The 252,332-nt window shown below is 34.8% G+C and overlaps 2 long non-coding RNA genes across 2 annotated transcripts in view; both read right to left on the reverse strand.

The window, feature by feature from the left end:
• Nucleotides 1–5,521, reverse strand: part of LOC108583141 — an 11,464-nt gene extending 5,943 nt beyond the window's left edge. The window contains exons 1-2 of the long non-coding RNA XR_001897466.3: nucleotides 5,365–5,521; nucleotides 1,297–1,461 (exon numbers count right to left, since the gene is read on the reverse strand). This is a non-coding gene — a long non-coding RNA (uncharacterized LOC108583141). The remainder of the gene's footprint in view (nucleotides 1–1,296; nucleotides 1,462–5,364) is intronic.
• A 29,328-nt stretch (nucleotides 5,522–34,849) lies between these two features.
• LOC116271493 lies at nucleotides 34,850–211,981 on the reverse strand. Its single transcript, XR_004180105.1, has 4 exons — nucleotides 211,209–211,981; nucleotides 142,861–142,984; nucleotides 51,298–51,460; nucleotides 34,850–37,261 (listed from the first exon to the last, which is right to left on the reverse strand). It is a non-coding gene; the product is annotated as an uncharacterized LOC116271493 (long non-coding RNA).
• Between the last annotated feature and the right edge of the window lie 40,351 nt (nucleotides 211,982–252,332).

Raw genomic sequence — 252,332 nt, forward strand, 5'->3', positions numbered from 1 at the left:
AGCAGATACATGGTGGTCATATTCTCATTCTGCCAAACCCTTGACTCTTTTGTTGTTGTGTTTTTGAGGCAAAGTCTTGCTCTGTCACCCAGGCTAGGGTACACAGTGTCTCAATCACAGCTCACTGCAGCCTAAAGTTCCTAGGCTCAAGCAAACCTCCCACCTCAGCCTTCTGAGCAGCCAGGATCACAGGCTCATGCCACCATACCCAGATAATTTATTATCACTATTATTTGTAGGGATGGGGTCACTCCCTGTGTTGCCTAGGTTGACCTTGAACTCCTGGACTCAGGCAATCCTCCCACCTCCACCTGCCAAAGTGCTGGTATTACAGCCATGAGCCACTGCACCCAGCCAAAGCCTCCACTTAAAAACAATGGTTGAATTTATACAATTCTTAGATTCATTTTAAAAGTCATATTTGAAAACAGAGAGCTATTTTTACCTTAAACTAAAGCCTGTTGGACCAACATAACACAGGTTTTGCTGGATATTACATGTAGTATTTTCATTCTCTTACATTTGTCCCTCACCAGGCTAGTAGACAGGGGCATAGAATACAAAGGATTTCTAATATGGTAGAATCTCTTGGGAAGTATTGTACTGGTACTCAGCAAAATCATTAGCTCTTTCATGCATTATTTAATTTCCTTTCAAAGAAAAGGTGTTCCTTTTTTTATGCCCTCCTCCATCCACTACAGGTAAAAGTTTTACAACGTCCTCATAATGTTTATTTAGCCTGTAGAAGATCTGAAGCAGGTTGACAACACACATTATTTGAATTATGATGAGGAAGAAATTAGTGAGCCAAGTTCTTCTGGTATCCATATTGAGAACTGATCAAGTGTACTCCTTTTCACACCCCATTGAATAAAATCAGTGGATTTTTTTTGCACTTACCTGTTATTCTAAGTCTAAAAATACATCATTTAGGAAAGAGAACCTGTAGTAATTTGTGGTCTAAATGATGGCAACTAAATTAAAACACTTTATGTTGACTTCAACCATTTCTGTTTTAATAAGATACTATCATGAAAATGGAGAATTGTGTTGATGATTATGAGTAAGGAATGATCAAATATTTGAGACTACATTATATTTACCTGTGTTTATATCACTCACCCATTTTTGGGCTTTGAATTACTCTGTAACAAAAATTGTTACCTCAGAAAGCAAATACTTTGAAACATTGTTCATATAATAAAAATAATGTTATTGTTATATCATAATTAAACATCCTATATTTTCTCAATTATAGCCCAATGTTTCTCCCTGTGTGAGACTCTTTCTACTTACCAACTAGTGTATTTACTGCCAACTTTCTTCCTCCCAAGTAGAAGTCAGATGCTTTGAGAGCAGGAGTCTTGCATATTTATCATTTTGTCTTCAGAATTCAACATAAAGTTTAGCATAAATTGAACATACAACACATGTTTCTTGGGCTTGGATTTTAAATTGAATCTAAAGGAAATATATCATAGAAGTTAAATTATGTGAAATTGACATTGTTGGTGTTGAACACACTGTTAATGTATTAGCCATATTTATATTTAACATTTCATAGCATCACACAACCATATCATCATAGAAGGAAGTTTTATTATAAATAAAATACAATTCAAACCAAAGCCTTATTACAGAGATAAAACAAAAGAAATTCCAACTCCCAAGAATAAGTTGCTTTCTGGGAGCTGATAAAGAACTTCTCACACTTTTGGATTGTTTTCTTCTTTTTTTCTGTCTAATGTATTAAAAGCCACACTCATTCCAATCTCACTTGTTTATGTTATTGGCAGATTTCATAGAAAAGTTGCTCAAGTCTCCATAAACTTTCCATTCTACCTTGCAAATGAAGACAATAGGATTTTGCAAAATGTCAAACCAAGAAAATGCAACAGAGCTAACGGTTCTTAAAGAACAATGTTACAGAATATCCAATTACTATTCTCAGAATTCTCTTCCTGGAATACGTCAATCAAAGTCCACATTTTGACTGCAGTAGCAATAAAAACCCATTGCGATGGCGATTTTCAAAAATGTCAGCAATCGTTTTTAAATACATATCAATATTTTATAATGCCCATTTTATAATCATCTAATAAAAAAGTAAGCAATGTCAAAACATCTGTGATCTTTTTGTAGTACAAATTTAAAGTTAATAAAAATAAAAACTTTCAGCTGGACCATATCTAAGTTTTCATTTATAGGAAAAATAGTGTGGGAATAGAAGAGCCTGAGGGAAGCGACTGTCAGGTTTCCAGAAATCTATTTTTAATTAATCATCTGTATAAATTCACATAGAAAAATTACTTAAAAGAAAGAATGTTTAATTGAAATCTTTACTGTGACTCTATAATATCAAGTTGTCTGCAAATGAAATGTAGTGATCAAGTTATTAATTCGTTATTAAGATCTAACATGTAGATAGAAACAAATATTTTATTTGGTACAATTTTTAATACTTGGACTCACACTCTTATATTGTCTTTTTAATTGGATAGGGTGAAATTATATTATCAGAACTAACAACTTTCATCTGATAGGACAAGCATTTTTAAGGATTTTAATTACCAGGAGGGTTTGATCCATATCTTATATTTTTCTTACATATTTGTGCTAGGTATAATATCAAATATAACATATAGCGGTTGTTCAGGATGTGGTCAATGCACAGGATTAAAATTTTTAGAAAGGTAAATGTAATTATCTCCTGAGGCAAAGAACTACAGACAGTTCTGACATATACTGGCTTATGATCAGGATTGAAATTTATGTTCACTAAATGTGGTTTACAGTATAGTCCAGAATATTTTTACCTATGTATCTGAGATAGAAGTGTATATTTTCAATTAATGTTTCTGAATCGTATTTTAGTGAAAGCACAGTTTTTTACTGTCTTGTACTAAAAGCATTATATAGAAGACTGCACTTCATGTCCACTTACAAAAATGAACACCACTGTTATTTATATATTTTTGTTTATGTAAAGCCCCAAAGATAAATGTTAAGGCTAATATATTTTAAGTTTGCCTGTTAACAACTGCATTAATAAATACATGTTTCTTGCTGATAAACAGGTCAAGGGAACCCAGCTTGTCATTTGGGATTTGAAACTTGTAGCTCTAAGCACCCCTCATTCGGTATATTACCACACCTCAGGCAAAATACGAAAACCAAGTTTTCAGTTCAGTTCACTGTATAAAGAACTCATGGGTAGCAGATTTATAAATGGGTCAAAAATAATGTTTAAACTTAAAACTACCTGTGTTGATAACAAACTCAAATGAAAAAAAAAGTACAACATGTAAGTACAACATATAATGACAACATAAATGCTATTTCCAAAACTATTTTCCAATAATCACTACAGTCTTAAAATCAAAACTTGTTATTTAAAAAACATATATTTTCCATATTGTTAATGCAAACATATCAAGTATATATCCATGAGTATTAAAATTAGTTACTTTTCTTCTGACATAAAACAAGATTCCTTTAAGTGTTAATAAAACAAAAAATTATTTACCTTGTCCTTGATTCCAAATCCTAAGCATAGTATTTAATTATTAAGTTTATTCAGTAATCTCTGTGGCATTTTTAAGCCAAATATTACAATCAGTGTTTGATGGTAAATATATCTGAAATTTCAGAACATCCTTTACTAAAGAGAGCATATAAATTTAATATAAATCATAATAAAAGTACGTGATAATAAAATTATCTCCATACTATATAAAAGAATTAAATAAATTAAGCAATAATACCTAGGGCAATATTTAGGGAAATATTTTTCTGAGGGATTTTGTTCATCATATATAATTAAAATAAGATTATTCATAATCCATTTTTATACTTTAATCAAATAAGTTTATTTCCTTATTAAATCAGTATTATATTTTAGTCAGCCACAGACAGAAATAAAGATTTAACCCTTCAATGTCGTTGTGGTAATGAAAGCCATTCTTACTGTAATTTCTAGGCAGATTTTATAGCAATGTAGAAAGGAAAGAAGAATTGCATATTCTTAAAGTATTTTAACCCAGAATTTATGCATATGGAGCATTTACATTTCGTAGACAGAATTTACTCCAAGAAAAGGTGATATGATTTTATTTAGTTTCCACAATGCTGTTGTAACTTATTGTAAGCCAATTAACATTAACTGAGAACTTAACACGTGACAGAAATGTGTCCAGTCCTTTCTTATACAAGCGGAATGATATTGTCTTCTGACCCTCTAACAGTCAGATGGAGAGATGTGAAAAAATCATTAAATATTTTGTTTAAAAACTCATGATACAATTCTTATTCTAATGGAGTTTCATTTAACGTGAATAAAAGCATAGTGTAAGAAACTGCTTCTTGAAAACAGGAAAGGCTTTGCACATTCATCTGTCATCTCACCCCAGAAAAGTTAATTTTACTTTCCCTACTTAAAATATTATCTGGCATCCTGATGATGAAGGAGTTGCAGAAATGTAGTTTCCCAGCCTCCATTCCTTGTAATTTGGGGGAAGAACTGGAAGAATTACAGAGGATGACAAGTGGTAATTCAGACACATTCCAACATGGAACACGTACTACACAAATACCCAAACCGTTTCATGGAAGCCTACGTTGTACCACTTAGTGGCTTCACTCAGTATTTGTTTAATCTACCCAATCCTGCCGAGTAGATATTATCCTGTTTGATGATAAAGCAGTTTAAGAGACTTAGCTGAGTGTACTGGACTCAATCTAGCTTTCAAATATAGTCTATTAAACACATGATATTTCTCCCTGTATATGGCCATTGTATATGATAACTTATATGGACTTGATGTATTCATCTCAATATTGAATTGCTGGCAATTCTCTCTCACATTTCCATTCCAGCATTTACACAAATCATAATATTTACGATTCCTTCACATCTTCAGAGGAGCAATTTTGTTATCACCCACTATGGTACTAATATTTGAATATTTCAAAAATATGAAATCTAAACATGTTTGTTTTAAATCAAGTTACTATTAATAGGGAACATTTGACTCAATTTTGTTAATGCTTATTAGTTTCTCAATTAACTTCCAATAGTTCACACACAGAAATTAAATTAGGAATTACTCTCTTAAATACAAAATATTTTATATAAATATATTTAAGAATCTGGTTTTAATTATTTGCCATTTTATACATGAGTATAGTAGAGATATTGTGCTTATGATAAATATGGAAGATTTAGAATAAATGAAGCAAAAACATTAAATGTACAATCATATAACAGAACCATTGTGCCTATTGTTAACTGGTCTTAAGAAGACTAAGCCAATTATTGTAATAAACATCAGCATTCCAGTAATAAAATAAGCTTCTTGATGTTACCTTTGCTTCCAATTTTATTTTAAATATAGGAATTCATGAAGATGCTATACAGGTGAGCTTCAGTGAATTTTTCTCAATGCAAACAAAGGTAAAATATGACATTTGAAATTTATCCTCTGTCATGTTCCCAGCTGCTTACATAGTAGAGAATCTGTTCAGTCTCCATGGATCATTGTTGATGTCACAGGTGGCTGCAGAAGACTTACTTCACATTATAAATACTATTCCCTTCACAGAGAATTCAGTATTAGAGAAGGTCCTTTAGTAAAGTTTTCTGTTTAGTAATTTTTCTTTTCTTCCTTTTTTCATTTATTTATTTATTGATTTTTTTGACACAGAGTCTCACTTTGTTCCCGAGGCTGCAGTGCATTGATGCGATGTCAGCTCACTGCAACCTCTGCCCTGCTAGGTTCAAGCGATTCTCCTGCCTCAGCCTCCTGAAAACTGGGGCTACAGGCACGCACCACTATGCCTGGCCAATTTTTGTATTTTTAGTAGAAATGAGGTTTGGCCACATTGGCCAGGCTGGTCTCAAACTCCTGACCTCAGGCGATTCACCTGCTTCAGCCTCCCAAGGAAAACATTTTTTTAAATAAAAAAATTGAATGGCCCTTGTATATGGCATTTGTTAAAATAAGTTTATTTATAGTGTTTTTTTTTATCATTCCCATTGGTTTTAAATAATTAATCTTTGCCTTTTCATTTTCAAATAAAAGTGTGTACAATTGTGTTAGTCCGTTTTTGCATTGCTGTAAAGAAATACCTGAGACTGGGTAATTTATAAAGAAAAGAGGTTTCATTAGCTCATGGTTCTGTAGCCTGTACAGGATGCATGGTGACAGCATTAGCTCAGCTTTTCAAAGAACTCAATTATACTTAGACTTGAAATTATATACCTACATTTCTAAAATTATACTTTTCTCAGGTTGGAACCACTTGTATTTTGTGTTTGAAGTTTACAGATGGGCATTTACAATTTGCTAACTAAAGAGTAACTTGGACTAAATACTCAAAATGCTCAAAGTCTACATTATAAAGTGCCAACTCATTCAGATCTGGTTTCAAAAAAATTGCTTATTTTTTTCTTTCATGAAATACCCCATATGAATATGGATAACACACATACACAATGTACTTGTTTTTGTGCATATATGTAATTGTAACAATAATTTCATCTTTTTTTTTTTTTTTTTTTTTGAGAATGAGTCTGGCTCTGTCCCCCAGGCTGGAGTGCAGTGGCGTGATCTCGGCTCAGTGCAAGCTCCACCTCCCGGGTTCACGCCATTCTCCTGCCTCAGTCTCCCGAGTAGCTGGGACTACAGGCACCGCCACCATGCCTGGCTGATTTTTTGTTTTTGTATTTTTAGTCGAGGCAGGGTTTCACCGTGTTAGCCAGGATGGTCTCGATCTCCTGACCTCGTGATCCGCCCACCACGTCCTCCCAAAGTGCTGGCATGAGCCACCATGCCCGGCCAATTTCATCTTAAGCAGTTTATTTGCTGCTGTTTTAAGTGAGAACTTGGAACTGATGCAGGTAAGAAGGTCCTTGTCTTCGCCCAGGAAAGAATTCAAGGGCCAGCTGATGTGACAGAAAGCAACTTCTATTGAATCAGTACTGCTCCTTGAGGAACAGCGCTAACCCACAGGCAGTGTGGCCACAGTCAGTCCTCTATGGGTTGTTGGCAGCTGTATTTATATCTGCTTTTAATTATATGCTCATTGAGAGGTGGATTATTCAGAACCATCTGGAAAAGGGGTGGGAATTTCCATAACCATACAAGATAACTTCTGTGCAGTATAAGCCAAGTGGCCATGGCGCCGTATCTTTATGTTAATGAGCAGTGAGGGCAAATTGAGGTTGCTTTTGTTACCACCTACTGGTTTGGCTTCTTCACTGTATCCCATTTCCACCAGATCCTGCTTCATTCCTGGAGAAATAACCAGAAAACAAGTCCTGCTGACCTCCTCCCTTGGAATTATTTAAAACTAATCACTAAAATATTAATTAACCTCAAGTTTTAGTAACTACTTTTAATTTCTTGAGCATCTTATTTTAGAATAGAATGTTTCATGTGGAAGAATTTAGGAAATAACATGCTTTTCTATACTAAGTAAGCCTGTATTTATTTGTGGCTCTCCAAGCATTGAGTAATCTGATTTTCAAAATGTTGAGCTCTTAAATCATGAAAATAGACAAGCAGATGTTTTAAATTCTAGTGTGTATTCAAAGTTGGGGTCATGCTTTGTACCTGTAGGGTAGACTGAAGCAGCAACGGTTCAACAAAGTTTGTGCATTTCTAGCTGGCACTATCAGACACAGCTTTTTAAAAACAGGACTCAATAATTATTTTCTAACATAAGATAACTTGTTGCACCCAGTGAAAATCTGGCTTAGTCATTTTAAAAGGGCTATGAGTGTCTTTGACTGAATATCTATTTTTTCTCCACGTTAGACTTAGTTTTCCTATTAAGAATAGAAAAAATAATTCATTATTCAATAAATTACTCATTGAAGAAATTGTTAATGGCCATCTCCTAAGAACTATGCTAGAGGTCAGGTGTCTAAAAACAAATATGATCTATTATGTACCCTGGGGAATGTTAATATCTAGTTACAGTGAGTAGAGTCAATAGAATGATAAATGGGACAAATACAGCTATTCGCTGTTAGGTCAATTAATTTTCTTATTGTGTTAGATGATTTGAAAAAGAAAAGACATGATTTATCCCCTCCTGATAGCCAAGCTTCTTTGCTTGGTAACTTTTCAGCTCCTTCTATCAACAGCTGGAGTGTGTTTCTTCCCAACCTCAATTGTGGTCGTCCTGGAACTCATTTAACTGACAGTATGCAGAAGAAACGAATACTGAACCAGTTCTGAACGTAGGCCTTAATAATCACCCACCTGTTTACAGAATGCAAGGTTTGGGTGGCTTCCTAGCTGTCACAGCACATTTTAGTGGAAATAAAAAGTATAACAATTCTCTGGATTTTTGGTTGCTTCAAAGAGTAATGTAGAACTTGGTAAAAAGGAAATAATGAACTCAGGAATTTAAATTCAAAAGGGACATCCTGGTAAGACACTATGAAACTTTTTAAATATCCCCAAAATAAATATTACATCCTTTTGTCACAGAATCATTCTGAAAAACAAACCCCAGTCTAATTCTGTGGGTTGCTGAATTACATTCCAATCTAATGCACAGTATTGGAGAGTTTCTTATGTGAAGTTACAACACTGATCTGAAAACTGGGATCAGGTCATCTGAGCAGACTTCGGTGAAGCTAAGATCCTGAACACTCTACCACACTTCTTTGCCCTCAACAATAGCCTTTCTTCCCCTGTTAAATATACTGCCCTTCTTTCTTGACAAACCTGCAGTGATTTCTCTGGAGGTGTTTATTTTGCAGGTGGCCGCTGATTCTCCACAATATCACAATGAACTCTCGTTTATCAACCTATTACTCTCTGCAACTTCCTGGTGCAAAATGTAACTGGTGAGAAGGGAGAAAACACACCAAAACAATTAAAATTTGCCAATGTGAATTCATTGAGACCTGAAAATATGTAGAGAATTGGATCTTGCAGATGTTATATAAGGATGAAAGTGATATAATATTGGATCACATGTATGTATCAATTGAGTTAGGATTTAATGTCTTAGCTTGAGAGGATGGAAGCTGCTTTACCATTGTCCTCAACTGGTTTACATAAATATGTACTCTAAGGTGTTCTACTTAGCAGGAAGTTGAGATGATAAGTATTCTTCCCTGGTAGAGGAAGATATTGAAAGTTTTAAGGATATTGAATATAGAAGAAAATTTATTACATAAGATCTGCTCACTCACCCACCATCTACTCTGGAAATGTCCAGGAGAGATTCTTTTCATCAAGACTTTGGGAGATACATTGAGGAAGACAATGCTGATGTCCCTAAAGTGATCTATGCAGATAATTCACTGTAAGGCTAGAGGTAACACTAAAATGCTGCCATGAAAACAGAGCTTTCGGAGTTTAATGTGGATATTGGCATGTGTAGTAGAGGTCAAGTGGCAGGATATATCTGATCTGCCAAAGACATGGTGGTTGTAGTAACCATAATGGGAATGAATCCCAAGTCAATAATCAGAATGAGCTGACATGCATAAATCTTTAACATTGGCTAATTGAGCATGGTATTCAAGTTGTCATTTAAGCTGAGTTTTATATCATGAATTTGATGTAATCTGATCTACTAACTAATAAAATTGGATGTGCAGAATAGCTCTTCATGCTCAAGTAAAATGTTATATACAATATGGGACTAAAGCAGTTTCTAAAGGTAGAAGTAATTTGCACATGAAAGTAGGTCAAAATCACAAGATTTGCATGTCAATCATATTGTCATTTTTTTATAATACACACATACGTCTTGCCTCAAAGAAAGTTTTCAATCAATAGCTCATTAAACAAGAAAATATTTAGATGTGGATTGGAAATACTTCTCCATTATCATGTACCCCAAAGTGGACATCTTCAATATTATAGTTCAGAGTACAGTGGCCCTGAATGGTGGTGCTGAAGGGAAATCATCCCACTGGTCAGAATGTCTAGCAGTGGACCTGTTTTTATTTTGTTTGTTTTCCTGCAAAACAAGATGTATAGAAAATAGATCTATATTAATTTTGGCCAATGAAAAATTGTTTGGCTGGGTGGTCAGAGATTTGGAAATAATACAATTGAAAAATTAGTGATAAGAAGATTTGTTGAAGAAGTGTTATGTATTAACCTCTGAATGAATATAGAGGAAATATAGGTCTATGATTGTGAAAATGCTCACTCCGTAGTAATTTCAGTTATTGTTAATAATTACATGGTAGACTAGTTTGGGGGATGTTATTCAGCCTACTTCCCTAACCAGCCCATTCTTGCCTTATGAAAAATTTGGCCATGTGGCACGATTAGAAGTTGTGCATGGGTTCAACAATGTGGATGTTCACTCACCAGAGGTGACCTGGCATCAGCAATTACTGAGTGTCCCACGCACTACAAGCATGAAGGAACACTGAGATTCTAATATGGCACTACTCAGGAAAACCAGCCAGTCACCATGGGAGCGCCCACTTCATTCCATTGTGATTGGAAACAATACTTTGTCTAATTTAAACTTCTTAAGAATTAAGATTTCTATTGTGTCTCCATACATGGAGGGTTCTGTATATGTCTGAAGTCCAATTGATATATGTTTCTGTGCAAGTTTTCTATTTCTTTATTAACCTTCTGTCTGATCGCTTTATTCTTAATGGAAAGTAGGGTTTTTGAAGCCTTCAACTACTAGTTTAGAGCTATTACCTCTTAAATTCTGTCACTGTTTGCATCGTGAACTTACTGGTAGGTTCATTCATATTATAAATGAAATATAAATACACTTTAAAAATGTATTTAAAATGTATTTTTACACACTTTAAAATTTAAATTTAAATTGTAAAAATACAATTTAAATGTGCATTCTCTTTTTACTACTACTTGCATGAAATATCTTTTCCCATCCTTTCACTTTCAACTTATATGTGTCCTCATATCTAGAGTTATTCACTTATCAATAGCATATAGTTGGTTCCTGGTTTGCTTTGTTGTAATACTCATTTTGCAAATCAATTTAAATTATTGGGAAGTTTAGTCCATTTCATTTTAATCAATTACTGATATGAAAGAACTTACTTTCGTATTTTTTTATTGTTTTTCTGTATAAAGAAGCAACATTTTTAAGATGTTCATTCTTTCCAACTTGGTCTATAGACTCAACTCTAGCAATTAAAAATTTAGTAGGTTGGCCGGGCCTGGTAGCTTTCACCTGTAATTCCAGCACTTTCAGAGACTGAGGCAGGCAGATCACTTGAGGTCAGGAGTTCAAGACCAACCTGGCCAACATGGTGAAACCCTATCTCACTAAAAAATACAAAATTTAGCCGGGCGTGGTGGCAGGTGCCTGTAATCCCAGCTACTCAGCAGGCTGAGACGGGGGTATTTGTTTGAACCTGGGAGTCAGAGGCTGCAGTGAGCTGAGATGGTGCCACTGCACTATAGCCTGGGCAATAGAGCAAGACTCCATCTCAAAAAACAAACAAACAAAAAAAATAAAAACAAAAAACAGCAAGTTACGTTCTGAATATCAATAGACTGAGACTGTAACTTATAAGGAAATACGTAAGATCCAGAGTGGCCAGCAATGTACTGAAGAACAAATGCAGAAAGCTGATCACTGACCAATTTCAAGAATCACCATAAACCTACAACAATCAGGACAGGATGGTATTGGTGAAAAAAATAGGCAAATGGATTGACAAAGCAGATTGTAGAGCCGAAAAACAGGCTTATACAAAAATATGGCCAACAGGTTTTTTTTTTTTTCCCTAAGAAGCAAAGATACTTAATGAAGAAAGTAGAGTCTTTCTAACAAATGATGCCAGAACATGTAGGCGCACACACACACACACACACACACACACACACACACACACACACACAAGGTTCTAGACACTGACATTAGTATTTTCACAAAAATTAACTCAAAGTGGGTCACAGACATGAATATGAAATGCCTAACTATATAATTTATAGAAAATAATCTAGGGGAAAATGTTTATAAATTTGAGATTGATAATCTTAGTTGCCATTCTGGGAATGGGCCTGACACCATGTTGTGAACGGTATTGTTGTAAAAGCTGTTTCAAAACATTCCTTGAGCTCACACAATTATGTTTCAACAGGCACTGCACTTGGAATAGGACAGAATTATTTTTTCAATAGAATAAAACACATTCTTAAATTTTTATTATTATCTTGTTGCAAAAGTAATTGCAGTTTTTGCAATTACTTTTAATGGCAAAAATCAAAATACTTTTGCACCAATCAAATATAACCTTCCTTACCAAGATGCAACTTTTTTTGTACATATTGCATATAGAATTGTGTCCCTTATTTTTAGCAGTTTTAATTATATAGGTTAATTATATTTTTAACTCTTAATAGTTCTAATTTCCCATAAAAAAGCTAGGAAATAATCCATTATAATTATGTACCAAAACACTTTATGAATACATATTTTGTAATTTCTAAAAACATAGATTTTTACAGAACTTTTAAAATGTAGAATAGGACATATTTACTAACAAACTCAATTTTTTTTTTTTTGCTTTTCTGTAATAGTAATCCAAAATACATATGTTTAAACCTATGTTAGTAATTAAAATTTAGCATTGTATTTTATTTGGAAATGAGCTAGATAAGCAGTGACTATCCATTATTTAATTTAGTTTAGCAAAATTCTAAGGAAGTAATTACCAAAGATATTTGGAAATAATTTTAAGTAAACATATTATAAAACATTATTACTAAAAAACTTATTTATAAATTTTATCCCATTTTATGTGAGTTAATATGTTCATTTTTAACAATTATGTTGGGAAGATTTCATGAGAGATTAGATGAAGTTAATCCTCATAAACTGACAAAATGCTTGATTTTAGTTACTGTAATCAAAACGCTATCAATCTAGAACCCTCCCACCCCCACCCCGCACTATCTTGGCTGCTATGTCAAGAGAAACAAAACTCATAAGTTGGCCTGGAAATCACAAATTCTTTTCTCTGTCTGCAAGTTTGGCTAAGTGACCAGTCAGTAGGGGTGAGAAATAATTTAGGAATGGTTTTTAAAAGTTTACTTTCCTGTTTAACCATTTTTATAACACAGTATACTAGGCAAATAAGTTAAATACATGGGTGTTTTGTTTTATTGTTGTGTCTGATACACATGAAGCAATAAATACTGTATTGTTCTCTGATATACATAGTTGTTCCTTGATCAAACTCATGCTTTTATGATCTTAAAAACCTAACAAACATAAAAGTTGCATGTCTGCCTTTTCTATTTTAATTAAACCACTTATTATGTCTATTTATGAAAGATTACTAAAGTCACGTAAACCTGGAAAACATTTAAGTTAATTTTATTTTTTGAGAGCATAATTTATATAAGCATTTAAACTATTCTTTTATCAAATCAATTATAATATTGCTCATATAAATCTGTGGTAGAAAAATATTTTCTCTTGTAATAATTGTCATTTACAAAAACTTAGTAAATATGATACTGTTTTCTGTTGTTTTTATGGGTAATTACATATGTTGGCGTACTTTTTGTATATTTTATAAGTTTTTAACCATAGTCTCACATTTCTTGGAAGTGTGAGTGTTATTTAAAATGGAGTTTTCTGGAGAGACTATGCAATTCATTTTCTTAGGGTCCTTGGCTCACTATGAAGTCAGATTTATTTTAAATTAAATTAATGAGCTGTTTAAAATTCACTTAATTCATTCATCAATCATATACCAGAGTTGAATTGCTTTCAGATATGAAACAAGTGTCTCAACTGCACTGAATCTCCTCCTCCTTCTCCTCTTCCTCCTCCTCCTCCTTCTTCTTCTTCCTTCTCTTCTCTTCATGTTTCCTCCTTCTCCTTTCTCCTTTGTCGTCCTCCCTCCTCTTCCTCCTCTGCTCTCCTTCCTCCTCCTCCCTCTTCCTTCCTCCGCTTCCTCCTTCTCCTTCTCCTTTGTTCCCTTTTTCCTCCTCCTGCTCCTCTCTGGGTAGGTGTATTTACTTCTGGTTTACTATTACACTGAGCTTTCACACTTAGGAGACTCCATTAAGCTTCTCACTTAGAATGGGTCCAGGCTTTGTCTCCTCATTTCAGAGCTCTTCATGTCTTAAAATCCAAAGCTTCAATTTCCACTGTGTTGTAAATGCCCTCTAGGAAAGGCATGTTTCAACACTTATTTCCCTGCAATTTCTTGTCACTTTGTTTTTGGCAGAATATTCTTTTTCTCTTTGTCAGATTATGAACACATTCAAGAAGACTTAAGGCATTTTAGCCAGCATTGGTTTCAGGGGCAGGGTTAAACCAGGTCTGCAAACAGTCAAATGACAAAAAGTAGAAAACTTCTTTTCTCGTAGAGAATGTTTGCACAAACCATATTTAGACTCATTTGGCCCAGCGTGGCACTTTTTACGTAGTAATTTTTCAACAGTTCTTCAGAACACTTTCTGAATTTACATACTTTTAAAATAATATACTCATGTTAAAATCACTTTTATATTACACATAAGCTTTAAATGGAAAATGAGGAAGTTGTTTCTACATCTATCTGTCTGTCTGTGTGTCTGTCTATCTATCTATCTATCTATCTGTCTATCTAGTAAATACAATTTTTAGGAGACCATTATTTTGAACTAGGCTTCTGCACTGGGTCCAACAGGCCAAATAAATACGGAGTTTAATCACTGTAGCTGGGGTTTAGTTAAATGTAGGAGTCTCTGTAACCAGTTAACCAATTAAGCTGTAACCAATTAAGTTGTCTTAATACCTCGCTTCTGTTTTCTATAAATGAGATCAGATTATGTTGTTAGCTGAAGTTCTCTGAACTTGTTTTGGTTCTAAGAGCTGCCCGATTTGCAAATCATTTTTGCTTTGTTTCTTCTTTGGCTTTTACTTCATTTTTAATTTCTCAAATAAACTCTAATAAACTTAAAGAGTCAAAGGATTTTTTTCCTTTGAGTTTTATCTGTAAGTTATCTATCTTCCTATCTATCTATTATCTGTCTAGTTTTAATCAGGAAATTAATACCTGGTTTTACTATGTGATATCTCATGTCTACCCATTTAAACGGCTATATTGCCAATAGATGAATTAGAGATAGACATATTAATGGCTAAACTGTTAGGTAACTTAAAATTATATATTATAATCTGTCTTAAGATGACAGATACTTACTTCAATTCAATCCATACAGTTTCTTATAGTTCAAAATTCAAATTTCTACCAAGATTTTTCTTGGTTCAATGTCAATAATTTTTCCTCCACTACAATCTTGTAACATTTATAAACAGAATCTATCACATACATCCCTTCATTTTGTGTCCCCAGCATTTTTGTGTATGTCCAGCTTACCCTTAACATAAAGCATGGAATAATTGAGAGGACAATGAATAATTTGTTCTCTAACAGTAAATGGATAAATGTGGTTGCTTGCTTAATGAATGCTGACTTGATTGAACTGACTTGTTTTGAGTTGAATCTAATTGAATTGCCAGTGATAAAGATGTGTATTTTAAAACTTGCATTGGTTAATAAGAGTAAGGGACTCATTCACAGTTTGCTAAATTGATGAGAAAAGAACAATTTCTTTCCTCTTGTTCAAGAAATTTTTATTTTTAAAGCATGTTATGCATTATTTATTGTTCTAAGTACAGTGTTAAAGAGAAATGATCATCTATTTAGAGATCTTCTAAAATACATTGGATTCAACAGGCTAAGTGAAAGGTGGTAATCACAGGCAAGCAACCTATTTCCCATTTTAGCTTTTACATTCCATTAGTTTTGAAGGTATTTTAATAGAGATAAGATTGGTTTAAATGGTATGTTACAGTATTTCTGAAAGATGGGAAATAAGAGCGGAAATGATACAAAGTCAAGCTTGGAATAGAATAGTAAATAATGGAGCCTACTACAATAATCAGAAAAACAATGCAATGTATTCTATATTTATGTTATGTCTTTCGTCATATCAGTATTCATTTTTATCTATAAATATGACAACATACATGTGTACTGCCTTGACCTGGTATAATATTTATCCTTACTTTTGACTGACTCAACAGCTTGTTCAAAGAAGCCTATTTTTTGTTGCATTTGCATACAGCTGTGCATTTCCTTTTCTCTATTTACTATACACAGAGGATGTTGTTTCAAAGTATTTCTACTGTTAAAGAAGCTATTAGTTTTAAATGTATCCTGAGAAATACAAAACATTAAGTCAATTAGTTTATTAATTTTGCATATCAACTTTTATTAAACCCTGTAATTTTGAAAAGCAAAACATTTTAGAATATTGTAGTCAAGCTTTGGAGCAATGAAATTATCTCCACAATTTAGATGATGCATAATAAAATTAGTGAATAAGATTCATTTGTATAACAATTTCATTTGGAATCCTTTATTGTTTTAGTGTAACTATACAAAACTTTTGTTATAATACATGACATAGATTAAATATTAGGAACACTGGATATTACTTGAGTGTCTGTCACTGTAGTTACGCAGTTGTAAAAACTACGTAGTGATTATTTGGTGCCAAAGTTAAACTATCATTAGATATTAAAATAATTTTATACATGCATTCACATTACATGCTATTATGGACTGAGGGCATCCCCCGAAATTCAGGTGTGAAGTCTAAGGGCTAGTCTAATAGTATTAAGAGGTGGGATCTGTCTTTAAGAGTCCTGAGGGTGGAACCTGCATGAATGGGATTAGGACACTTATAAAGTCTTCTGCTGTTCTGTCATGTGAGGACGCAGCATTCCTCCCCCTTGCCCTTCCATTTTTTTCACCATGTGAGGACATAGCATGTGTCTTACATGGGGGCTGCAGCAACATAGCACCATCTTGGAAGCAGAGAGCAGCCCTCCCAGACACTGAACCTGCCAGCACCTTGATTTTGGACTTCCTGTGAAAAATAATTTTCTATTACTTATAAACTCCACAGTTCCAAGTATTTTTTTGTAACAGGACAAATGGAACATTGTCCTGTTCAACAGAACATTGGTACCAAGAAGTCAGGTGTTGCTATAACAGATACTTAAAAATGTGTAAGCAGCTTTGGAATGTGGTAATGGGTAGAGGCAGGAACGATTTTGAAGTGCATGCTAGAAACAGTCTAGATTGCCATAAATGGATCATTAAGGGAAACTCTGGTGAGGGCTCAGAATAGGAGAGCTGTAGAGAGAGCCTCAGAGTTCTTAGAGATTATCTAACATGCTCATGATCAGAATGCTGGTAGAACTATGGACAGTACAGGTAATTCTGATGTGACCTCAGACTAAAATGAGGAATATCATATTGGAAACTAGAGGAAAGACCATCCTCATTACAAAGTGCCAAAAATCTTGGCTGAATTTTGTCCATGTCTAAGTACAGATACTCCCTGACTTACAATGGGGTTATGTCTCAAATATCCAATCCTAAGTTAAATATATCAGTAAGTTAAAAATGCGTTTAATACACCTAGAGTAACAAACATCATAGCTTAGTCTAGCCTACTTTAAACGTGATCAGTACACTTACATTTGCCAGCAGTTGGGCAAAATCATCTAACACAAATCCTGTTTTATAATAAAATATTGATTAGCTTATGTAATTTATTGAATAATATACTAAAAGCGAAAAACAGAAAACTTTATGGGCACTTGAAGTACAGTTTCTATGGAATGAATATCACTTTTCCACCATTATAAAGTCAAAAAAATCATGTAAGTCAAACCATCTTAAGTTGGAGACTGCACTTTGTGGAAGGCAGAATTTAAGAGTGATAAACCAGGATATTTCGTGGAAGAAATCTCTAAGCAAAATATTTAGGGCGTTTCACAGTTTCTCTTGACTGCTTATAATAAAGTGTGAGAGGAGAAACAAATTAAAGATGGAATTTATAATAAAAAAGAAGCAGTACTTAAAGATATGAATAATTCTTTACCCATGTGAAGAATAAAAGTGTGTCTCAAAGTGAATACCAAGGGTGTGGCCAAGCTAATATCTGGATTTGAAAATAACTTTAGTATGCAGATAAAGAAGCCAAATATTGTTCATCAAGACAAAGGAAAAATGACCCCCAAAGCATTTCAGAGCTCTCTGAGGCTCCCACTCCATCAGAGTTCCAGGGTGCCAGGGCCATGAGCTTAGAGGAGTTTCAAAGGAGGGTCCCAAGGTGCTTGTTGGACGTTGGGTCTCACTGCCTACGACAACCTCAAGTCTTTGCTTCCTGCGTTTTAATGCACTAATCCTTGACCACACCAGTTGTAGCTCAAGTGGTCCCAGGTGTGACTTGAGCCACTGCTCTAGAGGGCACAAGTGGTAAACCTTGGCAGCTCCCAATGATGCTAACTCTGCAGGGGAACAGAGTGCAGGAGCAACGAAGCCATGGCTGCCTCCACCTCAGTGATAAAGGATACTTCAGAGTGCCTCAAGGTGCAGGCAGAGAACTGCCAGAGGGCTGGAGATACCGCAGAGAACCCCCGCTGGGGCAATACCTAGTATAGTAATGGGGTCAGGTTAACCAGAGAGAGTCTTCAGTGGTGCAATGTCTGGCACAGTCATGAGCACTGAGTCATTCCCAAGACCCCAGAACTATAGAGCCACGCATGTGCAACTCCAGCCTGAAAGCCACAGAAACTGGACCCCACCCTGTGAAGACTGCAGTATGGGCTACACCCGGCAAAGCAATAGGAGTAGGATTGCCTGAAGCCTGGGTGACAAATCTCCACCCCAGTGTTTCCAGAAGATAGGATACTGTTTCCAGAAGATAGGGGTCAAATTAAATTATTCTCAAGCCTCAAGATTTAATGCTGCTTGCTTTGCTGGGTTTGGGAATTGCTAGGGACCTGTTGCTTCTTTCTTCTTGCCTATTTCTCCCATTTTGGAATGAAGACGTCTATGCTACACCTGTTCCATCATTATATTTTGGAAGCACATAACGTGCTTGACGGGCTCACAGCTGGAGAGAAATTTTAGTGTCACTCAGATCTAATTTAGATGAGACTCTGGACTTAGGCGTTTAGATGCTGGAACAAGTTAAGATTTATGGGGCTATTGGGGTGGAATAAATAAATTTTCCATGTGAGAAGGACATGAATTTTTGAGGCCAGGAATGCCATGCTATGGGATGAGTGTGTTTTCCAAAATTTATAGTTAAAACTTAAGGGGCCAATGTAACACCTTAAGAGGTAGGGCCTTTAGGAGGTGATTAAGTCACAAGGGCCAAGCGCTCATGGATGGGATTAGAAACCGAATAAAAGGTTTTAAAGGAGTGCATTTGCTCTCTTTTGCTCTCCCACCATGTGAGGACACAATGTTCATCTCCTTTTCCCCTTCCATCCTTTCTCCTAGGCAAGGACACAGCACTTATCCACTATGCAGGACACAGCAACAGGGCACCATCTTGGAAGCAGGGAGCAGCCCACACCAGACGTCAGACCTAGGACTTTCCAGCCTCCACAACTGTGAGAAATAATTTTCTATTATATATAAACTACCCAGTTTCATCCATTTTGTTATAGCAGCACAAATGGATGTATGCATTATTATAATTATTTTTAAAGGCTGGTATTAGAGAATGAACCTGCTATTTTAGCCCTTATTTTAAAAATGGTTGTTATTATTCATTATTAGTTTTTAATTCAAATAAGCCACTTAAAAGCATTGTATCAATTTTCTAGGTCTGCTGTAACAAAGTCCTACAAACCAGTTAGCCTGAAACAAAAGACATTTATTCTCTCACAATTCTGGAGGCTAAACGTATAAAATCTGTTTGTCAGCTGGGGCATGCTCCCTCCAAATCCTCTAGGGGAGAATCCTTCCAAACTTTTCCCAGAGTTTCTTGTGTTGCCAGCAATCCTTGGAATACTTTGGCTTGTAGACACTTTCCTTTAAACACTGCCTTTCTCACCACATGGGTTCTCCCTGCACATCTTCGCGTGTTTCAGCTCTTCTTGTTTAAGGACATAGCCCTATTGGATTAAGGGCCTGCTCTCCTGCAGGATGACCTCACCTTAACTAGTAACATCTGCAGTGAACCTATTTCCACATAATTTCACATTCTCAGCTTCCATGGTTAAGATTTCAACGTACTTTTGGATGCAGGGAGGAACTCAACACCCAGCAAGCATATATTTTATCTATTTCAGCTTCACTGAAGTACAGTTGACCAAAAAAAGTATACATTCAAGGTGTACAATGTGATAATTTGATGTATGTATACAATGAGGAAATCTTACCACATGTATTACCACACATAGTTATCATTTTGTGCATGTGTGTGTGGTGATGACATGATTCTGTCTCAGCAAACTTCAAATAAACAATACAGTATTACTAACTATAGTCACCATCCTACATTAGATCCTTAGAACTTACTTGCCTTATCACTGAAAGTTCATGCCCTTTAACCAACATCTCCCCATTTTCCCCAACCTCCACCCCTTGGCAACCACCATTCTACTCTCTGCTTCTACAAGTTCAACAACTTCAAGAAGAAGTTCAACAACTTCTACAAGTTTCAGAATTTGCTACTTTCTACCCATGGGACTTCCAGAAATTATTTTATCCACCTATGTGTTCACTTCAGTAAGACTGGAATAATAATATAGTAACCCCTACAAATTTTGTTGAAGTTATTAAATAAATTAACAAATATAAAGTGCTGAGGAGGCTATTGGACCCTGATAAGTATCTCATAATTATTAATGATGATAATCATCATGATAGTGACCATGAAGCAATACTTCTCCGGGCTGTGCTTACAAAGTACTTTTTCATATAGATTGAACCTCAAAAGATTTTTGTGGAAGTGGAGGAAGATGTGAGATATCTAAATCCCTCTCTCAGCTTACGTAAGCCTGTGTCACTGGTTACAGAAGGTGGACTTTTTTAATCCTTCAAGTTTTAGACTCTGAAAGGTCACTTCTTTTGCGTGACAAATAATGTGTCTTGTCTACAAATTTTTCTAGTTTTTATTATATTACAGTGGTTTTTTTAGGGACAGGGTCTTGGTCTGTCACCTGGCTCAGTGCAGTGGTGCAATCATAGCTCACTGCAGCCGCAAACCTCTGGGCTCACCTGCCTCAGCCTCCCAAAGGGCTGGGACTAAAGGCGTGAGCTACCATGCCTGTACCTGGCCTGTCTATACATTTTTTTTAATGAAGTATTCTGTCTGGTTCCTTGAAGATAGATGATGCTGGGCCTCCCAGGGATAGTCTGAATTACTGATGTTTATAGATTATCTTCCTAAGAATATTGTATTTAAAGCATTGCCATATTTGTTGATAGAAAAAAAATACTTTTAGAATAACTTTACTGACACTGAATTAATGGTTATTCAATAAATAAATTAGCATTTCTCATTTTGCACTTCTTCCAAAGTAATGCATCTTAAAATCAAAATTCTTATGATTACAATGTGGATGAGAAAAAGGAGGTTAAACATACATAATAAAGTTTTCCAATGCTAGCAACTCATTTTTAGATGAATTTGAGAAATAGGTTACTTCTGATATGATTGAAGGCATTTAGTGTCTACAGCCTTTGTGCATATTATTTTTATTATAAATAAATTTAAGCGTATGTGTTCAAATATTTAGAAGGTTGCAACTATTTTCAAAGAAACTAAAGACATTCATGGAAATCATTTTGAAACAGTAACATCAAACAATTTCTCTGAGTCTTCAATAAGAACTTTGGGAGAACTTTGAAATTCAAAAGCAAGCAAAAATCTTTAGACATGTAAAAACAGAAAGGATTTGTAGAAAATGTGTGAAATGAATGTGTATTTTCCTATTGGTTAACATTTAACAGCAACTATGGCAGGAGAGAGATGAATTTTTTTTTTTTCTGGGGGTTGGGTATAAAGCCCTAAAGTTTTAAAAATTTTGCTTGGTATCTGAATTAATAATAAGCCAAAAGTAAAATAAGTCTAGTTATCATGGTACATAAATCAATAGTGCAAAAAAAGACATTTTTCTAGCAAACTTTGTGGTATGTATAATACAGTTTGCAAACAAGCAAATTAAAAGCAATTGACAAATCAGGAAAGAATTAAAAAAATTAAGAAAATCATTTCTATTTCCACCAAATCATTGTATATTATATTCCTGAATGTAAATAATACTACAAAGAAAATTGATTAGATCACACATGTTTCTAAATTTAAATATCAGGATTTAAGGCAATGTTCTCAAATCAATCTGTGGACTGAAATCTCCATATGTTGAATGTAGAAAATAAATTAGATCTTTTGTCTTCTGTACTTCTTTCTGGTTTTCATGTTTATTTGTTTTTCTTCTCTTCAGAAAGGGACATTGTATTAGTCAGTTTTCACAGTGCCATAAAGAACTACCTGAGGCTGAGTAAGTTATAAAGAAAAGAAGTTTAATTGACTCACAGTGCAACAGCTGTGCAGGAGGCATGGCTGGGAGACCTCAGGAAACTTACAATCATGGCAGAAGGTGAAGGGGGAGCAGGCATGAATTCACATGGTTTCAGGAGAGAGAGAGTGAAGAGAGAAGTGTCACACATTTTTAAACAACCAGCTCTCATGAGAACTCACTCACTATCTTGAGAACAGCAAGGGGGAATACAGCCATGATCCAATCACCTCCCACCACGTCCCTCCTCCAACATCAGGAATTACAACTCAACACGAGATTTCAGTGGGGACAAAGAGCCCACAACATATCAGAGATATTTTCTTGATTCTTCCTATGTTAAGTAAATTTGGATTATATCATGCACCATTTGAATGCCACATTCTGAAAGTAGAGATAAATTTGATATGAGTAGGAAGAGATTCATATTATTGGGAAGTTAAAAGTTCCTTTAAACTATTATTAATAATAATTGTTTTTTGTGGTTTCTGTTGATTTTTTAAAAAATTATTTTCTAATTAAAGAATAATAATTGTATATATTTGTGTGGTACAAGATAATGCTTCTGTACAAGTACTGTATACATTTAAAACCTACTCGTAGCAGTTTTGAAATATACAATACATGATTATTATGTATAGTCACCTTGTTGTGCACTATCACTTCTTCCCCATCTAACTGAAACTTTGTCCAACATTTCTGGACAACAAATGTTGGTCCTTTGACCAACATTTCTCCATTTTCCACATACACTCTCCCCACTCAACCTCTGGTAACCACCATGAGTGAATATAAGTTCACTTTTCTAGATTTCACATATTTGTAACAACAAGTGATATTTATCTGTCTGGGCCTGGATTATTTCACTTAGCATAATGTCCTCTAGATTTATTCTTGTTGGCAGAGAGTACGGAATTTTGTATTTTTTTAAAGGTTGAACAGTATTTAATTATGTATATATACCACTTTTAATCTATTCATCTATGGATTGGCAATTAGATTATTTACATATCTTGGCTATTGTGAACAATGTTGCAATGAACATAGAAATGCAGACAGCTCTTCAACAGGCTTATTTCAATGACTTTGGGTATATACCAAGAATTGGTATTGCTGGAACATATAGTAATTCTAGGTTTTTTTGTAACCTTTATATTAAAAACGGTTATACAAATTTACTTTACCACCAGTAGTGTACAAAGGAATTCTGTTTTTCAAATTCTTGTCAATTCTTTATATATATATATATACACACACACACACATATATACACACATACATACACACAGATATATATACATATACACACACATATATGCATATATACACACACACATATATACACACACGTATATGTACACACACACATATATACATATACACACACACATATATATACATATATATATATATAAAAGGAAGGCATACAAAAGGCCAAACAGATATATGAGGAGATGTTGAACATGGCTAGTCATTGGAATAATGCCACTGGAACCAGAGTAGGATGTCACCTCATGCCTCTTATAATGGTTATCAAAAAGACAAAATGTATGTAATGTATAAAAGGCATACGTATATATGTATATACACATATGCACATATATATTTTATATATCTATATATGTGCATATGTGTATATAGGTATGTGTACATATATGTATATATGTCTATATACGTGTGTGTATATACATGTGTACATATATGTATATATGTGTATTTATGTATATACGTATATATACACATGTATATGTGTGTGTGAGTGTGTATATATATATTTTTTCACACAGAGAGAGAGAGAGTATCGGTATGTTGACCAAGCTGGTGTCAAACTCCTGGCCTCAAGTGATCCTGCCATCTTGGCCTCCCAATTCTTGTCAATACTTTTTGTCTTTTATCTTTTTGATAACAACCATTATAACAGGCATGAGGTGACATCCCACTCTGGTTCCAGTGGCATTATTCCAATGACTAGCCATGTTCAACATCTCCTCATATATCTGTTTGGCCTTTTTTATGCCTTCTTTTTAAAATTTTATTCTTGACTGACAAATTATAATTGTACATATCTATGGGATACAGTATGATATTTTGATATGTGTTTACAGTATGAAATGATTAAATCAGACTAATTAACAAATCCATTCCCTCCCATATTTATTATTTCTTTTTTGGTTAAAAAATGCAAAATCTATTCTTTTAGCAATTTAAATACATTACACTGCATTACTATTTATTATAGTCACCATTCTGTGCAATGTGACAACATAAACTGGAGGACATTATGCTAAGTGAAACAAGTCAGATCAGAATGACAAATGTTTCATGATATCATTTCTATGTGGAATCTTAAAAAGTTGATGTGTTAGTTTGTTTACACTATAACACAGAAACAACCCAAACTGGGAAATTTATAAAGAAAGGAGGTTTAATTGGTTCATGGTCCTGCAGGCTCTATAGGAAGCATGGCGGCAGCATTTTTTCTGGCCAGGACTTCAGGAAGCTTACAATGTGGTGGAAGGTAAAGTGGAAGCTGATGTATCACCTGGTGAGAGCGGGAGTGAAAAAGAGGGGAAAGTGTTACCCGCATTTAAAAAAACCGATCTCCTGGGAACTCAAAGGAAGAACTCACTCATCACCAAGAGGATGGCGTTAAGCCATTCATGAGGGATCCACCACCATGATCCAGACACCTCATACCAGGCCCCACCTCCCGCAATGGGATTACATTTTAACACGTGGTTTGGAGAGGAGTGGCGAGTACAGGGGTAGTTACTAGAGGCTGGAGGAAGGGATTTGATGCGGAAAAGGGAGATGTTGATAAAAGGCTATAAAGTTTCAATTAGACAGGAAAAATAAGCTTCTTTTAAAAAATTGAGGCCAGGTGCGGTGGCTCACACCTGTAATCCCAGCACTGTAGGATGTGGAGGCGGGTGGATCACCTGAGGTCAGGAGTTCAAGACCAGCCTGGCCAACATGGTGAAAACCCGTGTCTACTAAAAATACAAAACTTAGCTGGGCATGGTGTCAGGCGTCTGTCATTCCAGCTAGTCAGTGGGCTGAGACAGGAGAATGTCTTGAACCCAGGAGGTGGAGGTTGCAGTAAGCTGAGATCGCACCACTGCATTCCAACCTGGGCAACAAGAGTGAAACTCCATCTCAAAAAAAAAAAAAAAAAGTTGTTTATTTTTTAATTGACAGATAAGAACAGTGTAATTTATGGAGGACAATGTTGTATTTTTATCTATGTGTATACATATATGGTAGAAAGATCAAATGTAGCTAATGCAAGTATAATCTTTGTGAGCCCAGAGACTAAGATGGAGAAGAAAGCTAGAATACCCCTAGACAATTATCCTCAGTTAATTCATTTTCAAGTATTTCATATATTTCATCTACGTGTGGAAGCATGTGTCTGTAGTCACAGCTACTTGAGAAGCAGAGGCAGAAGGATGAATTGAGCTCAGGAGTTTGAGGCTGTAGCGGGTTATGACTGTGCCACTGCACCATAGCCTGGCTGACAGAGTGAGATCTTGTTTCTTAAAAATAAAAATAAAAATAAAAAAATTTAAAAAATTAAATCTCATACACATGTTATTCTTAATATTTACTTCCATTATTAGACTTTAAGTTTTAACAAGGAGAACATTTCTCATTTGTTCAACATTGAATCTATAACTGACTAACTGCTAAGTAAATACATTTTGATTCACTATATTAATTGGGTATAGATATAAGTGTCGATTGTGACTCCTATAATATTGTTTTGGGTGTGACTGGGGGAGAATTATATTCAACTCAGATAAAAACTTATACAAGCAGAAGTTGGTAAGTACAGATAAAACTTTAAAGAAGTTTGAGCATGAAGGAGAAAAGAGAAATAGATTTGTTACAATGGGAGAATGGGTCTAAGGAGAGTTTGTTTGGAGTCCTGAAAACTTTAATGAATTGGTAGGCTGAACTGACCATTGTATAAGAGACCAGGTATTAAAATTCCAGATTGTGGGTTCATTTGGTAATGCATGGAATCACCTTATCTGAGGCCAATAAAGAAGGCCTCAGATAATAGAGTTATGTTAGAAATGGAGATACTCTTTAAAAGAAGACATACAAATGGCCAACAAACATATAAAACAATGCTCAACATTACTAATTATCAGAGAAATGTACATTTAAACCACAATGAGATACCATGTCACACCAGTCAGAATGGCTATTTTTAAAACCTCAAAAGCAACAGATGTTGGTTGGGCTGCAGAGAAAAGGGATGCTTATACACTGTTGGTAGGAATGTAAATTAGTTCAGCCACTGTGGAAAGCAATTTGGAAATTTCTCAAAGAACTAAAAATGGAAACACCATTCAACCTGACAATGTCATTACTGGGTAGATACCTAAAAGGAAATAAATTGTTCTACCAAAAAGACATGTACTTATATGTTCATTACAGCACTATTAACAATAGCAAAGACATGGAATCAACCCACGTGCCCATCAACAGTGGATCAGATAAAGAAAATCTGGTATGTATATACCATGGAATACTACGCAGCCATAAAAAATAATGAATTGTGTTCTTTGCAGCAACATGGATTCCACAGGAGGCAGAAACAGAAAACCAAATATTGTATGTTCTCCTGTATAACTGGGAGCTAAACTGAGTACACATGGACATAAAGATGAGAACAATAGACACTGGAGACTAGTTGGGGAGGGGCCCGGAAGAGGTGGGTAAGGTGTTGATAAAATACCTATCAGGTGCTATACTTATTACCTTAAGAACAGACTTGATTGTACTCCAGACCTCAACAGCACACATCTTTGTTAACAAACCTGCACATGAACTCCCTGAATCTAAAATGAAAGTTGAATAATAAAAAAGAAATCAAGGTCACTAACATAATCAAATGTCTTATGAGTGACTCTATTGCCTTGATAAGTAAAAGAATTCGTAACCCAGCAAAAGTGGGAATGCAAGGGAGGAGGGGAAGTTTGAGGGGAGGGATACAGTATTGTGTCTGTCAGTGTGAACCTGGAGATTTCTACTGACTCTTAGGAAATAATGTACAGGCACAGAAGTTCAAAAAAGTAGAAGAACAATGTCTGTTAGGAGAAATCAAGTAGTCTATGAAGCAGATAAGAATAACATGTTAGTAGAAGAATGGATTTGATTTTAGGACAGAGAAACAAGACTTAAGCAGTGACTGGCCCAGGGCAGAATGTTGCATCTTTATAAAACAGGCTGAATTACACGGAGCTCTTGAGGAAGATATAAGGACAGGCTGAAGGTGAAAATACTCAAGATTTTTAAAAGGCTCCATTAATTTGGTGATCAAATACTTAGTACTGAAATACAAAATGAGCAAAAATCAATCTTGTGTTGAAGTCTATTTTAGTTTTATACTTTTTAAATATCAGGAATATCTGAAAAGAAAGATGTTCCATTTATCTCATTAGTCAAATTAAAGATTTAAACGTTGATTTGAACTTCAAATAAGAACCCTTGTTTTTCTACAGAAGAACAACATGTCTTCCGTAAACCTCTAGGAGAGATTTCTAAAAACTTGTTTATCCAATTCTATTTTATTATGGTTTGGAATCAAGCCACGCCAGTAAGTAAACTATCTGCAAAATGACTCAATAAGGAATCTGAGAACTTTCTTTTCTGACACCATTTCCACAAGATTTTCCCATGCCATTTATCCCCTGTATCTATCAATATCTTCCATCTATAGACAGTAAGGATACTCACTCAGGTTTCCTTTGTTTATTGATTGTGAGCTCATATGGCACTCTGTGCAGAGCACATCTTTTCAAATAGAACTTATTAGTTCTTCACATACATTAATAATTTATTGGTATAACTTTTAAAGTATTTCCAAAGGGGAATGCTGACCAGAGGAAAATAATATATGTGAGCTACTTACTGTGTTTTTTAAAAACAATCATCTGAGGCTCTAAAAATGTATAGATATACTTTTTAAATAATAAAAACACATTATTATAAGATACATAACTTAAATATAAATTTTTAAATACAACCATAATTGTAAAAACTCAGAAACGAGCATAAATTTAAAGGGAAGAGTTGTTTTTCTCTTAACACGATAAATATATCATGCTTTGAAATTATGGAATCTCTTCACTTCTACTAGTACAAAACATTTTATAGTTAGAATTTGTCTAATAGATTGCAGGCGAGAAAATATATAATCTGTCTTTCCTCAACCCTCTTAAGTTTGTAGTGGAGACCCTCTTCTGAAATAAAAGACAGATTACCAAGAGAAAAATATGCAGGTTTAGTAATATGTGCTATGCTTATGGTGGGGGAAAAAAGTAACTCTCTCAACTCAGTGGCTTAAGAGCCGTGCTTAAATAATATTTTAATAAAGAACAATACATCTCACCACGGTGAGCAGACAAAAGAATTGGCAGTCTCAGGTTCCCAGACACAGGATACTGTGGGAAGGATGTAAAATCTGCTCCCAGGTTCCCCTGGCCCCGCTGGGCCACCTTTGAGATGATAAGGAAGCAGGATTGACATCTCTGTCTGGAGGCCAAAAGTGGGGAAGGCGGGCAGGAGGACTTCCTGGTTTTGTGAATCAGGCACACAGACGGGAAGCAGACAGTTTTCTTGCTTCCTTGCCACAGGAATTTTTATGGCCTGCCTTATGTGAGAAAGGGTAGTTCAGATAGATCCTTTGGTATCTACTGCTTTTTAACTACACTTTCCTCAGAAATATTTATATCACAGAGGCATATTCTCTGGTGAAATACTCCAGTTTTCTTCAAAATTCCAAATACCAAAATTCCAAATACCATTGTTTACCCTGTGGTTTAAATGCTGAGAAATACATCAATTATTGCACGTAAATGTAACAAGGAAAGTAGTAGAGTAGCTATGCCTTAATTTTTAACACAACACACCACATTAATTTGGCTCTTTTTCACAGAATACCAGATTTTCCTTTACATAAAAAACTTAACTATCCTCTACCAGAGTTTATTTGGTGGAAAATATGGTTAGGTCTATTGAAACATGACCCACATTTGCATGTCTTTCTAATGTAGCTATGAACTCTTTAATAAATGGACAATGACATTTAGATGTTCCATTTGTCCTCTCCAAAATCGTTTGCTAATAAGCGAAATTGGATGGTAGCTTGTTAACTGTACACCACTGTGTAGAATACCAATGGCAGAAAGACATAGGAATACATTCTGTCTTACTGAAAATTTACGCTGAAGATAAAATATTAGAGGATGTACTAAAAATATTACTTCAATACCTTTAAAAAAGCAGACTGGGTGATGTCAGTGAATGTGGCAGAGTAAGAATCTCTGAAAATTACCCCTTCAAAGAGAAACAGAAAATGACAAAGATTGTCAGAATCAACTTTTCAGAACTCTGGAAATTAATTAAAGCTATGCAGTTATGTATTGAATAACCTAGAAGCACTTATTCAAGAAAAGAGCTGGATCTTATTAGGGACAGTGAACTTTGTCACATTCTAACTTGTATTAGCCCAATCATTCCATCCCCAGTTCAGCTGTAGTTCTGAAAAATAACATCCCACATTTCTGGTACCTAGAGTGCAAAATGGAGCTGCTGCTCTTTCAAAGATTCATTTCTTTAAAAATTGTTAATATTTAATCTGTTTGGTGGTTTGCTAGATGACCCACTTGAATGCTTGCCTTTATTTGACCTGACTCAGAGATCTGCCAGTGCTAAAATTCTCTTCCTAGGGAGTATTTGCCAAAAACATGTACAGACACACGTTTAATGTGGCTGCAGCCTGAAGCAATGAATAAACGTTGGAGCAAACAATAGCCTAATCAAAGAGTTTCAGAGGAAGGGTTTCCAGTGAAGTACACATAAAGACCCTTAAAATATTAAATAGAGATACTTTTCTCTACAGGAGGCACCCTCAAGAAAAATCTGGGAAGGTGCTAAACATTCTCATCTAGCTGGTTTTGAAATGAAGGCTATAGCAGAGCTGTAACCTGCCTGTCTGTGTCAAAGGTGTGTCCCTAGACGCACAGAGAGCCCCTCAGCAAACACTTAAAGATTTATTGATTCCAAGGATTTAAGGAAAACTTTGTTCAATTATTATTTGACCAGGAACTGAGCAGAGACTTCAGTGGACGCACCTGACAATGAATATAGATTATATAGAATAAGTTATAAATATGCACTAAACAAACAGGCAGCCCCTACTGTGACAAGCAGAAACAACAGAAAAGAAGCAGAGGGTACAGGACAGTTATCTGGGTGACCTTAGACAGGCCAAGTTCCCCTTTCTTGCTTGTAGTTAAAGTATAACCACAGAATGTGCCGAGAATGTAACATCTTGAGATAGAGAAGAACTGCCTCAAACAGCCCAGGGCTTGTTCCTCTTTTTGCTAAGGAATGTGACATCTTGAGTTAGGAACTGCTTTGTTCTTCTCTCCTCTAGAATCCGAATGTCCTTCACAGCTTTGCCCAATGGGACACATGACCCCTGACATACGTAACCCAGGATGGGATGCCTTGTCAGAGTCTCTCAGATATGGAGCAAAATGGGCCATGTGCAGTCAAGACTCCATCTACCCTGGGCAGCTTGTCTAAGCCTCGAGGGACCTGCCAATGATGGATCTGAGACCTCTTCTGTCCTTGGCTGCCTATCTGTAAGGAACAAACTTGCTTTGCATAGCATGCTTCATTTTATGTGTGTGTTCTGTGTCACGGGACTCAGACAAATAGGTAAGCAGTGCAAGGTGGACCTAATCAGTAGTCCAGAATACAGTGGGCATAAGTGTGTGGATTCTTGTTCCTGCTGGTTGGCATAATAATGACCTTTGCTATTCTCCAAACAGTAAGAATTGTCTCTTGAGATTTGTAATTAGTAAACCTGCTTTGCATGAGCATGGGAATCTGATTTGCAGCATTGTCATATAATATTATTTTAATATGCAGTTTTCAACAAAAATTAAGAAATGCAAAGAAACAAAAATTATATGACCTATAGCCAAGGGGAAAATTCAGTAGAAATTGTCCAAGAGCAAACCTTAACATTAGACTTAAAAGACAAAAATTTCAAATTAGCAGTTTAAATATGTTCAAAGAGCTCGAGAAAACCATGTATAAAGAACTAATGGAAAGCACAGAACAATGCCTCAAATACCAGTATCAATACAGTAAGCTCAGAAAATGTTTAGGGCTATGTAAATACTCTGAATAATACTAGAATGGTAATACCTTTGTCCAAACCCATAAAATGCATAGTACTAAGTGTAAACCCCAATATAAACTATGGATTTTGGTGATAATAATGGTTGACCTAAGTTTCTTTTTTTTTTTTTTTTTTTTTTTTTTTGAGACAGAATCTTGCTCTGTCGCCCAGGCTGGAGTGTTATGGTGACATCTTGGCTCACTGCAACCTCAGCCTCCAAGGTTCAAGTAATTCTCCCTGCCTCAGCCTCCTGAGTAGCTGAGATTACAGGTGCCTACCACCACAACAGGCTAATTTTTGTATTTTTGGTAGAGACGGAATTTTGATATGTTGGCCAGGCTGGTCTCAAACTCCTGACCTCAGGTGATCAGCCCTTCTTGGCCTCCCAAAGTGCTGGGATTACATGCGTGAGCCACCATGCCTGGCCAAGTTCATCAAGTTGAACACACTGGCGGAGAAGGCTGATGATGGGGTGGGCTGTGCATATACAAAATGGTAGAGGGTATATAGGAAATTTCTGCACCTTCCTCTAAGTTTTGCTATGAATCTAAAGCTACCCTTAAAAAGTATTTTTAAAAAGTGATGGAAATTATTAAAGGATACCAAGTAAACATTCTGAAGATCTAGATTCTTTAGAATCTATAAAACATCTTTAGAGCTAATAAACCAGTTCAGTAAGCTTGAAAGATACAGTATCAGTAATCAGAAATTTAGTTGTATTTCTATGCAATAGCAATGAACAATCCAGTCATAGAAGCAAGAAAGCATTTCCTTCTACAATATCATAAAAATAATCAAATACCTAGTAGTGTATTTACTTAGAGAAGTTCAAGACTTATACATTAGACACCAAAAAAATGAAAAGGGAACAAAAATGCTGAAATAAATAACAGACCTAAATGAATGAAAAGACATCCTGTGGTCATGGATTGGAAGACTTAATATTGTTGATGGCAGTATTTTATAAAATGTAACTGCAAAGCTACAGTAATCATAACAGAGTGAAACTGGCATGGGGTTAGACAGATAGATTAATTAAATAAAGTTGACTGTCCAGAAACAGACACACAACATCCATAGTCAATTGATTTTTGTAACTGTGTCAAAACCAAACAATAAGACAGAAATAATTTTTAACACATTGTAGTGGGACAACTGGACAGCCACACCCAGTAGAATACATTTATAACCCCATAATAGACTAGATAGTAAATATTGACTCAAAATGGACTAAAGAATTAAACATAAGTGCTATAAGCTATATGGACTTTTAGAAGAAAATCTTTGTAAAAATCTTTGTGATCTTTGATTAGCCACATTATTAGACATGACAGCAAAAGCTCAAGCAACCAAGGCAGGGAAAATATAAAATGAAGATCATCACAACGGAAATTTTTGTGTATCAAAAATAAACAAAAACAGTATGTAAGTGCCTACTATCTATAAAATAGAAAGAACACTTGCAACTCAGCAAAAATTTAAATGTGTCTACGCCTCTAGCAAGATTAGGAAAATCTTCCTAAAGTATTCCTTTAAATGTTTTCCAGGTTCTTTACTTTTTCTCCTTTTCTCCCAAGAATGCCAATAATTCATAGGTTTGGTCACTTTCCATAATCCCATATTTTTCAGAGACTTTGTTCATTTAAAAAAAAATTCTCTTTCCTTTTTTTGTCTGACTGGGTTAGTTTGAAAGACCAATATTTAAGCTCTGAAATTCTTTCCTCTGTTAGATCTAGTCTATTGAGAAAGATTTGATTGCATTTTGAAAATTCTTAAGTGTGTTTTTTAGTCCCAGTAGCTCTGTTTGATTTCTTTATAAGATGTTTACTTCTTCCTTTATTTCTTCGATTGCTTTAGAGCTTTCTTTGTGTTGATTTTCAACCTTGTCTTGGATCTTGTTGAGTTTCCCTGCAATCCATGCTTTGCATTCTCCATCTGTATCTCTCTGCCTCCATTTTGGCTAAGAACCATGGCTGGACAGCTAGAGTGAAACTGTGGTAGTGTCACAACATTCAGATTCTTATGATGGCAGAATTCTTATGCTGGTTTCTTCTCATTTGGAGAGAACTCTGTTGGGTAGGGTCTTTTGACTTTCCTTCTATAGTCCTGTGGACTTCTGTTAGCAGGTTTTGTACTGAGCTGGGTGGTATAACCTGCAGTCCATTAAATTGTATTTGCGGTAAATGCCAGCTGCCGCACAATCAGGTGCATATGGACCTGATCTTTGTTTACTGTGAGGTGGTCTCTTTTGTTTGAGGTGAAGGATTGGACAACGGGGTGGCTGGTGCTCTGAGCTTCCTATTCCTTGAGGCCACTTTCACAGAGGACATAGATGGGCCAGGCTGGAGCCCCTGGCTTGCCCACAGATACTTCAATGCTGAGCACAGGTACTAGCCCTGATGAGGGTGGCTGGGAGAGGCTCCTTGTGAAGCGCACTGAGGTATCTGCAGCAGGATTGGGAAGTTGCATTTGCTTCCTATCCTACATAGGCAGAAACACAACCTGCTTCCCTATCCACCTCTGTTTCAAGCTCATACTCCTAGTTCACATGCACACTGTAGTCTATCTCCAGCCCGCAATGTGGTTGAGAGCCACAGAGAACACGTATTTTGTTACTGCCTATGGGACTGGTTTAAAGGCATAACCACTTCACTCAATCTGATGCACAAATGTAGACCTCCAATTATTAAAATCCTAAAAGAAAACCTAGGAAGTAATATTTTAGACATAAGCCTTTGTCAAAGAATTTATGACTACGTCCCTAAAAGCAATTACAACAAAACCAAATATTGACAAATGGAACCTCATTAAACTAAACAGCTTCTGCACAACATAAGAAGCTACAAACAGAGTGGACAGACTACAGAATGGGGAAAAATATTCACAAATGTATCAAACAAAGGTCTAATATCTAGAATCCATATGGAACTTAAAAAATTCCACAAGCAAAAAACATATAACCAAATTAAACAATGCGCAAAGGTCATGAACAGAAACTTCTCTAAAGAAGACCTACATGTGGCCAACAAATATAGGAAAAAATGTTCATCATCACTAATCATTAGAGCAATGCAAAACCATACAGAGAGAGCATGTTACACCAATCAGACTGGCTATGATTAAAAAGTCAAAAAAAAAAAAAAAATCAGGCAATGGCAAGCTTATGAAGAAAAGGGAACACTTATACACTGTTGGTGGGAATATAAATTAATTTAGCCACTGTGGAAAGCAAGAACTACCATTCAACTTAGCAACCCAGATACTGGGTATATACCCAAAGGAGTATAGATCGTTATACCAAAAAGACAAAGGCACTTATATGTTTGTTGCAGCACTATTCACAATAGTAAAAACATAGAATCAACCAAAGTCCTGGGAACTATCAGTGGTGGACTGGATGAAAAAAAATGTGGTACAAATACATCATAAAATACCATGCAGTTATAGCATAGAATGAAATCGTGTCCTTTGTAGCAACATGGATACAACAAGAAGCCATTATCGGAAGTGAACTAGTGCAGAAACAGAAAACCAAATACCTCATGTTCTCACTTTTTAGTGTGAGCGAAACATTGAGCATACAAGGACATAAAGGTGGAAACAACAGGCACAATACAAGAGGGTGGAGAGTGAGAAGGCTGAAGTGAAACACTGCCTATCAAGTACTAAGCTCACTACCTGTGTGACAAGATCATTTGTATACCAAACCTCAGTGACACACAATTTACCCATGTAACAAACCTGCACATGCACTTCCTGAACCTAAAATAAAATTTGGATAAAAAACTCAAAATAAATAAGTAATTAAAATATGGCAACTGATTTCAATAGACATTTCAACAAAGAAGCTATAAAATTGGCAAATATGCATATGAAAAGATATTCAACATCATTGCATTGGAAAATACAAATGAAAACCAGAACAGATACCACTTAATATTTACTGCTGTGGCTATAATCAAAAAGTCAGACAAAAACAAGTGTTGACAATTACTTGGAAAACTGGAACTCTTATAAATTGCTAGTGGTAATTTAAAAATGATGCAAATGCTTTGCAAAACAGTTTTACAGTTAATTATATGATTTAGCAATTTTACTCCTATCAGTACACTCAAGATAATTAAAAACAAGCATCCACACAAAATTTGAGCATGAATGTTCATAGGAGCATTATTTACAATAAACATAAAAAATAAAAACAAACCAAATGTCTACCAGCTAATAAATGGATAAATAATATCTGATATATAATGAAGTATTACACTTATACAGTGGACTGTTACTTAGCCACCAAAATAAAAAAGGTCTGAAATATGCTTCAACATGGATTACCTTGAAAACATGATGCTAGGGGGAAAAGCCAGACATAAAAGGCTGTATAATGTATGATTCCATTTATATTAAGTGTCCAGAATAAGCAAGTTGGTAGAGAGAATAAGTAGTTTAGATAGACAGGCAATCAAGTAAATAAATGATTTCCCCATAAATTGTGCTTTTAGGAAAAAGCTTTTTGTGAGAAGTCATTGTCTCTTTTGCCTATGAACCATGGTCTGTAATATCATTATGATTTTCATACGGGTCAGTAGGACTTTTATTGTGGCAAAGAGTCTGTTTTGTCAGTATTTGGATTTTTATTTTTATGTTAATGCTGATTAGTTGTGCCTAAATTTTAAAAGGAGGAAGTTATAGTGAGACATCTCTGACTCCTCACTTCCCATTATGGCCAGAACTAGTTTATCAGGTTTCTTTGGGATTCCCTTTGGCCAAGAGCAGCATCCATTAATCAATTCAGTCTTTTAGGGTCTTTAGGATTTTATTTTTTAGTTTATAGGTTTCCTTTTTTGTCAAAGTATGCTAGTAGTGGTACTGATGGCTAAGCTTTTATTTTTGTCTCATGTCGATGCCAGAGTGGTGTGCTGCCTGACCCGGTTCTATCATGTCCCTAGGTGGGTCGCCTATGGCCAAGGGACTTACAGCCAAAAGACTCATACTCAATTACATGTTCTAGGCCAGATGGGAATGGAGGAGGGCAAGTATGCATTAACCTTTAAAACCCATTTTAAACAACATTACAGCCAAAAATTAAAAGCCAAAAGGCAAGGATACAAAATTGACTTATTTATAAATTTTATGAATTGAGCTACTGTAATCTTGGCTTGTAGCAATTAGTTATACAAAATAGAAGCATTTTGTTCAGCTGTTCAGGCATCTGTGTGCCTGCCCTTGATTTGGAGGACATGAACTAATTATATCCTTCAAAACTGCCCCTTACAATCTTATGTGATGGTTCCTGAACCTGAAGAAATTGAATAGTTGCAAATTCTGTAGGTAAAACAAAATATAAAGAATTAGCAATGTTTTAAATAAAGATGTCATAAGCCTTGCCTCGTTTTGAGAATAACAGAAAAGGAAGCTTATAAGTGGCAAAATATTTACATTATTTAGTATTAAGGCATAGAATAAATTACATTAATTTAGATAGAGGCAAAAGTATTAAATGAATCTTAATGTTTTTGAATACAGACCTGTCCCTGCGTTTGTGTTGCATGAAAGCAGTTTACTTTGATCGTTGCCTTTGCCTGGGTCTAACGACAAGACTTTGGTTAGCTTGAGTTTGGGTCAGATACCAGCAGGAGTCAGCGCCTTCCTTAGATGAGATATGTGTACCCAGAAGTCAAAGCCCTATAATTTAATAACACAAGTATTAGTTAATAGCACATGACAAGGACCTTTTCAAAGGGATTGAGGGGCTGATACTGGAGTACATGCCCTGACTAGAAACTGTAAAAAGATTCTATAGGAGCATGGTGATGAATTTTTACAACTTTGATAAACCTCAGCAATAGGTCAGAGATTTAATTTAGGATTAAATTTTGAGGACGTTTGTCAAAGATGTTAAAAGGCTTACAACATTTGATTAAAACAGAACCATGGGTAATTGTAAAATAGTAGCTACTCATTTAACCAAAGTAATAATTAAAAATCCTTAAAGGCAACACAGAAAGTTATATCTATGTAAAAACCTTAAGCCTTTTAAGTCTCAGTTTTTTAAAGCAATTAAAACTCTAATGAAGACAGTATAGCAACTATCCTGATAAAGTATAAATTTTGTTTCATAACTAGTTACCAAGAAAACAAAAAAAGAAAAAAAATCATTTTGCAGTGTGACTGCCTCTCCTTATTTAAAATCCATTTAGATAACCAGGAAGTCAAACATGATTTAAAAAGTGGGTTGAATTTAATTGGACACAGGAAGACTATGTTTAAGTTTATGAGTGAACCTTACATTATAGAGGAAACAAGAGAAAGGAAAACTGATACCTTGAGCAGTGGAATACAGGACTCTTGATAATAGTATTAGAAGTTTTCTGATTACTTTGAAAATTTAGACATATTAAGAAAAGCCAAGAGCATAGAATTAAGTTATACATTTTTGATCTATAAGATAAAAATATTTCAGCATCAGGTCACAATAACCGTCAGAACCAGAGGCAAAAATTTAGAGAAGCTAGCTAAAAAGATGAAGGCGAGAGTTTTATCTCAGGTCCTTTTAAAGGCAGACAAAGTTGAAAACAGCAAGGCACAATAAAAGTTGAATTTCTAATATATGATTCTGATAACTTATTAAAAGAAAGTTTATAGAATTAAAATCAAAACCTCTTATGATTTTATTAAAAGTAAATCAATACCTTAAGAAAACATTATTTGAACATAGGGGACTAAACTTTAGAAGACTATTTTAAATAATTCCCTTTTCATTATAACTACCTTAATCACATTCAAAACTCCTTTTATAAACTCCTCTTCATGAAAGTTATTCCAACTTATACAGACTATTTATGACATAATTGAACTTTCTAACTTGTCCTATACTTCCCCTATTCCTAAATAAACAATTATTTTTCTTGAGGACAAAATTTACCATATAATATTCTTTCCTATATAAATTATACTTTTTTCTTTATAACCTTCCTTACCAAAAATATGTAATCATATTCATAACTTTATTCGCATCTCTCTCGCCTACTTACTGATTTCTTTTTAACTTTTTCATAAATAACTTATAAATAATCCTCAAGTTACATAATAATATTTTTTCTCAATAAGAACATAATTTATAGAATTATATATTAACTAGAATTTTAATTTTTAGTAACTTTAAATTTTAGCGAAAATTTAGGAAGCGAGAATTCCTAAACTGTTTATTAGATTTCAGTATTTTATAGATGAAACAATCTGAGAAGTTTTAGAAATACATTACCACATTATAACTTTTTTAAAGCTGTAAATAACCCAGACACCCAATGAGCATCCAAAAGAATTTTAGTTTTTTGTGTTTTTCTTTTTGAGATGGAGTCTCACTCTGTCGCCCAGGCTGGAGTGCAGTGGCGCGATTCCGGCTCACTGCAAGCTCCGCCTCCCGGGTTCCCGCCATTCTCCTGCCTCAGCCTCCTGAGTAGCTAGGACTGCAGGTTCCCACCACCAGGCCTGGCTAATTTTTTGTATTTTTAGTAGAGACGGAGTTTCACCGTGTTAGCCAGGATGGTCTGGATCTCCTGACCTCGTGATTCGCCCGCCTTGGCCTCCCAAAGTGCTGGGATTACAGGTGTGAGCCACCATGCCAGGCCTTAACAATTTTAGTTTTAAATTACAAAGAAGTCCATTTACAAGCATTAATTTCATTTACATGTATTCATTTTTTTTGATAAATTTTAAGCTTATTAAGATTACTTTTGAAAAATGAGATATTACACAAAGCTAGTCATTAAAGTTATTTTTAGTCATTAAATTATTTTTCTATTAACATTTTAAAGTCTGTGAGCATTAAACGTTCACCTGAGAACCTTAAAGTTAAACATATGAGCATTTTATCTGTTTTCATTGAACTAGCAATTTGAAATTATACTGATTTGTCAAAAAAAGCCAAAGATTATTGGTTTTGGTTGGGTTTATAGTGTCAACCTGAAAACATTTAGCACAGGCAAATATAAAACTTTTTTACCCAGACAAAATGTATGTCGACAATTCTGGAGACATTTTTATTTTTATCTCATCAATGATTTTAAAGCCAGTTTATTTATTGAAGATTATTAAGTTCATGTGACCTTGAATACCATTTGGACTTATTTAAGAGTTCTCATCTATTTATAAGCCAACCTGGTAGGATGCTAGACACAATAAAGAACATAAAGCATGTATAGACACATAAATGTATCTATACATGTATGCACACATACAAACAAAGATCCAGCAGTTTTTTTCTCAAAACTCTGCCCACGAGACAGCATCACAAACTCACTGAACAATAAAAGATAACTGGATCCAAGTTATTTCTGACAAAATGGTAACCCGTCTAAATGGCTAAACATTGCTAATAGGTAATCCAATGAGGGACATAAAGCAAAATTTTGGGTAAAGCAGTTTAACTGGCAGTTTTGATTTTAAAACTTCTTTTACTTCTGTTTCCTTTTTAAAATGTAAATAATATTTTAATGTTTTTATTTTAGCCTGAACTGACTGAGATGTATAAAAAAACAAAGTCTCCAAGTAACCTTGAAACAATGAATTTAATCTCAACACTAGTAGCTTAATAACAGCAGATTCAAATCAGGCAGAAAATGAAAATCAGAAATACAGAGCTTTAGAAGACTATACTTAACTCTATTGTTGCAGATGAAGCATTTGGGCTCTGGATTTGTCTTGCTGTTATTTGATCATCAGTTTAAAATGTGCACAAAAATGAGCTATATTATATAACTAGTTGGAATTTCAGATAGTTTAGAAAATAGTTCACATGCTTTCTCCCCTAGAACACTTGCCACAGATAAAAGGAATACTCTGGAGAAAGAGGATGACAATATGAGGGCCAGGAGTTTGGAAACTGTTTCTCCCCTAACTAAGATACAGACAGCCTCTCTTGCTGCCTTCTGACAATTGGATGGACCTGGTCTTGGCCGATGGGATGGAGACTGTGCCAAAGCACCCTTGGAGGGTGGGCATAACACTAAACAGAGACATAAATACACATGAATCTGATGCAGATGGAGCACTCCAAACCGATTCTGAAAGAGGGGAGACTGAAGCAAAGTCCTGATCTTAACCTCAAACTGAGATAGCACCACAGAGTGACCTGCATTAAGTCCACATGGCACCACAGATGACATATACTGGGTCTAAATGGCTGCAGAGCTCAGATGGCGGAAACAAGATTTCTGGGCGCACTTTGGTTGATTTACCTAGTTCTGGAAGCCTGCCAACTTCTCAGATTTTTTTTTTTTTTACACTGACAGAACGTTGGAGTAGTTGATGCCATGAAGGAGAGAGAAGGGAAGATCCCTGAGCCAAAAGCACTCTCAACAGCTGCTGGCCATTCCCTGAGCTCCCAGCAAGGGGGTCCCAGCCACCAGCAGCTGGCATTTGCAAGTGGCTGCCATCCCACCTGGTAGCATGAATGGGTAACTGCTGCAGCCAATGGTTCCATTCATTGGAAACCATGTGTATAGGCTGAGCTGCTTGAACCACACAGTTCCTCAAATGGGTCACCAAATTTCTACCTAGCTCAAGACCGGCCACTTACTGCTCAGAGAGCTGACAATATGAGAAGCAACGAGTGGTGAAAGGAAAGCAGTTTTATTAATCAAATGCTAGTAGTTGAGGATTGGCCAGGCTCACGTCTTTAAAAGACCATTCCAGCTTTTGAGGCTTAATGAAGGGGTTTAAGGAAGAAAACTTGGGGTGCGAAACGTGAGTGGTGCAGGAGGGTGCAGGTCTGTGTGTCTTGTTCTGATGGTTATCTTAGGTAATCGCCCAACCAGAGGTCTGGTTGGTGTCATCTCAATTTTATCTTTGTAGTAGTGGACTAGTTCTTCATAACTCCACCTAAGCAGGAGGATAATGCAGCTAGGTCTCTGTGCCTGGTCTGTTTCAAGATTAGCCCTCAGAACTTTCAAGCAGCACATAATTAGATACAAGCATATAGTTAGGTAAACATGTATGTTGTAAGGGAGTGTATGGTGAGAAAAGGAGCGTTTTAATGTTTCAAAGACATTATATTTCAAAACTATTTTCCAGCACTACAGAGAAAAAAAAGAAGGGGATTTCTGTAGTAAGATGCAACTTTATATCTTGAGACTACGGAGAAAAGAGGAAAAGAAAAAAATAAAGTATAGTTTTAGGTTGAACTGTTGTTTGTTGACATTGACAGTAGAATTTTTATAGGTATGCGTTAGTAGCAGAAATTCTTCCTCCTAGTTGCTAAGAGTTTTTATCCTAGATAATAATTGATTATGAATATTTCTTTTCTTTTACTGATCTGTTATTATAAACAATTATCAGTTTGGTCTTTCAATGTGAAACCTGTCTTCCATTCCAAGTATATATTATCCTTTTTATATATTCCTGAATTGTGTGTGTTGATATGTTGTTACAGGTCTTTGAATTTATATTCATGAATGAAGTCAATCTATAGGTTTGTATGTATTTTTTTAAATAATGCTTTTGTCTGGTTTTGGCGTCAGAGTAGTGGTGCCCTCATAATATGAATTGAGAATTATTTCCTTCTATTCTATTTTGTGGAATATTTTGTGTAGAATTAATACCTTTTCTTCTATAAATGTTTGCTAAAGTTCATATTTCAGTCAGGGGATTATATTTGTTGGATGATTCATTCATTTTGTTTGTTGTTGTTGTTGATTTTCCTACAAATGGACTCATGTGCATATAAACATTTATCCAAACAATGAAGGCATCCCTCTGCACATTCTTCTGTTTCTTTCTCTCTACAGCTCCCTTCTACCTGGCATTCTATCCTACAAATGCTAGCCAGTTTGACATCTTCCAACTTCAACTTTTGTCTCCTTGAATCAAGGTTATTGTGAGACTCTGTTTGGGTGTCTGCTCTCAGTCTGATATTTGGGCACTGCCTCCAAATGATAATCTAGGGAAATCATGTTATTTATATTATTTGGTTTGTCTTCTATTGGGAATCACAGTCTTGCATAGCCTGTGGTACAATGTCCAAAGCGAATCATTTTATATTTTTGTCAACTTTCTATTTGTTTAAGCCAATATGGTATGTCTGTTCCCTCAACAAAGCAAAATAATGTGCTTTTTAGAAATGAAATCTCTTCACTGATCTTCTGATATTTTCATATTATCACTCAAAATTTTTTGATTCATTCAGTCTTATGATGACTGTGCTTTTGAGAATTAAAGAAAACAGCTTCCAAGCACACTTGAAAAAAAGTGTATCTAGGAGTGGAGCTAAAATATCTTGGAGGATTTTTTGTGAGACAGACATCAATAGTATGCAGAAAGCACTGAAAACCTATTCTAAATTAAAGGTGACAGGTGACAATTAAGATAAATTTTCACAATACTCCCTGGCATTTTCAGAAATTCTCAGGACCAGAAATGATTCAATAAGGAACAAAGATTTCTTGTAGTCAGGCAGACATAGTTTGTACTATAGTATTTGGATATTAAAAGAAACAGCTGTTAGTGAGAGAAAAATTGCGAATTTCACAATTTTTTAAAACCTTAGTCTTAAATGTTAAGACTAAGTTTACCTTACCCTTCAATTTAGCATTCACAGTTAATCACTTTTATATAAATATAATTTTCAAATATATCGTGTTAAATTTTGTTATCAGATTACTTTTTATGCCTTTGACCAGAAAGTACAAGTCATGAGAATTCGACTTGTAGTTTGATCAAATTATAACTTATTTGCCTAACTAGACTCTGAATAAGTTTAACCTAGAATTGGACTTACACAAAATTATTACTTCTTTATATGTGAGTTCATTCAATGAGAGAATTGTAAATTTTCCTGAAAAGTTACCATTTCCAAAACATCCACAAATATTAGATCAATGTCAAGCTCTAATTGCAGGTGTCAACATGTCCAGCATACTTAATCACCAGGTAATTAAGTTTAATTTGTCAATTATATTTTTGTAAGTGCATATTATTTTGTTGGATTAAATATTGGTTTAAAAAAGGAACTCCAGAAGTTTAAAACTAACCTAACCTGAGATTACGTAAGTCATTACACAGTAATAAAAGAAAAATATTTTGTTTTATTCTGCATATGCCATTGATTGTCAATACAGATGTAGAGCCTCTTTTTCTCAAAGAACATGAGTCCATGAATATGAGATCATTTTAATCATGAGCACACTAACTCCAGTCTGCAGGTGTCAGTACATATCTATATCTAGATATCTATACCCATATCTATATCTAATCTGTAGGTATCTATTTGTATCTAAGATTTCCATGACAAGATATTAATTCCCGGGTAGTTTTTGGTAACTTTAACTTTCTTGAGTAAGTCTAGCATTATGCAGCTCTTGTGTGACGCTTCCCCTGAACAAAATAGAGCACACTATTTCGTGAAATGCCAGGGTTTGAATGATGTTGTACTCTCCAACATTTATTTTGAAATTAATTCCCAATACAACAGTATTAAGAGGCATGGCCTTGGGTGGAGCCCGCATGAATAGAATTAGCACCTTCATAAAAGGGCTTGAGGTTGAAGGGAGCTCTCTGGCCCTTCAGATCCTTGGACTGTGAGAAGACACCGCACTCCTCCTCTACAGAGGATGCTAAAACAAAAGGCTATATTGGAAGCAGAGAGGAGCCCTCGCCAGACACCACTTCAGACATAAACATTCAACACATTAGGAGATAAGGCTTTAGTTACATATCATTTCTTCCCAAAGAGGTCTTGTTAACTCCAAGAGTAGGTATCCTATTCCATTATTTTGTTTCATAGGCCTTTTTAAAAATTATCATTAACAGCAAATTATATCTCCATTTATTTTTGTGTTTCTGATTTTTGCTACTCTCCTCCATCAGGAAGTAAGCTCAATAAAAGCCTAAGAATTTTCTTTCTCTGAACAGATCTGAATAACGAAAACAAAATTGAGTTAGTATATACTGAATCTCAGATGGTGCTTCAGATTAAAGCATCAGTTTACAATCATCCCAGTACTGGAAAGCAGAAAGGAATTTGAAAATGATGTGACTACGGTGATGATGATGGAGGGCTGAATAACAGCCACCAGATGTTGATGCATCCCTGTGCTGTGGCAACTCCTTAGCCAAAGGAGAGATTTTAGTTTAACATCGTTATTGATAAAATAGATGATTTAAAAAGTCTTGAATGTCGTAAAGAGAGTAAAGGATACCACTCAATCCGAAATATTTAAACTTTAAGCAAACAAAGAAATGAGAAGAGCAAAGGTAAAGAAAACAAAGAAGGTAAAGGGGAAAAGGTAAGTGAGAAAAAGACATCGATGCAACTGAACTAAATGCAAAAAAAGAAACTCAGTGGCAAAAACAGAGATCTGTTCATTGTGTAGTAGATTAAATAAAACATCTTTGAAGAATGATTTACATTATGGTCTCTCAACATAGGTTGTCTCATAAAATACACTACATAGGGGTTTAAAGGTCCTACAGTTTTATGCATGAAGCAGGTCTAAAATCTCCAGCATTTTTTTATGAATGTCTTTACTTTGCTAACTCATCAAATCTCTTGTTAATATGGAATATCTCCTTATGTAAAAAATAAATTTTATTTTGGTTAAGAGAGGATTATTTGTTCTTCCAGCTGTCATACCCAAATAGCCAATTACTCACTGAAATATCCCTGTGAAAGCTCTTCAGCCCCTGTGCTAGTGTGGGTAATTGGCAATAATGTCTGAAAATCCACTGGAAAATATTTTGACTGTTCATCAAGTATTGCAATGAACCAAGATTATGTTATATCATTATGAATTCAATTATTAATTGATCAATCACTACACTCTAAAATAACTGATGGTTTAGGAATTTTCTGTGCCTCCAAGGAAATTAAAGGCAAATCCATGTCAGTCATCTGTTAACAAAGGCTCCTTTAAGGAAGCCACTGGAATACGAATGGAAAGCCCTGCAGCAGTTTTGGTCAACTCTAACCTACTGACTTTTATTTTATTTTTTTTCTTAATAACCTTTTATTTAAGGTGCCTATTTGATTTTCCTCTGACTTTTCTACCTTAAAAAGGAAATTTGGTTCAAAAGTAATATATCAAAGTACTTAACACTGATACAAATTAGAGTTCTGTCTATTTCTTTTTTATACACGTTTCTAGTAGATATAGTTTTGCAGAAGCCCGAGGATAGAAAAACACCAAAGTCTCAGCTATTTGAGACTTCAATGGGAGAACTGTTTATCCCCTCAAGATCTTTTTTTTTTTTTTTTTTTTTTAATCACAGACAGGCATAGTCTTTCCCTGAAAATCTCAAATAAAAAGATTTTTCTTCCCTCCCACTAACCCTGTTACTGAAATTTTATTTTATGTCAATATTCTGGCAACACAACCCAACATTTAACATGCATTAATTTTTGATATAATCTATACCATGTGGAATGACACTTCTCTACACTAACATTAGAGCCTATATTAGCACACTTGTTCTGGAACACACATTGTCCCTTCTTTTCATCATTGCTAAGATGAGAAGGAGGACAGCAGGAAGAACATTCCCATTCATGTGTTAAAACACTGAATGCCTCCTCACCTTGTCAAGCAAGGGGCCAGATTTTGAGATTAAAAAAACAAACAAACAAACAAACAATGAAAAGCATCAAACCTGGGCAATTGATGAGCTAGCAGTCTACTGGGGAAGACTCACTAAAGCTTATTTGCGTGAATTATTAAGTGCTGTGGTGCACACAATGGGAATTAAACTGATATTTATGTATCTTCTACTAACAAGCTTTCCCATTTCTTGAGAAAGGGCATTGTCCACTTCTTGCTTATTGTACACACTCCTCCCACTCCAAGTATGACTTAATGTAGTGGTTTGCATAAAGGAATATATTATTTCCCAAACTTTTGTTAAGACTGGAATCACCAGAGGCAAATATGAAATATGAACTCCCTCAGTTGAGAGTTGTATGGTATAGTGATTAAAATCTTTGATCTGGTGTCAGAGTGCTTGGGTTCAATTCTCAGACCTATTACTCATTAGTTGAGTGAACTTGAGTAAATTATTTAATTTTCTGCAACTCAGTTCTCTCATCTTAGAGTGGAAAAATATGCCTTCATAGTATTGCTAGATGGGTTAAATGAGTTTTATATGAAGAATTCTTAAAGTTACGTTAGACCCAAGGCAAACATTCTCCACTGTTGCTAGGTTTTACTAGGGATGTCCTGAATCATAATGAACAACTGTCATATCATCAGAGATCCATTCCAAGGTTCCGACACTCTTTATTTTTTAATTGTAAATTGTTTTTCTCCATAGATAGTTCACCTGACACATTACTTATTTCTTTATTTTTTTACATCTTTCTCACCCTCAGTATAAGGGATTTTTAGAAAATGATGAATTTTGTCTCACTGTAATATTTCTTGCACTGAGAACATTGCCTGAATGAACACACATGAAAGATGTGTGATTTCTTTTACTTGACTAAATTAAAAATAAATTGTTGAATAAAGAATACATTTCATATTAGCTTAAATACTAGGTTGGTGCAAAAGTAATTGCAGTTTTTGCCATTGAAAGAAATGCCAACAATCGAAATAACTTTGCACCACCCTACCAACAAATATTTTAAAAAGAAAGATTGTTCCTTAAAGGTAATCAGGAACGACTGGCACTGCCTTGCATTCCCCACAGCTGGACTATAACCTACAAGATCTTCTTCCTGCCTCTAGGCTCCTGGCCTCCCTAGCACCAACACTTCTAAAATCCAGATGGCCTAACCACAATTGCTCTTACCCTCAATTTTCTTAGAATATTTACTTTAGAAAACTTTTATTTTCTGTACCCCTTTGAAATGGTAATTTTTAAGAAGCCTCTTTCACGTTTTAAAACCCAAGACTTTATTTTTTAAGGACCTGGGAGCAGTCCCTTTGAAATGCAATCATCAAGGAAGATAGCGCCTCCCTGGTCTTGTCTCCGTGGGAGGGCAGAAGCCTAACTTCCTGGGGCCCTTGCTGCAAGGTCTAAAACTACCTCCCACTGTGAAGATGACTGCTCCTTTGTGGCAGTCCAACTAATAAGCACATATGGGCTAAGTTCCGCACACCCAACTCTTAAAAATCCACTAGCTCTTTGTTTTTGTACAATTGATAGACATGGCCCCTCTTTGCTATTGCAATAGCCTTGAATAAAGCCATCCAGCACAATGCTTTGACAAAAGAAACCTTTATGATTCAAGTTGTGTGGAGAATTCAGAAAGCACTCTTTGAGAGACAGTTCACATCAAAGTTTTGTGGTGTTTAAGAGATGGATTACTAGTATGTTAGTCAGTAGCTTTATTTTATTTTATTTTCAGTTTGAAGGTAATTATACATTGCAGAGCAGCTCTTCTTCTGAATGTGGTGCTCCAGACTGGTAATTCTTTTGGTTTGTTTTGTTTAATCCTGACTGATTTAATGAAAAGTCATGAGGTAGGCTGCCTCAGGGTTGGTTCAGTGTCTCAGTCATGTAAACAAGGACCCAGATCTTTAAAATCCTTGCATTCTACTAACCTCCACATCCCAGCTTTTGGCTTCTATGCCCACACGTGTTTCTGACATTCACAGGAGGGCTGCTGAGCTCTAGACACCAGATCCAATGTCCGCAGCTGCAGGGTGAGGTGTCGGTGGGAATGAGGAAGAATAACTTTTTCCTCACATGACTATTTCACTCATCCCCTGCCCCTCAGGAAGGACTTTCTCAGAAGCCTCCAGAAGATAACCTCTTATATTTTATTGATCAGAGCTTGGTCACATGTTCATCAGTAGACAAGTCACTGGTAGAGCATGAGATTTTGTGTATTGCTTTGAGTATGGCTGGACACACTGTTACCCAAGCAAAAGTGGGATTCTGTTATCAAGAAAATGGAAAAAACACTGGGCAGGCACATCCCACTCATCTAGAAATTCTTATTGAGCTCTGTAATGCCAAAGACAGCACCTCAGCCAGGTAATTCCTGATACAGAGAAGAAATGTGCAATCGCATTTTAGCAACGTATTTTCTATTACTATGCAGATAAATCTCTTCCCAATGCCTAATTGAAAAAAATGCAACAGAGTTCAATTATACTGACACAATCCTCATTCTTCTAATCTCTGGGGCATCTTCCACTCTTTCTTTCCTAACACCTCACATACAATTACCAAGTCTTGTAGGTTCTACTCTAAGTATCACTAATATTTTGTAAACCTTACTTATCTGTGAATCCAGGAAAAGTTATTGAACTCCAAAACTCAACTGTCTATACCTCGTTGACACTTTATTTAAATCTAGTATCTACTTCTCCAATTTAAGGTCACTTTTCAAACTTGAGGTCTCTCCCCATCACTCCCTGACAAACACTGTTAACATCAATGTCTACATTTTTCTTTCTACCCAGTTATTTTTTCATTCCAGTGTAGCAGGCTCGTTGTGATCGATTGAGCAAGCAGGGGTACGATTGAGGAAGCCGGGTACCTGACAGGGTCTGCAAGCACCAGTGGTCAGAGTGAAACAGAACAGAATGAGAGGTTTCACAACGTCCTTCCATACAATGTCTGGAATCTATAGATAACATCAGTTGCTAGGTCAGGGGTCGAATTTTAACTACCAGGCTTAGGTCAGGCAGGCCCAGGCCTGGTTTCGGGTCTGGTTCCTAGGCGCCGGGCTACCTGCCTTTAGTTTCACTTATTTTTCCTTTTCTGAGTATAAAACAATATAAAACAATATGAGAGACTCTCTCTCTTCCCTCACCATGAGATTTAACATTCACGCCCATGACTATTATAAAGGCTTTGCTTCTCAATTTCTTGGCATCCTCATCTCCTTTGACCTGTATTTGAACTGAAACAAATTCACACATTACTCGTCCAGAAATTTGCAACTTGCAGGCCTTGTAACATTTGGAAACATTCTCAAATATCTATTCTCTATCTATGCTTTTCTATTCACAGTGTTGTACTATATTTAGTCTAATGATAACTGTTCTATAAACTCACTAAAACCAGCCCTTCTTGTCCAATGAATGCTTTATTTCTTTCCATATTAGCCACTTCTTTTTATTCCATGTACCTAGCTATACAATTTCATTCCTTTAATACAATATTTAATCAGATTCTCTCAAATTCCCTCTGTGTTCTCCTGCCATCATGCTGCTTTGACCACGTCTACACGAAGTTCAACTGCCTGCTCTTTCCATGTCTATAAGATTTCAAAAGCGTGCTGCAGAAGACAAATTTTATAACTGTGCTAAATATATCAACTCTTAATCCAGTTTTCAGTTCATCCTCACTCTCAGCTGATTAATTCAAAAACCACATCTCAGATGAAATAGAGGCTGCAGCAGCTCAAATCCGGAACTTTTTTTTTTTTAGTCACCCAACGTAAAGCTTCCCAACATGATGTCTGTTCTTTCCTTTTGTCCTCCGGTTCATGTGGATGAGGTGTGTCTGTGGAGAACCTGTTTTTTGAATGTGGTATTTAAAGCATGTAGAGTGGAGTTAGCACTGGTTTTGAATCTTGACTTTGCTACTAGATGTCTGCCTGATGCTAAGAAATAATAATTGTTCAATGCCTCTACTTTCTCACCTCTAATTTTGCATAAGTGAGAAATACCATTGCTATTGCCATTGTCACCGTTCCTGAAGTGACAACCCTTTGATAACTCCTCTGGTAGAAACCAATACATTCCAGGTGTCTTTCTCTTTCCTAATTCTGTCTGTCTTTCCCAGGCATAGTTTGACTATGAGCGCCATAATTCCTTTTCAGATTAAGGGAAGTTGATCTCTTTCCCATATAATCTTAATGCCAATTTCTGAACTATTGATTTGTACTTTTGGCTACAATGGCTTATGTGGTTTTGTAACCAAAAACAATGAATCTCTTTCTTTGTTGCTTTATACTGCTGCTGTTTTACAACTGAAACAGTTTTTAAACATGCTGTCCCTTAATCACTGAAGCACATTTTTCCTAAAACTTAACATAGCTTGTAAACTGTTTCCCACATGGGACAGGTTCAAATAGATATTTATCCAAATAAAATATAAATAAATCAATCTTATTTCAAAAAATTTAAGCTATAAAAGGCAAGTGGCAAACCACTTTCATCATGTCAAATGATATTACATAGGAAATTTAGTTTCTCATAACATTAGAGCTTATCTCAGTGACTTCAGTATGATAGGAAAAATATTTTGAACAGAAAATTCACACTGGGTTGCTTTTGAAGAAGGATGGACTCTCCTACCCTTGTTGCTGTAGTCCCCTTTACGGGCTATCCCATGAATTTGCAAGGTACATGGTTTACCTGATTAACAATGCTATTTAAAGTAAAATGTAGTCTCATTCCTCTTCTCCTTCATTCCATTTTTATGGATTCTTTCCATTTAAATCTAATCACACTAGTATTCTATTCTTCTATATCCATTTGAAACTTTCTTGAACTATCAGCTAATTTACTGCTGAAAATTTACTTAATGATTAAAGTGAAAGTGACCCAGGAAGGGGAATAAGGACAACAGAAAGTAGTGAACCCTTTCTTGTTCCGTCACGTATCATGGCATGAGTCTCAGAGATCAGAGAATGAGACCTTCCTTCACAACTTTGAGAAGCTGCTTTTCTCTGAGGAGAATCAGAGTTCTTTTCCAATGAACTATTTTTTATGGGAAGACTTTACCCATTTTTTTCATCCAAAATATTTCACTCACTGTCGAGGATTTACCTATGGATTTTATGTATATGCAATTCGTCAGTTTGAATCCACACTCCATTGCATGCTTCTCACAGATTATTCCTTGGTGCCTTGATGAAGACTAGGTTATGGCAGCATTCCACCTCTCTTTGGGCAGTGTGTGAACCATATTCTCAAGTTGCGTCACATTTTCCTGCAGTGGGATATATAATTAAAACTCTCCTTTAAATCCTAGTTTAGAATAACTGGCTCTGGTTTGTGTTAACTAAGCTTTTGAAAGACTCAAAACACTCATGATTTGAAATCTGTGTAGATGCTGAAAGAACAATGTGGTTTAACTCCAAAATAAAAGTCGAGACTCTTGGACCATTATCAGTGGGACACAACCTGTGCCTGTAAGTTGTAGAATGCATATGCCCATATTTTTAAGAGTTTTATTACTCAATACTAAACTGTTCTGTTTGTCATAGTTTTCTGACACATATGCAAACAGACCTAGAACAATTGGCCATTTTCCCAGGTCAGGTACTACAACTTGGCCCAGTGAGATTAACTTCCCAGGCCATTTTCTGTTGTGATAAGCTAAATGCAAGTTGTTCAGAGGGTCTGGTAAACTCTGGTAAATATACCGTTTCTCTCTTCTGATGGGTTCAGCCCCATTTATAAATACCTCTGTAATAGTTTGCTTCTAAAAAAAGATACGTATTTTACATATTATGTACTATGTTATAAGGTACTTACTAACAAGTTAGAACTAAGATTGTAAGGACTTTATAGAAATTTACTAGTTTAAGCCTCATAATCAGCCTACATGTTAAAACCCTTCAATTTGTTTTCTTTTCATGTGTATGAAATTAAAACCCAGAAATGTTACTTACTTTCCTTTGGGCAGATTATTGACACTAATAGCTGGTGTTCTTTAATCCAGTACTATCAGTGAATTATTACAGTCATCTTAAAAGACCTGATATCCCACTTATAAAAGATGCTTTGTCCTATGGTATTTCAAGTATAGATTTTAATTTAAATATTGTCATCTCAACCTAAGCAGTTTGTCAATTATGGTTCAACTGTCAGCCATCTCTATTGACCTCAAAAATGTCATGTTTATAATTAATAATCACCAGAGATAAGTTCAGATTTAATTGTGGGTCTCCACAATCTGTAGATAGATTATTGTCACCCATCCTTCCTTTTAGAGAGCTAAATATTCATTTTAAGATGACATTTCCCTCCTATACTTTTAAAACCTGTAATACAGACATTAAAAACAGAAAAATTCTGTCACCTTATCAGATACTATCTTATTTCATCAATCCAGTTTTAAAACCAACTAGACTGACCAATATCCCTGATGAACATCGATGCAAACATCCTCAATAAAATACTGGCAAACCGAATCCAGCAGCACATCAAAAAGCTTATCCACCATGATTAGGTGGGCTTCACCCCTGGGATGCAAGGCTGGTTCAACATACACAAATCAATAAAAGTAATCCAGCACATAAACAGAACCAAAGATGAAAACCACATGATTATCTCAATAGATGCAGACGGCCTTTGACAAAATTCAACAGTCCTCATGCTAAAAACTCTCAATAAATTCAGTATTGATGGGATGTATCTCAAAATAATAAGAGCTATTTATGACAAACCCACAGCCAGTATCATACTGAATGGGCAAAAACCGGAAGCATTCCCTTTGAAAACTGGAACAAGACAGGGATGCCTTCTTTCACCACTCCTACTCAACATAGTGTTAGAAGTTCTGGCCAGGGCAGTCAGGCAGGAGAAAGAAATAAAAGGTATTCAATTAGGAAAAGAGGAAGTTAAATTGTCCCTGATTGCAGATGACATGATTGTATATTTAGAAAACCCCATCGTCTCAGCCCAAAATCTCCTTAAGCTGATAAGCAACTTCAGCAAAGTCTCAGGATACAAAATCAATGTGCAAAACTCACAAGCATTCTTATACGTCAATAACAGACAAACAGAGAGCCAAATCATGAGTGAACTCCTATTCACAACTGCTTCAAAAAGAATAAAATACCTAGGAATCCAACTTACAGGTGATGTGAAGGACCTCTTCAAGGACAATTACAAACCACTGCTCAACGAAATAAAAGAGGACACAAACAAATGGAAGAACATTCCATGCTCACGGATAGGAAGAATCAATATTGTGAAAATGGCCATACTGCCCAAGGTAATTTATAGATTCAATGGCATCCCCATCAAGCTACCAATGACTTTTTTCACAGAATTAGAAAAAACTGCTTTAAAGTTCATATGGAACCAAAAAAGAGCCTGCATTGCCAAGACAATCCTAAGCCAAAAGAACAAAACTGGAGGCATCACACTACCTGACTTCAAACTATACTACAAGGCTACAGTAACCAAAACAGCATGGCACTGGTACCAAAACAGAGATATAGACCAATGGAACAGAACAGAGCCCTCAAAAATAATACCACACATCTACAAACATCTGATATTTGACAAACCTGACAAAAACAAGAAATGGGGAAAGGATCCATATTTAATAAATGGTGCTGGGAAAACTGGCTAGCCATATGTAGAAAGCTGAAACTGGATCCCTTCCTTACACCTTATACAAAAATTAATTCAAGATGGATTAAACACTTAAACCTAAAACCATAAAAACCCTAGAAGAAAACCTAGGCAATACCATTCAGGACATAGGCATGGGCAAGAACTTCATGTCTAAAACACCAAAAGCAATGGCAACAACAGCTAAAATTGACAAATGGGATCTAATTAAACTAAAGAGCTTCTGCTTAGCAAAAGAAACTACCATCAGAATTAATGGGCAACCTACAGAATGGGAGAAAATATTTGCAATCTACTCATCTGACAAAGGGCTAATATCCAGAATCTACAAAGAGCTCAAACAAATTTGTTTGTTTGATATGTATCATTTTTATTGTATTAAATAAATTAAGATTAAGTACTTAGAGAGAATTTGTATTATTCTATTTTAATATATTGTATGTTAACTATTGGATTCAACAAATATTTACCAAGAAATTTAAGGCACTAAGTTCAGAACTGAATAGCCAGTGCACTCATGAAATTTATGCTAGTAGGGAAAACATATGTTACTAAAAAATGTAAAAACTCATATATAATAAAGAGAAATACAGGGAAATATCCACTTCTACTGGGGGAATGGGCAGGGTTTTTTAGAAATCTTCCCTGAGTTGAAACATCAATGAAGAATAGCAATTACTGGGCATGATGGGAGTTTGGTTGGAGAAAGAATTCTGAGCAGAAGAGGCATCATGTATGAAGGCTCTGAACCAAGGTGACAATTAAGAAACGGAAATAAACACACATACACACACACACATAGGTTTACTTCACATATAAAATAAATTCAATAAGCACAAAGCTAAATTTTTGACACCAAAATCTTCACAGCTAATAATTACAACAAGTAAACAGAAATGTTAAGTTCATGTATAGTCAACATAAGTCAACATAAGAGGTGTATGTATAGAGGTGCATAGGAGGTGCATAAGTCAACATAAGAAGTTCATGTGTAGTCAACATAAAAGGTGAGATAGATCCTAGTTATTAATCAGACAATGTAGGCACACAAAATTTCTCATCTTGTTAAACATAGTTTCACTGTCCTGATCAGTTTGGTGAAGATGAAACTCATTTTTCTAACAGCAAAAATCAAATTTTTGCTGTCTTCTCCATAAGCCTTAGTATGAAGTATTTGGCAGTCAATATGAGAGTGTTAACACAAATTCCTTGAACATCTATGCCAAAAGCGATTACCAGTGTTTCGTCTTCCAGTCTCAGGTCTGGTCCTCATCAAGAACCCAGTGTTCCCACCCGAGATGGAGACGTGAATAATCTTCGTAAGCCCAATCCTGCCAGAAGCGTGAAGCAAGGGGAAATTTGGAAGGCTGAACAGGAAAGAGTAGAAGTTTAGTTTACTGCTCTCCAAAATAGAAGCTCTTTTCCCTGAGATAGAAGCAAGATGTAAGAGAAAGGGTCAAAGAAACTGGATTCAATTTTAATGTAGCCTAGATGCTGAAATAACCCTATCTCTACTAAATGTCAAACCTCTTGCACCCACTTCACAGTCTCTTGACCAAAAAAGTGACTCCAGTGTTGCCACGGCAACCGTCCGTGGGTAGGCATGAACCGACCTCACCTCAGCTGCAGCAGCCCACGCACACAGCTCACTTTCTGCCTGGACTCCTCTGCCTGCAGCTGGTATTCTGCCTGCTGGAATTTGTTCATCCATTTCATCGTGGGCCAGTGTGAAATGGTGAGGGAGTTGAACAGCGTCACGAGAATCCGTGGATGAGTACCTATTCTTTCCCATCTGGAGTGTATTCTATTTATTTATTTATTTAGAGACTGAGTCTCACTCTGTCACCAGGCTGGAGAGCAGTGGCGCCATCTCGGCTCACTGCAACCTCTGCTTCCTGGGTTCAAGCAATATTCGTGCCTCAGCCTGCCGGGTAGCTGGAATTACAGGCTCGTGCCACCACACTTAGCTAATTTTTATTTTTATTTATTTATTTTTATTTTTTTTTGAGATGGAGTCTCACTCTGTGGCCCAGGCTGGAGTGCAGTGGTGAGATCTGGGCTCACTCCAAGCTCCACCTCCCAGGTTCCCGCCATTCTCCTGCCTCAGCCTCCGGAGCAACTGGGACTACAGGCGCCGCCACCCCGCCCGGCTAATTTTTTGCATTTTTAGTAGAGATGGGGTTTCACCCTGTTAGCCAAGATGGTCTCCATATCCTGACCTCGTGATTCGCTCACCTGGGCCTCCCAAAGTGCTGGGATTACAGGCGTGAGCCACCGCGCCCGGCCTGGAGTGTATTCTATACAGCGTCTCGGAGGGCTCCCAGAGGGACTGCAGTCCACTTGTCCACAGAGATGCTCATTTTGTCCGTTTATGATAAACCCCAGGATAAATGACTGCAAAAAAGATGTCTTTCTCCTTTCCGTAACATTCTTCCTAGATTCACATACATTTTCTCTGATAGCATTTCTTAAAATAAAGCCCCTGCACACATGTGAAGAAAGCACTCAGTATGTAACATGAAGATCATTCAGGATTAAATACATTATCATTAGTATTATTATTAATATATCCTATAAAAACGGTAAGTTCTTTGTAAGAAATCTGAACTTGATACAGTCTTAAAGAAATACATAGATATTAATACAAAAGATCTGTTTAGTGGTTGACTATTCATTATCCTGCACTCTAATAATTTTTCAATTAATTCAGAAACGTTACGATCACATCACTATTACATGATGTAAATGTGATTTATGTCTCCAAATCCCAATTTATTCTTTCTGAATATAGACAAACACAATAAATCCATTGATAATTTCATAGAAAACTGGGACTCAGAACTATTACTATTTAAAGATGCAAAAACAGAATGTGCTAGGTTTCTCTTCCCACAAACCTTTGCTTTTTCATCCATTGAATTTAATCCACCACGAGTCTTTATATCAGGTCAAGACTTTAATCCAAGATCACAAAGTAACTAGTTCTAATCCCCAAAGTATGAGTCCTGTTTCAAGGAAATCACACATGGAAATGAGGAAAAAGAAAAAACAAAACACCCATAAATAATAGAGCAAAAATCAGCAGAAAAGCAGACAAAAATTGTTGAATACAGATGACAATGACCAAATACCTGGCTATAATTTACTGTCATCTTCCTCATAAATACAATTTCAAAATTGATAGCATAATCTTCTCAAATTTTATTTACAATCTGGTGTATATCATCACATTTAAATTATCTCTAAAGTAAAAATATATGATTCTCAACCTAGAGTATTTTCTAGTAGCAGTACACTGCTGCTATAATAAATATGTACCTATTTTGTGATTATTAGCTTAATGTCTATGTCTTCAACTAGGGTGTGCTTTGTGAGGTCAAGGTTTATGTTGATTGTGCTCACGGTTAAATCTTCAGAATACGTATATCATTTAACAGACAATGTGATGGTTAATACTGTCAACTTGATTGGATTGAAGGATACAAAGTATTAATCCTGGGTTTGTCTGTATGGGTGTTGCCAAAAGAGATTAACATTTGAGTCAGTGGGCTGGGGATGGCAGATCCACCTTTAATCTGGTGGGCACAATCGAATCAGCTTCTAGCAAATATAAAGCAGGTAGAAAAACGTGAAGATTGGCCTAGGCTCCCAGTCTACATCTTTCTCCTGTGCTGGATGCTTCCTGCTCCCAAACACTGGACTCCCAAGTTCTTCAGTTTTGGGACTGGGACTTGCTCTTCTTGCTCCTCTGCATGCAGACAGCCTACTGTGGGACCTTGTGATTGTATACGTTAATACTTAATAAACTCTCTCACCAGTAAATCTTACATTGTTTCAACAGTTTATGATAGCAGAAGAGTAATTTTTGGCTGTCTTTCTAAATTGAAACCCAGAAATTAAAATGTTAGCACTAAAATTAGGCCAATCGACTTAAGGCCAAACTTTATTAAATTTTATTTCAAGAAATCATTTTTTTCTGCTCATGGCATGTCTTATATTAGCATTATTACCAGTATTTTAGAATACATTTTAAACTATATTTTTCTCTATTGAGTTTAAAAAATATACACACATATACAAACACACACTCCTGGATTTTCAACTTGGGGGTTGTAACATGTGATTCTATAAAAATGAGTTTTTATCACAAAAGTAAGTGAAATTTGAAATAAATTTATGAAGAAACTCTCATATATAAACCTCCACTAGTTAGACAAAACTAAGTATGTCAGTTCCAGATGCCTAGTTAATTACTTGATTTTTTGATCCCAAAAAGTACTGGACACTTACATAAGAAGCAGAAAAAAAACATATGCAGGAAACCTTAGAGATCTTGTACTGGCAACATTTTTTCCCAATGCAATTTTCATAATTATTCCTAAATAAATACCATTTGACTAACTGTTACTTGGTAAAATTATAACATATAAGGGAAAGATGGATTCTGGATGCAGATTGATCTGGCTTTGAAATTCTTTTCCTATCTAACATTACATTAGACAAATAACATTTGTCTCATTAGACATCAATTGCCCAAATGTTATATGAAAATAATATTCTCTAAGCTATTGAAAATCGAATAACAATATATGACTAGGCTCTAGCATATTCTGTCATACACAGTAGATGGTCAATAAATACCATTCATTTTATTAATACTGCAGCAGTGGTTCTCAAAGTGTTGTGTGGGGATGCCTGATGATCCATGCCATCCTTTTAGTATTGTGTGGGGATGCCTGATGATCCATGCCATCCTTTTAAAGGATTGTGCTACTTTCATACTAACCTGCTTGCCATGTGAATTTTTCTACTGTCTTTCTCTCACATAGGTACAGTGGAGTTTCTTTGAGGCTACATGGTGAGAGAAGATGTCACCGCTCTGACTGACATACATAATAATGTGTGTGTCTGTGTGTGTGTGTGTGTGTTCGTGCGTGTGTGTTTGTGTGGGGTTTTAATTTTAAATACGGGAAATATAAAGAGACATAATATTTAAAAAACCAATGGTTTGGAGGCTGTCAATATTCTTTAAGACTGCAAAAGTGTTCAGAGACAGGATTTTGAGACTAAAACACTGTATCAGAACTTTGAGACTGAAACACAGCATCCTGTACATTCAGAGTTGAAGACACTCCTGTGAGCACTCGATGTGAATGTGAGTGGATAGTACATGATAGCAAATGGCCCTGCCTTTATTACCTGACTCACTTGTACCAGAATAGCCCCAACATCACTCAACGCCTTATTTACTCTTTAGGAAACTATTCGAACTCTTTCAGAAGACTGACTCCTTGATAATCCAGTAGTACTCCTGTTTCCAACATTTCACATTATTGTAAGTTGCATTATAGTGAACAGAATTTTACTGAAGCACAAGAGCTATATTTCAGGTTCTACTGAGTATATCATTTTGTTTTGTCAGACAATTTTATGGATAATTATGGATGAAAATTTATATAAAATCTAAAAGTCATCATTGACTCTTTTCTCGCTTAACCTGCGTAATCAATTGGTCGAGTCCTATTGATTTTTCTCCTCAATAGCTCTCCAATTTCTCTTCTCTGTGTCTCCACCACATCAATCTAGTTCAAGCAACCATCACTTTCCCCTAATTCATTAGAGCAGCATTCTACCTGTCACCAATCCACTGGGATGAATTCAAAGAAACTGATTTGAGTATTTCATTTCAACAATTGTCTTCCTGAAATATTGTTAAAAATATTGTCATTTTTTGCTTTGCCCCCATTCCTGGGTGGGCCAAACTCTCAATGAATCATGTCATTGAACCCTGCTTGGAATGGGTTGTTCAGCAGTGCATAGAAGGTGCCTGATAGCTGAATGCATCAGTCCAGATCCTTTCCGTCTGTGCCTTGCACCAAGTCTGCATATATCTAGATACAATGAATCTGTCAGCCTACTTTGACAGTAAAATGATGGGAATATGAAAAGCTGAATTAAATCTAAGACCAGTTGAACTCTGAGAGAAGTCAGGGTAGAGAATAGCCGTAATAGACATAGGAAATCTTAGACTATTCCAATTCTGAATTCTAATAAATGTAGCTAAAAAAGATCAGATTAAAACTGTTTACTTGTCAGGTATGTGTCTTGGAACTAAAGGCATTTTCCATGTGAAATATAATTAAATGACCTACAGAATAAAAGAATGTCTTAAAAATATTTATCAATATTTCCTATCAGAGAAATGTTACTTATAAATATTATATTTTGGACAATAAATGAGTGTGAACAAAAGGTTACCTAAGGAGTATGTTTCTATCAATCAAATTAATAATGTGTAAATTATATAAGCGATTGTTTAAAAATATATTTTTTCAATGGATAAATAAAATATTTTAAAAAGTAAATTAGTAACTTACACAAATAATCATACTGATGAGTTTATGCATTCATTAGAAAAATTACTTTTAAGGCATTCATGTATTTCTGGATTACAAAAGTCAAAAAAAAGCAAATACTGTGTTATTCAACACACCTTTACATACCATTTATGATTATTGTCAATGATATAACAGTCAATCAGACCTAGCTACGTTCTTGAAGGACTTCATGGTCCCTGAGCAGAACACGAGGCAATAATGATCACTTTCTGGGAAAAACTACCTTAAGAAAATGTGAGATTCTGATGCACTAAGCTGTCCTGGCTTTTGGGATATGCACTGTCTGGCATTATCAGCATTGTTGGCGAGATCTCGCTACCATGCAAACGTGTGAAAAGTAAAATCACATTTTGTCCTAGTAGAGTTACAAATTGGATTTTTTTTTCTCCACTAAGTAATCTGAATGAAATATTTCTGAAATTAAAACCTCAAATGTAAAGGAGGATAATTGGGTCTTATTTTATTTTACTTATTTATTTTTTGGTAGCAAGCTTGGAGCACAGCAGTTAGTTTATGGCTTAAGACTGTACAACATCTTGAAGGACTGATTTTTAGTAAATGTACCTGTTACAGGACTGTATACAACACTTCGAAATACAAATAGTATTTCAACACTGTAAACTAAATAAAACCTGCAACAATTTATAAGTAAAAGTCTCTTTTTAAAAATTCTAGGTTGCTTATCAAAGCGGGATGCTATACTCTTTTTTTGGAGCCTCTTCAATTCTAAGGAGTCCTAGGGTCACTTAATGGAACTCGACACTTAGCAAGTTGTTAAAATTTCTTCTTCCTTAGTAAATGAGCAGCAAATGTCCTACTTGGTTTGATCTGAGCAGCATAAATGAATATAAAAAACGAGAGGGAACAAATCTTTAAAAGACCTAATAATATCAAAATGTGGTTATGCTGTACAAAAGTTATCTAGTTCTTTAGTGATATGTTTTACTCCTATTGTAATCAAGTTATGAATCATACATCTAACTAGATATATGTAAACTGGTAAATATAATACATGGTTTTACCTTGAACTTATGAGAAAATATCCTAGTGATTTTCTAACGATACATATTGTAACAAAATTCCTATAGAAAGACATACCCTTGGTGCTCATCAAAAATGCTTTGGTTCTGTAATGTCAAAGCAGATTACTTTCCCAACATAAATATTATTTTCACAATGCTCCCAAAAGGTACAGACCATATCTGTAAGGGATAAAGAATGAGGAGGTTATTTGCAGTACAAGCACTCATTTTAGTGGCAATTGAAGTAAACCACAAGGAGGAAAGATGAATTCACACTGCAGTTACCTTTTTTTTTATCTTGGACTTCATGTTTTTCATTTTATTTTCCATTTTTTAAGATATTTAGTTCTCATTCTACTCTAAATGCAGAGGGAGGGAGCTAATAAATAGATCTTGAAGAACAAGAGGACCAGTAATGGGAAGTGTTATGCTGCTTGCCTGTTTCTGAAGTACTGTTTTGTTTTATTTATTCTTTCATGCCCTGTTTTTCTGACACTTTTTAATTTTATTTATTCTTTCAATCTCTGTTTTTCGGACACTTTTTACATCAAGAAAATACCATAACTAATACTGAGAAATTGGAAGAAATTTTTTAAGGACAGTGAAGTATGATGCATAATAAATCTCAGAAAACTATGGAGCCTTAAACGATTCAATACAATATTCAGGATATGTCTACACTCTTAATTGCTGCTGAAAAATTCTTATTAATAAGGTCACAACTTACCAAATCACGTGCTGCAACTCAAATTTCAACAATTAAGGCCACTTTTTAGGTTATCCAAATAATAAAACTCAGATGGAGATACTATATTAACATAGATTTGGTCAGGCATGGTGGCTCCTGCCTGTAATCTCAGCACTTTGTGAGAGCAAGGAGGGCAGATGGTTTGAGGTCAGGAGTTCGAGACCAGACTGGCCAAGATGGTGAAATCCTGTCTCTACTAAATACGCAGAAAATTAGCCGGGCATAGTGGCAGGCACCTGTAATCCAAGCTACTAGAGAGGCTGAGGCATGAGAATTGCATGAGTCTGGGAGGTGGAGGTTGCAGTGAGCTGAGATTACATCACTGCATTCCAGCCTGGGCGACAGAGTGAGACTTTGTCTCAGAACAAACAAACAAACAAAAACAAAGAAAGCCCCAATAAACATAGCCTCTACTGTTAACCTAAGTTTTTTTTGTTTTTTGTTTTTTGTTTTTTTTTATTGTGATTGCTGCCACTGGGGAGTAACCCATGTCCCAAGAGAACTATATGTGGATAATGCTTAAAAGTATCATTGAATTACAAAAGGAATTTTGGGAAAACAAGGTACGATGAGGGAGAGGGCACTTCAGAGAATGCAGAAGATGAAAACATTGTCAAGACAAATCTCTACAAACGATGTACCCAGAGCTAATTCTACATCTCAGAAAGACACAACAGTTTGAATAAAAAGCAATAGTATACATCATTTAAAAGCTCTTAGTTCCTTGGAGTGGATCTACATTAAATCTCTTAGAATTTGTAAGTCATAATGCACTAGATATAATATTGGCTACCGTTGCAAAGATTAATCATAATTTTATAATATTTTCAGTATATAATTGAAATATAAACACACCTTCCAAAATTTCTAATTGATCCTTTTATTATCTATTTTCAAAAACATCTTCATATTATTATTAAATGCAGCAAAATAGTGTAAATTGTTATCATGACCTTTGATACCTTCCATGATCTGGCCTTTGCCCACGTTTCAAACTTTCACGTGCTGTTTCCCACATAGGTATTTCCCCTCTCTCTATTCAGGACAATCTAAATTCCATTTCTAACATATGGCACTTTGTTTCCTTGCTACAAAAATTTAGTCAAGGTGTTACCTCTTCTTAAAATCTCTCCTGTATTTTGGCTGCCACAAAATACCTCAATCTTTAAAGTGTTAGCAGGCCACTTTGCTGTAAATCCTATTCTGACCCTGATCCGTGAACCGACCATTATCTTTAATTAATCCTCTTCCTATCCCTGACATCTATCATGGTGAGTACCATATTCAATTTCACTTCATTGCTGAAATGTCGGTCTCTTCTTAATAAACTGCAACTAAGGCAGGGATAATATCAAATTAAACTGTGTAAATCCAGTGTATAGTGCCCTGTCTCATAGAAATGAAGTCCTCAAGAGATGTTGCATGAGTTGAAAATAATAGATAAGAAACTAAATAGGTTGACAATAGATAGGACAGTGAAGGGTTGAGAGCTAGAACTCTAGATTTAGAGCTATGAACCCAAGTGTGCATGCCCTTAGAGAGTTAAATACTATTTCAAACACTGCGCAATATAGGTAGTGAGATAGTGCATGCAAAATAGTTGTCAGGGAAAATAGCCTAAGGTAAGTCTTAAGTAATATTACATTCCTGTGATGAATTAACACTATAATTATCTGCACTATTTCTATAAACTAGAGGTCATAAATTACAACCAAGGGCTAAGAATGTATGATCTCTTTCAAATTATTGATTCATGTTGCAAATAGCAATTATCTGACAGCTGCATTGAACGTTGCCATCACAGCCACTGGTAAGACTCAGGGATGAGTCTTACTTTAAGTCTTACCTTAAGTCTTACTTTAAGACTTAGGGATGAGTCTTACCTTATCCTTAGCCGCTTAATCAAAATTCAGACCTGGGAGACAGCATGTGCTGGGCATTACTATGACCCCTCTCCCCCACCACTTCCCATCTATCATTTATTTTCCTGGAAATTGAGGAGGGGAAGGATCTGGCACTTTTGTGATTCCATAGAGGAAGGATAAAAAATGGGATAGTTACCAAACACAACACAGAACCAGAAAGAAACAACTTCCCTCGAATGAAACTTGATACCTTTGTGAAATATGAGTACTGTATACACTAGACAACACATAAAGGCAAATATCTACTATATTGACTAAATAAATCAACCTAGTAGAGAATTTTTTATCCTATGATTTTAAAATATAACTAACTTAAATTAGAAATTTTATGATAGTTTTTAAAATATCAATTTTTGATACACATATTTATTGACTATGTAAGACATTTTATTGGGTTTTTTTTTTGTTTTTTGTTTTTTGTTTTTTTAAATAGAGTCTCGCACTGTTGCCTGGGCTAGAGTGCAGTGGCACAATCTCAGCTCACTGCAACCTCTGCCTCCCAGGTTCAAGCAATTCTTCTGCCTGAGCTTCCCTAGTAGCTGGAATTACAGGCACCCGCCATCGCGCTCAGCTAATTTTTGTATTTTTAGTAGAGACGGGGTTTCACAATGTTGGCCAGGCAGGTCTCAAACTCCTGACCTTGTGATTCGCCCACCTAGGCCTCCTAAAGTGCTGGAATTACAGACATGAGCCACTGTGCCTGAGCAAGAAATATTTTATGTCTATTTACACAATGTGGCAGAATGGAAGCATGGCTTTCTATAAATATTAACGAGATGAACAAAGTTAAAATTTAGGAGGTAGAGAAGGTTTCTTAGAGATAAGATTCTGTAGAATAACTGGTACAAATCAACCCGAATTTGTTATTCTGGCCTGTCAAAACAAAGAGACAATTAAAAATCATAGTAAGAATTTTGTGTGACTAATGTAAGTATATATTCTCATCGAAATAAGAAACCATACGTTTGAGGAATAAACTCAATCTGACATTCAAAGAAACATGGATTTCAAGCCTCAGGCTTTTTTGTAAGTGATAGTCCGTTCCACCTGTAAGAGAGTGTTAATCAGGGAAATGAAAGCGGCCAAAGAGAGATAACATTTACAAGTACAATTTCATACATTAGGAAGTTTCCTCTTGGCCCTTTTAAACATATGGATGTAAAAAGGGATGATACAATTTTAGTCATTTGACTAATCTTAGATATAAGATACTATCTCAACAACACATTTGCTTTACCATTAAGCTTTTCCTAAAATTTATTTTGCTCAGTGTAGAAAAATGTCTTAGACTTTTCCCCAATAGCATCAAATGATGCTCTCTAAATATCCAAACAAGGAGAGACTGGCTAAATAATTTATGGGACATTGAAAAACTAGAAAATTACTATTGATATATTTAGAAACTAGTTACATCAACATATGCTAACTTTAGAATATTTAAAATAAGCATTACAAAATTATGTATATACATATTTATAATCTGTAATATATATTATGTATTTAAGATACATACTTGGGGCTTACATATTTTTAACTGCTCACAATTATCTGAAAGATCATGTATTGTCTTAATGCAAGAGAATAAAACTCAATTTTGTTAAAAAGGTAAATTTATAACCAAGTTAAGCCATATGAATTAATTTTATAGTATGATTTTCTAAGCTTGTTTAACATATGAAAAATATATACAAGTTTTAAATAGATTTGCTTCTCTTAACATTGGGACTCTTATAACTATTATTACATATGAAGTGTTTTGATTTTAAATTATTTTCACCATATCTAAGTAAACCAAACTTTAAGCACACTCTTTTGAACAATTTTTTTAAGCAAATCTCTTGAGGAATTATGAGCCAGAACTTCATATATGAGTTTATTTTCCTTATAAAACAAAGCAATCAGTAAAATCTTAGTGAACTAAAGTAAGCTAATTTATATAGAATTATTTTACAGAATTCCATTTTGGTTTTTAGAATTAAGCATACTAAACCTCAAATGAAAGGACTGCTAGTTTGTAAAATACTGTAAAATGACACCATTACTGCAAACATTTTTTTCTGTAGACATTATTTGCCTCTCAGAAATTTTTTTTATACAGTTAGCTTAAAGTTTACAGTGCCCAAAGCACAAATATATATGTTCACAGGCAAATATTTTTTCACAATGAGTAGCTTTTATTATGAAAAAATTTAAGTTCTATATTTTTCAGCCTCTAAATTTCATGAATTTCCTCAAATACCTGAACCATGATTTTAGAGTTTAGTTTGCCTACTGTGGGATCTAGAAAAATTATTTAACCTTGATAAAAATCAGTTTGCTCCCTCTAAAATGGGAGTAACAAACTGATATGTAAAAGACATATGGGGATTAAATTAGTTGAATACGTGCAAAAAGTGTTTATCAGATTGGCCAGAAGATTGTTAGGATCCAGAAAGTATATTGGCTGTTGACAATGTCATTATTATGATCATTATTATTTAGGGGACTCTACAATTACTCAATCTAATTCTCATCTATAAATATGAATTTTGAGTAAGGTATACTTGGTAACTTTTCCTGTAATAGACTGTCTACAATTTAATGTTAATTACATTTTCTGCAATAGAAAACATTTTCTAAATATTAAAGGAAAAGAGTGTGTATTCAATCACACTCAAAACAGTGGAATGTGGGCAGCTATTTTCAGAGGCTGAGCAGGCTTTATTCCTAAGCTCTGAAACTAAAAGATAACACAAATATCTTTTTCTGTGGAAATGAATATTTTTCTAATCTTTGATAAAGTATAATTAAGCCTTATTTAAGTTAATTTTCATGATGAAAAAAATGAAAGTTAAAGACTCTCACCCCATTACTATTGAAAAGAAGAAACTCATAAAGATAGCATTTAATTCAGTGTAATAAAATTGGAAGGGATCTTTTCTTCAAGACTGAGAAAAGTCACCAATATCTACCGAAAAGATGGAGTACTTCCATTAAATCTATTTGTTTCAATAAGAGGAGATTATACAGTGACCTTTTCTGTAGCTGCCTTGGTTTCTCCATTTTTAATCATTATGCAAGATTCGGTAGAAATTCTTGCTGACACTTTGCTCCTCAGGGGGCAATTAAGAGAGTAGTGAATTCACTGGAAACTGAAAATGATTTCACTTTACTACCGAAAATGACGGGAGAGAGGCCCACATATTCAGACTGTGAAAGCACTCTTCCAGCGTTAAATAACACAAGAATCCATAAGGTTGTTCTTACGGAAAGTTGCATATTGCAAAGAAAGTACTAAAAACTGCATCCCAAATAAAATGACTGTTAATAGTTATAATTAGTGTTATATTATACAAAATATAGAGCCATGGTTCTATATTGATTATTTTGTATATTTGTATAAATTTGTTCCTGGAAAATCTGCTATATTGGTTTTTGTCTACCTTGCTCTTTCTGTTTTACAATTCAAATATAGTTTTTCTAAGGATTTCATTATTCATAGCTGCAAAAACAATAACTGCACTAATATGTTTAACCAAAGCAAATTAATATAAACAAAACCATTACAGTGATTATTTATGCAGTATTTGTACATGTTTTCAAAACGTATTTCAGAATAAGATGTAATCTTAAAGGCTTTATTTTCTTTTTTTAGTCAGCCAGTTTTTTATTGGACATTATATTTTTTGTGCTATAAGAAGATTTATAACTATCTGAGGTGAATGACTTGGAGCTAAAACCTTACATACATATCTGATTTTATCCTTTACCAAAAATTTCTAAAAATATATAACTGATCAAAGGGCAAAGGCACTTTTGCAAGGTTTTCAGCAATATTGCCACATTGTTAGCACCAGTTTGCACCACCATGAACACTATGTAGGCATGCCTTTATTATTTTTGAGTCACATACATTTAATGTGTACAACATGAAGTTTTGATACGCATATACATAGTGAAATTTTAAATCATGCAATAGACAAATCCATTAGCTCACATAGTAACTGTGTGTGTATATGTAGGGGGGTGAAAGTGAATGTGTGTGGTAAGAGCACCTAAAATCTTCTCTTAGCAAATCTCAGGTATACAATATTTTAAACTGTAGTATTTATTTACAGATTTAATCTTCAGACTTATCCAACCCACATCACTGAAACTTTTACCTTGTGACTTATATCTCCACATTCCTAATTCCCTTCCCTCCCTGCCCCTGTTAACCATTGTTTCATTCTCTGTCTCTATGTTTTAAACCTTTTTTTTTTTGTTTTAGATTCCACATACAAGTGGCATCATGCAGTATTTTTCTTTCTATTTCTGGCTTATTTAACTTAGTATAATGTCCTTCAGTTTCACCCATGATTTTGTAAATGACAGAATTGTTTTGTTTTTTGAGTCTGAATATTATTCCATCACGTGTGTGTGTGTTTGTGTGTGTATATATGTGTGTATATATACACACCACATTTTCTTTATCCATTTATCTGCCTAGAGATACCCACGTTGTTTTTATATCTCAGAAATTTTGAATAATGCTGCAATGAATATGAAAGAGATGTTTTCTCTTCAACATATTGATTTATTATCTTTTGAATATATACCCAGTAGTAGGATTGCTGGATCATTGGAGTTTTTTTAATTTTTTGAGGAATTTTTATACTGTTTTCCACAATGGCTATTACAAGGTACATTTCCGTAACGGTGTAGGGGTTCCCTTTCCTCCTCATTCTGACCAAAACTTATCACTTGCTTCTTCATATATAATCTTATTTATTCCGAGTGTGTACCACCTGAGGATGTAAGAAACAACCACCTCCACCCCAAAATCTTGGCAGCTTAACACAGCAAAGATTGCTGTTTATCTTATATTGATGTCCAATGAAAGATGACAAACAGGATTCTTTCCATCCTGTGGTTTCTTTGTCCATCAATCCCCAGATTTTTCCACTAGCTCTCCTGCATCAGAGAGGGCAAATGGGGTGAGAAAAGAGGACTGTGCAATGTGCACTTTAGAGGCCAGACTTGGAGACTGCACATGCCTTTCTCTTTGCATCCAGAAATCAGATCTCCAGCTCCACTTAATAATCATCAGTGAAATACATGGGATTGACATTTTCCAGGCAAGAAGATAACAAACACAGTTGTTAGTGAATATTAGTGTGATATGGCTTGGCTGTGGCCTCACCCAAGTCATCTTGAATTGTAGTACCCATAATCCCCACTTGTCACTGGAGGGACCGGTGGAAGATAATTAATCATGGGGGTGGTTCCCCCATGCTATTCTCAAGAGAGTGAGTAAGTTCTCATGAGATCTGATGGCTTTATAAGGGGCATCCCCATTTTCTCAGTTCTCATTCTTCTCTCTACTGCTGCCATGTGAAGAAGGACATGTTCACATCTGCTTTCACCATGATTATAAATTTCCTGAGGCCTCCCCAGGTATGCTGAACTATTATTAGTCAATTAAATCTCTTTCCTTTATAAATTTCCCAGTGCCCAAGGCCATGGGAGCCCACCTCTTGCATTAGTGTGACCTGGATGTGCGACATGGAGTCAAATGAGATCATTTTGGAACTTTAAATTTTAATGACTGCCTTTTTGAATTTTAGACCTGAATGGGGCCTGTAGTCTCTTGTTTTGGCAAATTTCTCCCATAGTATGTGTATTTGCCCAATGCCTGTTCCTCCATTGTATCTAGGAAGTAACTAACTTGCTTTTGATTCTGTGGGCTCATAGGCGGAAGGGACTTGGCATGTCTGACCTTGGACTTGGACTTTTGAGTTAATGCCAAAATGAGTTGAGACTTTAAAGGACTGTTGAAAAGGCATGATTGTGTTTTAAAAAGTGAGGACATGAAATTTTGGTGGGCCTAGGGATGCAATGATATGGTTTGGCTGTGTCCCCACCCAAATTACATTTTATTTCATTATTTATTTATTTATTTTCGAGATGGAGTCTTACTCTGTCACTCAGGCTGGAATGCAGTGGTACGATCTTGGCTCATTACAACCTCTGCCTCTTGGGTTCAAGCAATTCTCCTGCATCAGCCTCCCGAGTAGCTGGGATTACAGGCATGTGCCACCATGCCAGCTAATTTTTGTATTCTTAGTAGAGACAGGGTTTCACCATGTTGACCAGGCTGGTCTCAAACATGTGACCTCATGATCCACCCGCCTTGGTCTCCCAAAGTGCTGGGATTATAGGCAAGAGCTACTGCACCTGACCTCCAAATTACATTTTAAATTATAGTTCTCATAATCCCCATGTGCTGTGAGAGAAGCCTGGTGGGGCGTAATTGACTCTTGGGGGTTGTTTCCCCCATGCTATTCCCATTATAGAGAGTGAGTTCTCATGATATCTGATGATTTTATGAGGGGCTTTCCCCTTCAATTTGTTCTCATTTTTCTCTCTCCTGCCACCATGTAAAGAAGGGTGTGCTTGCTTTCACTTCTGCCATGAGTGTAAGATTCCTGAGACCTCCCCATCCATACTGAACTATGAGTCAACCAAACCTCCTTCATTTATAAATTACCCAGTTTCAGGCACGTCTTTATTAGTAGTTTGAGAATGGACTAATATTCTATATTGGTATCACAGAGAGTGGGGTGCTGATATAAAGATACTCAAAAATGTGGAAGTGACATTACAACTGGATAACATGAGCGGCTGGAATAGTTCGGAGGGCTCAGAATAAGATAAGAAAATGTGGGAAAGTTTAGAACTTCCTAGACTTGGAGGGTTCAGAAAACAGGAAGATGTAGGGAGATTTGGAACTTCCCGGAGACTTGTCGAATGGCTTTGACCAAAATGCTGATAGTGGCATGGATAATAAAGCCCAGGCTAAGGTGGTCTCAGGTGGAGATGAGGAACTTCTTGGGAACTGGAGTATAGTTCACTCTCACTATGCAAAGAGACTGGCAGTATTTTGTCCCTGCCCTAGAGATCCCTGGAACTTTGAACTTGACAGAGATGGTCTAGGTATCTGGTGGAAGAAATTTCTAAGTGGCAAAGCATTCAAGAGGAAGTAGAGCATAAGATTTAGGAAAATTTGCAGCCTGATGATGCGATAGAAGAGAAAAACCCATTTTCTGAGGAAAAATTCAGGCCCACTGCAGAAATTTGCATAAGTAATGAGGAGCCAAATGTTAGCCACCAAGACAATAAGAAAATTGCCTCCAGGGCATGCCAGAGACCTTCACAGCAACCCCTCCCCCATCACAGGCCTGGAGGCCTAGAAGGAAAAATGTTTTCATGACCTGGGCCCAGGGCACCCCAACTCTGTGCAGTCTCAGGACATGGTGCCCTGTGTCCCAGCTACTTCAGCCCCAGCCATGGTAAAAGGGGTCAATATCCAGGCTTGGGCCATTGTGTCACAGGGTGTAAGCTCCAAACCTTGGCAGCTTCCATATGGTGTTGGCGCTGTGGGTGCAAAGAAGACAAGAACTGAGGTTTAGGAACCTCTGCCTAGGTTGCAGAGGATGTATGGAAATACCTGGATGTCCCAGCAGAAGTTTGCTGCAGGGGTGCAGCACTCATGGAGAACCTCTGCTGGGCTAGAGTGGAAGGGAAATGTGGGGTTGGAACCCCCACACAGAGTCTTCTCAAGGGCACTTTATAGTGGAGCTGTAAGGGGGGGGGTCACCATCCTTCAGACCCCAGAACGGTAGCTCCACTGACGGCTTGCACCATGTATCTGGAAAAGCCACAGGCACTCAATGCCAGTTCATGAAAGCAGCCAGAAAGGGGGCTATACCCTGCAAAGTCATGGGGGGAAGCTGCCCAAGGCTGTGGGACCCCACCTCTTGCATCAGTGTGACCTGGATGTGAGACATGGAGTTAAAGGAGATAATTTTGGAACTTTAACGTTTAATGAATATCCTATTGGATTTCAGACTTGCATGGGCCCTGTAGTCTCTTTGTTTTGGCCAATTTCTGCCATTTGCAGTGGGTGTATTTGCCCAGTGCCTGTTCCCCCATTGTATCTTGGAAGTAACTAACTTGCTTTTGATTTTGCAGGCTCATAGGCAGAAGGGACTTGCCTTGTCTCAGATGAGACCTTCGACTTGGACTTTTGAGTTAATGCTGAAGTGAGTTGAGACTTTAAAGGATTGTTGAAAAGGCATGACTGTGTTTTGAAATGTGAGGACATGATATTTGAGAGGGACCAGGGATAGAATGATATGGTTTGACTATGTCCTCACACAAATCACATTTTGAATTATAGTTCCCATAATTTCCCTTGTGGGTGGGACCCAGTGGGAGGTAACTGAATCATGGGGACAATTTCCCTCATGTGATTCCTGTGATGGTTTTATAATGGACTTCCCCCTTTGCTTGGTTTTCATACTTCTCGCTCCTGCCATGTTGTGAAGAAGGATGTGTTTGCCTTCCCTTCTGCCATGACTGTATATTTCCTGAGACCTCCCCAGCCATGAACTCTGAGTTAATTAAACCTCTTTCCTTTATAAATTGCCTAGTCTAAGGTATGTCTTTATTAGCAGTGTGAGAACAGACTAATACATAGTGTTCTCTCTATGAATAAGTTACTTTTTTTTTTGGTAGATTTCAACTTGAGTTACATATCTTCTTTGAAGAAGATATTTATTATTGGATCTTTTTTGAAAAATATGATCACTATGGCCACATCCTTAAATTATTAAGGAGGAACAAAAAATAAAGTAAAATATATATACAAATTATATATATTTGTATGTGCGTGTTTATATTAAAAATATAATATATATATTTCAGTTTCCTAAAAGTCTAGACCTTTCCTCTGAACTTCCAACTTTTATATACAGTTTCCCATTGATGTAGTCACTTTCATGTCCATTCTTTTGGAAGCCTGACACTTTGCCTTCCTTAATATCCTACTTCTATAAACACACTTGGTAAATACAGGCAGAAAATAATTCCTGCCTGTGACATATATCATCAATCAGCATGCATTGCCTTCAGATAAAACCAGCATTTGACTCTTCTCACTAATATCTTTCTGGAATATTTCACTGTCATCTCTACTAGCTGGTAAAAAAATAACCTCCCAACTGTCCTCTTATTTGATTCTTGAAAATTTTAGTTTACTCACAAAGCATCCAGAGTGGTCTTATAAAAAATTAAGTCACTCTGGCACTTCTATGATCAAAACCCCACAATGTCTTTTCATCTCACTACGAGTAGGAGTCAAATCCCTCAAATTGATCTTCAAAATCCCACTTGATCTGCCTCAGCCAGTTGTTCTCTGAACCTCTTTTTGTTTCCTGTTCTTCCCACCCTTTCTTAGTCAGCTTCACCCACACTGGGCTCCACATGGGCTCGCCCTGCAGAGTGTGCTTCTGCTCCACTCCTTCACCTCCCTCAAGACTTCACTCCAAAGCTGCTATCTTGGGTCTCCTTTGACTCATCTACTTAATTTTTAATACCACAATCCCTAACTCTTGGTATGCCTCAGTCCCGTCTCCATTTTTTTTTTTTTTTTTTTTTTTCTGTAAAGCTCTTACCCGGAAACTTGCTACCACTAGTTTGAAGTACTGTTTGCAAACTTTCAGTGTTCCTGGTGTGAAGATATATATATATATACACACACCTGTTTACTCCCAGGTGCTTGACAGTCTCCCATGATTGGAGAATGCATCTCTCCCTTCCATTTGTTTCAGTGGCCTCACTTGTCCAGTGGGGTTTAAGAGAAGGTGATATACATTACATTTAAGTAGAAACAATAAGAGCAATTATACGCCTTCATTATTAATTTTTTTTTTCTGCCATGAGAGCCCTTTCTTCCAATTAAAGAAATGCTCCCTTATATTAGTACATGCAGTTAGTTCATAACTACATGTGACCAAGGAAATATAATTTTGTTTTGTCAGTCACTCAGACGACTTCTTTCTCATTTTGGTTTTGTCATTCTCGTTGTTTCTGAAATATGTGCCAGAGCAAGATAATATACTTAAAACAACCTCCATCTTAATTACTTTGTAAATTGTCTACCTCTGCACTAGAATGTATGCTTCATAATAGCAGTAAATTTCTGGGTTTTGTATTTTGATTTATCCCCAGTGCCTCAAGAGTAACCACTGTTATAAAGTGAGGTCATCTCAATAAAGACTCGTTTAAAGAATGAATATCTGCGATGGAGTCTCTCTCCATTTATTTGTATTTTTTTAATTTTAATTTTATTTTTGAGACAGATTCTCACTCTTTGCCTAGGCTGGAGTGCAGTGGCATAGTCTTGGCTCACTGCAACCTCTGTCTTCCAGGTTTAAGAGATTCTCCTCCCTCAGCCTCCTAAGTGGCTAGGATTACAGGCATGTTCCAACATACCCAGATAATTTTTGTATTTTTAGTAAAGAACATGGTTTGCCATGTTGGCCAGGCTGATCTTGAAATCCTGGCCTCAAGTAATCCACCCATCTCAGCCTACCAAAGTGCTGGGATTGCAGGTGTGAATCACTGCTCCCAGCCCCTCCCCATTTATTTAGGGGAGGGACTTACATTAGAACTGTCCAAGCATTGAAATTAATCTGATCCCAAGTTCACTCAAGTTCACCCAAAAGTAGAGTTAAATTTTATATACTGTTTATTCAAAGTCTGCTTCTCAGGTGTCTTTCACCTCCTCATAGTTACATTAGTTCAGTTGATAATTTTAATTTCCTGATGATTACTTGTGTGCTAAGCAACAACAGCAAAAATCTGAATGGATTTTAATCCTTCATATAAGAAGTCTTTAGACAAGAAACTGTTGCCTAAATAATAAATTTAGAATAGAGGGTACCTTCTAGAGATTTCTAAAACTTAGTATCACATAAAGTACATGTACGTAACAAGGTTCCATTTTGTAATTTTGGTTTCTGATTTTAAAAAAAAAAAAAAAGCTTTTTTTTTTTTTTATTATGTACAAGTTCTATTTAATTCCCTAATATAAAATGAGTGGTCACTTTACATCAGTACATTTCGAACTTGTTTTAAATACATTAGAATGTTTTATTCCAAATAGACCATTAGCAAGTAACAAATATATAGAATGAAGAGTTTAAGGTATTGTCTTTTCCATTCATTCCCTTGGAGGAGATTATCATGTATGCTAACAGAAATGCTGCAATTGGTGATTTATAAGATTCCTTTGGTTTGTAATATTCTATGATTCCATAAGACTATGCTCTTTTTAGAAAATCATGAGGCCTTTATTGTCAAGAGGTGCTGTGGAAACCTGATTATTATTTCTAAATTGTGGAAATGAAAAAGAAATCTTTGAGGAATCTTGTTGTTCTATGAGAAGCATTTGCGCTATTATGTAAGAATACAGTTGTTGAAAGTGATAGATATTCCCAAATATTCTTTGGAGAAATCTAGACTTCTAGGAAATCAGTCTTCAAACACTTCATCTTATAAAGTTATTTTTGTTGTATATGAGGTTAGAAAAGCAACATTTTAAAATGTTGCTATAAACACATGAAGATATGACACATTTTAACACATGTTCTTAAAATGGAAGCAGGAGAGAATCAGCTCTATGTGGACTCTCGGATGTGGTCATCACATAGAACTGCTTGTGCTTTCCCTTAGTGGTTTCCTTTTATTGGATGCTGACAATTATTTTTGAGGTTGTTGTTGTTGTTTTGTGATACGATAGATTAGAACACAGATTTCTCATAGATACTGCATATGTTTTGACTAAATAATGATAGTCAATATGAAAACGTCACACATAATGCCCATGTCACACATAATATGTCACACATAATACGTCACACATAATACCATTTTGACAGCAAAAACCTAATACCCCTAAGAAACTGGTGAGATCAGAAAGGAAAATGGATTTGAATGCTGTGTGGATGAACCCACAGAGAAACACTTCCAGCACTCCTACATGGTTGTTTCCAAAGACAAGTGCTAGAAACAGAGCAAGGGAAAGAGAGAATTTGCAGATTGGACAGAGAAGTTATCATATGAATTCTCACTTCCTAAAATAAAATTGTTGATACATTTAGTGATTTATTTTATGCCCCTCACGTGAATTTAAGTTGTTTGTGATTCTCCCCCATCATCCTGAGTACTGTGTCCTCATATTATAAAACAATATTTATAAAACAGTATTTATTCAGTAAATCCTTATGGAAGAGGTACGTGAATTGATCAGTTAAAGAGGAGTACCATGGAAGATTAAATCAGGAGGGAATAAGCCAGTTAGGACTCACGTTAGAAGTATAGGCTGAACTTCCAAAATATATTGCAATAATGATGTAAAATTAAAAGGATATAATTAAATTTTTCTCAAAACAATTTCTAATTACTTTGTAAAAGCAGGATTTTAAAAATCTTTTGAATAATTAAAAGAATATTAAACAAATGTATACAACATGACTCACTTTGGAAGCGTAAATTGGGAAAATTTTCTAAAAATAATATAAATGACCAGGAATGACAGCAAATTACTTAATCATCAAAAGGAAGGTGCTATAACAAACCCAATAAAAATGAAAGAAATACCAAAAAGGTACTCAAGTAGAAAATTAAATACAATTAATTAATTGTTAAAAATAGATCAAGTCCTGGAGATAATTTTTACTACTATGGAATTTTTTAGGCAGCAGACTGAGCTCTTCAGGGAATGGCTGTAGATTTTTGAACTCTGAATCATTTAATGAGTAAACTGAACAATTAACAACACCCTAAAGGGAACATTCCTTTATTAGGAACAGCACTGAGTAGGTAACTAATATAACTTCCATTCCTAATGTTTCTTATGTTACCAATCTTTGGCTAGAAAAACTATGCAGATCTAATAGTCTCCCAATTGCTACATGGGTACCTGGAATACATTAACTTGAAAATTGGTGTTGTCAACCAAAATAAATAAAATATTTATCAAAAGCATAGATAAAACATTACATTAAATATTAAATCTCATATTATATTAAAATATAATCTCTAGGTTGTGGCTGAAATAAATTTATATGAGTGCTAATATTAACTTTTTAAAATTAGGCTTTATTTTTCTTGAGTGACACATAAATATTTAATTAAATTTCTGTGTTTTAATTTGATTAATAACAACTAGCAAAATTAAAATCAGAAGAAAAGATAATTTCCAAATTAAAAACAATAGAAAACTTTTGTACTTAAAAGTATATTTATATATATATGTGTGTGTATGTGTGTGTGTATATATATATATATATGGAGAGAGAGAGGCTTTCTATATTTTATCATAAGTTAGTTTGAATCATACTTAAAACAGAGATGATATATCATTGCTTTATAATGTCAGAGTTTTTCTGTGAGGTAAATGAATACATTTCAGAATTCCTCAAATGTGGAGTTTTCTAGAAATGGTTCAGAAGATTGACTTGAATATTTTTGGTTCAAATTATAGCTCACATAATTTTAACTTGCATAATGTAAGGCAAATCATTACCTCTTTAAGTTTTCGTTTCCTATTTGGGGGGAAAAGGAATAGGTAATGTTTTCCTGTATGATATGACAATTAAAGCCAAGGGAAATACCTTAAAAATAATAAACAGTTAACACGAGGAATACCTTAAAGAAAAACAATGCTGTGTTATTGATGAAATAATACTAAATTCTAGTTTGTGGTCTGATATATTCATATGCAGCAAGTGATTATCAACCATTAGCACCTGATAATACATAAAGTCTTATTATCAAGAATTCATTTACATTTCATACATAGTCAAAGTCTCAAAATAGTATACTAAAAAGCCACAGGGTGTCTAGAAATTTTAATTTTAATTGACTCTATGATAGAGAGACAAATTTGGTTTTCTCTGTATATTAGTCCATTCTCACACCATCATAAAGAAATACCTGAGACTGTGTAATTTATAAAGGAAAGAGGTTTAATTGATTCACAGTTCCACATGGCTGGGGAGGCCTCAGGAAACTTACAATCATGGCAGAAGGGGAAGCAGGCATGACTTACACGGCAGCAGGCAAGAGAGAGTGTGTGTGAGCACAGAAAAAACTATCATTTATAAAACCATCATATCTTGTGAGAATTTGCTCACTAGGATGAAAACACCATGGGCGAAATAACCCCCATAATCCAATCACTTTTCTCCAGGTCTCTCCCCCAACACCTGTGGATTACAATTTAAGATGAGATTTGAGTGGGGACACAAAGGCTAACCATATCACTCTGTAAGGAATAAAAGTGAAGAAAATTAAAGATCATATTTATAATAATTTTACTTCTAAAATATTTTTTTTGTTTTGGTTTACAAACTCTTTCTGGAATTTAGAGCCGAGAAATAATGGAATGTTATATATTTTTATTGTAAAAAAAAAAATCAGCTAGTTTGTTGCCAAGACCAGCTCAGTTGGGGAGACTCTAACTCAGTGGCGCTAGAGGAATTAATGACACATACACAGAAATATAGAGGTGTGAAATGCGAAGTCAGGGGTCTCACAGCCTTCAGAGCTGAGAGCCCTGAACAGAGATTTACCCATGTATTCATTAACAGTAAGCCAGTCATTAGCATTATTTCTATAGATATTAAATTAACTAAAAGTATCCCTTATGGGAAATGAAGGGATGGGCCAAATTAAAGGAGTAGGTTGGGCTAGTTAACTGCAGCAGGAGCATGTCCTTAAGGCACAGATCACTCATGCTGTTGTTTGTGACTTAGGAATGCCTTTAAGTGGTTTTCCACCCTGGGCGGGCCAGGTGCTCCTTGCCCTCATTCGGGTAAACCCACAACCTTCCAGCGTGGGCTTTATGGCCATCAGGAACATATCACAGTGCTGCAGAGATTTTGTTTAGGGCCAGTTTTGGGGCCAGTTTATGGCCAGATTTTCAGGTGCTTGTTCTCAACAGTTTGTATAGTTTAAAAATGTTAAAACTTTTTCTCACTAAAGCTAAATTTCTCTACTTAAATTTATATATGTAAATAAATATGTAGATACATATACAGGTAGAGTTGCATTAAAGCACAATTTTGATGGATGTGCTGATTATTTTTATTTAGCTCAAAGTAATTCAATTCTCTAATTGGCATTAGCTCTATTTCTTAAATTTAATAAAATATTGACACATTATATAATTAATTTGAACACATATCACCTTCCATAAAATGCAAGCAAATCAAATTTAGCAATGTATAAAACATTAATATACAATAATCAAATAGGGTTTATTCCTGTTTGAAAATACACAGTCAGAGGAGACAAAAGAGAAGGAATTTTTAAAATGAAGCACACCTGTAGGATCTAGAACATAGCCTCAAAGGGGCAAATCTAAGAGTTACTGGCCATAAAGAGGAGGTAGAGAAAGAGATAGGGGTAGAAAGTTTATTCAAAGGGACAACAACAGAACTTCCCAAACCTAGAGAAAGATATCAGTATCAAAGTACAAGAAGGTTATGGAATACTAAGCAGATTTAACCCAAAGAAGACTACCAGAAAGTATTTAATAATCAAACTCTTAAAGATCAAAGATAAAGGATCCCAAAAGCAAAAGAATGGATCCCAAAAGCAACAAGAAAAAAGAAACAACATACAACTGTGCTCCAACATGTCTCGCAGCATACTTGTTAGTCGAAATCTTACAGCCAGGAGAGAGTGGCATAACATAATAAAAGTGCTGAAGGAAAAAAAAATACCTTAGAATAGTATATCCAGCAAAAATATCCCTTAAATAAGTTTGTTTTGTTTTCCAAGACGAAAGCTGAGATATTTCATCAACACCAGACTTGGAGAACTGTTAAAGAGAATAATTCAATCAGAAAGAAAGGATGTTAATGAGCAACACCTAATCACTTAAAAGTACAAAATTCACTGGTAATAGTAAATACACAGAAAAATCACAGATTATTATAACTCTGTAACGGTGGTGTATAAACTACTTGTATGCTAAGTAGAAAGACTAAACCATTAAATAAACAAAAATAGTACCTACAACAAGTTTTCAAACATATATAGTATGATCAGATATAAATAGAAACAACAAAATGTTAAAAAGCAGGGAACATAGTTAAGACATAAATATTTTTATTAGTTTTCTTTCTGCTTATTTGTTTGTTTATGCAAGGTGTTCAGTTGTTATCAGCTTAAACAATTGGTTATAAGACAGTATTTGCAAATCTCATGTTCACCTCAAACCAAAAAGCACACAATGAATACAAAAAAGCAAAAGGAAACTAAACGATATCACCAGAGAAAACCACCTCTAGTAAAAAAAGGAAAGAGGGAAGAAAAGACCATGAAACAACCAGAAAATGAATAACAACATGACAGAAGTAAATCATTACTTAGCAACAGTAACATTGTATATAAATGGACTAAACTCTCCAATTGAAAGGCACAGAGTGACTGAATGGATAAAGAAAAAAACAACCCATTGATCTGTTGCCTACAAGAAACACACCTCAGCTATAAAGACACACAAATAGCAAAAATAAAGGGATGGAAAGAGATATTCCATGCCAATGGAAACCAAAAAAGAGCAGGAGTCACTATACTTGTATTAGAAAAAATAGATTTCAAGACAAAAAATCTAAGAAGTGACAAAGAAGGTGACTAACAATAAAGGGGTCAATACAGCAAGAGAATATAACAATTTGAAATATATATGCACCCAACACTGGAGCACCCAGATATATAAAGGAAACATTATTAGAGCTAAAGAGAGAGGTAGACTCCAATATAATAATAATTGGAGACATAAACACTCACTTTTAGCATTGGCCAGATCTTATACACAGAATATCAACAAAGAAACCCTGGACTTTATATTAGCTATAGACAAGTAGATCTAATATAAATATACAGATTTTATGCAGTGGCTACAGAATACACATTCTTGTTCTCAGCACATACATAATTCCGAAGAATAGACCATTTGTTAGGTCACTGTATTAGTCTGTTCTCACGTGGCTAATAAAGACATACTATAGACTGGGTAATTTATAAAGGAAAGTGGTTTAACTGACTCATTGTTCCACATGGCTGGGGAAGCCTCACAATCATGGCTAAAGGTAAATGAGGAATAAAGTCATGTCTTACATCATGGCAACAGGCAAGACCTTGTGCAGGGGACCTCCTATTTATAAAACCATCTGATCTCATGAGACTTATTCACTACTATGAGAACAGTATCTCCATCTGGCCCTGCCCTTGATACCTCAGGATTATTACAATTGAAGGTGAGATTTGGGTGGGGACACAGCCAAACTATATCATTCCCACCCTGGCCCCCCACAAATCTAATGTCCTCACATTTTAAAACCAATCATGCCTTCCAAACCATCTCCTAAAGTCTTAACTTATTTCAGCATTAATTTACAAGTCCACAGTCCAATGTCTCTTTTGAGACAAGTAAAGTGTCTTCCACCTATGAACCTGTGAAATTAAAAGCAAGTTAGTTACTTTCTAGATACATTGGGGGACATAGGCATTGGGTAAATATACCCATTTCAAATGGGAGAAATTGGCAAAAATGAATGGGCTACAGGCCCCATGCAAGTCCAAAATCCAATAGGACAGTCATTAAGCCATAAAGTTATAAAATGATTGTCTTTGACTCCATGTCTAACACCCTGGTCACACAGATGCAAAAGGTGGGCTCCTATGACCTTGGGCAGCTCCACCTCTGTGGCTTTGCAGTGTACAGTATATACCCCCTTTCCTGGCTGCTTTCACAGACTGACTTTGAGTGTCTGTGGCATTTCCAGGTGCACAGTGAAAGCTGCCAGTGGATCTACCATTCTGGAATGTGGAGGATGACGGCCCTCTTCTCACAGCTTTATTAGGCAGTGCTCTGGTGGGTACCCTTTGTGGGGGTTCCCACCCTACATTTTCCTTCCACACTGTCCTAGCATGAGTTCTCTAAGAGGGCTCTGACACTGCAACCAGTTTTTGCTTGGACATCCAGGTGTTTTGATACATCCTCTGAAATCTAGGTAGAGGTTCCAAACCCTCAATTTTTGGCTTCTGTGCACTCACAGGTCCAACACCACATGTAAGCCACAAGGCTTGGGGCTTGCACTCTCCAAAGCCATGGCTCAAGCTGTACCCTGGAACCTTTTAGATATGGCTGGAGTAACTGGAACAAAGGGCACCAAGTCCCTAGGCTGCTCACAGCAAGGGGACCCTGGGCCTGGCGCACAAAACCATTTTTTCCTCCCTGGCCTCTGGGCCTGTGATGGGAGGGGCTGACAGGAAGGTCTCTGACATGCCCTGGAGACATTTTCCCCATTGTCTTGCTGATTAATATTCAGCTCCGTGTTATTTATGCAAATTTTTGAACCATGCTTGAGTTTCTACTTAGAAAATGGGTTTTTCTTTTCTATCACATCATCGGGCTGCCAATTTTCCAAAATGTTATGCTCTTCCTCTTCTTGAATCCTTTGCCACTTAGAAATTTCTTCTTCCAGATATCCTAAATCATCTTTCTCAAGTTCAATGTTCCACAGATCTCTAGGTCAGGGACAAAATGCTGCCAGTCTCTTTGCTAAAGCATAACAAGAGTCTCCTTAGCTCCAGTTCCCAACAAGTTCCTCACGTCCATCTGCAACTACCTCAGCCTGGATTTTATTGTCTATATTACCATAGCATTTTGGTCAAAGTCATTCAACAAGTCTCTGGGAAGTTCCAAACTTTCCCATATCTTTGTGTCTTCTGAGCGCTCCAAGTGTCTAGGAAGTTTTACACTTTCCCACATTTTGCTGTCTTAGTCAGAGTCCTCCAAACTGTTCCAGCTTCTGCCTCTTACCCAGTTCCAAAGTTGCTACCATTTTCTCAGATATCTTACCAGCAGCACCCAATTCCTGGTACCTATTTACTGTATAGTCAGTTTTCATGTTGTTAATAAAAACATATTAAAGACTGGGTAATTTGAAAAGAAAAAAGTTTTAATTCACTCACCTTTTCACATGGCTGAGAAGACTTCACAATAATGGCTAAAGGTGAATGAGGAGCAAAGTTTTGTCTTATATGGTAGCAGACAGGAGAGTTTGTGCACGGAAACTTTCATTTATAAACAATCAGATCTTATAAGACTTATTCACTAACAGGAGAACAGTATGAAGGCAACTGTACCCATGGTTCAATTATTTCTACCTGGCGCCACCCTTAACATGTGGGGATTATTACAATTCAAGGTGAAATTTAAGTTGGGACACAGAGCCAAATTATATCAGTCACAAAACAAGTCTGAAAATGTTAAAAGAAAAAAAAAAAACTGACATAACATCAAGGATCTTCTCTAACCACAATGTAATAAAACTAGAAATCAATAGAAATTAATAAGAAGAATAATTTTGGAAACTGAAACAAGAAAAAAAATTGAAAAATCTTCTTTTCAAGAGTGAAAGCAATCAATAGTACCAGACTGAAACATGACTAACCTATTGGGATTATCCAAGACATAATGTAAAATAACTATGAATAATACATTGAAGGCTATAGCAGAAAAAGTGGGCATAGTGAATAACCAGATTGTTAACTTTATCAGAAAGATGGAAATTATTGGAAATAATCAAATGGGAATGCTAGAAATGAAAACCATAGTAAAGGATATGGAAAACATTAACCACAGGTTCATCAATATATTTTTAATAGTTTATAAAATAGTCATTTAACTTGAAAAGAGTTAAATGAAAAGAGGCCAATTCAAAGTGTTTTATTTGCACACACATAAAAGTTAAAGAGGAAAATGAATCACATGCACACAGAAAATACAGCATGCAAGATCAAATGTTACAATTTACATGTAATTGAAAGTCTAGAAGTTCAAGAACTAAAATTTGGCAGAAATATATGTGAAGAAGTAACGGCCAAGATGTATGTTAATATATGTGAAGAAATAATGGTCATCTGAAAAACATACACCAAGTCACACATTTCAGAATTTCAGAAAACAACAAATTTTATAACTGAAAAGAACGTCTTGAAAGCAATCAGAGAAATGAAAAGCTTATAGAAAAACAAACATATGAATTAGAGAAGATATCTAAAACTAAGTATTAGAAACTTTAGATACCATTAATAGTTAATGATAAATTAGTATCATAAATAATAAATTAATAATATTAGCCAACTAGGAAACAAATTTAGGACATCTGTAATGATTTCAGAAATTGCCTAGTCAATTATTTTAAAATGGCCATAAATTCGTGTTTTCCAGGAATAAATATTTTTAATAAAATGCAAAGAACATAAAATGGACTTATAAACCAGAATTTGATCTACCATATTACAGGAGTGTATTAATCTGTTTTCATGCTGCTCATAAAGACACACCTGGGACTGGACAGTTTACAAAAGACAGAGGTTTAAATGGACTTACAGTTCCACGTAGCTAAGGAAGCTTCATGATCATGGCAGAAGGCAAGGAGGAGCAAGTCACATCTTATGTGGGTGGCAGCTGGCAAAAAGCGTGTGCAGGGAAACTCTCACTTTTAACACCATCAGATCTTGTGAGACCCATTCACTGTCATGAGAACAGCATGGGAAAGACTCACCCCCACGAATCAATCGTCTCCCACTGGGTCCCTTCCACAACACCTGGGAATTATGGGAGCTATAAGATGAGATTTGGGTGGGGACACAGAGCCAAAATATATCAAGGAGCTTTCACAAATTTCACATTATAAATCACCATAAGCCATTTATTTGGATATCATGCTTTTGAAAGTATGTTTATCTAGTCTTTTTTTTTTGAGTCAGTACTTTGCATTCCACTTTTGTATGTGTATGCTCTCAAAGAAACTTATTAGATATCTTTCCTGTCTATATTTATATTCTTTTCAAATTAAAAAATATTGATTATAATTTATATGCAGAATTACATATATATACATCATTTGATGAGTTTTGATAAAAGTATATACCCAGATGCATGTCCATTAATATAGAGAACTTTTATACTGCTCAGGAAATTGCCTTGAACCCTCTCTATTCAATTCTTGAAATTCTCTGCCCCAGGAAACAACTGATCTGATTTTGTTCACTGTAGATTTGTACTGGTTGTTCTAGAATGTCATATAAATGCAATCATACACTATACTGCAGTTCTTTATGGGTTCTGCCACTCAGCATATGTTTTTGTGATTAATACATATTGCTGTGCTTATTCCTTTGTATTGCTGTGTACTTTTACTCAGTATAAGTATTTACTCAGGCTATTCTCTAAGTATACAACTCTTTATAAATATAGTGTTTCTGTGTAGTGTAAGATAGTAGTAGAAGTTTGTTTTGCTCTATATGACCATCCTGTTGTTCTAATATCATTTGCCAAAAAATGACTATATTTTCTTCCATTGAATTACTTTAGTACCATGGTCAAGAATCTACTGACAACATCTGTGTTTCATTTCTCTTTGTCTGCTTATTCCAATACCATATTGTGGTAATCAGTGAAGCTGTATATAAAGACTTAAATCAGGTAGCATATGTTCTTCAAATTTTATCATCCTTTTCAAAATTGTTTGGGCTAATCTAGGATCTTTGCAATTCCATACATATTTTAGAATCAGCTTACCATTTTCTACAAAAAAATCCTTTTTCATTTTGATTGATTGTGACCTATTAAAAAAAATTGGGGAACAATAGGCACTTAAAAATGTTCAGCCTTCAAATCTAATAACAAAATATGTCCTGTGATTCTTTAAGGTCTTACATTTATAAATTTATGTTGTGTGCTTTTCAGTGTATTTTACAAATCTGTATTTAATTTACATGAAAATATTATGTTTTTAATGCTATTATTAATTGTACTTTTATTTGAATTTTCTATTTTTGCAGCTATTATATAATAAGTATGTCTTTAAATTATGTTAAATATATTTAAAAATTCTATTCTATGCATTAGTTGGTGATCATTTGGGATTTTCTATGCACATGCCATGTGCATGTAGAGACAGTTTTCCCTTCCATTTAAGTTTTTTAATGCCAATTATCCCATTTTTCTGCTGTACAGCACTGGCTAGAGCTTTTAATACAATATTGAAGAAAAAAAACCTTTTCTGTTGTCAGTCCAATTGGGGAGAACAGGAAAGCATTCAGTCTTTAACAATTAACGATGTTAACTATAGTTTCTGATATTGAACAATCATTTATAGCTGTCAACATTTGCTAAATACTTTCTGTGCATTTATTGTAAAATTACATAATATTCTCAGTTATTCTGGCAATTTTTTATGGCTACATTGTATTCCATGGGGTATATGTACCACATTTTCTTTATCTAATCCACCATTGATAGCCACATTAAGTTGATTCTGTGTCTTTGCTATTATGAACAGTGTTGTGATGAACAAATGAGTGCACATGTTTTTTTGGTAGAATAATTTGTCTTCTTTTGGATATATATACAGTAATGGGGTTGTTGGGTCAAATGATAGTTCTCTGAGAAATCTCCAAATTGCTTTCCACAGATGCTGAACTAATTTATATCCCCACTAACAGTGTAGAAGGGTTTCCTTTTCTTCACAGCCTCACCAGCATTTGTTATATTTTTTTGACTTTTTAATAATAGTTATTCTGACTGGAATGCAATGATACATCTTTGTGGTCTTGATTTGCATTTTTCTGATTATTAATGATGTTGACCATTTTCTCTTATGTTTGTTGGTCACTTGTATGCCTTCATTTGCGAAGTGTTTATTGATGTCTTTTGCAGACCTTTTCATGGGATTGTTTTTTGCTTATTGAATTGTTTAAGTTACTTGTAGGTTCTGGATATGAGACACTTGTCAGATGCATAGCCTGTGAATATATTCTCCCATTTTAGGTTGCCTGTTTACTCTGTTGACAGGTTCTTGTGCTGTGCAGAAATTTAATTAGGTCCCACTTGCAAACTTTTATTTTTGTTACAATTGGTTTTGAGGACTTAGTCATAAATTCTTTCCAAAGCCAATGTCAAGGATAGTGTATCTTATGTTTTCTTTTAGGATTCTGTTTGATGTTTTAAGTTTAAACCTTTAATCCACCTTGTGTTAATTTTTGTATATGGTGAAAGGTAGGTGCTGAGTTTCACTGTTCTGCATATGGCTAGCCAGCTATCCCAGCATCATTTATTAAACAGGGAATCATTTCTCCATTGCTTTTGTTGTTGTTGTTGACTGTCAAAGATCAGATTGGTGTAGGTATGTGGCTTTATTTCTGAATTATCTGTTCTGTTCCATTGTTCTATGTATCTGTTCTTGTAACAGTACCATGTTCTTTTGGTTACTGTAGCCATGTAGTAGAAGGTGGGTAATGTGATGCCTCCAGCTTTGTGGTTTTTGCTTACGATTGCTTTGGCTATTTGGGCTCTTTTTTGGTATATGTGAATTTTAGAATAGTATCTTTTCTATTCTAAAATGTGAAAAATGATATTGGTAGTTTGAATAGCATTGAATCTGTAGATTCAATGGTAGCATGGCCATTTTAACAATATTATTTCTTGCAATCAATAAGCATGGAATATTTTTCTATTTGTTTGTGTCACCTATAATTTCTTTCATCAGTGTTTTGTAGTTCTTCTTGTAGAGATGTTTTACTTGCTTGGTTAGCTATATTCCTAGGTAACTTATTTTATTTTATTTTTGTCACCATTGTAAATGAGATTCTATTTTTGATTTGGCCCTCAGCATGAAGATTACTGGTGTACAGAAATGCTACTGATTTTTGTACTTTGATTTTGTTTTTTGAAACTTAACTAAAGTCATTTATTGGTTCCAGGAGCCTTCTGGCAGAATCCTTCGGGTGTTTTACATATAGAAGCACATCATATGTTGAGAAATAATTTGACATCTTTTCCTATTCAGATGACTTTTGTTTCTTTCTCTTTCCAGATTGCTCTAAGACCTCCAGTATTACGTTGAAGCAGAGTGGTGAGACTAGGCATCCTTGTCTTTTTCCAGTTGTCAATGGTAATGCTTCCAGCTTTTGCAAATACAGTTTGCTGTTGCTTGTGTATCTGCCATAGATGGCTTTCACTATTTTGGAGTATGTTCCATGGATGCCCAGTTTCATGAGGGGTTTTTTTGTGTGAAGGACTGCTGGATTTTATTGAAGACTTTTCCTGTGTCTACTGAGATAGTGATTCAATTTTTGTTTTTAAGTCTGTTCATGTGGTAGTCCCATTTATTAACTTTTGTATGTTGAGCCAACCCTGCATCACAGAAATAAAGCCAACTTAATTGTGGTGAATTACCTTTTTGACTTGCTGCTGGATTCAGTTTGTTAGTATTTTGTTGAGAATTTTGTATGTATATTCATTAGGGATATTGACCTTCAATTTTCTTTTTTATTGTGTGTTGGCCAGATTTTGGTATCAGGGCCTCATAGAATTAGTTAAGGAGGAGACCCTCTTGCTCAGTTTTTTGAAATAGTTTCAATATAGTTGGTACCAGCTCTTCTTTGCCCATTTGGTAGAATTTGGCTGTAAATCCATCTGGTCCAGTGCTTTACATAGTATGGTTGGTAGTTTTTTTTGTTTTTTTTTTTTAACTGATTTCATTTTAGAACACGATATTGATCTGTTCGGGGTTTCAATTTTTCCTGATTCAATCTTGGGAGACTGTATTTCCAGGAATCTATTCATATCTTCTTGATTTTTAGTTTATGTGCATAGTGGTATTCACAATAGTCTCTGAGGATATTTTGTATTTCTGCGTTATCAGTCATAATTTCACCTTTGTCGTTTCCGAATGTCCATATTTTGATCCTCTCTCTTGTTTTCTTTGATAATCTAGCTCAGAGGTCCCCAACCAGTTAGGAATCAGGCTGCACAGCCGGGGATGAGTGTGGGGGCAAGTGAACATCACCACCTGAGCTCCGCCTGCTGTCAGATCAGCAGCAGCATTAGAGTCTCATAGGATCGTGAACCCTGCTGTGAACTGCGCACATGAGGGATCTAGGTTGTGCACTCCTTATGAGAATCTAACTAATGCCTGATGATCTGATGTGGAACAGTTTCATCACAAACCCCACTCACTTTCTCTCCAATCTTTGGAAAAATTGTCTTTCACAAAACCGATCTTTTGTGCCAAAAAGGTAGGGGACCACTGATCTAGCTAGTACTCTATCAATCTTGTTTATCCTTTTAATTAACAAACTTGTGGTTTCATTTCTTAGTGGCTTTTGTCATTTCTTAGAGTTTCTTTTCTTTCTTTCTTTTTTTTTTTTTTTTTTTGCAGTTTTGGTATTAATAGTTTATAAAGTAAGTGAAAAGAATTTGCTCTTATTTTCCCCCAAATTTACGTAAGATTGTTATTATATCTTTATTACATATTAAATAGGATTCATCAATAAAACCATCTGGTGCTGAAAGTTTTATTGGGAAGGGAAGAGGAAGGTTTTATTTATGAATGTAATTACTCTAATAAAAGAAAGCTCTTTATATTTGCAATATGTTCTTGAGTCTAATTTGGTAAGTTATATCTTTCAAGGAATTTGTTTACCTCACTAAAATTGAGAAATTCAACGATACGAAGTTAGTCATATTTTGTCATCATTTTATGAGTGCTTACAAAACAATATTAAAAAGTTATTTCATTACTGTTAATGGCATTTTTTTCTTTTTCCACTCATCATTTTACATATACCTTTTTCAGTTTTAATACTCTCAAAAACCATTGTTGGGTGTTATTAATTTCTGTAATTTTTTCAACTTTTATTTTAGATTCTGGGGGTACAATTGCAGGTTTGTTACAAAGGTATAGTGCATGACGCTGAGGTTTGGAGTATGTTTAAACCCAACACCCATGAAGTGGTGTATTCTTCTGTTTAATGCTTTTTGTTATCTTTATTATTTCTTGGCTTCATCTAACTAGATTCAGTTGGTTGTCCTCTATAATCCTACGATGAAATATCAGATTATCGATTTTAAGGATCTCTTTCATCTGAAGATAAGTCTTGCAAGTCTTAAATTTCTCTAAGAGTACTGCGTTACCTTCATTCCGTGAATTTTGATAGACAGAATTTAAAAAATCATTCAATGAAAATATTTTCTAAAATGTTTTGGTTATTTATTTGGACACATGTGTTATTTAAAATTGGATCGTCTCATTTCCATACACATTCTATATGTACTTTGGACGTTTGTTTTTTCTCTGGACAGCTCCCCTCTAGTATTGGTGGTGTCTACATGTTTTCTGTCTGCTTACATAATCAGTTGAAACTAGCTCTCCTTCTTTGCCAGAATATTGAATTACATTATCTTACTCATGTGGCAACATGAATTACATTAGAAAGGAGAAACACTTTCCTCAAATGTCTTTGTTTTTAGTCCATTTAAAGCTGTTTTGACTAGAATGCATTTCAGCATCTTCAAGAAATATAAAAAATTAGAAACACCAACTAACAAAGCCACAACTGACCTGCAAACGAAAATTATAGTCTAAAGTCTATAAGTGTATGTAATCCTATAAATAAGTCCTAGTAATACCAATTCCATACATTTGTAGTCACTAAAACAGACTGAAGGTATTGGTAAGGCTTATGTTGAGCTTTACTGATGAAAGTTTTTGTGCTTGTGTTACTTTGTTTGATTTTCACAAAAATATTGCAAAGTCTTTATTAATATTATGCTCATATTGCATATTTTTATTTCTGAGTCACAGAAACAAAAAAGTCTTTAGTGCTCAGACAAGTTTAGAAATAAATTTTGAATTCAATTTTGTATCCTATATTTTTTACTTCAATTTGTAATCATTCAGTACAGAGTTTTTCTCCTAAAATATATTGCCCATTTTACGCGACAGACTTGGAATGAAAGTAAGCTTTTCTACACTAAATTTGGTAAAAATAAAAAATCACAGATTTATCTGTGTAAGTTTATAAAATTTGTACCTTTTCAGAATTACTGTTCTTGACTTACCATTGGAGAGGTTAAATAATGAATAGCGAATTATTTTCCCTAACTCTAAATATAATCTCAGCATAATGAAAATTTCAATTTGCTATTCATCAATAACCTGATATGATATAAAACTTCTTCCAAAGAGCCCTGTTAACTGAGTTTTGCAATAAATGTGATATTAATCACAGGTTTCAAACATGTCATGCTTTTAATTTCCCAATAATCTTCAACATGCTTGTACTCCATTTAATGTTTCAAAGGGAGAATTTAATGACAATTAGTTTTCAGTGACAGCCGGTAACTCTGCATGAAGGCATGAAGGTGAGTACTGCCTCTCTTTTTTTAAAGAAAGCATCCATTGATCTCATACGTTTTGATTCTGCCAGGAACATTTCCCTTATGGCCGTCCTAAAAATAGAGAAAACCTGACCCAACACTAATGTCCCATTCTATTTTCAACGAGTGACTTTGTTTTGTTTTCTTGATCGATTTGACTGGGGCATGAAATGTAAGCCTATTTACACTTGTTACGAAGAGAGAGGATGAAGGGTATCACAAACCCACAAGGGGACAACACTGGTGTTCGTGAAAATATATACAAAGAGGAATACAATGGCTTTCCTCTTTCCATCTGTGTATCAGTGTAGAGAGGCACACTCTTAAATGGCTGCTGCTGCTCAAATGGAAATGGAGCGCTGTGGAGCAGCACTCCTTGGTCATTATGAGACCACAGTTCTGAAAGAGTAAAAGAGTTTTGGGTTGTGGGAATTGTTGTTTGTTTTTTGTTTTGTTGTTTCTTGACTGTGAAATTTTTTCCAATATGATAAAGAGAAAATACAATAAGAACGTTTTTTTCTCTTACTTTTATTTGGGAGTCATAGGTTACTTATTCCTCAACCTGGCAAAAATCATTTAAGAGCTATTTGTTTGCTATTAGGTGTTCATATCATCAAATCCGTTTTACAGTAATTTATCATTAAAACACATAAACTATAAAACAGACATGATGCCATTAACATCTAATAATAACATATTTTTGATTAGATTCTTTTATCCTCAACACAGTCCACTCAGGAAGCAGATATAACAATGGTAATTATCACCCCTACTCCAAGATGCTTAGGAAAGCCTTCCTCCCAAACACATTATTCCATGTAAGACAAAGTCCACGAAAAAATTTCTCTTTAACTTGTACACTATATGGAAATCTCTGGAAAAATGATCTTAAAAATATGTTTACGTCAATAAAGTTTTATAGTGTGTGATTTAGTGAAGACTTTTCAATACATTAAAAATAAAATATTTATCATATTTTATTAAAAATTTTTCTACTTGAATGAAAATAACAAGAAGTTACCTTGAATTTCTGTAACTGATCTAAAATTAAAATCAATGTGTAGCAAACACATGTATACTCTTTAATCAGATTACATAGTCGAAATGATGAACAATTGTTCTAGGGCCTTTTAAGATAAATAACCCTACAAACTCTTCAATAAAGTTTTATTACTTTTTGTAAATTAAATATAGGGTTGAAAGAGATGATGTAAGACCATGTAAAATTAAATTCCCCATGCATGATTTTTGAAAATGATAAGTAAAATATAGTTTAATTTCTGGTTAATAATTAATTTTTAAGGGCATAGGCATAGCTCACTCATGTAAGAAGTGCCATGTATGTAATTTATTCCCCAGAAATGAAAATGCAAGGAATGAACAAGGGAAGGAGAGAAAGTGGGAAGAGAGAGGGATGCAGGGAAGAAGGGAAGATGAAAAGAAGAAAAATACCTTCTCACTCCCTCTTCTGCAAAATCCACTCCAAGCAATGGTAGTAGAGTAAAAACTCAGCTGAAAAGTAGTAGAAAGCAAGACTAAAATTGTAACATATACAACAATAACACTGACATCTGGCTGTCTTAGCCCAAGTATGAAATTATAGAACTTAGCAGACATGTTTAAATCTTACATTCTTAGATGCTTCTTCCAGAAATTAAAAGGATAATATTGTTTGTGTTAGCTTACATGGGATACATATAGAATTAGATATTAGGTTTGTTAGGAACAATTAATTGAGTTGATTAAAATAAAGAAGCTTCTGATCCATAAATATTCCTATCGGATTGCTGAATTTTGATGTCTACCTTTTATGAAATAAATGTATATATTACCCACTTCCTGCAGGTGCTCTATCATAATTACTTGCAAAATCAGTTTCTATTCACTGAATTTTTAATTTCAAGTCTTCAAAAATGTCGCAAAGATAACTGAATTATTGGGACATTTGTTCCATGGAATCAAACAACTAAGAACCTACATTTTAAGCGCTTAAAATCGGAATGGATACAGACAACTGTACATGTAAATTGATATCTAGCAGAGCGTGTTAGAAAGAGTAAATAAGAAATATATATCGGCCAGGCCTTGGTGGCTCAACCTGTAATTCCAGCACTTTGTTGAGACCCGGTGATCCTGAGGTCAGGAGATCAGGAGCCTTCCTGGTGAACACGGGGTAAACCCCATCTCTACCCCTAAAAATACAAAAACTAGCCCGGAGGCAGGAGTGGCGGGGCACCTGTAGTCCCAGCTACTGGGAGGCTGAGGCAGGAGAATGGCGTGAACCCGGGCCGGAGACTTGCAGTGACTGACATCGGCCACTGCCTCCAGCCTGGGCAACAGAGCCCAGACTCCATCTCAAAAATATATCTAACTAGAAGTAGTTGTTATATAAGAGGATACTGTTCAAATTCATAGAGCTTGGGTGAAAAGTAAATAGTGAGACAGACATTACTGATTGAATAGTTTGAGCTAAGTCACAGAGACTATAAAACATAAGGCATATTTTAAGAAATGCAAACAGTTAATTTGCATTTATATATATGATATGGAAAGAATGATATAAAATATGTGAGTAAAAGACAAAGAATGGAGCCAAATAAGAAAGTCGTGGAGGTTTAAATAGCAGGCTTTTGGCTGAATGTGGTGGTTCATGCCTGTAACCCCCGCTCTTTTGGAGTTCGAGGCTAGTGGATCACCAGAGGTCAAGAGTTCGAGATCAGCTTGGCTAGTACAGTGAAACCCTGTCTCTACTAAAAATACAAAAATCAACCGGGTGTGGTGGCACAAGTCTGTAATCTTAGCTACTCTGCAGTCTGTGGCAGGAGAATCGCTTGAACCCCGGCAGCAGAGGTTGCAGTGAGTCGACGTCACACCACTGCACTCCAGCCTGGGTGACAGAGCAAAACTCTGTCTCAAAATAAATATATAAATAAAAATAAAAAAATAAAATAGATAGCATGCTTTAAAATCAGGGCATTTTTCTACCCCAAATCAGACTCTGGAGATCTGAGAGCAGACCAGGGTTGTTTGTAAGACTTTTCAGAAGTACAAATAAAAACTTAGAATAATTTTCAAGCTTAGAGGGAAACTTTTATAAACATAAATGTGCATACACACATATATTTTAAAAATTTGCACACAGTAGGTAAGTAAATACAAATAAACATGTAGAATCCAATATCAAGATACCTTCCACTGGAAATGGGTTGAACTATGTCTTTTCTCGTGCTATTTTTTTTCTTTCTCTTCATTTTGTCCAGCCAGTCCTGACCTTGAATCTCATCCAATCCTTTGGACTGATCATTACGTACCCTGGCTTCTGCTTTCTTTCTTACTGATGAGCAAAATGACTGTATTTTCCACCTTTAGCTTTGAAGACTGACTCTTTTTCTTAAGTATTGGCTCTTGACCAACTCCTGGTTTTATTTTGGTATTTTTAAAATAATTACTGTATGATGTCTGAGCTATTAATAAAGAAATGTTCCCTGCAGTTTTATGATACAGTTGCAAGACCATGAGCTACAAAATTTCTAAGTACTAGTTCTAAATTATAGTTCTGCCATTAACTAGCTAGCAACTTTATTTACAAAATGATTGTAATAAGGCAACCTATTAGGGTTCTATGGTAATTATGTAATATATTGTACAATTTTCTCAACAGTTTTCGCCATTTAAAAAGCACACACAGATCATACAAATACAACCTAGTTGTTTAAGTGAATAGTCCACATGCTTTACTCCAACCATAACAACTTTTCCTCCTTTTACTGGCCTCATGGTCTTTCTTTTCCCATGTTGAAACATGCTCTTATCTATCGATCTGAAATTAACACCAATTTCATTAATTAAAACATGGCATTTCCTTATTTACATGTTTTTTTAACAATTATAATTAACAACTTTTAGACATAAATAAAAATATGAGAGATACATAAACCTAATACTTTTTCCCTGATACTACAGTAACAAGTATTTCTCTTCCATATATTGATAGAAAGCATTAAATGTATCAATACTTTATCTGGAGAAGGTTCATCCTACATTTAAAATACATTTCATTTTGAAACAATTCCCTATTACACATTCTTAATAAAAACTGTCCATGTTTGCTTGGTTTATAACTGTGTGTTCTATCTCTCACACAACTTTTGGAAGCACTGTTACAACCAATATTCAATATCTCTCACGGTTGTTGCCATACCTCCAACATACAGCCATTTCTCCTTTGGTTTTTTTTGTGGGTTTTTTTGGTCTGTTTTTTTTGGTCTGTTTTTTTCTCACCCTCACGGTCTCACAGTTTCTGGAAGCACTTATGTGAATACTTTGGCAAAATTGTGCTCACAGCACCAATTTCTGTTCCACCTAGTATGGTCATGTAAGTCATCATTGAACGACAACCATAGGAATACATCTTTTCCAAGGAAAGATTTTCTCAGTTCCACTTGAGCCTTTTTTTCTGTCAACTCCATCAATCAGCGGAGAGAGACTAGTCTCCTAGTCACAACAGCATAGCCAGTTAATAATAAGCCTGTTAATGACTCGAGACAAACACAGCTCCACCCTTTGTAGTTGAGCATGTTATTTACTCAAATCAAGCATTTTCTCATAAATAAAATAATGCCAGTATAACTGGGCATCATGAGGGAAAAAAAGTGTGGGAAGTATTCTAGTATCTGAAAATAGATTGTAGATATTTAATCTTGTTATCATTATCAGAGTCACAATAGGTAGAAGGGCAATTGCAGATGCAGTTTTGCACAGAAAGTGTTTTTCCTTCCCTCCTTCCCTCCCTCCCTCCCTTCCTTCCTTCTTTCCTTCCTTCCTTCTTTCCTTCCTTTCTTCCTTCCTTTCTTCCTTCCTCCCTCCCTCTCTCCCTTCTTCCCTCCTTTCCTCCCTCCTCCCTCCTTTCCTTCCTTCCTTCCTTCCTTCCTCTTTCCTTTTTTTTTTTCTTTTGCTAAGCATTTTTCTTCAGTAAACCCTGATTAAAACATAAGGTAGTGTAATTTGTATTATGCTTTCACTTGATCGGGAATACATTGTCTGTCTTTGGAGATTCTGTTCATAAACCAGTACTTCTAACCCGTAAGTGAAAGTGCAATCAAAGGTCTACAGATTTCCTTACATACCAGTTTTGAGCCTAAGCAAGTCATAAATTGGAACTGTCTATATCCCTGTGAGAAAAACAGGTACTACAGTTACTTTCTTCATTTATTGAGGAAGTGATTGTCATAAACAGGGTCTTCACTTTTTTTATTCACACACTTGATGCATTATTTTGATGTAAGCATTTGAATTTCCTGCCCTGGAGAAAATATTTTAGTGCTTTATACCAATATATGGAAGGGAAATATTTACTCTGCTATGCATTTTTGTTTTATGTATCCCTCAGCACACAAAAAATACTTTTTATGATGTTTTTCCATTAATGTGTTTGTTTTAGGAAAGATGAAGTTCAGCAACCATTTTTCTTTCTGCTTTGATTCATATATTCTCTAAGGCTCTTGCTTCTTAATGTAAGGTGTATTGATATACTGATTTAATATAGCAACAGCCTTTATTGAGATATATCTCTGCAATGCCACTGGGAGCAATGAACCAGTTAAGACACTTGCAATATTAAAATCAATTAAAATTTAAAAAATGTTAAATTGCATGGTTATGATGGAATCAATTTGAAAAAATGGGTATTGAGCAATTAAGGAAGAAAAAATACATGGGAATTTCATGTTTTTCTTGCCTTTTCAGCCCAGAATATAATTTTCGTGTAAGTACTACCAATGTCTTCTATTAAAGGCTGAAGTAAATTTTTCTCCAAAAGTGATGGCTTAACCTTCCACACCTATGTTTAATTATAGTTTTTAAGACTTTCAAATTTTAAATTGTCTAAGCCCCTGTTGCTAATTTTATATCTTAGAGAGGCACATTGACATTTGAGGGCACTAGGCTACAATGTAATGCATTAGTACAAGAGGAAAGGACAAATGCTATGCTCTAAATTATTGATAAAGATTTTAAAGGTGAAAGAGATGCAGCATAATGGGAAGAACTCCTATTTCCTTCTCTTTTCCTTCAGAAACTTCAAATATTTTAAAATGTTAACATTTCTCCGTAATAACTCCAAGTAATTATTAGTGTGAGTAGTAGATATGTACTTATTATATAATGGAATTTAAATAAATTATTTATGGGTGACTAATATTACACTGAAGGTGAAGGTGGGTGAATTTTTTTAATGCTACTTAAAAACAGAGTACTTAAAAACACATGGAAAAGCAAGAGTACCTGAGAATATTTACAGTTATAAAAGTGTGTGGAGTGAAAGCCTACACAAACTGTAAAAGGGTAATTGAGTGTCTGTGTGTTGGGGCTGTTAGCAAAGTCATTGAAAGGAGTTTAGACCTCACCTAGAATTTCAGTCTTGTGTATGATTTAAATAATGAGAGGACAACATAGATGTAGATGTAGAATGGTCCTCAATGCTCTGCCATTATTAAAACATAGAATATGGTTTGCCTGTAAATTCTTCAAATTACATGGAGGATGCACCATTTATGGGAAGAGTTCCTAGTCAGTAAATTCCAGGCACAGTCATAAGAATCCCCCACATGCTCATTATGGTCGATTTTTTTTTTCTTCTCATTGTTGCAACTATAATCTGAAGATTGGTCCCTTCTCTTGAGGTTATAGTTAAGCATCTAGATGGCTTTGGACTTTAAAATCTTCAGTCTACTGTTATAATAACACATATGGAGGACATAGAGTGCTACTTATTCTATGTTTGCTGCAACTAAATTGGGAACGATAATTTGAAACAGTGCACGATCTGCCGATAGGAATCTGCTGTGTAGTGATTTCACCAGCAGTTAACAAACTTTTTGCTAGGACAACAGAAGTGTGGGGGAAAAAAATGGAAAATAGGGATCTATTAGAAAAAAATTGGTTCTAGGTAATTATTGATAGATCCATGGAAGGGACAGGAAAAAGCATGTGATGAAGGACATAGGAATTTGAGATATGTAAAGGATAAAGGACAGGCCGGGCGCGGTGGCTCAAGCCTGTAATCCCAGCACTTTGGGAGGCCGAGACGGGCGGATCACGAGGTCAGGAGATCGAGACCATCCTGGCTAACACAGTGAAACCCCGTCTCTACTAAAAAATACAAAAAAATAGCCGGGCGAGGTGGCGGGCGCCTGTAGTCCCAGCTATAGGGAGGCTGAGGCAGGAGAATGCCACAAACCCGGGAGGCGGAGCTTGCAGTGAGCTGAGATCCGGCCACTGCACTCCAGCCTGGGCGACAGTGCGAGACTCCCTCTCAAAAAAAAAAAAAAAAAAAAAAAGGATAAAGGACAATGTCAATGATGGTTATAAGACAGTTCATAAGTATCGATTGCTGTGATGTGGACACTTAGGAGCTTAGTACCAAAATGTACAACTGATAACAAGATAAATATTAGCAGATGTCCTGAAAAGCATTTAAAAATATGGAAGTATATCTAAAAACACACCAAATGAGGAGGGGGAGCAGTGTATTCACTGATTTGAAGTTTATAGTCAAAAAGTAAAATGTGTCCAATTGATTCAGGATAAATGAATAGCCAAATAGTTAAGGACTATGTTTGGAGAATTAAAAACAATCAGATATTGGGAAAATTTAGAAGTATTACCAAAGAAGAATTAATATGGATTATCCCAGAACAATAGAATGCGTGAAAGAAACTATGAGAAACGAAATTTTTAAAAGGCACATGGGGGAGAATAAACAAGGCAGGTCAAAAGCTGCAATATCATTGACAGTTTAGGTCCTGAAAAAACATTCATTCTTTCTTTAAAAATAGAGAAGTTGGGGATGCTTTCTAAGATAATGAAAACTACTTACCTGTCAGCTGAATACTTGAATGCTTAATTTAGATTAGGGGACATAGTTGTTATTGTTTGTTTTCTATTTCTAATTTTCCCCTCTCCTTACAAACACAAGCATAGCTATAAGTCTACAATATGCAAAAGGCTTCAAAAAATAAACTTGTGTCTCAGCCTCCTGAGTAGCTGGGATTACGGGTGCACATCATCATGCTCGGCTAATTTTTGTATTTTTATTAGAGACAGGGTCTCAACATGTTGGCCAGGCTGGTCTTGAACTCCTGACCTCAGGTTATCTTGCCCGACTCAGCCTCCCAAAATGCTGGGATTACAGGCATGAGCCACTGTGCCTGGCCTGTATCTTTCTTTATCTGCTACGTCTGTTTACTTATAAGATCTGTTTGTACAGGTGCAATGTCCTATTTATCTTTCTCATCTAACCCTATTAGAGATATGACTTAGTGTATGCATTTACTTCAACGCCTGTTCAAGGGAGAAAGGACAGGTTAGAGAATGATAGAAAAGTGGCTGAAATATGCATACATCAGCTCCTTATATTTTGTGCCCTCATTCTTGAAGCCCATGGAAAAGAATAATCTATTATGTATAAATTTCATTAATGACAACCTTATCACTCAAAGTCATTGCACTTTTACTCAACATAAAGGTAACATAAATATTTTACTTTTACTTAATATTAAGTAACTTTAATATTAAGTAATTTCACCTCTCTTATTTTACTCCATATTCTACAAGTATCCTGAGTTGTTGCTGGTTTTTTTTGTTTTGTTTTGTTTTGGGTTTTTTTTGTTTTTTGTTTTTTTGGCTTTTTTACCTAGGCTGGAGTGCAATTACTTGATCACAGTTCACTATGACCTCGACCTCCAGGCTCAAGAGATTCTCCCACCTTAGCCTCACAAGTAGTTGAGACTACAGGTGCACACCACCATGGCCAGGTAATTCTTTTAGTTTTTTGCAGCCATCGAGGTCTCACTGTGTTGCCTAGGCTAGTCTTGAACTTCTGGCTCAAGTGATCCTCCCTCCTCATCCTCCCCCAGTGCTGAGATTGCAGGTATGAGCCAGTGTGCCTGGCCATAACCCTTCAGAGAAAACTTTTTGTATAAAACTTAAGAGAAAGAACATTAAATAAATACAACTGATGAAATTCCCTTGTTTCAAGCACACTGCTCATTAATGCCAAACAATGTCTATTGCTTAGCCACTGAAACTGTTAAGAAACAATTTTTTAGATTAATTTTATTCTCCACTCCTAAAGTAAATCTCATGAACCATTGTTGTTTGTCAAAATGGAAATAGCATGTAACGGCTCAAATCTAAAGCTTTACGAAACTATGCATTAACAAGTGATTGGCTGATTATAACTGTTTATAGTGCAGTAAACAATCTATTATAAAATCATCAATATATAACAAAGCTGTTTCAAAATGCTAAAGAAAGTGTTTAGCTTAAGTTAAGAAAATTTAGAATTTAATTCAAGACTTCATAGTTCCTTGGGGCTTTCATTATTTCATTATTCATTATTTATTTACTCATCGTACCCTAACGGCTTTATAAATTGGTGCAGTTTCCAAATCTCTAGTTACTCTAGGATTTTTAGCACTTGTTTTTGGTACAAGCCAACTTCGAAATTACTACGTATGGAAATAATTGGCAAAGACTTTATTTGTAAAACTGATGCAAGAGAACTTCTATTGTAAGATGGTCATGTTTAGCGGGGTCCCAGATTTTTTTCCCCTTCACTCTTAATGCAGCCTGACATTCCAAATGACTCCAATATTAAATCAATTGGTTAATAAATACTAGTAATTCACTTACAAAATTCAGCAACTATTTACATGATTACCTCTGAATTTCTCAGGGACACTTTCTCCCGCCTCTCCCATATCTTAGAACAGGTTATTTATATCCAGAAAACACTGTACTAATTTCAAATTCTCAGTCTTTGTCATGATGTATCCAGCAGCCTTTTCTGCAGGAGGGCAGGAACCATTCCTCTCTTGTTTACCTCCATATACATGGCATAGGATGGGGTCTGTATCTCCATAAGTATTTATTAAATGACTTAACCTATGAACAAAGATATTTAACTATCTTCAAAAGTATTATGGTGAAAATAAAAGAACCCTATTATCTATATTATACACATCGTTGTGAGTGCTCGTCCTGCCATAAAAGCATCCTCTTTCCAGGGTTATACCACAATCTCTAAAAGAAAAAGTCTGTCCTTGATCTTTTGTTATCAGTTTTTGCCTCTCAAGGCCGCATTTTTTTATGATTTAATTGTTTTACTTTGTTGGCTACTATGAAAAAATGTTATCTAAAATAAACAGTTCTATTATGATTATTATTTATTATTATTATTATTATTATTATTATTTTGAGACTGAGTCTCGCTCTGTTGCCCAGGCTAGAGTGCAGAGGCATGATGTTGGCTGGCTGCAGCCTCAACCTCCTAGACTCAAGTGATCCTCCCTCGTCAGCCTCCCAAGTAGCTGGGACTATAGGTGTGCACCACCACGCCCAGCTAATTTCTGTACTTTTAGCAGAGGGGGGGTCTCACCATGTTGGCCAGGCTGGTCTGGAACACCTGGCCTCCTCAAGTGATCTGTTCTCTTCGGCCTCCCAAAGTGATGACTACAAACATAAGCCACCATATCCTGCCGAAACAGTTCTGTTTTTTCTGTTTGTCTGTTTGTTTTGTTTTGTTTTTTACTAAAGAGCTATACAATTCACATTATCCTGGTACAAAGCAAAATGTACTCTGGCTAACCTGAGCATTTCTAAACTGATATTGTGCCTTCCTCTAAACTCATTTACCATGCTCCATTCACACTGAACTCTTCTTCCCAGCACCATGCCCCACTCGTTTTAGTCTTACGGCACTTGCCCTTACTTTTTTCCTCTAGGAGAAATTACCTTTCCCCTGTCTCCTGCCTCTTTTATTTTTGTCATTGAAACTTAATTATAAACCTTTAAGTGGAGGCTTTTTCTCATTTTGCAATACCTCTACTTCTCTTTCCGCCACATCCCTACATTCTGACTTTCTGCACACCATACTATAGTTTTTTTCTCTGACGTTTCATGTCAGTAAGTTTTCACTGTAAACCTTGCCTATATCATTTGGAGTCTCTTCTTCTCATCCTAAACGAGAGAATGCATGTTTTTCACCAGGTTCCACAAAATTTACTCAGAAAATGAAAAAATGAATGGAGACAAGGCTCGATGAATTAACAAATGTTAGTCTGAGTAAGCTTGTAACTTAACTTCCAAACAAGAACATTGCAGATGATGAAATGGAAGTATTATTTAATCATTTCACCATGTCAAAAGGCATAAAATTGGGACTGCCTTGGGCTAACCCGATGGCCCTTGGAAAACTGGTAAATAGGATAACTTAAATTGTCAGTTCTAGAAAGTTTGAACTCTTGATGTGAAGAGTCCAGTTTTACACCATTCATAAAACATTAAATTCAACTTTAAGCATTTGATAAAAGTAGATTATTTTTTAAAGGGCTGAGTCACATACATACAAAGATAGATTTTTTTTGAAATCTGTGAATTAATACAGAAACCTATTCAAGACATGCAAACCTATCAGGCTTATCAGTTAAGACATGGAACATAGAGATTAAACAAACTAGATGTCACACATATACACTGTTACTATGTTTAGTTAAAACATTGTACTTGTTCTTAAGCTGTTTTATCAGATTATTTCATAGTTCCAACAGCATCATGTGGTATTAAATTCATACTTCTAAAAGGAATCCAGAGTTAATTTCACTGACACCATAACCTGAGAAGGAAAATTGTTCTAAAATAATTGAAAATTATTGGACACTGTCAATAAACAAGAGTAGGCAATTTAATGCCAGGATACTCAGACATCAAAGAGAAGAACAAGAGGAAAAAAAAAGAAAAGAAACCCAGAGACATTTATAACTATAGATGCTGAATTGGCAGCATCTGTTTCTGCCAGTTGCTCATCACTGACCAACGTACAAGACAAAATTGGAAACACAATTGATATTGATAGGTGCTAGTCGCTGAAGGGGAATTTTGCTGCTTGAAGTAAATGATAAAGAAATTAAGGGCACAGCCCTGAAAGTGTTACCTCATTACCTTCTGTAGTGCTATATACAATTTTACAGAAGAGTTGTCCTTTGACTTAGTGTGGTTGGGTGCCTTTCACATATGACTGAATGGAAATAATAGATTTTTCATTTTCAATTTATGAGTATCAGGATGGCATAAACTTCAAAGAAAAAAATATTCAGAAATATCACTCAATAGATAGGCTACTTATAAGTTAAAGGAGATGGTAATTATGACAAGAAAAATGTAGTCTGATTGAAAGATATAGGAGTGGTATGAAGACGTCCATCCTAGAAGTATTTAAAGCCAGAGAGATAAACTTGCCCACAATGGTAATCAGTTGTCGCAGGAATCAAGAGCCAGGTGCTGTTTGGGCACTGAGAAGACACCAAATGGTGAAAAGACAAGACATACAAATGACTTCTGTGTTCAAATAGAAGAATAAAATAAGTAAATAATTAAAATAAAGAATGTGTCCTGCACACAAATAAGGGGTGAGGCAGTAAACATTTTAAAAAGAGCAGTCAGGAATAGGGTCAGTACAAAGCCGATATATGAACAAAATTCTCACTGAAAGAGATAAGGAAAACAACCAGGCAGAGAGTTGAGGCTTTCTAGGCAAAGGGAACAAGAAGTAACAAATCCATGTGGCAGATACAATCAAGTACTAGGTGAAATCAAGAAGTAAGCTGCCAGCCTGGGTGCAGAGAAGTGAAGGAGAATGTTTGCATTGTTTTTCACACTGCTATGAATATACTACTTGAAACTAGTAATTTATAAAGGATAGAGGTTTAATTGACTCACAGTTCTGCATGACTGAGGAGGCCTCAGGAAACTTACAATCATGGTGGAAGGGGAATCAGGCATGTCTTACATGGCAGCAGGTGAGAGAGTGTGAGCATGCAGGAAAAACTACCACTTATAAAACTCTCAGATCTCGTGAGAATTCACTAACTATCATAACAGCATGGGGGAAACTGCCCCATAATCCAGTCACTCCCCTCCCTCGACACATGAAGATTACAATTTGAGATGAGATTTGAGTGCGGACACAGAACCAAACCACATCAGAGAGAAAGGAAGTAGTTGATGAGGTCTTCAAGAAAGTTCAGAAACTGGATTTGGAACAGAATTGGAGTATTCCAACCAGAGTCCTGAGAAAAGATTATGTGCTTTAATTCAAAATATTCCTCACTGCTGTGTTGAAAATTAAACATAGAATCTATGTTTTAAATAAGAAAAAAACAGAAACCACTAGAAAGTTTTTTGATCGTCCAGGAAAAGTGGAAATTTGCCTTACTAGATGATCTTGTTATACCAACCTTATTCTATATGGTGATTTTTATACATTGCTCTTTCCTCCTTGTTAACATTTTCTTTTGGAATTGTTGGATCTCTGGTCATTAATGAGATAGTATAATATTTATAGTTTCTTGTACTGTTTTCTTCTGGTTTTTCTATTATTATACAAGACATATAAAATTAGTTTCAGATTTTTTCTTTTTTATTTTCTGAAAGAATTTATTAAAGATTGGAGTGACTTTCTCAAGTCTTTTTGATAAAAGTCACTTCCGAAATCATCTGAATTTTTTATCCTCTTTGTGGAAATATTTTAAAGGCTTGAAAACAATTTCCTGTTTCATCCTGAGCCAGTTTTAGTAGGTTATAGTTTATAACATTTTAAGCATTTTATCTTATTTTAAATTTATTCACCCATTTTTACAGCATTCTTTTCATATATTTGATCTGTTTTACTTACAATCCTCCCTCTTTCCTACCTAATATTTTCTATTTATGTAAACATTTCTGTCTTATCAAAATTTTCTCTTGCCTATTCATCCATTTTCAAACTTTTATTCTGTTGAACATTTTTTAACATATTTTCATATATATTAATAAATATTTTATCCTAGTTTATTGTTTTAATTTATGGGTTAATATTGTTTTTTTCTTTTTTCAAAATTATGTTAGATGTTTAGCTTACTAATATTTGGCCACTTTATTAAATAATCAAAAAATAATTTAGTTCTATTTCCATATTCACTGCATCCCACAGATTCAGATAATGCAATTCTAATTTCTACTGATTTCTAGTATGACTCGTTAAATATTTGAAATTAAAAATAACTTGTAGGCCATGTGTGATGGTTCACGTTTGTACTTCTAGCACTTTGAGAGGCTGAGGCGGGTGGATTGCTTGAATCCAGGCATTTGAGACCAGACTGGGCAACATGGCGAAACCCCATCTCTATAAATAAATAAGTAACTTAGTTTGTCTCATCCTAACGTATTCCAAATTAACATACACGTTAATACAAAAAAAATTTGCAAAATTTACAATGAGATACAACTATACATCTATACAAATGGCTTTTTAAAAAGAAAGAGACTATTGACATTATCAAGTTTTGGTGAGAATCCAGAGAAACTGGAAGTTCATACATCCTCGTGAAGAATAATAACTTTACAGTAACTTCAGAAAGAAGTTTGGCAGTTTATAACATAATCATACATGTGCCCTGTGATCCAGCCACTCTACTCCTAGATAGTAGTTGTACATTATTGGATGTAATTATAGAAATTATAAATAATTATTAATCGTATAAAGAAAAACATGTTTACATTAAAAAATTTAGTGGATTTTTTTGTTTGCTTCTTTTTGTTTTTTGAGATGGAGTCTTGCTCTGTCACCCAGGCTGGAGTGCAATGCCATGATCTCAGCTCACTGCAATCTCCACCTCCTGGGTTCAAGCAATTATCCTGCATCAGCCTACCTAGTGAATAGCTGGGGTTACAGGCACCCACCACCATGCCTGGCTAATTTTTGTATTTTGGTAGAGACTGGGTTTGCCATATTGGCCAGGCTGGTTTCCAACTTCTGACCTCAAGTGATCCGCCCACCTCAACCTCCTAAAGTGCTGAGATTACAGGCTTGAGCCACCATGCCCTGCCTTTTAGTTAATTTTATAGTGGCATCATCCATCACCAAAAATTGGAAACAACAAAGAGATTTTGAAGATGAATAGATAAGCAATCTGCAATTTATGACACAATAAAATATGACTCAGCAATAAAATGTGATAAACTGAATATTCAGACAACAAAATGATAAATAATTTTACTTATGCTGGTAAGGTAGCAAATTCAAAAGTCTAGATACTAAATTATTTTATTTATATGTCATTCTGGAAAGTCAAAACTATAGGAACAGAAAATGTCCTTGTGAACTGTGAAAGAGTATTGTTAGAGTGCATGCTTCAATTTGTTTTAGTTTTACAGTAATGGATTATTCAGGGTTCTTCAGAGGGACAGAACTAATAGGACAGACCTATATATGAAAGGAATTTTATTAAGGAGGATTGGCTCACACGATCACAAGGCAAAGTCCCTTGTTTGGTCATCTGCAAGCTATTACCTATCATGGGACATAGAAAGAAGCCAGTAGTGGCTCAGTCCAAGTTCCAAAGCCTGAAAAGGACAGTAGTCAACACTGAAACCCTCAGTCTGTGGCCGAAGGCATGAGAGCCCATGGCAATCCACTGACATAAGTCCAAGAGTCCAAAGGTCGAAGAATCTGGAATCTCATGTTTAAGGGCAGGAGGAGCAGAAGGAAGCATTCAGCACGGGAGAGAGATGAAATCCAGAAGATTCAGCAAGCCAGCTTCTTCCACTTTCTTCTACCTGCTTTGTCCTAGTCATGCTGGCAGCCAATGGTGCCCACTCACATTGAGGGTGAGACTTCCTCCCCCTGTCCACTGACTCAAATGTCAGTCTCCTCTGGCAACACCCTCACAGATGCACCTAGAAACAATTCTTCACCAGCTATCTAGGCATTCTTCAATCCAATCAAGTTGACACCTAATATCAACCATCACAAGTAACTAATTACCTCGTTTTACATGATACCCGTTCTATCCATGATACTTATTTTCCCTAAACATTGATTTGGTCTGGTACTGGAAATATTACATCAGCTATCTTTGGTTTGTTTAAGCACCACATGGATCTAATACATATCTAATATATCCACCAGTGTACTACTGAGGTCACATGATCCAAGGTGACGAAAAAAGAAACAAAATTTTCTTAAAGGATTCAAGAGATTGAAACTCAACACTCATACATAAATTGAAACCCAACACTCACACATAAATTGTGGTCACATGATCCAAGGTGAAGAAAAAAGAAACACAACTTTCTTAAAAGATTCAGGGGATTGAAACCCAACACTCACACATAAATTAGTATCTGATCACTTTCCCTAGACTGGAAACAGTAAACTATCCTGGTGCATTGGGTGGAAGACTACTCAAGAAGTTCCTCCCCAGTGGTGGAGTACTACACTAAGTACTGCTGAAGAGATTAAGTTAATCATTTGGATTTAGAATGAATCTACTCTATTTCTAAAGTCTAAATTCATAGAACTATGGACATTCTCAGATTCAAAGAATAATACAGCTAGAATCCCTTCTCTACATTACATTCACTTAGAGGGGTTGGGGGAAGGGACAATCTTGAGATGTACAGAAGAGTTTTTGTTTTTTTCTTTTCTTTTGGAGACAGATTCTTGCTCTGTAGCTCAGGCTGGAGTGCAGTGGCACCATCTCAGCTCACTGCAACATTGGACTCTCTGAGTCAAGCAATCCTTGTGCCTCAGCCTCCTGAGTAGCTGGGACCACAGGCGTGTGCCACCATACCCAGTTAATTTGTTGTATTTTTGTTATAGACAGGGTTTTGGCATGTTGCCCAGGCTTGTCTGGAACTCCTGAGCTTGGGCAATTCTCCCGAGTCACCTCCCAAAGTGCTGGGATTACAGGTATGAGCCACTGCACCTGGCTGAGATGTACAAGAGACATCTTGAGTGACTCTTGCAAGTGAGTTGCAGCCCACACAGCAGTCACTGAGTTCTTGTAATTTAAACATATCCCAGAAAGGTAACAGAATCTGATTGAATGCGGCATTTTGGTTATTACTTATTTGTCAAAGCTTTCTTAGTAAATTCAGAAATTTAAAATTCTCAACAACTGTCTTTTCATATCTCATGTCATCCCCAAATGCTTTGAAGTTGTATGTGGTAGAGTGTAAGAATTGAGGGGGAATCAGTATATAGCCTTTTTTTTCAGGAATTTTATATGTATCATACAATCTTCCATGCTGTACATATAAATACTACTTTTATTTCATCATTAAAATGACTATTTGTTGGTTATAATTCACTAGGTGAAAGTGATTCTCCTTGCACCTGTAAATGTTATTTAGTTTTACTCTGTTTTTTATTGTTAGAAAGATACATTATTGGTGGACCTATTAAAAACAATAGATCAAAAGAGAATGATGGTGACTAAACAATGAATATAGGTAGGAGAGTAAACAATGTCAGAAGGGATTTTTTAAATATTATAAGATCAAAAAGTAGATGACAAGATACTTAAATGTTTAATGTAAAAACTCTCTTAGTAGAATCTCATGGGCATTCACATGACAGCAGAGTAAATAGAAAAGTTAGACTAGGAGAAAAAAGCAACTTTCCTAAAAAAATTTGAAAAAATAGGAAAAAAAAAAAAGAAAAAAATACTGCTAATTTATTACCACTGTGAGAAGCTGTATTTTGGTTAACTTCTGAGTTTATCATATTCCTCTTGACTTGGTTTTGTAAAATAACAGTGAATACGTAACATTATATCAAAGCATAAAAAAAGTTTTCAAATCATTTACATCATAATGGGAGAACTCTGATGGTTTCTGGCAATCAGACTAAATCTCCCTAGCACATTTTTTACCTATATAAAGTAGACGTAGAAATCGATTCTGAGGAGGGTAAGCACTGTGTTGCATCAGATGAGGCCTCTGACAAATCATAAAGGAAGCTATACTTGAGCAAGAAGAAATGAATCATTGGTTCAAGCACAGAAGTTTTCAAGGGACTTAGGGAGAATAAGATTTTTAAAGTGTGTTTCATCACGACTCAGTGTTCTACCTTTTTTCTATTAGGTCCATCATCTTTAGATGGGGAATTACTGAGGATGTGAACCCCGATGAATTCCTCAACATTTGCAATGGTCTCAAATCTGATCCTCAGTATGGTCAGCCCTCAATTGAAGGAGATGAGAGTATCTGTCAGGTTTTCAGATTTTTCATGCTTGGTTACGAAATGGTAATTAGGAAGTCTTTTTTCTTGCAATGTATTGCAGGTGTGTAGGAATAACAAAATTGATGTCAATAGTCCTTACACTTACAAAGAATATTGCTATAACTTCTAAGTCCACTGTGCCTATCAAATGACAAGGTTAACACAGAGCCGCTGCATCCTCCTCCACCTGGTTTCTATTCTTACTCACCGCAGCTTTTGCTCTGTCCCACCAGGATCTTGAAGCATAAGCTACAAACATAATTTTTCTTCCATCTAGGGAAATGAGTTGGTGATTTAGAATCCCACAAAAGTTATTCACTGGCGATTGGCAACCCCCTGGAGGATATAAACTTTCAGGCAGTTCAGATTTTTTGCTCCCGTGGGTGAACCAGCTTGAAAAGACAGTATTGTAAAGAAAGCTGCAAGTGGAAGAAAGCTGCAGTGACTGAGGGATTGATATGGAGTCTTGCAAACGTAACCAAAGGGACCTACGTGCCATCCTAACACTGCCAGGCTGCAGAGTCATTGTTACCACAGGTGTCGCTATGAGATGATTTATTGTTGAATATTCTTAACATATTTTTCCACAATTGGAGAGAAAAGGGAAGAACAAACACTCAATTAAGTTTCCTATTGGAATTGGAATATACTTTTCTTTAACTTTCACAAATCAAAGCAAATTGCATGTCATTAGCTAATATTAAACAGCTAAGAGAAACAACATCTACATGTAAAGAGGGTAAATTGATAAAATCATTATGCCATAAAATTGGTGGAAAGGTCATAAGATCTAAGAGATGTTACAAACTTCATATGCTCTTTAAAATATATTTATTGAGGTATAATTGATATACAACAAACTGCACATATTTAAAGGGTTTGACAAGTTTGATAAGTTTTGACACATGTATACATCCATAAGGCATCACCAAGATAATAAATGTGTATATCAACCCTCCAATTTTTGGCTTTTTTATAATTCAAGGCTATAAAGTGCTTCCACTCATCCACCAAATTCCACTATGACCCCAGAAAACCCTGGTCTGATATAGATATATAGATACATCAGATATATATATATCTGATATCTATATCTGTATATATATCATCTCTATATAGATATATATACACACATACACAGGTAGATAGATACAAGATTCTAGATTTTTATATAAAAAGAATTATACAGTATAAACTCTTTTTGAGAGTGGGAGGAACTTGTCTTTTCACACAGTGTAATTACTTTAGAATTCATTAATATTTTATTATTTTTAACTGTGTGTTCTTATAATTTCTGAGTAGCGTTCCATTGTGTGGACGTGGCACAGGTTGATTATTAATCCTCCTACTGACCGACATGGATGTTTCCAGTTTTTTTGGCTGCTAAAAAAAATTAGTAGCAAACATTTATGTCTAAGGTTTTTTATAGACATATATTATCTTTTATAGACATATATGTATCCTTTGGTAAATAAGGAGAGTTGAAACGGTCAGATCACAGGTAATACACGTGCTTAATCTTTAAGCAATTGTCAAATTGCTTTCCAAAGAGGCATATACTTTAATTCTCCATGAGCAAATGACTTCAGTCCCTCTACTTTTTAATCAAAACTTGATAGAATTTTTATTTTTACTTTTAGCCATTTCAATATGTTTGAAGTATTACTATATTGTGGTTATAACTTTTATTTCTCTTGTGACTAATGATGTTAATTATCCACTCATGCTTACCTATCATCCATTTGTTTTTCTTTGTTGAAGCAGCTGTTCAAATTTTTGGTTCATATTTAATTTGATTTTCATTTTGTTATTGATTTTCACATATATGTATATTCAAGGTACATGTTCTTTATATCTTTTTATGCTCATAGTGTATTTCAAGAAGCAGAAGTTTTTCATTTTGAAAACATCCAATGTATCAATTTATTATTTACTGTTTTATCAAAAATATTTGATTCTAAATCTATAATCCATTTCAAGTGAATTTTTGTATATAATCTGAGATATAAAATGAAGATCCTTTTATATGAACATGGATACTCAGTTATCCCAGAAGAATGTGTTAAAAAGATAAATTTTCTCCACTGCATTTATTTTTACACTCAATCTCAGCCAAAAAGCCGAGAAGCTACCCACTCCATTTATTTTTTAAATGAATTATCCATTTAAGTGTTAGTCTATTTTTGAAATACAATTTCAACATTTATTTTAAAGGGTACAAGTGCAGATGTGTGACATCAGTATATTGCATGACTTGAGGTTTGGGCTACAAATGATCCCTTCATCCTGGCAGTAAGTATAGTACCCAATAGGCTGTTTTCAGCTCATGGCCCTCTCCCTCCATCCACTGTACAGTAGTCCCCAAAGTCTATTGTTCCCATCCCAACGTATATATATGTGTATTCAGTGTTTAGCTCCCGCTTATGAGTGAGAACATTCAGTATTTGATTTTCTGTTTCTGCATTCATTCACTTAAGGTAATGACTTCCAGCTGCATCCACGTTCCCGTAAAGGACATGATCTCCTTGTTTTAGATGGCTGCATAGTATTCCACAGTGTGTATCTACCACATTTTCTTTAACCAATCCACTGGTGATGGGCGCCTAGGTGGCCTCCGTGTCTTTGCTATTGCAAATAGTACTGTGATGAACATGCTAGCACATGTGTATTTTTGATAGAAAAATTTGTTTTCTTATGAATATATTTCCAGCAGTAGAATTCCTGGGTTGAATAGCAGTTCTGTTTAAGTTCTATGAGAAATCTACAAACTGCTTACACAGCGATCAAACTAGTTTGCATTCCCACCAACTGTGTATAAGTCTTTCCTTTTCTCCATGGTCTTGCCAACACCTGTTATTGTTTGACTTTTTATTAATAGCCATTCTGACTAGTGTAAGATGGAATTTCATTGTGCTTTTGATTTGCATTTCCATGATATTAGTGATGTTGAGCCTTTTTTCATGTTTGTTGACCGACTGTCTGTCTTCTTTTGAGACATGTCTGTTCATGTCCTTTGTGCTTTTTTAATTGGATTATTTACTTATTGCGTATCGATTTATTTAAGTTCCTTATAGATTCTGGATATTAGACCTTTATCAGACACTTAGTTTTCAAATATTTTCTTCAATTCTGAGGGTTTTCTGTTTACTCTGTTGATAGTTTCCTTTGATGTTCCACAGCTCTTTAGTTTAGTTAGGTCTCACTTGTCAGTTTTTGTTTTCATTGCAATTGTTTTGGGGACTTAGTCATAAGTTCCTTGCCAAGGCCAAGATCAAAAAGCTTTTCCTTCATTTTCTTCTAGGATTCTTATAGTTTGAGGTATTATATTTAAATATTTGATTCATAGTGAGTTATGTACATGTACATAGTGAGTTATGTTAATGTACATAATGTGAGAGGTAGGGGTCCAGTTTCATTCCTCTGCATATGGCTAGCCAGCTAGCCCAGTACCAGTCGTTGAATAGAGGGTCCTTTCTCCATTGCTTAATTGTGTTGACTTTGCCAAAGATCACATGGGTATGTGTGTATAGATTTATTTCTGCATTCTTTACTTTCCATTGTTCTATCTTTGTTTTTGTATGAGTACCATGCTGCTTTGGTTACTGTAGTTTAGTTCAAAGTCATATAATGTGAAGTCTCCACATTTTCAAAGAACACTAATGTGTTTTTTCTGCTTAAGTTTGTTTTGGCTATTTGGGCTCTTTTTTAGTTCCATATGAATTTTAGAATAGATTTTTCTAATTCTGTGAAAAATGACATTGGTGTTTTCATAGGGATAGTGTTGAATCTGTAAATTGCTTTGGGCATTTAAACAGTATTGATTCTACCAATCCCTGAGTATAGACTATGTTTCCATTGATGTGTGTCATCTGTAATTTCTTTCAGCAGTGTTTTGTCATTCCCCTTATAGATACCTTTTTCCGTCTTGTTTAGCCATACTCTTAGGTGTTTCATTTATTTATGGCTATTGCAACTAGGATTGTGTTCTTGATTTGATTGCCAGCTAGAATGTTGTTGGTATACAGAAATGCTACCGATTTTTGTACATTGATTTTGTATCCTGAAACTTGACTGAATTTGTTTATCAATTCCAGGAGCTTTTTGACAGAGTATTTAAGGTTTTCTATAAATGGAATTGTATCATCAGCAAAGAGAGATAGATGTGTTCTTCAGTTCCTATTTGGATGTTTTTTATTCTCCTTTCTGGTTTCTCTGGCTAGGACATTCAATATGTTCTTAAATAGGAGAGGTGAAAGTAGGGATCCTTGTCTTGTTCCAGTTCTCAAGCAAAATGCTTACAGCTATTGCCCATTCAGTGTGATGTTGGCTGTGACTTTGTCATAGATGGATTTTATAATGTTTAGCTATTTTCCTTTGATGCCTAGTCTGTAGAGAGTTTTTATCATGAATCAGCTATGCATTTTTTGAAGGCTTTTTCTTGTCTATTGAGATGCTCATGTCATTTTGGGTTTTGATTCTGTTTATATGGTGTATCACATATATTTATTTTTGTCTGGTGAACCAACCTTCCATACCAGGAACGAAGCCTTCTTGATCATAGTGAATTAATTTATTGATGTACTGCTGGATTTGTTTTGCTGTATTTTGTTGAGGATTTTTTCATCTATATTCATCAGGAATTTTCACCTGAAGTTTTTGTTTCTTTGTGTTGTCTCTGCCAAATTTTGGTATCGGGATGATGCTGGCTTTGTCAAACGAGGGGAGTAGCAGCCTCTTTTCATCGATTTTTTGGAATAGTTTCCGTAGGGGTGCTATCAGTTCTTCTTTGTACATTTGGTAAAATTCAGCTATGAATTCATCTAATTTAAAGCTATTTTTAGTTCGTAGATTTTCCATTACTGATTCAATTTCAGAACTTGTTACTGGTGTGTTCAAAATTTGGTAGAGACAACAAAAAACCAAAACTTAAGGTGAATATTCCTGATGAATATAGATGCAAAACTTCTCAACAAAATACAGTAAACCAAATCCAGCAGTACATGAATAAGTTAATTCACCACGATCAAGAAGGCTTTATTTCTGGGATGCAAGGTTGGTTCAACATACAAAAATAAATATATGTGATTCACCACATAAACAGAATCAAAAACCAAAACCACTTGATCATCTCAATAGACACAGAAAAATCCTTTGATAAAATGCAGTCTATTCATAATAAAAATTCTTTGCTTAGATTTTTACTTTCTTCCTGGTTCAATCTTGGAGGATTGTTTGTTTCCAGGAATTTATCCACATTCTCCAGATTTTCTAATTTTTGTATGCAGTAGTGTTTGTAATAGTCTCTGAGGAGCTCTGTATTTCTGTGGCATTGTTTTTAATGTCATCTTTTTTCTTTCTGATTCTACTTATTTGGATCTTTTTTTCTCTTTGTTAATCTAACTAACAGCCAATCGATCTTACATATTCTTTTGAATAACCAATTCTTGGTTTTATTGATCTTTTGTATGAACTTTTGGGTATAAATTTCATTCAGTTATCTGATTTTAGGTATTTAGTTTTTTCTACCAGTTTGGCGGTTGGATTGTTCTTTTTCATTTTCTAGTTACTATAGGTGTGATGTTAGCTTATTAATTTGAAATCCTTCTAAATTATTTAAGATGTTTAACACTGCAAACTTTCCTCTTAACACTGCTTTTGCTGCATCCCAGATATTTTGGTAAATTGTGTCTCTTTTTTTTGTTAATTCCAAAGAAATTTTTGATTTCTCTCTTTACTTTATTGTTCACCCAAGAGTTGTTTAGAAGCAAGTTGTTTAATGTTCATGTTTCTGTGTAGTTTCAAGAGATCTTCTTGGTATTTATTTCTATTTTTATTTTACTGTGATCTAAGAATGTGTCTGATATTATTTCAGTCTTAAAAATGTATTGAAATGTGCTTTGTTGCTGAGTTTGTAGTCAGTCTTAGAATTAGAATGTGTTCCATGTGCAGAGGAGAAGAAGGTATATTCTCTGGCTATTGGGTGGAGCATTCTGTTGATGTCTCTAAGGTCCAATTGGTCAAATGTTGAGTTTAAGTCCGTAATTTTTTTGTTCATTTTCTACCTCGCTGATTTGTCTAAGGCTGTCAGTAAGGTGTTGAAGTCCCCCACAATTATTGTGTGGCTCAGTCTTTTTGTAGGTTAAAAAGGTTTTATGAATCTAGGTGCTCTAGTGTTTAGTGAATATATATTTAGGATAGTTAAGTCTTCTGGTTGAATTAAACCCTCCATCATTATGTAATGCCCTTCTTTTGATCTGTCATTGTGTTGTTGGCTGTTTGTTCTGTAGACTCGGCTGTGTAATTGCTTTATCTTGTCCATGGGCTATATGCTTGAGTTCATTTTTGTGGTAGCAGACTTTGATTTTTATTTTCATGTTTAGCATCCCTTTAAGGACCTTATAAGTCTGATCTGGCAGTAACAAATTCCCTCTGTATGTCTAAATAGGATTTTATATCTCCTTTGCTTATGAATCTTAGTTTGGAGGTTTATTACTCTGTTCTCACACTGCTGATAATGACATACCTGAGACCGGGCAATTTAAAAAGAAAAAGAGGTTTATTGGGCTCACAGTTCCACATGGGTGTGGAGGCCTCACAGTTACGTCAGAAGGCAAAAGAGGAGCAAAGTCACATCTTACCTGGTGGCAGGCAAGAGACAGTATGCAAGGGAACTCCTCTTTATGAAACCATTAGATCTCATGAGACTTATTCACTCTCACAAGAATCGAATGGGAAAGACCTGTCCCCATGATTCCATTAGCTCCCATTGGGTCCCTCCCACAACATGTGGTAATTATGGGACCTACAGTGCCCATGTGTCAACAGAAGGAGGGAGGTGCTTGGATTGTGGGGACAGTTTTCCCCATGCTCTTCTTGTGAGAGTGAGTTCTCATGAGATCTGATGGTTTTATAAGCATCTGGCATTTCCCCTGCTTGCACTTCTGTCTCTTCCCACCTTGTGAAGAAGGTGCCTGCTTCCCCTTCTGCCATGATTGTAAGTCTCCTGAGGCCTCCACAGCCATGTGGAACAGTAAGTCAATTAATCTTTTCTTTATAAATTACCCAGTCTCAGGCAGTATATTTACAGCAGAGTGAAAACAGACTAATACAGTTTCCCCTGTAGGTGACCTCTTCTGCCTTCAAGATTTTGCCTTTTGCATTGATGTTGGTCAATCTGTTGACTATGTGCCTTAGGGACAGTCATCTTGTACAGCATTCTGCAGGGGGTGTATGCATTTCTTAAATTTGAATGCTTCTCTTTCTAGCAAGTTTAAGGAAATTTTCATGAACTATATTCTCAAATATGCTTTCCAAGTTGCTTACTCTCTCCTCTTTCAGGAATGCCAATGAGTCCTAGATTTGGTTTCTTCACATAATTTCATATTTCATGGAGATTTTGCTCACTTTCAAAAATTCTTTTTTTCTTTTTTGTCTGTGTTGATTCAAAGAGCCAGTCTTCAAACTCTTAGATACTTTCCTAAGTTTGGCCTATTCTGCTGTTAATGGTTTTGATTGTATTACGAAGTCCTTAAATTTTGGTGTCATAATTTGGGCTTTGTTCCAGAGGTGGTACTTGAGAGGGTGTGGCTGGAAGATAAGTTTCTACTTAGCCACATGGCTCTTCTGTGTTTTGTTGCTATGGTGGGCGAGGAGAGATATAACCCCCTCACCTGGTTTACTCCTTGGCTTGGAGAAGCCCCCTCCAATCACATTTCCACTGTTAGGTGTTCTGGGCCATGGGGCTTTCTCAGAGTCATGGTAATGAAACAAGAAAGGTTCCCTTGTCCCCTTCCAAGGGTGTGTGACAGGGGTGTGACTCACTCATTCAGTGCCCCACTGCTCACACCTGTAGGAGAGCATACAGACAGGAAGGCTGTGGGACTCCGACCCCATGGCAGCATCTAGAGGCTCACGTCTGCAGCTGAAATCCCACTGGGTATGTGTTACAGGGTGCTCTTTCAGTTTAGCCATCTGTAGGCGGCTTGTGTTAGCTCAATTAGAACCCTGCCTTATTGCAAGGACAAAGAGCACTTTTTGTATCCCGGGTTCTTGCCCTGGTGTATCAGAATAATTGGATCACACATAGGCTTGGAGAATGAGTGCAAGGTTGTATCGAGTAGAAGTAACTCTCAGCAGTGGCGGAGCCAGAAGGGAGATGGCTTTCCCCCGGAGCCAGGCCACTCGGTGACCCGGGCTCTCCTCCAGCTGCCCCAACCAAACTCAGTGTGGCTGTGCTAGTCGGTGGCCTGCCAGTATGCCGGTGCCTGTCCATGCATTCCTCTCGACGTCCAGTCACCTATGTGTTTCTCCGCTGATGTGCTCCTCTTGACGTCCAGCTCCCTGTGTGTGCGCCTGCTAGGGTCTCAGAGTTTTTATAGGCACAGGATGGGGGCATGACAGACTAGGGAGGTCTTGGGAAATGCAACATTTGGGCAGGAAAACAAAAATGTCCGTCCTCACATAAGTCCATGGGCACAGGCCCGGGGGTGGAGCTCTAGCCAGGGACCACACCCCTTTCCCTCTTTTGTATCATTTAAAGGGACCACGCCCTTTTCTTCCATATTAGTTGGCAGACAGGCCATACGCTGTTTCCTTCCCAGACCAGTCTTGCTGATGGAGACACACCCTACTTCCCTGCAGGTCCTTGAACCCATGTTTCTCACCCCTCTCAGTGTTCTGACAGTGAGAACTTCCCCCATTGCTTGGGTACTGCTCAAGCTGGTGAATCCTGCCCGTCTTGGTGCAGCAACATTGGGTATAACCGCCCAATCTGCAATATGGGTATCTCCCAGGGGTTCGGGGCTATACTTGCCAACAGAGTTCAGGCAGAAGTGGGGTGTTGTGCTGGATACCCATGCAGGCATTGCCTGCCTGGCTATGAGCAGTGGGAGGGGGATCGAGTCACCAGCTCCAGTGTCTAGGTTCTTCCTGAAGGAACAGAGAGCTGTGTCCACTGGATGAATTCAGGCTGAAGCAGGGCTGCTCTGCTGGAAGCTGGCTCCGAGTTTTGTCTGGTGTAGGAGTGCGGGACAATCTTACTAATCCCAGGCACTGCATCGGCAGCCTCTGTGGGGGTTATGGTAGATGGCACCAGACTGCTGTGGGGTCCATGGCCTGTAGGGGTCTCTGTGGATTTGAATGTTGCTTCTGTAATAACTCCAGGTGGCTTTCGGTATCAGTCTAGAGACCTGTGGGCTGCATGGGGATTCTCTTATTTCCAGGATTGCACACATCCCTCTAGGAGGTGTCGGTTCCCTGGGGTCTCTTACTCACTTACCCCTTCTCAGCTGAGAAGCTTCCCTGGCTCCATGCCCAGCCCACATGGGCTGTTGTCTGTGTTTTCCCGCTCCCTAAATGGAGCCCGACACAGTTTTTCGGTGACAGGCTTCCAGGGTCAGTGTTTACTCGCCACTCTATTTCCTCACAGTGACACGGCACACGTGACCTGGCTCTAGTTCGCTATCTTGGCCCCTTCCCTTGTGGCAGTCTATTTCTTTATTCTGCTCCTTTGATCTACTCATCTGTTTCAACACCCACATCTTACTGTCCTGATTACTGTAGAATTATAAGTATTGGAATCAAGTAGTGCCATCTCTAATAATTTTCTTGTTTTTCAAACGTCTTTTAATTAATTTAGGTTTCTGCATTTCCATTTAGATTTTGGAAGCAGATAATCAATATATCTTTTTGTTGTTGTTGTTAAAAAAAAAGAGCCTGCTGGATTTTTTTTATTGCACTGAAACTATAGATCATTGTGGGAAGAATTGAAATATCTTTGATAGTGAGTTTGCTGAACCACACAAAGGTGTATCGGTCCACTTACTAGTTGTTCTTTAACTTCTCTAAACAATCATATAGCGATCCCAAATAATTAGTGAGATGTATCTTTATATTCATATTTTCAATATGCTGCTGAATGATAATTTTGTATTTCAATTGTTGGTTGCTTGTTGCTAATATACATAAATAAAACTATTGCCATATATTGACAGCAATCTTGCTAGACTGTCTTCTTACTTATAGTAGCTTACTGTAGAAGCCATCATACTTTTAATATAAACAGATACTGAACAAAAACTTTCTTTTTCTAGATTTAGATACTTTTGACATTATTATTTTTGTTCTTTTGTTAAGACAGTATTACAAAGAAATAAGTGTGGGCATCCATATGTTTTTTTATCTTAGGTGAAAAGCACCCAGTCTTTGGTATAATTTGCCTGTAGAAATTTTGAAAATGTCCTTTATCGGTTGAGGAAAATGCTTCTAATCCTAGTTTGCTGAGTTTTTATTAAGAATTCTTATTAGATTTATTCAGTTTTTTTTCATCTATGTTGACATTTTAATGGCATGCACGTCTGTTTTAAAACACTGAGATTTTAAAGGTGTATTATGTCATCATAATCTAGATTATTTTGACTAGGTATACCTGATTTTTGCTTATTTGTTTCAAAAATATTGCTCATAAAGAAGATATTTTGCTGTAAGAGGGCAAAAATCTGTCTTGCCCTATAGATTAAAATTTAATTCGTATGTAACTGTGTATGCCGTTCATTTAAGAGCAGTAGTTTCCCTTAACCATTTTTTTCTAAGTATATTTCTTCTGCTGTGCTATTATGCTTAACAGGAAGTCATGCTGATAGATCTATTTGTTCTTCTTGGAATTACAAAATTTTAGCTTTCAAAAGTTTTGGAAAAGCTGGGAAAATATATCAAAATAATAATGATATTAGCAATAATTACACTAATAGCAGTTATGACTGTATTTGTTATTATAAATGACGAACCTGAAATGTGTTAAGTCAAAACAGATTGTCTGTGTACTTGGGATAGCTCTGCTAATAAGAACATATGGCTAAGCTTTGCTCTGCAAATAAGTGTTAATCTTTAAAGGATTATTCTATGGCCTTTAAAGAAAACCTTAAAAGTTAAATTTAAATGTTCAACGTACAATATATTTGTACTAAAAAAATCACCAAATATATTGATGATTTAAGGTTGTTGCAATTAATTGTATTGAATCAATCAGCTTTCAATATTACGAATTATGCATCTTTGGAAAGAAATGAATACTGACTTTTTAAAAAGACACTTTTGTTTCTATTAGAAAATAGAAACCTTTTCTTTTTTTAAATGTCCTACTGGTGCCAACCCAAGGATTCTGCTTCTCCATCAAAAAAAAAAAAAAAAAAAAAGATATGAAAAGATTGTTAGTTTTGTTAGTTGTAAACCTCCTGAAAATCACGGATAAGGGTTAGGGTGTTCATTGTATCATCAAATCAAATCCATCTTATATATGTGCAGAATAGGTGAACAGACTACATGCTTTTCCACTATATTTCTTCTATATCCTCCCTTTTGTGACAATGAAACAGACCTAGAGAAAAGCACCAATCACCTCTTAGGTATTTATGAACAACCAATCACTTCTTGTTAACATAATGTAAAGTATGTGGTCTTCTAGTCAGAAGTGACACTATTTTAATAGTATCACAATTTGCCCCAGATACCTTGGACTTTTGGTAATAAGACATTATAAAATATGCTAGTGAGTTACCTCTCTGTCTTTGGGAAATTAAGTGAAAAGCAGTTCACAGCTGCACTTCTCTGCATAAAGACTCAGAAGGCAAAAGAGTTCAAATATAACCTCATTAAATAAGACAGCAAGTCTAAGTGGCATACAAAGCTATTAAACAAACTAGATTGGTCCATAATAATAAGAAACATATTTCACATCTGTTGCACAGTACAGAGCTTTTAACAAGTAATAGGCATAACGTGCTGGAAAATAGTTGCTATTCCCCATCAGTATATCATTGTCAATGGTAGTGCTGTCTCAAAAGAAGCACTTATCTCATACGCTTTATTGCTTGATAGCTTGCTGATTGCTTTTACAAAGCAATAAATTGATGGCCTGATTCAGCACTGACATTAGGTTATGTTCATTTTCAGTGATTGATGCCTTGAATTAGAACTCTTGTATTTTTCTCCGCTTTTGAATATGAAATTCTAAACAGGCCTGTCTGATGTCACAAATAAGGCAATATAACTGATGCCAAATGAGCTATATTTATTCATTTAAATAACTAACTGGCTCTTCACTTTAATAAAATTTTCATAATTTATGTCTTAATGTCTCCATTTCAAATTAAATTGTCTAGCCAAATTTAAAAAATGCCTTGTAAAAATAAGGTATATATTTTAAATTGCAATTTCAAAGCAGATGCAGGGTAGCATGCAAAATCAGAGTATATAAATTATTAATAAATAAATTAGATAAATTAAATAATTTAACTACTTCAAATTTAAAAGATGAAATCTATTTATTATTTTCCATTAACAGAAATAATTGTTTGATTTTGTAATTTTAAAATAGTAATGAAATTACAAAGGTAAAAATAGGTATGAAAGAAAGAAAATCAGATATCAAATATATTTTAAACTCCATATTTCAAATCCCAAGTAATGTGACATATAATTTAAAAATCTCTAAAGACTAGTGGCTCTTGACTGGGCACAATTTTACACCCAGGGATCATTTAGCAATGTCTGGAGACTTTCTTTTTTCTTTCTTTTTTCTTTTTTTTTTTTTTTTTGAGATAGAGTCTTGCTCGCCCAGGCTGGAGTATAGTGGCCTGATCTTGGCTCACTGCAACCTCTTCCTCACAGTTTCAAGCAATTCTCCTGCCTCAGCCTCCCAAGTAGCTGGGATTACAGGCATGCACTACCACACCTGGCTAATTTTTTGTTGTTGAGTAGAGAAAGGGTTTCCCCATGTTGGCCAGGCTAGTCTGGAACTCCTGACCTCAAGTGATAGATACTACCACCTCGGCCTCCCAAAGTGCTGGGATTACAGGCATGAGCCCCTGTGCCCGACCTCTGGAGACATTTTTGGTTGGCACAATTGGAGCACTGCAGTCAATGGGTGGCAGCCAGGGGTGATGCTAAACATCTAATATGAACAATTGTGAGACCCCAAAAGTTAATAGCGCTGAGGTTGAGACAACTTTCTCTAAATACTTCAGTAAGCTATATAATGAGGCTCCCAGTTTGTCAGTCCCCTTATTGTGTTAAAATAAAGTATCTTCTCAAGATATATCTATCCTGTCCATTTAGATTTGCTCTGTGTCTGTCTGTATGAGCTCCTTCCCTCATCAACAAAATAAAACTGTGTCCTACAATCATGGACATATAACAGGTAGGTAGAATAGGGAATGGATTGAAAGGGATGATATAAGTCATGTAAAGTCTAGCAAATTGGGTACTACTGAAGAGCAAAATGGTATCAGATAAATTAAAAAATGGGTAGCTCACAGGAGTAAATGATTTGTGCTGTGCTTATGACACTGCTAATTTGATGATTAAAGTTGGACTATGTGTATGAAAGAAAACAACATTTCAGACAAAGCTTTTACACCTATATTAAAATATTTGTTAATCTGTAATTAGATGTGAGAGCACTTGTAGTAACACTCTTCTTGTTTTTTTAAAATTGTCTCATGTATTATTTTACACTAGTGTGAGAACAGAATAAGTTTGTGTGGTGTGTGTTTGTGTATGTAAAAGACAGAAAGAGAAAGGAACATGTAGCATTAGGTATGTTATAGTTGACTTATTTATGGAAGTAGAAAGTAGAAGAGAACTTAAATAGAACAAGCAATATTTCTAATATAGCACAATCAAATAATATTTTATTTTAAATAAAGACCAAAAACAGCAACTCAGTTGACTTGCAATTGATAAGAGGTCTTCATTTTTTTCACATGTCTGAGAATTTAGATTACATAATGAGATGCAGTAAAATGCTGAAACAATGCTCAAACAAGACAGATTTAATAGTCAAAGTTATATTTGAAACCCCATATTTTCTGTTTCTTGCTCTTACTTGCATAATTTCTAATTCCCACCTACATATTTCTTATGTGCATACGCAAACATTTAAAAAATAGATTGTAAGAAATGGAGCTTCTGAGAAAAAAATAGTGTTTTTAAATTGTTATGACCACTAAAATGCCTTACTAAAATATATAGCAATTTTCATTCTCACTCATAAGATTGCAATTACATTGATAACGAACATTTCAGGATATATAATGAGCTGATTAGTTAATCAAAAGTCATTGATTTTTTTTAGATTATTTTTTAACTTGCTCATTTATGTAGTCTTGAACATTAGAGCATTCTAGACATTTACCATTACTGTGCTCAACACTAGAGATAAAAAGATAAAAATACACCAATTGTCTTCAAACATCTCAACTGTAAACAAATTAGTGATTATGTTTAATAATGTAATTGTAATTTCATGGTAAGTCCTGATTTTCCTCTCTTATTGTTTGCTGACCCATGATGCAATATTCACAAAACTATCAAATCGCTTTCTGAAGACACATGTGGAAATGAACATATATATATATATATATCTCATATATATGATCACTGAACCTTACATGATATTAATCTTTATGAAAAATATAATTATAAAATACTTGTTTATTCATCAGAAATATTTACAATTTATGACATCTAGAAGAATTTAATTATGGATCCTTGATTAGATTGATGGATAATATTTTCTAGTAACTAGAAGTGGATTTGTATTTCAGTACTGCAACTTACCATTACTGAGCTAGTCAACAACATTTTATCATTAAACTTCCGTTGTCTACTTTATAAAATAAACCAAACACTTTTGCATAAATTAAATGATGGGTTTACTTGAGATAACACATGTTGAAGAAGTTAACACATTTCCTGTCATTAAATTCTTAACAAATAGGTAAGTTGCATGTTCATAGATAGAATACTTAAATGATTAAAAGATATCCTTAGCTGTGGTGCGGCTTCATGGGAAAAAAAAGTCTAAGAACATGTCTGAAGCATTATTATAATGTTCCCAAGGCCTGTAAATATTGTAATGGCATTATAAATGCTGCACATTCATAACATTGTATTAATGCACATGGTATTAAGGAAAGGATGTCATAGTACACTACTCATAGGAAATTATTATGTGCCAAGAATTGGTGGATACTTTTTATAACGTTATAACAAACAACAACAAAAAAAGGCATCCGCCTCTGGGAGGCTTTATAGTCTGTTTTTACCCGTGGTAGTCAGTAGGACTGATGGCAGACTCCTGTGGACCTGATGGACATGGAGATTATAGTAGCCTTCAGTAAATAGTTCTTTAAATACGTTACAAAACCCTAAACCCTCCAAGTGTGCCCCTGTCAGTGACCCAGCTGCAGAAGACTATAAAGAGGTAGTGAAGGCTTTAATATTTCCTCCTGCCCCCAGGAGTTTGTCATCACTCCGAATGCCACAGATAATGTATCCCTGAAGAGGAAGGGTAAGCTGTCTTGCGTATCATATCTAACTCCTCCAACACATGGAAAATTTGGGGGTTCCATTAAAAATCTATTTGCAGATGAGAGCCAAAGATGATTTGTCCCACTGTGAATGCCCTGTGAGAGTGACTTATCGGAATAGATGTTTCCTAGAGCAAATAAAACCAGAGGGAGATCATGAGTGGCTTGACTTTCTATTTTTTGTGAATATGTTCTTTCCATTTCTAAGGTGAAATATATAAATGTTCTTAACATTACTATCTTATACATACAGAAATATAATATGTATAAGATATATCTTGAATTGTATATTTTGGTGGCCAAGTTTATCTTAAACTATAGTATGATGGATTAAATATCACACTCACAGTTAGGCTTCCTTTGAACCTAGTAGTAAAACATAGATATGTGGCAGAGTGTATTTTTAAATTAGCGCTTAGGCAACTTTGTTATCAATAATATCAAATTCACATCATTAGATATTTTCTCTTACATGCACAAAAAACAGATACAGTATTAATGTAAAGTATGCAAGTAAATGAGGAAGAATAAGCAAATGGGATGCAAATAGAGAATGGACTTATAGGCATATTCACTCTGGCAGAAAAGAAAATAAAAGAGAAGCAAGGCACAGATGGAAGTGAAAGATGCCTTGCTGTGTCTGCTGAGACCTTCTCATAGTCTAGGACGACACGCCTGCACAAAACAGTTGATCAATACTCTAAACAAACTCTAACATCGTCTCAAATACAGCTTTCTCCAAGAATGCCCAAGTTCAAGGTGACCGTTCATGTCTCTGAATTCTCTTATCACTTTCTACCTCCTTTGTGTCACATACCATAATCTACTTTATAATTACTTTTGTACATTTTTCTGTCATCTCACCTACACTGCGATCACTATGGGAGCAGTCTTTGAATTTTTCATCATTTCATTCCCTCAATCCTCAAACAGAACACTTTGACCACAGTGGACTGCTAACACTGTTGAATAAGTGGATAATAAGGATTGAATAGGTGGAAGGATTTATTCTTGAAACATTTTGAGTATTGGTACGAGTTGGGAAACTTGCTTCAAAGCCTTTAAAATTATATGCGGTTTGACACACCTCGCCTATACTCTATCCTTCAACAGAGATCAAACACTTAATTCCCTATGTGAAGGAACGTACAAATTGATTAGGCTCTGAACCTTAAAACTATAAATATTAACAACAAGGACATAATATATGTTGACCAGTGTGGAGGGCGCATATTTAAATCCAGGATTTTATATACAGAGAAACACAATACATAGCAAGTTGGAGAAAGTGTAAAGGTAGACTTGCAGCTTTTGGATCTATCTGGTTAGTAGATTAATTAGACTATTAGCATTATCTTAATGCATTTTAAAAATATTTAATTGTTTTTCTCTTTTAGTAAATAAGCATAATGCACATCTAGTTAGGCTTTAAATAAAGACTCTAACAGTCAAGAAAGTGTACTATAAAAATGGTTCCATATGAGATATGGCACACACCAGTTTGTAGAAGTTCAGTGAGTGTGTCACAAATGTATTGAGAATATGGTACAAAAATCTCACTGTTAAAAATAACAGTATCCAATATGCATGAGAGTGGATGTTAATCCCACTGGAAATGATTGTACAAGTAGCATCAGAGTTGACCAATATAAGTGTTTGCCATGAAAATGTATTCTCTTTATGAAAACTATCTATCAGGAATTTTTCAATTTTAACTGGAACTTGCTTTACTTGGCAGATATTTGGCAAATATCACGAGCTGTTTTTTCTAACATATTTGTTAAACTACTAAAAAAGAACTTGCAATATAAGTAAATGGACTTCCACTATTTCCCTAAGGAATGACAATTATGTATTCAAATCAGACATTTTATTTTATAATTCTTGAAATGATTTTTACATTAATAGCTCAAAGTTAATATAAAATATAAAAAAGTTTTCTTTTTTACAATATAGAATATTGTAAAGGGTATCGTCTTTGTCTTTACTCCTCCTACATATGAAAATATTATGCAAATAATATTAGCATTAGCCTTTATGATGGTTAATTTTACCTACTGACTTGATTGGGCTAAGGAATGCCCAGATAGCTAATAAACCATTGCTTCTGGGTATGTCTGTGAAGGTGTTTTCAGAAGAGTTTAGCTTTAGAATTAATACCTGAGTAAACAAGATACACCCTCACCAATATGGGCATGCATCATTTAATTCCTTGAGGTCCTGAATAAAGCCAAAGGTAGACTAAATGTGAATTTGCTCTCACTTTCTGAGCTGGGGCATCGATCTCCTGCCCTCAGATTCTGTCCCAGAGTCTGAAGGCCCAAGAACCAGAAACTTCCATTTCTGAGGGCAGGAACCCCTAAATGCTCCCTGCCACCAACCCTTTTCAGATCTTCAGCTTTAGACTGAAGTCACACAATCAACTTCCCTGGTTCTTAGGCCTTCAAACTTGGAGTGAATTAAAACACCAGCTTTCCCAGTTCTCCAGCTTGCGGACAGCATGTAGTGGGATTTCTCTCTCTCCATAACCACGTAAGCCAATTCCCATAAGAAATCTCCCCTTATCTATCTATGTACACATCTATATCCTATTAGTTGTGTTTCTTAGTAGAACCATGATTAATACAATCCTAAAGATAGTTAATAGAACTTAAATATACAAATTAAATCAAAAAATAAATGCAAAAATGTAAATTTTTACATATACAAATTATCAGTACATGCTTACAGAAAATGAAAATAGATACTATTTAGACATAACTTTAAAGGGATTCATACTTTCATGTCCTCAAAGAGAATATTTTACAAAGAACGGGAAATCAAAGATAATGTGACAAAAAGAAATAGCCATGCATATTAGACTGGTAGTGTTTCTTATTATATAACCCAAAATGAGAATATGTTTCTAATGTTCAATAAATGCACTCAATATTCCATTAAGTATTTGAATTCCTGTTGATTTTTTTTTACTTTTTTCTTTTCCCCCCAAGTTTCTATTAATTTTCTGTGTACAATCTTCTTTCCACAAATCTCATGTTCAATCCCTGTGAGTTTTAACCTATTAGAACACATCTGACCATTTAATTGTTCTCTTAGGAATAAAAGACAAGTTATTCTTGAGTTTCATCTTTACATCTGGTGTTTTTTGTTTGTACATGTAGAAAAAAATAGAATATTCCTTTACTTTTCTTGCACTGTAACTTTAACTAACTACATGTAAATTAACGCTCCCATTTAACTGATTTGGGAGGAGAGTTGCTACAAGTCTACATGGCAATTTTGGCCTGATGATTTCCTAACCACTAAAATTTACTAGAAATGTATCTACTCTATATATTTGACTGTTTAACACAATTATTAAAAAATGAGTAAGGAATTTTGAGTACTTTTCTTTCATAATTAGGAAGAATGCTAATCCTATTTTGTTATGCCTTTTATGTTTCTTTGTCATAACCTCTCCCTCTCTCTTTCTATCTCACTCTCTGTCTCTCTGTCTCCACACACACAGACACACACGCACATGCACGTATTTCATACAGAAATGAGTATTTAAGGGTTTAAATTAATAGTTGCCTATCCCAAAGGGAAGGCTTAAAGACAGAATCATGCCTTTATATCTGAAGACACCATAATAAATCATTTTAGAAGTGGAAAAAGCAAAGACTTAGTGAAGACATTTTGGCTGGATTAGAAAATAAAAGCTGTACCTGTATTTTCCAAATTTGAAAAGTAATACTGCTTTTCTACAGGGCTTTGGATGGCAATAAACAGTTGTATCTAACACTTTTGTTATTAATTAATTTTCTGAAATTTAATAAGACAAGAAAAGTAAGTTGTGGTTTTATTTCCCCCTTTTTAGAATAAAATGTTGCCTACCAGTTTACTGGAAAGTCATCTACAGAAGTCTAAAATTATTTCCAACATCACAATACAAAACCTATTATTTTAATATATATCATCAATAACATTACAGGGTACAGCCTGTAGCATAAAAGTTTTCATTCAAAATATCACCAAAAATTGTTTTTCTTTTAATACTATAAGAATTTTCCTTTAGTTTCATCACAATATTAGTATATTGTATGTACACAATAGCTCTGAAACATATATTTGTAAAAATAAAAAAGCATATGCTTAAATACAAGCAATTAAATTATTTTCCTACTAGAACTTAAGATAATCACATGTGCTCAGGTTCTTTATAAAAAAGAAATATCATATATCAAATAAATTTCAAAATCAAGTCTTTATTTTTCTCTTTAATAAATCATGTCCAATCATTCCCTAAGATGCAGTGTATCTATCTTTACGTAGGTTCCAGAAAGCTCTTGACTCTTAAGCCTTTAGTGTTTGAGTTGATTTTGGAAGCGCCGCAGTGGGTGTCTACTGCAACCCAAGATGGGAACACAGAGTCATGGAAAGACAGAACCCCTTGCTCAACTTGCCCTTTCAGGTTTACAGGCACTGCGTGGCTGCCAGCATAAGGTAACCAAAAGCATGAGGAATGAATAATTTGTGTAGCTTTGTCGAATCTTCTAAATCACAGGCTTTTATTTTTCTATGTTCTTATTAATGTTTGTGTTCACGGTAGTTATTTTCACGTGGTAAAAGTACCAAAAAGGATGAGGAGTGAATACATTTTATAAATACCTATTTGTAAAAGTTTAATTTTCCATTTTCTCTTTTGCTTTCGGATACTTGACAAAATAGCTCACATACATGAACAAAATGATGAAGCAAGGTTATTTATAATAATTCCACTGCAATTAGAAAAAATGAAGCTCAAAGTTCACATGCTCCTTCTGAAATTTAAAAAAAAAAAAAGATAGTAATCAATGTCCTAAGACTTGAAAATGTCTCCAAGGCATCATACAATTTGTCCCACTTCTCCCAAATCTCCACTTTTCCCTTTGATCAGCACATAAAACAACTACTCATCTCATATCTAACAAAAATGTCCCGTTGCTGTTTCCCATGCTGAAATACCAGATAAAATGAGACTGTAGATGGAAACAACATGAACAACCAAGCAAATTCAGTTCAATTATGCCTCTGCTCTCCATCTTTCAAAAAACCACAAGTTAGTAAATAAATAAAACACCACCTCTGCCCTCTAAGACTGTGTCAGGAAATAATAAGACTGTTAGTCTCCCTGAAGGCATTACCACTGTAAAGCCTACATATCGATCCATTCTCAGCCTTCCTTTTGGGATAGGGAGTTGTTCATAAAAATCCATTCAGATACTCCCTTCTACACATAATTCTTATCATTCTGTCTCCCTGAACCCCTCTGTATACATGCCCGCCAACATATTTAATGAATTTGACTCTCAATAGGTATACAAGAACTGAAGACTTCGACATAATCTGAGATGCCTTCATGCAAAGGTTAAAAGAAAGCAGTTTCAGGCCGGGCGCGGTGGCTCAAGCCTGTAATCCCAGCACTTTGGGAGGCCGAGATGGGCGGATCACGAGGTCAGGAGATCGAGACCATCCTGGCTAACACGGTGAAACCCCGTCTCTACTAAGAAATACAAAAAATAGCCGGGCGAGGTGGCAGCGCCTGTAGTCCCAGCTACTCGGGAGGCTGAGGCCGGAGAATGGCGTGAACCCGGGAGGCGGAGCTTGCAGTGAGCTGAGATCCGGCCACTGCACTCCAGCCTGGGCGACAGAGCAAGACTCCGTCTCAAAAAAAAAAAAAAAGAAAGCAGTTTCCTTCTGTTGTAAATGTTTTGCATTTTCTCAACATGCATTTATCAAAATGCATGCATTTCAAAATACCATAGGAAATCTATTAAAAGATGATTGATGAATTGTTTTGCAGTTGCATAGCCCAAAGCATTTCCTTTTATCCAACTAAGGCATTACCCATAGGGCACTAGGTTTAGAGAAATAAAAAACAGTGCTTTGAGTCTCTTGCCAAATAGGGGCAAATAATGCCTTCCAAGCTTATGAGCTTTAGTGAAACAGCTATAGTAACTGTCATTCACCCATAGATTCATTCTTCATTCTGAGCTTCCACACACTCACCTGAAGGCTTATGATGAAAGGCCGCACTAAGTAAACCTGAAAATCCCCCTGTAAGCTGGCAAGAAACTCAAAGCAACTAAAAAATGATTCATTGTTCAGAACATCATTTTTTATTTGCAAGAGAGTGGAGAGCCATGACTGAAACTAATGGCTGTATGAGGAAGAGAACAAGAAAGAAAGGTAAGAAAGAAGACTATATAAAATAATAACTTCTTTTCTTCCGGGTTTTCTTAATGGTAACTTTTTTGTTATATCTTGGTGTAATAAAAAGTCTGATTTCATTTTGTCTCAAATTTTCAGCTGACTATGTTGAAAAATTTTAAGGCCCCACTCCTGTCACTGCCATCTCCTTCCTCTTATTCCTTACCCCTGGGCAAGCTGGTAAGATGGTCCTGTACTCTCTCCTTTGTCTTCATTGGGAGATTTAAACCATACAAGCCCATTTCCACAAAAGGAGGGTCTCAGCCCAGTCCTACACCCCAATCGCAATAAAAATGTCAAAGCAGTCCTCTTTCTATTCACCTTCTCTCTGTAGCTCAGTTTCAAGCTTACTGGGGCCTAGTGCTGCTGTCCTCAGAACTCTCATTATATGAGGGAAAACAGTTTTTATATGAGTTTGGTCCTTGTGTATCTGCATCCTTCCTGGCATTTGATCCAGTATTTGAGTAGGGGCGCGACCCCGTTTCTTCAGTATGTCTACAACATTTAGTCTGATAATTTAAAATTCACTAAATTATTTTTATCTAAATTGTATGGAATACAAATTTAAAAATGCCATTTAAATTATACACCAATAAAATCATTTTTGATGCATTCTTCAGAACCTAAAACCAAATTCTAAAAAAAATTGCAGAGAATGCTATATTAATTTTGTGCATAAACTGAAGCAACATTCTTCCAAAAGAACAGATGTGGCATTATCATATGGAATCTACTCACAGGTACTACTCACAAGTAGTGATTTTGAGCTAGATTGGGGATGGAGAAAATATATTTATTATAAACTTTTAAAAACTTATGCATATGTTACCTTTTACAAATATTTTAAAGACAGAGTTTCAATTAAAAAATCTACCTTTACTACATTATAAAGTAGGAGGAAAAGATAGTAGTTTTAATTAAAATACAATTATGCAACTATTAACAAAATAAATAAAGGATGTCTTTACTCATGATCTCGAGGATACTGATGAAAACAATAATAAAACATATAGGTGAATATTAAATATAATATTTGGCAGTAAAAGTAAAAATAAACTAATAAGAACATGGGGGCAAATAGTATTATGGAATCTTAAATACAAATATATTAGTATTAATACAAAATAGGTGATTACTATTTTTAGACTGGATGAACAATACACAAATGTGATGTGTAAGAGCATAAAGAAAAAAGAATGACTTCGGCCCAGCACAGTGGCTCACGCTTGTAATCCTAGCACTCTGTGAGGCCAAGATGAGTGGACAGGAGTTTGAGACCAGCCTGGCCAACATGGCGAGAATCCGTCTCTACTAAAAATACAAAAATTAGCTGAGCATGGTGGCTCACACCTGTAGTCCCAGCTACTCAGGAGGCTGAGGCAGAAGAATAACTTGAACCCGGGAGGTGGAGGTTGCAGTGAGCTGAGATTGTGCCAATGCACTCCAGCCTGGGAGACAGGGCGAGACGCTGTCCCAAAAACAAAACAAAATGAAACAAAACAACACAAAAGAATGCCTTAGAATGAGGATATAGGAAGACTTCAAGTTCTCTGTCTTTCTCTCTCTCTCTCTCTCAATCTGTGTGTGCATGTATGCAGGCGTGCGTGAAATTTAGCTCCAGGATTGGCAGGTGCAACTGTGGCAAGTCCATAATTTGTAGGGCAGGCCAGCAGCCTGGAAACTGCAGTCTTAACAGAATATTTTCATCCTTAGGGAAACCAGTTTTGTTCTTAAAGCCTTTCAGTTGATTAGAGGAGGCCTGTCCAGATTGTCAAGATAATCTCATTTATTTAAAGTCAATTGATTACAGATGTTAACCGAATCTGTAAAATACCTTCACAGTAACTAGATTAGTGTTTAATGGAATAACTGGATACCAGAGCTGTGATAGCTTATTTTAGGTGTCAACTTACCTGGATTAAAAAATGCCTAGAAATACGGTAAAGTATTGTTGGGTGTGTCCGTGAGGTCATTTCCAGAGATTAGCATGTGAGTGATGGGTGTAGTTGGGAAAGACATCTCCTTATTGTGGGCAGGTACCATTCTATAGGGCAGGGGCCCAGAGAGCAAAAACAGAGAATAGGCAAGTGTGGGGATCCATCTTTCAGAGCTGGGATACACTCTTCCTCTTCTCTCTTTGGACAACAATTCCAGGCTCCCTGTTCTTTAGACTCCAGGATTTTCATCACTGGTTTCCCTGGTTCTAAGGCCTCCTAACTAACTGAGGCCGCACTACCAGTACCCCAACATCTCCAGCTTGCATGTAGCCTCCATAACAACGTAAACAACCCTCCTAATAAATTGTCTATCTATCTATCCATCCATCCATTCCCATCTCTATTCCTATCCTATTGATTCTGTCTGTGGAGATCCCTAATGAATACAATAGCCTAGCTAAGTTGATATATAAAACTCATCATCACAATCTACCTGTTGTCAATTTGACATCCATACACATCTACTTAAACCATAACTAATCATCAAATACAGATAATAACAAAGTCAAATTTCCACTTAATATGATACAGTTATTTTACAAACAACGAAAAACATGCCAATCCTTTCTGCAGAAGATAATGCAATGCTTTGGATGATGCTTACTTCTTGACACTTCCTTAAATTAAATATTATGATGTATGGTTAACAATTATTAATATATTTTTGCAAGATTAGTTGATAAGAGAGAGAAGTACACCTAAGTATTATATTCTTGTTTTTGTATACACACACACACACATACACAGAGAGAGAGAGAGTATTTATGTGACCTGATAAGGAAGAAATAGTTGCACAACCAACACTTCAAAAGTTGAACGAAATGTGGTGTGAAATTTTGCCTTATTCGCCATATTCACCTGACCTCTCACCAACTGACTATCCCTTCTTCAAGTATCTCAACAATGTTTTGCAGGGAAAACACTTCCACAACGAGTAGGATGCAGAAAATGCTTTCCAAGAGATCATCGAATCCTGAAGCATGGATTTTTATGCTACATGAATAAACAAACTTATTTCTCATTGGTCATAATGTATTGATTGTAATGGTTTTTATTCTGATTAACAAAATGTGTTTGAGCCTAGTTAAATGATTCAAAATTCACGGTCCAAAAACACAGTTAATTTTGCACCAACCTAATATTTCTTATATAATATGTAAGATATATAAGATCATATATACAATAATATTTTATTTTACTTCTGTAATTCATTTAAGCATGTTATACTTTTTGATGTTTTTCCACAATTTATGGATGTTTCCTTCTGTTTTTTTCGCTTTGTATATTTTTTTTCTATTTTTTCCCCATTCAGTTTCAGTTCGGTTTCTAAAGGTCTACATTTCAGTTCACTGATTCTTATCCTTGGCTATGTGAAGTACACTGAATATTCATCAAAGAAATTATTTTCTGTTATTGTATTGTGTTTTTAATGTTTTTATTGTAATACAATATACATAAAACAAAACTTACCTTTGTAACCATCTTTAAGTGTGAAATTCAAAGATATTATATACATTAATGATATTGTAAATCTGACTTAAAAGATTAAGACTGGAAATCACTACCTTATTTTACTTAACACAGTAACTACTTACAATAAAAAGTCTGAAAAGTTTACATTAGCTTGATAATATGCCTATTGGTAAACAAAACACTGCTTCTGTAAATCTTATAAGTGTTGGTAAAACAAATTTCTTTATCCTATTTTGAAAAGTCTTTTGAAATTACAGGATGTAAACCATTTCTTAAAACCCATTTGTTGGAACAAATATTCAAACAATTACTATGTTTATCATCAGAATTTAGTCTTGTAATATTCATGTAGTAGGTATTCCCTAGATTATAGGAAGGCCATTCCTTTAATAATTGAACCTATTTTCATAAACTGTTCATTGAATAGTGAAGTGCTCAATACAGGAAAAAAAAATGTTTTCACATGTTTTGTCTTCCGCCCTCAGACAAGTGGAATTAAAATACCTAGAAATTATTTCGCTTAAAAAGATCACTTTTGCCATCTAAGACATGAACTTCTTATTCAAAACTTATCATAATTTATAAGAGAATTTTTAATCTTCAATTTGATGTTTGCAAATGTGTATATATGTGAGTACATGGGTGTCTGTATGACAAGTTTTCTGTAGATTTTTTTCAAGATTACAATCCTTTAGAATTTCAATGACTCCGTATTTTTTGAATTCAAGCAAACTTGTCAATAAAAATTGGATTTTTTTACACTAACCTAGATGTATCTATCTATCTATCATTGTTATGTTTATCAGCAGTTATAAAATGCAGGCCTATAAACAACTTTCTTAACATAAAATAAAATGAATGATACAGTCTAAATCTCTATTTAAATTTAAATTGACTTAAAACTTAACTTTGTAGTTGAGGGACTCCACAAACGTCGAACTATGCTTTAGAAAGAATAAAGTATGAAGAAAGATATATTTAGAAAAATGACCGTTTTATAATAAAGAAAGATGAACTATGCAGTTAAGCTTTGAATTCTATTTTTGGAAATGAGTCATATTCAAAACATTGAACATACTTTGCTTATATGTTGTAGGCATGTTTTTAAAAAGTTAGACATTGGCAGAGTGCCATGGCTCACACCTCTAATTCTAGCATTTGGGGAACTAAGGCAAATTTATAAGTCTCACAGAAACTGTAAATACCTATATCCAATTGTACTCCATAAATCATTTTAATTTAAAGAGGTATCAGAAACTGAAAATATTAAAAATAAGACAGTATGAAGCTTCTGGTTCCCTGCAAAAGGTTTCTTCCCACTCTTTTTTTTTCTTTCTTTCTTTTTTCCACTCTTAATAAAAAATAGCATACACACACATTTCCTCAATCCAAAAATCTGTTTTCCTGGTATGCTCTTCTTCCACAAATTGATATATCAATGTCTTCAGAGTCAGAGTATTTCACCCCTTCATAAGTAGTCTTAAACAATTTACCTCTTGCTAACTTTGCTCCCTTTTACTCTATGAACTTGTATAAAATCTTAAAAATAAAGAACAACAAAATAAACATTAGCTAAAGAAAAAAAATCTTACTTATTTTCTGGATGCAAAATATCAAATCCAGTTGTCAAAGATTTTTTTCTTACTATTTTCTCATTTTTTTTCACTCAGTGTCTGCCCCAACATTTTCTGTCCATAGCATTTCACTTTAAATCATTTTACAATTTGTTTTACTTTTTATTCAAAGATAGGTGCCTTGGAGGATTGCACCTCCTATACTTTGTAAGGGGTTTGTTTAAAGAGTACTAAGCTTAAAGAGTAGGTTCTGGGGATCCAATGTACAGAATGGTGACTCTAGTTAAAAGCGTATTGTATACTTGAAATTGCTAGGAGAGTAGCTCTTAAATGTTCTCACCACAGAGAAATACACACAAAGATAACTATGTGAGGTGACGGATTTGTTAATTAGATTTATTGTGGTAATCATTTCACAATGTATATAAATTAAAATATTATATACGCTATAAGTATATGCACTTTTAAGTTGTAAATTTTACCTCAATAAAACTAGAAAAATAAAATAAATATTTAGCAATAAAAAATAATAATAATATGAGAAACAGACTTCAACATCTCTGGGTTAATTTATGCAATTATTTTAATAATGATGTTTATTGTATTTTTTCATGTACCTTTATAATCTCTCTAGGAAAATTGTCAGCATCGTTTGTTTTTACCTTTCATTAAAAGAGGAAACTATGTGTATTGAACATCACCACTGACACAATTACTTGCATGTTATTTCAATGTAAACTAAAAATAAATTATTTTTTGATAACATTATTTGTTTCATCAAGAACAGGAATTCAAATTTCCTTATCATTAAGCAACATTGGTCTACATGGTTGCCTGCATAGCCTTCTTTGACTATTAAAAACAAATTAAAGATCACTGCCAAAAATAATTATCTTACTAATGACGGCAGATAAATCATTACAGAGTTTAAAATAATCAATGTATTTGCTAAAATTTCTGTTTTTATAATGCAATGACTTTTGAAAAATTAATGTTTCTGATTGCTTCATAAGATTAATCTTTGAGACATTTATGATATCTTAAATTTATGGACACTTGGCCATAAAGTGCTAGTCATGATTATTTTTTCAGAAACACAGCAAATATATTGTCAAAGAACTTGCTTTTTTAGTTAGAATTCATTGATTCAAATCTCAGTTCTTACACTTAAATAATTTTAAGCCAATTATTTAATCATTTCTACCAGTTTTCTTGTTAGTAAAATGTGAGTGACTGAAATATTTTCCAGGTCATAATGTTGTTATAAGACTAAGTAGTGTAATTTATATAAAAATTATGCTTATAGAGTGCTTGAAATTAGCACTTATTGAAATAACTATTATTACAATAATAATTCTAAGTAATTATTACTTTTGCCAACCTGCAATTACTTTACACCGACCTAAGAGTATTAAAAATTACTAGTTTTACTGGTTGGTAATATTGAAATCTACTTAAAACTATCATATTTTAACAATTTCTAAAATAGAATTTCAAGATTTTAATAAAATGTATAGTAAAAATAATTCCATTTAAATACAATGCATAAAATATATTTCATATTAGAAAACAAAAAAACTATAAATAAAATTGCATAGCTTTGCTAAAACTTAGATCTAATTCATCCTAGTATTTTTCTAGCCTCCAATTGGAATATTTTACTCAAAATTAGACAAAATTCTAGAAAAATGTATGCAGGACAGGGGCTTAACAATTTAGTCAAGTCTAAAAAAAAATGTGGTATTTTCAGTTCTTACTGAATATTTTCTCAGAAGAATTTCTGCTGTGAACTTTAAAAGAGGCTCATTGTTTGATGTGGTGAAAGAAATGATCAAGACTGGGAAATAAATTTTATTCCTTATCATGGTATAAACAACTTTAAGCTTATGGCTTATTTGGAAGAAGGCGTAGTAGAGCGTAAGGATGCCATTTACTTTAATTCAATCTGAAAGTTAGGTAATGAAATATTCCTGAAGATATTTACTGAAATGAGTCTTAAATTCAAGTATCCTCCCATTCTGGAGTTAAAGACCTTAAAAGCCTATATTTATCTCTTACCTTCATCCTTTTTCCTAGACCCACCTTCCAATCTCAGACTACAGTATCTCTTAGCCCTTGGTAGATTACAAGGTTAATCTTTATTATTAAGGTGAAAGACACATTTTAAACTTTAACTGCAAAGAAAAAGATCAACTTGTAAATATTAAGACAAAAATATGACTCATTGAATATACAGATTGTGGCATTAGAAAATGGTGGCTCAAGGTATTTTCTATTGGTGAACTTCTCTAAGAGCAGCTGAGGTAGATATAGAACAATTGGCCAATTATTTTGTTGTTTTTAATATGAATCTGTTTAGGAACTTTATGTGTTGCATTGAGAGGGCAAACCTCAAGTTTGACTACATCATCGAGTTTCTGCTCTACCAAGATATGCCATATTCAGAATGAAACATTGAGCAGAGGCTTCATTTTCAAAGCCATGCTGCTTACTTGTTTAATTTTATTTTTTAAAAAATATTTTGAAACTGGCTAACTCAATCCCAAATTAAGGAATAACTTGAAATACTTTAAAATGTACTCAGAAATGTTAGCTAATATTCTGAACAATTTACGAATGTAAATCCAGTTGACAATACAAATGGAATTAATTTTTAAAATTAACTTCATTTGAGTATTAACTATATATAATAAAATTGATTGAAGTGTAATTTAGACATACTACAATTCACACAGCAATTAACTAAATTTATCTGGACAGTTTCATGAGATTTTTTTCAAATATATTCAGTCGTATAAAACATCAAAATTATATTTAATATTTTTGTCATCTCCAAAGCTCCCACATGGCTCTGAATGTTCTGATCCCTTCCCTGACCTTGACCCTTGGAAGCAATTAATCTGTTTTCTGTAATATTATGTTTGTATTTTCGAAAGTGTATGTGAATGGAATGATACTTTAGGTATTCTTTGGTCCCACTCTCTCACCTAACATAACGCTGTCAAAATGCATATATGTTGTGTGCTAATCATCATATCCTTTTTCTTGCTAAGTATTCCATTTTACATCTTACATTTACCAAAGTTTGAAATATTGTAAATAAAATTTTTATGGGAATTTGTACAAGTTTTTGTGTAAACATGTTTTCATCTGTATTACGGAGTTATCAAATAATGAAACCTACACAGTAAGTGCATGCTTCGCTTTATAAGAAACCATCAGCTTTTTAAAAATATTGATTGTACCATTTTACATTCTATCAAAGCAGATTTCCTTTCACTCTTCATCTACACCAACCTTGTAAGGTCAATCTTTTTACTCTAGCCATTCTAGTAGTTGTGTAAAGGTATTGAATTGTTTCTATCTACATATACGAATCACTAAGTTTGAGCATCTTTTCTAGGGCTTGTTGGCATTTATGAAATACTCTGCAAATATTTTCCCATTTATTTATTAATGGATCATATTTTTTTCTCTTCATGTCCATAACTTTAAAAAAAATGTATTCTGAGGCCACAAAGTGCATCTTATTTTTTGCAGAAATTTCATAATTCTAGTTCTTATGTGATATATTTTAAGTAACATATATGGTATACAAAAAGGTTTGAGATACATTTTTTGCCTATATATATATCATTTTCCCAGTATCATTTATTGAAAAGATTATCCTTCTTTCTAAGTGCAGAGCTCATTCCTTAACGATTAGCCCTTATTAGAATTCATTTGATTCTTTGTTAAATCATTCCTGTCTTTTTTATCTTTTGACATTTTTCTTCTTCTCTGATTTTTCTTTTTAATTTAAATCATTTAAAACTTACATTCAATAGCCTGTAACACAATTATTTTACTACAAGTCCTCTATCTTCACTCTCCCTCTTTTGATAAGTTGTTTCTTCATGCATCTGGTAATCTGAGTCATGGGTTTGTCCCAGCCAGGCTTTATCCCCAGCAACCTCGTGCAGCCTGGCTAAGCATGTGCCCTCCAGAGCTGTAATATGGTAGCTATGATAAGTGCTCAAGTAGTATTGATGATTCATTTTCCATTCTGGAACATATAGGTAATTGACTTGTAAATTCTGGTGCATTCTGGAACATATAGGTAATGCAAATTTAAGCCTTAAAATATTTTGAGTATAATATTGTATTACAAATTCTCAGTGAACACGTTGTATTTGTATAAGCCTTAAATGCAGTCTTTTTTGTTACCTCCATGTATCAGTAAACAGAATGTTTTAATACTCCCTTTCACTGAAGATGTAGCCATCAGGTGATTTTTGACTTTTGCATGAATCTAAGTTCCAACTTTCCATTTTTGAATGACCAAAACCTTCTTTTCTGCACCAAAAGGCTGTGAAAACACAAACCACTTGAAAACCAAGGCCACTAATCTAACCTCCTTCTATCAATTTACACCAGCGTTCTGATTTTCAGTTAGTGTTTTGTGTTCACTTTTAAATTTTACTTTCTTGTGAATTCTGTTAATATAAAATGATGCCTCTTTTATATTCAATAGAGATGCTAAGTCTTTAGTAGCATGAAAAATAGATTGCAGGTTATCTACAAAATCCAGAAAATAAAAGTCTAAAATCATCTTTTTATTTTATAGAATTTTCACAAAATCCTGGACTCTGTTTTATGTTTTCCGCATCTGCTTCATGTTTGTATTTATTTATTTCTGGATAGATTCCCTTAACACTAAACAACATACTTTTTTGAGGATGTCATTTATTATAATAATATCTGGATATGTTGGAGAAGTCCTTACCAGCTCTCTGTTGGCCAGTGTGAAACTTGATCCCTTTACCCTCACATAGAGAAGAAGACATATTCACCTAACTTTCAAAAGGGGACTTACTTAGATATTTGTGTCAGAGGGATGTTGTATTTGCTACTAATAGAAATCGCTTTGTTTCCCAAATACCGTAATATGTTTGATTGCCTCCGTGGTGGTCACTTGCCTTAGGGCTAAAATCTGCCCTTCTGCACCCTGTGCATTTTTAAAATAATGAGTCTTTGCAAGTATGTCTTCTAGTCATCTTTGTCAGCTGTTACCTGGCTAGTTCCTTCCAACAGGAAGCACTAGCAGGTGATTACAGGTCAGAGGAACTTCTGCCTTCTGGAGGCATCTCTCCATCAAGGCCTGTCAGGGCTCACAGCACAGAGCCTTATTCTCAGTCGTCAGACCAATATAACACCTAGGGCTTCCCAGCATCCCCCACAGTCCAGGGAACCAGGTGCTGTTCACACTGTGTTGATTCTTCCAGCTCCAGTGGGGAGATGCCCCAACCCTCACCAGGAAACATAGGCTCAGCTTATGACTCATGGGAGTTTCTCCATTTCTGACAAATACCTTGCTCCTCCTCCTTTCCTCCTGAGAAACACTACCTCTCTTCATCCCCAGCACATCTAACACCTTAACAAGAATTCCCTATATTAAATCTCCTTCTGTTCATTATACTAAAATGGGCTCTGTTTTATTGTGTAGACCCTTAGTGATACAATCCTCTAGATAATACAGTGACAGTTACTTTTGAACGTAATTCAGGCAATGTTGAAATCATTCATGCATACTGCCTTTATAAAAGGAAAAATCACAATTCCTAATAATATGTCATAAAAACATTTATAAATACCATTTTAGTAAAATAAGTTAATAATCCAGTCTCAGAAAATTCATGACAAAGTCACATCTAAAAGGAAGTTGAAGTTTAAAAAAAAAACATCATATATCTTATAATTTTATATATAGGAAGTACAATATTGTCAGTAAAGTTTCAACATAAGAAAGTAATATTCACACATTCCTTTTAATCTTTTCTTATGCTTAGACAACAAATCAGTCAACAAATAACTACTAGCATTAATACCATGTCAATCACTGTTCTAGAAGACAAGTTCCTGGCCTCTGTAGCTTACATTCTAGCTGGGAAGCCAGGGAATAACATTTAAGGCAATTGTACAGTGATAATTTTAAATAGTGATGAATGCTATGAAGAAAATAAAATGTAAATAAAATAGTAAATAAACTAGGATAATATGATTTAGAAAATGGCTCCTTTTGAAAAGGTTGACATTTTAGCTCAATCCAGAAGGTCAGGGTGAAGAGGGACTGGTGGTTTCCATTGAAAGTGTGGCAAAGGAACTAGAACTGGGAATGTCTGGAATATGTTTTGTAAGTAGTGAATACAGTTGACTATATCAATGTGACGGTAACAGTCAATATGAGAATTTTGGCCTAAGCAACTCTATGAATGAAGGTGTCATTTAAGACTTTTTTGTTTTCTAGATAATTTGGCAAATAATAAGGACTTGAATTATATGTTACAGAACAGAAATCTTACATGTGGATTCTAGGCTTCCATGATATTTTGGAGAAAACTTTATGTAGAGAAAAGAAAGTAAGAGGCTGAACACAAGGACAAAAAATAAAACATTCTATCAAATTTCACATTTTGGGTTTATACTTACTTCTGAATAGCCTAAGAAACAGGGATCCCTTTTCTTATAATTATACTCTCTCCTCTTTTCCAAGTCTGTAGTTACCCTGTCTATGTGTATCTTTCACTGACACCATCCATATACCACAAAACATCTTCTGAGGGACAATTCACATGACATTTTTTGGGTCTTTATAGAGGAAAACTCAAAATTTTCTTCAAGTCTTTGGGGTGGAAAATAATTGTGATATATGTACTACTGTTCAAAACAAAGAATCTGTAAATGAGTAATAGTTGAAGGTATATATTTTATAGTGTTAGCTAATATAAGGAAAATAAAGTCCCTTTATAAGTATCTAAATTTTTTCATCTCTGCATTTCTATGATATATTATATGTGTGTATATTATAAATAATCACTAATAACTGTTCTATTGTATACTAATCAATAGTCTTGATGCCACTTAGATATCAATATTTTATTCACGGAAATAACAGATTTATTTTTTTGTTGATAGTTGAACCTAACCTGAGAAATTAAATATGAAGCTAAGATATCAGCTTGACTCATGAATAGTCATTCCTGTTTTACTAATTGTGAAATGAAAATATTTAGGTCAAAGATTTACCTGACATTCCTGTGGAATTTTGCATCCTCTGGTCTTTTTTATTCATTATTGCAGCTTTATGTTTTTCTGGAGATTTTGCCTACATCAGCTCTTGGTGGAATTTGCTTGCAGTTCATTATGACATCTGGGTAACATAATAAAAGAAAGCAAAGTTTTGAAATAATAGCTGTGTTTGCATCTTGCATGCATTCTTGATATCATGGGACCCTTTTGGACACATTAGAATCCCAAGATACTGAAAACTTATGCAAGAAATCAGGTGCTAATTTATAATTTATTAACTCCCTTTTTGTTCTTGAAAGTATGAGATTGTAAATAGTTCTACATGGGATCTTTTTAAGAGATTTCATTTATCATGTGGGTTAGATAAGCATTGCTATAAAACTTCTAATTTTCACAAATTAAATCAGAGATCTTTGATTATTAATTTACATATTTTTATCCTGTACATATTAGATATCAGCACTTGGGAATATCAGTGCCAAATTTTAAAAAATGTCACTATTATTATAGAGCCATATGGCTTAGGGAGAAAAGATACAGATAATAAACTAATTATGTCAAGTGATTTTGGAGCCATAAGTGCTATGGCAAAAGTGACATAGGGTAATGGGACTGAGGCTACCATGGTTTATATGTTTGTGTCCCTTCAAAATTTATCTTTTAAAATCCTAATCTTCAAGGTAATGCTATTAGGAGGTGGAGGTTTGGGAAGTAATAAGCTCCTGAGTGGGGAGCCCTCAAGAATGAGGTTCGTGCCCTGAACAACTCCTGTGCACCACATGAGGACACAAAGAGAAAACACCATCTGAAAACCAGCATGCAAACCTTCCCAGACTCTGAGTCCACTGGCTCCTTGATTTTGGACTTCCCAGCCTCCAGATCTATGAGATGTAAATTTCTGTTGTTTGTAAACCACTCATTTTTATGACATTTTGTCACATAAGCCCAAAAATAACTAAAACTTGGGACTTGGTTTGGCATGATAGTGAATTTAGAGAGACTGAAAAGAAAAATCTTTTCTGAGGAGATAGTATTTTAGGTGAGAAAAAGAATATTAAAACGTAGAAATGTGGCAATCTGGAGAAAGAATATTCTGGATGGTGAGAAAAGCAAAGAGAAAGGTCACCAGAAGAAATTGAGCATTGTCTGCTTCAGAGAGAGATAGAAGCCTGGCATGGTGGGCACACAGGATGTGAGGAGAAAAGGAGAAGCTGCCAAGGTTTTGTATGTCATGGTTAAACTTTGCATTTTATTCAGGTTTAATAGAAAATGCATTGGTGTGTTTGAAGCAGTGTGACTGATTCATTTTACATTTTATACATATTACATTATGCATAGCACATATAGAGAGGAAGACTTGAGAAAAGCAAGAGTAAAACCAGGGAAAATGGTTGACAGATGATGGCAGTAGTTCAGATGATACTTAAGAGAAGTAAAATACAGTATTTAAGAAATGATATCTCCAGAAACTTAATGGTAGATATATAATAGAGTGTCTAAGCCACATAAAATTATGAGTATAGCCTCTGTGTCTTTCTCTCTCTCATCTCATGGTATGTTCTAATGAATACATACCTCCTTCATCACTTTTTTTTTTTGCTTCAAATCTCCCTCCTCTAAAAAGTTCTTGCCCTCACTAGGACCGGCTACCTCATGTCTTTGTGATTACAGATTGTTTTAAAATTTATCTGGCCTAATAATTGATTAGGACATTCTACTTCAGTCTATGGGTGTTGTAGGTCATCACTTAAGGCAGAGCACATAATCGGGTAGCAATAATTCAGACACTTACCCCAATCTAAAGGGTTCTAAAGAAGAAAAATCCCCATAGTCTAAATATTAAAAACTAAAGCATACACTACACCAGGAGTAATCGAATTCTTCTATATTAGAAGTTCCAGACCTTAGCAAATATCCCTAATGCAAATATCGCAAAGTAAAACGACTGCCAAAGTTACTGATGAGGCATTTCTGATCATAGCTTTAGCTTTGAATATGTTAGTGTATTAGATGTCTATTGGTACCATAATAAATTGTCACTAATTTCGTGGGTTGAAACAACACCCCTTTATTATGTTACCGTTTTCTGTCAAAAGCCCAGCACAATATCATTGGTTCACCTAATCCAGGTGTGGGCAGGGCTAAGATTCTTTCTGGGGATTCTGGGGATAAGTCTACTTCTAAGCTCCTTCAGGTTGTTGTCAGAATTCATTTCCATGCTATAAACACGAAAGTGCCTACGTTTCATTTATGCGAGATGGATAAGTAATAGAGACAAGCTGTACAACATTGTGTCTATAGCTAATACTCTTACATTTGTACAAACGTACTTACATTTATTTTAAAGTACATTATAACTAATGCATTTATACATTTTTTAGAAGAGTATTTATCATATTAAGTGTTTTTACTACAACTTTTGAAAGTTATTTTCCTTCCTTATTTCTTTCCTTCCCTCCATGTCTCCCTTCTTTCCTTTTTCTTCCTTCTTTCCCTCCCTCCTTCTTCACTTTTTTCCTTCATTCCCTACTTCTTTACTCCCATTCTTCTCTCCCTCCTTCATTCCTTCCCTCCCTCCATCTTCTATTCCTTCGTTTCAGTTTGCCATCCCAAGCACAAGGAACAATTTAAGCTTACAAAATTGATTAATATACACTCTGAATAAATTTATGTCAAGTTCCTACTTGCAATAGAATTTTGTTTTTCTACAATTGAAAAATGAGTCTTGAAAGAAAGTAAACTAAAAGCTGGAAAAGCACAATCTCTATTTTTACTTTGACGTATAAATTGCCTTTGTCATTTTAAAATATGGCAAATTAAATATTATGATAAATGCATACGTTTTTCAGACACATATTTTAAAACATATTTAAGTATGTAAGTTTTCCCAACATGTTAAGTAGAACCAAATAGCAGCCAAATTCCAAGTACACGATTACAGCTGAATGTAAAAAGCTGTGAAGAATTTAGTAACGTATATAAAACCCAGTCCTCAATTTAGCCAAATACTGTAATTTGGAAGTGCTAAATCTGATGTAATTCCAAACCTTTGCTGAAAGAGACCAAGACATGACGTGAGACAAAGCCATCTTTGGTCTTCTACAGTTTATGCAAAGTCAAAATTTTTTTCTATCTGCAAATTTAATTTCCATAGCTTGGTAAACTCATGTCGACCTAATATGTATTTTCATCATTATAGTTACTTTAAGGTAATGTATTTACCTTAGGCTTATTTATTATTAAGCATTTAAAATTGTGTTTTAAAAATTTGTGGCACTAGTTTAACTAGAATTTTATTGATTCTGTTACTCTGTGAGTCAAGATGCATGTATTTGAGTGACGGCCTCAATCTTATCTTTACTATTCACCCTTTATTTTATCATGAAATTTGCAGCAAAATGGATTGTCTAGCAACACCAATATTATGATAGAAATATAAAGTTCATAAACCCTCTCAAATTAGGAAAAGAAAAGGAAAAGAGGAAGAAAGAGGGGAAGGAAGAGGGGAAGAAAAAAACAAGAAGAAGAGGAAGGAGAAGTAGAAAAAATAAATAATACATAGGCATCACGGATGGCACTTTGTATATGATGTATTTGAAAGGACTTGTTTCTTTCTGTCTGTGAAAGGACTTGTTTCCTACCTCATACCACAATTGCAATGGTTTTTTGAGGAAAAGCATGACTAATAGAGTTACAGAAGTGTAGGTTAAACATAGAGTGTAAAATAGTGAGATGGAAAGATAACATTATAGACATACATATAATTATAGGGGAAAATGCCAGATAGATAATATAGTATCTTCCACCTCTGAAATATATTTATATCTCTGAGATGGACACACATGTTCAGTTTTATGTGTGATATAACACACAGGATATTTAACAACAGTTTTGACATAACAAGAAAATGAGAATGAATGTCATTCCCCAGGTGTCATTCTAGCTGCCTCAGACTGTTCTCAGTCACACATCAGTCCTGGTTTTAGTGCAGATAATGTCGACATAGGCTTATGGACAAACCATTGTATCAGCTATGAGGGATCTAACAGAGTGTAATTGATAAAGTGTAGTCTCAAGACAATTACTGTAAATTTAAGCTATGTACAGGACAAAACAGGTAAATACTATATACAAGTGAGTGCAATTTAAAAATAAAATGTGTTTCAATGAGAAAAGTACAAATTTAAAATTTTAGGAAGAAGAAAAAAATTTGTCAATATTAAAATTTTTTCATTAACAGGAAAAGTATCTTCACAAATAGACATTATTAATGGATGCAATATAGAATATACTTAAATATTTATGCCCTATTTGGGATGAAACAATCTTTAAAAATATTTTTAACTGGATGTCTGGTATTCTTTTACACCAATTTTACCCCACATATTTAGAAATTGCCATATTCTACAGAGAACCAATTTTTGTTAATAATTCTGTCATTGATATCTTTGCTCAAATGTTCATTTAAATGTATTACTTCATCACATTATTTAAAATATCTATTATCTGATACTGCATTAATGGGTATAATAATTGTAATGAATAATAATAATAAGAGATATATATAGATGCTACTAAATCAGATATTATAAATTAGTTATTAATATTGATGATATTGCTAATATATAAAATAATATTAATAGAGATTAATAGTATTAATCTAGATAATATTTATCTGGACCCTATTAATAGAGAATACATAAGTAATATCTTTTATTATATGTAAAATAATTTTAAAAGAGTACAATTTCAGGGTAAAGGATCACCTACTGTTTGAGCCCTTGGAACATAATTGCAAAATCGTTTCATCAGCACAGAAAAGAATGCCAACCCTCTTCTCATTATTGGCTGAAAATTACATTTCCCTTTTATTTGAATAATGTTCTGTATTTTTCCCATTATAACTTCTCGGAAGAGCAGTGAAATCCATGTTACTGTGTTTGTTTCTTAAACCATTTAAGGAATTAGTTTGTTTTTGATTTAGAAAGTCATTTTTTACCAATTCTGATTATAATGATCGTGTTTTAAAATACATGTTTTAAGAACTTAAAACATTAAACTATATTGAGCTAATATAACTTCAAAAATAACATGCTCTTTGAAGAACAAGAGACCTGCAGAGAACAACTAATGCTGTTTACTTGATTTTGGTTATTGTCTATAATAAGTGAAGTGATGCCTAATCCCTTCCTATTTCTAAAGGAGGATATCAATATAAAAGATACTTTGATTAGGAGGAATCAGACAAGAGATTTTTTAGGAAACATACAAATTTCAGTTGATGTACAATCCTAGCATTTATTTTACTGTTTCTTAATGTGTCTCTTTGTCCAATCCTCCTATGGCATCAGATCCTACAGCAGAAAGCGCTTATCAAACTGTCCGGGGCCACGGCATTCCTGAGCTTATTACAATGCCAGTATTGGCATCATCTGATTTCCATCTCTGTATTTGCCATATTAAACAAGTTGACAGCCAGAGACGTGCTTAAATGAGTTTATTAAATGCATTTTATTTTTGAAGCAGTATTCTGTAGTTTTAGAGGTGACCCACTTTGTGTTTAAATTTCAACAAATTTTTTTGCAAAGATTTGGTTTTATAACTCAGGGAAGAATCACAAGCACTCTGGTAACATAAAACAGGATAATTTCTTTTTCCAAGAGTCCAACATGAGAGAGTGTTTAAATGTACTGTAAACAGATTTGCTGAATAAACGGAATTGAAAAGCATTCCCATGGGATGACAGACAGAACAGGGTGAAGAAAATCAGCCCAATAATGGAAACTGAGAAGGAAATGTATAAAACCAGAAAAACATTATGAGATAAATGTCAAGAGCAAGGGAGCTCTGCGGGGACATGGTGGAAAGGGTCACTCCTCTAGCCACAGTTTTTTCTTAAGACCTGTTTAGTGCACTACTGGTAGGGCCACTGCCCGGGGGCCACTGCCTCACCAGGCTTATTACAATGCCAGTATCAGCATCATCTTATTTCCATCTCTGTATTTGCCATACTTAACAAGTTGACTGCCAGAGTAGTGCTTAAATGAGTTTATTAAATGCATTTTATTTTTGAAGCAGTATTGTATAGTTTGGAAGTGACCCTCTGTTTGTTTAAATTTCAACAAAATTTTTACAAAGATTGGTTTTATAAGTCAGAGAAGAATCACAAGCACTGTGGTAACATAAAACAGGACATTTTTTGTTATCTCTCATGGCTGCTATTTACATGGCGTATCATTTTTATTTTTATCTTTAAATTTAAAGTTGCTGCTGCTTGTTTGTTTTAGGGATTTGATAGCACGAGTCCAGTGCATCCCCAGATGCCATTGCTCCAATTACATCCCTGGATTCGAACTGCTTAGTGATCAGCCACTGATTGGGCTTACGTCCCGAGTTAGTGAAGTTTCCACCGTTATCATTGGTTCTGGGCATGGCCTGGAAACCACCCCACACTTCAGGGGGTTTGTGAGTTTACCCGTTATTCAGGCAAGAACTGGGGAATCACAGATTCTGGATATCTGACTCTGTTCTCTCCCCAGATGGCACACATGGGGCAGGTGCACAGCCTGCATCACAACCAGGACGGACGACTGGGGTTTTTAGCTGCGCTCACTTTGAATGTATTTTCTCTGATTTCCCCAGAAGCTTCTGAGTTGCCTGGCTCCATTGGCATCACACACAGCTATTATCCTCCAGTGACTGCTAGCCGAGTGGCCTATTGTTTTCCACAACACTCCGGCATGTGCATTGCTCCACAGTCTGATGCAAACAAAGTTCAGTCACTTGGCAAGGGCCCCATGTTGGGTGCTGATGATATGTGAGCCTTGCTCCAACTCTTGACTTTCCCTTGTTAAATCTCTTGATTCACTTTTCCTCATTTCTGGGACTGTTTTTATTTGTTTGGTCATTTGACTGTTTAGTAACTTGGCTGTGGAATGTTCTCCTTGAAATTTGTATTCTCTGCTATTTGTGCTCAGATGTTTGCCTTTATTTTATCTTGTATTCTGGCTTCTTAAACATTGCTAATGAATCAACGTAAGCCATTCAAGTTTTATGCTTAGTCCCCCTTAGCTAGGTAGATGTTCACCCTTTTACATTGAATGTATGTGCAACTTAGAGACAGCTTCCACAGTTCAGAAAGGTTATGGTTTTAACCTTCATTGAGCCAAGATCTGTGACCTCAGAGGTCCTTCTCTGGTCTTTTCTCCCATGTAGTAGTTTGGACACATACGCTGTAGGAATTAGTGTGATTTTATGTTAAATCTAACTTTCCAGGTGGTACACCTGGCTCAGGGTAGCTTATGGCTCAGCTGGTGTTTTAGAAGAAGTTGTGTGTAAGCACCTCAATCCGGTAAGTATTCTAGATTTTTCTGATGAATCTGTGTGTCAATTGCAGAATGAATTCAAGTCTGCCCTGTTTTTCACGGTGCATGGTCCAGAGAGGTAGAGTGTAGTGAATGTACCCAGCCTCCTGGACCTCAGGAAAAAGTGGGGTCATGGAGGATTCTTTTTGTGTTTTTTCTATTAGTGTCTATATTAAACTTACAAGTCTACCATTTCACATGCTGCAATTCATATGGAAAATTATCAATTTTCTCTTTATTGCCAACTATGAAGATCCTCCATATAAACTTCTCCAGGCTTAGTACTACATAATGTCAGTCCCCTTAGGCTGTATTGTGGGATGGATGGATGTGATTATGTGGATGGATCATTGTGATAAGGATGGATGTATCTCCATCCTTATAGCCCACATTTTTACCCTTAGGAAGAACTTCTGCAGTAGACCTGGGGTGGAGCAGTGTGGCCCCATCCTGCCACAGTGAGTTGCCTGGGCTCTGTATGTGTGGGTGCTCAGAGAGAGGGATGGTCACCCTGGTCTTCAGCTCTACCCTTCCTGTGGGTATGGGAGAGATAAGGGTCTGAGTGTCTGGGGTATCCTATCTGAAGCAGAACCTTTGCCTTATGAGTGGGAGGTGGGTTGGAGAAAACAAAGCTAGTCCACTCAGCCATGCTTGCCCAGAATATTACTTCCATAAGACAGGCCTGGAGATGGATAAGAGACTCTGGAGGCCTGTTCTTCCCCAGTGACATCATAGCTTTAGGCTAGGAACAGAGAGGAGAAGGGACCCCTGTCTCCTTGGTGGAATCTGCCTGGTGTAGGTGCCTGGAGTTGATTTCCATCTCTTGGAGTTAAGGAGTGGGGAGCAGGTCCTGACTCAAATGAGCCAGACTTCTACCCAGATTTTTGTAGATTTTCATAAATTAAAGTTTCCCATTTGCTGCATACTATTAGGACAAGTTTCAGAGACTTTAAATTGTTTTTTAAAATAATGTTCAATTTTCAATGGTGAATTTTATTTTAATTTTCCTGCAGAGAGGACACACAGAGCTGATCACACTGCCATTCCAGAAAACAAATCTCTTTATTTTGCCCAAATACATTTTAAATATGTCTTTTAAATTGTATTAAAATACATTGGAATTTTCTTTAGGTTACATCAATTAAGCAATTTTGGGAGAATTTAAATCTACATGTATCTAGTCTTTCTAGACACATATGTTGCACTTTTTTAATCTACCTAGGTCTTCTTTATTATTAAAGTTATATATATACATATACACAAACACACAGAAATATATATATATATATTTTGTAGCTAACTTATATAAAGTTATATATATACACACCTAAATATATACATCCACACATAAATATATATTTTTTCTGTAGCTATCTTATATCATTTCAGTTAGAATGATCTTGAGGTATTTGATATTATTGTACATGGTGTAATTTATTTAGTAACATTTTCTGTTTCTTGCTGATATAAAACATGTATAAGATTTTTAATATTAATTTTATATCAAACATCATCTTAAATTGTTTTATTATTTGAGATAAAAAATTGAATTGTCTATATAAACAATCAGGTGATCCAGATTTATCTTCTTTAATTTTACTATCTATGAACCATAGAAAAATGAAATTTTTTTTTTTCAAGACAAAGTCTTGCGCTCTCAGGCTGCAGTGCAGTGCAGCAGTGCCATCTCGGCTCACTGCAACCTCTGTCTTCTGGGTTCAAGCAATTCTCCTGCTTCAGCCTCCCTAGTGGCTGGATTACAGGTGCCCACCACCACACCCCAGTAATTTTTGTGTTTTTAGTAGAGATGGGGCTTCACCATGTTGTCCAGGCTGGTCTCAAACTCCTGACCTCAAGTAATCTGCCCACCTTGGCCTCCCAAAGTGCTGGGATTACAGGTATGAGCCACCATGCCTAGGAGAAAAATCTTTCTTGAGTCAAAATGATACTGGATATCTTTACCGTATTTGTCCACTTAAGGGAATTTTCTAGTATTTTTCCTATATAAGATGATAATTTAATATTTATGCTTAATTAACTTCATTGAGTTAACAAGTGTTGTGTTACTAATGTATGTTGAACTTTATCAAGAGATTGAAAATTTCAATTCATCATTTAAAAAATTCAATCTTGTACTGAATTACATTTATAAATTTTCTTTTATTAAATTCTACTTACTCTTTGGGGATAAACACGAAAAGGTATAGGCTTTAGAGATAAAGTTTGTTAATATTTCATGTATAAATCTTATACACATGTTTATCATTTAATGGTTTTGTTGTGCCTATGCTGGCCTCATATTAAGACTTAAATTATATTCCTCATTTTGTATTAGTCATATAACATTGGGAGGACTTTCTATGTTTAACTAAAGAACTATTCAGTAAAACCAACTGTGCCTCGTGTTCATTTTTAGAAAAAAATCACCTTTGTTTTAGTTTTCAGTAGTTACATAAATAAGCTTTTCTATTTTCAAAGTTTACAAAATTTGTGTCATATGATTATCTAAATTAAAAGATAAATATTGATGAACAGATAAACAGTAAAATTCATATAGCTGTTTTGATAAGTTTCATACCTAAAGCACAAATCCAAACAAATAAAAGATTAGAAAAAATCATATTAGGCAAATCTAATATAAAATCTTTCCATAGCTTTATTAATATCAGCTAAAATAAAATTTAAAATAAAAGACTTAAAATATAAAAAACAACAAAAATCTAGAAAGTATACCATGGAAGAATAGTTTCATGAAGATAGGGTACTAAATGATTTTAACACTAACGGCACTATCAATGAGGACAAAGATTGATAAATCTGATTTTATAAAAATAATTAAAGTTTGTAAAATTTTTACCACCAAAACATCAAGTGAGTGAAAAGATAACCCAAACTGTAAGTGTAGAAGAAGATATTTGCAGCACACTTAACTTCATAATATGGAAAAATCATAATGATATGTCAATCTATACCTACTAAATGGTGAAATTTAAACAAAAGAATGGAAATAAAGGTCTAAAAGTTGCAGTAATTGATGAGGATGAGAGGAAATGGAACCTTCTTATATGGCTGTGAAGTTTAAATTAAGGACTATGTGGCCAGTGAATAAATATATACTCCCATAAGTCTATCAACAGATATGAGTGCACCAAAATACATATAATAAGAATGTCATAACAGCATTCTTTGTAATAGCTCAAAACTAGACTGAAAATAAGTATTCTCAATGGTAAAATAAATCAATACACCACAGTTTTTTATTCCACATTTGAACATCTTATAGCAATGAAAATGAAAAATCTTCTAAAACACAACGGGGATGTATCTCACAAATCTTGTAGTGAATGAAAAAAAGTAATAAAAACCCTATGTTTGTTCAACTATTTAAATAGAATATTAGGTAGACAGAACAAAAGTTGCATAAAGATGGAATGGATGGAATCTGTGAATATGATTTCTTACATTGCGGAAGAAAATATGCATCTATGATTAAGTTGAAGGTCTTGATACGAGATTAACATGGATTATCTGGGTGAGACCAATCTAACTGGATGAGTCCTTAAAAAGCAAAGAACCTGTTAACTCTGATGATAGGTTTTTTTTTTGCTGTGCAGAAGCTGTTTAGTTTAATTAGATCCCATTTGTCAATTTCGGCTTTTGTTGCCATTGCTTTTGGTGTTTTAGTCATGAAGTCTTGGCCCGTGCCTATATCCTAAATGGTGTTGCCTAGGTTTTCTTCTAGTGTTTTTTATGGTTTTGGTCTTATATTCAAGTCTTTGAGAAAATTTTTGCAATCTCTTCATCTGACAAAAAGCTAATATCCAGAATCTATAAAGAACTTAAACAAATTTACAAGAAAAAAGCAAACATCCCCATTAAAATGTCGGCTAAGGATATAAACAGACACTTCTCAAAAGAAGACATTTATATGGCCAGCAAACATATGAAAAAAGCCACATCATAACTGGTCATTAGAAAAATGCAAATCAAAACCACAAGGAGGTACCATCTAATGCCAGTTAGAATGGCAATCATCACGAAACAACAGATGCTGGAGAAGATGTGGAGAAATAGGAATGCTTTTATACTGTTGGTGACAGTGTAAATTAGTTCAACCATTGTGGAAGACAGTGTGGCAATTCCTCAAGGATCTAGAACCAGAAATACCATGTGACTCAGCAATCCCATTACTGGGTATATACCCAAAGGATTACAAATCATTCTACCATAAAGACACATGCACACGTATGTTTATGGCAGCATTATTCACAACAGCAAAGACTTGGAACCAAGCCAAATGACTATCAATGATAGAATGGATAAAGAAAATGTTGCACATATTTGTTTGACCTCATGAATTAGTATGAGAATCATGAATACTATGTAGCGATAAAAAAATGAGTTCATGTCCTTTGCAGGGACATGGATGAAACTGGAAACCAACATTCTCAGCATACAAACATAGGAAACGCAAACCACATACCACATGTTCTCACTCATAAGTGGGAGTGGAACAATGAGAACACATGGACGGAGAAAGGGGAACATCACACACTGGTGCCTGCCAGGTGGTGGGGGGATAGGGGACAGATAGCATTAGAAGAAATACTTAATGTAGATGATAGGTTGAAGGGTCCAATAAACCACCATGGCATCTGTATACCTATGTAACAAACCTGCACATTCTGCACATGTATCCCAGAACTTAAATTATAATAAATAAATTCTTTTTGTTTAAAAAAGCAAAGAATCTATCCTGACTGGAATTAAGAAAAGATGTGACATTGGAAGAACAGTTAGAGTGAGATCCCGTTAAAAAGTCTTGACTTGCCATTTCTGGTCTTCAAGATGGAGAAAAGGGGGTCATGACCAAGGGATGAAAGAAGTTTCCAGAAGCTACAGAATAAACAGATTATCTTCTAGAGCTTCCAGGAAGAGAGACAGCCTGACAACACCTTGTTTTGAGCTCATTGTAAATAGTTTCAGACTTCTGATCCGTAGAACCGTGAGATTATGTGTGTGTGCTATTTTAAGCCACTAAATTTGTATTCATTTTTTATGGCCTCAACAGAAAACTAATACATGAGGCCAAAAAATCTGTGCTATTAGTGATCTGGTTTATTTTTGTGAATGTAAAGAGTGGTAATTGGGTATGCAGAATGTGACCTTTTATTGTCATAGGAAAGTTCTACTTATTCACTAGGTTAAGACTACACAGTTTTGATCATTTTACAATGATCATTGTAAAAACAAACAAATCTCCAAATAATTAAATTGCAGTGTGGAAGACAGCCTTGAAATAATCACAAGTATTCAAATCACAGGTCTTAAAAAATGAAGGAATATGACATAAAAGACCTAAGCATAAAATCTACTGTAAGAAAAATGGTGTCCCTAAAGAAAATAATTAAACTGAACAGGCAAGAATCTGAGGGATGATATAAAACACCAACAACAGAAACACAACCATGGACCTAGACAACACTGAAAAATAATGCAGTGATATGTTTACATCCAAGATTAAAGAATATTTCCAATAACTATTCATAGAGTTATGAATAAATACATTTTCTAATTCATAATAACATAAAATAAGTTATAATTTTAGTGGAAGAAAACTAAAAATGCCCTCAGATATTTCTATTTTGACAATATTAAAATATATTGAGAGAATATATACAGAGATTAAAATAAAGAAGTTGGGGTACAAGATATCAATAGTAATTTATGTTGTAACAGTGATATGCACATTGTTAGATATGTGAAACTTGGGAATGTATCCCAACTATTTGCCCATGCTGACGGAAAAAAATGCAAACAAACAGAAAAAAAAAAGCCCTTGAATATTTACTCTTGCTCTATAAAGGTTCAATATAAATTAATATAGTATTTAAATTTTTCCAGTATATTATCACTAATTTTGAGCAATGGAAACTAAATGTCTAATGAAATTAATTTGGGTACACAAATTACAGCACATCTGCAAGATAATATAGCTTGTATCAATATAAAATGTTTATGAAATAATAATATGCATGGTATATCAGGTATAAAGTACACTTCAAAACAGTACTGTGGTTTAATTCCAATTTAAAAGAGGCAAAAGTAAATGTCTGGAGTTTTTTCAAATTTAAATGTTTATTTTCACTTGGTCTTTAACGGATAGATACTATTTTTGTTAAATGTAAAAATAAATATCTATTTAAAAGAAAATATTCAAAATTGTAAATCAACTATACTGTGTTTAATATATTAGTTTGAAGAAACTTCCAGAAAAGAAGCTAAACAAAAAGTCTCAAAACAAGTTTTTATATTTCATTTAAAAATATTTAAAGTACTTTGTAAGACGAAGATGTTTTCAGATTTACATATTTTAATTTCTTGTGTGCTGCAATCCATCAACTGACTTGCCAAAATATACAGATGTCCTTACATTTCAGTAGATTAGTTTACATTTATTTTCTCCAATTTGTATGGAGTCACAAATCAAAAAGTTTGCAACATAGTTTTGATTAATTAAGACTCAATAGAGGCTGTTTCCTGTTTTAGGTTTGACAGTAATTTAGCATAAGTGGTATGGCATTAAACAACATTCCTGAACAGAATTCACTTCCATTAACAAGCTCCACTAGAGAAACATAGCTGTCCACAAATCAACCGTTTTGTGTCAGTTTCAGTAATTACAGTTTGGGGATAATTGGTGTAATACCATACCTTTTCTTATAGTGCTTGAATTGTTTGGCTACGCAAGGCAAGGCATACTGTTGAATAAAGTATAAGCTAGATGGAATTTTAAATTATTTGTATCAGGGACTGCTACTCTAAGAATAAAAAAAGCCAATTGCTTTATGAAATTTATGACTGCTATTTTAACTCTGAATGAATAATCTATTTATTAACAGACAATTTAAGGTAAATTTGTCATTTAAAAATATATATATGAAATATTCACAAAAATTTACCTTTCTTAAGACATGTTGATTTGCAGTGTCATGCTCCATTAAGAAAAAGATGTTGTACCTGTGTTATCTATTATAAGGGTATATTTTTACTCCACTAAATTAAAAAATGTATTTATATGCACACACATATATATAAAATACATATATTATATATATATCACACACACATACACAGGCACACACCACACAGGCACAAATGGACTGTGTACTTGCTTCTAAAAGTGTATCTAAGTTTAATACTGGGATTAACACGTACTAACATTGTGGAAAATCTGCATCACAGAGAGCAGTTACATGTTGTTTGCTCTATTATTGAATAAATTGGATTCTTCAGTGCATATAAATGCTCTTCCTAAGCAATTTCCTCTCATAATTCAGCTGTGTGTTTGCCTTATTGCTAAACTAATTATACCAAACAGAATTATGATTACTAATAAAACTACTGGAAGCATGTGATTTATGATTAAATGTAAAAATATTATTTTATTACCTCATTTCTAAAACGTGTAATTTTTGTCTATCAATGAGCTGTCAAATTTCTAATTAATAATCTTTCCATTGTAAATAAAACTGGCCATTGTATTAGACATACTAGATGACTCTATTTAAGCTTGAAATGGAGATACAGTGTAGTATATAGCTTTGGCCAGATTATTATCCTGAGTTAGTTGTCATTTACATATTAAAAATAAAATTATGTCACAATTTAAAATTCTAATGTATCCCTTTTTTGCTTTCATGTCTAGCTATTTGAGTAGCTATAATCGCACTCTTGCCAAAATAATTATGAATAGGAACATTCCCATCTTACTCTTAGTTATTTTAAAATATTTAATAAATTATTGGTGGCTATAGTCACACCGTTGTGCTATCAAACATTCAATCTTATTCATTATAACTATATTTTTGCTCCCATTCATTTAAAAAAATACTTAGTCCTTGTATCAGCAATTCACTGTGTAAAACTGAATTAATACTATTATGCTAAATGTTCAATATCATCAAATTAAGCTGCCATCAATAAAAGAGACATAAGTTTGTGTACAAAGCAAGAACAAAAAAATGCCACTCATTAAAACATGATATATTAGTCAGAGTCCTCTGAAGAAACAAAAATAGCAGCAATTATTTGGACAACTAACTATAAAATAATTTCTTCAAATTATTTGATAATCTAGATCATGAAGTTATTACACAAATAAACAAATATAACTAAATTATTGAAGATATTTATAATTTCAAAAATGGCTGAAAAACAATGAGAATAAATTAGAATTATTAAAATTTAGAAATTTCAAAAAAGGGGCTCACAAGGCTGACTTACACCTCTGAGGAGAAGGCATATTTTGTTTCCTGCAAAATATGGTTTTTCATCAGAGGAAATGTTATTAGTAATACCATGACTATAAATAAGACATTCCATACACAAGTGGATGGCAGGTGCTGGCAGAAAGTGTTATGGGAAGGGGAAGTAACCCCAAATCCATAACATTTATTTCAGTGAAGACAAATCTCTGCCTCCCCCATGGTGAATGTGGTCCAGCGTGCTCATTAGCTACCTGTGTGTGCTGGCTCTCCCCTGCTCCCCTACCTCGCCATATGATGTTTTGTTGAGAGCTCACTGTTGATCTCAGCTGGTGGCAAATTAGTCACTCAGCAGTACCAGCAAGACCCAAATAGTACTTGGGGAGGGAAAGTGTTTGCTGTTGAGCCCATGAATAGTCTTCATTCCCACTATCATGACCTGTTTGTATATAGTCTCTTTGAGCAAATAATGAGGTGGCTGATAAGAGAAGTTCATGTATCAAAACAATATGCATCTTTTCCATTGACTGAGTCTCCTCTGTGATGGACGCCCTTTGGTGACATTCATATTGGATGCAAACAGCATCATACCCTTTGCTGGGAGGGCTATCCACTTAACTCTGCCTCTGATCTATCAATCACCAATCAAGCAATCCTAATTATTTTCAGTTTCCAGAACATTGAGCCTCACCATTAACAGTCTGACAAGAATCAACGTCTATCATTACTTCTGGCCATTTCTGTGTGTAGAAAAAACTGGACAACCAAATACACTACCTAAATTACCTTTATCTTGGAGAATTTACCTTCACTGAATTGCAGTATAGAGATCCAGTCATTCTTTTTTTTTTTTTTTTTTTAATCAGTGAAATATATTTTGCTTAATCATCTCTGAACCAGGCCCAAGCACTTTTTTGTTTTGTTTTATTCCTAGATGAACTGCCTATAAGGAATACCCCCATGAGGCTAACGATGTGAATTTAACGAGAGAAGACAGTGCATGAAGAGTCTAAAGGTAGGAGTTTGATCACCTGGCCATGTAACTGACTTATGCCTCCAGGCATTCTTAAGCCAATTGTATACTATTTCGGTTTATAATAATACCCTTTACAAAATATAATACATGGGCCAAATAAACACAATTCATGATGGTAAATGGAGCCACTGGTGCCTATCAATGTATACCTAAAGAAGGCATTGATTTTTGAAAAAGAGGCAATAGATTTACTCCAAAACCCTAGTGAAATTTAAAGGGTTCCTCTGTGACACTCTGTTCGTAAATCCTAATATGACCTCAGCAGCAAAGCAACAATGTGGTTTAAAAAATCTGAAGTTGAGCATCATAAAGCTGAGTACAGAAGGGTAGATTTGGAGCCAGGAGACAACTTAATAACTGGCACACAAATCGTGTCATCCATTGTAAAACTGCTCTGATTTCAGATATGTTGAAATGTGACACAAAATAAAGGTTTTTATCTTTGTTTCTTTATTCATTTACTTATTTTAACACTTTCAATGAGTATAACTGACATACAACTAATTGCATGTAATTATAGGATACAATTTGAAAATGTTTTGACATATTTATACACCTGCAATACCATTACAAAATCAAAACAATGAACATATCTATCACCCTCAAAAATGTTATATTTCTCCTTGGAACTCCAATCCCCAACCTGCTTCCTGTCTGAGAGAGTACATTATTTTACATTTCCAAGAATTTCATTAAAAGTACATGATGAAATATGGAATCTATTTGCCTGGTTTCTTTCTGAAACCCTAATTATGTTCACTCATATACAGGTAATGTTGTAACCTGTATAAATACATCATTCTTTTTATTGTTTAATGTTATTCAGTGTGTGGATATATAGTGTATACTCACATATTGGTGGACTTTTGGTTTGCATCCACGTTTGACTAGTGCATGAACTGCTTTTATCTTTTTGGGATAATAACCAGAAATGTAATTCTTCAATGTTATAATTTATTTTCATTCAGGCAAAATATTCTGATAACGTTGCTTTAAGCTTTCTCTTTTATCTATGGGTTATTTAAAAGTAGATCATTTAATTTCCACATGTTTGGGGCTTTTTAAGTTATCTTATTGCTATGGATTTTTAGGTAAATTCCATTATGCCTTGAAAACTTAATTTGCATGATTTCTGTTATTTTAAATTTACATTTCTTATGATAAAAACTTGTCTTCGTTCAAAACAAAGCTTGGGCAGGTTTTGTGGCAGTCCTTTTCAACAGACTGGGGGTTCTCATACTCAAGGTCCCACTCCTTAACACAACCTGCTATGTGAGCACTTATTAAATAACATTTGACACAATGTTCTGTGGGAATCAGGGCTTGAAGGATGTGCCTGTTCCCATGGCTACTGCTCTTACTGTGTGTCATCAACTACATGAGTTATAAAGTGTCTTGTCTCTCACCAATGAGCCTCATGTCTTCTATCAGCATCCTTAAAACTGGCTGGCTAACTTACTAGTTTACAAATATAGTAAAATATCAAATGCTCCAAAATTCTTGACTTTTAAAAATTCTATTATGTCTACATTTCTGAATCATTCATACTTAAGGCTTTTTACTGGCTAGCCTAGGATTCACAATATCATTTGAATTAAACTTGTGTTATCCTCAAGTATTATCATTTCATTTGACATATATGACGCTTTGAAGAGTTTGTTCCCGAGATCTAAATTGGATGGTTTGTTCTTTTGTTTTCATACACAATCATCCCCCCTTATCCTTGTCAGATGCTTTCCAAGATTGTCAGTAGATGCCTGAAATCTTGGATGGTGCCAAGCCCTATATACACTGATTTTTAAATATTATTAGTAGGTAGATAGTGTATATAGCTACATCAAGGGATAATTCAAGTACTGGACTGGATGGAGTGGGATGGCATGAAACTTTATAACAGTACTCAGAGCAATGTGTTTGTATTTGTTCTCATGGTGCTAGGAAGAAATACTGGAGATTGGGTAATTCATAAAATAATTGACTCATAGTTCCTCATGGGAAACTTATCATCGTGGTGGAAGGGGAAGGGAACACATCCTTCTTTACATGATGGAAGGAAGGAGAAGTGCAGAGCAAAGCAGGGAAAAATCCCTTATAAAACCATCAGATCTCATGAGAACTCACTCACTATCATGAGACCAGCATGTGGGAACTGCCTCCATGATCTAATTGCCTCCCACAAAGTTCTCCCCCAACAAGTGGGGATTATAATTTGGATTACAATTCAAAATGAGTTTTTGGGTCAGGACATATCCAAAACATATAAGTGTTATTTAATACTTATTGTTTATTTCTGAAACTTTCCATTTAATCATTTTGAATCATAGTTGACTGCAGGTAACTGAAACTGTGGAAAGTAAAACCATGGATCAGGAAGTACTATTGTATTTTATTTTCACATATGTTATAAACTCAAAATACATGGTCACTACCATTCTTCAGTCACTTAACTTACAGCTAGTAACAAAAAAAGGAAACATGTTTTATTTCATTTTCATTTTCTCACGTTTCACCCATCTTTATTTCTTCGTATAGATTCAAATTTGATTGTTACGATATTTCTTCCAGCTGGAAAAAACATCATTTAACATAGATATTAGGATAGGTCAGCTAGCAATGAGTTGCCTTGTATCTGTTTGAGAAAATCAATTTCTCATTAAGTTTTTAGGAATACAGTCACTTGAAATAGATTTTGGTTTGACAAATTTTTCTTTTTACATTTTAAATTGATCTTATTCTTCTTGTATGTGTATCTTCTTGCTTACATGTTTTTGATGAGAAGCCTTTAATACTTACCCTCATCTAGATGTAGATAACGTCTCTTTTCTGTGATTGTTTTCTTTGTCCTTGGTGTTGATTTTCCCTTTGTTTTCAGTTTTGAACAGATTGAATTGCACATGGTTAGATGTGTATGTGTACATGTGTGTGTTTAAGAAATATGTACTTTCAGAATTTTTGTAGTATGTAAGATTTTTAGATTTGTGAGTTTGCTATCTATTATTAGTTTGGATATTTTGGCTCTGTCATTTTTCTTTGTACTTCTGGCCCATTTTATTTTTTCCTTCTGAGATTCCATTATTGTGTACCAATTTGTTATTGTCCCAAAGGTCTTAGAACTGAGTTTTTTTTAAATCTCTCTCTCTCTCTCTTTTCTCTTTATAATTCAGTTTGAGTAATTTCTCTTGACTGATCTTCCAGTTCACAGATTCTTTCCTCAACTGTATCTAGTCTCCTGATGACTTAATTGAAGATTTTCATCATCTTTGTTTTTGTGTGTACTTTCATTTACATTTGATTCTTTATCTACCTCTTATCTGTATGGTTCTGAGAACTGCTTTGTCTCTTTATAGTTTTTATTTTTTATTTTATTTTCATATACTTGTAATCTTTTTTGAAAGGCAGATATCTTATGAGAGAGTAGACATAAAACTTATTTTAATACTACTAGATGTGCATGTCCTTGTTTCATGCCTGTAGAGCAGGAGTTTCCTTTGATGTAGATGATACTTGGACTGTGTGGGAGGTTTGTTGTGGTTTTGGGTAACATCAGTGTATCACAGGCTTCACACTCTTCTGATGAAAATTTACATATAGGGCTATGTCTCCCTGACTTTAGAAACTATTATCAGTCCACATAGGTTTGGATATCACTTGTCATCCATTCTACATCTGACCCCAAAACCCCTCCTTAATCTGCTTGAGCCCTGACATCCCATAATAAAGCATGCTCCTTTGACTGATCCCAATGATCCCATTCTTGTTATGATATCTTATGCCACACTCTTCTGTACCCTGTAGCGTTCAGGTTCTGATGCTTAACACTAGGCAGCTAGGCAGCTCACCTGTACATATTGCCTTCTCATTCTCATTGGTTCCCCACACCACAAGCCAAATTATGTCTTCCAAACAAATGCCCTCCTCACCTTGCTTTATGTGAGTAATAGCTCTATCTCTCTTTTTCTGAGGTTAAAGAGAGATCCTAAAGCTACCATCCAGACCTCTGAGTAATGAAAACCATCCAAGTTTGCTGGTATCTCTGAGGAGATGTGGTGAGACCCCGGTTCTCAGAATGTTTGAAAATCAGCAAAATGGAAACCTGTTTCAACATCTGCTTTTCTAATGAACTCCCATTGCCAGGGAGTGGTAACATTCTTAAAAGATAATAATAATAACAAAAATGAATAAATTTTCTGGTTGATTATTTAGTTGAATAGACACAGCTGATGAAAAAGAAAGGATGGGGTCACATTAACAGTAAGGGAAGCAAAAGAATATGAAATTGAAGCAAACAATTGCTAAAAATTACAAATCATTCCTTGATATGTATAATGGGGGTTAAACTGAACTCTCCTATGTTGTTTTGCATTGGTGCAATTAAACTTTGCTACAGAAAAAAAATAACTTATGTGTTGATTAGCCTCACTTTCAATTTATTGTCATAAAACTAAAATACACCTGAAGATAGCATGGATTTCTTGAGGACCAATTTAAATCTAAGGAAATCTAGCAAAAATTAAATATATCAAATTAGTGTTTGTAACCAGAAAAAGCTGTGACTGAGAAAATTGATAAGTAAGTTCAAGGGCAACAATTTTTACTCTCATGTGTAGCTTTAGGAGATGATATAAGTAAACCTGGAAACAGGCAACTTCCTAAGGACTGGGGAAAATGGTTAGGATCCTGAACTGTCTAAGCGTATATTCCGTGACAGGTTTGATTTAGTAAGAAAATAAAAATAAGGGTAGGGCCACTAATGAGGCGGGAACTAAATCCATATATGACCCAATTAGCCGTCAGAGCTTGTCATACGGTATTAACCCTTGACTCCTTTTTAACTAAAAAATAAATCCCTCATATAATGACATTGATATTCAATGTTCTAATTACAGAATTAGTGTTTGGAAGTTGGAAGCAAGATCACGTTTGGATCACAGCCTTTAGGTAAAAGGCTAATTATCTTTATTTAATTAATTAATTCCATCAGTCTTTCAATCAATAAATTAGTTATCTATTTACTATGTATTTATTGAATCTCCTTACTTGTCTGGTGCTGGGCTACCCTTTTGATTATTAGGGTAGGGAAAGATTTCTACCCCTAATCCTAAAGGGAAATGAAGCCTACAAACATAAATTTTCTATTTTAAACTTTGTTACAATACAGCCATCTACTTTGCTAAAAGATAATTTTGCATAAGAGTGACACAAAGTGGGTTTTAGTAAACATACCATTTATCAACCTATAAACAATGCCTTTAACATAAAACAAAAACCCTTTATTTGGATGCACACATTGCCAAAACTCTTATAGACTATTATAAGATTTATGACAGCTTTCACAGCATTCTTTTTTCTGGCATCCACTTGAGTGCATTAACTTTGAAAAGAAACTATTTGGCTTGAATTGTGAATATGACTTCAAACAATAAAAGCAAAGGAATCTATAGTGCAGCTGCTTTCTTGTATATCAATACACAAGTGTATATATTTATATATATAGAACCATATCCCTGTGCTTTTAGGAAGCTGCAAGTTCACTTTACATTCATCTGAAACACAAGAAGGGCTGTCTGGCAAATTTAGGTGTCAGAAAATTGTTAAGAATTCATTGACACAGTGACAAAAAAACAGAATGAACTCACTATTATGTGTTTATTACACTGACAAAAGAAATGTGAATTCTAAATCTGATAAAATGATTTTTCAGAACTCAAATTTAATTACAAAGCAAAAGTTGGGAAGGTTGGTATATGATTTTCAAGGAGACAATACGGATATTCTAAAAATAATTAAAACATTAATGTGGTTTCATCAGAAAGAAATATTTGTGAAACAGAGCTAGACTCTCTGAAACAAGTTAATCCCTTCATGAGTCTTGTGAAGGGGTTAAGGGAACATATCCTGTTTCGTTGTCATTTAAACTCTCTAGTCCAAATGTGAGTATCAAACACTAGGAAATTATCTGACTTCATTTGACTATTCCATAGTGTTTTTCTGTCATTCATTCAATTAATATATGAGAAGGAAAAAAGAAAAATAGACTTTTTTATTCACTACTTGCAATAAATCGTTCTATTAGAACCTGGTGTTGAATCCCAAAATAATTATGAGATTTAGAAAAAAAATTATCTGGCCTGATTATCTTTCAATAGCACAGTTATTGATTATGACACTAAACTGTCAGCATTAACCTTCATAGCATCATGTGAGTAGGCACTGTCTTCTCATTTTACAGATGTGAAAACCAAATTTAGGATTAAATATGTTAATTGGAGTCACAACAGCTGGTAAAGTCTGGCACTGAGAATAAAATGCTGATCTGCCTGATACCCATAACAATGGGGTTAAACACCATGAAATATAGTAACTCCTAAATTAAAATACTAAGATAATGGCATTTGAATGAATTAGAAGAAAAGCAAGTTTTTCATCTTGTACAAACAGAGCCTTCAATTTTATTGAGGGTGTGCTAAATGGATAGCATTAACTAGAAAACTTGGATGATTATTTTAAAAATAGCATAGTCCCTGTTCTGACAGTAAAAATATGTCATTAATATTTTTTGCAAAATTAAGTTGCTTAATTAAGATTAACTTAACAAAATATGTTCCTATATTAATTTTTGTTAAGATTCACCCTTGCACCTGATATAAAACAGCATTATCTTGACCTCCAACAAGTTACAAACTCCATGAGGTAGTTACCATATTTGTCTCATGTCCAGAGTCTTGTACAATTTCTGCAACATAGTAGTTGCTTCCTAAATGTTAAATTAACTAAAATAAACTATGCTTAAACAATGTTCCAACCTATAAGATGAAGTTAATCATATTTTGTTTTACTCGTTTGTAAGCTTAAGAACATATTATTTTAGAAGATATAATTCACTGAGATATAAACACGCATATATATATATATTCTAGATAACTTCCTCAATGACATCAAATTAATGTTTGTTGAGAAATTTCCATCTTACTTTTGAGTTTTTCTAGCAAACAGATTTTACAGTATTACAGCTAGTAACTTAGTAAATAAGCTGTGATTAAACTAGAATTTTGATAATGCTATGAAATCATATAGAAATTTTGGACAAAAATTAAATTCTGTGATTTTAAGACTAAATTCCATTAAGAAAGGAACTCTATAAACTGACTTTTTATAACCCAAACCTTAATTATCTGATCAATTAAATTAAATCATATTGAAATTATGTGTTTTAAATAACAATGGATTATTAGCATGAGAAAAACTATTTTGGGGAAAAGATATCTTAATTATCACTAAACAGGAATTAATCTGTACTAATATAAAAGTAAAAATATGGTGCTATGGCCTTTTGAACTTGATGTTGTTATACTACAGGGAGAAAGTTATTTTTATATGTAGTGGTGGAATTTAAAAACCTGAAGTCAATAATAAAGTCCATCTGTATGTCACCTCCACTGCAGGACTGGCATCATGGTTCTCTCCACTGTGTAAATTGCAAAAATCTAATTTATTGAGGCAATATAGAAAGCTTAACATTTTTTATGAACAATATAAAGTGTGACTCACTCCTGTAAGTCTAAAATCAATAGCTTAAAGTCTAAGAATAAAAAAAGGCCCTTAATTTCAATAAGTATAACACATTTTTCTACTACGCTTTTTCTACTAAACTATTCCTTCTTGGGGGATTAAATCTCACCCCTGCTGAGACTCTTTGAGTAATAATTATTGTGATTCATTTTGGAATAAAAACATTTGTGCTGTTTTTAAAATTAAAAACACTGATCAATTTATGATACCATTATTCAATCAAAGGGAAAATGCTCCGGACCTTTAGAGAAATGGCTGATGATAGGAATAGGGTAGCAAATACATCTAATAAGTCTGGAGAATCTTGCAAAGGCAGGATGTAAGGAAGTGCTCTAACAGAAAAAAAAAGTAAATAAAGCAAGCACAAACCATGATGGAAATATACAAACAGGACTCAGGGCCCAGCTGAAAAGGATCCCAATGGCCAAAGTGAGACCAATTTAATAAACAAAACAGATAAAGTGGTTGTAGATTATAGCTCAAAGTATGATACAAATATCCATGAGTTTAACTGTCACGAACAAATAATTGAATACATAAATAAATGCGGGGGAGAAAAATCTCCTGTGCAGAAGAATTCCAAATAGTATATGCAGATACTCCAGCCTCGAGGTGAAGCACAAGGGCCAGTTCAAGCGGCATATAGTGACTTCCTTGAAAGAGCACAGCATGGAAAAGGATGAAGAGAGAGCTACTGAGCATGGAGAAAGCAGACGGCTCTACCTCAGCCAGGTGAGCAGGCACCAGCAGCAATAAATCACATCCCTGGTCTGCACTGTGGATGTGAAGTGATGAAAATGGCATTTTCGCTCTGTGGTCTGTCTTTCAAAAGTCCATAAAGCCAATCTCATCCTGAAAAAATGACCATGCAAATTCCAGTAGAGGGACAGTCTAACTAGTTTCCCTAAAAACTGTTCATCAAAAAACAAGCAAAACCTGTGAAACTATAACAGCAAGAAGGGTTTAGGGAGACATGACAATGACATATAATGTGGTATCCCCAGTGAGAATCAGGAATAGAAAAGAAAAAAAAAAAACCTCTAGTTAAAAAACAGGAAAAAAATCTGAATAAAGCCTGGACCTTAGGTAACAATATCAACGGTGACAAATGTAGCATATTACTGCAAGATGTTAATAATAAAGGAAACCGGATGTGGTGTGTCTGGGGACTCTTTGTCCTGTCTTCCCATTTTTTTAAAAAAAAAAACAAACCTAAGACTATTCTTAAATAAAAAGTGTATTTAGAAAACCAAAATTTCACAGTAAGATTTTAATAGCAATACATAAGATTATTCTCAAATTTATAAAATTTGGTAAAGAAACTAGAACAGCTAAAACAATTTTGGAGAGAAGAAAAAGAATTAAGTGGGAAGGATCAATCTACCCTATTGCAAGATATTATATAGCTAGAGTAATCAAGGGTATTTCCAGAGAGGATCAACACATAGATCAATGCAGTAGAATAGAGAACTCAGAAATAGAACCACAAAAATATGCCCAATTGATTTTTGACAAAGTTGTAAAAGCATTTCAATGGAGAAAAGATAGCCTTTTCAACAATTGGGAGTGGAGCAATTAGACAGCCGTAGGCAGAATAACACACTTCAACAAAGTCTCACACCTTATACAAAAATGAACACAAGTGGATCATGGATGTAAACATAAAACTTCAAAACCTTTAGAAAAAAATGAGAGGGTCTTGGAATCTAAGGATAAGCAAAGTACCGAGGGCAGAAAACACTGTGCTCAGTAAAGACCCTCTAAAGAAGATGAAAGTATTATATAAACTAAAAACTGGGAGAAAATACCTGAAACCACATATCTGACAAAATGCTTATAGTCTGCTTTTGCACTGTTATAAAATGATTCCTGAGGCTGAGTAATTTATAGGGAAAGGAGATTTAATTGACTTAGGTTCTACATGCTGTACAGAAAGCATGGTGCTGCCATCTGCTTCTGATGGAGCCTCGGGAAGCTTCCAATCATGGCGAAAGGCAAAGGGGAAGCAGGCCCATCACATGGGGGAGCAGGCACCTCACATGGCAAGAGAAGGAGTGAGCGAGAGAAGGGGGACATTGCAGATTCTTTTAAACAACCAGATCTCACATGAACTGACTGAGCAGGAAATCACTCTTCACCAAGGGGATGCTGCTCTGCCACGCATGGGGGTTCTGCCCCCAATATGCACAATCACCTACCACAAGACCCCACCCTCTAACATTAGGAATCACATTTCATTATGAGGTTGAAGGGGACAAACATCCAAACAATATTAGTACTAGTATCTAGAAAACATAAAGAACATTCAAACTCAACAGTAAGAAAAAATCAATTAGAAAACGAGTAAAAGACATGAGGAGATCTTTCACCAAAGGGGATATATAGATGGCAAATAAATACATGAAAAGATGTTCAACATCAGTAGTCACTATGCCTGTTTTCCTCTCCATATTAATTGTGTGTGAAAGAAGATACATTTAATTAAACTGATAGAGATACATTATATATTCCAAAAAGGATGATAAGTAACGATCTCAACAAGCTGAAATCTTTAAGAATTTTAGTAACATTAGCAACATTTTAATTTATTAATTTACATATATGGAACAAGGTATAACAATATTAGGTAAGAATTAGTATTGAAATGAGGAAAAAAACAAAAAAGATATGTTTTTAAATTAAATATAAGATTAGATTATCCAACACAACACAAATCAGACATCTCAGTATCAGGCTTTCCTCAGTTCAAGATCTCGAGCTATCACACTGGCCTTCCCAAGTCCAATGTCTAATAGAGAAAACTTATACAACTATAGATGAAATCCTTTTCCTGTCTCAGTTTTACGTTAATACATCTTGTATCCTTTACGCCTTCTTTCTATTAACCTCTCCTCTATCTAATACAGATTTTTGCTTTTTCTCTCTGTGACACTTTGATTTAGGATGAGAAACCTGGCAGTAGTCTGAACAATTTTCTTAGCCCTAGGAAATTGATTCTCAAAATACAGCTTTATTAAATAGTAATTAAAGGCTTTAAAATAAAATTTTAAACACATTGTTTTGATAATAGATTGCATAATGTTCATTTGTTATATCCACCAGAGACCATCTTGAAATTTATAATTTGTAGGTCATTTTAATGATAATTGATAATCTATGTCAGTAATCCATGATGGAAATTGCTTTCTTACCTATTTCAATTGTAGAGCTATAGTAAAGACGAAAATAACTCTGTTACAGAATTAAATGGGATATAAACATAATGATGAAAATATCTGTTTTAACTATTAGCAGCTTTTTCTCAGTTCATGATTGCTAAGAAATCATATTAAATATCATGACCACAACTGCGTTACTTGGAAAACCAATAAATTGACTCATGTTGGAGGGGGTCAGTGACTTTTACACAACATTTTAAAGGCTGCCATGTGGCTTCAGAATGAAGCACTGAGAGATGGTAATAGTTTTATTTTAATGTTTCTTAATTTGCATAACCATAATCTTGAGTTATATTTGTGCAATATAGATGAGATGGAGTTTGCAATTATAGAAGGAAAAAAGAAAAGAGAACAGAGGGAAAAGGGAAAAGAAATGAAGTTTTAAACTTGATCGTATTTAAAACAAACAGAATTGCTATTAGAGCAATGAGAATCTTGGGAAAAGGACTCATAAAATTACTAAACATCTTGAGTCACTCTTGCCTGTGCTGATTGAAGTTTAGGTATAAGAGGAACGTTTTATCAGGAAAAAGACATTTGTACACAAAAGGGCTGGTGATTTAGTGTGAAAGAGGCACAGGGAAAGTAAACTAGAATGGGCATTTATTTGGGTAAGCAGGTGTGAAACATCCTCCAGGGAGCTGAGTGCCAGTGTTTAGAAATAGCTCAGGCTCTGAGCACTTGTAATTATGCAGGCTTTCCCTTTGGGCTTACTTGTTTATCTGTCTGTTGGTGGTTGGTTGAACTTTTTAAATTAAGATTTTGATGAAAAGAAAGTTCCTGCCTTAAAACCATACTTTGCCAGCCTAAAAAGGACTCTGGAGAGCAACTTTAAAGTTTTATGAAGATATTTTTAAAAATCAGTTTTATTTTTACTGTACATTTTACTTTTCTATTTGCACTGCTCTGGTTAGGAGAAAATTAATTTAGAAAGTAAAAGAAAGTGGCCCCCAAAGTCTTCCAAATTGTTTTTATTGTACTTTATAAAAGTTAAATCTGGTAAGCTTAACTGTGGTGAAGATTTAAGTTAAGGGCTGGAAGGATGCATTATTTTTTTCTTTTTAAAAACCTTAAGTATATAAATTTTTTTTAAAGTTTCTATTTATTAAGATAAATTGTTTTAGTATAAAGGCTTTTTGTGCTAAAATCTGACTAAAACAAAAAATTTATATTTTTTGTTTGACTTTATACAATTCAAATATGTAAAAACAATAAAAAATATGTGGAGAATAAAAATATACTTATGTAAAATCATGAAAAGATAAAAATGGGCATATGATTGCATAAAAGCCTTGCTAATCTGACACTTTCATTGTCGATCTTGTCTGACATCACCTTGGTTGCAAATATGTTTTTGATACACATTTTTTTTTTTTTTTTTTTTTTTGAGACGGAGTCTCGCTCTGTCGCCCAGGCTGGAGTGCAGTGGCCGGATCTCGGCTCACTGCAAGCTCCGCCTCCCGGGTTCACGCCATTCTCCTGCCTCAGCCTCCCGAGTAGCTGGGACTACAGGCGCCCGCCACCTCGCCCGGCTAATTTTTTTGTATTTTTTAGTAGAGATGAGGTTTCACTGTGTTAGCCAGGATGGTCTCGATCTCCTGACCTCATGATCCGCCCGTCTCGGCCTCCCAAAGTGCTGGGATTACAGGCTTGAGCCACGGCGCCCGGCGTTTTTTTTTTTTTTTTTTAGACAGAGTTTCCCTCTGTCACCAGGCTGGAGAACACTGGCACAATCTCGGCTCACTGTAACCTCCATCTCCTGGGTTCCAGCGATTCTCCTGCCTCAGCCTCCTGAGTAGCTGGGACTACAGGTGCACACTAGCACTGCCAGCTAATTTTTGTATTTTTAGTAGAGAAGGGGTTTCACCATGTTGGCCAGGATGGTCCCGATCTCTTGAACTCATGATCCGCCTGCCTTGGCCTCCCAAATTGTTGGGATTACAGGCCTGAGCCACCACACCCAGCTGATATACATTTTAAAATGGATCACTGAATAGATAGTTACAACTTGGCCATTAGAAAGATAGAGACAACTATATGCTTTATTTTACCGTCCAGAAACAAATGAAAGAAGAAATATTCCATAAATACTTTTATGCTTTTGAACAACATGGACTCAATAAATTGATAGAAACATGTTATTAAGATTACAGGATAATATAAAAATGGAGGTTACTGACATAAAAAATAAAATGAGTTCAACAAAAGCATATTTCACTAATAATTAAATAAATAGGATAATGTGAGAAGACAGGAAAGACTCCTGTATAGGAGCCATGACATGAGAACATGAGTCACTGTATTGCGAAGGGTTATTGACCTGATCCATAAGAGGAGGTGGGGCCACCTTCCACAATACCCACGGGCAGGAACATATGTGGAGCTGAGAGGATCACCTTGGGGGCTCCTAGAACTCTCTTATCCTACCATAGCTGTGAAAGAATACATGTAGCAACCCCAAGCAGAGATACATTGTCAAGAGCTAAGGTCTTTCAGTTGATAGCTGAGGGTTAGAGAAATTAACAATAAATAGTAGAGGAAGTAAGGGATCAATACAAGTTAGAGCCCCCAAATCAACTTTGATGATGGGGCTATAATATCTCCCACGAACCTCTCTCTTCCAAGTCCAACTCCTTCCCACCCAATGTAGAAATTGCTCCCTGAACCTGTGTAGAGAAATAGATCTGTGTGGTGCAAGGAAGTATCGGGGAATAGTGATGACCATGACAACACTCAGATTTGCTGACTCAGATTTGCTGCCACACAAAGCACAATTTAGAAACAGCACCAGATTCTCTGCTCATCACCATGTTAACAACAGATTCATGCTCATCACCATGTTAACAACAAGGCTTTGCTTTCTACAGGTTGTGCTCAGCCAATGACTCAATGTAGCAGAGATCCAAGGCAGGCTTTCTCTTGCAATAAATGGCTCCCTCTTGCCTTCTGATAGGCAACTGAGGCGTGAACACACTGCATTGGTTTAGTCAAAACCCTGTTAGAACTGTGCTACTGCAGTTCTAGACCGTCAAACCCAACTTGTCCTCTTACCCTTTCTCCTTCACAGGGTCCAGAATAGCATAGTAGTCTGAAAACATTTCTCAATGTCTCCAGTTCCTTCATCTTTTTTTTCCCTCCCAGATGTTCACCACAAATATATATGTGTGTGTCTGTGTGTGTGTATATACATGTGTGTGCTCTCTCTCTCCCTTCCTTTCTCTTTTTTTGAGCTATGAGTCATGTAAACAAACCAGAAAAATACCAAACCCCAAATTATTGAGAAATAATATTAATAAAACAGTTTTTTTTCTTCTTACTACATGCAAGCGTTTTTGGTGTGTATTGAGTCTATACATGATTTCTCGTTTCAGAAGTTCCATTAAGCACACATTTAGAATCTTCCTTATTGTTTGTACATTTAAGGTTTTGAAGGTACAAACTGATGTGATTGTGATGACATTAGTTGCCATAGTTTTTTAAGTTACATTCACCTACTTACTCCCATCAGAGAAGAAACTTCATCATGCACACAAAGTGATTATTGTTCTACCAACCAGATAGGAGACTCATTGCAAAATGTGTGAAGTGAGTAACATGCATGGAAATTCTACACATTTGTAGACAAAATTTGTGATAGGAAATGCGAATAGTATTTAGGTCATCATCTATCCTATAACATTACTAATTTTAGAAGCATCAATCAATCATTTTAAAGTAAATCCAGTGTAACTGACAGAAATACATAAGCACATTTTTAGTAGCTGCACTTTCCACAGTATTTTAGATTATATTGCATTTTTCAGCCTTGTTCAGTGTCCTGAAATATATGCTGTGGTTCATTAAAAACACACATATAAGAGGATAGAAAATATACTAAGCCAATTTAATACGAATAAAGTTGGAGAATTACATTTCAGCCTAATGATATCACATATTCCAAATCTCCTTTAAGGACTGTTTGATGCCTATAATTAACTGGTCATTAGTGACATCAATTCCCTGCCGGCTTTAATCATGACACAAACTTACAGCACAGTGCACACTAACTACTCTCTAAGGCACATAAATTACTTCAAAATCTCTCTTTTCAGGTAGAGACTGTGAAAATCACTTAACAGTTCATTTTCTTGGTACAACCAAGAGAAAAAAATGGAGATGGCTTCTGAAATCCAGAATGGGAGTTCAGTACCTAACAACTACAGAGGGATTTTTGTATCATCTAAATTTAGTCAAGTAAATTTAATGCAGACAATTCATTTTTTATATATTGAGAAATTACACTATGGCCAGAGGGGGAAAATACAGATAAAACAATCACTGCTCAGGCCATAGAGAAAAAAGTAAATACTAATTCAACTTATATTTTAAAAGATCTCCATACATGAGAAGGAGAATAATAGATGCATCATCAACGATTAGAGTAGTTGAGGAAGGTTACCTAGGACATAAAAGGGCTGTCACCTTGTACTTCTCATAGCAGAATTTTATAGTTTTCACAAGTGTGAGCCCTTTACTGCTTATTTGTAATAACCCGCAGTTTTCATTACAAGAAATGATTGAAAATAATTGATGAGCCTGTGAATTCTGAGGCAAATATTCAGGTATTCCTCTAAGCTTGATTATCCTGGTATAAGTGCTTCCATGGTTCTCATTTGTCCATTCTTAAACACTGCAGGCTCCCTCTTCCTCTCAGTCCACATGTAATTAATTGAGTATTTCTGAAAAATGTATTGTACTGATAGATATTGCTTTAAATCTCTTTCTAATTGTTGAGAATTATGAAGGGTTCAAGATATTATCTTACTGCAAGCTAACACATTAGCCTGCAACGGTTTTACAGATGCTGAGAAAAGACACAACACTCCTAGTTTACAGACTTTCTTACTTATGGCAAAAGCAGTTGCCGAAATACCAGGGAGATGGCATCAGTTTCCTGAGCCCCATATTACCTGGTCAATACAGGCGGACTAAGACGGCATCCAGCATATGCAGTGGGTTGTGTTTCAGGAGAGGAAACGTTGTCCTCATTTGCAGCCCATAAGATAAGCAAACCCAATGTTTGAGGGGAGAAGTAAACCAATTCCTCAAGCTTGCTCACTGAAATCACAGCTTGAAGAGAGGACTTGTGTTACTGGTATATGCAGCAAGACATGAAGGAGTGCAAGGACCCGTGGAAGATCATCTCCCAATACTGGTTTCCATGACATTATCCTGCGGCTAGCTTTGTAATTGCCAAGTTCATAATTGGTTTCCTTTTCTCTTGGACCTCTAGTTATGAGGTAACCTTCAAAGCATAACTGTATAAATTGTCTAAAAGCTTTTGTATGGGCCGGGCGCGGTGGCTCAAGCCTGTAATCCCAGCACTTTGGGAGGCCGAGACGGGCGGATCACGAGGTCAGGAGATCGAGACCATCCTGGCTAACATGGTGAAACTCCGTCTCTACTAAAAAAATACAAAAAACTAGCCGGGCGAGGTGGCGGGCGCCTGTAGTCCCAGCTACTCGGGAGGCTGAGGCAGGAGAATGGCGTAGACCCGGGAGGCGGAGCTTGCAGTGAGCCTAGATCGCGCCCCTGCACTCCAGCCTGGGCGACAGAGCGAGACTCCGTCTCAAAAAAAAAATAAAATAAAATAAAAGCTTTTGTATGCTTTCCTCATTGTTCATTCGATATCCTTTAATGACATATTTAAAATGTTTACTATATGTATATATGTGTGTATACTTCTGGAATACAAAACTATTATTATATTCCTAATTAAACTATAGTATCCATGAAACCAAGTAAATTCAACAGTTCCTCATAAATTTTATTAATTCAGATGACATTTGTTTAGGTAACATCAAATTTCTTAAGGAGAGGTACATCTTTTTGGAAGTATTAAGTGTAAGTAATAAGTATTTGCTGTTTTCCAGAATTACATATACATTTTAGTATTTGCGATGTTTAAAATATAAGAGAAATGCCCAAATTCTAATTTATCTTAATACGTCTGATGATATTCTAGGTATACAATTAAGATGCACATTTTGGATATTAATCTGAAAAGTGTTTAGAAGTCTACTCATTCTTACTGAGGAGGTCTTAAATTCTATATTTAATATGTGGATTTATATTACTAAAAGAAATTTTAAAAATGAAAGGCAAAAATAATTCTCTTTTCTGTTACCTAACATTTCCCCTCTCCATTTGTCTTATGATTATTTATTTCAGGGTTGAACTCCTTATTTGGGGGATTATATGAAGGACCAAAAACAAAATAAAATGTATCATATTCTGACCTAGGAACATGAATCTGCCTACATTTTTTACATGTTTACTTACACTTCTCAATTTTACCAACCTTTTCATTACAAAGAAATGAATAATACGTAAGGTGATTTCAATTTATTGTTCTGTCTTTAAGTAATGTTCATATTTCTGAAAACTCTATATTGTGAGCATCTATGTAGTACTGTACTAGTGAATGAGGAAATGATGTTTATCCAAAATATTCTCCTCTCTAATTATAAGCTGTCCAGCCTTATACTCCATTCCTTTCACTGCTTTGCCTTTGATACTCCTGCATGCACATGATATGCTCATTTATTCCTTGTAAAAGAGTGCTGACTTTTTCAGCGAAGAGCTGAGCTACATTAAAATCCTCCTAGACTCAGTATACTTCAGACTGTTTGGAATGTGGATGAGTTTTGCATCATTGATAATGCACCGCTTTTCTAGCTTCAGTGATTCTACTCATTCATTTCTACATTAGTTCTGAAGAGCATTTTATGTAACTTTTCAATTATGTTAAATGTTACTTTGAATTTTGGAAGCATGAATGTACCCCATTGAGTGGGCGAATCTCCTGATCCTTCCTGCACTCTTTTTCTCCTCCCATCCTATCAAGCCAAGTGCTGAGCTTCCTCTCCACAATTCCTTTGAGAATCAATCTTTGTGTGATATACAGCCTAGGGGTGCCTTCTACAGAGGTATGAATACAAATGTATGTCTGCCTTGAGATCATGAGAGGTGTTAAAAGATGAACTGAGGCATGTTAAAATTTTTAAACAGTTTATTTGAGCAAACAGTGATGTATTAACTGGGCGGCTGCAGAACATAGGTGATTCACGGCTCCACTAAAGAGCTGCAAGTGGAGAGCGTGTATAGAGTGAACATCAAACAGAGCAATTACTTAGTTAATTAAAGTGGTGCAGTTGCCTTACTTGGGTCATTCTAGTGGAAAGTCCAGAGCTAGAATGTACTTGGCAGTTTCTGATTGGTTAAGTTTTATTTTACTAGTTACACTGAGTTGGGTTTCAGTTTGTTTTGGGCACTGGAGCCACCTCAGTCTAATGACCTCCCAATTAATTATTAATATTATTATTATTATTATTTATTTTTTGAGACCGAGTCTTGCTCTGTTGCCCAGGCTGGAGTGCAGTGGTAAGATCTCGGCTCACTGCTACCTCTGCCTCCTGGGTTCAAGCAATTCTCATGCCTTAGTCTCCCTAGTAGCTGGGCGTACAGGCACTTCACCAGGCCTGACTAATTTTTGTGTTTTTAGTAGAGACGGGTTTTCACCATGTTGGTCAGGCTGGTCTCGAACTCCTGACCTCAAGTGATCCACCGCCTCGGCCTCCCAAAGTGTTGGGATTACAAGGGTGAGCCACCATGCCTGGCCCCAAATAATAATTTTAACAGAGGCATAAGACACCATGTTGCTGATATTATGTTGAATAGTTTAGATTTTTCTCATTTTATTTAGCATTTCATAAATATTAGATCATTATATTCTGTACTTGTAAACTAAAGAACAGTTTTTGTTTTATAAAAAGAAAACATTACAGATCACTTATAAAACTACTTATTTAAAGTGTATTTTCTGTACTTGTCAAGCACTCCAGGAAAATAAAGATTTAGGACCTGATTTAAAGCAGACTTATAAGGCTTCTGGGATCCACTATAATACACAGTCCCAGCCAACACTCAGCCTGCACACAGGAGAACATCTGGGTTGCATGGGGAGGTGGTGTTGGAGGATAACGCTTCAGTTGTCACGAATGAGAACACTTCACAAATCTATCATGGGCTTGTGCTAGTGAACCCAGAGTACCTGAAAATAGTTTATCCTACCAATCAAAAGTCTTACTTTCTTAACAAAATATTTTATTACTTTGATAACTAGTGCTATTATAGCTAGTATTAAAATATACAATATTATTAAAATAACTTAATATTTTATTTTATGTATCAATAAATTTTATTTAATTAATAAAATACATTAATACGATATTAATAAATAACAGTAAATATTATTGAATCATAATAGTCCAATTTGCTGAGCTTTAAGCATATTTATTCTTGTTTAACATTTTTAGGAATTCTATAAACTTGACATTTTAATTAGTACCATTTCTGTAGTAATTACATTTGCACACCAGTATATGTGAATATAATTCACATTGGATTGGATTACAGTGGATCCATAGTACCATTACAATGAATCCCAGTGTCGTCACCGTGGTGGAAACTGTGATCCTTACTGCTAAATGATATCCCAGAATACTTTTTGGACTATACTGTAACTAGATTTTATGAAAACCCTTTACTGCCTAGTGAGAAACTATAATATCTATAATTTGAAGTTAGCATTGGACTTGCTCACTACAGGAGCAGAAATATTGTCTTGGACTTAAAATTTTTTTGACTTCCTGTTGATTGAGGAATGCATACATCTAAAGCAGAAACCTTGAACCAGAGATGAGAGTCAAGTGTGGGCGGTGACTGAGCTCCCCACCAACTCAGTGAGACTGAATGTCCTATGAAGCAACACACAGACAATGATGGGAAAATTTTGTTTTTCTGTTCATCTGTATTATGAGAACACAAAGTGCAATATTATAATTAGTTTTGGTTGCTATGTCATAATTTATAACCTTGATCACGATCACTCTCATCTTTCTCATCACTGAGTGCTGCGATACTACATAATTTATTGTCAATAACTGGTAAGCTCTGTGTGTGAAAAGAAGTTGAAAAGGTACAGTTTAGATCATTTTCAATGATATAGGAACTGGTTACGTCCATACCCAGCCTGCTCTCATCAAGATTTCCTTTTCATTTTGACATGCTCCCTAATTCCTTCTCCCTGACTTCTTGCATCGTACTCACAATTTCATTCCAAGCTTAAGTGTCCCAGACACTCTAGTTGTACTAATTTTTTTAAATGCTTTTTTCTTACTGTTGATGACGTTATTCCATACATTCTTCTCAGATTTATAATTTTATGTAATTTTTGGTAAACATTCTTATAGTTTCACCTTTTCCCCTAAGCATTTCTACTAATTTTTTGTGCTTATTTAAACTTGGCATCTCCCTACATATTTCTCCATAGAAATCTCTTGAACTAAAGACATCATTTTGTCTATAATGATTTAGAACTCTGTCTTCCTGGGTAGAAGAGAAATCTGGAGGTTGAGAGTAGCCAAATGAAGAGTTAATAACATCTACTTTGATTCTATCCACAATTATGCCAATGGGGAAACCACATACTGGGCTATCATATGCATTAATAAGAAAAGTTGGTGCAAATTTTCGATTAATTCAAAATGCTCATTAAACAAACCTGGCTCTTTTCATTTAAACTAATTCATAATAAAATGATATTACTTTTAGTGAAAACATGTAAGCTGACTAATGCAGGAAGGTAAGTTATTCTCAAAGCCAATGCAAACTTTAAGAAGCCAAATCCATATCGTTGTCATCATTTCTTCTCTAGAATATGTAGACACCCAGGACACAGAGTTCCACAATGTTTTTAATTTGAGTTTTACTGATCTCCTGCTATGACCTGGTGCCACTCTTCCTAATCTTGAAATATATCAATGTATCATCACCAGTCCATTTGTTATCCACCAAATTCCCTTGCACTAAGTGCTGTGACAAGTAAGCAAAGATTATCTTAGATTTACTACTGAATGGAAGCATGCCAGAAGCAGAAATCAACCAAATGGAAGTAAGAGTAAATAAAAGAATAAAGGCTGTGTTTTAGTTAAAAAGACAGCCAGTTACTGGGATTTATGCGATGTCCAATGTAGGGTAAAATGACAGTATTTTCATCATCAATTATTGACAAAAATGTAAACGTAGTGGGAGGTTGCAAATAAGGAGAATGTGTTGGATTTCAAGAAACTACTATATGAAAAAGAGCTTAGCTGATCAGTGTTTCTCTTTTGTGTTATTCTCCCTATTTATTGATGGGACTAGGTCTTTTCATTGAGTGTATAAATCTGGCATATAAAATACACATAAATGAATGTTCAAACAGTTGCATAACTTATTTCACTTCTCAACATAGCAGAAAGTGCAATCTTGTTTGAGAGTCACCAAGAAACTTTACTCTGAAACAACGCCTGAAGAAAGAAGAATAATTTAGCCGCTTAGTTCCCATCTGCAATTTAAGGAAAAAAATACATAGTATACAAATACATATTGAATAGCAGAACTACCCAAGGTATGCAGCAAAAATTTCCATCTCCCTTCATAGGTTCAAAGGCTATTGTTGTTCTTTGTTGTTGTTGATGTTGTTTTGAGACAGTCTCCCTTAGTTGCCCAGGCTGGAGTGCAGTGGCATAATCTTGGCTCACTGCAACCTCCACCTCCCCAGTTCAAGTGATTCTCATGTGTCAGCCTCCCAAGAAGCTGGGATTACAGGTGTGCACCACTATGCCCAGCTAATTTTTGTATTTTTCAGCAGAGATGGAATTTCATTATCTTGGCCAGGCTGGCCTCGAACTCCTGGCCTCAAGTAATCTGCCTGCCTTAGCCTCCCAAAATTATGGGATTACAGGCATGAGCCACCACATCTGGCTTCGAAAAGCTCAAATATACAATACTATATTCTTAACTATGGTCATGAGGCTATTCCTTAGATCTCCAGAAATTATTTATCTTGCATAACTTAAAATTGGTAGTTTTTAACCATCATCTATCCGTTTATATAATAATCCTCCTCCTGCCTATAGAAACTAAAATTATCTACTCTGTTTCTTTGAGTTAGAATTTTTTAGATACCATGTATAAGTGAGATTATGTAGTATTTGTCTTTCTGTGTCTGGCTTAATTAGCATAATGTGTTCTCTGGGTTCATCCCTGGTTTTGCAAAACAGTATTTCCTTGTTTTTCATAAGGCTTAATAATATTCCATTGCCTGTGTGTTTGTGTGTATATACACACATATACACACACACACACGCTATCTATATATGTCACATTTTTAAATCCATTCAATATGGGTCTCTTTTAATGTCTACATCTTTCCTTTTGTTCACATTGTTTGCCTACCCTGCTCAATGCCTGTCCAATAGTCAATAACATTAATACATTAATATTTACTACTGTATTAGAGTACAACATCCTCACTCTTTCTTTTCTATTTCTTGTGGGAGGATCCCCGCTAGCAATTAGACTTTCTCTTCATTTCTTGGAATCCCCTCTTCCTGCTCACTTACTCCACTGTCACATCTCACATAACCTCCTCCTATAGGGGGCAGAATATGCCAGAGGACTTCAAAAAGTCCATGGAAAAAGCTCGCTATGAAAAAAACTGCATGGATTTTTAAAATGTTTTTGCATCAAAATAAACTTTTACTAACTTGTTACAACAAATCTGAATACAATCTAGTTTTAGACACTAAGTAGGATAGGACATCAGTCTGAAAAGGACCCCTATCAGAGCAATGTGAATTCTGCTGAAATTGAAACAAGAACAGACATCAAACTTATGGTAAAGCTTGGGCGGCAAAATGATGAAATAATAGATGCTTAGGAAAAGTTTATGGAATCAGTGTATCCAAAGAAATCAGCTGTTTAATCATTGACAACTCACTTTAAGAAAGGAGGAGACAATGTTGAATATGTAGCCTGAAGCCACAGACCATCCACATCAGTTTGAGAGGAAAAATTAATCTTGCTAGTTCTCTAATAGAAGAAGGCCAGTTACCATTGACATTTCAATTGGTTTAGCATACACAATTCTGACTGAAAAATTAAAGCTGAGCAAAGTTTCCACTTGATGAGAGTCAAAAGTGTTGCAACCAGATCAGCAGCAGTAAAGAGCAGAATTTTCAGTGGAAAACTAAACAAATGGGATGAAGATCCTGAAGCATTTCTTTGAAGAACTGTAACAGGAGATGAAATGCGACTTTACCAGTACTATCCTCAACACAAAACACAACCAAAGCAATGACTACCAAGAGGCAAAAGTGGTCCAGTCGCAGAAAAAGAGGCCTGGTCAAGAGCAAAGAGATTCTCGAGGCATTTTGCTTGTTAACTTTCTGGACGGCCAAAGAATGGTAACATCTGCTTATTCTGAGACTGTTTCGAGAAAGTCAGCCAAAGCTTCAGCAGAAAAATACCTGGAAAGCGTTACCAGAGAGTCCTTCTTCACCATGACAATGCTCCTGCTCCTTCCTTGGACCGAACAAGGGACATTTGGTGAGAGTTTTGATGGGAAATCAGTAGGCATCTACTTTACAGTTCTGATTTTCATCCCTCTGACTTCTTTTTGTTTCCTAATCTTAGAAAATATCTGTAAAGGGCACCCACTTTTCATCAGTTAATTATGTAAAAAATACTGCATTGATAGGAATCCCCAGAATCCCCTGTTCTTTAGGAATGAGCTAAAGGGCTGATATCACTGCCTACAAAAGAGTCTTGACCTTGTTGGAGCTTATGTTGAGAAGTAATGTTTACATTTTCATTTTTGTCTTATAATTCCAGTTTTTCATAAACTTTTAAAAAGTCCCCTCATATTATCCTAACGGGGTAACTGGCGACCAAAAATAAGGATGCTTGGCCTTTCTTCTCCAAGTTTTAGGAATGAAATTGTGCAGATACTTTGTACTTTTTAAGACCAGTCTTTGTAGTGCGCAGCAGAAATGTTCCTATTACTAGAGATGACAGGGTGAATAGTCTGCCGAAATTTTGAGTTTAATATTAGAAAACCGTTTGTCCATACTTGTAAGCTACAACCTCCAATGTCAACTTTCTCACTTAATCAAAGTGATATTATAATGCCCATGTTGACACATTTCCCAATGATTCAGAATTTACCTGAGAAAGAGACATGATCTATGTTGTATTAACATTTTGGGTCATCTCAAAAAATCTATGGTGTCAAAATTACTTAATATTTTATAATGTATGACTCATTATCCTCACTTTTCTTAAATCAGTCACAGACGTGCTCACAGGGTTACTAGTATTTATTTTGCACGTACACTTGACCAGAATCTGTTTCCAGTGCTTTGCAGATATTAACTCACCTAAATCCTGTATGAGCGTGATTCCATCATTTTAATTTCCATTTTACTAATGAGGAAACTAAGGAACAGAGATCATCTGTAATTTTTTCAAGACTGTACTATTCATAAGTGATAATCTGGAAATAGAAGTCAGGCAGCCTGTTGCAAAGGATTGAGCAGTTCATTAGCCACATTTGAGACTGTGCTTTAGAGTCTGGTGTTTCAATTCTAACATTTTGCTTTTGAAGCCTGAGCTATTGTATTTATCACTTCCTCTTGCTACTGATAACATTGCTTTTTTTATATTTTTCTGAGAGCAAGACATTTAAACCTTTTGCTCATCTCTATTCGCGCTATATATATCTATATATATATATCAGTTCCAATTAAAGAGGATTTTTATCTTGAAAACAAGACTGGAAAATTGACCTCTTTGTTATTTCTTTACACCTACATTTACAATATCTGCTAAAAGAGCCAGTAAACATAAAACACCAAGAAAAGAGAAGAGGTGACTAACCCCTCTCATGAGAATTCAACTCTGCTTTGTCCATGAGTGAAGCATGTGCTTTATGTGGAGAAAGAAAGGGCAATATGCAGGCAGACACACACCTAGGAAGGAAGAAGGGATGAGACAATTTCATGAGCTAACTCAGAGTTGTAGCCATACAGAAAAGCAAAAATGAGTTCAAGCGTGGTTCGGCTAAAATCAAACGTTATTCACATAGGTAAATTCACACATACAGTATATTTTTTCCTAAAAATGCTTGCAGATAAGAGCACCATTGCATGGGCACCCTTAACACCCTATAGAAGTAAAAGTCAATTTGGAAATACCTGAAAGTGGTTTAACTTTGACCTGTCATCAGTAAAGGTGACTACACAAATTTTTGTGTACACCAGGACATTGCTGAGAATGAAAGGATCAGTGCTAATGGTTACACCAGGAAACAGCATGCCTGGTGCTAACTCAAGCACATCAGAACATATAATCCCTATTTATGTAATACTTTAAATTTTTGTCTATTTCTAAAGTTTATTTTTACTTTATATTTAATAATGAGTAAACTGACCTACGGTCTGCATCAGCACTTATCCTTTAGTAGCTGATTTTTTGTGAAACATGATAGGACTTTAATTCATAATTTTAAATCCTAGTTTATTCCTAGATGACTTTCTTTGATTTTTTGGTTTTACATGTATGGTTCTTCACTTCAATACTATGTATTGTATGTATGTAGACTCATTATTATATTAAAAAATTTCTTCACTTTCATTTACTTAGCTCACTTTCACATTCTGACTTCTATACTTTATTGTTTAATGTTCCTTTCATTTTTGCTCTTTTGTCTTTAATTTTTTTAAATAAATCTCTTATATTGAAGTATAACCGATACAAAAAGTCATGTAAATTATAAATATTTGTATTAGTGCATCTTGTCATAATAAACACACCCATAAAATCACCAGGCCAATGAAGAAATGAGGCCTGGTGGGAAATAGCAAAAGAGACTTAGGGTGCTAATAATTCTCTGTGTTGATATGAGTGCTGATGACAGAAAAGTGTATAGTTTGTGAGAAGTCATTATGATTTGTGCATTTCTCTGAGTATGTGTCATATTTAATACAACATCTAACAAGTTTCTGTATCGAGTGGATCAGGTTATAATCCATAGGAACAGATTAAAGAGCAGCTTTGATTCCACCTTTTTATTCTACGGAATCTTTTTCTTAATGGATACACTGGAAAATAATCTGGAACAGCAGTTGATAAGAGGTGTACAATATTAATTTGAGATTCTAAGCACTTACATAAGCTTGATAGCTGTGACATATTCTGGTTGTTTTCCAGCCCATTCCCATATAATTTGATTTGATGATTTAAGTAACACTCTTTGCTGTATTAACAACAACTTGAATAGTAATTTTAACCAAATGAAACAATTCTATTCGGAGAAACAGCAAAGATGAAAATTACCGGAATCAGGCAGCTTCCAGTCATGATGCATGAGAACACGTGCAACATCTAACTTCTAAACAAATTCTGAACTGCTGAAAGCAACACACAGAGAATTATAGCCCTGGATATACTTACACATGTATCAAGTTGCTAATAAAATCACTGGTGAAGAACATTATTTGTAATGTCATTTACAGATACCAATTCGTATGCATTAATTGCTCTTCAACATAAATAATTTATAAATAAAATATTATTAGTTGGTTATGTATTTTAGTCCTTGGTTCTCTTGAGGAGTACGATTCTATGTCAGTTTGCTCATTAGAGTTTGCACAGCCTGTGTCTTGAGGCTTCTCACTACAGCGGATTTACTCATTCAGTCAGTGCACTGAGTCCTTTAGATCCTCCACTTAAATGTGTAAAATGTATTTCAGAATGCTTCTATTATGAATTGAACGTTTGTGGCCCCACCAAAATTGTGAGTTGAAGCCTTCATAGCCAGTGTAATGGTATAGGAGATAAGGGTTTGGTAATTAGGTTTATGTGAGGTCATGATGAGGGATCCTCCACCCCTCATAATGGAATTAGTATCCTTAAATAAGTAGAAAAAGAGACGCTTCTCTTTCTGAGAACACACAGAAGAGGTAACGTGAGCCCATGGTGCCAAGAAGACCATCTGTAAGCCAGGAAGAGGGCCTTCCCTGAATGCAGAAACTGCTGGCACCTTGATCTTGGACTTCCCAGACTCCAGAAAAGTGGGAAATAAATATCTGTTGTTTATGCCCCTTGATCTATGGCATTTTTCTATAGCAGCCAGAGCTGACTAAGGCAGAATCTATCTTTTAGAAGCCAACAAAGAGTGCCTTGAGCAATGAGATATGTTTTTGAATGTCAAAACAAAAGGACTGATAAAGATTATTTTATTTCCACTGAAAATGACTTCATTCTATGAGTTAGTGTTTAGATCCTATAATAAAATACATCTTTTTTTATGAAAATAATTGTCAAGTGTGTTCTTAACAGATATTTGAGGAATAAAAGAATCAAAATTACTTCAGTCAAAGTAATATTCAAAGTATCTTGGGGATTAAAAATTTTTGGACTTTCAGCTCAGAAATGTAGAAAGCTAGAAAGAGTGCTGCTCCCACTTATACAAAAATTACATGAAAAGAAGTTGGGCAATATGCATATTAGTGATTTTTCTTAAGCCAATAGAAAATTGAGAATGCATGCCAACCAAGTAAGATGAAATCTGGAGAGACACAGGCACTTATGTGGACCCCCCCCCCCATATCCCAACTATTTGATTCCAGACAGATTGAGCTAATTAAATTGTGCAGAATGAAAATGCAGGGGCCTTGTTTACAAATTATTAAGCATTTCAAGACAAAAACTGCAGATGATTTGATTAAGTGTGGGCCATATTAAACATGAGGCTCTGGTGACTGCACATATCACACACCCATGAAGGCAGCTCAGCTGACACATGCCATATAAGTCAGTGGAAAGATGGAGCTAAGAATTCTGAATGGACTGCTAAAGGCTGGATATGAGGTTTTTAAATATATGATGGTTCTAGGGGTCGAAAATACAGGGAGTCCACGTATTTTGGGGGGTTTTCTTTCACACAAATCAAGCCAGGAGCTCACAGGAAAGACAGGGAAGAATCTTGATTTGTTTTTTTCCATGGTGCTGTACAGGGAGAGGAAAATAGCAGGCAGTGCTAACACCTGATTTAGCATAGCTACTCCATGCCCCTATGGAACAAAATATTTAATCTACAGAGGAAAGACCAACAAAAACTCTCATGTAAGGACACTGGCAGAAATCCACAACAATGCGGATAAAAAACAAAACCAAATTTGCTAACATAGAATTATTTATGCAGTATAATTACCATTGACATTGAGGGAGAAATAGTGTCTTTTTCAGACAAACACAAAAAGGAGGAAATTCGTTCCTAAAATACCTACTTTATAAGAATTTCTCCAAACAGAAGAGACATTGTATCAGTCAGAAACGTGGATCAGCACAAACCAAGAGTATTGAAAAATAGAAAAAAAAAAATAGTAATTTTTTTTCTATTTTAATTGCCTAAAAATATTTCTTACTGTCTAAAGAAAATAACAACAACAATGTAATACTAAAAAGTAAGACAGTAACATCACAAAGAATGGCAAGGGGGATTGGAAATATATTCTTATAAAGTCCTTATTCTATATGTAAAGTAGTATTATAATATTTGAATGTAGAGTCAAAATAATGAACAATGTACAGTAAAGCACAGATATCTAAAATGTCTTAAAATAAAAAAAAGACAACAGTGGAATTAAATAAGTGAGACTCTATTTGTAAGATTAAAATAATATAAAATAAAATAAACACTTTAAAAATGTCAGTTCTTCCTAGATTGATTTAACGATTCAACATTATCCAATTAAAAATCCTAAGCAAATATTTTATTTCTTAGAAATAAGTAAGCTGATTACAAACTTTGTATGCAAAAGCAAAGGAACTAGAATATCCAAAACATTTCTGAAAAAGAACAAAGTTGGATGCTTCACATTCCCTTATATTAGAAATTATTACAAAGGCTACAGTGACAAAGAGAAAGTGTCATTAAATATAACAGATCAATATTACAGGAGAGAAAAACAAGTAGGAGACCTCTATTAGTATAGACAATTGAATATATACACAGTTACAGGCAGAGAAGACAGCCTTTTCAGCAAATAGTTCTGCAACATTTGGAAGTATATATGCAAGAAATATAATAATGATGATAAATTAAATTAAAATAACCTAGAGGCATATTTCTGACCGCATAGGAAATTTAACTGAAAACTTGACTGATTGATTCATTGATTCATTGATTGACAGAGTATAAATGTAAAACTTCCAGAACACAAACATAGAAAAACATTTTTGTGCCCTTGATTTGGGTGATATTTTAGGTACAATATCAAATGTACATATATATGCATACACACACACACACATATATATACACACATATGTGTGTATTTTATTTAACTTTATCAAAATTAATTGTAGCTCACAAAATGAAAAGACAAGCACACAGTAAGAGAAACTATTGCAAATAGATTATCTGATAAACAACTGATATTCAGAATATATGAAGTACACTAATCTCAATGGGTTAAAAAAGCAAAGCAAAAAAAAAAAAAGCAAAGCAAAAACAAAAATCAGAAAGGCACAAATTTTAAACAGAAACTTCACTAAAAAAGATACACAGATATCACATAAGCACATCAAATAATGCACAACATTATTAAACATTAGGTAGATGAAAATTAAAGTCACAATGAGATATCAGCAGACACCTATTAAAAAGACTAAAATCTAAGCTGACAATACAAAAGGCTGACATTATTAAAGAGTAACTGGAGCACATATACGTCTGGTAGAAATGTCAGTCAAATGCTAAGAAATGTTAGAATGCAATTTTGCACTTCTCAGAAAGTCAAAATGCACTTATCCATGACCCAGAAACCTCATTTGCAGATATTTACCCAAATTCACTGAAAACATTTTCCCACAAAACATTCATTGCAAACCAATTTTTTTTTTTTTTTTTTTTTTTTTTAGATGGAGCCTCGCTCTATCACCCAGGCTGGAGTGCAGTGGCACGTGGCTCACTGCAACCTTTGTCTCCTAGGTCAACTGATTTTCCCGCTTCAGCCTCCCAAGTAGCTGAGATTACAGGTGCCTGCCACCACACCCAGCTAACTTCTGTATTTTTAGTAGAGAAAGGGTTTCGTCATGTTGCCCAGGCTAGTTAGGCACTGCTGACCTCAAGTGATCTGCCAGCCTTGGCCTACAAATCTATTTATAATCAGTAGACATTGACATAACCCATACGTCCCTTAAGAAGTAAACAGATTAGAAAACTGCAGTGCATCCGTACAATGAAATACTAACTAATAATGAAAAGGTGAGCTACTGACTCAGATACAGTGGAAGAATCTTACCTGCATATTGCTAAGTGAAAGAAGTCACACCCAAAATGTGACATACTGACACAGCCTTCTAGAAAAGGCAAAACCATAGGACATACAACAAATCACAATAGTGCCAGTTACTGGGAATAAAGTAAGGAGCTGACTATCAAGGGAACATTTTTAGAGTGTTGGAAGTGCTCAGTGTAGTGCTGGGGTTGTAGACACATCACTCCATTTTTTCGTTAATAGCCAGAGAACTCAGAAATGTTAACAGTGAATTTTACTGGGTGCAAATTTTGTAAATAACAAGCAGAAAAAAATACTTAATTTTTAAAGAAGCTTTTTTCATATTCAGTGTGATGATTCTATATTTAGGTATTCTTTTTGAAAAATTAAAAAGGTCATATACAATTTTTCTATTTCAGAAAACGAAGTATCTCAAAACTTAATTTATTTTTGAGCTAAGGAAAGAAGTTTGAAATGCTAATTTCAAGACAAAAGTAAACAATTCTTTGAATTTAAAAAAATCATGATACGCTATGTCATAGGTATATCATTTGGGGAATAATTATCTGGCTTGTTTCTAAGATGAATGACGTTAAACATTTCCAAACATATGTATTTATTTATTTATATTTTTAACTGCCTTTTGCTAATCAGTGATTCTGATTTTCCTTAAATCGTTCAAACATACTATAGAATTGTTCAACAAAATAGGTTAAGAATTAGAACTGAAACACTTTCAAATTTCTTCTTCAATATGCTCTCTCAGGCATTCAGCACTGTTGATTTCCACTAGTTCTAGACTACCTTGGCTTCCACAGCCTAATTTTACATACTCTCGGTCTCCTAATGACCACCTGTATGTATTTCATCTTACGTGTCTCATGGATAGTGTAAACACAATGTCTCCAAGACCACACTTACTTTACCTTCTCTCTGAAGCATGTTCTTATATACTAGTGTACCACCATCCATGATTGATTCCATAAATTCTGTTTTCCCCTTGTGTTGTACCCATATCTCATCTATGAAAAAGTCAATGTTCTTTTTTATATGAATGTAATTCTTTCCATTTTTGCTAATTCAATGGAATCAGGTTTATGTCTTGCCTTATCTGAATTGCTACAATGTTCTCTAAAGTGTTCTTATCTTTCCAGAGTCACTAGAATGTAATAGAAATAGCTGACTTCCTTACTTTAAAAATATGCCATATCTCCATATCTTCTAAAACCAAAAACTTGAATCCCTAAGGTTGTTTACATAAGCTTCCCCACTCCCAAAATGTGATCTCTGTCTCAGTAATTCCATCTCTTGCCATCCCACATTTACCTCCCTTAAATCTTCATATTTAAAATTTATTTAATATTAAACTACTTGCTCAATATCTATCATGATTCATTTGTTCACTTTATCATTAGATAACAGTAATAAATATTCATTATTTGTCCCTTTTGCATTTGCATCTTGCTTTATCTGAAATACCAACTCCCTGCTCTCTGCTTAAATGACCCATTCTAAGAAACGCCTTTCCTGACGATGCCATCTCAAATAAATTCCTATTATCTACCTCTTTTATTTTTTTACATCATCCTACTTGTATCTTCACTGCAAGTATTACAAATGTAAATGTATCTGTTGTTCATTTGTTTAATTATTATCTTTCTGCTTTCATTAGAATACATATTACCTGAAGTTAGGAGTCTTATATGTCTTCATAAACAATTTACCAAGACATGACATAAGTCATGACATATGTCATAGTACATGACATATGGTAGGCATAAACAAATATTTGGGCGAAAAAAAAGAAGAAGAAAAGAAAGACGGAAGAGAAGGTATGGGGGAAGGAGGAAGTGCTGGTTTCTTAGTATGCCTTTAACATCTTAGTTTGCTTTTCTGCTATCATGCTGGATATATCAGTCTGTCCTTGCACTGTTATAATGAAATACCTGAGACAGGGTAATTTATAAAGAAACGAGGTTTAATTAACTCAAGTTTCTGCAGGTGTTCGGGAAGCATTATCTTGACCATCTGTTCAGCTTCTGGAGAGACCTCAGGAAACTTACAATCATAGCAGAAGGCAAATGGCAAGCAGATTGGTCTTACATAGCCAGAGCAGAAGGAAAAGAAAGATGGGGGATGTGCCACATACTTATACACAACTAGATCTCTTGAGAATTCTATCACAGGAACAGCACCAAAGGGACGGTGCTAACCCAGTCATGAAGGAGCCACCCTTATGATCCAATCGCCTCCTATCAGGCCACACCTCCAACACTGGAGATTACAATTCAACATGAGATTTGAGTAAGGACACAGATCCAAATCATATCATTGAATTGCTAATAATAAGCTCTAAAGAATTGTTTTCTATGTATACTTGAAAATGTATAAACATTCCATAGGCATAGTGTTCTGCTTCTGCAAAGATAATCTTACCCAAATAGGTCCTTTATTAGCTTATTATCCCCTTCTTTAACTATAGAGTCATAGTTAGAATAAGGGAATAACTAGAAAATGTCTCATTTTGGCCCCCTGAAATTTTGCCCACCTGGTTACAACTAAGCTTGTATGTATTTGCAATGCTCCAGGGGTCACATGGAAGTACATTAAACATTGGAAATTGTAGAGATGTATGTCTGTTTTCACTCCCCCCCGATGCTTATGTTTGCATCCGATTTCTGCCCCTAATGAATTAAGAGTGTGTTTCCTTTATTAAGAAAATAATGGAAAAGCTTAGGCTCATATAGAATTACTAATGGATGATATTGAATCTCTAGCTTAACTAGATAAATCTATGTTTTAAACCCTACTCTTATCTTGGACTTTATAATCATTTAACTGCACTCACTTTTCTCAGCCTTCTTCTAATCTACCTTGTGTTATCATTTACTTGTTACCATTATGTTAGTTAACATAATTTAAGAAATGTCATGAAAGCTGTAATATTTTCCAATAAATAAAGTGTGAGTAGACCTTTTGGGATGAGTTATTTTGGTACTCATAAATTAGGCCTCTTGAAAGATAATATTTCAACCAAAAATGGATATTTTTCTGTCAGTGAAATAAAAAAAGAAAAGATGAGTACACCTAATGGCAGGTTTATTATGAGTGCTCTAATATCTGTCAGCTGTGAGGAATGAGGTAGCAGGATTCTGTTTTAAACCCACAACTCTCTTGTGTCTGAAAGTATTCAATAGCTTACTCAGCCTGAACAATTTATTATTTTGAAGCCTACTCCATAAAATGACAAGATTAAATTATTCAGTCAATATTGCAGTGTTGGCTTCTGTCATGGATGTATTTAATTTAATAAAAAACATTGAATGACCCATTTATCATATGGTTACCATTTTATACATTGCATTTGTTGACACCATCTCTTTTTTTTCTTGGCATTGAGAACACTAATTAATTCATGACTATGATATATCATCCACAGTAAGTGTCCCTAGAGCTCTGGCAGGTTAAAAAACTGGTCAAATATATATCTACTAATAACATTAATCATTGTACTTAACAGCATTACTTGTGATAATACAGGAATTCTTTAGTAGGCAGAGTCTATAAAACAATTGTTATTATTTATTCTTTAGTATAGTCTCTGAATTGCTATGTGTTTATAATACACTTCAAGGTCTCTTATCTATACAACACTGTCCCCCTGGAGAAAATTTCTTTCAGATATCAGGTTATAATATATAACACTGAGCTATATAAGTTTGGGAGTAAAAACGTTTTGTATTTTTTTTTTTTGTCTGGAGCTCTGTGCATCTTGAAAAAAAATAAAATTGACTTTTATTATTTAAATCAGTGAATAACACTTTCTAGTTTTTTGCTCCCTGCACTAAGGTACTGTTTAATTCCAGTGTTCTTAAAAGAGATCCTTCTGTCATTTTCCAAATTCTTGTAACTTACATGTAGAAATAACCATTTCATTTTCAGGTAGAAGATGAAAAGCCCAGTATTTAGTGAGGAAACAAAAATAGTTGTACAAATCTATTTTCCCTGATATTTTGAGCATACACAAATATTTTAACTATTCTAATAACAACAACTTTTCACTGCACAAAAATCTTTACAGAAATAGGATTTTCATTTGAGTGCTGATAGCCAGTATCCAAATTAAATTTCGGTAAAAATGTAAAATAATTGAAGTTACAGGCCGTTCTAATTGTATAGGGGATAAATTCATTTACTATATTGTAAATGTGGTCAAATGTTTGAATATCTAAGTAAATATTTTTAATATTCTGTCTTTCAGGGTAGTTTACTGGTTTTTTTCTTTTTCTTTTTTTTTTTTCTTTTTTCGAGATGGAGTTTCACTCTTGTTTGCCCAGGCTGGAGTGCAATGGTGTGATCTCGGTTCACAGCAACCTCCGCCTCCAGGGTTCAAGTGATTCTCCTGCCTCAGTCTCCTGAGTAGCTGGGATTACAGATGCCCCACCACCACACTCGGCTAATTTTTGTATTCTGTTATTGTTTTATAAAAATCTTTCTGAAGCCTGATTGTTTAGCATAAAGCTTCAGAACCTAAATCCCAACATATATTAATATAGCTGTTCAATGGGCATCCAAGATGATTCTCTTGCAAGTGGTTTGCAGATACTATGAGAAGCAAGTCTCTAAACAACCGTATCATCTCTGGAATATTTATATTTTTATTGCACTTTAAATCAGTCATCCAAAAATCTAGAAATACTATTTTCCAAAAGTAAACTTTTTAAAAATTATAAGTCTAAGTCTGTTATATTCTACACAAGCGAACTTCACCTCCTTATATCAGCACCCTAATCTCTTAGAAATATATTCCCAAGAGAATCTGCTTTCATGGTAAGAAAGGTAACATATTTTCCTACCTACTTTCCTCATATTCGTTTTTTCACTGTTCATGCAGCCTCCTGAATTTTGATATAAAAATGTCATAAAAGCCATATTAAAGAAACTATGAACAGGTGAAAACAATGAGACACAAAACTATAAATAAAAATAAGGGGAAATATTTGCTTTCATTCGACAATGAAATGGATAGAAAAGCAAAGCTGAGAAGATGGTCTTAGTGCAGACATGAGGAAGGTCAAACACTAAGGCGATGGCAAATTCTTAGAGAATGATGCTTTACTCTTCCTGGGTTTTCATTTATATAAGACACCAGATGATAACAAATAATGCCAACTGAAATTCTGAAAAAAGCTGAATGACAAGCCCTGAGGAACAACTATATTGAAGAATAGAAAAAGTCATTTTTGAGTAAAGTTGCTCATATTTTGTTTTGCATTCACATTTGTTCATGTTAACTATATTCTTCTGAGTTCAGCAATTGACTGCTTAGTGTAATAAAATGGAGTGATTTGGGGACTATAAATATTTGAGATTATTATTATAAAGTGGAATTCTAGGTTAGAGGGACATTTTCATCATTTCTTATTGAATATACAGAAGCAAGAATAGTTTTATGTTATCAAATGCTTCTGAACCTTACAGCCTCATTCTTTTTGGATATCATAGAAGAAAATCAATAAAAAGATAGATACAAAGTCAAACTATCCTGCCATCAAGATGAAGCATTGCCCTCTTTAAGTGCATATTTAAGTTGTGGCATAAAATGGATCATAAAAGTTTTGGTGTATTATTTATATGGAGACAGCTTTCCTGTCTCATAAACTCTTACTTTGCTTTGAGTGCACTGGGAAACAAGGAAGCCTAGAAGAGGCACTAAGAGGTATTGTGTAAGAGTATATATTGATTCAGACAAACTTTCTAAAGTCCATTCTCAGTCATGCTGCAGGGTTGCACGTTTTTGATTGGATTGGTTGGAGGGTGGCTCTCAAGGCTATGACCTGGCCTACCGATCGTCAGCTTGTCAGTGAGGTTCAGCATTACCTGAAAAAGCTACAGTGCATTGATCGTGCCACATAGAAACATTGCTCCAGCAATGTGTTGTTAGATAGCACTGAGGTTTAGCTATCCTGTGCCTGCTCAATGCATTAACCATTCAGCTCAATGCTGTTACACCAAATACTAAATCATTTCAAAAGTCATCCTTGTCATTACAAATTAGTACGTCAAAAACTAGTAACACTATCAATTAGTGAAGTGGGAAGTAATGGTAATGTCTGTGAATGTCCAATTTTTACTTGTCATCCTATATTCTTCAGTATCTCATGTCAGAACTGGTAAAACTATACTCATCCTTTTTTTCCCACAATTCCTTCGCACCAAGAGTTTGAAGATTTCAAATGATTGATGCTTCATTGGAAAGGCTGAGCAGAAACAGCATAACATGTTTCCACAAGAAGTCCATTCCAATTTCTGCCTTGAATCATGTGCTCTTCACTAAACAACACTATTTTAGAAATGAAAGGTTGGCTTTGACCAAAACCAAGTTTTGCTTTTCAATACTACACATGAAAGCTACTGAAAAGTCAGATATATTTAAAAATAGTTTATTTTAATTAATGATGCTTCTTAATGGGACATTAACAAGAATTCTACTGGATGTCCTGTAAAACCAATATTAAACATCTCTTAGCTCAGGGAGCTATTGAGAGAGATGGATAGATTGATAGAGTGAGATGTCAGAAGATCCCCTAGAATTATGAAAATTACTACTTACAAGTATGTATTTTTTTAAAAAATGCATTTCACAATTTAACTATATCTTTTTTCAAAAAGTGAAGAAAACGAAGCATGAAAAATAAAATAAATGGTTTTTATTCCCATTGATTTGAATCAAAGGCAGATATGTTTGTACCTTTAAATATATTTATATATTCAGTCATATAAGTTCAAGGCTTTTCCACAATGTTGAAACTAAACAATTGAGTTGCTGCTGTTAAATCCATAGTAGTTTCTTACCTTCATCAAATTACATTCATAGACTACTTAATGAAAGTCAATCAGTGTACCTTGCAGGTGATGGAGTCAGAGGTCATGTGATATTCATAGCACTAATGACTTCCTGTCTGCCATGCTGAGGAACAGAGCCAAGGTCAGGTGAAACAGGAATAGAAACCTGTTATACTTTAATCGTTCTTCATTATCCATTTCATACTTTATGAATGAATATATTGGAAAATTCAGAAATTTCAAGTAAGAATGTCTAAATACTGATACAAAGTTATACAAAAGACTTGGAAAAAAAAACCCATTTTGCCATCTCATGGCTTTGTCAAACTAAATTCATGGGTATGAAACATATAAAAGGCAATTTAGTTCACAATTTAAAAACTTATCGTGAGGGAAATGAAAAGTTGGTCAGTGTTTATAGCAGTTTCAAAAGCATATAGTAAATCTCCTGTTAAGCAAAAATTGACCTGGTTAATGACGCATCCATGCTTTTATCTTGTTCTTCCCTTTTTTAACCACCCCCAACCTTTAAAAAACAAAAACAAAAACAAAAAAAACCCTCAAATTTGGTTATTGTCTTGTTTGAGGGAATAGTAGACATATTTAAAAGATCAAACTAAAGGATTCAATTTTATTACTGGAAAGAATCAATGACCAGGAAGTTTTAAGAATTTTACACACACACACACACACACACACACACACATATATATATATATCTTTTATACACACATAATATATATATCTTTTATACACACATATATATACACACACACAGTTTTTGGGAAGTGTGTCAAAAGTAAAAAATAAATACTGGGGTTCTCAAAATATTATTTTCTTTTTTTCTCAGTTATATATTGATTCAATCGTATAGGTAACACCCATACACCCAATGACCACTAACCTATGGCCAACTTCGAGCTGCTCCTGAGCAGGTAGAGATGAAAAAGCCACTACATTACCCACTGAAGGTAAAAAAAAAAAAAAAAAAGTTCATGGTTACCTAAGATTAGTGATTAGACATTTACCCAGCAGCTAATGGAAGCACAGAGGAAAAATCAGTTTTAGGTAGTGATTGTTGTGAACATCTTAATATAGAAAATATTTCACCAAAATATTTTTCTGGAAATTTCCTTTTCTTCCAAATACACTGTACCTAAACTACAATATAAGTTTTTAAAAATATCCTTTCTGATCCTTCTTAATTTAGTTTTTAGAACTATGTTTGAATATATTAAGGAAGTAAGAAATTGGGCTAGTTTTTATTTTCAAAAGTTTATTTGTATTCACTGTCTTTAATTGATGATTCTGAAATGGAGCTATAATCTTGAAACATAGTCATTAGTGGTTAGCATTTGTGTATTTTGAAAATGACAGTGTTGTATGTGTTTAAGGCATAGTTCCTTAAAATGATAATGTCATGTATTAAAAAAGTGTAGGGAAATGGGTATTAATGTATGCACAGTTTATGAGAGAGTATATGGGTAAACTTTACATGGCAAAAGTTATAGATAGTCCAAGTAGGAAATCAGTTCTATACATTACAGTATGTTCATCAACAGGAATCACATGCAGATTTTAGGGAAGAGAGCTTATAATAGCATAAGGGATTATTAAAGAAAATCTTTTGTATAAGGTGTGAGGAAGGGGTCTAGTTTCAGTTTTTTGCATATGGCTAGCCAGTTTTCCCAGCACTATTTATTAAACAGGGAATCCTTTTCCCATTGCTTGTTTTTGTCAGGTTTGTCAAAGATCAGATGGTTGTAGATGTTTGGTCTTATTTCTGAGATCTCCATTCTGTTCTATTGGTCAATGTGTCTGTTTTGGTACCAGTGCCATGCTGTTTTGTTTACTATAGCCTTGTAGTATAGTTTTAAGTCAGGTAGCATGATGCCTCCAGCTGTGCCCTTTATGCTTAGGATCGTCTTGGTTAAATGAATACATGAACACAGGGAGAGGAACAACACGCACCCAGGCCTGTGGGGTGAAGTAGGGGAGAGAGAGCCTCAAAATAAATAGCTAATGCATGCAGAATTTAATACCTAGGTGATGGGATGATAGGTATAGCAAACCACCATGGCACACATTTACCTATGTAACAAACCTGCATGTCCTGCACATGTATCCCAGAACTTAAAATAAAATAGAAAATTGTATGCTGTTGGGGAAAATGTTTGTAACATTGTACACAAATTTTTCTGTATTTTTGGTAAAGCACATTATGAATATAGAATATAGTAATATGTAAACTGAGAAACTTAATATTCAAATGGACAATACCAGATCATATATGAAATAGATTTCTGACATGCAACTTCTACAGCAGTCAGCTTACAAAGGTCAGGATTTGGTAAATGGATGGCAGCTTTTCTAATTTTTGTCCATTTCCACATTAGTACCAACTAGAGAAACTCAACTATGCTACAGAAACCAACCACATAGAGTTTTTCTCATTAGCCACCTCCTGCTTTCCTAAGCCAGCAAACCTGTCAGAAAACACTTGACGGCTTCTCTTTTGTTTTCCACTATGAAGCTTTTCACACCACACTTGCCTTTGAGCTTTTATCAAAGGCAGGTGATTTGGTGGGTCCCTTTATACGTAATTTCATGGAATATTTAGTCATTTACTTTTTAGTTGTTTGGAAGATTTATTCAGGAATCCATAAGGATGTTTGCTGTCTATTTTCTGTATGAAACACTTAAAATAGAATATCCCATAGTTTATACACGCTTAACATTATAATATTTACTGATCCTTAGACACTTTACCATTGTAATATGAACACAAGCCCTAATAGAGGGATGGTCTGTCATTCCAAATGTTAAATTTTCTGAATTTCTAGGAAATAACAGAAATTATTTTTGTGGAAGAAATTACATAATTTATACAGATAATCATAAAATGCTGTGATTTTTACCATTGTTAAAATAAAAGCCTATCCTCCTTTGTTAAATTATTTTACATGGTCTTTAATAGAAAAGATTAGGAAAGGTTATTGAATCAATAATATTGTTTAAGTTGGTTTTAATATAATCCTTATCATTTTGATTACGGTCCTTACTACAGACTCCATATGTTAAAAAAGATTTACATTTTTATAATTCCCTAAAAATCATCTATTAGCTTTTAATAATATTTTACTTGGCCAGGCACAGTGGCTTATGCCTGCAATCCCAGCACTTTGGGAGGCTGAGGTGAGTGGATGGCCTGCGCTCAGGAGTTCGAGAGCAGTCTGAGCAACATCATGAAACCCCATCTCTATTAAAAATAGAAAAATTAGCGAGGTGTGGTGCCTGGCACCTGTAGTCCCAGCTATTCTAGAGGCTGAGGTGGGAGGATCACTTGAGCCTGGGAGGTGGAGGCCACAGTGTGCTATGATTGTGTCACTGCACTCCAGCCTGGGTGAATAAGTAAAACCCTGTCTCAAACAAAATAAAATAAAAATAAAATTAAGGGTACTCTTAAAACTTTTCTGTCCACACGTCTAACCCATCTATCCAAGCTTCTGTCTTGGCAGTCATCTTGCTTTGACATGTGAACTAAAACGAGAGGAATTTGTGGCCATATATGTGTCCATATTTTTACTTCACTCTAGCCTCTTTATTGGCATCTTATGAGCTAGAGAGTAACATCTGTAGTTTTTGTGATCAAAGATGTATCTACACTATGCAAATTGTTAAACTGCCTTGCTTTTTACTCTCCTAACAGGAACATTGATCCAGTGTTAAAGTCAGTATTATAACCCAAAGAAATAATTTTACGTTTTTAAATGATGAATCCTGTCTTTAATTTCATAATGTTGGTCAGATGTTCCTTTTTATAAAGTAGACTTGTTCTGGAATGTGTCTGTCTAGCCAGTGGCTATACTTTCTCTTCCCACTTGCATCTAGGTAAACTGAAGAATTTAATTCTGGCCAAAAAAAATTCAAGTGTAAAAGAAAGTTTATTTCTAGGCTTCACTTAAAGAAAAATCTTCCAGGAGTCTCCCATGCTGTTTCTCCCCTGTTTGTGGGCAAAGCGAGGACATTCACAGTGATCTTGGAGGCCACTTTGCATAAATGAAAGAGCCTCCATTATCCTGTATGCATAAATAACTGGACAGAGCAGAAGCTCTTCCCAATCCACCATCTCCACCACTAACTGAACTTTATGTAAGCACAGAAAAAGAAACTTATGTGTAAGTGATTGAGATTTCAGAAGTAACTTTTTATTTCATCTTGTGTTTAATTTAATAAAGTGGTTATTGTTTTCTTTAAAAGGCATATAGTATAATACTGCTTAAATGGAAATGTAGATGAATCTGAACAGCTAATATAAGCCTATGTATTTTATTCATCATCGTAAATATAGTATAGGTAAATATAAACAGGGAGCTTGTTATTCTCATTTCAATAAATTAAAAGATTAATTTTTTGCTTTTTTTTTTTTTTTTTCTTTCAGACAGGGTATCACTGTCTTGCCCAGGCTGAAGTGCCGTGGTGCAATCACAGATCACTGCAGCCTACACTTCCCAGGCCCAGTGCATTCTTCCACCTCAGCCTCCCAAGTAGTTGGGACTACAGGTGTGTGCCACCAGGCCTGGCTGATGTATTAATTTTAGATAGATATGGAGTTTTGCTATTTGCCCAGGTTGCTCTCAAACTCCTGGACTCAAATAATGCTTCTGCCTTGCTCTCCCAAAGTGCTGATGTTACAGGCATGAGCCACCATATCCAGCCTATTTTTTGGTTTTGTTTTGTTTTAATGCATGCACAAAAGCTTGAAAAGGAAGATAATTATTTCTATTGATTTCTTAATGTATAATGGAGGTAGTTATCATCACCTGTGGGAGACACAAAGTGGAAGCAGGCAAGGGAGTGGGAAAGTTTGGTAGTGAAAGAAATGAGGTAGGGTTTCAGGTGTGCTATGACTGGAGTTTGACAAGGGAAGTTGGATACAGGCTAACTACAAGCAAGAGATCCCATGTAATTGTCTTGGGGAACATATTTGGGCTTCTCTGGTTGATCCTGAGTTGGATGGAATCAGAGACAAAAAATAGGGAAGCTGGCAGTTCTTGACCCACTCCTGACCATTCTAGGCAGATAGAATTTTAGATGTATTTGAGAACTTTTGAAGTATTTAACATTTTGTAATAATCTATTATATAATAATGATCCAATAAAATGTATTTTCTTACTATAATGTCAAAGAATCTATAAATGGAATTACAATATTAAATGCACACCAGACGAATGACTTCTTGAGGACTCTAGAAGTCCTCAATTCATGGATTGTTTCTGCTCTGGATATACTTTGGCTTCTCCATTATATGTGATGTACACCCCTGATAAGGAACTTAACACCATACTTGACACTCCATGCACTAAACCTTTCATTACACAGAAAATATGTGTGAAGCAAACCCATTAAAATTTAGACAGATTTTACCAACTTATTGCCCAAACTTACCCATTATCCTTTAAAGCCAAAGGAAGGAAAAGCTCAGTTGAAAAACTTATATGTAGATTTCTCATACTTTTCCAGTAGAGAATTCAAAGGGATGAAAATATTGTATTTTTTTTCAAGACTTTAGAATCATCAGAAAATTGTTATCCCTGACTTCTAGAAGTACATAACTGGAATATCATCTTGGTAGCAACTCCAGCTGAAAGCATCTTGTTTCTCTGTAGTCAACCTTCCCTGTGTTTTTTCCACGTACATCTATATCAGAACAGTCATTATCCCTTTGACTTCCCCCTGGGGACAATAATGTACCTGGAACATCATGGCCTGGGCTTCACCAAAATTCCTTCCTAAGTTTTTCAGCTCCCCAATGAAAACTTAACACAGCTAAATTTCTCTTTTAGTTCAATTCTGATGTAATGTATAGATGATCTCTTACTTTCCTCGTGCAACAGTGAAGGCTCTAAAAATGATTCCACCTTCTCAGGCTCAACCTTGGAAGAAACAAACCTTCGAATTTCCAAGAGAGATTATAATTTTGCCAAGACACAATTCATTATTTGAGAACGTCCTATCTAATGAGGGAGAAATATTCTCTATTAATAAGCCAAAGACTATCCAAACTTATTGAAGACACATTACAAAATCATAAACGGTAGGATTTCTAAGTTTAATTGGCAATGAGTGCCAAGGTGTTATAAGATTACAACACTTCTTTATGAACTAAGTCCTTAGTAAGAGACCCTTGGCTATGGGAACCTAAACATGAAAGCTTTTGGTAACCTGAAGAGACTTCTTCAACAGCTTTTTTCTCTAAGCATCTCTGTCTACCAAAAGTTTTTTTTTTTAAATCTATTCGTGCATGAGCTACATGGACAATCTTTAGGGTTTACCTTTTATCTCAGGAAAATAGTGAAAAACAAAAACAGTGGTGCAAAACCTGTTTGTACTTCTGCTAAAAATAATGCTGGGCTGCCTGCTTGATCTCATGGTTCTTTACCCAGTACAGACATTACTGCTGAGAACACACAGCACTTTTCAGTCAGTCCATGAACCTCTTCTGAGATGCTGTTAATCTTTCCCTCTCTCATTACTCTTCACCACTTCAAAACCTGAAGTTCAGAATAGTTTGTTTTCCTCAGTTGCAGAATATTCTTTGCCTCTCTTGTATTTATTGGTGACTGTCATTGAAAATAATAATATATTATGTTTTTAATGGGCCTTATCTCAGAACTAAAATTTGAGATTTTTAAGCAGGATATATTATTACCAATTCAAGCTCTCTTTTAAACTATAGCCCTCTATGGATGTAAAATTAGCTGAGATGGCAGCATTTATTGCATATACTAGAGCTTGTCAACTAGTCAAAAATTATCTATATAGATGACAAGTATGTCTTTCAAGAAGTATATAAATTAGAGTCCACACAATGGATGTAACCCTTATCCAAAACGGACAACAATTTAAGGGACTTTTAAGTGCATGCCTACTGTTTAGAGAGGTGGCCATTATAAAGTTTGAGGCCTAGGCAAATCCAGATGTGGACACACGGAAGCTGAAGGAAATACAGAAAAGCATTACGCCAACGAGTAGCTGTATCAAAGGTTAGGATTCTGTCTTAATCATCAAAGGATACATTTTGGAATAATTCAAATAAGTCATTATAAGATATCAATAGTTGGTTTGGGAATGAAAGAATGAATATATATATATTATATAGAGAGATATAATATATATGTTATACATATAATATATATATTATATATATGGTTGTATTCTTCACTCAGATAATCTCTAACCCTCCCAAGATGGCTGCCTGGTAGCACCCAATGATTTCAAATGGATATTCTCTAAATTTCTTCATAAAACTACTCACCATGGTAAAGACAAATTCATTGTTATCTTAAGTCAGGATTGGTACAGGAACTTTGAAATGACAGCTGACATTATTTTCAAATCATGAGTCATTTGTCAGCAGCCTAAGAAAAACTGTAAAGACATACATGAACAGAATCCAAAGCCCCAAGAGTATCTTGAACACTTTCTTGCCGATTTTATCTGACTTTCATCCCCTCAAAGAGATTTTTAATATGACTTAGTCATCATATACCTATTTTAAGAATCAGGTGGAGGGTTTCTTTAGTGAAAATCTATACTTTTCATAGTAGTTAAAAGGCTGGCTGATTTTGTGTTTTCATCTTGAGGCGCATATCTGTGGGAATTGTGATGAATAATTTTATGTATTGATGTGACTGGTCCACGGGATGCCCAAATACTTGATCAAACATTATTATGGATGTGTGGGTGAGGGTGCTTTGGTTGAAATTAATGCTTAAATTTGTAGGCTTGGCCAGGAGCAGTGGCTCATGCCTGTAATCCCAGCACTTTGGAAGGCTGAATCACGAGGCCAGGAGTTTGAGAACAGCCTGGTCAACATGGCAAAATTCCATCTCTACTAAAAATCCAAAAAATTAGTCAGGAGTGGTGGTGTGCACCTGTAGTCCCAGCTACTCAGGAGGCTAAGGCACAAGAATCACTTGAACCCGGAAGGCGGAGGCTGCTGCTATGAGCCAAGATCGCACCACTGCACTCCAGCTTGGGTGACACAGCAGAACTCTGTCTCAGTAAATACATACGTACATACATACATAGTAAATGTGTAAACTGGAATAAAGCAGATTATTCTCTCTTATGTGGGTGAACCTCATTCAACCAGTTGAAAGAAATAATAGAAAAAAAAAAGTCTGACCTTCTGCTGAAAATGAGAATTCTTCCTGGCTGACTGCCTTCAAATTGGGATATCAGCTTTCTTCTGACTTTGAACTTAACCTGAAACATCAGCTCTTCTGAGTCTGAAGCCTACTGGCCTTTGGACAGGAATACCACCGTCAACTCTCTTGGATCTCAGACATTTGGACTTAGACTGAAACTAAACCATTTGTTCTCCTTGGCCTCCAGCTTGCTGTCTCACTCTCCAAATCTTGGAATTTGCCAACCTTTATAATTATTTCACGAGACTATTCCTTATTTTATGTGTGTGTGTGCGTGCGCCCACATGTGTGTGTGTATAATGTAATATAATATATTGTGAAATATATTATATTAAATTGTATAGAATTATATATTTTATAATAGCATAATATGTCATATATTATATAATCACATAATATATCTTAATATACATATACACATGCATATACACAAAAGCAGACATATGGATATATAATATATAATACATATGTGGAAAAGTATTACCAGGTATTTATTTACTAGGACCAACAGGGTAAGGCTACCTTTGCACAGCATTTTCCTAAACACCTTCTTTATGATTATTAAGCAGGAAATTTTATCTATTGGCGGATGCACCAGAGAAAAACGTCCCTTGAACACTGTTGAAGTGGATCTTATCAGGTACTGTTAATAACAAATACATTAGTGGAACTCTAAGGAATCAATTCCTAGTTCATGTTTCATAACTAAAGAAGAAACTTAGAGCACCACACAACTGGAAGTTGATTCCAATTGAGGACTTCAAACTGTGGCTTCACAGAGATCCTCTAGAAGCAGTAGGTCTTTGGAAGCAGACAGTGATGCAAAACCTTTGGAAGAAGCAGATGGCCTCCGACAGATTTCCAAGACATTGGAACAAGGCCCCTGTCTAATTATTGTTTTATTTTATATCCACTTGCTTATAAACATTTTTCTTAAATAGATCTCTGATTGTTTTCCATACACAATGACTCTTTGTTTTTTTCATCTTCATGTTTGTAATTGTTAGGTCAGAAGATACTCACTCTAATGTCATTTTCAGATTATCCCAATCATTAGTCCTGCCCTCAGTCTTAGCCCATTACCAAACTCCCATGAGAAACACCCAGTCTCATACAATGAAATCACAGCAAACTATAGCAGATGGCATTTCCACTTTCATGATATGGACAAATTACCTTTAACAAATCAACTTGTGACTTTCTAGTATCCCTTTGCCCTCTAAAAAAAAAAAAAAAAAGAACCAATAATCACAATCTAAAGTCCACACCCTGAATAATGCTAAATTTGAATTCAACATCCATTTTAGGGTACTACACTAAACATTTGCCACCTGGGGTAGACTAATGGAGATGCAAATATACAACTTAGCTAACGTAAGGCCTCAGTTTGATCTCCCACATACCCCTACTGGATACTCTTTTGTTTGTGGTAAAACATCTGATTCCATTTGCCTCATGCTAACATGTGTGCTTTAGGAACAATATTGTGAGATGTGTCTATACAAAGAGACCACACTTCTCTGAACACCAAAACTATAAATTTTGACACAAATGTGATTTCTAAAATGAGGTCACCTTGATTATTCAGGCACTCTACCCAGGGAAATCACTGATTCATTTTTTTATGTGAACTGATTCATTTTTTATGTGAACAAGTAGCGTTTCCAATGGTAGAATTCAGACAAGTAGAAAAGACTGCAGAGAAATTATTACATTATTAATGGAAACACCGCTGTCCTAGATGGAATATAGATCAATCTCAAGAGCATGAAGAGTGATGCATAACGCATTGCTCTAGGTTTCCTGTTGGCTAGTCTTGATGACATGTGTGCCATGGCTATTATTTCTTACTGTACTTGGATCAATGAAGCAGGTAAGCAGACGAGGCTATGCATTCCCTTAAGGAAAAAGCTACTTGGCTTTCTCAGGTTCATCCTAATGGTCTTTGGAATTTTTCTGTTGGACAATTGGGGTTCCTGGTTCTAGAGGATCTTACTTGGATTTTTAATGATTCTTGTTTTTGTCATAGTGGTACCAATAATGGCCTACTGAATTGTATTTGAGTATTAAACGCTTCTTTATCATCCTTCGGTACATGATGATGCAACAACAAAAGGTAAGTAGAAATCATCATAAAACTAATTATAGAAATGAATGAACAATCTCTGAGAAGATCTGGATCTCTAGCCTTCTTTGAACTGACAAATCTCTTCCTAGTGAGAAATTGACCAATAAGAGAATTGATAAACAATATACAAACAGATTTGATCAATGTTTGTCAGCTTCCTTATATTTCCCCCCAAATTTCCAACTCAAGAACAAACAGAAAATGTCGGATTCATCCCAAACAAATCACAGAAGCCCCTCTTCTAGTTAATTTGTCATGTCAAAGCCTTCCAGTCAAAACATACCTAGATCATTTTGTTTTGTCACTATGAACCTTTCTAATTTTTCTGCATGCCTTTGAGTCTCTGCCAAATGCAAGTCAGGGTGGCTATAGCAATCTGTCTCTGTTCTTATTTGGGTGCTCTGTTTTCACAAGACAAAATATGCAATGTTACATACTAAAATAGCAAGGAGAATTATCACATTTTGTCTTTCTGTGTTTTCAAATTTTGTATATAAATATATGTATATATTAGCGAGATTACACAATTATTTTAAATTATAAATATTCATATGCAATATACAATTTCTTAAGTTTTCATTTCAATGAGAACAAAATGAGATCAAGTTTGCCATGTCCTTGCAGCTAGGGTAAGTGAGAAAAGCTTTTCTATGAGCCAGTTTCAATATTAATTTCTGAAATACAATTCAAGTAGAACTAAGATACTGAACTACATGGGAATCAAGAGATTAAAGTTAAGAAAGAAGATCCAGTCAAAAACAAAATGAGAGAACATGGGAGCAGAACTTTAAGTTCAGAAAGCAAATGAACCTTTTATAGAAAAGCACCTCAAATGCATATCCCTGTCTCCTTTCGGGTATCCAACATTATTCTTGATAAGTTATCTAATCTGCTTTTCTGAGTAGATTGTTGAAACATAGTTTTAATGACTACAGTATAAATAAATAAATCAGCCAAATTCCAGTAAAAACCCCTGACCCAATACAATTTCTAGACATCTAATCCTGGGGAATCTTTCTTTGAAAGCAAGTAATATATACACATCATTTAGACATGAGACATATATTTTGGAATCTCTTAATACGCATTTTGTTTATCCATATTTACATATGTTCATATACATACAATCATATATATTACATTTACTTCTACTGGTACTTTCTAAATGTCCAAGTTTACAAGTACTGAATATTGTTTATTTCCTGTTAGAGGGCTTTAAAAAAAATTCTGGGTGGGTGCAGTGGCTCATGCCTGTAATCCCAACACTTTGAGAGGCTGAGGCGGGCAGATCACCTGAGGTCAGGAGCTCAAGACCAGCCTGACCAACAGGGCAAAACTCTGTCTCTGCTAAAAAATACAAAAATTAGCCAGGCATGGTGGTAGGCGCCTGTAGTCTCAGCTACTTGAGAGGCTGAGGCAGGAAGAATCACTTGAACCCTGGAGGCAGAGGTTGCAGTGAGCCGAAATTGTGCCACTGCTCTCCAGCCTGGGTAACAGAGCAAGACTCCCCCTCAAAAAAAAAAAAAAATCTGTCCCCAAAATTACATAACTTTGAGATAGAATGAATGATTCATGAAACAATTTTATTTATTTGACTTTGATTAATAAAGTTATGAAAATTATGTAAAAGTATAGTGGCATCTAGAAATCAAGTGGCAATAGAGATAGAGATTAATTATTTTTAGGTAAAACCTACATATAGCATAAGGCAGAGTAATTTTTAAAAATCATGCTTATTAAAAGCTACTACTCTCTAAACTACAAAATAAATGAAAAGAATTAGGAAAATAGACTAGTAATAGTGTAAAAACCTTTGTCAGATGATAATCTGCCATGTCTAATTTCATTTCATATTACATGACATTAAATGTTCAGTCTCCAGTCAGCAGGTGAGAATTGTTCTTTGAGAATAAAATTTCCCTTTTCCACCAACATAGCAATTCTCACTTCCCTGATTGCTGAGTGATAATTAATACTTTTGGATCCAGATGGACATCTAAAAATATGATTTTCATTACCTTTTCTCAGGTCACAGAAGTATAAATGCTTTAAAAACAAAACCACTGGTATTTATTATTAACTATTGTGTAGTATTTTTAAAAAGCAGAAATGTTCTTCAAGATCCTTCACATATAACTGTCTTACCAAATTTTCTAGTTAAAAAAGTGCATAAATAAATAAGAAACTGTCATTAATTGGAATTAAAGTAAGTGTCCACATAGGAAAATGAAGGAGAATAATCAAATAATTCCATTATTCTGATTTTCATGTAGATAACCACCACGAATTTCAGAACTACTTTTTCATTATTATTTCAATTGCTTAGTGAGGTGCAGATTGGAGCCTATTCATTTTATTTAAAAATGTAGATATAAAGTGACCATTCTGTGATTTGATAATAGGTTTTAGCTCCTGATATGTAAATCTAATCATAAAAATAAGATATTCTAAACAGCCTCTTTCACATGTAAGCTCATTATACAAATGGGAACAAGGTAAACAAAGTAATGTGTTTCTCCTCTCACAAGATCAATGGAATATAGTATTTTTTAAGTTTCAGACTGATGTTCCAACATCAGTATAATTTCACTCTCCTGGAAAATACTCTCTTGGTAAATGAAGGGATTCCTATTAAAAATGTAATAAAACCATTTGCTCATAAAACCCAGAATCAGATTACGTGTGTGGTGTGTGTATATACACACACATTATGTGTATATATATGTGTATATATAGTGTGTGTGTATACATGTACGTGTCTGTATATTTGAGTATATATATTTTGTGTGTGTGTGTGTGTGTGTATATATATATATAAGCAATGGAAATCAGTACTGTTGATGGTAGATTCTCACTACCACTTCCAAAACAAGCATTAATTTTCCCAGGCAATGTAACCCCATGAGTATATACGGTAAGACTGGCCCTCATTTTTTAGGGCATTCTCAAAAATTACCACCTTCCCAAGAATGTCATTTGACTTAGCTATTAGGTTGCTTTTACAGCCCCCCAGTGGCTGGTTCTTCATTTACTTGAATGTAAAGCAATGTTAATGTTGCCCCAGGGATGCATAGAGTATGGTGCAATATTTCTTAAACTTCAATGTGCATACAAATCACCTGGGGATGTTATTAAAACACAGATGTGGATTCAGTGGGTCCAGAGTGGGGCATTCAACTACCTATTTTTAAATAAAATAGGAGATCTCCATGCTGCTGGACAGTTCTTGAATCACCCTTTCAGTAGCAAAATAGGCAAACGCAGACCGAAGCAATGCTTCATTTTCACCACCAGTTTATTGCCTATTAATGTGACTCTATATCAGTGTTTTCTTACCATTACCGAAAGCCTTTTGACAGTCACAGGGATGCTGGTGCTGAGATGTTGCAGTTGCCTTTTCATGCCACAGTGAGACGGTTCTTCCTGCTTTCCTTCCTCCTCCAGGTAGAGACCATGGACATCGAGAAATTTGTCAAGAACGCAACCTTTTGCTCTCCTCCCTTGCTCTCCTTTACATCCTCTACATTGTTTCTTTTTGCCAAGTGCCTTCTCTTGTTCCTTCTCCTGTTCCTTCTATTTCCTCTGTTTTCTTTCTCTCATTCATCCCCTGCCTTTTCATTTCTGCATCCCTGTGGTAATTTGTTTTATCGTTTTCTTTCCTGCTTTTCTCATTTCTCTTTTTTCTTCCTTCCCACTTATAAACAACTATCTCTCCCAGGAAGTGACTGGACTCAAAATATGGTGCAGTGGTAGTTTGTATACGGATACGTGGAGGTTTTTTTATTTTTTTTGAGACGGAGTCTCCCTCTGCCGCCCAGGCTGGAGTGAGTGGCGCGATCTCCGCTCACTGCAAGCTCCGCCTCCCGGGTTCCCGCCATTCTCCCGCCTCAGCCTCCCTAGAAGCTGGGACTACGGGCGCCGCCACCGCGCTCGGTTAATTTTTTTGTATTTTTAGTAGAGACGGGGTTTCACCGTGTTCGCCAGGATGGTCTCGATCTCCTGACCTCGTGATCCGCCCGCCTCGGCCTCCCAAAGTGCTGGGATTACAGGTGTGAGCCCATCCGTTGCACTCACACACTCTCACATAGTCACGCGCGCGCGCGCGCACACACACACACACACACACACACACACACACACACAGAGTTCGTGTCCAGATTCTGATGGTAGCCCCACTTGATAAGATTGTATAACATACAAAAAATATAACTATAATCCAGTCAACCTAGAGAATACTGAGGGAGTAATTTTATTCCGGATTGACTTTCAATTCTTTTTTGTATTAAGACGTACGTGTTGTCCTTCACTTCTAGGTACTGCAGGATTATTTTAAACTAGCCTATTCCCTTTTTATTCTTCTTTTTCAGAATAAAAACAGTCAATTGCCAGGGGTCGTAAAAATCATTCCCTGTGTATTAGTCCCTTCTCACACTGCTATAAGAACTGCCCGTGACTGGGCAATTTTTAAAAGAAAGAGGTTTAATTGACTCACAGTTATGCATGGGTGGGGAAGCCTCAAAAAACAATTACGGCAGAAGGCGAAGGGAAGCAAAGCACCTTCTTCACAAGATGGCAGGAAGAAGTGCTGAGCGAAGCGGAAAGAGCTCCTTATAAAACCATCAAATCTCGTGAGAACTCACTCACTACGCCGAGAACAACTTGGGGGAAACCAGCTCCATGATTCAATTACCTCCACCCGATTTCTCCCTTGAAACATGGGCATCATGAGGATTACAATTCAAGATGAGATTTGGGTGGGGATACAAAGCCTAACCATAACACCGCGTTTAAACAATGTGAAGTTATACAAAACATCTGTCAGCTTTGCTTAAGTCCTGGGTCGAAGAGCACTGCCTGATGTTTTCACTATGCTCCTTGTCATAACTTTTCTAGGGTCCTGTTTCCACTTACTTTTTTTGTGAGTTTACATTTTTCCTTCTTTGTGCTCTCTTCTATCTACAGCTTTCATTTGAAGGAAAGACTAGAAGCTATTCATACAAAAGCAAATTTAAACCGTGATCTGAAAGATATTTTTGCAATGATAGCATGAGCTGCATACTTCTGATGCCAACAGATTGCAATGAAGGGAACAGCATGACTGATCATATGTAATCTGCACCCTGTTCGTGTTCATAGACAGTACTGTTCTTGTTCTGTATCCAATTGTCTCTTTACCAATGGCAGCATTCCTGTAAGCTCTGTCTTAATTATTGAACATGGTTCAAGTGACCAGTTCTTACACTAATTCTTATATGTAAATACTGAATTCAGTTTTAAGTATAAAATTTATGCTTTCATATTCTTTTTTATTTTTAGGCTTAAATTTATTTTTATGTTTTTAAACTTTTGTTTTAGGTTCAGGGGTACATGGGCAGGTTTGTTATACAGGTAAATTTGTGTCACAAGGGCTTGATGTACACATTATTTCATCGTGCAGGTACTAAGTCTAGTATCTAATAGTTATTTTTTCTGCTCTTCTCCCTCCTCCCACCCTCTATGCTCTGGCAGGCCTCAGAATCAGTTGTTCTCCTCTTTGTGTCCATGTGTTTTCATCATTTAGCTCCCACTTATAAGTCAGAACATGTTTTTTGGTTTTCTGTTCCTGCACTAGTGTCCTAAAGATAATGGTCTCTTAGTGTCCTGAGGATAATGGCCAGCTGCATCCATGTTCTTGGAAAGGACATGATCTCATTCATTTTTGTGGCTGTGTAGTATTCTGTGGTGTATAAATATCACTTTTTTTTTTTTTTTTTTTTTTGAGAAGGAGTCTCACTCTGTTGTCCAGGCTGGAGGGCAGTGACGCAATCTCAGCTTACTGCAACCTCCCCCTCCCAGGTTCAAGCAGTTCTTTTGCCTCAGCCTCCTGAGTAGCTGACTTTACACGTATGTGCCACCATGCCCAGCTAATTTTTGTATTTTTATTAGAGATAGGGTTTCACCATATTGGCCAGGCTGGTATTGAACTCCTGATCTCATGATCCTCTCACGTCAGCCTCCTAAAGTGCTAAGATTACAGGTGTGAGCCACTGCACATGGCCATTTTCTTTATCCTGTCCACCACTGGGCATTAAGGTTGATTCCATGTTTTTGCTATTGCAAATTGTGCTGCAATGAATATAAATGTGCAGGTATCTTTATAATAGAATGATTTATATTCCTTTGGGTAGAAACCCAATAATGGGATTGCTGGATCGAATGGTATTTCTGTCTTTAGGTCTTTGAGGAAACACCACACTGGCCAAACTAATTTACACTCCCACCAACAGTGTATAGGCATTTCTTAGTTTCTTTTTCTCTGAAACCTTGCCAGAATCTGTTTTTGTTTGTTTATTTGTTTGTTTGTTTTTAATCTTTTAAATAGTAGTTATTCTGACTGGTATGAGATGGTATCTCATAGTAGTTTTTATTTACATTTCTCTAATGATCAGTTATATTTTAAATTTGGTTTACATTCATTTGTTTTAAAATCAAAAAGTTAATCAGAATAAATCATTCTGAGTGTGATATCATAACAAGAATACAATAACTGAGCATTCTCAACTGGTAAATAGGTACTTACATAAAAATAATTTTATTGAATAAAGTCATCTAATAAACATTCATCTAAATCACTTACAGTTAATGGAAAGTGGAGTATTGGATAACACAATAACATACATTTTTGAACTGATCATTCGTGTGACATTAAGTAAATAATTAAACTTTTCAAGGCTACCCAAGCAAAGTAGCAGCTGTTCTATTTTGCTTCTTAGCCATTGAACCTGATGAAGCACCTTTGCTTTTTAAAGTATGTTGGACCTTGGTACAAATTAAGCCTCGTAAGAATATAATTTCAAGGAACAAGTCTGTTCTTTTAAGTTTTCATTAATGGAAGTGCATTCTCTCACATCCCAGGTTAGTGAAGGTCATGAAATAAAATCTAGACTTTACATTTTATTTTGTTAAATGATGTTAAATGATGTTGAAGGGGGATTTTTTTTTTTTTTAAATAGCTGGAGAGTCAGTACTAAGACTACAGATAAAAATAACAGGTTTGTTTAGATTTCTTTTTTCATTTTTAAACTTGTTGGATTTCTGGAAAGTTCATTTATATAACCGAGAAATAATTGTGGTTAGCCATAAAATGAAGTTATCAGCCCATCTACTTATTAATATGATTTTAACTAAACGGAATGCCTGCAGGTCTATTGAATGATATGTGTAACACACTACACTGCATTATTTGCTCGTGGAACAGACCTGGTATCTTTGTCTATTAATTTGCTAACATCAGGAGTATTTCCCAAATATTACCAAATAAAAAATATACCCACACAATCTAAAATTCCTCGGGATTCAGTTCACATCATATAAAAAATGGCTGAAATAAATGATTACTTCCTTCTCAAAACATTTTCATTTCTTGGCCTCGTAAACACCAACGTTTTGCAATTCTCACCCTGCCTCACTGGATACCATTTCTAGGCTTCTTTGCTAGTTCTCGTTCCCAATCTTTCAATGTTGAAATGCACCAGACTCAGTCGTAGCACGTTCCTCTTTATTTAAAATCACTTTTATTTAAAGCGATTCATATACCGCGGTTTTCCTAATGTGTTTTCCCAACTTCTCTTCCTTCTCTGGGCTCTGGATTCACTGCATGATCCATTGCATATTTAACATCTCAGTTTAATGTGTATAGGCACCTTCAGCTAACATATGCTATCAGATTTCTAAACAAATTTTATTCCCAAGCCTGCACATCCCACGGTCTTCCTCATACTGGCAAATATTATTATTCATCTAGTTCCTTAGTCCAAAAATTCTCGAAGACATTTCTCTTTAGCTGTCACACTCAGCATTCAATATACAAGCAATTCCTGCCAAATTTATCTTCAAAGTGTATTGAAATTTCACTCTATTTTCCTTTGAATGGAAACATCTCTGTTTTAAAGTACAATGGGTGATTTTCTTGTTTACTGAAATAGCTTCCTATTGAGTTATATGTTACCAGTTTGCTTCTGAAGATTAAAGTGGTCATGCAAAAACACAAATAACATTTTAATCACAGAAAGCATGCCTATTTACTCCTTTACTGAAAAATTTCCAAAGGCTTCTATTCACTTTCAAAATATTTAAATTACCTAACCATAGCCAATAAATCCCACATTATTTAGCTGGTACCTATCACTCGGGCATCATTGCTACTTCACTTATTTAACTCTGTCCATGAAAACCAGGTTGGTACTTCTTGAAGTATCGTAAAATATCTTCTGCCTCAGGATATTTGCAATTGATTTGTTCTAACTCAAGGATACCATTTCAATAAGTTGTAGTTCAGGTAGATAACTCTTGTCTCCATTTCCATATTATCTGTTTGAGGAGCTTTTTCCTTACCACCTTCTGTAAAATACTATGTCCTTCCAATCTGTAGTGCTTTATCTTGCTTCATATTGATAATCAAACTTCTCACTACCTAATAGTAGAGCATACTTTTATTTGAATACGTCTAGTATCCATATTCTCCACCAATATGTAAACTATATGATGAGGCTTTATATATCCTACTCACCATTTTCCTTCACGTTTCCAGATTATTATTTTCTTATACTTAATGGTTCACACACAATAATAAAATTTCTGTATAAATAAATGCACATATGCAAAATGGCAGTTTGTAAAAAAAAAAACAAAACTACAGTTTATAAATAATAAATAAGTGTAGAAAGGAGACAAAATATCAGGAGAAATGATGCTAAAGTGATTATTGCAAAGCTAAAATTGAGAATAAAATTTAATTGTTCAGCAAAATATTTTGACACTCCTACCCCATTTATTATTCACTATTCTTCTCTGTTTCAGTAAAACAATGAAGAAGCAAAACTGGGCATTTTTTAAATTTCAGCACATGCATATCAATCCAATTATAGTGTACACACATTACGGTGGCCCCCCGTAAGTCACTCCTTTGTATCTCCAACCACTAGAGTATGGTAAAGATAATGTGATAGTAATTGTCATAATTAGATTGACATTTATCACAAAAGTGATAAGTTATCGCTTGCTTGATTAGATTGTTATACCACAAAGCTAATGGTATGAGGCTGAGGCAGAGAATTGCTTAACCCGAAAGGCAGAGGTTGCAGTGAGCCAAGATCACACCACTGCACTTTAGCCTGGTCAACGGAGTGAAACATCATCTGAAAAAAAAAAAAAAAAAATGTAGAAAACACAGAACAACACAGAACAAGATTTCATGTTTAAATAATGAAATCTTGATTATAAAATTATTGGTCAGAAATGTCAAGGCCTCTTACAGACTCACTTGAGAAGCAGCACAAGTAGAAGAAATAGGATCGTTCTCTTTTCTGTTAGATTAAAAAATTAGATCATAGTGTAGCTAGAGGCATTTGTCCAAAGTCATAGTAACTTTATATTTGAATTAGTTTGCATTCATCTATGATTGTATGTACGTTTCTTTGTGATCAGATTGGATTAAAGTATGTGTAAGGTGTTCTTTTGTTGAAAATAATGTACTTGTTATTTCTTTGGAAAAAATGAAAATAAAATCTGACTGAATATTTCAAACAGCCATACTGCGCTTTTAGAAATCTAAATTGTTCTTCTGCTTCAGGCAATGACAACCAAGTTAAACTCTGGAGTTTAGAAAATGTTTTAGAAAGGACTTTTGCATTCTATCCTTTTTATTAAATTGATCTTGAAAACTGTCAATGATAATAATGCAGCTGTGATAATATTCGTTTGTATCCATTCTTAGTAACAGGAATGACTCTGCTGCGAAAGGTTTCTGCCATTGTGTGAACTTTAGGTTTCTTAAAACCTTTCCTTAGAAACACTTTGTTAGTCAAACTTACATTTTCTGATCTTTCAGTATTAAACAGATAAAAATATATATGCTATTCTGTCTATATGGCAGAAATATTGTTAGGTGCCTACCAGATTTACAAAGAAACTATGAGAAGCTTTTTAAATTAAAAATACATATGGAAATGAGATAAGAACTCTGCAATAATTTTCAAAACCCAGGCTAAAGATAATTAATGCAAATGAAAGTATGTAACTTGAACTCCATGGCTGTCAAGGCAATAAAATGAAAATAATGAGTTGCGTAGCTCTAAATTTTAATAATAGGAAGCATATCATTTATTTTATCAGTTATAAAGCTCATAGTTTTAAAAGAAAACAAAATCCATTTAAATCAGAACTTTTAAAAGTAAAACTGGTCTTTCCATTTTTATAATTACTTATATCTCTTTTTATTTCTGAAACTATATAACAAATGGGGACACTTTGGAAAATGTCCACTTTAATATATTTTTTCAGTCAATTATTTTAATACCACTTTTGAGGTTCCTTTTATGTATAAGTGTGAGTCTGCTGATATTGTTGAAAATTAACATTGCTCTGGGTGAAGTCATGTATCTTACAATGAAAGAGATTGAACTCATGAGCAATAGAAAACATTGTAATTTTAGAGAAATAAAAGTGCAATAGAGAAAAAAATGTTAAGATATGTGATGCAGAGTGGCTACGGGTGAGTGAGTCAAGAGTTTTGTAAAAATTGGTGGGCAGAATATTCAAATTGGAGGAAATATTAGCTGTGAATGCCCACTAAAGAAAAATAATGTAGATTGTTTAAGAAAGCTGCAAGGTATAGTTTGAAGAGATAAGGCAAATGGGAGAGTAGTAGGATATGAAGATTTAGAGATAATCAGAGTCTAGAACACATGAACCTCAGGAAGCACTGGAAGGGATATAAAAAGCATGTAAAACTATCTGCTATGTGTATTATGAAGATCACTCTCTCTGCTCTTTCCTGAGTAGTATAGGATAAGGAAGCAAGAATAGCAACCAGGAGATTATTGTTCTCATCTACATGAGAGCTACCAGGTTAGTGGTGGCAGAAGACTTGAGTGAGATGGTTCCAGATTTGAGATGTTGTTTTAAAAGGTTAAGCAGTACTTGGTGATTGGTTGTAAAGCGTATGAATACAGAAACAATAAACTCCTAAGGTTTTCATCTGATCAGTAGGTGAACTACATTGCTATTAAATAAATTGGAAAGATGATGGGAACAGGAAGAGTTATATTTTGTCCTCAATGATTTTGAAGTATCTACAGATCGAGTTGGTTAACAGTATTACTGATTTTCTGTCTGCCTTTTCTAACATTAATTGAAGGAAGAAGACTGAAGTCAACAGTTATAATTGTAGAAGTGTCTATTTCTTCTTTTCCTTTTATCTATTTTTGTTTCGTATGTATTGAAGATCTGTGGTTAGTCGTTAATACATTTGGGGTTGTTTTTTTTTTTCTCTGATAAATTGACTTCTTTATTGTTATAGAGTGCTTGTCAATGTTTCTGGAAATATATAACAAATAAGGACACTTTGATATAACTTGTCTGACATTAATACAGACAGTGCAGTGTTCCTTAGATTAGCATATGTATGACATGTATTTGTCACTTTGCTGCTTTCAGCATATCTATGTCTTAATATATAAATTGGCTTATGGTGAAGAGCATAAAATTCAGTATTTTTTATCTAAACTAACACTTTATATAATTTTTATTGATACATAATATTTGTACATTTGCATGGAATATATGCGATATTTTATTATGTTGTTGATGGGTGGACCGGTTCAAGTTTTGACTCTGCCAAACAAAAGTATTGAAAGTGAGTCCAAAGTAAGAGTAAGCACAGAAATTTACGGCAAAACAAATGCACACTCTGAGAGAGAGAGAGCACCCCTAGTGCCCTAAGGGAAATTCCCTTTATGGGAACTGCACGTGCATATTCATAGAATACTGATGAGTTCAAGTATATAAAGGCAGACCTGCAACTGGCACGTGGGCTCAGAATCTATGTGCTCTAACACACATTGCATATATCATAATCTCCACCTAAGGATGATTTTTTTTTACTATTAAAATGAGGGAAAGTTTACTATAAGCTAAACCTTGATCCCAGCTGCACAGGCAGGACCCCGGAAAAACTCCTAGCCAGCCCCAAGGCAGGAATTGTAGCTAATAGCTTTGTGGGCTTTTGGTGCTGATTGGCTGGAGATTGAGGAAGTTACATCAGGAGTAAGGGACTTTTATTCTTTTTTCCAGGCCAATATTGGGTATCAGGAACTTGTAAACATCTGGTGGTCTGCTGGTGTCCTGTAGGATGGTTTACCGTGCAAAAACGTTACTTGCTGGTGCACAAGGGTGTATAGCCCACTGGGCTTCATACAGGAGACAAGTCAGTGGCCTAATTTTGCTTGTCCCACCCCAGTTACATGCATAGTATGTGTAATGATCAAGTCAGGGTATTTAGGATATCCATCACCTCGAGTATTTATAACAGAGAGATTATAAATAATGTAAATTTATAATATAGACATTCTAAATACTCAGCATGATGGATATTCTCTCTTTTAGTCCCCCTTTCCCCCAAGTCACACATTTCCTAATCTCTGATGACTATTGTTGTACTTTCTACCTCAATGAGACCAACATTTTACCTCCCACATGTGAGTGAGAAAATGTGGTATTTGTCTTTCTGTGCCTGGCTTATTACACTTAACACAATGACCTCCAGTTCAATCTGTGTTGCTATACATGTCAGGATTTCATTTTTATGGCTGAGTAGTATCCTAGTTTGTATATAAACACACTTTTTAAATCCATTCATCCATTGATGGACCCTGAAGTTGATTCCATATCTTTGCTATTGTAAAGAGTGCTGCAATAAACATGGGGGTGCAGGTATTCTTTTGATATATTAATTTCCTTTCCTATACCCAATAGTGAGATACTCAATCATATAGCGGTTCTATTTTCAGTTTAAGTGGTATTTTCTCTTCGAAATCTTCATTCTGTTTTTCATCGTGGCCGTACTAATTTACATTCCCACCAACAGTATGTGAGTTCCCTTTTCTCACCTTCACCAATATCTGTTATTTTTTGTCTTTATAAGAATAGCTATTCTAATGGGGTCAAGATGATATCTGATGATTTGCATTTGTCTTACAATTAGTGATGTTGAGCACTTTTCCATATATCTGTTGCCTTTTTGTATGTCTTCTTTTGAGTACTGTCTATTCATGCCTTTTGCCCACTTTTTAATGAGAGTATTTGTTTTTTGTTTTCTGTTGGGTATTTGTTTGTTTTGGTTCTGTTTTGTTTTATTTCCTTGTATATTCTGGATATTAGCTTTTTCTCGGTTGAATAGTTTGCAAATATTAACAGATTTTTCTTTGCTCTGTTTAATGTTTTCTCTTCTGGGGAGATTATTTTTGGTTTAATATAGTCCCATTTGTCTATGTCATCTCCCACTGGCATATGTGCACTCCTCTTGGAGGCCTGAAGACAGGCCCAATCAACTTGCTGCCACCATCACAGCTGGCACCTGCCCACGTGTGCCACATGAGGGCCTAAAGAAACAGCTTATGCAGCCTGCCACAGCCATCGTTAACACAAGTGTGTGCTGCCTTGGAGCCAGGGGGTTGTCCCACAACCACTACGGCCACTGCCTTCCCAGACTGGCAGCACAACCCCAGTGCCCATGCATGTGGCTTTTAAAGCTTGAAAAGTAATGGTATGTACTTGCCACTAACTCTTTCAGTTAATCAGTACTATAATGCCTTGAGGAAAGGTTTTTTGTGGGTTTTTTTTTCATTTTTAACCACCATTTGCCAATAAGTAAACTAGAGCAATTAAAAAAATCTGTCTTCAGTCACACTAGGAGTTGAAGCTAAGATTCAAGGTTGGAATTTGCACCCATAATCTTCATAGTATACATCATCTATGTCCTTTTTTTTTTTTTTTTTTTTTTTTCTGAGATGGAGTCTCGCTCTGTTGCCCAGGCTGGAGTGCAGTGGCCCGATCTGAGCTCACTGCAAGCTCCGCCTCCCGGATTTACGCCATTCTCCTGCCTCAGCCTCCCGAGTAGCTGGGACTACAGGCGCCCGCCACTTGCCTGGCTGGTTTTTTTGTATTTTTTAGTAGAGACGGGGTTTCACCGTGTTCGCCAGGATGGTCTCGATCTCCTGACCTCGTGATCCGCCCGTCTCGGCCTCCCAAAGTGCTGGGATTACAGGCTTGAGCCACCGCGCCTGGCCATCATCCATGTCTTAATAGTGATTTCAGATCAATCTATGAAAACGAAAAAGCACAACACTCCTTTTCTTTTTTGGAATTTACTTTTATATAGCAAACAGAAGAAAGATGAAAATAGTCTTCTCGCCTGAAGCTGCCAACTTACTGCTACTGAAAACAGGAAACCTTAAGATTCTAGGACTAGACTTTAAAACTCAGAGACTCACGCTGTCTTCTGGAGTGTTGATAATATTTTATGATTTTGAAGTCTAAATTTAGATACTTAGAACTGAGAATCTTAGCTTTTTCCTCCTCATTAAATGAGAATAGGATATATGCCCTCCATTTATTAATCATGATATGAGACTAAGTAGATACAGAAGATATTGCTCCCAATACAAGATCACACATCAGCTGTCTAAAAGGAAAAAAATGCATTTTAAGCAATAATTTTTCACTGTAATAGTCTGAGAATAAAATATTGGAAGAAAGAGGGTTTTCTTGTTTTTGTTTTTGATTTTACTAATGTGAAGAAAAGAACTGAATTACAACTGTGACTGAAAGCTAAGAAGCATCTTAACTAACTGCCAGAGAAAAAACATATAAATTTATATTAAACCAACAGTAAAATGTTTGAAACAAATATTTAATTTATAAGTTTCATATAAATTGTATAACAAAAATGTGATGAAAAGTATTTAATATAAACATATGCATAACATATATGTTAAAAAAGCTAAATTGTATGATAAAGTAAGACATACTGCCATTTCTAAATATTTGTGTGTCCTAGAAAATCTTCAGCAATCTTTCTATATTCTTGATGTAGGCATTTAATGCTATATAGTTCCCTCTTAGCACTGCTTTTACTCTATCCCAGAGGTTTTGGTATGTTTTATCTTGATTTTCACTCATTTCCAAAAAGATTTAAATTTTTTGTCTTCATGTTATAATTCACCCAAAGACCATTCTGGAACAAATTGTTTAAGTCCCTTGTATTAGTATAGTTTTATACTCAATCTTGGAATTAATTTCTAGTTTTATTTCACTGTGATCTGAGAAGACACTTTATATGATTTTGAGGTTTTTTTAAATGTATTAAGACTTGTTTTGTAGCCTAATATATGGTCTATCTCAGAGAACGATCCATGCACTGATGATAAAAACGCAGGTTTTGCAGTTGTTGAGTAGACTGTTCTGTAAATGTCTGTTAGGTACATTTGGTCAAAAGTCCAATTTAAGTCTAGAGTTTCTTGATATTTTGCAGTTTCAATTATCTGTCTAGTGTTGTTAGTGGTGTATTGAAGTCTCCCCTATTATAGTATTGGTTTTTATCTCTTTTTTTAGGGGAATTAGTATTTGTTTTATGAATCTGGGTGCTCTGGTTTGGGGTTCCTATCTCTTATATATAAGATTATATATACTCTCTCTATATATACACATAGATAAAGTCCCATATCATAAAGATATAATATATGATTATAGTATCTTCTTGTGGAATTTATTCTTTATTATTACATAATGACTTTCTTTGTATTTTATTTAGTGATGTTGATATAAAGTCTGTTTTGTCTGATATAAGTATAAATATGTCTGCTTGTTTTGGTTTCCATTTGCATGGAATATTTTTTCCCAGTCTTTTACCTTCAGTATGTAAGTGTCTTTATTAGTTTTGTAGGTTACTTCTAAGCAGCATATGGTTGGATCAAGGTTTTGTTTAATTTTAATTTTTAATTTTTGGGTACACAGTAGGTGTATATATTTCTGGGGTACCTGATATGTTTTGACACAGACAGGGAATACATAATAATCACCTCATGAAAAATGAGGTATTTTTCCCCTCAAGCAGTTATTGTTTCTGTTACAGACAATCTAATTTTACTCTTTTAGATATTTAAATGTACAAATAGATTATTATTGACTATAATCACCCTAATGTGTTATCACATTGTAGGTCTTATTAAATTTTTTTGTTTTGTACCTATTAAATAAACCCACCTTCCTCCAGTCCTACACTAACTTCTCAGCCTGTAACACCATCCTGCTACTCTCCATGTTCAATGTTCAGTTGGTTTGATTTTTAGACCCACAAAAAAGTGAGAACATGTGATGTTTGTCTTTCTGTGCCTGGCTTATTTCACTTAACAAAATAATCTCCAGTTCCATCCGTGTTGTTGTATATGACAGAATCTCATTCTTATATATGGCTGAATAGTTTCCATTTCATATATGTATCACTTTAACATTACTCATTCATATATTGATAACACTAAGGTTGCTTCCAAATCTTGGGTGTTGTGAACAGTGCTGCAGCAAACTGGGAGTGCACATATCTCTTTAATATGCTAATCTCTTTTCTTTGGGGCATATTCCCACAAGAGAAATTGGTGGATTATATAATGGCTCAATTTTTAGTGTTTTGAGGAACCTCCAAACTATTCTCCATAGTGGCTGTGGTAATTTACAGTCCCACCAATAGTGTATGAGGATTCCATCTTCTTCACATTCTCACCAGCATTGGCTATTGCCAGCCTTTTAGATATTTTAACTGAGGCAAGATGATATTTCATTGTAGTTTTGATTTGCATTTCTCTGATGATCAATGATGTTGAGCACCTTTTCATATGCCCATTTGTCATTTGTACATCTTCTTTTCAGAAATATCAGTTCAAATATTTTGCACAGATTTAATTGGATTATTAGACTTTTCCTATAGAGTTGAGGACCATATATATTCTAGTTATTAACCCCTTGTCAGACTAGTACTTTGCAAATATTTTCTTCCATTATGTGGGTTGTCTCTTCAGCTTTGTGGATTGTTTTCTTTGTTGTGCAGTTTTTCAAGTTGATGTGATCCCATTTTTCCATTTTTACTTTGGTTTCCTATGTTTATAGGGCACACTCTAAAAATTTTTGCCCAGACCAATGTCCTGGAGGTTTTCCTCAAAGTTTTCTTGTAGTAGTTTCATAGCTTAATGTCTTATATTTAACTCTTTTATCCATTTTGATTTGATTTATGTGTATGGTGAGAGATAGGGGTCTAGATTCATTCTTCTACATATCGATATCCAGTTTTCCAAGCACCATTTATTGAAGGAACTGTCTATTGCCTTGTGTAGGTTCTTGGCACCTTTGTTGAAAATGAGTTCACTCTTGATTGTGAACTTTTTTCTGGGTTCTTTTTTTCTGTTTTATTGATCTGTGTGTCTGATTTTATGCCAGTACCACACTGTTTTGGTTACTATAGCTCTGTAGTATAATTTGAAGTCAGATAATGTTATTCCTCCAGTTTTGTTATTTTTGCTCAGGATAGCTTTGCCTATCTCGGTCTTATGTAGTTTTATATAAATTTTAGAATAATTTTTTTTCTATTTCTGTGAAGAAATAGAATTAGTATTTTGTTAGAGATTTCATTGAATCTATAGATTGCTTTGGGTAGTATGGACATTTTAGCAATATTGATTCTTCCAATCCATAAATACAAAACATCTTTTCATTTTTTGGTGTCCTTTTCAATTTTTTTCATCAATATATTATAGTTTTCGTTATGGAGATCTTTTGTTTCTTTGGCTAATTCCCAGGTGTTTAATTTTGTATGTGGCTTTTATAAATGTATTATTTTTAAAAATTTCATTTTCAGATTGTTCACTGTTGGCATATAGAAATACTACTAATTTCTGTAGGTTGATTTTGTATTCTGGAACTTTACTGAATTTGTTTATCAGTTCAAAGAGTTTTTTGGTGAAGTCTTCAGTTTTTTTTTCCAGATATAAGATTATTTTATCAGCATACAAGGATAATTTGACTTTTTTTTCCAGTTGGATGTGGTGTATTTCTTTCTCTGGTCTGATTGCTCTAGCTAGGAACTTCCAGTACTATGGTGAATAGCAGTGCTGAAAGTGGCATGCTTGTTGTGATCCAGATCTAAAAGGAAAGACTTTCGGCTTTTTAAATTCAATATGATAATAGCTGTGGGTCTGTCTACAAGGCTTTTATTTTGTTGAGATGTCTTCCTTCTATCCCCAGTTCTCTAATGTGCTTTTTTTTTTTTTAAATCATGAAGGGATATTGAATTTGATCAAATGCTTCTTCACCATCAATTGAAATGATTGTAGTTGTGTTCCTCACTCTGTTGCTCTATGCTTCACATCAATTGATTTGCTTATGTAGAACCATCCTTGCATCCCAGTAATAAATCCTATGTATTCATAATGAATGATTTGAAAAAAACTATTGCTAAATTCAATTTGCTAGTATTTTGTTGAGGATTTTTGCATCAATACTCATCAGATATATTGGCCTGTAGTCTAATTTCTTTGATGTGTCTTTGCCTGGTTTTGATATCAGTGTAATACTGGCCTTGTAGAATCAGTTTAGAAGCACTTCTTTCTCTTGTTTTTTTGGAATAGTTTGAGTAGGCTTGGTATTAATTATTTAAATGTTGGGTAGAATTTTGCAGTGTAGCCATCAAGTCCCAGGCCTCTTGTTGTTGTTGTTGTTGTTGTGTGTGTGTGTGTGTGGAGATTGTTTTATTATGGCTTCAGTCTTGTTACCGGTTATTAGTCTGTTCAGGTGTTGGATTTCTTTATGGTTCAATCTTGGTAGCTTCTATGTAACCGGGGATTTGTCCGTTTCTTCCAGATTTACCATATAGTTGCTCATAGTAGCCACTAATGATCCTTTAAATTTATGCAGTGTCAGTTATGATGTCTCCTTTTGCATTTCTGATTTTATTTATTTAGATCTTTCTTTTTTTCTCAGTCTGGCTAAAAGTTTGCCAATTTTTTTAAACTTTTCAAAAAACTGACTTTGTTGCATTGATCATTTATATTTTTTCATTTCAATTTCATTTATTTCTGCTCTGATCTTCATTATTTCTTTACTTCTACTTATTTTGTATTCAACTTTCTTTTGCTTTTCTAGTTGTTTAAGATGTATCATTAGGTCATTTATTTGAAGTTTCTCTTCCTTTTTGATGTAGGTATTTATAGACATAAACTTTCCTCTTACTACTGATTTTACTGTGTGTTTTTGTATGTTGTGTTTCCATTAAAATTTGTTTCAATAAACTTTTCAATTTATTTATTAATTTTTCATTTACTTACTGATTATTTTGGAGCATGTTTTTAATTTCCATCTGTTTGTATAGTTTTCAGAATTTCTCCTGTTAAGATGCATGATATTATTTCAGTTTTTTAATGTATTAAGACTGGTTTTGTGACCTAACATATCCTTGAAAATGATCCATGTGTTGAGGAAAGGAAAGTGTATTCTGCAATCATCAGGTGAAATCTTCTGTAAATATACATTAGAATCATTTAGTCTGTAGTGCAGATTAAGTCTGATGTTTCTTTGTTGATTTTCTGTCTGGAAAATCTGTTCAATGCTGAAAGTAGGGTGTTGATGTCCAGCTATTATATTGGGGATTCTCTCTCTTTAGCTCTAATAATATTTGCTTTATATATCTAGGTATTCCAGGGTTTAGTAAGTATATATTTAGAAACATACTCTCTTGCTGAATTGACCCCTTTATCATTATATAATGACCTTCTCTGTCTCTTTTTATAGCTTTTGTCTTGAAATCTATTTTGTCTGATATAAGTATAGTGACTCCTGCTCTTTTTTTGTTTCTCATTGGCATGGAATAACTTTTTCCATCACTTTAACTTCAGTTTATGTTTGTCTTTATAGGTGACATATGTTTCTTGTAGGCAACAGATCAATGGGTCTTTTTTAATCCATTCAGCCACTCTTTATCTGTTGATTGGAGTATTCAGTCCATTTACATTCAATATTAGTATTGATAATTAAGTACTTACTCCTGCCATTTTGTTATTTGTTTTCTACTGATTTTTTGGTCCTTCCTTCCTTCCTTCCTTCTTTTCTATTTTTATTTTAGTGAAGCTGATTTTCTCTAGTGATATAATTTATTTTCTAACTTTTTATTTTGTCTGTATTCATTGTATGTCTTTTGATTTGAGGTTATCATGAAGTTTGCAAATACTCTCTTATAAACCATTATTTTAAGCTGATATAATACCTTAACACTTTGTGTAAACAAGCAAGCAAGCAAAATGAACACTAATAAACAATCTACACCTTAACTTCATCCCCTTGTCTTTAACATTTTGTTGTTTCTATTTATATCTTATTGTACTGTGTATATCTTGAACACTTGTAGATATTATTTTTGATTGTTTAACCTTTCAGTCTTTCTACTTAGCATAAGGGTACATACCATAGTTAAAGTGTTATAACATTCTGTATTTTCCTGTATATTTACTATTAACAGTGAGCTTTATGGTCTCAGATGATCACTTATTGCTCATTAACATTCTTTTCTTTCTAGTTGAAGTATTCCCTTTAGCATTTATTGCAGGAGAGGTCTGGTATTGATGAAATCCCTCAGGTTTTGTTTACTGGAAAAGTCTTTATTTTTCCTTCATGTTTCAGAGATATTTTTGGCAGATAAATATTCTATGGTAAAAGTTTTACTCCTTCAGCATTTTAAATATGTCATGCCACTCTTTCTGGCCTGTAAGATTTCTACTGAAAAGTCTGTAGCCAGATGTATTGGAGCTCCTTTGTATGTTATTTGTTTATTTTATCATGCTACTTTTAGGATCGTTTCTTTATCTTAGATCTTTGGGAACTTGATTATTAAACACATTGAGGTAATCTTTATGATAAATCTGCTCTGTATTCTATAACCTTCTTGTACTTGGATATAGATATCTTTATCTTCTCAAACCTAACTTCTCTAGGTTTGAGAATCTCTGGTATTTCTTCGAATAAACTTCCTGCCCTTAATTTTTTTCTCTGCCTGTTCTTTAAATATCTCTGAGATTTGCCCTTTTGAGGGTATTTTCTAGATCCTGTAGGTGTGCTTTATTGTTTTTTATTCTTTTTTCTTTTGTCTCCTCTGTCTGTGTATTTTCAAATAGACTAAGTTTAGAATCATCAGTTCTCTCTTCTGCTTAATCAGTTCTGCTATTTAAAGACTCTGATGCATTCTTTTTTTTTTTTTTTTTTTGAGACAGAGTCTCGCTCTGTCGCCCAGGCTAGAGTGCAGTGGCCGAATCTCAGTTCACTACAAGCTCCGCTTCCCGGGTTTACGCCATTCTCCTGCTTCAGCCTCCCCAGTAGCTCGGACCACAGGCCTCTGCCACCTCGCCTGGCTAGTTTTTTTGTATTTTTTAGTAGAGAAGTGGTTTCACCATGTTAGCCAGGATGGTCTCGATCTCCTGACCTCATGATCTGCCCGTCTCGGCCTCCCAAAGTGCTGGGATTACAGGCTTGAGCCACCGCGCCCAGCCTCTGATGCATTCTTGAGCATGCCAATTGCATTTTCAGCTCTAGAACTTCTTTAAAAATTGTATTTATTTATTTTTTAATTTATATTTTATATTTTTTAGTTTATTTTTTGAGACAGAGTCTTGCTCTCTTGCCCAGGCTGGAGTATAGTGGTGAAATCTTGGCTCATTGTGACCTCTGCCTCCCAGGTTCAAGAGATTCTCCTGCCTCAGCCTCCCAAGTAGCTAGGATTACTGGCATGCCCCATCATATCCAGCTAATTTTTATATGTTTAGTGGAGACAGGGTTTCACCATGTTGGTCAGGCTGGTCTTGAACTCCTGACCTCAAGTAATCTTCTTGCCTTGGACTCCCAAAGTCATGGGGTCACATGTGTGAGCCCCTATGCCCAGCCCAGCTCCAGAACTTCAGCCCAGCAGAAGTTCAATTATTGTAATCTCCAGGTTAAATTTATTTGATAGAATTCTGAATTATTTCTCTGTGTTGTCACGTATTTATTTGAATTTCCTCAAAACATCTATTTTGTTTTCTAAAATAACTATCTGTTAATTATATAGAACTACAACTTAAATTTTATCTCATTGTGATTATGATGAATAGTTACAATATGTTCCACAAGTGAGGCACTAAATGAGCCAAAGTAAATAAAGTTCCAAGGATGACAGATTAGAATATGATTGACACATTTAAAGAAGTAAAAGTAGAAACTGAAAGTATGACAAAGCAGTAAGAGGCCACCAAAACACACGACATATATAAAAAAATTAAAACAAACTAAAATTTAAGAGTAGAGTAATTTACACTGTAAAAGTTGAACGAAATTTATTTACTATTGGGTACCAACAGATGAAATAGTCAAGCAATTGGTCATCTTTATTAATAGAAAATTCAGTAAAAGGCTGAATTGTAATTTACAGATGAATACCTTTTGCCATATTTATATTTACTCTGTCAACAAATAGGTGCTGTAAAATGCAGCGTGTAACCAAACAAGCAGTCTCTGCCCTCATAGACTGTACCATCCAGTCACTACCAAACAAATTATGTTTTAATTGTCACAATTCCCACAAAGAAATTGTTCACAATTCTACAGTATTTCATAAAATCGTGCTTTGCTCTGGTACAGAGAACAAGTAAAGCTTCCCTTAGTAAGTTGTACTGGAGTTGAGATCTGAATGATGCACAAGTAAGCCAAGAAGAATGAATAAGATTATTTTGTAGAATATGAGTATATATAATGTAGACTACCAAGAATTGCCTTAGACAGAACTATATGGAACATGAAAATAAATGCACAGAGGGATGAAAATAAAAGTATGACAACAACACAGTACAAAAAAATAAAGCCTAGTGACGTTTCCCTTCTGAGTATTTGTTAACATTTTTTGGTCACATTATGAACATAATTAAGTTCCACAAACACTGTCTTTATTCCATATAAGGGGAAGGCTGGAGAGAGCCACTAACTGACCCCTTCCAACCCTAGATGAAAAATGGAAGAAAATGGGTTTTCTAAAATAATAGAAAGTGGTCAGATCTACATTTTTTTTTTCTAGCTTGGGCAAACAGTCCATCAACTATTTATTAAGAAATGTTGAGGCCGGGCGTGGTGGTTCACGCCTGTAATCCCAGCACTTTGGGATGCCGAGGCATGCAGATCACAAGGTCAGGAGATGGAGATCATCCTGGCTAACACGGTGAAACCCCGCCTCTACTAAAAAATCCAAAAAAATTAGCCAGGCGTGGTGGCGGGTGCCTGTAGTCCCAGATAGTCCAGAGGCTGAGGCAGGAGAATGGCTGAACCCAGGGGGCGGAGCTTGCACTGAGCCAAGATGGCGCCACTGCACTCCAGCTTGGGCTGCAGAGCGAGACTCTGTCTCGAAAAAAACAAAAAAGAAATGTTGACAGGCAGAAGGTTTGATGTGAAAAACAAATACTAAATTCATTTGTAAACTCACTGAGTTGGAATTTCCTGAAAATATCTGAGTGCAGATGTCCAATGATCAACTAGAAACATCATAGCATATAGGAACATAAGTAGACATGGGCTTCTCAATGCAAATGTGGTTTGGTAACTGGCTATTTTAATGACTCATGATATTTATTAGAATGATATCAAATGGAAGGAATGTGTGGAGTGAAGAAAGAAAAATAACAAGAAGATAATTAATGAAACATTGCAAATTTACCCTGAATTGATAAAAATAAGTTATATATCATAGTTTAAATTGCTTTTCCTTTCTTGATGAAGAGAAAGAACTGTAGTACTATTTTTCTTCACTGTGCTTTTGTATTTCTATATTATTGAGTTTTTATTTTATATAAACAATAAGACACAGCAGGCATAGAATTGCTAAATATAATTATACTTTTGTTTGTAAAAGAATGAGTGGCTTTTATAATGACAGAAATGCAATATTTGTTACAAATATTGAGATACCTTATCTCTTTAAAAAACAGAAATGTTATATTACAAGAAGAATAAAACTAGTTTAATGTCTGAAATATTTCCCATCAACTATACCACAGCACACATAACATTTGAAGTACCTTTTTCTCTTTTGTACTGTGGAATCACTGGTAAATTGCATGCTCTGAGGCCATTTATATCCTGCCGGAAAGCTTTCAATGATAGTCTGCAACTTCTGAAGCCCGTAACTAAAGTAACTTTTCCTTTGACCAGCAAATGACCCTTAGCATCAAACCCTGCTCCCAAAAAGAAGATAGAGCCAGAAAATTCTTTTGATTGCTCTGCAGCAGCCATATTAAAAGCAAAAGACAACAACAACAACACCAACAAAGTTTTAATTTTTTTTTTAATGCCTTCCAACTAAACAGGATTTTTGCAGCTACGTTTTGGTAACAAAGGGAATATATCTTACCTTTTATCTTATTTTCTTTTAATTAATTATAAAGTTAATCAGAAATAGAGATAGAAATATCTCTGAAATAAATCACTAATAGTTTTAAATGTTTTAGTTTGAATTGGCACTTTATAGTTGTATATATTTATGGGTTATAATGTGATGTTATGATAAGTGGGCTAATTAAATCAAACTACCATATTCATTGTCTCAAGCATTTTTTGTGGTGAGAATCATTTTGCTCAATTTTACCATTAGCATGAGAAAGATCAAGTATTTTTCACTGGAGTTTTTTCATAAAAGCCGTGGCACAGAATAAATGCAATGTTTCTTGATGAAAAACAAACAAATTACATCAATTAGAAAGCTATCCGCTCCATGCAACAGAACACCTTTCTCAAACTGTTGTATTGCATAAGGAAAGTAGATGATCTCATATGAAACCATGTCCAGGGGGACATAAGAGACCAAGTGTATTGCTACACAGTGCCCTTTTCTCGTGAAAAGTGCCCTTTTCTCCTGCTCTCTGCCTTGCATATTGTATGTCCTGGTCCTCATTCAGATATGATATGGCTGCATATTTCCAGTTAATTCCTAAGTCTAAACTACAGAAAATTTAGTAGGCATGGTGAGGTTTTTAGGAAAAATTAAAAGTTTGGTGTCCTGATGTTGGAGAAGGCAAAAGCAGTTGTTTTTTTCTTTCTTTCTTTCTTTTTTTTTTTTTTAACAGAATCCCACCAGGTGGACACACTCTTGTCTTCTTGGACAGAATTGAGGCCCAAGGGCATGCATATGCCACCTCCTGGCAAAAGGATAGAATTTCTTTTACTGCCTGCAATCATAATCTATCTCTGGGCTCCCAAAACCCGTTTTATATCTAGAGTCAAACTGGTGTGTGACGTGCATACCTGAATCCCTTTATTTTTCTTTTAAGAAAAGAGAGGGAAAACATAAGTTGGGCAGGCCTCTGACTTTTCACAAATGTTTTACTTAAGAAATTAAATACATTAAAAAATATTTGTAATAAAAACATTTAAAAATATAATATCTGCTCTCTGGCTGGGCGCAGTGGCTGACGCTTTTAATCCCAGCACTTTGGACGACCGAAGTGGGCAGACGACTTTTCGTCAGAAGTTTGACACCAGCCTGGTCAACATGGTGAAGCACCATCTCTACTGAAAATACAAAAATTAGTCTGGTGTGGTGGTGCATGCCTGTAACTCCAGCTACTCGGTAGGCTGAGGCATGAGAATTGCTTGAACCTGGGAGGTAGAGGTTGCAGTGAGCTGTGATTGCACCACTGCATTCCAGCCTGGGTGACAGAGCCAGACTAATATATTATATACATTATATATAATGATTGAATATGTTATATGTTATATATATGTGTATATATATATAAAATGTTGCTCTAAACTCAATAACTAAGGTAACAATCAATACTATTAAACTGCTGCTAAAATAAATTTAAAGCAATGCTAGAGTGATAAAACTATAGTTTAGGAAAATTCTAAGCACCAAAAAAATAAAGCGTGATGAGATAAATTCTCTATACTGAGATAGTATTTCAAAAACTTATTTTGAAAGCTCAAAATATTTAATTAATATTCAATTTAATAGCACACTCCATACCGCCTGTTTCCATTACAATACTTTATTTTTCAGCACAGTATTTATAAACACCATACATTTTTGTCAGTTTATATTTAATGTTAGTTTTCACTCCCAAACTTAAAATCTAAGCTTTATTTTTTCTGCTTTATTTATTGTTATATACTAACAGAGAGTAGGCACTCAATAAACACTATTAATTGAGAATTGAATTTGTTCTGCACAATTGAGATTACAGTATGACAATTTATCTGGAAAGCACTTTTAGCTTTCCAGTTAAAAATCTTACACACATTCACATATGTGTGTGATCATGTTTGAGTTTGAATACACACACATTATGAATATTTTATATTGGCAAAAATAGTTCATATGGTATATATATAAAATATTGCATAACATTCATTTTTTCAACTATTACTATTTCATCATATGATTTCATGGTAAAAAATTGTCACCAAATTTTAAATTGAATATAAGGATTAAACAGCAGATTAAAAACTGATTGAGAGATTAATGAAGTAGAAGACAGAGCCAAACAATTTTCTTAAAGTAATTTGCACAGAAAAAAATGTATTTACAAGAATAACAACAACCAAAAACTCTTACAACACATAGAGGACGAAATGAGAACTAATAGCATACAAATAATCAGAAGTCAAGGGGGACCTAATAAAGCATTTAAGGTTGACAGTAACTCAATTGATAAAGGCTAACATTTTCTTGAGCCAAAGAAAGTTAGGGATTTACTAAACAAGAATGAATTATATCAAGTAGGTTCAGATAAGGAAGCTCATTACATTGTGTCTCTGCCACCGCCCCCCCAAATAATTCCATTTTAGAAAGGATTTTTTAAAATCGTTCCATGACCATATAGATAGCAAGCGTCAGCTTGCCCCAAGCCAGTGGTCATAGTGAAGTCTGTTGAGTCTGGTTTATTGCCACATCTGGTTATTACGCTTCCCTAAATTTAGCTCACTAAGTACACAGCCAGTCACACAGTTGATTTTTCCTTTTTTTTTCTTATACCTTCTTTCTAGAGGCCCCAGCATGGAGACTGTTTTCTCGTTTGTTTGCATTAATTTAGTGAGAAATCTAGAAAACACAAATTAATGATAATAATGATGTGTGTTCTCTCTGTGTTTTTCAACAGTTTCTTCCTGGGTGCTGTATGTTGTGTAAATGAAATCTTAGAGATATTTGCTACTTTTCCTTTGGCCTTCCTGTCTATTTAGTTTTCTTCTTAGATGAAGTAAAGATTCATAACCAACTGGGTTCTTCAGAAACCTTTCTGTCACTCTCTTCAGACAGTGCATGTTGCCTGAGATATGGAGAGACATTTATCCACACTCAGAATTCTCTCTCAAATGAATCCAAACTTCACTACAATATATTTGACAGATGATATGTGCTTTGGGATCTATATTCTATTTTAATTAAGTGTGAATTTTATAAATGACTTAATTATTGTCTTTCTGTGGTATGATATTTTTAAACTATAACTTGTGCAGGTTTTACAAGAAGTGAATGATACTAATTTAGATCGATGCAATTGATGGTCTACTAAAAGAGCAAATCTTTTAAAAAATCTGATTTATGTGCCAGTATTAATGAGAAAGGTAAGCATTTTAGCACAATGCTTGCTCATTTTCTCTTTCATGCTTCCCCTATAGCACATCCATGTATGTTTTCATGTAACCATCTGTTTTAGAACCCATTTGAGTCCACATGACATCTATTACTTAGATTTATAAGACAGGTAATATTTAGCCAAATTAGCAATCAGAATGCCTGAATGTTTTAACATCATTTATAATTAACTGCTGGGTGTAATAACAAATAGGAACAGCAGCTGCAACAAAACTCCGATTAGGCAGTCAGAATGGGGAATAACTCAAATTAATGAAAGGCCCCAAACTCATCTTCAAGCCATGGAATAGCAGCTCAGTAATTACTCAACTAGACCACTGCACACTAACATGCTGAAGTTCAGCAGAGGGAGAGAATACTTCGGAAAATGACGCTTCTTCCTGAGTTAATCTCAATAACTCTTGAAATGTAGGATGAGATTTAAACTGGAATTGCATTTATGTCTAGACTAAGTCCCAAATTCATACTACTATGGAAACAAAGAAGTAAGCAAAAGATGCCAGGACCTACTTGAGGGTGGAGGGTGAGAGGAAGATGAGGATTGAAAAACTACCTATTGTTTTACTGTGCTGATTACCTGGGCGATAAAATAATCTGCACATCAAACTGCCGTGACGTGCAGTTTACCAATATAAGCAACATGCAGAGGTATCCTGGACCTAAAATAAAATAATTTACCCATTATTACAAACCTACATAGGTACCCCTGAACCTAAAATAAAAGTGAAAAAACAAAATCCACAGTACAAACTCTATTCAATTAGGGTAGTTCTGAAATATTTCCAGTTCCCTCCTCTTTTTTTTTTCAATTAAATTACCATTCAATGATATTTTTAGATCACTGAATGATGATAAAAATCCTGTTCCTAAAAAATCAAAACAAAACAAAAAGTTACGTTGTACTTGGCATACAGCACATGTACAACTATCTAACTGGAATACTTTCTCAGATGAGGAAACTGAAGCCCAGAAATAAATACATTGCCTTTTGAGGTTATTCAGAAGTTAGTAGCAGAGCTGGAAATACGTTCATGCTTTTCAATGTACTTCATCTGGCTTTACAATAATGATTTCTTTTCATTTTTTGGAAAAACTAAATTTATGGCACTCAAATTCAAATCTATAGTATAAAAACCTTTTTTCAATATTACAAATAGTAAAAATCACTAGTAATAGTAGCAGTAATATTAATAGTAGGCATTACGTTTTGTTTTGTTTTTACTTTTTTACAAGACATTTTAATAAGCATTTAATGCATCATTTAATCCTGATGACAACCTTTCGGGTGTATAATCTATCTCATTTTCACACACAAAGTGACACAGTATTGAAGTTATTAAAAATGAATTTATATTCACTGTCTAAGACTGGAAGGATTCAGATCAACATCATTTGGAGGAATAGTCCATTTTTTTCTTCATATTCCCTTGGAATTAGTAGTTTAGAGGTGCTATGAGGAAAAATTCAGTAGTTCAAAAGTTGTGACAACCATGATAGTGTCATTGTGTGTTTTTAATGCTCAACCTGTTTTCCCTTTCCCTTCTCATTGACTGAGAGGAATCCTTCTCTGATACTACATGGGCTTGACAAAATTGTCAATGACAGTAATGGTTGTTACAGTTACAACTCTTTTGAATACAAATGACAAAGACCTATCTAAAACTACTAAGTAGAAGGATCATTTATTGATTTAGGTTAACATATTTTTAGGGGAAGGAAGGTTTGACTCATAGATACATTGTGTCTCAAAATATCTAAAAGGAAACGTCATTTCTTCTTCTTTTTCATTTGTCTCTTTACCTCTCCATGTGTGTTCATTTTATTTTGAGTTTGTATTGGTGGTGAGATGATTGAAAAGGAAGTAATTTATAACATAATCCCAAGACTTTTCTAGTGGGGGAGTACACTTGCCTTCTTTTCAGAAGTTGCGTTATATCTGAGTCATGGTTTCACCTTCTCTGTCCTAAACTGTTAGAGGGGTCAAAAATATAGAAATAATTTACAAAAATTAGGGTTGATGCCTGGAGCATCAGTTTGGTGCATCACATTCGGTACATGCTGCCTGAAAGTGTGAGTGAAGTGATATTGCAAACTAAGTGAAGGAAGGGGCCTTACTTTTGCTAAAAAAAAATCTTGCATGTATGTTGGAGTTATGAAAACAACAACAACAGAGTAGCTTATGCCTGTCATGTGCTTATTATGTTCTAGACACTGATATGAACACATTACATAAGTAAATTTATGTAGTACAACTCTGTAAGAGGTTTTTTCTTTTTAATTTTTTTTCTCCTCTTTCACAGTTTGAGACATTGAGACATGGGAGATGTAAGTAACTTTCTCAAGATGGCATATCTAAGATAAGATATCATGCAGCTCCAAAATCAGATGTCTATTTGAAGACTTTATGCTTAACCATAATCGTATAGTGCCTTTCTACACTGGAAAAATACACAATCCTAGTAAATGAAAGATGCAACTAACTAATTTACTAAACAACTAAATAACTAAATATGTAAATACAAAAAGGAAACAAGAAATAAGTAACACATAAAATATTCTAAAAGTGTAAGTAACCATCAAATGGAAATGTATGTCAAATTTGAAATGAAAATGTTACCCAAAACATAAATATCAGAAATAAAGACAGTAACATCAATACAGATCTTACTAACACTAAACATAAGACAGAAATTTTGCCATTTTATATCAGTAGTGAAGAAGGAGAGTTTCTGATGATTCCTTCTTCTAGACATATTATAGAAGATGTTCTAACAAGTATGGTAAGAAACAAATAACCATATGAAATGTCAAAAAACACAAATTATCATTTGTATCAGATAACATAATTTTGTAAAATATATATGTATTATTAGAATTGATAGCTTTATTTACAATACCTCTAAATGCAACTCAATATATAAACTTAGCAATAAATAAAATAAGAGAAAAATAAATTAACATATAAAACACTATGTACATATATTACAATAATTTCTGACGTTAGAGAAATAAAATAATATTTATATTATGTGTGGGCATCCTCCTCAATCACACGCCATATCTGTTTTTAGGGAAGGAATGTAACAAGTTGGTCATAAAACGCACATAGACATATAAGAGTTGAAGAGTATGAAAGAGTATAAACTAAAACAATCTTAAAAAAGGGAAATGACATAGAATTTTTTTCTCTTAAACAGTAAGAGAAAACTATAGAATATTGTATAGTGTGATATTGACACAGTAAATAATATCTCAATGAAACAGAATAGAGTATGAAAATGTATCTTATAATGAAGTGGCACAATAGGACAGTGGGGCATATGTAGTCTTTTTCTCAAATAATGTTCACTAGAAATCAATTAAAGATAGGAAACCAAAAGCACTCACAAATATGTGAAAACTAAACAATACACCCTAGAACAACCACTGAGTCAAGAAAGGTATCAGAAGGGTAATTAGAAAATTTATTAAGACAAATGAAAACATAAGCACAATATACCAAAATATTCTGGATGCAGAAAAAGCACTACTAAGAGGGAAGTTTATAGCCATAAATTTCTGTATCAAAAAAAGATTTCACATAACCTAACAGCTCAAAGGACTGGAAGAAGAACAATCAAAGTCCATTGTTGACAGAATGGAGGAAATACTAAAGATTATTGCAGAAACAAATTAAATACAGGACAGAAAACCAGCCAAAAATTAATAAAAGTGAGTTGGTTTCTAAGAAAAATAAAATGACAAAACAAACCCTTATCTAGATTTAAAAAGAGAGAGGATTCAAATAGAATCAGAAATGAAAAGGAAGATCTTACAGCTCAAACTACAGAAATGAAAAAAAGATAACAAGAGACTATTATGAAAATCGTATGCCAACAAGTTGGATAACCTAGAAACATACAACCAAACAGTACAGAATAACAAACATAAAGCTTGGATAGACTTTTAATTAGTAGGGAGATATGAATGAGTAATCAAAAACCTCCTGGCAAAGAAAAGCCTAAATCCAGTGAACTTCACTAAAACTGGTCAGCATTTAAAATAGAATTAATACCTATCCTTCTTAAAACCTTAAAAATAACTCAAGAGGGAGCACTTGTATACTTATTTTATGAATCTCATATTGCAGTGATACTAAAGCCAGAAAAAAGACACTAAAAGAAAATAAAACATGCCTGACAAATACAAAAACCTTAAACAAAATCTAGCTAAATAAATTCAACAGCTCATTAAAGAAATACACGCTATGACAAAATATGGTTTATCCCTGTGATGCAAGGATGGTTCACCATATGCAAATCTATGGATGTGATATACCACCTTAACAGAATAAATACAAATCTATGGATGTGATATACCACCTTAACAGAATAAATACAAATCACATCATCATCTCAACTGATGCAGAAAAAAAGCATTTGAAAAAATTTAACTATCTTTCAGGATAAATCCTCTCAATAAACTAGGAATAGAGGGCATTTTCTTAAAATAATATAAAGCGTACATGAAAAGCCCAAAGCCAACATCCTCAATGGTGAAAAACTGAAGGCTTAACATATAAGATCAAGATAAAGAAAATATGCCCACTCTTGGAACTTTGTATTAGTCTGTTCTCACACTGCTATACAGAAATGTTTAAGACTAGGTAATTTATAGAGAAAAGAGATTAATTGATTCATGATTCTGCAGGCTGTATAGGGAGTATGGCACTGGCATCCGCTCAGCTTCTGGCAAGACCTCAGGAAACTTACAATCGTGGTGTAAGACAAAGGGGGAGCAGCACTTTACATGACTGGAGCAGGATGAGTGGAGGTTGGTGCTACACACTTCTAAAAGACTGGATCTAATGATAACTCACTCACTACTTTCAAAAGAATACCACCAAGGGAGAAATCTGCCCCCATGATCCAGTAACCTCCAACCAGGCCCCACCCCCAACATTAGGGATTACAATTAAGCATGAGACTTGGGTGGGGACACAGATCCAAATCATATCAAACCTTTATTCAACATAGTACTGGAAATCCTAACCAGAACAGTTAGACAATTAAAAAAATAAAAGCCATCCAAATAGGAAATAAGAAAGTAAAATAATCTGTTTGCATCCAACGTGACTTTATGCATAGAAAACCCTAAGGACTGTACAAAATAAGTGTGAGAACTAAGAAACACATTCAATAAAGCTTTGGGATACAAAATCAACATAAAAAATTAGTTGCACTTTTATGCATTTACAATGAATAATCAAAAAATAAATTTTAAATATCTAATTTACAATAGCATAAAAAATAATAAAACTTATGAATAAACTTAGTCAAAAGGTAAAAGGCTTGTATAGTAAAACAAAAGAAGACTGATGAAAGAATTTAAAGAAGACACAAATTGTGGAAAGACATCATGTGTTGGTAGATTGGATGACTTAATGTTGTTAAAATGTTCATAAAATCCAAAGTGATCTACAGATTCAATGCAATCCTTATCGAAAGCCCAGACATTTTTACAGAAATAGAAAAAAAGTTCTAAAATTCTCATGGAATTATAAATGATCTCAAATATCCAAATCAATCCTCAGAAGAACAAACCTGAAGTCATCACACTTTCTGACTTATAAATATATTATAAAACTGCAGTAATTACAGCTTTACAGAGCTGGCATAAAACAAACATATGGAGCAATGGAATAGAATAGAAATTCCTGAAATAACCCAATGCATGTGTGGTCAGCTGATCTTTAATAAGGATGTAAACAACATGAAATAGGAAAAGTATAATTTCTTCAACAAATAGTCTGAGGAAAACTGGACATCCACTTTCAAAAGAATGAAAGTGGACACTCGTCTTACACCATACACAAAAATCAACTGAAAATGGAATAGAGATTTATACATAAGACCTGAGACTGTAAAACTCTCCTTTTCTCATGGGAGCAAAATCAACATAAAAATTGTTTGGGCAAAGATTTATGGATATAATACCAAAAGTGCAAGGAACAAAAGCAAAAATAGAAAAGTAGAAATAAATCATAGTAAAAAGTGTCTTCACCACAAAGGAAACAATCAACGAAATGAAAAGTGAATCTACAGAATGTGAAAAAATATCTGTAAACCACATGTCCAAAAATGGAGTAATATCCCACTAAAGCTAATATCTAAAATACATGATACTCCTGGAACTAAATAGTAAAAAACCCAAAAACCTAAATAACTCAAATGGTCAACAGGCATATGAAAGATGTCAGCATTACTCATTATTAGGGAAATGCATATTGAGACCTCAGTGTCAGGATGGTGATTATCAGACACAACAAAACAAAATAAGACAAATATTGACAAGGGTGTGGAAAAGTAATCTGTGTGCCGTGTTAATGGGAGTATAAAGGAAAACCAGTTCAATTGGTTATACATTTGGGTAAATAAATAAATCTGTCTCACACTTCACACCTTAGAAACTCATTGTAGTGGAGCATAAATCTAAATGTGAAAGGTAAAACAATAAATATTTCTCAAAGTAATTAGGAAAATATCTTCTTGCCCTTCTCAGGAAACTCAAAATAGAACTTCTATATTATCTGGTAATTCCACTTCTGGATTTTTACTCAAAATAACTGAAATCAGGATCTCAAAGAGATATCTACACTCTCATATCCATTACAGAACTATTTGCAATATCCAAGCTATGGAAACATATTAAGTGTCTCTTGAAAGATGAAATGGATAAGGAAATTGTGATATACACAGTACATGCGCTGGAATATTATTCAATCTTAAGAAGAAATAAACTTGCAATATGCAACAACATGAATAGAACTTGAGAACATCATGCTACCTGAAATAAGCCAGTTACAGAAGGACAAATTCTTCTCATATGAGGTGTCTAATATAAACTCATAGAAACAAAGAGTAGCATGGTAGTTGCCAGGGTCTGGAGAGTAAGAGAGATTCAATGGGTATAAAGTTTCTAGAAATCTGCTGTATAACATTGTACTTATCGTTCACAAAGTATTATGCACTTAAACATAGTTAAAGGAGTAGATATCCAGTAAAATATTCTTACCACAATATAATAAAATAAGAAGGAAACTAATTAATTAACTGAAGAAATAAATATCTGATTCTCTGCTAGCATATCCAAGACTCACTTGAAAATAATGTAGTTGATTCCATGAGGGTAAGGGCATTAAAAAAAATAATGTGGTTGAGAATTGAAATTTCAATGAGGCTTCATTCTAAATGTGAGTGGCCCTAAACTGACAGTTGCTGAAGTTTGGAAATAATATGTGGAGTTCAGTGTATATTTTCTTCACCTTTGCGAGTATTTAAAGGTTTTCATGGTGAAGGGTTAAGAACAAAACAAAAAATTATCTTTAAAAAACAAACACATACACACAAAATGGTTCCAGTTCAATTGGTTATACATTTCAATAAATAAATCTGACTCATACCTCATACCTTACTAATTCATTATTTTTGGAGTGTAAATATAAATGTGAAAGATAAAACAATGAATTTTTCATAAAGTAATTAGCAAAACATTTTCTTGGCTTGTATCTTAATTTATTTTAAGTTCACTTAAAAAGTCCAAAATTTATTTAGGTTCACTTAAAATAAATTAATTTCGCCTTTTCCTCTCTCTGCAACTTACTGGATAATTTTTATAGCACTCTTCAATTTCATTTATTTCCCTTCTGACATCTGTAACCTTTCATTAAGGCTCTCTAGTAGATTTTTTATTTCACTTGTGTCTTTCTATATTATCCGTCATGCAATAAGAAGAATTTCAAGGAAAAAGTTACAATCAAACACAGTGAATAAGTTTGTAAAAAAATAATGAAGTGAGAGCATGAGTGAACAAACTCATCACTGCAAAATTGCTCTAAAGAATTAGAACCACAGTACACTTCTCAACTATTCATTCTCTACGCAGCACTTTAATTGTTGGAAAGCAGGAGTGGAGGATGTTGAGTTTTAATTTTATTTTTTCCAACCCAAAGTGATTTTATCATACAAAAATTAAATTACAATGTTTATTCCCAAGAGAGAACTGCAGCAGACAGAGAAAATGCACAAAAAACAAACAGAATCACAGAAACAGAGAAAAATGTTCTTGCAGTACAATGTTGCAATTTCCATTATCACATAAGGCTTATCAGCCTCACAAGAAATGCTAAAGGGAATCCTTCAGCCTGAAATGAAAGGCCGCTAGAGGTTAACTTAAATCCACATGAAGAATAAGGAGCACCAGCAAAAGTAACTACACTGTTATTATGAAATAAATTATGAAAGCGTTCTGTTGGTGATATTTTGTTCCGTTATTTGTTTATCAAAATTTATAAAACTGTGTCCATAAGCTTTTTTACATACATAGATGTGTACATGGTATAACAATAAATAACTCATAGGCAGAAAATATGACATATATTGGAGCAAATTTCTGTAGAGAATTGTAACTGAACATTAATTTTAAACAGATTATTTTAAATCGATAATCATTTTAAATTTTTAATGTTTAACATAAGGAATGAGCTGGTGTTTCTAAATAAACAAACATTCACACTCAGAAACAGACAGACAGACATACACACACACACACACTGTCCTTGTGGATGTATAAAGGTTTTAAATTACAGTATAATACGGCAGATGCAAAGACAGACGTATAAGCAGGGTGCTCTGTAAGTTCTGAGGTGAACTTACATCAATGTTGAGGTAACGGCTGACCAGAATTATAGCAAGATGATAGCAGGATATTCCAGGTTTAAGGGGCAGAGTAAGTCATATCATAGAAGAAAAAATTAACAAAGACAGTACAAATGCACTTGCCCTGAGAATATTGGACATGCAATCTGGAGAAATAATTTACAAATATTACTAAATTAAATATTTCATATCTAACTTTTAGTTATTTTTATGTTGAAATAAAACCTTAATCATTATTTATGAATATTTTAAAATTTAAGTTTTTCTTGTTATGTTTGTAACATGTATATTCTTTCACTTTTGAAAATATGAAATAAATAGTCTATTCAGCAGGCCACATTTAATGTTTAAAATAGCATAGCTTAAAAATAGAAAGAAAATGTCACTATTACCTCACAGATATTTGTTCTCATCTTTTTTTTAAAAGGACAACGTAGTTCTCAATTTTCATATCACATTTAGTAACTTACAAACTTTTTTTAATGAAACATAGAATGAGCAGGGAATTCTCTGAGGAATGTATTGGTGTTTAAATGAGCTTAATTGATTGAACGAAGCAGTATTTACTCTGGGCTGGGATCTGAGGGTGAGAATACCAGAATGAGGAAGGACCAGAAGAAAGCCATTTGAGAAAGAGAAGCAACTGTCCAAGCCTGAGGCCTAAGATGTGACAACCATCTCGATTCAGGGAGCAGGGGAGGGTGAGGGTGGTGGGAGTATCCAGGGAGGGAGGGGAACAGTTGCACAAACGGAGATGGGCTGCATACCCCTGGCCTTGGCTTCCATTGAGTTCTCCAGTGCTGCTATTGTAATTCTTTCCTCAAATATTGCAGAGTGTTACGTGTTTTCTTAATTAGAATGTAAGTCTGTACATGGAAGAAAATGTGGCTTGTTATTTCCATCTCCAGTTCTGAATGAAGGATGTCTGGAAAACAGACAAGCTCAATGTTGAATTGCTGAGTGTGTATTTTAAGAAATGTGTTCTTTTAAAAAATTATATAGTGAGTACTCTTATTCTGAAAATAAGATTTGTTCACCTTGAGTTTTTTAATGTAAAATAAAAACATTAATAAACTGTAACTATCCAAAAATAAACAATTCAAAATCAATAACTAATAATACTTGATAAATTCACATGAAAATGATACCATAAATGTCAAGCAATTAAAATTTTTATGAATACAATATTATATTCTTACTTTTTACTTAATAAATGTAATTATTATTATTTAATATGAATTTATTTGACTATCAATGATATATTTTGCCATTCGTCATCTCTTTTTTACTTAGAAAATCCTCACTATTGTAGAATTCATAAAAATATCATTTTTTTCCTATTTGAATATGTCGGTGGTATAAACATTTACATGTTTGAAGAATTTGGGTAACTTCTCATGGAGACGACAGATCTGGGTAAACACTGGTAAAATACCAAGATTATCTTAGAACACTACCAATTTATTTTATGCCATCAGTAGACGGGAAATTGATATGCAGACATGAGTATAATGTAAAAGATTTAGGATATGTAAGAACTTTACAGGAAACTATAACCCATGCTTTTCTTTTTGATGGACCAGTTTTCTCAGTAGCAGCAATGGGTAGAATAGCACTGAAAGTATCTAGTAATCCCAAATGCTCATAACCCATTATCTCTAATAACAGCTGGAGGCCAGGTGCAGTGGCTCACGCCTATAATCCTAGTACTTTGGGAGGCCAAGGCGGGCAGGTCACCTGAGGTCAGGAGTTCAAGACCAGCCTGGCCAACATGGTGAAACCCCGTTTCTACTAAAAATACCAAAAATTAGCTGGGCGTGGTGACAGGCACCCGTAATCCCGGCTACTCAGGAGGTTGGGGCAGGAGAATCCCTTGAGCCCCGGAGGCGGAGGTTGCAGTGGGCCAAGATCATGCCATTGCACTCAGCCTGGGCAACAAGAGTGGAACTCCATCTCAAAACAGTAAGTAAGTAAATAAACAAAAAATTTGAACTGGAAAACCACAGAAACCTTAGTACACTCCTTTTTCTATTTGTATTCACTCCTTTGGATAGTTTCATTCAGTCTTCTTACCTTAATTGTGCATATATATGCCTTAGGTTTAGAATCATTCCTGCACTGCAGACTCAAGTATCCAACTGTCTCATCAACATCAGCACTTGGATATGTAATAAGCATCTCATATTGAACATGTCAAGTACTGTGGCCCTGATATTTTCCACACTGACTTCCAAATCTGCTCCTCAGATCATTTTTTCACTTCAGGAAATGACATCCCCATTTTTATAGTAGCCACACACACACACACACACACACACACATACACACACACACACACACTCACACACAGAACAGCCCTTGAGTTCTTCTTTCTCTACTACTCCTCCAATCATTCATGAATAAATTTTGCTGATTCTAACTCAAAATATTCCCAGGACCTGATTCTATGACAACTTATATACATCTGTTGCTTCCAACTTGTACAAAATCAGTGTTACCACTTGTGCCCAGATAATTTAAACAACCTCTTATCTTGTCACCCTAGTTCCACTTTTGACTTCAGCTGAGGCATTAGATTAATCTTAGGAAATAATAAGTCAGCTCAACACATTCCTCTGCTCAACTACTTTCTGATGGTGTTCCATCTCACTGAGAGCAAAAGCCAAGGCATTACCAAACCTTAAGAGTCCCTAGATAATCAACCTCCTCCTCACCTCCCTTGTTCACCTCTTCCTCCTGGGACTCCCTGCACTCCAGGTGCCTGGGTCTCCTCGCTGTTCCCGAGGCAGAGTGCCATGCCCTGCCTTGAGAGATATAGGCTACTCTTTTCTCTCTTGCCATGTTTCCCCTCCCTCTTTCAGATGTCTATTCACATATCACTTCCTCATCAAGACCTTCCTTAGTCACATTATTTATAATGGTACTTCTCATGCTTTTTCTCTCATTATCTTATCTTCTAATAACATTTGTTGATTTACCATCTGTTATCTTTCTGCTCTTTGGAGTATAACTTTAGTGAGGGTATGAATGTTGTGTTTTATTCCCTCTTTCACTTGGAGAACATAGAGGTGAAAATGGCTCATAGTAAGAAAACTATGAATATTTATAAATAAAGAGTTTACTAAAATTTATTTGTAAATATCACCCTTATGAGGTTAAGATTGATAAGATTATTGATTTTATGTGAAGCTGATTATCAAAGCTTATGTTGTTTTAGGATCCAGGTAATCTACTTATGATTTTCTCTCATCATCCTCACTGACAGTGTCTCACATGCTTTGCCAGTTTTGCCATGTACATTGAAAATGGAGTCTCCAGTGACACTTTAGGTGTATGTTTGGGACGGTAAAAAAAAAAAAAAAAAAAATCCCATGGTAATTATTGTAGGTTTTATTTCCTAAAGGCAGAGTATAACAAATCTGTTCCTTCTCTTTATCCTAAAATACTTCAAGTAAAATAACCATGAGAATATAACTGCATTCAGCAGGTGGATACACTTAGTTTACATCATCAAAAATCCTGTAGCTGCAACCCTCAGCCTAAATAAATGGTGGTTTATGTCATCCAGATTTTCCCCAACGGCTGAACCAGCTGTGATTCCTCACAGAGCCAGGCACCTGCAGCCTCCACTTTTGTTCTCCTCATAATTTGCCAGCATGTGTTCAGTGAGAATAATGCACAGTGTCATATGAGGCAGAGATGGCCTAAAAAATCTCATTAACCAACACTTGAATTCATAACTAGAGTGCCTGTGGCATAGCATACCACATCCTAAATTATGTGATTACACTTTCAATTTCACTTCAATTAAGTGGAGAGTATGTTCAGTTTTTTTTTTTTTTTTTTTTAACAAAGAGAGTTATCTCCATTAGAAGAAGATGGGTTTTTGCAATAATATCAAGAAAATAATGTGATGGGTAAAATATTTTGATTTTCTAGGCCTTTTTTGAAAGTTTATTTGTCTTTGTATTGGATGGCCTCGGCTTCCTAGTAAAGCATCAAGGAGACTCAATTTGAATGTTCAATGACCTTAGTGTGTTTTATTCTGGAAAACATTGATCTGAATAAGATTGAGATTTGTTTCAGGATGTGTACATGGTAGGACTGGAGGGTGTAATCCCAAATTATATTAAATATAATTATTGTATTCTAAGAAATTACAAGACAGAATATTGCATCATTGTCATTCTTAGAATATGATCCTTCTTGTACCTTGCTATGAGAATTGATATCACTATGAACATTTGGATACAAAAATTTAGATGAAATATGGTTGAAAATTGTTATGACAATTTCCCTACCAAAGCTACCAAATATGCATTATTTCATATGAAGAGGGAAAAGTGTATTCACTTGTTGTGTCAAAGTGCTGAGCATTTTGTCAATAGTAGCATACAGCGGTTTTATTGCACTTTTATTGTAACATGCGTTCAGCATAAATTTCTAAGTTGTGGAAGACAATATCAAAAAATATTTAAAAGGCATGAACTACAGTATTATTGCTCTAAGGTATAAGGGATTTATTGTTGTCACTATAATAACCAATTGTATTTTTATTATAAATTCATTTATTTCTACTATAAGCTTGGTGTTGACAGACTCACTGACTCTGTAATGTTATAATATGAACATTATTTGTGTAAGAATTCCTCAATCTTGTATCAAAGTTATTTTATTATGCACTGTTTAATACTATCAAGAAAATTATAATGACCACAAACTCCGTTGTTATTAATCTATTTATTAATAACTTTTAATTAAATTTGGTTATTTTATAGTACATTTATTTTAAAATAGAAGATTAATCCACAGTCATTGACTTAACATTTTGTGTTTTCCAAATTTTTGACGTTTAACTTATGATTTTATTGAAATATTGAGTAAAAATCTTAAAATAAAAGTTGCCAATTTACTAAGTCTACTTGTATTCCATGGAAATGGCTTTTTTCTTTTCTCGAACACTAATGTAATAATAGAAATCTGGTAACATCTTGGCGTCTGGAAGATCAGAAATAGTTTTAAATATTTCATAAGAACTAACAACATTTGTAACTGTATCATTGTATTTTACGCTTAGAAAAATCTTAATGATGCATTTCCTATATGCATATATACATGTATATCTATAGAATGCATAACTAATATAAATGAGTTATTATGCATAATTTTGCATAATAACTAATATAAATAAGAAAGAAAAATAAACAGATAAGTTTAAGCATCTGCTAGCTTAAAATCCTCAAATTATAGGAATTTATTGCAATATAGCACATCTATCATACCTGCTATGGAGTTGTGGTTACTCCTTTTAACAAATTAAGAACCTGTGTTCTTGTTCTTTACAGCCATGTAAGCAGTTGATCTTTAAATTAAAAACTGGATTCTATATATCAGTCAGATTCTGAAAGTCTCCATTAATTTTATAATATCAAGTTTGCTTTCTGCATTAATACATCACAATGACAACCTCAAGTATATCAAATGGCATTATGCGGTGAATAGTATAGCATTACATAGACTTTATATAGAATGAAGCTTCTATTGTACCACAGTTTCCAGAACACACACAAAGAAAGATAATAATAGAACATTCAAACCAATGCAATAAAGGCACTGGAAGAGACACCCATACTGAAGCAGAGGGATAAAAACGAGATCACACATTTTGAAAAACAAACTAAAATTATGTGGAATGTACAAGGATTGCTTAAGTTATTCCTATTATCTCAGTGAATCTTTACACATGCCAACCGAGCAGATTTTAAGTTACATGTAGGGCAATTGTAATATACTTGCTAAAATAAAAAGATCACCAACGATAATTTTTACTCACATACTTGCAAAAATAGAAACATTTTAAATTGTAATCCAAGAAGAGCAATTAAGGGCGATTATCAAAATAATGACATATGTTGTATATGGTTTTCAATACTCATGACACAAGTTTTTAACTATGGCAAAGTTATCGCAAAGGATAATTTTTTTAAAAAAGCAAAAACAAGACACAAAGCCACACAGAATATAAATCAGATTGTTGTTATTTTTAACATTCTCTGTCCCACATCATTGAAAACCTCTCAATATTTGAATTTCCAAAATGTAAGAAAAAATACACTGACATAACAAGGGTGTGAGAGATACATCAAATGAAAATAAAGGCACAAATATGTAATTAAGATCATATGCAATTTCCCTGAATTCAAAAACAGTTTTCTTTTTTTCCCCCAATCTTAGGGCTTAATTTGTGAGGATTTCTGAATTCCATCGGAAGTGTCATCACAGTCAGCTTAGGAACTGGATATTTCCTACTGACTGGTTTTGATTATTATGCTTTCCTTATTCGTAGGCTGTTTTGTTAGTGGCATGCCTCCTTTCACAATCAGTTGCCTTGCTTTGGTGTGTTCTGTTCAGTATGTCGTCATCATTCTAGTTTTTAAGTCTCTTAATTTGAGGATAATTGTAAATTCATCTGCAGTTGCAGAAAACAACACAGGGAGATCCCCTGCACTCTTCACTCAGATTTCCCCAATTGTAATGTCTTGCAAAATACAGGACAATATCACAACCAGGAAAATGGCATCGATCGATTCGCCAGTCTTACTCAGATTTGACCAGTTTAACACGCACCCACTCATGGTATAGGCACAGGCACTTCTCTCCTCCCTCCTTGGCAACCACTGACATAATTTCCATCTCTCTAATTTTATCTGTTCAAGAAATTTAAACAAGTGGATTAACACATCAAATGACATTATGTCATATATATTATAACATTTGATTTTGAAGCTGGCTTTTGTTCACTTAGTAAGTCACTTAGGATCCATGAAATAGTTGTATCTATCAGTCATATGATCTTTTTTTCTTCAGAGTAGTGTTGTGGGGTATGGATATTTCAGAGTTTGTGGAAGCATTCTTTATTTGAAGGATGTCTGGGTTGTTTCCAGGTTTTCAGTTATTGCTAATAAAGATTCTAAGATATTTGGGTACATGTTTTTGTGTAAAAGAAGTTCATTTCTCTGAGCTAAATACACACAGGTTAAATTGCCTAATCATGTCAAGTGAATGTTTAATCTTGTAAGGAACTTCCAGACTCATTTCCAGAGTGACGGCACTTTACCATCCCAGTAGCAACAAATGAGTTATCCAGTTTCTCGACAGCTCCAGCATTTGATAGACAGTTTTTAAAAAATTTAGCTGTTCTAGAAGGTGTGATATCTCATTGTGTCTTATTTTGCATTCCCCTAAGGACAAACAATATTGAATTTCACTTCATTTGTGTATTTGTCACCTGTACATTCTACTAAGCGAAATCTCTTCCTTTCTTTTGCTCCCTAATTGGATTTTTCCATGCTTGTGTTTTAACGGTTCTTTATATATTATAGATAATACACCTTTTTCCAATATGTGGTTTGCAAATATTTTCTCCTGGTCTCTAAATTCTCTTCATCCTTTTACCAGGGCAACATTTTTAATTCGATGAGTTTCAATTTATCTGGTTTTCCTTTCCAGTTCATGCTTTGGATGCCAGGTCTAATAGCACTTTGCCTAGTCCTAGAATTAAATAATTCCTTCTACTTTTTTAAGTTCTATAGTTTTAAGTTTTACATTCAAAGCTGCAACTCATTTTAAGGTGCTTTTGTTTCTAGCCTTCAGCCTTCAAGCTAAACTGGCTGATGCTGTGTAGAACAGGGAGGAGATATTTTGTTGATCCACTTCCAAATATACTGCAGATAATAAGTGGGTATTCCTGATTTAGTGCAGTACTTATGGAGCTAACTTGTTTTTATCAAAAATTGATATTTTTGCCACATAAAAATCATGGAGGTATCCCATTAGTAAAATTTTGAAGAAAGCAGCCAAACATGGATATACACACTGTGTGGTTCCAGTAATATAAACTTCTGAAAAGTTAAATCTAATCTATTGTGATGGAACAGTGGCTAACTTAAGTGTCATAGTGAAGAGAGGGAGAAGGGTGGAGATAACTAGCTGTTTTTCTTTTTGTACACCTGATTTGCCTGGTAATTAAAGAGATGTGCTGCTTTCATCCAGACATTTTTAAAAACTGCACTTGGAATTCTCTGTATACATGTAATAATAAAATAATTAAAAATTGCCAAAAGGCAAAAAAAACAAATATAAAAGTAAACTATGACTTTGTGTGTGAGTAAAATTTCTTTAATACTCTATAATTTATATTTTATATTAAATTTTTATTACCACCAAAGAAGTAACTAGAACATCTACTGCAGGTGTAATGCCCTAGTTATGCCAACCTTTGCCCACAATCAAATAGTTGTGCTCCTCTTCTTAAAATTAAGAGCACGAGGAGGCTCTCAACTCCATATCCTATGTGAGTGCTGTTCCTGATCATAACCAGGACAGATTCAAAGAGCACTGGACCAAATTTTGATCCTAAGAAAACAAGTTGCTTTTTGCTTATCTGATTCAGACTCTGTGCTTTAGTTTTGATTTTAAAATATCAGCCGTCCTTCCAATAAATTGGCCCTATAGTGTCATCAATTTTTTAGAAATTGGCGCTTGCCTAGTTTGTGTCTGAGTGATGAGTAATCTGGGTCCGAGTCCCCAGTTTAGGCATTTCCTAACATGGACCGTAAGTGAAAAATGCAAAATATAATGCTGTCCAAGTATTTAACCTTCCAGTTTATAATCTCACAATACACAACACGGGAGACCAAATAATCTCGCAACATCAGGTTATTTTGACTTTGTTCCTTGCTAGCATAGTTCTGGCAAATCCTTATAAGATTCCTTCTTTCTGCCAAAGAATTCCACCACTGAATCAAATAAATTCCTCTTTACAATATCATATATGATCCAGAAACATTCCGCTCTCTTAACCTCCTCCAAATATGTGAACATAATGCTTCTAGCAATGTATAAGATGGCCTCTCTCTCTCTCTTTCATTGTAACCTCATTGTGAAATTCTGATGTGTACTATTTGTGTTACGTTGATTTTTCCTGCTTCATATTGAGACACGTCTGGCTACTTGCTTGAATCAGGGTGGCTTTAGCTCCTGTGAGATCGTTAATTGAATGAACCATGTTCTGGCTCTCCATTTCATATGCCAAACACATTTCAAGAGAATCCTCAGGTGGATAAAATGATCTTTCGCATTCTCCTCTTACACATTCTGTGACATAGACAACAATTCAGTATTTCTCTGTGCTCTCAACACCTTTTACAATTTTTTTGTAACAGTTTGATTTTTTTTTTCCATTTTCTCTTGTCAGAGCTCTGACAAATTCTCTTGCAGAAACAGTGGTGTGAGAACTGTCCACTAATGTCATACTCAGCTTCTACTCTGATTGAAAACAGAGATTCTCTTTAATTCGGACCCGCTGATTTAAGGCAAGTTTAACACGTGTTTCTTGCCA

The sequence above is a fragment of the Papio anubis genome, chromosome 19, assembly GCF_008728515.1.
Source record: "Papio anubis isolate 15944 chromosome 19, Panubis1.0, whole genome shotgun sequence".
NCBI lineage: Eukaryota > Metazoa > Chordata > Mammalia > Primates > Cercopithecidae > Papio > Papio anubis.